Genomic DNA, 243,793 nt, shown 5'->3' with positions numbered 1-243,793 from the left:
CGGAGACACGGGGCGCGGTGTTATCAGTACGCTGATGACACCCAAATAGTCTTCTCTGTGTCTCTGACTGATGCAGTGACCAAGGATGGCATCTCTCCTCTAAATGCCTGCTTGGAGTCAGTAATGGGCTGGATGAGGGAAAACAGACTCAGTTTGAATCCGGAGAAAACGGAAGTACTGGTGATAGGTTCTCCTGGTCCGGGGAAGGAAATTGTTTCCACCTGTCCTGAATGGGGTCACGCTCCCCGTGAAGGACACAGTTCAGAGTCTGGGGGTACTTCTGGACTCGTCGCTCCACTTTACATCCCAGGTGGACGCGACGGTCAGGAGCTCCTGTTATCAGCTTCGGCTGATACGCCAGCTGCGTCCCTACCTGGGCCGGGCTGACCTTGAAACCGTGGTACATGCTCTGGTAACCTCTCGTTTGGATTTCTGTAATGTGCTCTACATGGGGCAACCCTTGTACCAAACTCGGAAGCTACAATTGGTGCAGAATATGGCTGCTAGACTGGTCACTGGATGCCCCAGGGCCAGTCATATAACACCTGTGTTGAAAGACCTCCACTGGCTGCCCATTCGCTGCCAAGCGCAATACAAGGTGTTGGTTATTACCTATAAAGCCCTAAATGGCTTGGGCCCAGGGTACTTGGAGGACCGCCTCTCCCCGTATAATCTTCCCCGCACACTCAGGTCGGGCGGGAAACATCTTCTGTCTATTCCGAGTGCACATTATAGTGCAACACAGAGGGCATTTTCTACCTCAGCCTCTAGACTATGGAATACCCTGCCCGTCGAGCTCCGCACCGTCACTTCCCTTGAGGGATTTAAGAGGATGCTAAAAACTTTCCTCTTCCGCCAAGCTTTCCCCCAACGAGCTTGAGTTGCATTATTCTGTTGTTTTATTGATTTGGTATTTTGCGGGAATTGATGTTTTTATATGGTCTTAGATGTTGATATTGATGTTTTTATCGTTATTCTTCCTGTTTTAACGTTGTTTTTAACTGTACACCGCTATGATCTTGTATAAGGAATAGCGATATATAAGAACAAACTATTATTATTATTATTATTATTATTATTATTATTATTATTATTATTATTTCCAATCCTGCTTTTCTTACAATATGTTCTCATACAACAGATAGGATGAGAGGATGCAGCCTTGCCTGACCTCTTTGCCAATTGGGAACCATTCTGTTTCTCCGTCTTCTGTCCTGACAGTGGCCTCCTGTCCTGAGTAAAGACTCCTCATTAGGACTATCATAGACAAAAATCTCAATTCTATGAACTAAGTTAATTCCCCCACTGAGTACAATTGTGGTTGCCTTCTCAGGACCCTAGCATTTCGGTTAATATATTTCCTTTTAGAAGATTAGTGCTATAAAGGGTGAGCATAATGCACCTCCCTGGGGAACAGCAATACCACAATTCTTCTGGATTCAAAACAGAGCCTACAAACATGACCAGAACTCCCAGTGTGGGGGAAAAAAGCCACAGACAGGTGAGTAGACTATACAATAAGAACATTTACTTAAAACACTTCCAGCATCATTGCAAAGAGCAACCGAAATTCATCTCACACAATTTGTATGCTTTCATCTGTAAGGAACAAAAGTGTATACAACACAACAGCCTGCAAAAGGTACAAAATTAAAACATGGAACTGACTGGACCCTAAAGAGTATCTGGAGAGGCTCTTCCCCTCCCAGTGTCACACAGAACTCTGCTTTCCAGCTTCTTCTTCACCTTCTTTCTTCTCCTCCTCCACAGCTTCACTCTTCATGAATTTCTGCAGAAAAGACACAGAAACGTTGGCAGGAAATGTGACAGATTTCTTACACAATTGTTTTGGGCATGGGGAAAGAGCTTTAGTGCTGCATTTGTTTTGTTGTTCTAGTTCCACTTTCTCCAGCCTCCCATTGCAAAGACACAACCATGGGCTTCTGGAGTAGTGCCCTGGGAGTGTCACTTTATGACGAGGCAGAAACTGGACAGTATGAACTTGGGAGAAAAGGGGAGCCTTCCAACAAGTCAGACATTTTCCAGCAGGGAAACTTTCCCTCCTACACTACAACCCCAGTCTAAATGGACTGAGATAACCCTAAATTTACTGGGAAAGGGAAAACTAAAACATGTCTTGCTAAAGCTACCTCCCCACAGATCATAGAGGCAACAAGGGCCTTGTGGAGATGGCTGTTTTGAGAAGGGCAGAGGAGCCTCAAAATCACTACATTCCCTTGTCTGGAGGTACAACTGCTGCCCATATATGTGCTTCCTTTCATGCACTTTTTCCTCCCCCCCCCCTAATTTTATGTCTCTCTCTCCCTCTATACTCTTCCTCCATTTTCTGTTTGTGTTCCCCACTTTCACTGTTTCTTCACTCCGTTCCCTCGCTTTTTCTTTCCCATCTGTTTTCTCTTTCAAACCTTTTCCTTCTTTTCTGTCCCCAACTTTTGTGGACAGTGGGCCCTTGGTATCCGCTGGGGTTTGGTTCAAGGACCTTCCGTGGATTTTCAAGTCCCATTAAATACTATGATATAGTAAAATGGTTGCCCTTATGCAAAATGTCAAAAGTAAGGTTTGCTTTTTGGAGTTTATATATTTTTAAAATATTTTCAAGCTGTGGATGCTTGAATCCACGGATAAAGAATCCGTGGATATGGAGGGCCAATTTTACTTGTGTATTCCATCTGTGTGTTCTCAGGAAGAGAGTGAATGAATGAATGAGAATGGACACACAAGGGATGGGCGGAGGGAGGGGGGATAGTCCCAACCCACTGGAACCATTTTGTGGTTCTGCATTCATAGTACTTTTTAAGTACACAGAATAGAAAGAGCTGGGGAATCTGCACAACTCCAATCTCTGCTAATGCAGGAAATCTGACCCGACAGCATTCAAATTAGCTGGCCATCCCACCCTTCAGTAGTTGATAAATTTGCTAAATTAATAAATACAAGTGAGTTGGATAGGCAGGTGCAAAAGTACATATGAGATTAGCAGAGGAGATAACTGCCACCATAATCTGACACAGGGATCAAATTAATAAATGCCACAAAACCCAAGCACTTGGGACACAGCCCCCCAGAAGACGGCAATGGCATCCGTTTTGTAAGGGTCCAGTTACCAGCACCAGGTCTTTAGATGATGCAAAGACACTTAGGCCCTGATAAGCTCTCTGCAGTTCTCTGACCTGGTTCAAAAAGCAAGAAGCCAACAGTATTTTAAGAATTATAATTCTCATTATTGAAGACTGCAGAGGGAAAGTAAAAAAAAAGGACTACCTCCATATTTTTCTGGTGAGCCTCAGACTGACAATGTGTTTTCATAGATGCTTCATCCACACAGAAACAGGTACAGATTTGACAGAAAAAGCCAGCCTTTGGAACAAGGAAGTCTAAACCTAAATAAATAAACAAACAAGCAAATAAGTCAAGGGAAAGATGCATCAGTGAACAAATGCATATACACATAGTATGTGAAGACACCACAACCAGGTTAGTCTCTTTACAACTACAAGGTCACTTTAGGACTAGGGGTGGATGCTGCTGGAGTGCAACTCCCATCATTCCTTAACTGCTGGCTAGAACTGATGTGAGTTGTGGGTCTGTCCATCCTGCTCTAGCCTTATGCAGTTTTCCTGGGCAACAGGGGCTGCCTCTCACTTTGGTGTGAAAGAGCACCCAGGAATGGACTGGCATCCTCAGAATAAGGCAGCAAGGCTTAAAACAGGGTGGGTCTTTTATATGTAACCTGGATCAGACATATTTCTGCACACTGCAAAATCTATTGAAGAGTGAGGTTTCCAAATCCCAGACATCCTCAATGGCTGGCTGGCATGCAGACAGACCTGAGATGAGGGCAAACCTTCCAAAATGCCTGCTGGAAGTCTGAAAAAACATGGCTTGCTTCCTCTGCTCTACGTGAAAAGTAACAGGCCGCTCCCACCTGTTACATGGAACTGAGCTTTAAGGAAGTCAGACAAGACTGGCCAACGTTAAGTCACTTCCTGATCCCTTTACACATCTTCTCAATGAAGTCAGGGTTACAGATGTCTGAGGCTGTATCCATGGGGCACCTTGCAAACAACACACAGCCTGTTTAAATGACGTCAGCGATAATACCAATTTCATGCTCTGCCAGAGTCCAAACGTGAAGACAGTTTACAGTATTCCCCAGGCTATTACTTCCTTGGATGAAAAATCAGATCAACACAACTGGGGGTGGGTGGTGCAAAGGTTTTTTGGTTTGTGTCATGAAATGTTGAAGGGGAGGCTCTCGAGTTTTACCTTTCAGCTGGCTTGTGGACTTGGGCTTCTCCGAAGAATCTGCTTTTCTCCGTTTAGCCTCTGGCTCTTCACCTCCCGATTCAGTCAAATCTATCAAAGAAGCCATTTTCATTAGTACATGTATTTGAGGCTGCAGGAGTCAATGTGGTATAGTAGTTTAAGTGCTGGACTAGAACTCCAGGGGACCAGGGTTCAAATCCCCCCAGCCCTGAAAACCCACTGGGTGACCTTAAGCAAAGTCACACTCTCTCAGCCTCAGAGGAAGGCAAAAGCAAAACCATCTCAGACCAAAGGTTGGCAAGAAAACTACTATGATAGGGTTGCCTTAAATTGGAAGTGACTTGAAGGCACATAACAACAGCTACGTATTTGAGTCTTAACCAACACAGCTTGTGGGATTGACTAGCACCCCAAGATCCACCAACTGGATCTTGGCACAAAGGACACTTAACATCTATTCTGGCATTTAAACCCCCTACTGCAACATGCGCATGGGAACATGCCATTACTGTTCACACACAACCCATGAGTGAGTTCACAGCCTGAACATCTGCAGGGTAGTTAGCCTATTTGAATGCAGATGTATACAAGCAGTAACCCCTCTCCCAAACCAAAACCCCATAAGTGTGAGCTTCTGACCTACAAGAAAATTGATACACTTAGGTCTTCCCGACTCTAAATGGGAATCCAAGACTACCATCATATGCGTAGCAACCTGGTAGTTTTAATTTTAATTTTGTATTTTAGCTGTATTTTATTCTTGACAACTGTCTTGACTATCCTTAGTAAAAAGCAGGATATAAATGTAGTAAGTAAACCTATGGGACTGCAGTGCCATAACCAACCAACACCATCTTCATCATCTGTACAGTTCCCTCAGGCACTCAGACATCTTCAGATACAAGACACAGCTGACATCCTTACAACAATCCCATAAAGTATACAACAATTCTCATCTCTGCCTGCCTCCCAACCTCTCTCTCTCTCTCTCTCTCACACACACACACGAACTTCAGATATGAAGAACTGAGCCTGAATGCATTAGAGGACCTACAAATGCCTAAAGAAGTATTTTCTCTAGGGATCTCTAGGTCCTCCAGTGTGACTCTATGGTCAACTTCTGGCAAAGTCATGTTGGAGGACCTAGAGATTCCTAGAGAGAACATATTAATCAAACTGGTGAATAATCAAATCCACAAAAGTCAAAGCCGCAAATGTGGAGGGCCAACTGTACAAACTGATACGTCTCTATTTCTGGATCCTACCTTTCTCAGGCTTTTCAGAGGTCTGAGCTGGTGGTGTTTCACTGCTGCTTTCCAAAGTGGCTTCAGGAAGCTGGTCAGGATTCTGAGGGGGCAATTCAGCTCTTGCATCCGGTTCTTCAGCGACTGTTGTTTTACTGTCTTCCATGGAAACACACAGGTCTGTGGAAGATGTCTGCACACCCTTTCCTGTTTTCTCCTCCTCCTGAGTGGATACTGAGCTTCCCTCAACTTCCATTTCAGCTGCTTCAGGTATGGCACTCTCTTCATGGCTCTCCACCTCTGTTTCAACAGAAAGCTCAGATGGTTTGGTTGCTTTTTTTTAAGATTTAAACTTTAGGTGCACTACAAAACATACTTCATCAGTAAGGAGTGGTGAATATCAAACAAAAAACAGCTTAAGAACTAAAATGTTTGTTCTATGCAGAAGAGGAGGCTTGAGACATTTGTCTTCCCAACATCAAACTGTTTTCCAAATTCTCTATTAAGCAAACCGATTCTGTTCAGAAAATCCTGCTAGTTTAGACTTGTCACTGCATTCTACTCTCATGATACACAGTTCTCAATCTCATCCCTACCTTGGGAACATTCCAAGCAAGCAAAGAAAAAGGGAGTATGCTGAGAGGACCCAGAAGGAGAGCCAATTGGTAGTGACATGTAAACACCTAATAACACCCAGACATCTAACTAGTGACATCTAAACTAACCATCTATGTATGTGACCACAGATTTAATCACCACTGACTTAATGGGTCTACTCTAGTTGGCACTAACAACTGGATTCAGCTCATGCATTTTGGCTTAAGTGGTGAAGGAGCAATGACTTACTCAATGACTACAGAAAGCTCCTGCTCAGAAACAAGGGAAAGGCCCATCCTATGCTTTCTGCACAATGGCCCCAGGTTTGACCCTTGACACTTCTTGTTAAAAAGGATGGCCGTTAGCCAAAACTGAAGAAGACTCTTTTCTCCCCCACATCTTAGAGAAGTATTTTGCTTTAAAGGGGAAAATGTACATTATTTTCTTTTTTATTTTCACACAATGTGTGGTGTAGTATGGCGTGGTGTAGTGGTTTGACAAGAAGCGTTGGACAACAGTTCTGGAGACCAGGGTTCAAATCCCCCCGCAGCCATGGAAATCTGCTGGGTGACCTTGGGCAAATCACACTCTCTCAGCCTCAGAGGATGGCAATGGCAAACCCACTCTGACGAAACATGACAGGCGCTTTAAGTTGCAAATGACTGGCATGTAACAACAATGCATTCCCTGATATGGGTACAATACTTGGTAAGTACAAGTTTATGTAATGCCTGAATACTATGAACTGATAGTTGGACAGCATACTATGTTAAGTCTCATTCGTTTAGTTACATATATATGAATAGGACTGTGTAAGTGGGTTATATGATTACATACAGCTACGCAATACAGTCAAGATGGTCAGTCAAATCGCAGCCTTAGTCCTCACTTCTGGCTGTAACTCAGGGGCCACTCTCTCGCTCTGTATGTAGAAGACCCCAGGTTTGATCCTTAGCAACTCTTGTGAGAAGGATGTTGGTCAGCCAACACGAGGGATGACTTTTCCCTCCCTCAGACCAGTCGAAATAAACAGCATCGAATTGCAGGGCAACGGGTCTCTGTGCCGCCAATCCCATTACTTCGCTTTGCACTGACTGAGGAAGAATGTCAATATTTTGACATTTCCTTTCTGCTGCTTTGCCAAGAAGCTCAAAGGACCACACACAGCCCCTTCTACCCCTCTTCACTTTAAAATCCCAATGACCCTGTGAGATGGAGGCTGGGCTGGGAGAGAGAGCGAGCAGATGGACCAAAGTCATCTGATGAGGAGATTCATGGCTGAGGATAGATTTCAACCTGGGTGTCCCCTGCCCTGCCCTGAGGCAACTCTCTAATCAGGACACCAACCTGCTGCCTTAACTGCAATCGTGTGAATACCTCACTGGCCAGAAAGATCCTTTACTCCTTTTATATACGCTTGCCTAAATAGCCATTCTACCAGGTTGCAGGACACAGAGAGAAAGAAAACAGGGTCACCATCAGCACCCCTGAGCAGCTTTGCCTCTCTCACAACTGCCATCCACCAAGCAGTGGCATCATGTAAGATTAAGAATCGGTGCCTGGGTGCCCAACTAGACGGTTGAATAAAAGAATATGTGTGTGTGTGCATTTTCTGACCAGATGCTGTTCACCTTCTCAAATCGCTGGCTCCTCTTAAAATCAGTTCACATCCTACCTGCCAATGGCTGCTCAGAACTTGTGTCTGCTTCAAGCATCTTGCTTGTCTTCTCCAGATCTTCTCCCCCTTCGTCCTTTCCTTTTTCTACGAAAGTGGTTTCCTGCCTCTCTGTATCTGCAGCCTCTGCAGCAAGGCTCTCTTTTTCAGGATCTTCTGTCGGAACCTCAGGTGCCTCTTTTCCTTCAAGCGGTTTATCTGGACCATGCACTGCCTCTTCACCATGCGCTTCTAAAAGGCCACCATCTTGAATTCTGTTTTCGTTCAATGTGGGACAAGACTCCACGTCTCTTGCTGGTTCATCAACTGGTACTTCAGTCTCTTCTTCTTCTGGCACTGTTTGGGAAACTGACTCTTCTACATTTCGGTCAGTAGAGATGTCATCTGTTTCCTCTTCCTCATCTTCAGTGCCAACTTCATCGACTGTAACAAAGTTAAGTTCCTCCTTCAAGCGATTGAAATCATCCAGGTAGTCTTCATCATCTTCTGTCACTTCATCCAAAGTCACTAATGGCTGGTCATCACTATCTTCGTGGATCTCATCCACTGTCACAAGAGTGCTGGGATCTTCAGGCATCTGGGAAGACAGGAAATCCACTGGATCTTCTACAACCTGTTTCTCATGTTCCCCAGGTTTTAAGATCTCATCATCCTTGAAACCGGAAGGCTCATTTAAAGGGAGCACTTCCACCTCTCCAATTTCATCCACAGTTACTAAAGGCTCTGCTTTAAGATCAGGCTCGCTAGATTCTGACACAAAGGCATCCTTAACAGCCTCATGAACCACCAGGTCATCCTGTTCAGATATCTCATCCAAAGTAACAAGTGACTGGGGATCTCTGATCACTTCATCAATCAGCTCCTCTTCCTCATTCACTTCATCCACAGTGACCAATGCCTGAGGATCAGGCATGGTTTCCAAAGATGGTTCTTCCTGGACCATCTCACCCTCGTCTTCACCAATTTCATCCAGCGTGACAAAGGAGACCTCACTCTCAACCACACGGGCTTCAGAGTCTTTGTCCTTCTTTCTCTTAGAACTGGGTTCATAAGAGGGATTCTTCCTTGTCAGATCTTTCCTTTTGCCTCTCACAGGGTTTCTCCTAGGCTGAGACGGAGACTCCACTTCATCTGTAACTTCATCCATTGTGACAAACTCATCCAAATTAAACGGAGAAAGCTCTTCTTCCTACAAAACAGGGAAAACAAAGTCAGGGTTCTATCAAAAGCCAGAGGGACGGCCAAAGTGAAGCGCAAGACAAGACAACTAGCAGGAAAGAGAAAGCTACCATGGTTGTAAAGACATGCTCTAAAGTACTCTGACTGTATCATGTAGGAACAGGGGTCCTCTGCACTTTGTGACAGGGAAGAGTAAGTCTGGTCCTCCAAATGTTGTTGGACTGTGAAGTCCCATTGGCCCAGCCTGCATCGTCAACATTGAGGGATCATAGTAGCTACAGTCCAGCAACATCTGGAAGATCACCAGTCTCCCATCTCTCCTTTACCTATTATCATCATCATCATCATCATCATCATCATCATCTCCTTGTCTAATGGAAAACCAGAATTTCTAATTTTTCTTGCTCCCTGATCGTAATAACTGTATAGCTGGTTCACTTTTTTCCTATCACATTACACACAAGACAAACCAAATACCATTCACCTTGTTGCCCTTCAATAAGAAAATCTAGGAGATACATATATATATATATATATATATATATATATATTCCAGGACCCAAGAAACCTTATTTGGCTGCTTGGTACTACAAGAGTGGGCCAAGTACACCTGGTGGGCCGCATGTGTACTTGGGCACTTGGAGCACTCGCAATCGCCCCATTTAAAAAACTGTGTCATGTTTCAGGCAATTTCACATAAAAATCAGCCAAAAGCATCCAAATACTGCTGCAAATGTGCAAGTCTGCTTTCCCCTACGCTCTTCAGAGCAACTCAACCCATTAAAAATCTGAAATATTCACCTACTCACAAAATAGCAGCTGAGAGTGATGTTACATCACTTACCAGATGCCAAAACACAATGGAACAGCCTTCTGCGGGGAAGAGGAGAATACTCCCTATCCCTTCTGCAGTCTCTTATTCCTGGTTTATCCCTTCCAGGACTGTTTACTCACACACATATACACCCCCATTGCGTTTCTTCTCACAAAAATAGATACAAAAGAGCTCCCTTTGAAAAAATCCCTATGGAAAACTATTGATAATAATAATAGATTTATTTGTAGCCCGCCCTATCACGGAGAATCTGGGCAGGTTACAACAGTAAAATACATCAAAGTTACAATAAAATCCAAAAAAGAAAAAAAATCAATCACTATGCCCTCCATTATTCTAGAAATGCTCCTTGAAATGCTCTCGAATGCAAAACTCGCTCATTGTTTGCTTTCTTACCTCTTTGGGTTTTGTGACGCTTTTAGAACTTCTAGTATTTCTTCCCGTAGATACCTGGAAGAAAAAAAGTTTCCAAAATGAGGAGGAAAAATTAATAGTAGTATTCTAGCAAGCACATGATGTCCCACTTTAAACTAAGAGGGAACTGACTGCAATGCTATGCAAGTTGAGAACAACGCCCATCGTTTTAAAGATCCGGGTATTGAAAGCATCAGCAACAACTGTGGATAACCTACTTCTTTTCAGCAGCCGTACATGTACAGTGGCCAGGATTCAAGACAGGAGGCATCACCTCACAACAGAGGAGACAGCGACAGCAAGAGACAGAATGAACAATACTTGCCCATTCCAAACTCCACCGCGAAGAAGTGCCACGCCACCCTCAGATTACCCAGCAGCAGCTACCAACCTTCAGATTTATCTGGGTAAAACCTTTGGAACCTGTGCGTCCCTGGTACCTGAAGCAACTGCATGGCGCCAGTGCGGTTACTGACCCCACTTGATGCAGCAGCTTACAGGATAGGGAAAGGGGCCCAGCACAGGCTATCCCTGTACCTTTGTTTCAAGATCTGGAAGAAGCATCAAGGTTAGTTATGAGCCAGTGCTTTTGCCCTCCTCACCTTATTGCTGCTGCTGTCTCGCTTCAGGCTGGAGGATCTATTCTCTCGCTCTCGGGTCTGCTTGGGGATGCCCTTAGTTTCCACTTGGGCATCCTTCTCTTGCTGCGAAGAAGTCTTCCCATTCCCTAACTGAACAACAGTTACAACAGAACTTGTGCTCAGCTTAGATTTACTGCTATCCGGCAAATCTGATCTGCTGTTTGTAGACCTTTCCTGACTTGTTTTTTTTGACACCGGTTTCTTCTCAGCAGTTGCCTGGTTCCTGGTCCCTGGCTTTACGGCAGGCTTCTGTTCATCTTTTCTTCGTGTTGAAGCTCTTGTCCTTGGTACATTTGGTACAGAGATCAGAGACTTTAGGATAGTTTTACAAGCAGAGGTAGCTTCCACGCTGGGTCCCGATTCTGCTGTGAGCATAGTAGGTTTACAAGATTCATCCGTTTCAGTTTGTCCTGGCCCTTTGCTCAGCTCTCCCTTGGGCAGAACTTGTTCTGGACTCTCTTCTTTCACATTCTTTTCAGGTTTCTCCTCCTTCACAGTTTCATTATTTGATGCCAGATCTTCGGTTTGCTTGTCTACAGTTGCTTCTGTCTTGGCCAACTGTAATTCAAGCTTCTCCTTTGTGTCTTCCTTCATTTCCACCATGACTGCGCCAGATTCCACCTCCATGGGCTGTTCAGTTGTAGAAAAATTGTTCTCAGTTTCCTTATCTAGCACTGTTTCACCCTCAGCGACAGCAGTTTCTGATGAATCTATTGATGCTTCAGTACTTTCTGCTTCTTTAGTTATCGCCTTGTTTTCTGATAGCTGGTCACCACCTGACAGTTCCTCTGCAGGAGTTTCAGTAGATACCAGAGGAACTGTCTCAAGACCACCAGCATGTGTAGTTTCTCCTTCCATCGTCACAGGAGAGCCTGCCCCAATGCTTTCCTTCTGAGCCGCACTTGATAATTCTTCTGATGGTTTGCCAGCAGGTGTGGCTAATTCTTCACTTGTGTTCTCTCCTGCAGATGTGGCTGCATTTCCCTGCAACTCAGCATTAGAGTCTGCTGTGACCTTTTCTTCCTTCTCTGTGCCGGATGGTAAAGCAAGGACTTCTTCAGACTTTACTTCAGATGACGGCAAATTAACTGGTAGATCAGGTGCGTCTGCTGCTCCAGTTCCAGTGTTTTCTTCTGGCATTTCAGTCTTCAATGGTTCTGAAACTGCTTCACACGCAATTCTTTCAATGCCTGAGTGTTCACTCTTGGCTTCTGGAATCTCAGCCTTCAGGTCGCAAGTGGATTCTTCCTTGGCCTCAACGGGCTTTGGCGAAGGAACGACAGATGGGTCCGCCACTCCTGATCCTTCGGGAATTGATTTCAACTCAGGGCTAAATACATTTAAAAAAACAGAATAAATCAAGCTATGTTGAGAACTCCACAGTTATCAATAACCTCTTGACGCCAATGGTTGGGTTTTCCTGAAGCACTAGAGGTTAGCATTGGGATATCTATCAACTAAACCGGCTTTACCATTCAGCCAAAGGTTAATTTACCTTGCTCAGCATGATAGGCATGTTTCTGTTATCTGAAGTATGTCTCTGAAGGTACTATTTAACATGTGTGCCCTGTGGACCGCTGCACTGATTGGGCAGGGTCTAAGTTTCAGTCTGAAGACAGACAGAACACAGGTACACATAGAGGATATATGACTCTGTTTAAGTTAAAATTGATTTTATATTAGGATAGAAAAATGTTCTGATATTTTATCCACCTTCCTCTGGTTCCACTTCAGAGGTATGGGCACTTAGAAGATCGTTACCTAGAGAACTAAAACGAATCAAGTTAAGAACACAGGGAGTGGGAAAACCCACATAAAAACACATACTCGCTGAGCCTTCAGTCCAGATTTTATTTCAGCTTTCTAAATGCTAGTTCTCAATGTAAGCTACTTCAAGGAGACATTGTACAGGGCAGTATTTGAGAGAACATTTCTATCTGACTGTAAGCATACCATTTTAGAGATCCGCTGGATCTGACTATGAGTCCATTTGGTTTGCAGCAATGGAGAAACCATAAGTCTTCTGGAAGCTTATTGAGGTAGCAAAAGTGTCATCATTCCGTTTTTTTCACTGGAATAATATTCTAGATTATAGTGGAGTATTTCAAAGTTGGATTTCTTGTAATCCTATCTTGATGGCATAGGAAAGGATGATGCAGTATCACGTATCATTGCAGCAGAAAGATGATCTGGCACCCTATAACTTGCTAGGTGACAGAAGATGTCACTCTAAAGGCAACCTCTATCTAATTCAAGCAGAACAGGGACAAATATGGGGAATGTACTGTGGGACACAGACCTAATAAAAGGAAAGCTGGAGAGGAGGTACAAACTGGTGTAAAACCTAACTACTTTTGTCAGGATGACAAAAGAGCAGCCAGCATAACCACTTACTGAAAGATGGCAGCTGACTGTCAAAACAGAAAGAGATTTCCAGAAGAATTTATCAGTCCTTTAAAAGGACTGCAAAGCAATAAAATGTATGCAAGAATGATTTTCTTTTTTTCAGTTGAGGATCTGATTTCCAAGTCAAGCAAGAAAAGCCTGAAATTCCATGGCCAGCAAAGAGGAGGCACTTCTAAAAATCAGTGGCGTAAATAGCACAAGTCATATTGTGATCCAGCTATGATGAAGCACAGCGGACATGCTCCAGAAATGAACTCAACAAAAATTTAAAACCTTTTGTCTTTTGACAGGAACCTTACAGTTGTGACTGCTAATTTGATGCAGCTCATCTTCAAGACACTGTTGATATTATAAAACTGTAGGAAGGCAAAAGAAAAATCCAGAATAATATACAATCATTTGGTATGGAGAGGCTGCAACATAAATTAGGAACTGCAGTAACACTTGTGCAAAGTAGGAGTTTTTAAGCTGTGGAAAATCTCCACCATCAGCTTTCAGAAGACAGCATTTTTCTTTGAGTGCTTCATTAGTCCCAGTAAACTGGGCTCTGTCTCTTTTGTGGTGAATTAAGCAGACAAATTTCCAAACACAGCCTTATGTCTGAAGTGCTGAAACAATACTCCACCTCTCTTCAACAAAGATGGAGTTTCATTCTATGCAATCTATCAGGAATAAAAAAAGCTATTAAAATCCGTCCTTTATTTTTCTACAAGGAACGGAAGGAATGCACTAACAAAATACATCTGGGAATATAAGAAATCCCAGACTGTTTACTGGAAGGGAAAAGATATTGTCTTGGTGCTCTGGATAATGTAAAAATGAAAACTCAAGAAGGCACTGGAAAATGCCTGAATTCAGAAAATAGAATTCCACAAAGAAGAAACAGAACTCTGTAGGACCAGGAAAAAAATAATTTAAGATTCTGTATCTAAGGTACAAAAACTTTAAACAAACATAATTCCTCTAGATTTAAGACATCAGCACAAGGGCACTTGTGAAATTGTGATCATTCCAGTGTGGCATATCTATGCTAAAGGCAGCAGGTGTAGTCTTGTGTCTTCTTCAAGAGCCTCAACAGCTTCTAGGCAACCCCTTTGCTAAAGAGCAAAGGCAGAGCCCTTCTCCACTCAAAGTTCAGCCAATCTTCTGTCATTTCAATCTGCTCTGGAAAAAGTGTAGTTGCTGAAACGTGGCTCCGTGGGAGGAGATGGACAAAGGGCATTCAGACACACAGGGTGCACCACTTCATTCGGAAGATGAAGTGAACACACTTGTGCCATTTCCACTCCATAGTGACCAAACAACCAAATGCTGGAGGTATTTCAAGATTTCTTCACGTGTATCTGATCAACCCCCGAAAACAGAAATTTAGTTTCCACTTGTCACCCAATATAGTAAGAGACAGGGAACAAGTCAAAAGAAAAGCCTACCTTGTTTTTGCACTCTGAAGCTTCTGCTTTTCCCCCCCTTTTCATCATGTTTGTACTTACACAACTGAGGAGCATAACTGAATAGAGAGACTGTTCCATCATGAGCATAAATTATTTAGTTGAAAGTAACAGCTTTGTAAGTATATCAACCATGGTGGTCTTTTCCTTATAGAGCTCTTGTATAAAGGGCCAGAAATATGCATGAAGCTGACCTATAGAGGATTCAAGCAAAGCCAACTGGTAATAAACCTTCCCCAAATTCATATTGGAGTGGTTACACAAAGGCTTCCTTCTGGTGCAAAAAATCAGGTCTTTGCTTGAATAGAGTGGTGTGGGCATATGCACAATGTACACATACAATATTGGAAATGTGCGTTATGATTCTCTTGCATTTACATACTTGATAATCAAGCGGGATGAATTTGACAGATCGGTACTCTGAAAAAATGCCATTTTATTAGTTGGTGTGTGTGTATATATATATATATATATATATATATATATATATATATCCCTGTTTAAAATCAACAGCAGAAGAAATTAAATCACCACAGGTGTAATTTTCAAGGGTTATTTGTTACACAGACAACATGTACTTCAAATAGACATGAAGGCTGAATAGCTACATAAACATCTTTAAAAAGACAAAAACAGAAGAAACTGGGATGTGCAAGTCAACCATTATTATGTACTGTGTCAACACTTGTCAGGATGCAATTTATATTTAGTATTTTTCTTGATGCATTTTACGCTGTTACTGGTCTCATCAAAGCATGTTTTGCTGCATTCAAATAGCATGGCACCCCCATGTAGCCTAATTTCAGAACCAAATGTGGATGGAGCAAGCTGTGAACTCCACAGTAAAAGATTTTTTAAAAGTCCCAGTCTCATCATATTTGGAAAGAGTCTGAAAACATTGACATTAAAAAACAAAACAAAACTCCCAGGACACATAGAAAGGCATGAACTATAGCAGAACATTACATAAAATGTGATTTCTCTGTGCTCATCAGAAACCATCAGCCCAGAAACCTCAGAAGACTTGCTGTGTATGGTTCTTTCAATATCCCACTAGAGTCAATGGCAAACATTCTGGCTTAATGGAAGTGAACTACTCCTACACATTCAAAACACGGATTTGTTTTCTTTAGTTGCTCTTACTGTATCACAAGTCCTCAATGGGGGAGGAGGATGAGAGAGAGTCAGAGAGTGAAGTTTCTGTAAATATTTCTGAACTGTTGTAAAATCAGAAGGCAGGGCTTACCATGGACAGCAGAGGCACACAGTAAGTCTTTTCTATTAAGTCAGATGTTTGAAAAGCACACACACTCACTCTCTCTCTCACACACAGACAAAACACAAACATATAAATAAGAATATAGCTGCTTCAAGTACTTCTAAAAAACCGTACCTCTCTTTGCCTGGTTCTTGCTTTTTCACCTCTTTCTTTACAACTTCAGCCTGTGAAAAAATAACACAGTTCTGAACATTTTAAACAATTCACAAGCAGCATATCTCATCTGCACAAACACACAGAAAAAAAGAGCACAACAACAGACCCTACAATGACTACACTCTCCAAATGGAAAACACAGTATTTCCCCTCCTTCTTTGTGAATTCACCTTTTACTTGTTTGCTAGTGAACATGGGGGTGAGTTTCTGCACAGGGCCAGGAACAGGTACTGTATGAGCTTTTTTTAACTGAAGACTAGCCTGAGGATCTGGGTTAGCAGGCAGTCTTCCCTCTCTCCCTTAAGGCCAGACACTGCACTTTAATCTCTATTTCATGAGCTTCAACCCAGTGAGCCAGTCTGTAGTGGTTTGAGTGTTGGACTATTGACTCTGGAGACCAGGGTTGAAATCCCCACTCAGCCACAGATACCCACTGGGTAATCTTGGACAAGTCACACACTCACAGCCTCAGAAAACCCTGTGATAAGGTCACCTTAAGTTGGAAACAACTTGAAGGCACACAACAACAACACCAAGCCCAGTCTAGTCTAGTGTTCTTCAGTCTTGATCAGAGATAGGGAAACTCGTGTCAGCCTGATGTTTTGGACTAACAATTGCCCTAAGCTCCAGTCAATAAGGCTAGTGGTTAGGGAGTATGGGAGCTGCAATCCAGGACATCTGCCTAACTCTGGGGCTAGATTTATTAGTGAAAGTAGATGCCCTTGAAGAGAGTTATCCAAGACCCCAGGAACTCAGTGGTAGCTTTCCCTGGGTTCCACAGGCCTCTGGCTTCATGTTTTACTCCCAAAAGAGAGAGAGGGAGCTCCCTTAGTAAGGGGGTGGGCAAAGTGTAGTCCCTCCAGCTGATGCAGAGATGAAATTCCCAGCATTCCTCACCACTGGCTAAGTCCAAGACCATTCTGGGAAACCTCTGAACACCAGAAAGTGAAGATAACAAGACAGAGGTATACATTCGACAACTATGGGGTAAAATGAGTACAAAGAGTTCCAACACATGTCCCTGATGGAGCCTAGTGGGCTATCAGGAGAGTACAACTTGCATGCAGAAAATATCATATGAAGAGCAGGTTTAGATTCAGAAGGAGGAGGAAAGTAGATAGGAGGAAGGAAAATCAACAATCTAAGATATGCAGATGACACCATAATACTAGGGGAAAGCATCATGGACTTAGAACAATTACTAAGGAAGGTCAGCAAAGAGATTGCAAAGGCAGAATTACTGTGGAACACAAAGAAAACAAAAATAATGACCATGGAGGATCTACATACATTCAACCTAGACAATGAGGAAATCAAAATAGTTAAAAAGATTTCCCGTACCTTGGGTCAAACATTTATCAGAAAGGAGACTGAAATCAAGAAATCAGACGATGACTTCGAATGGGAAGGGCAGCCATGAAAGAACTAGACAAGATCCTAAAGAGTAAAGATGCACAACTGAGCACTAAAATTAGGATCGGCCAAGCCATCCCATTTCCCGTCATCATATAGGGATGTGAAAGTTCAACAGTGAAGAAAGTGGATAAAAAGAAAATCAACTCGTTTGAGATGTGGTGCTGGAGGTGAGTGCTGAGAATATTGTGGGCAACCAAAAAGACAAACAAACAGGTCCTTGAACAGAATAAGCCTGAACTCTCCCTGGAAGCCAAGATAATTAAAATGAGACTGTTGTACTTTGGCCACATCATAAGAAGGCATGAATGACAGGAAAAGACAATGATGCTGGGAAAGATAGAAATGTAGCAGAAGGTGAGGAAGACAGCGTGCAAGACTGACAGACTTCATCAGGAAGGTCACAGGCCTGAATGGACAAGACCTGAGCAGAGCAGTGGAGGATAAGGGGGCCTCAAGATGTCTCATCCACAGGATCACCATCAATTGAGGTCAGCGTGAGGGCTGCCAACCAGAACAATTCCTATCTTCCATATAAGAGAACAGGTCTGGCTAGAAGCAGAGGGAAGGATCATTGTTAAGAAAGTCTTAGAGGACTTTGAAGTGAAGTGAACCTTATTGCTAAAAGCTATAAGCCATCACAATTCCATGTATTTTTAAATAAGAGGCAGATGACAAAATCACATTGGACTGTGACCAGGTCAGAAGTCTACAAAGACTGACAAGCTACACACATCAGCCAGGGCTACAAGGCTATGGCTATCCATTCAGGTCAGCTAAGATTTGGGGTGGATATTCTTCAGCAAGTTCACTCTGCCAGGACTGGGAATGTGTATGGAGATGTGTCCTGTCTTGCCACCTTGACTGGAGACTAGTGGTTGCTGGGCCTTTGCACTGGAAGGTGTTAAACAGATGTCATACATGTTGAAGGATCTGAGCAAAAGCCCTTTCAAAGGGAAAACACTCATCTGCTCAACCATTTTTCTTGGGAATTACCTTTAACCTGAGAAGCTGGACCTTCACAGATTGCTCCTTTTAATCATACTCTTAACACATATGAACATAAATTCTACAAGGAACACATGTTTAAGTCCTGTCAGAAAGCAAGACTGAACTGCAAACTTCTGAACAGTCCATTTCTTGGTCAGCCTATCAAACGATTATAAAAATTACGAACAGCGCTGCATTCAAGTTGATTTTTCAAAACCCTCCTCAGTACTAAAAACAGGACAAACAGACAAGGAGCATTTGACCAAACAAAATACACTTACTGGCAAAGGCTCAACCTTTGGTGATCGTGAGAACGTTAACTGTGACTCTCCCAAACAGTAAGGATACCTTTTCAGGAAGCGGCACATGGATGCAGCTGACTCAGCACTGTCCAGCTGAAGGATTGCCTGGGGAATTCAAATATACATAAATGAATGCACAATTTCTGTAAAGAATACACTGGCATACATATAAATATTGTTGGACAGATTCAGATGGATTCTTATCTCCCCTTTCTAAATAAATTGTTCCTAGGACTTTTATTGCTATCTGAAAGATGGAAAAATCTTTTCAAGGGAGCAGAACCCACTTGAACTCCTCGCATCCCCACTGACCACTTCCCTATACATAAAGATGGTTGAACTACATCTCTCCCAGAGGATTAGAACAGGAGCCCATGCAGCTGCACACGAAATTCACCTTATTCTTGTTTGTTATCACCATGTAGTGATCTACTCGTCCGAATCGAAGGCCAACACAAAGGATTTCAAGTTCTGAGTATCCCTTGTCTGGTAAGTTGCCTAGGTGCACAAACTGTGTATGTAGACTTTCTGTATTCACCTGAGCGGGGAGGAAAGACAGCACAAAAGATAAGCTTGAGTTTGCAAAGCTTGCATGTTGCAAAGGGCACAACCATTTTCTGTATCTGAGGCTAGAATGCTGGTTTTTCCTCTTTCAACTTTCCAGGCAAATGACACGGCTTGATTTACTGTTTTGAGCCATCTGTTTTGTCTACAGCCCCTGGGCGTCATGAAGAAATGCTTGTCCTGCTACAGCTTGCTCTCCTCTAAAGGAAGCAACTATTACTGGTTTCATCACCAAGACTTCATTTTTACAGCAACATCAAGAGAGTGCCCTCCGATTACTACACCAAGCAGAGTAATTCAGTGCCAAACTAAGCTTTCTTGTACCATTTTTAAATTTCTAATAAAAATCTACTTTTAATATACAGAATCAAGTTCTGATAAAACAAGTGGCAGTTTTCTATTGAGACGTTCAAAGTCTTTCACAAATCAAAGAAAACATGGACCATTTCACTAATTTCATCCTGCCCTGGAGGCTCAGGCTAGATGTCTATAACTCACTAAGGATTGATTAGCAAGGTCTCTGGTAACTTACCTTTGGATTGGAATCTTTAATCATAGTAATAAAAATAGCCTCCTAAAAAAGGAAAAACCAAAAGGATTTATATAGTGAACCAGAGTGTAATGTCTACAGATTTATAAATTATACATCAAACACACCCAATTTAGCTGGATATAGTTTTCTTTTGTACAATAATTTTTCAACATTGGCCACACTTTGTGAGCGTAATTCCTCCCCTCACACCCCCAATTTCTTCTCTTATAACATATGTTATATATACAGTTCTATCCAGTGAAATTACCACACATCTTGACTGAAAGGGGCAATGAACACTTATGTTACAGTATATCTTAGTCTTTAAGGAGCCACTACATTCTCAGCATGATACAGCAAATATGCCTGATTCCGAAAGCATAAATTAGCAGTGTGCTAATGAATTCACTCTCTTTAGATTTGCAACTGCCCTTCTGAGCATATATGCATTTAGAAGGTCATTTACAATACTGTTGGCAAATGACCATCTAACATTTATATCAAAAGGCACTCTGCTCTTCCAACTCCAGAGAGAACTCCACAAAATACCTGTTTGATGCATATGAACAAACAGGTAGATAAAGCTCTCAATCCAAGTACTACTCCCATCTAGAGCAGACTCACTGAGACAGCTAACTTCAGGAAACTGCTTACTGTTTAGCAACCGATTCAATGGGTCCACTCTAGCAGGGCCTAATGACTGGATTCTGGTAATAAACCCTAAGGACAGAACCTCAAATCTTCCTCTCTGGGACTGCTGCTTCTAGGCTTTGTATCAAGCCAGTTGTACTCAGCAAGAAACAGATCATGCAGTACTGCTTTCAGAATAATAATTTTTAAAAAGCGAGCAACAGCTAGAATCCTGTTCATAAAGCAAAAATGACTCCAAATGCACAATAAGGTTCTTAACAGTCCTATTTACCAACCTCATTTTTCAGGTCCTTGAATTCAGGAGCCAAGGTAATGCACAGCTGGTTCTTCTCCACCCACATTGGGAAACAGGTGTAAAATTTCACCATGGAGTCTGCTGATTTACGACTTATTTCTATGTATGCCTTTTGAAAAGGAAAGAAGCTATGTCAGCAGCCTAAAAATGATGGTCACTCTCCATGTGCTTATTCTATGATTCTCCCAAGTTACAGCAACATGCAGAATCATCTGTGGGCCTTATTATTTATTTATTGAATTTATATTCCCCCTTCCACTGTACAGGATCCAAGGTGGCCAAGAACTCCATGAACATTAAGTAATACTAATTACCCAAAGAACCAGAAATATTCCCAATGCTCTATCTGAACTTCTTGTGAGAACTGCTCAATACCTTCTTATGTGAAGACACAATTAAGACATCCTTCACTTTTCCAAAAGGCTTGGTTAAGTTAGAAATTTCATCCAGACTTAGCCCTGCCTCAGGCAGGCTAGAAACCACCACTACGCATGTCTCCTCTGCATCCTGGAAAACCAAAAAAGGACACAAAATCAGAACCCTTAGTGAGGAGTTTTCACACAGAATTCACTAAGTGTTTCTTACATTCTCTGAATCGCGAGCTCAGATAAGAGAAATCCTAGCCCTTTCCAAGAACCTTTTGTGTGCAACTGAGGCAAGGCCTCTTCTCATTTGGGCAATGAGTCAATGTCAACCCAAAGTCAGCTAACAACAACAAGAGAAGTACTGCATGTATTTGAATCCCCAACTGCAGGTCTTTTTTCACTTTCAAAAATAACTCTGCGTCACCCTTGTGGTTTCAAATGTTTGAAAAGCATTTGCTTTATTCTCATTTCCCCTGAGAAATGAGAAAAATTATCCATATTTTTTAATCTTCATTCATATGCAGGGAAAAAGACAATTTTGCCTTGGGAAAAGGGGAGCTATCTAGAAAAAACATACTCGCCCCTCCTTTCTTGCAGACTTGGGATCCACGTTCTTGAGTACTCACAAAGGGGTGACCTCTGTTACTGTCAATGTGGCGCGTACTTGCGGGGGTGCGCTCGATTCAAGCCTATGGCACTTGAATATGTGTGAGTCTCTGTCTTCACGGGTGTGTGTGTGTGTGTCCCGGAACAGATCCCCCGCAAAAACAGAGGGTTGACTGTAATTGGAGACCTGACATCAATCACAACATTGAGCTGAGGAAAACAGTGGTAATATTATTTTTAAGTTAAGAGATTGGTAGAACGTGAAGGTGTGGTTTCAGTTTTTATTTATTTAAAGGCACAATACACCAGAGGGAATTTACCTGGCTGGCCGATTCACTTGCTTCTGTGCTTTTTACAGCCTCAGTTTTCTCTGCAAATTTGAACAAGAGGAAGAATGAGCTTACCATCACTGATGAGGACTTATTTTAAAAGCCAGGAACACAGATTCTATCATTAGGAAGCCCCAACTTTAATTTACATTAGTCTTTCATGTTCAAGACAATGCAATGTAATGCAAACGTTAACCTCAGTTAAAACAATACTTTCAAAACAACGGCTTTCTAAACTACAAGGGTTAGGCAACATTTGAGTTAAGGGTTCATTTTCCTCAAGGGAAAGGAGTCAGGAGATAATCCTTTCTTTCTTTCATTCCACTCCCTCATACAAATAAGCTCACCAGCTCCACAAGCTACTCTTCAACGGTCCACCAAAACTCCCTAGAGCTGATGCCTGCCCAAATTCTCTTGTCACTGCTGGAGAGCATTGATGCTCTTGCTTCTAAAGATGTGACCTCTTCTGCAGCTTCCCATAAAAATTCATTCCATTGCTGCTAGGAATGGCCACCAGCTCTGCTGTTGCCTCCCACTGCTCCTAGGGACTGATGCCAGTGCCAAAGCTATGGTCTTTCCACCATCACCCAAGGTAGCTGATGCAGGGATCTTCTACAATCCCACTAGCCCATCACCAAAGAAGCCCTATACCATCAGGTGGGCAAAAGAAGTAAGGAGCCAGCTAAGTGGGTATCACTGCACAGCCACAAAACAAGGCCTGGCCCTAGAACTAAAGTTCAGAGCAGACAGTTCTCCACTTGCCAACCCTCCAATACCAGCGGTGTTCTTTGCAGGTGATGGCAGGATGTACAGAAAGCTCCAAAGGGTTGCACTTAAGAAGGGGTCCATGCTTTAGTGATACCTGGGACAGGTGCAGGTTTGTCAGTTTCCTTGCTGGATTTGGATGGTTTCTTGGGGTCTACGATCTTGCTCTTTACAGGTTTTTTGGCATCCTCAGCCTTCTTGGTATCCACAACAGGCTTCTTTTGTTTCACAGCAGCCTTCTTGGTATCCACAACCTTTTTCTGACTTCCAGCTGGTTTTGACTTCCCAGCTTTTTGAGTTTTTCCAGACTTCTTGTCACTGGCTTTTGCTGTGGTGAGACAATGCATTTGTTTATAGGATTACAAAGGTTTATCAATATATTGTCACTGAATACAAGTATTGCTTGATTAGTCATGAGACCATGATTAGATCAGGTTAAGAATTCTCCAATTCAAAAATTTAGTTTTGGTAATACAACGTTTTGCCAAATGAAGGTAATATTAGCAGCTTAGGATGTCTGAGAAATGTAATGCTTCAAAATAATGCTTCAAAAATGTTAGCTCCTTATACTTTCTTTCCTCTCTGCAGCTGCAGCACTTGATTCTGGCATTCCCATCTATAAGCAAAAATGTCCAATACGAAGTAAAGACTGTCCTATTCCATCGTACTTTTAATTTTTAAGGTTCTGCTATTTGAAAACTTTAATACCACTTGAATGTTTCATGATACAGTTCTGTCCCTATATAAAGCTCTACTATTTTTACCACACATCACTTTGAGTACTGAGGAAGAGGATTTAATAAAAACAAATGCATTCATACAGGGTTTTTAATGTTTCAATAAAGTTAAAAAAAAAAGAATTGAAGTATAATTCAGCTATTAAATTAATATTAAAAAAAAAAAACAACCAAAAGCCATCAAAAGACATAGCTATGTTAACCTGGAAAATCAGTTGGCAAAGGGATCTTGTATTACCTTGGAGGCTAACTGAAAGAAAGAAGCTGGTAGCATGCACTTTCATATACTTGAGTCTACCTCTCTACCTCATGCATCTGAGGATGTACACTCAAGTCTACAAAAGCTCATGCTACCAGCTTCTTTCTTTCAGTTAAATCTCAAAGATGCTACAAGGTCTCTTTGCAACCCCAAAAACAGTAACGGTTGCCCTTGAAATATAGGAAGCTAAGCAATAAACAGACTCCCAAGTATGAGAGAGATTCTCTACCTCTTCAGAGAATGAATGGGAACCTGTGACTGACTACACTTTAGGGAATGCTTTGTCAGGCAAATTCAACACTAAAGCCAAGGCAGACTCTCTTGCAAACCCTGTTCCTGCAATGTTAATGGTTGCCCAGATCCTTCCATCTTACACAACGGGAAGGATTTTCTCTAAGACACAAACTGCTGGAAATATAACCTGTCATTTGCCACATGTGGGGGGTGGTTACAACACGCAGGCACACTACAACAGATAAAGGGGAAAGTTGGGCAAAAGGAGAGAAAAGAGGTTAAGAAAGTTGGGGGGCAGGGAACAGGACAGAAAGGAAAGAATGGAGTATGTAAAAGAGAACCAGGAGTGTGAACTGACTGCCCCAAAGAGAGGCCCAATTTGGGAGAGGAGCAGAGAGAAAACTGCCCTTCTGTGAAACAGGTGTTTTGTATTTTGTGAAAAATATATTCTACTGGAGCAGGTAATGATGGGTTCAAGGGAAAGAGTTTGTGTTTCAGGGCTCAGCCCCAGCCTCACCCACCACCCCTTGTATTGAACTCAGTTACCTGAATTAAGCTATTTTTCCTTCAGCGTCGCCTTTTGGGATGCACACTGACACATCCACTATAGCTGTCACTTAGTGATGGCACTCACCACATCTTCATGAAATTGAATTTGCTCATGGGCCACATGGTTCTAAATCCATTTCAATCCAGTTTTAGGGCCAAGAACACCATGGCCTACATTGGGAACTGCAAAGCAGGACTGCACAACTATGGGTTATTCTGGACGGCTCAGTGGTTTTCACTAACATTCATCATGGCATCCTTCTAGCCAGGAACAGAGGAATGGGATCTGGGGACAGGGCATTAAAGCAGAGTCACTCTGGACACCACATTTTGGGTGTTATTGGGGAATGTCCTTTTGATACATTGGCCTGTGGTGGGCTAAGCAACATCTGGGAATCCAGGAGCCATTTCTATCCCATCCCACTCCACACTCCGCCAAAATGAAAGTTCTCAGAATAAAAATTTGTGTTCCCAGACACCTCAAGATTGTGCAATGTGCCCTCAAAATCTCCAGCTCTGCCTTATTCTGGCCACAAAAAGGCCCAGGAGGAGCAAAACAACATTTACAGGGCAAATTATGTTTCTAAGATAATACAGCCTGTGGGCCACCCTTTGCCAATTCCTGGTCTATGGTCTCTCTCAGGGTCCTATTTTGTTCCCTATGCTATGAAGTAGCTACAAGAAACTACTGGGAAAGTCATTTGGGATCCTGAGGGCCTGTACCACTGATGTGCACTTGACCGCCAATTCTCTGCCTCTCTCTTTTTTCAGTCCTGTACCACTGCATGCAGATAATTTATTGAAATGGTTACAGACATGGAGATCTACTGAGTTACCAAAACAAAACACGAGGCTACTTTTTTAATGAAATGGATTTTGGGATGTTTTTGCTAGAATGTATTTATTTAAAATGAATATCCCTCAGCAAGCCGACATGTGGAAGGTACCACTTCACCAAACCTATCAACGTGAAAAAACGCTAACCCAATCTTTTTGCAGCGTCCATATTGCTCAGCACATTCCTTGTTGCTTGTGACCCTCCCCAATGCCTTTGCTCAAAGAGTGCCATAGCCAGAGAAGGAAAAATGAACCCCACCTCACTTTTATCTTACCATCTGCAGCTAAAAGAAAACAAGAATATAGGAAGTGGGGGGGGGGGGGGAAGGAACCAAATGTGACTCACTGACAGCAGTCTCTGGGGCAGCTGCTTTGTCTGGTTTTACTGCAGGCTTAGTTTGGCTTTTCCTTTAAAAAGAAGAAAGTATATACTTTAACAATACAGCCATAGACCTGGAAGTAGAACAAGGAGTCAAAGGGCTGAGGAAGATCATTGCATGGACAAGATGGTCCATAGGCAGTACCACACTTACTTTGTGCTTGGAGGAGGTTTCTTCTGCACACTCTTCTCACTCTTCTCATTTTTTTTGTTCTGAAATTCAAATAAAAACTTTACCATTCCCCAAAAGATAAGACTTCTTTTATGAACATGCGCATGCATACATACCTTGCTCCCATGAAGACATTAAAAAATTAAAGCACCTTTTCCCACGATTAAACATTAAAGCAAACAGCAGCTCTCAGATTCCTAACCACTAATATGCTCAGCTGGACATTATTTTTGTTTTGTTGTTTTTTTATGACAATTTACAGGTAAATATATAGCCTGATCATATAGTTTTTATTTACAAGGGGCTGCTGAAAAGTACTCAGTTACCTCCATGTCCCAAAATCTGAGCATAATTTTGTCACTGTCGCTTTAATAGTCTTTTGTATTATAAACTGCCAATTTGTAATTGTTAAAGTATTGTTTGTTGTTTGCTTATTTTATTCTATCTGGTATTACTATCTACTGTTATACGCATTTGGTATTTTTAGATTGTACGCCACTGGCAGGTTTTATTATTCTTATCGATTTTATCCATCCTATGTACAGCGCTGTACAAATTAACAGCGCTTTATAAATAAAATATAATAATAATAATTGCAGGATCGTAGCTCTAATTTCTGGGGTTTTTTCCAAGTCATTGATAGCACCACCATGTCAAGGAAAAGTGTGGCATTTTCAAGTGATGAACTCCTAAGCACTCATGAAATTCCTATTCCTGAATGAGTGACAAGTGTCCACCAAACTCAACTGTCAAGAAGTGTCAGCTTTCAGCAGGGGGGCGGGGGGTTTATAACCAAAAATGTGGTAAGATCTGGGAGGCCTTCAACAGTGATCCATTCCTGAAACTGTTGAATGTATGGCTTGATTTTGGCAGACAGGCAATTCTCAGCTAAAACAATTGCTGGAACACTAGAGATTATTTTGGGAATGCATTGTTTCTATAATTCATGAGCAGCTGGCTATGCAAAAGCCTTCAGGAAATTGGGGAAGCAAGATGAGACAGTTAATCCAGGAATCTTTAAAACTATTTTGTCAAGTGTGTGCACCTTTATTTTTCTGTTACATTGCTCTGATTTTATCTTGTGGTGCTTTAACACATCTATGAAATAAGCCATACATTACAAAGAATTTTTCTCAAGACAAGAATAAATAAGTAATATTAGAATAATTTACACATTCAAACCTGTATGTTTTCTCCATTCATCATAGGAATGTGTTTTCACCCCAAATGAGTGTGGGTGGTTACTGTTGCAAAGGCTTGGTTTTTCAAGGAGATGGATTACCCATTTGTTTCCATTTAATTGTTAATTAAACTTACAGAAAGAGTTACAACTGAAATGGCCTACTTTCCTAATTAGAGATAATGTGCAGCAGCTGCATAGGAGAGAATTTAAAGAGGTTTCTTCTAGTCTAGCTGAGGTTATATACCTATTCTGTCTGTATTAACTAGACCTGCTTTATAAATAGCTGCTAGAGTTAACTTGATCGTTTGAACAACTAGGGAAGCTAGCATTTAGTCTGAATATCCAGAAAACTTCTCTCTGCAACAACTTAGGAGAACATTTTTACAGAAAAAAACCATAACCCTGACTAAGAATTTTCATCACTAAATCCATTCAATAATGTCAATTTCATAACTTAGATCATCACACTAGACTGTTGCAAAGAGAGATTTTCTGGATATTCAGACTAAATGCAAGCTTTCCTACCAGTCTGAATGATCAAGTTAAAATAGCAACTATTTTAAAAGCAGTTATACATAATACAAACAGAATTAAGTAGGATGAAATGTAAAATGTGGGCTAGACAAGGCAACTGTTACATGGATTTGTAATTGGTTGACTGGCCAAACCCAAGGATGGTCAGCCATGGCTCCTTTTTATCCAGGAGAGAAATGACCGGTGGGGTGTCCAGGGGGGCTCTGTCCTGGGCCCAGGGCTATTCAACATCTTTATTAATGACTTGGATGACAGAATTGGGAGCATACTTATCAAATTTGCAGATAATACCAAATTGGGAGGAATAGCTAATACCCCAGAGGACAGGATCAAGATTCAAAATGACCTGAATAGACTAGAAAGCTGGGCCAAAGCTAACAAAATGAAATTCAACACAGAGAAATGTAAGGTACTGCACTTAGGGCAGAAAAATGAAATGCAGAGATATAGGATGGGGGACACCTGGCTGAATGAGAGACTTATACGTGTGAAAGGGATCTAGGAGTCCAAGTAGACCACAAGTTGAACATGAGTCAACTGTGCGATGCGGCAGCTAAAAAGGCCAGTGCAATTTTAGGCTGCATCAATAAAAGCATAGTGTCTAGATCAAGAGAAGTAATAGTGCCACTCTATTCTGCTTTGGTCAGGCCCCACCTGGAATATTGTGTCCAGTTCTGGGAACCAAAATTAAAAAGGGATATTGAGAAACTGGAGCATGTCCAAAGGAGAGCGACTAAAATGCTGAAGGGTCTGGAAACCATAAAGCCCTATGAGGAGAGATTTAGGGAGCTGGGGATGTTTAGCCTGGAGAAGAGAAGGTTAAGAGGTGATATGATAGACCTGTTTAAATATTTAAAGGGATGTCATATTGAGGGAGGAACAAGCTTGTTTTCTGTTGCTCCAGAGAACAGGACCCAATGGAGCAATGGATGGAAGCTACAGGAAAAGAGATTCCATCTCAACATTAGGAGGAACTTCCTGACAGTAAGGGATGTTTGACAGTGGAACACACTCCTTCCTTGGAGTGCAGTGGAGTCTCCTTCCTTGGAGGTCTTTAAGCAGAGGCTGGATGGCCATCTGTCAGGGATGCTTTGACAGAGAGTTCCTGCATGGCAGGGGGTTGGAGTAGATGGCCCTTGTGGTCTCTTCCAACTCTATGATTCTATGAAGGATAGTACTACATAAACATTTCTTTTTCTTTTAAAATTTATAACTAATGTGAAGACGTATCCTTGTGGCCAAAAATTCTAGTCACACAGATACTCCTGGATTTGTTGTTGTGATGCACATTCAAGTCAAATCTCAATTAGGGTTCTAAAAATTTTCTTGACAAGATTTATCTTCCAGATGTTTGCCACTGCTTTCCTCTGAGGCTGAGAAAGTCAGATTTACCTACAGTCACCCAGTGGGTTTCCATTGTTCAGTAAGGATTTGAACCCTGGTCTCCTGGAGTTCTAACCCAACATACAAATCACAACATCACACACCTTAAATAAATACCAATCAACATTTAAACTGCCCCAGTATGTCTTTGCTTACCAGACTGGGAGTCACTTTGGGCTTTTCTGCTACAGCTATTTTCACATGCTTCTTGTTAACCAGAACTGGAGCTGTTTCACCAAATTTGACAGCCGCTATCACTGCCTCCTTATAATTCATTTCAAGGTAGGCCTAATAGAAGAGAAGGGTTGTAAAAAACAACACACATCTGCTGTAGGAAGGGCAGTTTTGCTTTTCATTATCCTCTTTTAGAAAAAGAGTAATAGAGAACTGCCAAATGGGAACCAAGTGGACTGTGTTCCTGGAGACAGCAGGTAAATTTTCTTGCTTTTGAAACTGGTCTTGCAATGCATTTGTAACCAACAGCCCAGGATTCCTGCTAATAATCATATTCTAAAAACTTAACAGGTCTTTACTAACAGGTTGGAGTTGACAAAACATCTTCAATCTTAATCCAGCAAAAATGCCAAGTATAACCTTTAGCCACCTCACTTTGGGATTTTAATCACTTTTTCCGATATCTCCTCCCTCTGGGAAATAGAGGAATTTCCCGGCATTTAGGTTATTAACAGAAAAAAACCATGCTTTTACAGTACATTTCTCTTGAAGTAAGCTTTCCGTGATGCAACATGGAAGCAGCTCTTAACAGAAAGGAATGGGGAACCCAATAAAGGAAAAGGTTTTATCTTTCTAGATATTAAGGCCTGATACAGACAGCCAAAATAAAGCTGCTTTGGAGGACTAGAGTGCAGCTTTTGGACTCTTAGGATGCATGCATCATGTAAACACCCTACCTCCAAAGTGACTCGAAGCAGCTTTATTTTGGCTGTCTGTATAGGGCCTGAGTCTCTTTCTTATCTGAAATGCTTGGGGCCAGAGGTATTTAGGAATAACTGCATATACATAATAAGCTTTCTTGGAGATGGGACCTAAGTCTAAACATGAAATTCATTTGTATCACATATTGTTCCATATATTCTTATACACATTGCCTGAAGGTCATTATATACACAGTATTTTTAATAATTTTGTGCATGAAACAAATGTTGTATACATGGAACCATTAGGAAGCAAAGGTGACACTATCTCAGCTGTGGACATTTTTGGATTTTTGAGTATTCTGAATTTTGGAATTCTTGATAAGGGTAACTCAACTTGTTATCTTCATTTTGGAAGGAAAAAAGGAAGACGTAAGACAACAGGGCAAATCTCCTTGTACCAGGATATGAAAAAACCGGTACTGTAAGAAAAAACACCAGATAGGCAGAGTCTGAAGTCCTGGTATTGAAAATAGAAATAAACAAAACAAAGGCACAAAGATAATCCTGCATGAGCCTGCATGGAAGACCCTGATTTGAACATATGCAGCTACAGCGCGCCCGTGCCATATGCGGCCTTGAGCATACGCGCTCAAGCCGCGGGGCGCACGCAGGGCGGAAGGGGCGGCGCGTTCCATTCAATTGAATGGGCGCGCGCCCCCGTTGCGCCCCCACGCCGCCGCGCACGAACCCCACTGATTCCAATGGGGCTCGAGCATAGGCGGAATTCGCCTTACGCGGAGGGATCCGGAACGGATCCCCCGCGTAAGGCGAGGACGGACTGTACTAGCTGTTCAAATACTACCAACTGCAATGTGACCTGCAGGGAAGATGAATTTATCATATAAACGTTGTACCAGAAACATAGTAAGTTACTTACCTCATTTTTAGAACGAAGCACTAAAATGTCACTGACTTTTCCAAAGGGCTGGACAATTTTTTTAATATCATGATCTGTATAGCCATCATCTGGTAAATCAGATATTCGAAGAACTGTGCCATAACTCCAGGCTTTCTCTGATAAAAGCTACAAATTAAAAATATTTTAAACCAACATTTTCATCCACTGAACTGATTTATGGGTTCTCGATCTCTCATATGCTGTCATGAGCATACAAACACACATTTGGTAAGAACTAAGATGATCCAAGTCATTTAAGAGCCACACAGAAAGGCAACAATGGATCAGGATTTCTTATCTGTTTCATCACATCCCTTGAAAACCAACTGAAATGTTTAGGGAAGATATTTATGTAAAAAGATGTCTGATGATTCTATCGTTATATGGCATAACCAAAAGAAGGCAGGGATGGATTGTGTGAGCTGAAAAATCTGGGATTTCCCCCTTGATGGCTCAAAGCTTGGACCATGAGGGCAGGGCACAGGTTTATTATTAAATAAATGCTTTGAGTCCCAGTTTTGGGGGGAAAGGGGGAAGGGATACAAATGAATACAACAAATAGATAAAATAAATTATTTCAGAACCATAATGGCTTCTTCTCACAAAACAAAACAAAACAAAACAAAAACCTTTCCCATTTTTTGTCCTATAAGGAAAAGCATGATGCCTCACTTGGGTACACTGTAGTAACGGCAGCCAAAACCCTCCGCCATCACCTTGACCTTACATTCAAAAAGAGAAAAATGTTACTGACCCGATTGTAAGGAACGGGGGTGCTTTTCTTTGGTTCCACTGCTGGTGCTTCCACAGCTTTCTTCTTCTCTTTCCCCTCGGCTGCTCGTCCTCCTCTGTTTGACCCACCAGCAGCCTCTGGAGGCTTTGCTTTAGCATCTGATGAACCATGAGGAGACGGAGTTTCCTTCTTCGAAGACTTTGAAGGACTACTTAGCCTTTTTTTCACACTTCCAGGTGGCTTCCCTTGCTCTGCTGGCGTTCTCTTTGTTCCCGAACTCTCTCGGCTAGATGCGTGGTATGATTTCTGTTTATTGTACTGTTCAACAAAACGTGGCCCCAAGCATTTCACCACAGCTTCAAAGGCCTCTTCTGGGGGGAAGGAAAAAAAAGAACTCACTCTGTAAACTGTTTTGCTACACTCTGGAGTTTCTACAGAATATTAGTGTTGGTTGCAACAATAAAAAGGTCTAGAAACGATGTCCTCTGAGGAGCAGCTTAGGGAGCTGGGTCTGTTTAGACTAGAAAAGAGGAAGTTAAGGGATGACATCACAGCCATGTTTAAATATTGGAAGGAATATCATACTGAGGATGGAGCATCCTTCACTGATGAGTGGGGAGGGTACAGCTGCCCCTATTTGGAAACCTCAAGCCCTCTGACTGTATTTCACCTCCTCCACATCAAGGTGCAGGGGAGAAAAAGAGAGAGAAATTGCTCCTGTTTTTGAAAAAGTCTAAGATATCCCCAGGACCAACAGAGTACCTGGGAAATACCCATCTCCTTATACTATCTAGAATCATTGCAGGATACACTCATGACTACATGTGCCTTATCTTTTAAAAAAGCCAACGTAGCTGCTCGCAGCCCCACAAAAAGGCAGAGGCAGACCCACAGCCCTTTAAACTTGAACAGGATTCCTGCAACATGTAGCTTTTCCCCTATTATGATTCCACAGCGGGTGCTGATGGCAAGATCCAAGACACTCCCTCTACCTACAGAAAACTCATCTGCCACTACAGAAAATCCTGAGCAATTCCTCACCGGAGCAAGGAGACATGCTTCCTGGCATCACTTCTTGCTCCTTCTTGTGCTCCTCAAAGCAATACCTGGCTGGGGATCACACTGGATATCCTTGAGCTTGCCTGTGCATTTAATGGTTGCATCTGCACTGCAGAAATAATCCCGTTTGACACTGTTTTAACTGCTGTGGCTCAGTGCTATGAATTCTGTGAACTGTAGTTTTGTGAGACATTTAGCCTTCTCTGTCAGAGAGCCCTGATGCTATTACAAACTACAAATATCAGGATTCCACAGCAGTGAGCCATGGCAACTAAAGTGGTGTCAAGCTGGATTATTTCTGCAGTGCAGATGCAACCTTAGAAGAAAAAGTGATTCCTTGGTGGAGTCTAACACAGTTTTCCCCCCTGCAAGGACACCCAGTGTTTAGCTTTATTGCATGGCCACCTTCCCCATCCTGAATCACAGAACAGCTGCCTCAGATTCCTTGCACCACTGCCAGACTTTGGGGGGCTTGAGTGTTTCCTTGTTGTTTGCTCTTGAAAAGTTCCCCTCTGCTTGTGTGTACTACCAGGTTGAGCTTCTGCAGCTAGGCCTAATAATGGCCAGAAAAGAATAAAAACACCAGGGACTAAACCCAGAACTGAGTTCAAAGTCATCACATTCTGCTATCAGAGTCAAGCCTGACCTTCCCCAAGAAACTACAAAAGAAAATAACAAAAACAGAAGACTCAGTCCAAACATGAACTAACTGGCTTTGAAACTTTGCTTTCCCTGCACAGCACAGAATGCTAAAGCAGATGATGCTTTGCCAGGTCATTGCTACATTACAAAACAAATGCAGCATAAATCACTAGATGATCAATCTCTTCTTTTCCCACTCAACCATGTACATTTTATTGCTTTCCCTTTTGGAATGGACAACAGAAATATCCACATGAAAAGAATTAGTGGTCCCTCCTCATTTGCTGGGGTTAGGGGTGAAGGATCCCCATGAAAGTGGAAAAACTGCAAATAAAAAACACTATTCTTTTTACCCAAGGAAATACCTCTCTAGGAATCGTCAGGTCCTCCAAGGCAACTCTATGATCAGTATCTGCTAGAAGCTGATCATAGAATCATGCTGGAGGACCTACAAATGCCTAGAGCAGGGTTTTCTCTAGGAACTTCTAAGTTCTCCAGCACAACTCTATGATCAACCTCTACCAGGACCTAGTGATGCACAGAGAGAACATATTAATCAAACCCACAAATAATCAAATCAAAAGTCAAAGCCGCAGATCTGGAAGGCCAACTGTATCATGCAGCCAAACTTAAAGCAGGATAGTTGTTTAAAACAGAGGCTACATGAAATAAAAACTACTGCCTGAAAAGTTCCCACTGCTTTACCCAAGGGTTCTGCATCTGTAACTAAAAGTTCTCTAACATCCACCTTACCTGGAGAGCGAGATGATCTCCTTGGTCCTCTCTCTCGACTAAAAGACCTGCGAAAGCGTGAGCTGGTGTTCAAATGTCGCCGTGGAGACCTTGACCTATACCTAGGACTAGATAGTCGCCTTGGACTACGGCTCCGTGGCCTACTTCGACTGCGTGGCCTACTTGTTCTGTAACGCCTGGGGCTCCTGGATCGTGACCGACTCTGATGTCTGTAGCCAGAACTTGAGCGTCTTGAACGTTCGGGACTAAAACTGGTGGAACGTCGCCTGACGGAATGGTTCTCCTTTCTGTCGCTTTCCCTTCTACAAACAGAACATTTATTAAAGTAAAAAAGAATAAAGGCAACTATTAAACAGGCCAAACACTCATTCAGATGTTAGGAGAGGATAATAAGGAAGGTACAGTATAAGGGACCTAGGCTACCTCTGCACTGCAGAAATAGTGCAGTATCCTACAGAAACTTGGGATTTGTAGTTTTGTGAGCTATTTAGCCTTCTCTATCAGAGAGCTCTGGTGCTAGATAAAACTACAAATCCCAGGATTCTGTACCATGGCTGTTAAAGTGGTGTGAACTGCATTATTTCTGCAGTATAGATGCAGCCTAGGTCCCTTATACTATACCTTCCTTATTATCCTCTCCACAAGCAAAGAATAACTAGAATGAGTATCTTTACCAGTCACAAATAGTTTTTTTGGAAGATGGATTTGAAAAAGAAAAACAGTAAAGCTATCATTTTCTTTTTTTAAAGATAAATTGTACATCTACTGATTCTGGAAAGCAACATGAGCTTGAATGGAAGAAGCTAGGAATGAATGCCCCAGGATTACTGAAGTTAACTTAACCTAGTTCTGGACTAAGAAAATTCTCACAAGGCATGGAAATCAGCAGGAGACAAGGCAGACAGTTTTAAAACCTTTAAGAAGGTGGAGACCACTCTATTCTTTTTTTTTTTAAGGCACTCTCAAAATCAGCCATATTTTAAAGTTACCTTTTGGATGAAGAATGAGACTCTGGATTCCAGTCAGGATACCTGTTTTGAGAATAAAACTGTCAGTACAGGAAGCTAGCCAATTACATTACTACTTGAACATTACATGCTGCATAGTATTTTCATAGTGGCATGTTACTACAAACAATTACCTCCTTGACTGTCCACAGCAATGTGTCTGGATATTGCAGGTACTGTCTGAGGCCTCTCCTTTTAATCTGCACCATTAACTAAGACTTAGGCCCATTAAGAGCAGCATGGGGGCAGAGTTGGGACATAGCATCCCACGAAGCATGCCCCGGCTCTGCCCCATGGCACCGAACCACACAATATCATGGGGCTCCTCTGGTGCTGTCTCAGCACGACGCAGCCCTGAAGGAGCACCGCCAAGCTGCGGCAAAGTGACTATTGCGCACATTGCAGCGTGCAAAAAGGAACCATTTTTTGCGGCTCCTTTTTGTGCCCTGCAAAGGCCGGATCAGGGCTGCAACATGAGGTTGCCATGGCCCCAATCTGGCTAGGAAAGGGGTGGCATCGCACTGCTTCTTAGGGGCTGTCTGTATAGCCCCTTAGAAACGTTTTAATAGACAAATAAGGAAATAACAATTTCCTCATTTCATGTCTACCCAAGGCTTTGCTTTTTTCTTCAAAGCAAGAATTGAAACAATTCCCTCCATGTTCTTTTCCTCTCTTCCACCCTTTCAATTTCCCTTCCTCCTAATGTCCCTCAACCCCTTCCTCACATGGGATCCCTATGGGTCATTCCCACCCCCAAAGATTTATTGCTCCAGAACGCACTCTGGGAGGTGGCATGGAGGGTTTTTGTACCATGTTTAGAGATCTCCAGACGTCAAAAACCAATTTGGCAAAAGCCTCCACACGCTCTCATTCCACCGACAGGCAAAGACTTTTAAAAATATATATATTGGCAGGCCTTTGGCTTTTAAACTGAAGGAGGCAGAAGGCCACATGCTAATGGTGTCTGCTGTGATTTAATCTTTTTTATAAGTACACTATGTTTTAAAAGTATGCTTTAAATGACTATAGCTTTGTTTTTAACAGAATTGTTTAATGGCTTTTTAAAAAAACCTTTGAACAGAAATGTTTAGTTGTATACCATTTTGTTTTTAACTTGTTGTAAGCTGCTGTAGGTCTCATGTCAGGAGAAAGGCAGGAGAATAAACAAATAAATAAGAAAGGCAGAAAGAAAGAACACAAGAGACATCCTGCAAAGTCTGGCCTCCTGAACAGCAGGGCAAGAATGCAACAGTTCTTCCTGTCTATGCTTATACACTGATATTGCAATGAATGTTAAAACCCAGCACAATTGTGCTTTCTAGCCTTTGTCATAGACAGTTACACACAGGTAGCTCTGTAGTGGGCCAGCAATGGTATAACAAAACATGTGTGACTCTTGTCAGATCAGTTTCCTTCCTGAACAGGAGTAACCAAGCACACTAGGGGCACAAGTTACACTTAGATTCTCAATGATGGGTCCTGATTAGGGAATTAGTTTTAAAACTAATTCCCTAATCACTTGGAAATCCCCTCTTCTGAAATTGAGCATGTCTATGTTGGACGCTGCAGGCATTTCCCGCTTGCACGCCTGCTGAAATGTCCCATTGGATGATCAGAACGGGAACATGCAAAATATAACTGAAACTCTAGTACCAGAGGCAGTATGCCTCCATGTATCATTTGTTGCTGGAGAATATAGGTGATGTTGAGAAAAGCATTAGGCCTGACCCAGAAGGGCTTTTCTTTTATTGTAATTACAGTATGACCCCCACATCTGCAGGATGGATATCTGCAGTTTCATTTACCTATATCCTAAAAAATATGTTCTCTCTAGGCATTTTCTAGGTCCTCCAGTGCGATTCTGTAGTATGCTTCTAGAGGAAGTTGACCACCAAGTTGTGCTGGAAGACCTAGAAATGCCTAGAGCGGTGTTCTCTGAAGGAATCACAAGTTCTTACAGCACCACTCTATGAGTGACTTCCTCCTGAAGCCATTCAATTTAATAGGGTTCATGATTATCCATGGTTCTGTGTTTTCATGGGAATGTTTCCATGAATTTATCCCCCACCTCGCAGATACAGAGATCATACTGTATATGTAACCCACATAAAAATGCAACATATTAATAAGCCAGGATCTACAGCACTTATTCCCATCATCCACAGATGGGGAGTGTACACCAGCATAGTGAGAGAATACCTTGCTAGTGAAGGGTGATTCAGGAACATGATCCAGCCACTAAATTACATGGTATAAAACTATCAGAGCAGTAAAGCACAATGTACAAAATTCAGTGGTTCCTTGTAGTGAGCAGTCATTAAAACGAGCACATTAATAAAGCATGGGAATCACATGCAACACCACATGATCTGTGCACAAATTAAATGAGGCCTTACTGTTGGCGCAGCTGACGGCAACTCTCTATATGGGCTGAGGAATTCTGATGCTGAATCCAATCCTACAGAAGGAAAGAAAGCAACCACATATCATGGACAGAGCACTATCATTACTGAATTGTGGACAGATCCCCACTGCACTTATCTTTCACAATGCATTCATGTTTCAAGAACAAAATGGTGCATGCTTTTCACCTATCCCTCTCTTTATCCTCACAGCAATGCAGTAATATTCAGGTCTGTCTGAAATGAGTAAACAAAAACTCACCTTTTTGTTTCAAAAATATGATCCACAAGGCAGTTTAGGAGATACACAATGAGAGAAATGTGAAGGGAACACATAACAAGCAATGGTGTTCTGAGGGGGTTTAAATTCAGGGCAAGTGGATTGCTGGCATCACGGCAGTAGGGTACTTTTAACACTGGCCCTGGAGGATCCATATGTTGATAGGAACACCACAGCGGTCACAAACACAAGTGGCATGGTGCTACAGTGTCTTGTCTGGGACAGAGAAAGGCAATGCAACTCTGGCTGGCTGCTCCAGCAATCAAGTCTCCATTCAAGCATAGTGCTATAGGATGAGCAGGGAGCACTAACAGGAGTAGATGGGAAGGGACAGCAGCATTCATAATACAGAGCCATAATATTATATGTCATAAAACTCCTCTGCATAACTCTCATGCATTTTAAGTAAACTGAAGATGTTAAATGTTACAGAACTGAAGTACTGTGAGAGACCACTGATAGTGTACAAAGTCCTGGGGGGAAACAATTTCCCCCCCCATGACCATTAAAATATATTGTAAGATGCTGTAAGTCCCTACGCCCAAGATCCTGAAAGCCACAGAAATCACAAGACACCGTCTCAGCAGGACTTTGCTGTTCTCAACAGTCTGGAGACCAACAGGAAACAGCAGGGAGAAGAAGGCAGCGAGGGAGAGACTTTGCCCAGAAGAGGAGCATCTCTTGGAAGATTTCTTCTTCCTTTCCTTTCTTTTCTTTTCTACCAAGTATTAGATAATGGACCTGCAGGCAGAGAATGCCTTCTCTTTCTATTTATGTACAGTAAAATGCTTAGGAAAATCTTGCGCATTTTAAAAGCATATAATCAAACTAACAACAAATATGTACAATTTCCCCTCTGGATCCATGGATTTTTTTTTATCCACGGATTCAAGCACTAACGGCTTGAAAATATTTTTAAAATACATGAATTCCAAAAATCAAACCTTGATTTTGCCATTTTTTTATAAGGCACACAATTTTGCTAAGCCGCTGTATAAAATGGGACTTGAGCACCCGCGGATTTTGGTATTCTGGAAACAAACCTCAGCCAATAGCAAGGGGCCACTGTGTTATAATTCCAAACTCCGTCACCACGTTCTTGAGCAAAAGGTATATTATTCAGTTGAGCTTTCTGAGCCTATGGACTAGTGCTAGGAGCAAATAAAGGCTGGGATAAACTGATCACTTTAAGAGACATATAACTATAATATAGGTGGAAAAATGAACTTCTGGGAAAACTGAGTGCTACTTCAAGGCTGCAATCTGGGGTAGAGTATCAGGAGGCAAATCCCAATGAACAAAAAGGATGAAGACTCACACTATAAAATACTTAAAATTCAGTCCTTAATATGAATTAATATGAATTATTGTGTATTCTAGCTGCTGCAAGGCAAGAGGAGAAAACGCTACCTGTGCCAGGCCCTGGAAATGTGTGTAGATGTGTAGGCATATAATCTGAAGGCATCCAACTAACAGAAGTTTATGGAAATGCCATTTCATATCTATTTCAGAATTATCAGAGGCCTAAAAATATAATGAAACTTAGAAACGAAAATAAAATTGCTACTGAAAATCTCCGTTTGTCTCAAGATTTCTAGCAACATCCTATTTCTGTGTTCCTGGGATCGTCCCACTCCTTCAAATAAATAGTCTCGTTAAGTGCTGATATCTGGCTTTATTTGTGACAGACAAGATGACAACCAGCAGTGCCTGTCCTCAATAGAGCTATATATTTGAAGCAGTATAAAAAAAGCAAATACAGTGGTACCCCGGGATACGAATGCGCCGCCTTACGAAATTTCCGGGTTACGAAAAAAATTCAATTAATTAATTATTTCCGGGTTATGAAGGTTATTCCGGGTTGCGAAAGAAATTTTGGTGCTTTTCGGCGCGATTTCACCCGGAATCGCGGCTTTCGCTATTAAAGCCTATGGGCTTTTTCGGCTAGCGAAAGTTTCCGGGTTACGAAGGGCTCCGCGGAACGGATTACTTTCGTAACCCGGGGTACCACTGTACATTTATGGTCAGTGAGCTTTCTCATTGCTAATTTAAGGATCAGAGGAATTTAGCAGCACACAGGTCCCATGAGAAAAATTATGACACTTCCATTTCAATGGATACTAAGAGTGACTATAGTCCAAAACACACTGCAGAAATAGTCCAGTCTGAGAGCGCTTTAACTGCCTGGGCTCAATGCTAGGGAACCCTGGGAATTGTAGTTTATTGTGGCACCAGAGCTCTCCAACAGAGAAGGTTCAATGTCTCACATAACTACAGTTCCCAGATTTCTCTAGCATTGAGCCCAGGCAGTTAAAGCGCTCTCAGACTGGACTATTTCTGCAGTGTGTTTTGGACCCAACTTGCTCTAGATCTGACATTCTATCCTTTCCATCTATTTGTACCTATTTTCTCATGCAAGTAACCGTTAATCTGCCAGTCTAAACTGACTAAACAGCTGGAGTAATATTTAAAGTTCTAAAATACACTGCCTGAAGCTGTAGTCCAAGCAAGCTTTCAGAGTCTGCCTTTATTCTGGGCCTTTAAAAGACTCAAGGCCCCTCAAAGAGCCTGCAAATGTCAGCTGCACCCAACAGCGGCTTTTGGCACTTCCAAGCCACTGGAATGAAAATCTGGTCATGCACATATGGATGAGTATGGACACAAATGCACCCCACTGACCACATGCTATCCCCATGGGTCAATGCTGTTTTGCCCCAAATAACCTCTAGGGGATATATGGGACATTTTTGCTATGTTTTGGGAGTCCTCGGGCCCCTGAAGGCATAACCCTTGCTGGTTATGACCTATAAAGCCCTCTATGGCTCAGGTCCATGCTATTTGGCCGATGGTATTTCCCTGTCTGAACTGCCTTGGCTCTAAGATCTTCAGGGGAGACTCTCCTCTCAGTCCCACCAGCATCACAGTTGGTGGGGACACAAGAGAAGAGGGCCTCCTCAGTGGCTGCCCTTGGATGCTAGGATTCCCAGAGAGACCAGAACAGCCTCTTCCTTCTTGTCCTTCTGCCGGCAGGTTAAAACCTTCTTATGCAGACAGGCTCTAAAACCAGGAAGTTTTTAAAGAACAGTCTGGGGTGCTGTATTGTTTTAAAGTGTTTTAAACAGTTTTATCTTTTCAAACTGTATTTTACTCTTTTAACAAGCAATCTGTTTTAATATTGTAATAATTTAATTCTATTTTAAGTTTCTATGCTTTTAACTGTACTGTTCTTTTAATATCGTGAGCTGCTCTGGGTCCCAGTTTTGGGGAAAGAGCAGGATACAAATAAATATAATAAACAGGCACAGAAGAGGAATTTCTAAAAATAGAGAGACTAGGAAGTGACCCTGAAAGCCACACTCCAAAAGGGCAAAAACATCCCTCACATCCCTGGAACACGTTTGGCAGCAAGGAAAGAAATGATTATTCATTTTTAAAGGGGCCAGATAGCCCTCCAACTTCTCTTCAACCCCCAGTTGTTCAACACTTGCCCACCCAGTTTAGATGGCACTGCGGTGTAAGACAAGACAAGGTGCCCCAGCATTAGACCATGGCAGTCACTGAGGACTGTGCAATCCGAAGCCAACCCTATTTATATTAAGGGCTTTAAACTACTGTGCCCTTGACACAAAGTAGTTCCTAATGGTTCTATTTGCTCTATCAAGTCTGCAATCTCTAAATAATTAGTGGCTACAGCTGCAGAGGTTTCTTTAGAAACAGCCAGACATAACTGAAGCATACTGTCCAGATCAGACAAAGCATTTATTTCCAATCTTGTCGGTTGCCAGACATCTCAGGGAAATAAAGATCTAAGTCAATGCACAGGACACGCTGTGTATACATGTACGCAATGATCTGTGAGGAGAAAAATGACTCACCTTCAAATGTCTACATTCTACATTACAGAGAGAACACATATGTGGAAATATTCTCGGAGATGCTGCGTAGTAGTCGTTCATCATTGATGGTGTTGGCAGCCTCTTCATCTTCTGGGCATCTGCCTGCGTAAAAACTGGAAGCCAAGAGGCTTTCACCACACCGAAAGGAGACTTGATAGAACCGTCATCTTCTTTCTGGAACGTTTTCTGGCCACTGCTCGACCCAGATGGAGCATTAGGAAGATCAGCTCTGGATTCATGATGAATCCTGTCATGCCTGTTTACACCCCCAATTACTTCGGGTGCGAAAGGGGGCGGTGGCTGGTTCATGGTTGTCATCATGGGTGGAGCAACAGACGGAGGAGGCAAAGCATGCTGGACAACCGGAGGCATCACAGGTGGAGGTACCACAGGTGGCATCATGGGCACCGCCTTTCCAGCTGAAGGGAGGCATAATCCAGGTACCGTGTTGGAGGTATCCATGGGGAAAAAGGACTGGGAAGTCGGTGTACTTCTCTGGAATCCCATCTGTCTTATGACTTCTTCAACGGCACTCAACTGCTTACTAGTTATACCTCTGGGTGCAGCCATCATTGAGGCAGGCTGCATTGTCTGAAACCCTTTCACACTCCCTTCAGTTCGTACATCTGAGTTGTAGTCTCGGACTTCAAGGGGCCCTTCGGCATATCCATACTTGCTTTCGTGCCCGTAATCAATTACCTTGCTCTTCACCATGGAACCACGGCTGTCATCACCATGAATGCTCTCCTTTTCTCTGCTCTGAGAAGGTAAACCAGGTAGCTGGTAAGTCACTTTGCGCATGCGGATGTCCCTCAAGATTAAAGGCATGTTTTCAGGTGTTAGCTGGTCATCAGGATAGCGACTAAGTTCTTCCAAGTCTTCATTAGATAAGCCAAAGCTTGCCAAGATACTTGAGGCGCTCTCATTTGTGTAACGGCCGGGAACGGTTGGGGGGTGCTCTGCCATCCTTCCTGCAGCAGGCTGGCTCTGACTATTATTTCCAGAGGAGAATGAGCCATCCCATCGAGGAGCACATCCTTCTTCTTTCTGTTGCTGCTCCATGTTCATTCTGTCTCCTGCTTGTCTAGGATCCATCCTGTGTTGAGTGTCCTGAATGTTCGGCCTTGAAAATGCTGGCCTCATTTCCGCCCCCATGAATCTTTGGGGCATTCTGTGAGTAGGACTAGGTGGGAGCTGCTTCTGAAGGCCTCCTGGCCCAGGTCCTGGCCCCTGAAAAGGCCCACGTGGCATTGGGCCAGGTGCATTAGGTCCCCTTGGCCTGGGAGGCATGTTTCCTCTAGGGTTAAACATGGCAACTTTCAGGAACGCCTCATTTAGCAAAGCATAAGATGCTATCGAGTGGTTTGAAGCAACCGAGTTCAACTGATGAAGAGCCAATTGTGTCTTAATGTGAGCAAGCTGCAAAGGAGGAGGGCCCAAGAGAAATGGACTGCCAACACCAAGGTTCAGAGAATTCACAAGCGGCGCAAAACTTTCCAAGAACACCACAAAGCTGAAAGTTAAAACACACAAAAATTAGGTTACATTTATCTTTCAATCTACGGTTTAACGTGGTTCTACTGCCTGCAGGGAAATGCTTGGAAAATTCATTGCTTTTTTAAAAAATGGCAACACGTTTGAGCAAATGGAATAATTTATTTCAGCCATGGATCAATTTGTGGTTCTTACATAATTAGGCTGTTTATGTACCACAGCCTTTTCATCAAATAGCCTTTATACTTAACTCAAACGCCAACTGAAGCAAAGGTTTTCAAACACTGAAAACCTTTGTGGCTTCATTATATCCTACCAGACTCTGAAGAGCCACTTACTTACAATGTCAAAAAGAAATACAAACTGCAATGCAAATACGTACCTAAGCCTGAGTGTGCAACCCTCTAAATATTTACTAGCGCATAAGTTGCCTTGAATTCACAATTAAGTCAATACATACAGGCTTGCTCTATACAACCTGTTGTTTCTGACAGTTGCTGCAGCAGTGTTATCCCTGTGACCCAATTCACTATGAAATGAAGGGAACAAATCGCATGTACCATATACACCGGGTGATTAAAAAAGAAAGGGGCAAAACCGAGTAAGAACAGCTTGACTTGAGTACCATTCCTTTTGAATAACCCCAAAGCTGTGTGTAAGTCAACCACAGTCAGGAAGAAATATGGCATTTTTCTTGCCATGATTTTGGTTCCAGAACCTGGAGTCATGCTTGAAATATTTAATGGGTAAAGGTTATAATCTTATCACAAATGATGGGCAATGCGCTCCAAGGATTAGATAGGAGCTTAAAGTGGCTGAGGAATATGGAATACCATTGATACAGTCCTGGGAGAGCTGGTCTAGTCAGAGTTGCATTAGGCCATGAGATCATGGATTATATGGGATGATGGTTTATTCATATGAATTTTGTAGTTTAGGTATTTAGTGTTGAAGATACAGTACAGGTAAGGTTATGCGTTATATATGGTTGAATATGATTTGATCAAGGTATTTGCAGGACTGTTACAACTGCTGTTGTCCTAAGTTTGGATTTAACTGGTGGCACATGGTTAAATGCCTGTCCTGCAGCCACTCACTCAAAACCATTAGGTTGCGAGTTCAAGACCAGCAAAAGGGCTCAGGCTTGCATCCTTCCGTAAACAGCTACCTATGTTTTCAGAGAAACTGCTTCAGTTATTTCAGAACAGAAGGTACTTAAAAGATAATAAGAAGACATGATAAGTTTCAAGTAACAGAGAAGAGTAGACTGAAGGAATACCCGCTACAACCCACTAAGTCATTCAGCTGGGCTCCTGTCTTTTCCTTCAGTCCACAAAACAGCTGAACCTGAATTCATACACACTCCCACAAACAACTGCTTCAGGAGAGCAACCCTTTGCTGCAGGAACAAATTAAAAGGAGAACTCTTGCTCTGAGGAGAGCCAAAATTTAAAACCCTATTTTCAATTTCAGAATAGTGTAGATACATCCCCAAAGACTGCTTTATTTAAACTGGTGATCAATTAACTGATGATTCTATATGAAAGAACAAGGGAACCAGGCAGAGAACAACATAATGCTTGTGGCAGCAGATATAATGCTTTCTATCTCTAGTATCCTTATCTGTAGGGATTATTTTGTGTTTCCTTACTGCGTTTTATATTATTGGAACAGTTATAAATGTATTATTCTGCAACTGTTTGTAAAGCGCCAGTAAGTGTTCATTGATCTTCCTGTTCAGTTAGAGAAGAAATGTGGAGGGCATTTGTGGGCTTCATTCACTAGGCTTATTGGAAGAGCCATGCCTTGCAACAGAAAAAATAACGGTTGGCCTATTACTCCAATGGCGTTTCTTTCTTTCTGGATCTTGGGATGTAAGCTTAGACTCTCCAGCCATTGAACAGTAAAGCCTCCCAGGACTAATGCCTTCCTCTGGTCAAAGCCGTAACCTCCAGACTACTGACAACGGATTTGCAGAACTGAAAACTCTTCCAGACATTCAAACAAACAAACAAAAAAGTGTTCTTTCCAGAAGAGGCACAAGTCCACGAACGAAGAGGTTTTATCTGGACTTCTCACTGCCGTCCCAAGCAGTTGCATGAAGATTTCCCCTCCGCCTCAAAGCAACCTAAAAGCATACAGATGCTGAGCACTGGGGCAAAAAGGAGGCCTCAGCCGTGCGCAGCCATTTTGTCACGTCGCCTCTTCCTTCCTGTGAGGCTGAGCAAAAAGCCCATGTTTGCAAGACCCAGCTATTCACAGTCCCTGAGCCAGGGCAAAGGCATCTCTGAAAGGAGTGCCTCTGAGCGCATGCAGAGTGCATCTCACCACCAGCACCATATGAGTAGCACCAGCCAATATGTACAAGGAGGGGAGGATTTAACCTCAGGAGCTCAGAAGGCAGCCAAGGCAGTAGGAGCTCTGGGAAATGAGTCAGGAGGCTGGGTATCTTCAGTTCGGAGGGAGAAAAAGGTGAGAGGAGAAACCCACTTTATCATATATCCCAAGATGAAATATAATTCAATTCTACACAAATTAAAAAGAAGACATTCCAGTCTAATCCTGTCCTGCCTTGAACTCTGTCTTGGGAAAAAGCAGGGTATAAATTCAGCCTATAATACAAATGAATATATAAGGAGAGACTTAAGGACTTCAATCGTGGAGCTCATGTTCTGAACACTTTTCTCATTGTGCTATTATCAGAAAGCTAGGTAAGTTCCTATGTGCATGAGTGAATTGTAGCCCTTTCCATAACTTCCGATGGGAAACCCAGGCACTGAATCCGTCTGTCAAGCTCTCAGCAGAAGGGATTGATGAGGGCAGCTTGCTCACCTGGAAGAGGGTCTCTTCGCATGGCCTTCTGCCCATTCACACAAATGGTGACTCTGTGATTGGCAGAGGCCACGAAGAAGAAGAAGCGGAGGGAAAACCCTCTACCTGTCCATGGCAGGTTCTTAGGAAAGATAGCCCCAAGAAACCCTTGTGGACCATCATCCGTCGTCCCTCTGATGTAAAAGCCATAAACAGCATGGCCATCCTTGAATATCTGAGGCTGGATCCCTCAGGAGACGGAGCGAGATTGTTGGGCCCAGGACAAGAACCCATGGATCCAAATTGCAAAGAGGGAAAGACAGAGAGGAGACCCTAAAGAATAGATGATGAAGGACTAACTTCCTGAAGTGAAGAGCTGCTTCAGAGAAGTCTCAGCTACAGAGAAGGCGAAGAAAGACGGTTCTGTGCAGAGCCATGTGTGCCAATGAATATACAGAGGCCATGAGAAAGAAACGAGGGGCCCAAACAGACAGGCCAAAATAAAGCTGCTTTGGGGCACTTTGGAGGCATGCTCTTTGAATGCTGCATGCTTCCTAAGAGTCCAAAGATGTGCCAAAGCCATGCTCCAGTGCTAAGGACTGAAGTGCAGCTCCTGGCCTCTTAAGATGCATCTCTCATTGAAACAGCAAACCCCCAAAGTGACCCCAACCAGCTTTATTTGGGGTGTCTGTATGGACCCTGAGGACTCAGAAGGATCCCAAGCCATGGGCCCCAGTCCTTAATGGTAACAACAACACTGATAAGGCTGATGGAGCGCTTGGAGTGAGTCCCAATTGAGGGGGAGAGCAGGGTGGGAAGAGTAGCAACAAACTGACATCTATGGAAGGGCTTTCAGTCCCAATTGTGGGGGGAGAGCGGGATGGCATTAAACAATAATAATAACAACAACAACAATAAAGAGGCTAAATAGGAAAGCGCTTCCAGCCAATTATGGAGGGAAAGCGGGATGCTGATATTACTCACAGAATGACAATAATAATAACAACAATTGCATTGATGATGATGATGATGATGATACAAATAGCATCAGTCATTATGGAATTGCAGAGTCCCAATTAAAGGGGGGCGGGTCATTACCGATAATACTACTACTACTAATAGTAATATCTCATAATAATAACAATAACAGTATCAATAACGCTGAGCCTCAATGACGGCAGGAAAGCGGGGCGTTATGAATGACGATGGTGCTCAATGCTAAAGGTACGAGAGAAACAGGGCAGCGCGTCCTTCGAGGGGAGAAGGGCCCGGGGCGAAGAAGGCAACGCCAACCCCGCAGAGCAGGACGGGCGGAGTGCCTCCGCCATTTTGCCTCCGCCTCTTTACCTCAGCGCTTCCCTAGCGAAGACGGCGGCGGCGGCGGCGGCGCCGAGGAGGGCGCCCCGGCCTCCCTCTCTCTCTCTCTCTCTCTCTCTCCGCTCCTTCCTCTCCCTTTGGCTCCTTTCCTTTCCTTCCGACGCCAGGAACCGTCTCTCAGGGTCGCCGACGGAGGAAGGCCCGGCTTGACACAACGCGCATGCGCGGGAGGGCGAGGGGGCGACAGCGCATGCGCGGCACAGCGAGAGAGCGCGCTCCGCTGACGCACTACAAGCCGCCAGAGAAGGGAAGCGGCGGCCTTTCGTATTAACTGGGACGTCCCTCTCTGCGCATGCGCGTCCCAGGGGAAATTGGCCAAGGGAAGGCAGGAGAGAGGTATAGAGGGAACGGAGGCCCTGGGAGGCCAAAAAGGGGATTGGAGGCGGACGAAACGCACGCGCATGCGCGGAAGGGTTTTCTCCTTTCTCTGCCTCTGGTTCAGTCCTAGGCCTCAAAATGGGAAATGTTAGAGATAGACAGTATATATGTGTATGTATGTGTGTGTGTGTGTATATGTATATATGGTTTTTATAGGAATTTGGGATGTTAAATGATCCCATTTTTAAATTTATTCTAATTTTTTATGGTTTTTGTAGGAATTTGGCATCTTAAATGGTCTCATTTTTTAAAGATTTCTGCTGGTTTTTATAGGAATTTCGCTTCCTAATTATCTAATTTTTTAAAAAAAAATTATGCTGGTTTTGATAGTTTTTATAGGAATGATCTAATATTTTAAATCTATGAACTAGTTTTTAATTTATGCCGGTTTGTGTAGGAACTTGGCTTGCTAAATCCAAAAAACAAGCTGAAATTTGCTCCGTCGCGTATAATTTTGCCCCTCGGCTTGTTTTTATTTCCCTGCGTTGCAATGATGACGATCCTCCAAATGTTGATTGTATTTTATTTATTGCATTATTTATTTATTCATTCCTTTATTTATGGTATTTATATTCAGCCCTAATGGCTGTCAGAGCGGCTTAGAATTATTAATCGATTGATTGATTGATAGCCTTCTCTCCAGAAAAGCTCTCAGATTGGCAAACGTGGCCAACTTTTCCTTTAATTCCTTTTAATTGCTCTGCAAAGGGTTTACGTTTTCCTCATAGGTTTTTGCAAAGCACTTTTAATTCACTTAGAAGGAACAGCAAAACCCACTCAAAAGCACGGGAATGAACTGGACCGGAACGCCAGCGTCTGCGCTTCCAACCGAAGTCTTAGTCTTATTAAAATGGATGAATTAAAAAAAGACTACTGGATTTCTTAAACCAAGTGGGACAGAGCCCCCCTGGACACCCCACCGGTCACTACTTCTTTTAGCCTTCTCTGCTATTGAGCTCTGATGCCACAATAAACTAGAGTTCCCTTGCGCTGAGCCAAGGCAGTTAAAGCAGTCTCAGACTGGATCATTTCTGCAGTATGCTTTAGAGACCCTTCTGAGGAAACCTGTTGCAACAGAGCTTCATTTTGAACAGACAAAGCGCCGGATGCTTCCTTCATACGAAGCCCATCCTGTCCGGCCTCTTCGCACACAAGGCGCCTTGCGACAAAGCCAGGGAATGCGTAAACAGCAGCTGCGGTTGGGACCAAGGGAGGAGAAGCTGCCAAAGGGGTGGGCTGAGCTATCCTCCAAAATGTTCAGGCGCAGCAGAAGGAAAAGCCAAGCAAGCTCTGGTGCCAGGAGAGGATGGCTCTTTTTGGGTAACATCGCCTCCGCAGACGGCAACCTGATCAGGTCAAAGGCTTTGCACCGGTTTCCTCATCAGTTCCTCCCGCCTCCTCCGATTCCTGGGCTAATCATAGTCATAGTCATTGGCTGAAGAGTCATCTGTTCTTTTGAATGTGTTCCAGGCACACAGATTTTCTTTTTTGTTTTTCCCCCAAACAGATCAAAGATGATTAAGAGGAAAGTTTGCAGGAAAGATTCCCAGAATATAAACCACAGTGAGATTAAATCAGCTCAGTTCATCCTCTCCGCCTTCTTACCAATTGCTAAATGCCAAGGTAAGGAGAGACGAAGGTCAGCAGATGCTGCAGAAGGAACAGGTTCAGACTTCAAAACCCTTAGCATTGCAAGCATCAAGGCAACTCAGGTTCCTATACTCCATCTTCCGTCACCCACAGCACCTCCGGCTCCAAAATTAACTCCTTCCGATCCTAATTTGTCGCCCGCAGGAATCTGGAATGTCACTGAAACTGGAACATGGAGGTGTGCGCTTTGCTGCCGTCTTCTGCGCATATTGGCAACCCCTCTTGTGATGCAAGCACCCAAGGAAACGGACCTCACCCAGAAGCCTGTCTGTGCTTTTAAGCAAGGTTCAAAGGCAAGTCAGCTGGAGAATCAAACTGGTTGTGGGAGGTGTTTACATCTGAGTCTCATGTCTTTAAACTGAAAGTACTGTTCAGAGATATAGCCGTGTTAGTCTGGAGCACCTTTGAGACTGACTGAAAGAAAGGAGTTGGCAGCATGAGCTTTCCTAGACTTAAGTCTACTTCCTCAGATGCATTTGGTGAAGTGGAAAGCCAAGGTCAGACCTATATACCAAGGGTATGTCCCTGGTTTCCACTCCACTAAATCATCTGAGGAAGTAGACTTAAGTCCAAGAAAGCTCATGCTGCCAACTTCTTATTTTCAGTCAGTCTCAAAGGTGCTACAAGATCTCTCTACATACTGAAAGTCTTATGTTTAGCCTGGAGAAGAGACAACTGGAAGTGAAATGGTAACCATCTCTAAATAACGTAAGAGATACTTGCAGTGATGTATTCAAGTCTTTTGCTCCAAGTCTCAAGTCAATTGATACCCAGCCATGAAATAAAGAGACCAGACACATAAACTGGATGAATAAAGGGCCATTTATTTGACCTACATCCTGCTTAAAGCTAAGCACTTGAACTTCACCCTTAAATGTCAAACTCTGATAAAGTTGCTTAAAGTTAAAAAAAGCCTGGTGGGGGTCCAGCTGAAGCCAGGCGTCAGTCCTAGACCTCCTCTTCAGCCTTCCCTTTGGGCACAAACACCGAACCCTGGGGCAAATCCGATGAATCGGATTGCATCCTCAGAGAGTCCTAGGAAGGTAAACATAAGGCACTCTCCCCCAAACTCCCTCGAGTTTGTAAGGTTGAGCAAAGACCCCATGTCTACCCCAAAGGCAGGTTCTTTCCCAGCTCCACGTCCCTCGACGCGTCTAAGCTGTTCCAGAGCCTTAACCTTTCACCACAAAGGGGTGCCAATGGTGCGTACCAAATAGTCCTTTAACCCATTTGGGCCACAGACAAAGGACAAATGTCGGCTTAGTCCCTTTCCCCCACCGGGCCATTCAATACGCCTTTCAACCCATTTTGAAAATCCCACAAAAAGAGCAAATTGCCCTCATCTGAAAGGTCAACCCCATTTGACTGGAACAACTCTGGGCATTTAAACAAGATTAAAGGGTGGTTAATTACAAAGCCAGACGTCTTTAATAGATAATTTCGAATTTCTCTATTAACCCGTTTCCTGGCGACATCCAATTTATGTGGACTACCTTTCCCTCGCCACAACTGCCGGGGCAAAATTTCAGACCAGATTAACTTTATGCCGGGCCACCGGTAACGTATGGTATCGAAATCTTGCCTGGCTTGGCAAACCAGGGCTTTTCCTTTCACCAAACCGAGGTCGTTGCCACCGAGGTGTATCAGCAGCACATCGGGCTGAGGGCCGACACGCTCCTCAAACAGCAACTTGAGCAGACCACTCCAGCGTAAGCGCCGTTTGCCCAACCATTCAACCGTGGCGATTTCGCTGAGACCAAGGTCAGTGCCCATCTGACTGTCTTGCGCCCGTCTCGCTGCCCAGTAGATTATATTGTGCCCGCAGATGAGGATGTGATTCCTATCAGAACGAACTCTGAAAACTAAAAGAAAAAAGGGGTCAAACAATTTACTGTGTGGTAGGAGGCAGGTGCACAGATTTCTTCATAGGGTTGGAAGAGACCACAAGGGTTATCCAGTCCAATCCCATTCTGCCATGCAGGAACTCTCAATGAAAGCATACCCAACAGATGACCATCCAGCCACTCTTTAAAGACCTCCAAGGAAGGAGACTCCACCACAATCTCCGAAAAAGGAATGTGTTCCACTGCCAAACAACCCTTACTCTCAGCAGTTTGCACCCATTGCTCCAGTTCTAGTCTCTGGAGCAGCCGAAAACAAGCTTGCTCCCTCCTCAATATGACAACCCTTCAAATATTTAAACAGGGCTATCATATCACCTCTTAACCTTCTCTTCTCCAGGCTAAACATTCCCAGCTCCCTAAGTCATACGGAATGGCTTCCAGACCCTTCACCATTTTAGTCGCTCTCCTTTGGACACATGGCTCCAGTTTCTCAATGTCCTTTTTGAATTGTTTTGCCCAGAACTGGACACAATATTCCAGGAGGGGCCTGACCAAAGCAGAGTACAGTGGCACTATTCTCTTGATCTAGACTATACTTTTGATGCAGCCTAAGATCGCATTGGCCTTTTTTAGCTGCCACATCGCACTGTTGACTCATGTTCAACTTGTGAGTTACTTGGACTTCCAGACCCCTTTCACACGGATAAGTCTCTCGTTCATCCAAGTGTCCCCCATCCTGTGTCTGTGCCTTTCATTTTTCTGCCCTAAGTGCAGTACCTTACATTTCTCTGTGTTGAATTTCCTTTTGTTAGCTTTGGCCCAGCTTTTTAGTCTATTCAGATCATTTTGGATCTTGATCCTGTCCTCTGGAGTATTAGCTATTCCTCCTAATTTGGTGTCATCTGCAAATTTGACAAGTATGCCCCCAATTCTGTCACCCAAGTCATTGATAAAGATGTTGAATACCCCTGGCCCCAGGACAGAGCCCCACTGGACACCCCACTGGTCACTCCTATCCAGGATGAAAAGGAGACATGGCTAAGCACCCTTTGGGTTCAGCCTTCTTAAAAGCTGAAGATTGCCATCTAGGAATGCGTTTGATATCTGTGCTCTCCAAACCCATGGCTGCGGCTGTGGAGTCGCTCCAATTCGGAAAGGATTCATATCAAATTTAACCCCATTTAGCCGAAGGTTAGCCAAAGCTTTAGCCGTCACAGTCCAAAACCAAAATTTTAGTCAGGGGTGAGTGGTCTACATGTTTAAACAAGGGGCCCGGAGTTCGGCCACGAAGTGCCACATACTCTGCCAATGCCCATACTGGGCAAAGATCAGCCATAATACAAGAATTTAAAGTAATAGAGGTCCCTCTACCTTTTTGGTTGGTCTTTACACCTTCTAATCTGCAGTATAGCCGTCCAGCTAGTTAGGACCAAATCAGTAACTACAAATTCGAAATTTCATTTTTTGATGCAACAACCAACCCACTAATTATCAAACTCCCAAAGAAAGCCGTTGCGCGAAACAAACTGGCCTCGGAAGGGGAGGAACCTAACAGTGCCCACTGTCCTTTCAGACCCTTGAGAATTTCTGGAGTGATGGGCCTCCTATCGTCATGACGAATGTATTATCAACTAACCCCTGGGCTTTGGCGGCAAAAGCTAAGGCTGACAATTTGTCGCTAATGGTCTGTGGTGTTAGCCCCTTGTCGGGTAAACAGACACAGATTTGCAAACAGTGTTCTACTCATGGCTTAAACCATGTGCAAGATGAAACTTCTCAAAGGCCTTGCAAGCTTTCCTATCATTGGACCATGTGTTGTCAGAAAGCGAAGCGCTCATTGCCTTTGCCACATCATTCCTCCAAGTGTCCAAAGATCTTCCGGCATCACTGTCGGGTGGAGATCCAACTCTGGAGCCAGCTGTCTGGAACAACACATCTGCCGGGAAGCCATTTGTGCTGCCGAGAAGCTGAATGCGCCCTCAATGGGGGCAAGCCAGGCCCCTAGATGGGGCTGGAAGGGCCAGCGCATTGACAGCACTGCCAGGAACCTAGAGGCGCACCTCCAAAGGGTGTGAGCCAGGCCTGGGACAGAGTCAAAATGGGACAGGGGATCGAAAAGGGTGGGGGAGTAATAAAGTCAGCGTCCCCTGAAGAAAACTGAACACCAAGAAGGACATCACAAGGCAAGGAAAAGGCAGGAACAGGTGAAGTGCCTTGCAGTGATGTATTCAAGTCTTTTGCTCCAAGTTTCAAGTCAAGTGTCTTTGAGTCTCAAATCCTTGAAACATATTTTCAAGTCAAGTCACAAGTTGAGTCTCAAGTCTGGAAACCTTCATTAAATTTTATTTTCACATCCAGTATCATCGTCATTTTTTTATTCGCAGATCTATTTCCCATTCACCTTAAGAACCGGTACTGTTAAATATTTTCTATCTGTTCTTTTCATATTGTTTTATCCCAACAGTTTAGCCATGATCCACAGTAATAGACATTCTGCTCCATGCTTCATTATTTTTCTCACCCGTTATTTGCCAGACTAACAAATTTTAACTTCGTTTTTTATATTTTAACCCTTGAATGTTTTCAGGTTAGGAATGCAGAAATTTTTTTTAATTAATCTTTATTAAAATTTAAACATGATATATAGGACATCCAATAATATACTATTATCTGTAACTGATCTCTTCTCACTATTTGGTATCCTCCCATTGTTTACTCTTTCTTTCTCCTTTTTCATTTCTGGCTTTATCTTTTCATTCCTATTTTTTGCTACGTGACATTATTCTCTATCAACTCGTCTTTTATGATCCAAACCTTATTCTCTAACAACCCTTCCTTTATATCCCAAAACTTATTCCAATTATTTTCCTTTTCTATTTTACTTGTAGGTTTCTCATTTATCAAGTTTGTTAACATATCCATCTCTCTGAGTCCCATAATCCTCCGAAGCCTCTCCTCAATGCTTGGGATATATTCAGATTTCCAGTTTTTGCCAACAATAATAATTTCTCTGTCTACCCAAAAAGGAAGTCATGTTTAATAAATATAATTCTGGCACCAAGGGCTAATTTATCCTCAGTATTTCTTGTATTATTATTATCATTTTGTATATTTTATACCAGTATTTCTTGGAAAGGACCACCACATATGATAACATGAACCCGTTTCTTTCTGGCATTTCCATTTGGTTAGGGATGCAGCATTTTATCAACGTTTTATTCATTTTGAATCCCAAGGCTCAGGAAAAAAAGGGGGAAGATTAAAATAATTTTGTCAATCGCAGGGGCCAGTTTTCTTCCTCCTTCTGCTGGAATTGAAGACAAACATCCAGCATGCAAAAAGTAAAAAGAAAGAGCCATCCATGCCACCGAGCTAAACTTATCAAGTAAGAAAAGAGAGGAGCAAATGCAACTGGTGCCATTGGAAAGAAGATAATGCCATGAAATGGAGGGAAATGTAGGCTTCTTGGATGCCTTCCTTCTGCGGCTACTGCTCTCCCTTCTTTGCTCTTTCACCTCCCCTCTTCGCCTGGCCCTCCATTCATCATCACTTCAGGCGCCTCCTGCTTCCTTGCATTAAATCAACTTGACTAAATGGTTTTCACCAGCTGGTCCTTAAAGAGCAGCAAGACATCTGCATTCAGCTCTCAAAGGCCATGACAGGAGGAATCCCACTGGATACTTAGGATTCAAAGATACAGCCGTGTTAGTCTGTAGAATCAGTACATAGAGAGATCTATCTTGCAGCACCTTTCAGACTAATTGAATGAAAGAAGTTGGCAGCATGAGCTTTCCTACACTTAGGCCTACTTCCTCAGATGCATTTGGGGATGGGCTATGGAAGCTCATGTTGCCAACTTCTTACTTTCTCGATGCTACCCCTTTGATCGCCGGATCGTGGCCCTGGTTTGACATTTTTCCAGCCGCCCAAAAAGCAGCAAAATGCCGTTCATTTTTGGGGCAGAAAAAAGCTGACCTTTCTGCCGTGGCAGTGCCTTTTTGGTGCTCCTGCAGCATGCAGTGTATAAATGCCACGCTGCCAGAGCACCACAATCTGGGTGGATGGCATGACGCAGGCTTGGAGGTGGCGTCAGGGCATGTGTCATCCAAACACCACATCCCTATGCTGCTCCCTAGCTGGTGTATTAAATCTGTGTGTTTTGCTAGTCTCAAAGGTGCTACATGATCTCTGTACATACTGGATAAAATCATAGAATCATGGAGTTGGAAGAGACCCCAAGGGCCATCCATCCAACCCCATTCTGCCATGCAGGAACTCTCAATCAAAGCATCCCCATTGACAGATGGCCATCCAGCCTCTATTTAAAGACCTCCAAAGGAGGAGACTCCACCACTTTCCAAAGCAATATATTCCACTGTCAAACAGCTCTTACAGTCAAAAAATTCTTCCTAATGGCCTGTTACAGACAGGCCAAAATAAAGCTGCTTCGAGTCACTTTGGAGGTATGGTATTTCAATGATGCATGCTTCCTAAGAGTCCAAAAGCCACACCAAAGCCACGCGCCAGTTCTAAGGACTAGAGTGCAGATTTGGTGCGGCTTTTGGACTCTTAGGACGCATGCATCATTGAAATACCATATCTCCAAAGTGACTCGAAGCAGCTTTATTTTGGCCTGTCTGTAACAAGCCAATGTTTTGGTGGAATCTATTTTCCTGGAGCTTGAACCTATTGCTCTGAACCTAGTCTCTGGAGCAGCAGAAAACAAGCTTGCTCCCTCCTCAATATGACATTCCTTCAAATATTTAAACAGGGCTATCATATCACCTCTTAACTTAGCTAGTATACTTAGCTAGTTTTCCACCAGTGTTTTGAAAAGCACTCCTTCCACTCACCAGGGGTTTCTCTAATCCCCCTTTAAAACCATCAAAGCCAGTTACCTTCCTCACATCTTGCTGGAAAGGGGCAGTGCCTCCCTGCAATCCGCTATCCATGCACTTAAAGACATTGCTTGAGATCTGGTGAGGAAGAAGAGGGTAAGAATAGGATATACCCTCCCTGATACATCCAAATCATAGGCTTCTATGATCACTTGCATCCAGGTTTGCCTGTCCTCCTCCTTGAGGATGCATGCACCCCAGTTTTTGCTCAGGCCACATCCTGGGATAGTGTCAGTCTATCCCTCCCCTTTTAGTCCTTAGATCTGGCTGAGTTCTTCTTCCTGTTTGACATCTCTATGTATTTCCTGTATATTCAGGCAACTGCAGCCTGTTTCCCTTCAGTCTATTGCTACCTCTAGAAAAAACATCATCACAAAAAGCAATTAAGTGCTGGGTCCACTGTGGTGTTGTTGTAGTTTTGCCCTCCAGTTGACTTCAATTTATGGAGACCCTTTGAAAGAGAGACCACCGAGAGCCCAGGTATCAACAGCCCTGCTCAGGCCTTGCAAATTCAGGGCAGCTGTGGCTTCTAGGATGGGACCCATCCACCTGTAATACAGTATCCTTTCTTCCTACTGCCTTCCACTTTCCCAAGCATTATTGTCTTTCCCAAAAGAGTCAATATCTTCTCCAAAGTATGACAGCCTCAGTCTAGTTCATCTTGGGAGAGTTCAGGCTTGGTTTTCTCTTGGACTCATTCCCTTTTGAGCAGTCCAAAATACCAGCAACACTCTCCTCCAGCAGCACATCGCAAATGGATTCTCTTCCTATCAGCCTTCTTCACTGTCCAGCTTTCACAGCCATACACAGAAGTGGGAAATATGATGGCATGGCCAACCCTAACTTCATATTCAGTCATTCATTCCAGTCCATCTGCCTTGGTCCAGGCCTCAGAGGGAGAGAAGAATGCTGGACCTGATCCCGCCCTCACCGTTCCCTTCTCCTTTTGTGTCGTGTCTTTTTAGATTGTAAGCCTGAGGGCAGGGAACTGTCTGTTATCCTCTCTGTTGTAAGCCGCCCAGATTCCCAGTGATTGGGCGGCATATAAATAAATCCTATTATTATTATTATTATTATTATTATTTAGTATATACCTCCCTGCAAAAACATTAATGCACAAAGCACACCGCAATGACCACTCTGCCAAACCCCTTTCTCTGATCAGCCTCTACAATCCTGGTCCTGACCCAAACATGTAGTCCATCTGTTTGCTCCTTGCCAAACATTCCCAGCAGAAGCAAGAGGATCTCTTTGCACTTGGCAAAGGCAGTGGGTCCAGACATACGATGCCAAAGGTCAATTTGTGAGAGCGGACTGTCTTGTTGTGACAGCAGCCTTGGTTTCAAATGTCTTCATTTGCTCATTTAAAAAAAAACACATACCAACAGCAGCACTATGGCCGATCCCATATGGAGCGCAGCTTCAGTGAAACACACCGTTTTGTTCAAGGCTTAAACCTTGCCGCTGCCACTGCTGTTATGTGCCTTCAAATGGTTTCTGACTTATGGTGACCCTAAAGTGAACCTTTCCTGGGGTTTCCTTGGCAAGATTTGCTCAGAGGAACTTTGTCATTGCCATCCCCGGAGGCTGAGAAAGTGTGACTTGCCCAAAGTCACCCAATGGGTTTTGTGGCTAAGCATAGATTCAAACTCTGATCTCCAGAGTTGTGGTCCAACACCCAAACCACTATGCCATGCTGGCTCTCTGGTTCTGGCCTTTAGTCCAATGTTCTTGTTTCCCCCAGCTGCCAAGTGGGTGCCTGTGGGGTTCCCAAAAGTTACAGGTTCTCTGCCGATATCAGCACAGTTTAAGAGAACATGGTCAAACCAGAAATCACTGTGCGCAAAGGCTGGTGCACATTTGCAAGAAACAACAGGTCCATGTTTAATCTTTGGGAATCCGTTTGTGTGTTTCTTAATCACCTCAGCCATGCAAAGCCACTGGGTGACTTTGGGCAAGTCACACTCAGCCTCAGAGGAAGGCAATGTGGCAAACCTCTTCTGAATAGTTTCTTGTGGGTTTTTGCGGCTTTTGGGAGGAGTGGTTTCTTGTCTGAACACTGCGTTTGGTGGTATGAAGTGTGAAGGAATAAAGGGCCTGATAAGTTTCCAGGCAAAGCACAAAGTGTTGGTTATTACTTTTAAAGCCCTACAGGATTTGGGTCCAGATTACCTACAGAATCTCCCATATAATGTTCCATACACCTCAGATTCTCTGGGAGACATTTACTTCAGCCGGCCTGATCAACCTGAAGGTTAGTCAGAGGATGTTTTCTTTAACCCCAAATTGTGGAATGACCTGCCGGATGAAATTAGTCAACTGGAGACCAGTCTATACCTAAGTCAACAGTAAAGACCTGTCTCTTCCAGAAGGCCTATATTTCCAGATTATGTATTGATGGTTTGAAATATATATTGGTTTTATATGCTCTTTTAACTGATGTTACACGCTGCATTAATTGTTGTTTCTCACTTCGATTATGAAGGGAGCGGCAGGTAAGAAATAGATATTAGCAGCATGGGTGGCTATGTAACCTCTCACTACTCTTAATTCAGCCTAGCATTGTCTCCTTCAAATGCACCAACTGTCCTCTATCCAACTGTTATCTCTTGGACCTTAGAACATGTACAGAGAGGCCACACACCCACCACACCAGGTTTGTGATCTGAAGAACCCTACTTTAATTTAGAGCAGTGTTCCCCAAACTGTGCCCTTTAAGAAAATTTGGACTACAGCTCTCAGGAGCTTCAGCCATGTTGGTAAATAGCCTGGGATTCTGGGAGCTGAAGTCCAAAATCCCTTAAAAATGCAGTTTGGGGACCACTGATTTAGAGAGATTTGCACTAATGCTGGTTGCAGCAAAGGACACCCCATAACAAAGATTGCACAGAAGAGAATGATGGAAGGTGGTTCATATTCTCCTTTCAAAAGGAGGTTTACAGCCGCAGGCATGGGTCCAGGGTGCAGGTGTATGGGAAAGAAAGAGGGTTCTCCCTTGCCTACATCTCCAAAAAATCCAACAGACCCAAAGATGACAAAGGCCAGACTTTCTGAACAGAAGGCCAGGGCAGCTAGCTTCCCCCCAAATCGTTCCAGCAGCTAGGCCAGGGTCTTGGAGAGGCACCAAGTCTCTGGTGATACAGGCCAACTAGGGCACTCCTCATGATGGTGGTGGATCGGCCAGAAAGCTTGTAAACTATGCTTTTAAGTGGAGCGGGTTTGAGGCAACCATCAGAGCACAACGACTCTTTCCATCTCTCCAAAGGAACTGCAGAGATGCCAGCAGGTTGGGGGACATTCCCAGAAGCTGAGGGAATGAAAATGGGGAAAGGGAATCTACAGTTGCATTTCATAGGCCCAGAACTTGACATGCCTGGAAAAGCCCCATTGGGACTTAATAATCCGAACCACTTAATAATTTGGTCACCCATTGATATGGATCCCCCATATAGAATATTCTAGGATTTCCATCTCTCTACGATACCCATCTCTCTGTTGTTAACTGGTTGCTTTTATGACTGGATTTTATTTTATTATTGGTATGTGGTATTTTTCAGTTGTATGTCGGAGGAAGGGATAATGGGTTTTAATTTGTATTGTTGTATTTCTGTTTTTTATCATTGTTGTAAGCTGCCTTGATCCTTTGGGAAGAGGCAGGATAAAAATACATTATTATTATTATTATTATTATTATTATTTAATTTGGACCACCACTGCTGCACCAGAACAGAATGGAAGAGAAACTCTGTGCCAGAGGCAATGAGAGAAGATATCATAAAAAGAGGGGACTAGGAGGGGGACAGCCCCAAAATAAAAAGATGCTTATATATATATAATATATATATATATATATATATATATATATATATATATATAGAGAGAGAGAGAGAGAGAGAGAGAGAGAGAGAGAGAGAGAATGGGGGAAATGAAGTCAAAATACAAATGTAACTAAGGAAGGACAGAAATTTCAGCCGTGGCAAGGACTGCATTTGCACAGTTACTAGCATGCCAGCCGCATCCATTGCCAGAAACATCCAATCTCACCCCAGTGACACATGCCTTAATTACATCCCATATACATTGCTATGCCGCCTTCTAAATGGGGATGCCTTTGGGAAGTGTTTGAAAACTTCGTTGGGTCTAAAATGGTGCCACCAGACTAGAGCTGGTTCCAGCGAACATGCAAATCCTGCCACAACGGCTTCAACGAGCATCATTTCAGTTTTCTGGGCACTGTTTGGAAACCACCTTAAATGTAAAATGCTGCAGTGAATACCCCCCCCCCCCTTTCTGAAACAACTTCACAAGCCACAGGTTCATTTCCAGGCACACATCAAAGTGGGGGTTATTGCTGACCAACGCACGAAAATAATGAGACCACACACGGGACTTAGGACACAAATACGGGCCACTTTATTTATACTTGCACCTTTTTATCCTTTATCCCCCAAGATGTGCAAAAAGGGGGACCAAGCTAGTGCAGGCGCAGATGAAGCAGGCAAAACACACCTGAGCCCCAAAGGAGAATCCAAAGGCTAGGTTGCTCTGCTACTGGAAGGCCAACCCAAAGATCCGACCCCAAAGTCGCATGACCTCTAGTAAGGACTAAACTCTCAGGCCAACCACAAGGATGGCCCCCTTCCCCACCCCTCGGGTCTCACGACATGTAGGGGCAAGCTCCAGAGATATAGCCTTTCCCAAATAGGTACTGAAGGTGTTCACCAAACTACGACTTTCTCCCGCTACTACCTGCCACAGATAAGGGGCAAGTGTCTGCTTAGCTCCTATTCCCCCACCAGGCTATCCAAAACGGCCCTCACGCCCTGTTGCAAATCTCCCAGGAATATCTGGTTCCCTTCTTCAGATAAGTGGACCCCATCGGCATCGTAGAGCTCAGGCCGATTAAAAACTATTTGGGGATGTGGCAAGAAATGGCCCAGTCCCTTGGCCAGGGCATTCTGTATTTCCCTGTTGACCCTTCTTCGAGCTATGTGAAGTCGCCGGGGATCCGCATTACCCTGCCATACTTTCCTGGGCAACATAGCCGACCACACTATAGATACCCCAGGCCAAGAGGACTGGATAGCCTCCATGTCTTGGATAGCTTGTATAACTAGGGCCTTGCCCTTCACCAGACCCATGTCAGTGGCCCCCAGGTGAATGACTAGGACCTGCGGCGGAGGCCCCTGGCGTTCCACAAACAGCATTGGCATCAGGTCATGCCACCGAAGATCATTCTTGCTTAGCCACTCAACTACAGCCAGATCGCCCAATCCCAGGTGGGATCCAAATTCGCCATTACGAGCCTGCTGTTCCGCCTGATAAATAATGCTATGGCCGCAGATCAGGACACGATGCCTCACCAGCCATAACCTAGAATCTGCAAAACAAGAGCAACCATATATCACATTAGTGCTGCAACGGCCTAACGTGCCTCCTGAATGCCGAAGACCTCCAGCATCCTATCTTTTGAATAAGCTGTGGACTAAAGCTCACTGTAGAAGCCCCAATCCTGAATGAATGGATACCAAATTTAACCACTTTTAAACCCAGCACATTTAGGGCCCTGATGGTGACGGACCAGATCTGACATTTAGTTGGAGCTGACACGTTGGTATGGCTGAAAAGACAGCCAAGTTTTCCCTAGAACCTGAGCACAGCCAGGATAAGCTCATACCAGGCTTATTACCTGATCACTGCAAATTTGGAGTCGAACCGCAGATTCTGCCTGTTTCTGATCAGTTTTACAGCCACAAATTTTAAGAAGAACGCGCTGGCTTCCCACAGTGAGGTCTCTAAGCTCTAATGCTCTGCCTGACTTGTCTCTGCCTCGACTTGACCACCGGTTCACTTGTTCACAATAGACGGAAGAAAGCAGTTAGGCACAGCATGAAAAAGAAGAGCTTCATTAATTTAGATGGAGAAACACCATTCCCATCCAGGTAACTGCTAATCTCCCTGGTCCGCTTCTTAACTGCAACCACAATGGGGGGGAAACTCTAAAAAGGTGACATGCGCTGTGACGTCAGCTTCTGCCCAATCCCTGGGCCAAGCCTGGGTCAATCAGTGGTTACCAACTGGGATATATTCCTGGGATTTAAAATTAATATGCCTTCAAACTCCAAGGATCCCAGTGTCTAAAGAGATCCGTAGTGCTTCCATGAACATCCTCTCTTCCCTCCAAAAGAATCACAGAATCATAAAGTTGGAAGAGACCACAAAGATAATCCTGTTCAACCACATTCTGCCATGCAGGAATTCTCAATCAGAGCATCCCTGAAAGATGGCCATTCAGCCTCTGCTTAAAGACCTCCAAGAGGGAGACTCCACCACCCTCCAAAGGAGCGTCTTCCACTGTTGAAGAGCCCTTACTGTCAGGACGTTCCTCCTAATGTTGAGGTGAAAACTTTCTCTGGAGCTTGCATCCATTGTTCTGTATCCTATTCTCTGGAGCAGCAGAAAACAAGCTTACTCCTTCCTCAATGTGCAGCCCTTCAAAGACTTAAACAGGACTATCATATCACCTCTTAATCTTCTCTTCAAGTGTACTTTCAAGTCATTTCTAACTTATGGTGACCCTAAGGTGAGCTTATAATGGGTTTTTTGGGGGACCATGTTTCGTTCAGAGGTTTGCCATGGCTGAGAGAGTGTGACTTGTCCAAGATTACCCAGTGGGAAGTCAAAGCTTTCACGGCTGGCATCCATAGTTTTTTGTGGTGTTTTTGGGTTACATGGCCTTGCTCTAGAAGAGTTTATTCGTAACGTTTCACCAACAGCTATGGCTGGCATCTTCAGAGAATGCTGGCATGAAGGCAGTGAGGTGTATATACTGTTGGTTGAGAGGAAGCAATTTGCATGCTTATCTGCGTATGGTTCTGTTGTGGAATGGCAAGGCTCATGGATCATAAAATAAATGGACACCCCGAGGCCTTGCCATTCCACAACAGAACCATAGGCAGATCAACATGTAAATCACTTTCTCTCAACCAAGGGTCATACAGTACAGTCATCCCTCCCTATTTGCAGCTTTGATTATTCACAGATTTGATTAATATGTCATCTTTAGGAATATCTAGGTCCTCCAGTGCAACTCTATGGTGAACTTTAACTAAAAGTTGTACTGAAAGACCTAGAGATTCCTTGAGTGAATACTCTACTAGGCCTTTGTAGCGCCTCCAGTGAAGTTCTATGGTCAGTGTCTGTTGGACCTAGAGATCCCTAGAGGGGTGTCCTCTCAGGTAAAAACATGGCGTTTTTCCATATTCACAGGGGTCTTGGGCCCCTAACCTTAGTGAATATGGAGGGACAAGTGTGCGTGTGTGTGCATCCCACTCTCTTCTATGCCAGCATTCTCTGAAGATGCCAGCCACAGCTGCAGGCGAAACGTCAGGAATAAACTCTTCCGAACCGGAACAGGGCTACATAGCCCGAAAAACCCACAAAATCCCATCACTCAGTGGGTTTCATGGCCGAGCGGGGAATCAAACCCTGGTCTCCAGAGTCATAGTCCAATGCTCAAAACCACTACACCAAGCTGGCTCTTTCCCACTTCTCAAAAATGGAGGTTTTGGAATTCCTCCCAGAGAGAAGGCTGAAACATAGGATGTGTCCTAGCAACCCTGCCTAGACCTAACCTAACCTAGGCTTAACCACAAAGTAGAAAACTAAAACTGGGCTAGAGAAATAACTGGGCCTGAAAGACTGTACAAGGACCTGATAAAGTCTAAAGAATTAATATGTTGCTGCTAATAATAATAATAATAATAAGAAGAAGAAGCCTGGAGCAAGTCCTAGTCAAGGCCAGGGGAGAAAGGGTGGTAAGGCCTAGTATGGTCAAGGGCAAGGGATGTGGCATACAGATGCCCACCCAAGGCCTAATGAAACCACAGGCGCATGCCCACTCATAAGGCCATGTATGAAATAGCAGATCATGAGGCACACAGGGGCCTTAACTTGAGAGGCTAAGTACAGGTCCAGCCTTGAATTTGATGCCACATGGATAGTAGAGACCTCAATCTCAGGGCAAAGCACTAGGGCAAAACCACCCTCAACCCAACCAGGGTCTCTGCCCTCGCCCTGCTATGGCCTTTTGCGGCCGCACTCCCTTCCCAAGCCCATTTGGACACTAGCCACTTACATCCAGACAGAAAGAAAGAGATTAAAACACTCAAATGAATACTACAGGTTCGGTCTCCTGAAATCTGAAATATTCCAAAATCCAAAATTATCCACATGGGTTTTCTGCAAGACTTGCTGAATTGAACACTATTTGTGTCTCTATATTTGCACTAAAATGTGCGATGCAAGGCCAGAAATCTATTTTTGTTCTTTACAATACGGTCTGTCTACTTGATCCTTATGAAAATAATTGCATTTGGCTGAGATAGTGACAGTTTTGTTTTGCACACAAACTTTCACGGGCAAGATTGTTAAAAAATAATGTGTCCAAAGTAGATTTCGCGTATACTCCTCCTCCTCCCTTTTTTCCTTCCAAAATGAAGAGACAGGTTGAGTTTCCCTTATCTAGAATTCCAAAATCCAGAATACTCCAAAATGGTGCACATCGAGATGGTAACACCTTTGCTTTATGGTGGTTCAGTGTGTACAATTTTTGTTTAATGCACAAAATTATTAAATATATTGTGCACATAATTACCTTTAGGCTATGTTTATAAGGTGTAGATGAAACATAAATGTTGCAATTTGATCATAGAGTTGCTCTGGGGGCCTTTGACATGACTAGAGAAAACACTTCTCTAGGCATCTGTAGGTCCTCCAACTTGATTCTATGGTAAATTTCTGGCAGATGCTGACCACAGAGTTGTGCTGCAGGACCTACGGTTCCTAGAGAGATGTTCTCTCAGGTTAAAAACATAGTGTTTTTTTAAAAACCACTTCCACAGGGATCCTGTGCCCTTAGCCCCAGCAAATGTGGAGGGCCCACTGTATTTTATTAGGAAGAAGCGTAAAGATAGTGAAAATGAAGACAGACATGATATTTGATATAAGGGACACCATTTCACTGTGTCACCGTGCTCAACGGGACTTGAGCATCCACAAGTTTTGGTATCCACAGAGGGGTCTTGGAATCAAACCTCGGTGGCTACCAAGGACCCACTGTATAATAAATCTGGATGGACCAGATTGCGCATCAGTGCCTGAACCTGCCAGGCAACCAGGCGCAGCTAAGAACAAACTCCAGAGTAGATCACTAGTGAAGGTGTTTGCTTGCCGATTGACTGTTTGCTAGTGAAGGTCACTCACTGATCTCTTCAAAAGCAGCTTCGAGAAAAGGAAGAGGAGGGAGCAGCAGGAGCTTTAAAATGCTCTGGTCATGTCTCCCATTATCTCTATCATGGCACTCAGCACAATGGCGCTGTTATTGCGGCCACTCTTCACTGGAGGCCAGCAAACATGCTTCCCCCCTGCGACAGTGTGCGGAGATCCAAATTCTCAATAAAGCCCTATCCAGCTTGCATCCACACTATCTGAAGGAACACACCTCCCCAAATGAGGCTGCCCAAGTTTTGAGATCCTCAGTGGACCTCAAGCTCTCTCTCAGTCCCTTCACCATCACAGAGACATTTGGTGAGAACACAAGGGAGAACCTTCTCATAGATTGCACCTCGGCTCTCTCCCATTAGTTCTCCCCAAACAGTGCCCTTCAAGAGAATCCCAGAATCCCAGACTATTGGCTAACATGGCTCAGGCTTCTGGGAGCTGAAGTCCAAATCTCTGAAAGGGCATAGTTTGGCGACCACTGCTTTAGTGGAAATCTGATGCAATGTCGGCCCTGGTTAGAATTTGGATGGGGGACCGCCAAGGAATCCCAGGAAATCTATTTCAAAGGAAGGAAATGGCAAAAACACCTCTGAGAATTCCTGGCCAAAGAAAACCCTGTGAGATTCATGAGGTTGCCATAGTCTGACAAGCAACTTCAAAGTACAAATACATACACATGCACAACATTCCACTTCAAACACGGGTCAGATCACAACACAACACTGGGTACCATTCTCTCTTGAACAACATTGTTGACCTCTTGGCTAACTTGTTCAACATCTACCAGTCCCTCCACTGAAGTGTGACTCAACAACGGGTAAAAGTGTCCCTAGAAGAGAAAGTGGACTCCCCTCTCAAGCTTTGGAGGTGATGATGGAACTCCAGAGCTGTGAAGATTGTCAAGACAACAAACAGAAAGGTTGTATTAGGGGGACTACCACCACTAAGTACTAACATTTCAGCATCCAGCATCCACCAACCCACTCCAGCACCATTCTCCAGACTGGACTTACCGTCTCAGTGGATCGAGAGGCAGCTGCGTCGTTGACTCTGCGCACCCTGCCCCTCGGTTGCCCTCGGTGCCCGCTATTTTCTTACCGCCTTGCATTGTCCCACCTCAGGGGCCCATCCCAGGGTTCAGGCACAGCATGAGATCTCTGCTCAGGGGAATCCAATCCCCGGTCATCCATCCATGGTGCAGGGAAATCTCAAACGGAAGGGGGTCTAAAGCTCTCAGGGCAAAATCCTCCAAAGTGCAACCTGCCAAGCATGTTGTGAAGATACATGGCAGAGTGTCCTTCAACAAGGGCACTGGGAAGAGTGGATCCTTCTCTCAATGGACCCTGCCTACATCCTGCTATTTCTCTGACTTCTTTTTATCCCAAGAGCTGGAATGGTCCTTCTGACAGCTTCAGAGGAAGGCAGAGAAAAGGAAAAAGCAAAGATGACCACTCAGGCACCTGCGGTCAAGGGCTTGCTGTGCCCTAGAGCCTTCATGTGCTGAGAGGGCCTCATTAGCTTTCCCTGGAATGCACACCCGCAAAGCACAGCTGCCTGTCACTCAGACCCAACTGACCGTCTGCGGAGGACGTGGGGCTGGCGATGGAGGGGACACGCTCAGTGTCAGGTTTGTTTTCTTAGCTGCCTGGGAAGGAGACACCCAAGAGCCAAGGGCATGGCCTCAGGCCTAACCTGCATGTGAACTTCACATTATTATTATTATTATTATTATTATTATTATTATTATTATTATTGTGCCATAAGTTTACACAGTGCTTTACATAGTCATCAACCAAGATACAGATAAAACCTGCTTACGGCGTACAATCTAAAATCACCTCTCACTGTTTGCCTACTAGTTCTTTTCCAGTACTGAAGACATGGAATGCAAAGATTATAAGCAATACGTGGAGCTACATCCTTGACCCCTGTGCAAATCACGCCTGGCCTCAAAAGTAATTTTAAGATATTCAAGTACAGGGTGAATAGTATTTTACCTGTAAGTACAGTCTGCCCTTGCCACATGCGGGGGATCTGTTCTGGACCCCCCCCCCCCCGCGCAAGGTAAATTTCATGTATGCTGGTGTCCCACTGATTTCAATGGCGGTGCACTCCCTTGCCACTCGCTGTCAGCATAAGCTTAAATCCGCGTATGGTGAGGGTGCAAACGCCAAGGGCAGACTGTATTTAACTAAATCACAGACTGATAGAGCTAGAAGAAACCACTAGGGCCAACTCCTTTCTTTCAGTTAGTCTCAAAGATGCTACAAGATCTCTCTACAAGTTGGAGAAGTATCTGCAGTAACCGCTACAATAAATTTTGAGATGGAAAAGAATGGGATCCTGCTCTGAACCCCTCCTACTGTGCCTCCCCAAAACAGGCAAGGCAAGCAGCAGCTGCTGCCAGAATCCTTTAGTGAGCATTAAGAGATCAGCAAAACAGAGATAAAATGAGCAAACAGGTAAGCCAGTCTCAACAGCTAGCCCCAACATTTTCAAAAGCATAGACCTTTTACGTTTGGCCAGCAGTGTGTAAGTCTTTAAGAAAAGTGGAGGCTGATGAAAGAAAAGTCATCCCTGTCTGCCTTCTGAAAGAAACACTCAAGCAATCTAAAACGTTTTTTGTTCACTTCTGCAAGGTTTACCTGATCAGACTGTTTTATTTCACATGTGCATGTTGTCAATTTTGAATAAAATGTCTGCTGGAAGATGTTCAAACCACTCTAGAAGCTATTCCTATTCTTTCCATGCTGCTTCTGGCACCAGATTTTCTATTCAAGAATGGCCAGTTACACATCAATTTGATTATTAGAAATGTTGTAGTTGTATGCCTTCAAGTCACTTTTTACTCATGGCAACCCAAGGTGAACCGATCACTGGGTTTTCTTGGCAAATTTATTCTGGGGGTGGGGGGTGTCATTGCCATCCTGAGGCTGAGAAAGTGTGATTTGCCCAAAGTACACCCAGTGAGTTTTTATACTTGAGCATTGAACCTTTGTCTCCAGAGTACCTGCATATAAAATATACAGCTGGCAAGCAAAAAGGGAAAATGGTTATTTCTAGAAACCTCTATGAATGGGGATTCTCCTTTAAAAACAAGGTTTAATCCTCCTGACTTTAGCCATGTTTAAATAATCCTAGGCTGTATTAATAGTATGGTGTCTAGATTGAGGGAAGTAATAGTCCCGCTCTGTGCACCACAATTCAAGATGGTTGCTGACAAACTGGAGCCTGGCCAGAGGAGAGCAACCAGAATGGTGAAAGGTCTGGAAACTCCCAAGCCCTCTGAGGAGCAGATTAGGGAGCTGGGGATATTTAGCTGAAGAGGAGAAAGTTAAGAGGGGACATGATAGCCATGCTTAAATATTATTGGCCCTTGGACCCTCAGGGTTTGCCCACCCCTCATCATTTAAGGCTCTGAGAATGTTTAGTTTAATGGCTTGGCTTGAAGAGGCCTGATGTAAGGTTGGTTGCTTGATTGCTCTACTTTGCTCTTTCCTCACTTTTTACACAATTAAGCAGCAGAGAGGAGCCAAAGAATGTCATTGAGTGATCTAGAAAAGGAGGGAATTGGAAGTGATGGAGAAGCACGGTGTCAGTGTCAGAGAAGAAAGGGCAAACACTCATCTCAGGTCTCTTCCCTCTTCAGGTCCTTCTCCCCACCACAATATCCCCAAATGGCTTACCAGTCTCTCTCCAAGGCTGCGAGTGGTGCTTTCAAATGGCACAGAGGATGGTGCTGGGTTTGATATCCGGTCTGCCCAGCATGGTTGTTCTAGAAGGTCTCAACACACATCTTGAAGCCGCCTGGTGGGTCAAGACTTCATGACCATCACCAAAAACCACAAGAGTCTCCCAACATGTCACCAGCTCAGCATATATAGAGAAGATAAGCCCTCGATGATGTGTTCTCTAGCAGTCATGGAACTGGACATCTGAACACGGGGGAAGCTTTATAGGTCTACATCTCTGGCAAGACTTGGTAGTTTCCTGATGAAGTGTACAGTCCCAACAGCTTTACCCCTCCCTTGTAATACCACATTATGTTATCATCCATCTTATGGCTTTATCTCTTTGCAAGGGGGTGTATTGGGGAAATTATAAAATGGTGCCCCCATGGAAGCTACTAGATTCAGTCAAGACTCCTGAGGTTTCTTGGAAAATGCAGCTTTCAGTGGAGCCATTCTGCGAAATATTATGATGATGGCTTGGAAGGCTGATGCCATCATACCCTTCAGTGCCCTTTCCCATTCAGCAGACTAGGTGGCTTCCTGGCACACACTGGCAAGCTTAAGGCAAGGAAGCAAGCTGGAAGGCAGCTAGAACTTAACTAGATTAAGTACGCAGAGAGATCAAGATCAACTGAGCCATTAACCATTGGACCTCACTGCCATGGCAGTTTCCATTACCACTCCATTTGTAGCAATGATGCACCAGTCCTACTGTTCTATAGCGTTTTCTAGTGCCTCTGCATCATAACAGCAGTGCTCTTTCAATGCTGTGGCACTGGAAAATGACCATTCCTGTACTCTTTCAGGGACAGTCATGCTGGGTCAGTCCGGAGACTGGTCTAGTTCAGTCCTTCTGATGCCACTACGGCTAACCAGCAGGACTGGCCTCACCATCAGGGCGAAAGTACTAATCACTTCAGACACAGCAGTTGCAGTGGACAGTGTCTGCAGTTTATCCAGAGCTTCACAACAGCTTCTGTTTTGTGTCTCCTGCTCTGCTCTCTCCTGAACAGCCCTACTGAGCTCAGGAGTACTGGAGGACTCTGCCTTCTTGCCTCGAGATTCAGCTGCCAGTACAATCAGCTTCTGTACATGGGCTGTGTGTGAGGCACCATCTTGTCCCTCATGCTCACACAGCTAAATGTTTTGGGCCAAGCGTTGCCAGGAACCGTGCAAGCAGGGCGTAAGTGAAACAGTCCCCTCTTACTTATGCTTCCTAGTATGTGCTCTTCAGAGGCATCCTCTCAGTCTTCTATTGTGACTTTCTGCAATCTGGCCTCAAGAATCATAGAGTTGGAAGAGACTACAAGGGCCATCCCGTCCAACCCCATTCTGCCATGCAGGAACTTACAATCAAAGCACCCGCAAAAGATGGCCATCCAGCCTCTGCTTAAAGACCCCCAAAGAAGGAGACTCCACTACACTCCGAGGGAGTGTGTTCCACTGTCGAACTGCCCTTACTCTCAGGACGTTCCTCCTAATGTTGAGGTGGAATCTCTTTTCCTGCAGCTTGCATCCATTGTTCCAGGTCCTATTCTCTGGAGCAGCAGAAAACAAGCTTGCTCCATCCTCAATGTGATTTCCCTTCAAACAGTCAAACAGGGCTATCATATCACCTCTTGACCATCTCTTTTCCAGGCTAAACATACCCAGCGCCCTAAGTCATTCCTCTTAGGGCTTGGTTTCCAGACCCCTCACCATTTTAGTCTCCCTCATCTGGACACAGTTCCAGTTTCTCAATATCAAAAAGGTCTGGTGGAATCTTGAATAATTAGCCCACTGTCATATGAGCGAACAACACTTTGAGGATAAAATAATTCTCCTATGTTAACCACTGGACTCCACTGATGATACAGTTCAACACAGCCCACAGCATCACCTGATATAATTTTACACAGACAAATTTTAACTACTGAAGTCCAAAGATACAGTCACAAAGATTTCTGGGCAATGTCATGCCCTGCCTCCAGGAACCAGGCACGTCCTCTGATTTTGAGGCTGAGAGCCCAGGAGACACTCCAGGACTGCAGCCACTCCAGCAACCTCTGGAGATAAGTCTGCAGCCAGACGCAGGACCATGTTCCCAGGAGCAGTGTCCTTCCACCGGAGCCAGAATTACCAGTGCCTACTCCCACAGAGAAACACCAGGAAAAAAAGAGGCAACAGCCTTCTCTGTGGTTAAGTAGGAACCAGGTTGCTAACTGGGAGCATCTGCAATACTCAGACAGGCTATAAATATCTCACCACCTTCGGTCCAGTATGGCCGACAACCATCCATCCTGCTTGGGAGGCATCTCACTTTGACTGATTGCCTGTTGCCTGGAACTCTGTTTGAACCTGGACTGCTCTTTTGGATTTTTCCTTTGAACCTGCTCTACTGGACTGACTGGAGCCTAGTGACGAACCTGGACTGGATTATATGACCACTGCTTTTGCTACCAATGGCTTGATGAGACAAGCTCTTTTCTCTCTCCCTCTCATTGCCTAAAATGCCGAGACTCTGGAATGACAGCTTGGCTATTCTCTCAAGGTCAAAAACAGGACAGATCCAAGGTCTACCCAGCCCTGCATTTTCTTCCCACACTAACCAACCAGGAGCCTATGGGGAGCCCACAGGGAGGATACGTGAGCAATGATGATGCACTCCTCAGCAACTGGTACTGAGAGGCATACTGGCTTTGGTCTTACTGATGGTAATGGACACAGTCCTAATGGGAGTCCTACACCTGTAGAGGTTACCCCTATGGAGGTAGTTGTACATTTTTAACCAATTCAGAACATCCACCTCCAATCGAAGGTAGTGGAAGCAGAACTGTGCATGCAGGAGCACTCCTCCTGTATGCTCACCCACTGCACATGCACACACAGCATTGTGTGTTGTTCTTGGAAGATCATATGCATTTAGTTGTGCTTTCGGTTGCACATCTGGCTCTCTTGGTTCAGTAGCACAACAATGCCAATCAATGCAAGTGTTGCATGGTGTAATTAATGCCTAACACCACACGCAGACCATTACGCTGTGCAATCCCAATACAGGGCCTTGGCCAACATGTAGCCAGTGGAGACACTGGGAGCCTCGTCTACCATGAGACAGCCAAACATTGCCTTCCATGGGATTAACTATCATTACTAGCAACTAGCACCAATAGCCTTGTCCTTATTTTGTTGAAATCCCCTTGAAACCATGTAAGCTAGCAGCCGATGCTACGTATCCTGCAGTAGAAATTCCAGTTTTAATGGCGTGCTGTGTTAAGATGTCTTTTCATTTTATCTGTCCCCTATCTCTCAGTCCTGGTTCAACGTCAGTGAACCTCACTGAATCTTAGCATAATGAAGGAGCAAAACAAACTGCTCGCCTTTCTCCTTATTAGGTATCATTCTGTAGAATTCCAATATGCCTCCCCTTACTGGCCTTTCCCCCTTGGGCTCAACAGCCCCCAATACTGTATCCTTCCCTTACACTGGCAAGGAAGAGAGCTATGTCTCTGGGGACAAGTTCCACCTTCCACAGCCCCATGCGTAGGCGATGATCTTGTTGCTCACCCATCAATCCTAATTCCTGGCTCCAACTCTTCCTCCCCAAACAATGCTCTGAGAACTCTGGGTGCATTATGGATAAATGAAGAAAGTGGCCCACAGCAATCCTCAGCAGCCCCAATCCCCAAGCTCTGAGACTTCAATGCCAGCCTCAAGTTGCCAGTGGTTGTTGCTGGCACTGCCACAAAACCCTCTGAGGGGCCCAACTATCATGCTATACAATTTCCGCACTTTTCCCAACATTAAGCAGAGGCTGCAGGATTGCCCCCATATCCTGGAAAGAAGAAATAAAACACAAGTTCTTAGGTTCAGAAAGGGCCACTATTTTATTAACAATTAGCATCTTTGGCTATCTACCTCTTTACGGAATGAATGCCCTGACACATGTACTACTGATACAAGCATCTAATTTACTGGGGTGAGGCAATAGTGGCAGAGAATCCTCTGTATGACCCAACCCTGGCTCCCAGAGCCATCAGACTCCAAGCAGGATTGTAGTCCAGAAGACATTCTTGACGAAGGAGGCCTGGCAAGCCTTCAGAAGGTGAGGGCAGGCACGCCGCCTGCCACGAGGCCTTTTCCCTTGCTCCCAAGCCAAACAGCTCTGAGATGCCAGTCTTTGCTCAGGATGCTCTCCTTCCTCCATCTTACCAGCGTGAACCTGAGCATAGCTGTTACAAGAAGGCAAGAGCCTCTTGGAAGGACCTTTACCCACACTTGCCACGAATAAACTCAATCAGTCCTTGCTGCAGGTTCTTCAGGAAAATGTCATACCCAGCATCTGAAAGGTGCACACCATCCTCCTGGAACAGGTGCAGGAATGAGGACATGATGTTAGAATGCAGGACGGAAGCTCCTCCGGCTGCTTCCACAGCTTTATGCACCTCTGTGTTTACCTTGACACGGACACGGTAGAAACGCTTCTTTTCCTCCTTGCTTGGCCATGCCCTCCTTTCTAACATGAAAGACCAAATAATGCCAATCCCAGGCACTTTCTCTCTGATCTGGGCCAGGTCCTGTCTTATCTTTAAGCTAATCAAGATGCTTGTTTGCTTGACCAGATCGTCCTCACCCAGGTGGACCACCACAATGTCAGGTGGCGGCTCAGATTCCAGGTGTGGGGTGAGGGTGGGCAGCAGCTGGTCACAGGACATGTCAGAACAGCCAAGCCATTTGATCATGGCCATGGAACCAAGGCCAAGCTGTGAGCCAATGCTGGAGCTTTCAGCCCGCTGTCTTGCCTGAACAATGATGTTGTGGCCACAGATAAGGACCTGCTTGGGCTTGCCCTGTTTGCTCACACCTGTAAAAGACACAACAGTGAGAGAGCCACACACCAGAAGCAGCAGCCAAGCCAAGCACTTAATTAGAAAGTCTTTAACAAAATTAAAAGGTGACAGAAAGGTTCTTCAGTTGAACTGTTAAACATCAACTACAGAGGAACTCTAAGCTGCCTTGGAGCTGGCCAGACAACATGTCCATCTAAATTGGTATTGTCTACTCTGGCTGGCAGTAATGGCTCTCAGATTCAAGCCTTTCCCAGCATCTCCTGCTTCCATTGTTCTGGCAGCTTTAAATCCTTTTACCTGGGATCAGCACCTGGGGGCTTTTGCATGTCAAACTGATGGTGCCTCCTTACTGTTATTGTTAGTGCCATCCTTTCTACCAGGCAAGGACTATTGCCCCCCACCTTTGTAAAAGTCCAGAAGGAGGAAAGAATCTGTTTCACAGTCCTTCTCTCCCTCTCCTGTTCATTTCAGTTTATAGATCCAGCCAGACCTATCCATAGGACTGAATGATCTGGCAATTCACTAGAAGACCTTTGACCTCCATCTGGCCACTCCTTGAATACAAAATCCAGAGTTATGCCTCCACTTGGAGTTTGTCTTCACCGGAAAAACCAAATTTATCTCTGGAGGTGCCGCAGACACCCGAGTCAGCTGAGCCCTCCTTCAGAAAGCCAAAAATCAGAGTCAGGTATCCAGGGAATCAAAGCAGCAAGTCCTTAAACAGTGTTTTAATAGGGGATCATAAATCCGATAAACACTCTTGCACAAGCCCAGCTGTTGAGAGGAAGACTGAAATTGTAGTCAGCAAGGTAGCTGGTGGTTGGAGCTTCATTATACAGGCAACATGTTCAGCCAGTGCCCAGATCACTGACAGTGTTTTGGTAGAGCAATTTATAGCTGTGCTCTCCCCAGTGTTTTGATTGCAGTCTCTCATTCCTCTGCAGGAGGGAGCCTCGGCCAGACGCCTGAACTTCTCCTTCCTCTAGGTTCTGGAGGGCCTCCCCTCCTGCTCTTAACCTGAGCTGATCTGCTGAACTGAAGGAGCACTTGGCTAGCTATCAGGTGTCTGGTGTGGGTCCTCCAAAGGTAAGCCTTTTTTATAGTCCAATTAACCTCCTGAACAGTCTTGTTTATCTTCCGAACAATCAAGGGGAGGCATGACAGTCAGCCAAGTCCAGACAAACAACCGTGGATGCAGCACTGAGTCCCTGCCATCCCTCTCATTGTGTGGAATGCAGAGAATCCTTCTAGCCAAGTCATCCCTCATCCCCCAAATGGAGATAGAAAGGGGTCAAACAGTGGAGAGATGGAAGAGGAATCAGTGGGCATTGAATACACTCTGGTTCCTTCCATAACAACCAAACCAGGTAATAAGCAAGTGCCTCCAACTGCTAGGATTATGGTCCAAAATGGCCCCATATTTCCCAGTTCAGTGTCAAAGAAGATCAGCTGAGAATCAAGACACCCTTGTTTTTTCCTCAGGCAACAACCTGACAAGCTCTTCAGAAGCAGAGAATATTTCTGCATGAGCCATAGACTCATTTCATCAGTGTCTACAAAAAGGTTCCCATGAAGAACAGTCAGTCCAAGTTCACCTTCTCAGTTCCCAGTGTAGTACTGTCTCCCATGCAGAGCAGACACAGAACATCACACAAGGATTTCATGTTACCACCCTCCAAGGAAAAAGCAAAACAAAACCAGAAGGTCAAAATTTGCAGATGCAGAAAGCTGGATTTCTATCATGCTACTTATAGGTCAAAATTTCTCTTCCATATTACTGGACAGTCTGCAAAATATTGACCCATCACTGTGGTGTGCTTTCAAGTAGTTTCTGACTTAATGCAACCTTATGGCGAACCTATCACAGCGTGTTCTTGGCAAGATTTGTTCAGAGGGGGGGTTTCTTTCCTTTTCTCCGCGAGAGTGTGACTTGCCCAAGTTCACCCAATGGGTTTCCATGGCTGAGCAGGGGTTCAAACCCTGGTCTCCAGAGTTGTAGACCAATGTTCAAACCATTGGCTCTCAGCCATATAAATGTGCTGGAACAGCATTAGTAACTAAATATACTCTCCTCTCCTCCTTCATCTACAGTATCACTAGCAGAGAACTAACCCAATTCCTCTGTCACCTTACTGGGCACGGAATAGATCCGAGACCCTAAAGAGAAAGGAAAAGAGAAGGCCTGCAAAGCACCTGCTGTCCAAACATCACTAACCTCTTCCACTCGTCTCAAACTACTAGTTATCTGCCTGCTTTATGGTGGGCAGAAAACAGACTTATAAACCTGGTGGAAAAGCCTCTCAGCAAAAGTCAGGAATGGCGGATCTGAATTTTAACCAGATTCCTTGTCCTGCTTCTATCTCTGGGTCACGTGCCGCCGGAAGGTTAGAGACTCCTGAGGCTGCTGGCGTCTGGCCAACACACCCAGAACGCAGCTTTGCCCAAGAGTGGACAAAATGTGGCCTGTGGCTGGAAAGTAACCTTTGAGGCTCCAAAAGTAGCCCCTGGAGCTCAGACCTCCCAGGCCACTTCAAAGTTTTAAGAAAGAATGTTGATTTTTCAGGCAATTTTTCACCTGAAAATCTTTCAAGTCAACACAAAATCAGCCAGGAGTGTGGCAGTTTACTTCTGATCTCCCCCCCAAAACTCTGAAAATAGACAAAATGACAGCCAGAAGTGCCATGACAAAACTTCTGGCCTGCCAAAACAGGTCAAATGTGCCTCCCTCCCCCCCCCCCCCGCCCCAGTGGCAGCAAAACGGTGAATAGCCCTTGCATCTAACAGTTATCAATCATCCACTTATGCCACAACCGCAACCAATGAGACATCATGGCATGAACAAGGCCACATTTCTCTGACTAATCCAAGGCTACAGATCCATGAGAACGGAATATATGTCCTCTGGTCACATGCCAACACCTTTTTCAAAGAGATGAATGCCATCATCCCCATAAAGGTCTACAAAACTGAAAGGGATCTCTGGGTGGCTGATCACAGCCTTGCCGTGGGACTCCATAAAACTCCATGCTGCCCTCTCAGTTTTTCTCTGCACAAGTGTTGTTAGGATCCATGACTCTCTTCCATACATGTCTCTCCTACAGCCTGGACCAGATGAGCATCACCTGAGAATAGCTTAATCCATTCCTCCATGTGCCAGAGGCTGATACCTTACATCCCACCAAGCTATTCTTGCATGAGGTGCATAACTATAAGCCCAGAAGGCTGAGTTGTGGCCATCTCTTTCTGGAGCATAGGCACCAATTCCTCCCAGTTTTCTTTGCAAGATTTATTCAGCGATTTATCTTTGCCTTCCTCTGAAATATAGCCTACAGCAGTGATGGCGAACCTATGGCACGCATGCCAGAGGTGGCACTCAGAGCCCTCTCTGTGGGCACATGTGCCATCGCCCCCAGCACAGAGTTTGCCAGAATTTGTTATTGGAAAGCCAGAGGGACAGGGCACTTTGCAATAAATAAGTGGGTTTGGGGCTGCAATTTGGGCACTCGGCCTCTAAAAGGTTCACCATCACTGGCCTACAGCATCTGATATTCCCTGGCCTTCTCCTTTCTTTACGTATGCTGTAAACCAGGGGTCGGCAACCCCCGGCCCGCATGCCTCATCCGGCCTGCGGAGGCGGCAGGACCGGCCCCAACCCGGTCCTGCCGCCGATTGCCACAGGCGGTATTGCAGTGGCAGCAGCAGACAGTGCAAGCATACACCTTTTTTTGTTTTACATGGGTGGGTCCGGAACAGATCCTCGCGTAAACAAAGGATGCACTGTACTTTGTGATACTTGTTATATGTGGTTCTTTTTGTTGTGCTCCAGCAATTAAATCATCTTTCACCCAACTCACCTTCTGTCTTATACTCCCCATATATTTCCCAGTTCTATTGTACCCATCCATTTAGAAGCCTGGATTAGACTGTCTTATATTATATACTATTTTAAAAATTGCCTTCCACTTGCAATTTCCATGAATATCCCGGTTGGTCTAGTGGAGGTATCCACTGGAGGGAAATATACGGTGAAGTTATGTGACCAGACATGTTGCCTTACAATGCTCTTCCATTTCCTTCCTGGCAAAGCTGACACAAGAGACAAAGAGCAAGAATGCAAAACCACAAAATGATAATAATAATAATAATAATAATAATAATAGCACAGATGTAACAGAAAGCTTAGGAACAGTGTTCACACAGTTATACCAGAATCCAGGCAAACAGGTACTGGATTTCAGGGAACACTCATGGACATATAAACACATACTCCACTTGCCTGTGTGCAATCTGGTCTTGCTCAATGTGACTTCTCTGTTTGTCTAATCCTGAATGTCTTGGGCTGACAAAGACAAGAGATTCAACTCTGGCAACTTACAAAGAAAGAATCCCCCATTTCAACCTTGAGCCTCCTTGTTTGAAAATGTGTGCTCTTGAAGTCACATTATCTGTCCAAAGGAGATCATGATGACTGTAATGCAGGCGAGTAGTGGGCCCTCTGCTTCCAGGAGCCAGTCATGTCTCCCAAGTCTGAGAAAGACGATTAGTGCCCAGGAGACATGCTAGGACTGCAGCCACTCCATTACCTTCTGGAGGTAAGGCTACAGCTAATACCAAGACCAAGTTCTCAGGAGCAAAGTTTCCCTCCACCCGAGTCAGACTTACAAGCGCCACAGAGAGACACCAGGAAAAAGAGAGACAATTGTGTTCTCGGCATTTAAGTAGGAAGCAGGCTGCTAACAAGGAGCACATGCGAGACCTGGACAGGCTATAAATATCTCAGCACCTCCCTTGGTCCAGTATGGTCAACCACTATCCATCACTCTTGGGAGACATCTCGCTGTTGTCTTGTATCTTGACCGATTGACAATTGCCTGGAACTCTGCTCGGACCTGGACTACTCTTTTGGATTCTCCTTTTGAACCTGCTGTACTGGACTAACTGGAGCCTCATAATGAACCTGGACTGGATCATACAACCGTGCTTTTTCTGCAAACAACTTGATGAGACAAGCTCCCTTTCTCTCTCTCTCTTAGTGCTTGAAATGCTGAGACTCTGGACTGAGGATTTAGCTAGCCTCCCAAGGGTAAAACAGGACAGTACTTAGACCAGGGGTAGGCAACCTTTTGGAGCCGGGGGCCGGGTTGCTGTCCCTCAGACAAGTTGGGGGGCCGAAGCCGAGGGGTGGAGCTTCCACCCTCTGGGGGCGGGGCTGCATGCTGGGGGCAGAGCTTCCACCCTCCAGGGGTGGAGCCACCCTCCAGGGGCAGAGCCTCCACTGAAGCCCCGCAAGGAGGAGGAGGCGTGTGCCCGCCCCCTCCTCCTCGGTCCCTTTCTGGACAAACACCCCCAACCTGCATTCCAAAACACACACAACAGCACATTTGTGCATTTCACACTTTGGAAGGTGACACTCTCTCGGCTTCAGAAACAGTAGTTGCCTGCCTCTCAAGCTCACTCATCATCATCACCATCATCACACTATCATTGTCAAAGCAAGGGAGACTTGTTAGCATTAAAAGCACACAAAACACACTTTGGAAGGTGACACTTTTTCAGCTTCAGAAACAGTAGTTGCATGGCTCTCAAGCTCACTCATCATCATCACCATCATCACACTATCATTGTCAAAGCAAGGGAGACTTGTTAGCATTAAAAGCACACAAAACACGCTTTGGAAGGTGACACTTTCTCAGTTTCAGAAACAGTAGTTGCATGGCTCTCAAGCTCACTCATCAACATCACCATCACCACAACCACCACTATCATTGTTACAGCAGACCTTTTAGCATTAAATGCACTGAAACTACACAGAAATGCACTGCTCCTCCTTCCTTCCTCCCCTTTCTTCCTCCTTCCTCCTCTTCTTTCTCCCTCCTCTTCTTCTTTCTCCCTCCTCCTCTTCTTCCTCCCTGCTTCTCTTCCTCCTACTTCTTTCCTTCCTCCTCCTCCCTCCTTTTCCTCCTTCCTTCCTCCTCCTCCCTCCTCTTCCTCTTTCCTTCCTCCCTCCTCCTCCTCCCCCCCCCCGCGCCTTCCTTCCCTGCCTGGAGAGAGCCGGCCAGGGCCAAGGGAGACCTTGCTGCAGAGGGGCTCCTTGGCTCTGGCAGCCCTCCTGCCAGCGGGGAGAGCCGGCCAGAGCCAAGGAGGCCTCGCTACAGCGAAGCCTCCTTGGCTCTGGCAGCCCTCCCGCCGGCGGGGAGAGCCGGCCAGAGCCAAGGAGGCCTCGCTACAGCGAAGCCTCCTTGGCTCTGGAAGCCCTCCCGCCGGCGGGGAGAGCCGGCCAGAGCCAAGGAGGCCTCGCTACAGCGAAGCCTCCTTGGCTCTGGCAGCCCGCCCGCCGGCGCCAGTGACGGCCCCAGCCTCACAGAGGCCTGCTGCCGCCGTCTGAGCCCAATTTGAGAGCTCCGGCGGCTGCAGCGGGCCTCCTGGAGGCCGAAGTCTCGCGCGACCTCTTCTGTGGTCGCACAAGACTTCGCCCCTGGGCGCCGCCATTTTGGACGAAAAAATGGCGGCGTCCAGAGCGGCAAAAAGCCACGACCGCCGCCGGCCGCAGTCGGGGGCCACTCCAACGGCCTCCGCGGGCCGCATCCGGCCCGCGGGCCGGAGGTTGCCGACCCCTGACTTAGACTTTCCACTGTCCCAAGCATCCTGCACCATTTGATCCATACGCTGCACCCACATCCCATGAGAGGAGCAATGCTCATGAACATCAGTCTCAATAGTCATAGAATCATAGAGTTGGAAGAGACCCCAGGGGCCATCCAGCATAACCACGTCTGCCATGCAGGAACTCTCAATCAAAGCACCCCCGACAGGTGACCATCCAACCTTTGCTTAAAAACAGCCTCCAAAGAAGGAGACTCCCTCAGACTCCGAGGAAGTGTGTCCCACAGTCGAGCAGCTCTTACTGTTAGATTGTTCCTCCTAATGTTGAGGTGGAATCTCTTTTCCTATAACTTGCATCCATTGCTCTGTGTCTTATTATCTGAAGCAGCAGAAAACAAGCTTGCTCCATCCTCTATATGACGTCCCTTCCTGTATCTAAATAGAGCTATCATATCACTTTCAACCATCTCTTCTCCAGACTAAATGTATCCAGCTCTCTAAGTCTCCCCTCATAAGACATGGTTTCCTGACCCTTCACCATTATGTCACCCTCCTCAGGACACATTCCAGTTTCTCAACATCCTTTTTGCATTGTGGGGCCCAGAACTGGGCACAGTATTCCAGGTGAGGCCTGACCACAGCAGAATAGACTGGCACTATTACTTCCCTTGATCTAGGCTCTATACTTCTATTGATGCAGCCTAGAATCGCATTGGCCTTTTTACCTGCTGCATCACACTGTTGATGCATGCTCAGTGTCTATCTATTATCTATTAAGGTAATTTTGAATTGTGTTGGTTTTGGCTAGCTTTCTGACCAGTTTTGGGGAACTGTAAACCCAAACAGGCTCTAAAACGGCAACGGAAACATGAAGCACTACAATGCAAAGTAGCCTCTCACTTTGCAGACTCTTTGCTCTTCTCCCAATGGAATCATCAAAGAGAAAGAAAAAGTGAAGACAGAGCACTTTAAAAAAGGATTAGAACAAACTACACAGGAGTAAGAAAGAAGCAAGCTGTAAGTTAAAGAAGATATTGAGGAAAGTCAGAAAGAAAAAATCAATTGAGGAAAATTACTCTGATTTGGATAAAGACGGAGAAAGAAACTGATGGTATAGAGCTGGAAGAGCAGTATTTTCCAGCCAGCTGGGTCAGGCAACTTCCTTGCCACATTCTGGTGTGTGTTGCCACTTTCTGTGGCTCCCTCCTCTCAACAATCTTAGAAACGTGATCATTCAAAATATAATAAAAATTAAAAAAGACTTTCAAAGTTGAATCTGGGTCTTCTTGTGGTTGCTTCCCCAACAGGGAAGCAATCTGGTTTTAATATTTGATTGTTCATAGACCAAGATGCCTTATCTACAGACATTCACCTTAAATTTTCAATGGCCATTGTCCTCACTGTCCCATGAACTAAGAGCTCCAGAACACCTCTGGAAATGTTGCCTCACAGGCCATTATTTATGGTACAATCCCCAGGAACAAGAGAACCCCTGAACAGGAAAGTGCAGGCTGCATGTGGCTCCACACCGTAGTTTTGTGTCCCCTTAATTTACCTGTACTTTTTTTTAATTAGTGCAATCTTCAGACTGAGCCAAACCACCAAACACTAGATGCAAAGTTGGTGGCTGCTACTTCCTCACCCATCTCAGAGCCCCCAAAACGGCCTTCAGTCCTACTCCAGGAGAAAGGCGGTATATAAATTAAATAAATACAAATTAAAATAAATTAAGTTATTAAACTAAATTAAACATAAACAAAACCTCTGGAAACACCTAACTTCTTAAAACCAGGAATTAGCCAAAATTGGGAACCAGAAGTGACACAATGTCACTTCCAGAGTGTCTGGACATGCTGCTGACTTGCTGGTGGGCAAAAACTGGTCTCAGTTTCCCATCCGGACCTAAAAGGCCTCCATTCCTTGCATGGCCTAGAACAGTGGAGGTATGCTACAGGGAAGGATAGATTTGAAGTAAATATGGTGGACTCTTCGCTGCCACAAGGGTTCAGGTCTGCCTTTTTCCCCACCCCTGGAGGGGGAAAACATGGAAGCTCGGTGATGTGCATGAGTTTGCGTCAGCATCCCTGTGGGCACTGGTACCACCACTGGCTAAGATGGGGTTGGCCAATCCGCAGACTAGGAGGCCTAGTGGTACAGTGGTTAAATGCCATTATTGCAGCCACAGGATTGTGAGTTCAATCCCAGGCAGGGCTCCAAGGTCCACTCAAACTTGCATCCTTTTGTAGGTTGCTAAAATGAGTACCCAGTTTGTTGGGGGCAATTGGCTTACAGAATGTAAACCACTTAGGGGGTGCTAGTTCACTGATAAGCGGTATAGAAATGTACTTGCCACTGTAGATTGGTAGAGCCTGTCAATGCAGCTGGGTCCACTGTTCATGAATGCAAGTGCCTCGGCAACAGAGAAGCCAAGCTAACCATGGCTCCTTGCAGACCCAGAAAATTTGGGGGAAGGGAAGAGCTCCCCACCTACTTAAACCTGAACAGGTTTTCTGCAACATCAATCTGTTACCGCACTAGAGCAGATCCCGAAGGAGAGAGATCTAGCAGAGGGCACTTTCTCTACATACAGAAATCTCATCAGCTCCCTGCCTGCGGCAACCTCCCAGTGGTCTCTCACCTGCATGAGGAGAAACGGTTCTCGGCACCACTTCTTGCTTATTCCCTTGCTTCTCAACATTGCAACTCGCAGAACTACTTGGCTGGGGTGTCGCACTGCCCACAGCTGAGCTTGGGGCCGCACTGGCCACAGCCTGCCCACTCGAGCCCTCCTTGGCAGCTAAGACAGCTTGCACCACCTGCGTTGCAACCATCTGCATCATGGAGACGAGGCCCAGAGATACTGAAGTTGGGTCAAGCTGCACAGGAGGAAGTGTAGGCAAGCCCACTCCCTGGATGAGGCTGCCACTCCCTGTTCCTCCCGGCTGGAGCAGCGACATGGCCTGGGAGACACTTTTCTCCACAAGAGAACTCAGCACCGACAGCTGAGGGTCAGTTTTCAACTGCTCTTGGCTTGCTGCCTCAACCTTGGGTTGCTCCTCTTGAACTAGATCTTTAGAGAGTTTTCCATGGTGTTCTGACTGGGTATGAGACTGTTCCGCTGCGACGTATTGTGCTGCAGACTGTCTTGAAGTCCTTGAGTCTGTAGGCGACACTAAACAGAAAGGGGGGGGGGAACCAAAGGAGTCTTTAACAAGCAGACACCAATCTTACCACAGCCTCAAGTTCTTTTGCACCACTCCTCACCAATATTACTTAAAATCATAACTGGCTTTAAAACTTGACACAATACTTCCCATGCCACACAAGACGGGTGAAAGAAGGAATCTTTGCTACCTTATATACTCAACTACAGGTTGATCTCATGTATAAGTCAAGGGCAGGTTTTGGGGCCATATTTGTGGATTTTAATTCAATCCACAAATAAGGTAAGGGTAAAATTTAGGGGATTGTAAGAAAGGATGGAAAGGATGACGGAAAGGAAAACAAATGCCAAAAAACTCAGCAGATTCCAGCAGGCATAACTGTTTATGCTCACACTAAAGGTTAGATAGATGAGAGAGTAGAAGGGGATCTATGTTTTCAGGACAGATTACACTCTTGCCTTTCGCCAGCAGACGGTGCCTTTGTTAAAATAAGAGCTACAGTGCAGTACTTACATTGACTCGTAAATAAGTCATCTCAGGTTTTTGGGGTCAATTTTTAGACTAAAGTTTCTAGACTTATACATGAGTATATACAGTAAGCAATTATAAAAGTATAAAATCTGTGAGAAAGGGAATCTGCAGCACTGACACACCAGAAAACAATGCACTTTCCCTTTCAAAATGGGAAATTTGGTGCAGAAAGGCTTTTCACTGGTTGTTCCCACCCTCTGGAACTCCCTGCCACACAGGAGGCTAGGATGGCGTCCTCCCTGCTGTTCTTTTGCTGGCAGCCAAAGGCGTTTCAGTTCAACCAGGCTTTTAATATATATAAAATACATTAAATATATTGTCAAGGAGGCTTTCATAAAGGGTGTGTGTTTTATCTTGCTTTTTACTGTTGTATGTTTAATGCAATTTTATACTGTTTTGGTAATATTTTTAATTGTTCTCAAAAATCATTAAGAAGAAACGGCTGGTCTTGGATCTGGGAGCCCACCTCACTTCTTTCTTCCCTTTTAAAATCTCATCTTCCTATCTGAAGTGCTTTGCCTTCCCTCCCGATCCATCAGTAAGGAGCAGTAGTCTTTCCTGGGGGCTGACAGGTAAAGCAGAAGGAGGACACAGAACTGGGAACTGGGCTGGCTGGACAATAAGTATATTAGAATTTGGCCTTTGTGAGCTGGAGGTTTGAGAGTGGTGTAGAGAACTGGACCTACGTACTTCTGGGACTAATTGGACTTCGGCTTCTTTGCCTGCTTGCTCTACCATGCCCAGGGCTCCTTGACCGTGACCGAGATTGAACCCTGGAATGGCTGGACCTTGAACGCTCTGGGCTGGAACTGACAGATGGTTGCCTCAGAGCTTGGTTTGCATTTCTGTCACTCTCATATCTGTAAACAGAAAAAACAGAGTGTAAATCTTCCTCCAACATTTCCCATTTAATAGGAAAGAAATAACGAGATCCAATATTTCCTAGAGCCTGGGGCAGGAATAGATTTTTGTGGGTTTTTCGGACTATGTAGCCATGTTCTAGAAGAGTTTAATCCTGACATTTCACCACCGTCTGTGGCTGGCATCTTCAGACTGGCTGGCATTCTCTGAAGATGCCAGCCACAGATGCTGGCGAAATGACAGGAATAAACTCTTCTAGAACATGGCCACATAGTCCAAAAAACCCACAAAAATCTATGGATGCCAGACATGAAAACCTTCAGCTTCGCACTGGATCAGGAACACTTGGATAAAAATTAAAAATTATTAATAGCCCAACTTAATTTATAAATTAAACTCTTTAAAGTCAAATAAAAACACGACGGCCTTGCAGGATCCAGTGACTATAAAAGTCAGATGTTGCAATCTACTACCCAACTTCAGAGTGATAGATTCCAGAAAACAACAATGATGTGCAATGGGAAGGTTCGCACGAATGCTACCAGATTTAACTGGAGAGCAGCCTATAAACTGTTCAGCTGTCTCCCAGCATGGAAAGATGAGAAGCGATCCTACAGATTGTGTTGGAATATCAAGATTACTGCAAATGAATTCTTATTTATGAAAATAATCACACAGAAATTGAAAATGTACCTCTTTCTGAAAGAGGCATCTTCTGGGTTCCAGTCTGGGTATCTGTTTGAAAAACAAATCAGTCAACACAAACCAAGGAAATGTCCTCCAATTTCACACAGCATAGAGTCCATCCGCCTGTAACTGCACTATGGTCCAAAACACACTGCAGAAATAATCCAGTTTGAGACCATTTTAACTGTCCTGGCTCAATGCTAGGGAATTCTGGGAACTGTACTTCTGCGAGACATTTAGCCTTCTCTGTTAGTGAGAACAATAAACTACAATTCCCAAGATTCCCTAGCACTGAGCCAGGGCAGTTAAAGTAGTCTCAATCGGGATTATTTCTGCAGTGTGCTTTGGACCAAAATCATCAAAACTGGTAATTATTTCTCCCACGAGCGTCAAAGTCTTCTGAAGTCCCACTCTTGAGAAATATAAACAAAGTGATCGATCAGTTGATTGATTTTAATCCTCTCTTTCTAATAGTAGGTTAAAATCTTGTTATTTAGGTAAGTCTTCAGCATGCAAAGAAGGGTCCAACAGCAGTGCTGTATTTTCATCTTACTTGCTGTTTTTAAATGCTTATAAATAGTTTGGACTGATGTTTTAATTTGCTTTTAACTTCTTTTACTGGAAATTGTTTCATCTGCACTATGCTTTAGCTCATGTCTAAGATGCCCTTGGGACCCAGGTTGGGAGGCAGCCAAGGGAGGCATTAAATAAATAAGTAAGCTATACATTCTTACATCTAAGCCTATAGCACTGATCTCTCCTGAATCAACTCCAGAAAAATCACATGACCAACAGAACAGTCACTTTTTAATCTGAATTGCAACGAAGTTGACCTTCTGAAGCAGTTGCACAGCTCTGCCACAAAGGACCTACCGACCCATTTGCCAAAGGAAAGCTCTCAGCACTTGTTTTGAGAGATACAGGTCCAAAACAGACTGCAGAAATAATCCAGTTTGAGACCGCTTTAACTGAGCTGGCTCAAGGCAAGTGAATTTTGGGAACTGTGGTTTTGTGAGACATTTAGCCTTCTCTGACAGAGACCTCTGGGGCCACCACAAACTACAATTCCCAAGATTCCTTAGCACTGAGCCAGAGCAGTTAAAGCAGTCTCAAACTGAATTTCTGCAGTCTGTTCCGAACCATAGCAAGACATCTATCACTAACAATTGTGCTCATTTGAAGCATTAAAAGTGTAAAACCAAACTGTTTTAGAGTCCCAGGGTGACATTTCCCATGCCATGAACTACTTACTGTTGGCGCAGTTGATGGCAGCTCTCTGAATGAGTAGCAGTGTTCAGGTGCAGAAGCCAGCCCTTCGGGAGAGAAAGACACCATGAAAGCAAATGAAAAGCTTGGCTGGATTGCCGTCTTGCAAAGCTCTCTCTTGCCTAGCTTTTGATTTCCCACAAAAACCCACCCAGAGCGAGCCCCAGCTTCGCCCTCAGGACCTCCGCTGGGATATCATGGGCTGTCCGTTAACCCTGCCTTCATCTACTATAACAATGAGATCGATGCTTCAGTGTCCTCCTGGGGAACTCAGGGGAGCAGACACTGGGTTCTCAGGCCATCTCTCATCTTTGACATTAGCAGAGCCAGGCTGTTTAGCTTCAGGAAACTTGCCACATGGTGCATCCTTAGATAACAGCCCCGACCCAATCTATTTCATTTTGCTGAAGGGTGAGGATATGAGGCTCTATGACTGTCTTTTTTGGATCCTTAGAACAGAGAGGGGCTAGAAAGGAAAAACAAATGCATCTATTTCTTAGGATAATGTCACGCCATATAGCTGGAGTCTCCCTTATCTGAAATGCTTGGGACAAGAAGAGTTTTGGGGTTTGTTTGGGGGGGGGGTTGGATTTTGGTGTATTTGCATATACACCAGCAATTTCCAAACTTTGGTCCTCCAAGTGTTTTGGACTTCAGCTTCCAGGAGCCCCGGCCAGATTGGCCAGCAGTCAGGAATTCTGGGAGCTGAAGTTAAAAACATCTGGAGGACCAAAGTTTGGGAACCACTGATACTTACCATTAGATGCTTTGGAAATGGGACAAAAATTCAAATTGGATTGTCTTTTAATTTCATTTACATTTTTAAAAAAGATTTAAACTGGGTATCAAATAATAAAAACAGAGGATAAATAAAACAGATGCTCATGGTTACATTATACCCTTTGAATATGTTAGGAGCAGGTTATGGAGATGGGTGGGAAGATGACCAGTCCTACTCTGTAAGCACTGACTATAAAGTCTGTAACTCCACTCTCAGACCTGCTTCTCCGTAAGGGTTCATATTTGCATGTCAGAGATAATGCAGTTTGACAGCACTTCAAGTCTGTAACTCCAGCCTATGGAATCCTGGGATTTGTAGTTTTCTAAGTTCTTTAGCCTTCCCTGTCAAAGAGTGCTGGTGCCTCACCAAACAACAAATCTCATGGCAATTAAAATGGTGTCGAAGTCCAAAGATAGATACATCAGAACAAGGACAAATTTGGATATAAATGTAAGGGATTCAGGGTTGTTGTTTGTTTGTTTTTTTGAGGGAGGGAATGGATTGAAAATTAATCTAAAATCCATTCAGATTCTTTACTTAGTACCATCTAATAAAAATCTACATCTCTGAATATGAATGAGGGTTATATTAAAAAAAATGACAGACTTCTACTAAAACATGATGCCTTAACAGACTCTTCCTCTCCAGTGATTTCAACTGTGATCTAAATAATTAAAACAGAATCCTTCACTTCTCTGAAATCAAACTTAACGGAACAATTAACACTGGTTAATTAATGAGTAGATAAACCGGAGTGAAATCAAATCAGTCCTCATTTGGGGGGGGAGCTACTCACCGTTGAATGTATACATTCTATTTTGCACAAAATACAAGTATGCGGAAACACCCGTGGGAATGCGCCGTAGTAATCATTCATCATGGATGGAGTAGGACATTTGTTCATCTTCCAGGACTCTGAAGAAGTGGGAAGCTTTGTGGGCTGGGAGACTGATGGTCCCATGAAAGGGGTGCAGGGTTGCGCTATCCCCATAGGCCCAGTCAAAGGACTGTACAACCCATCTCCCCTCAAAGTGTCCTGGGATGGTATCTGTTGAGCCATTTTGCGCATTCGGATGGTTCTCAAAATTTCAGGCATGTTCTCAGGCTTCAACTGATTCTCTGGATAGGAACTAAGTTCCTCCAAGTCTTCATGAGATAAACCAAAACTCTCCAAGATTCTTTCAGCGCCTTCTTGTATGTAACGTTCCTGAACCTTTGTGGTTGGCTCTCCAACCTTTGCTGAAGCAAGCTGGTTAGAACTGTGGTTTCCAGATGGAAAGGAATCCTTTGCCAAATGGACAGGGGCACTATTTCCCACTTCCTTCTGCTTTATTGCAGGGGACAGAGCTGGTCTTCTAATATCATCTTCTCCTGGCAAAGGCCCATGAGGCCATGGATCAGATAAATTTGGTCTATTCATTTGTGAAGGCACATTCCTGTTGGGTTCACACATCTCACCTGGGAATGGGCCCCTAATCTGTGGAGGAACATTTCCTCTCTGTTCAAACATGGCATCTGAGCAAGGGCCCCTCATCCGTGGAGCCATGTTCCCTCTACGCTCACCCATCTCACCTGGGAATGGGCCCTGCATTGGTTGAGGCACAGACCCTCTATGCTCACTCATCTCACCTGGGAATGGGCCCCTCATCTGTGGAGGCACAGGCCCCCTACGCTCACCCATCGCTTCTGGGAATGGGCCCCTCATCTGTGGAGGCACAGACCCTCTACTCTCACCCATCTCACCCGGGAATGGGCCCCTCATCTGTGGAGGCACAGACCCTCTACTCTCACCCATCTCTTCTGGGAATGGGCCCCTCATCTGTGGAGGCACAGACCCTCTACGCTCACCCATCTCACCCGGGAATGGGCCCCTCATCTGTGGAGGCACAGGCCCCCTACGCTCACCCATCTCTTCTGGGAATGGGCCCCTCATCTGTGGAGGCACAGACCCTCTACGCTCACCCATCTCACCCGGAAATGGGCCCCTCATCTGTGGAGGCACAGGCCCCCTATGCTCACCCATCTCTTCTGGGAATGGGCCCCTCATCTGTGGAGGCACAGACCCTCTACGCTCACCCATTTCACCTGGGAATGGGCCCCTCATCTGTGGAGGCACAGGCCCCCTACGCTCACCCATCTCACCAGGGAATGGGCCCTTCATCTGTGGAGGCACAGGCCCCCTACGCTCACCCATTTCACCTGGGAATGGGCCCGCCATCTGTGGAGGCACAGGCCCCCTACGCTCACCCATTTCACCTGGGAATGGGCCCGCCATCTGTGGAGGCACAGGCCCCCTACGCTCACCCATTTCACCTGGGAATGGGCCCGCCATCTGTGGAGGCACAGGCCCCCTACGCTCACCCATTTCACCTGGGAATGGGCCCGCCATCTGTGGAGGCACAGGCCCCCTACGCTCACCCATTTCACCTGGGAATGGGCCCGCCATCTGTGGAGGCACAGGCCCCCTACGCTCACCCATTTCACCTGGGAAAGGGCCTCTCATCTCTGGAGGCATGGACCCTCCACATCTCTCCCCCGGGAAAGAGCCCCTCCTCCAGGGAGGCATAGGTTCTCCAAGTTCACACCTCCCATCATAGCCTGGCCTGCTCTTCCATGGAGACATGTTCCCTTCAGGACCCCACATCACATCTGGGACTCTTTCTCTCATCCATGGAGGCATGTTTCCTTGATGCTGAGCAGGAAGGGGGCCTCCCATCTGCGGAGGCTTGTTTCCCTTATGCATGAAGGCGGCACCACCTTTTGGTCCCTTTGGATTCAGAGCCTTTTTATTATCTCCCTTATGTTTAACCACGGTTGTTTACAACTTCATTCAACTAAGCCAAGGATGCAGTTCTGCAGAATGGCTGAAAGTAAGCAGGCGTAACTGCTGATGGGGCTCCTGTGCTTCAGTCTGAGTCGGCTGCAGTGAAGAGGGCCTCATACAAAACCAAGATGGAAATGGCTCAAGAATCCACATGGAGTGCAAGGGATGCCACAGACATCACAAAGCTGAAAGTTAGAAAACATGAAACTACATTTATAATTTCTGCTGACTGCTTCTACTCCACAGAGTAAAACTGCACCAGGAGAAGAAAGACTCACCAATCTATGCTTTTGTAATTTGCAAAGTCCCCTATTCTGTTTCATTTCACAGCCCCCCCCCTTCATTTCATAAGGATCAAAATTCTGCTGAACAGGGGCAGGAACCTCTCCCTGCTAATTGCAGACCTAGATATGCCATTCGTGTGTGAGACTGCCTTTGCGTACAGCAATTAAGTGCCTCTCCATTCTTATAATTACTATTGTCCTCACTTACTGGCTAGTTTCCTCTGCTTTTGTCCACTAACACTATCATTAAAACTGGCCTTGACTCTTCATTTCCATACACAAAGGATTGTGAATTTGAATTGACATTCTCACACACCAATGACATATATAGGTCTGTCCCTGGATTCCACCCCACTAAATGCATCTGAGGAAGTAGACTGAAGCCTATGAACGTTCATGCTGCCAATTTCTTTCTTCCAGTGAGTCTGAAAGGTGCTACAAGAGCTCTCTACAACTGATTCTACAGACTAACACAGCTATGTCTTTGAATTCTACCACTGCTGACTCACCTTCAACTTGTGGTCTACTAGGACTCCTAGATCCCTTTCGCATGGAGTCTCCTTGAGCCAGGTGTCCCTTATCCTAGGTCTATGCATTTTATTGTACTTTTCTCCCTAAGTGTGGTACCTTCTATTTCTCCAGAAGGGAAGGTTTTCCAATGGTAGAAGAACAATTATAACCACAAATATAATACCATTTCTCCCAGTGCTCAACATGACTTTCCATGGCTGAGGCTTAGTCCAGTCCCTTGGACTACTAAACCAGACGGGCTCAAAGGCACATTTTGTTTGCCCCAATGTATATAATGCAGTTTTGTGGATTTGGGGTGTTATTGTACTTTGCTGCATGGCCAACGCAGCTATTCCTGGATACGTTTTCTGGACATTCAAAGATCTAGCTGTGTTAGTCTGTTGAACCGGTATGTAGAGAGATCTTGAAGCACCTTGGAGACTCACTGAAAGCAAGGTTATCAGCATGAGGTTTCATGGAATCCTAGATTTGGAAGAGACCCCCTTCTTCTGCCATGCAGGAACTCACAATCAAAGCATCCCCATTGACAGATGGCCATCCAGCCTCTGCTTAAAGACCTCCACCAAAATCTCCAAAGGAGTGTGTTCTTCTGTCGAACAGCCTTTACTCTCAGGAAGTCCCTCCTAATGTTGAGATGGAATCTCTTTTCAGGTCCTGTTCTCTGGAGCAGCAGAAAACAAGCTTGCTCCCTCCTCAACAGGACACCCCTGTTCAAATACTTAAACATGACTCTATCATATCACCCCTTAACCTTCTCTTCTCCAGGCTAAACACACCCAGCTTTCCTCCTAGGGCTTCATGGTTTCCAGGCCCTTCGCCATTTCAGCCTCCCTCCTTTGGACACATGGCTCCAGTTTCTCAATGTCCTTTTGAATTGTTTTGCCCAGAACTGGACCCAGGATGATTCCAGGTGGGGCCTGACCAAAGCAGGACAGAGGGGCACTGTGACTTCCCTGGATCTAGGCACTCTCCTTCTATGGATGCAGCCTAGAATCGCATTGGCCTTGTTAGCTGCCGCATGGCACTCTTGACTCATGTTCAGCTTGCGCTCTACTTGGACTCCCAGAAGCCCCTCATTCAGCCAGGCAGGGGTCCCCCCTCCTCCTCCTCGATCCCCGCCCGTCCAAGCGCAGCCCTGGCATTTCTCCCAGCCTCCGCCCGCTTCCTCAGATGCATCGATCTCTATACAAATCTATATCCAGGGGTGGCTGCCTTGGCCAGGCAGCAAAGTACAGCAACGCCCCCAAATCTGTTCCTGGTTGTCTATTGCGAGGTGCAGTGGTTAGAGCGTTGAACTAGGACTTCTGGGGACCTGGGTTCGAATCCTGGCTCGAAACCATGTAAAGCCGCCATGTAAACCCGCCTACCTTCGCCTCACGGCCGCCATAGTCCCATCCGCGCATGCGCGTTGTTCTCTCCCTAAGGGCGCCGGGAGAGCACTGCGCAGGCGCGGAGGGATTTGTTTCTCCTCATTGGCTCTTCCGCGGCTTCACTCAGCGTGGTTTTTGTTTCCCCTACAAAGCGCCTGCGCAGAGGGGGAAGCGTGATTGGACAAGAGGAGGCCGAGGCTTCTCGCTCTGCCTTCTGCCAGACGAGCCAAGACGCAAAAGAACGGCGCATGCAGCGCGCCTGCGCACAAGGCGAGGAGTGATTGGGCAGGACGCCAACGAGGGTCAGCCAATCGGCGGCCTGTTTTGCTTTCTGCCAGAGGAGCCAAAGCGGAAGAGAATGGCGCCTGCGCATGCGCTCTTCCTACCTTACTCCGTCCGCGCATGCGCTCTTCCTACCTTACTCTATTTGCTTCAGCCCAGCAAATAATAATGATGATGATGATGATGATGATGGTTGTGCTTGTGAAATATAATTATATAATGCAATAATATATAATAATAATTATATTATAGGGCTTTGTAAGGTCTGTTGGGGCATTCATTGGAACATAAAGGATTGCAGAGAGAAATGCAGGATCTGTACAAAGACTTATTATTATTATTATTATTTATTAATTTGCATGATATAATTTACTTTATTTATTTATTTACGGTGTTTATACCCCGCCCTTCAGCCCTAATGTCTGTCAGAGCAGCTACATACATTAATCATTTTATTTATGGTTAATTTAATATAGATTATTATTAATTTTATTATTTTTTTTATTTTATTAATTTACTATTAATTATTAATTTATTATTAATTGTCATTATTTATTCTTAAAATTAAATTATTTTTATTAGAAACTGTTAATAATTAACAACAACAAGAACAGAAGCAACGCCCCGCAGGAAGCCATCAGATTTACTCTCAAGCGACGCACGTGGCCGCCTTGCATTTCTCCATTGACTTTCAGTGGGACCGTTTCATTCTAAAAAGAGGGGGATTCCTAGCATCATTGGACCAGGACAAAGGAGAGAAGTCCTGTCCGCCATCTTGTTCCCCCCCGCTCTTATTCGCTCATATGGTTCAGACCTAAACCCTCGACCTCTGATTGGTTGAGCCTCCGCCTTGATCGACGGCCGGGTTGCCCAATCACAAACGAAGCAGTGTGCGCTGTTAAGGGGCGTGTATCTTTCTGCCGGCCAATGACGCTTTCCTTCTTCCCTCTCCCACGTGGGGACGGCGCTTGAGAACGTATACTCTCGACCAATCAGCGCACGAGGTTTTGTAATCTCAAAACAACAACAACGAAACGCCCGTCGATCAGACAGACGAGTTGAGGGAATGAAAGACGGACAGGGAAGCGGACCAATGGAAGCGAGGGACAAGGAAAGGAGGGTTGTGATTGGAGGGAAGGGGGGGCATTGAGAGGAGAGCAGCCAATGGAGGAAAAGAAGGGAGAGAAGAGAGCGCAGGGACGGTTTGACTGTAGAGAGAGTGGGAGGGAGGCGGGGACTATGCGCGCGCAGGGCTGAGGGCAGCCAATGGGGTTGCGGGGCGGGAGGAGTGGCGGCGGCGGCGGCCAATGGCGCGAGGGCAGGCCGCTCTCTGTGAGTGTGTGCGGCTGAGAGGGATCGAGCTGAGCGAGGAGGAGAATTTGGCGGAGGCTCGAGCGGAGCGGCGGACGGAGGAGGAGCGCCCGGTCAGCGCCTCAGAGCCCGCGAGAGAGAGAGAGAGAGAGGCCCCGCGGGGTTGGGGGCGGCCCCGGAAGGTAGGCAGCGGGACTCGGCCGCGCTCCGAAAGACCAGGCGCCGCCTCGGCCCCAAACAGGCAAGGAAGGCCCGGGAACTGGGGCCAGGATGCTAAGAGTCAGAGCAGCTCCATGGAAGGCGATCCATAAGAGCAGTCAGGGCAAATAGGAATCTCTTTGTATTTGTACGAATCCTCCGAATACAAAGAAACCTCTTATTGCTATTATTATTATTATTATTATTATTATTATCATTACACTAAATAGAGAAGTAATAATAATCACAGATAGGGAATTAATAGTAATAATAAATAGAGGGATAATAATAATAATAATAATAATAATCAATAAAGCAGAATATAATAAATTCCTTCCTGGAAGGACTGGAAAGAGGATGATAATGATAATGTAAAGTAATGACAATCATAGTCACAAATTAACAAAAGTAATTGCAGAGGAATGAGTAACCATACATAATAATAATAAGAATAATACATAAGGAATGAATACATAGTAAATGAAAGAGAATGCCTTCCCCAATGAATGGATTTCGGGGGGAAACAAGGATAATGTTAATGTAAATAGAATAGCAATAACAATACAATTAATATTAATAAACCAGCAAAGTAGAATAAAATTCCTGGGCAGATGAATTGGGGGAGAGAGGAGCACAGTCATAAATAATAACCATCATCATCATCATCATCATCTTGATTTGTTTGTCTCCCATCGAATCGCAGGAATCCAGGCAGCGAAAGCAGTAAGAAAATACAATGCAGAAAGTGGAATAAGAGACAAAGAATCCCTTCCCAATCCCTTGACTAATTAATACTTCAAACAAAATCAATAAACAATATAAATACAGTCGCAATCAAATGAATCTATAAAAGCATGACAAATCACTGAAGTCCATAAACAATCCCTTTCCAGTCCCTCAAGGCAGGTTGAAATCAAAACAATCTTAGCAGTTAGTGGCATTAAGAATACATTAGTGAAGCAGAACTCTTCCGCTGTCAGGAAGGTCTTCCTAATTCTTAGCTGCAATCTCTTTTCCTGTACTTTGAATCCATTCCTCCCTTGTGTCTTATTCTCTGGAGCAGCAGAAAACAAGCTCACTCCCTCCTCAGCATGGCATCCCTTCCAATGCCTAAGCATGGCTATCATATCCCCCCTTGATCTTCTCTTCCCCAGATGAGATATACCCAGCTCTCTAAGTCTCTCCTCATAGGACTTGATGGTTTCCAGACTTTTCACCATCTGGACATCCTTCTTGAATTGTGGTGCCCAGAACTGGACGCAGTATTATTCCAGGTGAGGTATGGCCAAAGCAGGACCGAGAGGGAGCCTTTGCCCCACTGCAAAGGCTGAGCAAGCAAATAGAGCCGGAGATGATGCTGGACTGTGCCTCCCATCCGTTCTCACCAGACTAGCCAGCGGTCAGGGATGATAGGAGCTGCACTCCAGGAGCATCTCACCCAAGACTAAATGAATGCCCCCCCTGTAATGACTGTGGGAGACTCTCATTCTCTCTGGACTTTTACCTTGGGCTGCTTTTGCTGATTGGGATGAGGCTTCTGGCCATGGTTATGTTCTCCATACTTGTAGTTAGTTGCATCTTCTCAAGCTGCAAGGGAGTGGTAAGATAGCTGGCCAAATAAGCTGGTATCTGCTGGGAGAGATTTTGGCTCGGCTCTGTGTCGGTGGAGAAAGATGCATGCCCCCCCCCCAACTTTGTTGCTGATATATCTCAAAGTCACCCCCAACTCACAGCAACCCTAGCATAGGGTTTTCTAGGCAGAGGAGGTTTGCCATTGCCATCCTCTTGAGGCTGAGAGAGCGAGAGCTGTCTGAGATAAAATCAAAATGGTGAAGGGTCTCGAAACCATGCCTTGCGAGGAGAGACTTAGGGAGCTGGGTATGTTCAGCCTGGAGAAGAGAAGGTTAAAAGGTGATATGATAACCCTGTTTAAAAGCTTGTTTTGTGCTGCTCCAGGGAGTAGGGCCCAGAACAATGGATGCAAGATACAGGAAAAGAGATTCCACCTCAACATTAGGAAGAACGTCCTGACAATAAGAGCTGTTGGACAGTGGAAGATGCTTCATTGGAGAGTGGTGGGTTTTCCTTCTTGTGATGTTTTTAAACAGAGTCTTCATGGCCCTCTGACCCAGGGAGGGCTTGGATTGGGTCTTCCTGCATGACAGAAGGAGGTTGAAACTGATGCCCCTTTAGGTCTCTTCCAATTCTGTGATTCTAGGTCATCCTGCAGGTTTCCAGGACTGAACGGGACTTTGAACCGTGGCTCCCAGGATCTTAGTGCATCACTCAAACTTCTATCCCACGCTGCTCTTCTTCACATAACTTTCAGTAGGCATTGAACTTTGACAAATCACAGTGAAGACCTCAAGGTTTCAATCTTGAAAAGCAACAATAGCACCTTTGGCTCCCTTGCCTTGTCCATGCGCTCTGCTTCAAATCTTGGTTTAATATAGCAGAGGGGCCTAAGGTTTGCTGGGGCCATGTACTTGGAGGCTGCCCTCTGGTCTGTTTTATGCCAGGACAGCAGATGGTGAATTGCTGCTGCTTTGCTTTCTGTGGCAGTTCAGAGGCTAGTTAAACCTTGTGTGCATCTCAGCTTTGATCCCCTTCCAGCTCTTCTCTTGGGTGCCTTGGGTGGTAAGGCACTTCATATCTCTGTTGTGCTGAGGATGAAACGGTTGTGTTTGCCTCCAGGCTGGGGAGAGAAGCAAGCGCCCTTGGCGATTTGACTTTAAAAGGGCATTGCATCCAGCCATGCCTGTTAAAGGAAACAGACAGTTGGACAAGGCTAGCCGTGGCCTCTCTTGCAGGTATAGGGGAAGATTCAAGAGGGCTGGTCAGATGAAGCACTTACTGCACTACCATTTTCTGGACTGGGCCCTTTGTGTTGTTTGCACTTTCTGGCACTGAATGAACCAGCCTTGCACACACACACACACACACACACACACACACACACACAGGCTCCTTGCAGTGGCACCCGAGTGCTTTATCCGTTCGCTGTGATTTCTGGTCTTGCAAGGCAGGAGCAAATACTGCAGGCAACTTCTTATCAGTTATAGTTGGTTTTTCCAGAAGTATTGGTTTCTTGATCAATGGCCAGATTGACATATTATGCAAGTGCTTAGACTCTGCAGTCTTGTTTGGCGCTCGACAAGTAGAGGTCAGGAAACTAACTTTGCTGACGTGTGAGTTTCTCTCTTGTCTTGATGGTTGCCATTATTACAGAGCTGGTGTGTAGTGGAGGCCTTCCAGTTCTTAGTTTTCTGTGGCTTTTTCGGGCTACATGGCCATCTTCTAGAAGAGTTGATTCCCAACGTTTCGCCAGCAGCTGTGGCTGGTGTCTTCAGAGAATTCTTCCAGTTCTCCTTGCTGTTATTGGGTCTTCTTGGAGCAGCATGGTTCTCTTGCCTGTCCCTCGGATTGAATGGATTTGATGAGATTGTAATGTTGTTGTTTTTTAAATCTTGTGTTCCTCCGGAAGCTAAACTAGCTCCGTTGTGAGTGAATCGTGGACACTGGAGGAATGTGTGTCCAGCTCTCTCAACTCTAGTGACATGGGTTTTGCTAATCGTGGTGAAGCTGAAATCCTATGCCATTTTCCTCCAGTGAGATGTTGTCTATTTTGGTGCCTGGGGGGCAACCCTTAAATATCTAGCTATGGATGTTGTTGTTGTTAACTGCCTTTGAGTCGACCGCGACTCATGATGAGAAATCTCCCAGCTGTCCCCCATTCCTCTGCTTAGTTCCTGCAAATCAGTGCCCATGACTTCCATAATAGAGTCCATCCATCTGGCATGTGGACTTCCTCTCTTTCTGTTGCCCTCTACCTTTCCCAGCATCATTCTCTTTTCAAATGAGTCATGCTTTCTCATGATGTGGCCAAAGTACAACAGTCTCAGTTTGTGAAGTCAAAGGATTTCATGGCTGGCATCCATAGTTTTTGTGGGTTTTTTGGGCTCTGTGGCCATGTTCCAGAAGAGTTTATTCCTGACATTTAACACTCTGTGAAGATGGCAGCCACAGATGCTGCTTGCAAAACGTCAGGAATAAACTCTTCTAGAACTTGGCCACAGAGCCTTGAAAAACCCACAAAAAAGAATGGTCTCAATTTGATCCCCTTGGGGTCCAAAGAAATGTCTGGCTTGATCTACTCAAGGACCCATTGTTTTTTGGGCTGTCCATGGTATCCTCGACACTCTTCTCCAGCAGCACATTTTGAATGCGTTGAGCTTCCTTTTATCTGCCTCCTTCACTGTCCAGCTCTCATATCCGGACGTGGAGGTGGGCAATACAGTGCTTTTGACAATTCTGACTTTGGTGCTCAGTTGTGTATTTTGCTCTTCAGGATCTTGTCTCGTTCTTTCATGGCTGCCCTTCCCATGCCTAGTCTTCTTCTGGTTTCTTGAGTACAGTCCCCATTCTGATCAATGTTTGATCCTAGGTACGGGAGCTCTTTAACCATTTCTATTTCATCATTGTCTGAATTGAATTTGTGTAGATCATCCATAGTCATTATTTTTGTTTTCTCTGTAGTCATTCTTTTGATATGAAGTATCAAGCTGGCTAGGGATATGTTTTGAAAATCCTGGAGCAGTCCAACGTAACCTCTAACCAGAAAAACATGTACTTTGCTCGGCGTGCACTGAAAGGGCCTCTGAGCAAATCTGGTTTGTCAGGCAGGCTTGGAAGGGCAAGCCAGAACAGCTTGGGAATGCTGGTAGTTTCTGGGCCTGTCCAAAGGAAAAAAAATGTGGGAAGAGACATGTTGCAGACTCTGGGCTTTGCAAGTTCTGGGAGCATGAAATGATGGTTGGATTGTGTGGTGCGCATCAGGCCAGCTTGCATTAATTTCCTGCCCAGTCACCCATTTGGAGTTTGGTGAGAACTCTCGCAGGGAAAACATAGTGTGACGTATTTCTTGGCTTCTGGATTGAGAGCAGAAAGATTGGATTCAAAGGATGGAGGAAGGAACTGGCTAAACCACCTCTGAGTATTCCTTACCTACAAGAACCCCATGAAATTCTTGGGGTAGTCATAAGTCGACGGGTGACTTGAAAGCACATACACACATGGAACGTCATCTTGTGTATTTCTTGTTTGTTTCAGATGGGACGACTGAACCCCTGGTGAGGCGGAGTGGGACACTGTCTCAGTAGATTGTGTTTGTGCAGCCAAAACTACACAAAGAGTTTTTCTCCATAGCTGTTTTCGTATTTCCTTTGTTGTTGTTAAGTCTCTTAGGAGAAGTCTTGTGTCCTTCAGATCATGTTCTTGTGAATTAATAAGGTAACTCAGGTTTGTCTGGGGCTGGGTGGCTGGGTGTGCTCTTCTTGTAGAAAACAGTGCTTATTTCGCTGTAGCAGCTGCTAAAAGACAAAGGGACCATATAATCAAAGGAGTTTTATTGTGTCTGCCAGTGCAGTGTGACACATTGTTTTATGGGGATACCTTTACTGGGCTAACTAAAAGGCCCAAAATATATCACAGTGGCATTTGTAACACACAACCTTGTTCATCAGGCAGAGTAAAATAGAATGCAGGGGATAGAAATGACTCTGGTCCAAAACACACTGCAGAAATAATCCAGTCTGAGACCACTCAGTGTTAGGGATTCCTGGGGATTGTAGTTTGTTATGGCACCAGAGCTCTCTGACCGAGAAGGCTAAATGTCTCACAAAACTACAGTGAGCCAGGGCAGTTAAAGTGGTCTCAAAGTGGATTATTCCTGCAGTGTCTTCTGGACCTCTGTTGTGGTCAGTGTCTATGTATTTGCTTTGAGATTTTATAGAAAGTGTATGTAAATGTCTGTGTCTTCCCTGCCAAACAGCCTTTCAGTTTGCAGTCAGTTCTTAGTATAGAATTATGTCCTGTATAATTTTCACAGGACTTGCTTTCAAATAAGGATGCTTCAGATTCCAGCCCATGCTGCTAATCCTACGTGGACTTGCTTGAGAGGAAATGCCATGAAACTTTAACTTGGTTCAGTGTCCATATACGTAGCTCTGGGCGGATAGCCTGAGGCTTCAAAGCAACCCGTTTATTTAGTGTCTGGACTGACTGCAGAATGCAGAAATGGCTTAGGTTGCCTTAAAGAAGGGCCAAGGCAAAGACAAGGTATTTTAGATTTAGATTAGTTAATCTGTCAATTCTCCTTGAAGAGAACCTTCTTATGGCTCAAGTGAGAGTTTGCGGAAGGTGGTGGGATCTGGCAGAAGAATTCAAGCAAGGAGAGGAAGTATAGTGAGTAAGAGAAGAGGAGGCTGAGGAGCCAGCGTCAAGGCAAAAGTCACTCGGCTCGTTCGGATGTCACAATAAACTGCCTCTGGCCAGGATGGGAATGAGCTGTGGTGAGCCACAGACACACACACTGCTCTTCTAGTACAGTACAGCTGCAAGCAGCAGATTGGAAGCTTTGTCCATTCTTTTCTTCGTCACACGGTAGAAGTGTGTCTGAACCTCTTAGGCAGTTTGTTTGAAACCAGCCAACGTCAAACCATAAGTTACGAAGCTGACTTCTTTTGAAACAAACCATAGGTCAGATTAACTGCTGCTTGTTAAACTGAGCCAAAATAGTGGTGATGGATCAGCAGTGGAAGTGAAGGGAGAGGGATACAGAAGCCCAAGGCTCACTGTAGGTTGCTTCTAAAACAATGTGTTATGTTAACAATGTTTGTTAGGACCTCTGAACTAGCCTAAATTGCACTTTATTTAAGGCATCATCCCACCAGTGCTTTGGATGAGGATACTCTGGGGTTGGGAGGGGAAATGCCTCAAGCAAAGTACAATTTTGGAGCATGGGAGGGAGTTTTATTAATTCTAGCTAGAGCAAAGGGATTGTCTGGAACTGAGCTGTAAAGGGACTTTACTTTGGAGCTGGGAGGATAAGCCAAAAGTCTGGAAAGACCATTGTTGTTTGTTTTTGTTAACTGTAATCAAGCCAACTCTTACTTAAGTTGATCCATGAATGGGAGACCTTCAAGTCACAGTAAACTGCCTTGCAGGCCTTGCAAAATCAGGGCAGTCTTGCAGCTTCCTTGATTGAGTTTATCCATCTGGAATGTTGTCTTCCTCTTTTCCTACTGCCTTCTACCTTATCAAGCATTATGATCTTTTCTAGGGAGTCATGCATTTTGATGATTCATTCAAAGCCCAACAGCCTCACTTTAGTCACCTTGGCTTACAGGGAGAGTTCAGGCAGATTTGCTCCAGGATCCCTTTATTGGTCATTCTAGCAGTCCACAGTATTCTTAGCAATATTCTCCAGCACCACGTTTCAAATGAGTTGATTTTCTTCCCATCAGCTTTCTTCACCATCCAGCTTTCACAACCATATAGAGAAACTGGAGATATGATGGCATGGACAACCCTAATTTTAGTATTCAATGATACATCTTTACAAAAAGACCCATTTTCCAGGTTAAATTGCTAACTTGAATGGGTGGTGGTTTTGTACTGATACTAGGAACCTGTTAACTTATGTGTGGATGCTCCAATGTGTAGCCTTCACAGTTCACCATGTGGGCTGGCTCTGCATTCAGCTGTGAGATCCAGCTCGTTTTGGCAGGTGCTTGGCCTTGGGTTGAAGTTACAGGTTAGTATTGCCACATGGAACATCTGCCCTGACATTTTGCTCTGGTTAGAAATTTAAATGGTTTTGATTTTTTAAAGAGACTTTTCCTGGCAGTATCGGAGAAGACCTAGGCCAAAGATTTGTACAGCATTGCCGCCCTTTTTGGTTGGTTCTCCTCTTTAACCCCCCACCCCACCACCATTTTATACAGCTTACATGGATTAGCTCAAGAACAGAGTGGCTGTAGCTGTAGATTCTGCACATGGCTGTGTATGTACCTGACAATGTGTGTAGCTCATTGGCTCTGAAGTGTCTTGCGTATCACAGAGGTTTGAATGAAATTCAGTTGCTTGAATCCAGATGGCGTTATTTCTCTTCAACAAGATGCTGGGGCTGCTGCTTGTCCCATCCTTCCTTGGGCTTATTTGGCCATGTGGGATGAATCTGACACTGGCCAAACCTTTACCATTTTAGATTTCGCTGCTAAGCAGAGCACATTTGTGGAGATCTGACTCTCTGTTTGTGAGCCCTTGAGTCTCACAAAGACCCCCATGATTAGTTTTTTGTGTTTTTTTGGGCTATGTGGCCATGTTCTAGAAGAGTTTATTCCTGAGGTTTTGCCAGCAACTGTGGTTGGCATCTTCAGAGAAATGAAGATGCCAGCCACAGATGCTGGCAAAACCTCAGGAATAAACTCTTCTAGAACATGGCCACATAGCCCAAAAAACCACCAAAAAAAAAAAAAAACCCCTATGGATGCTGGCTATGAAAGCCTTTGACTTCACCACCATGATTGCTTTGGAAGTAAGACAGTCTTGGTTCATGCTACTAACCCTTTTTTGTGAATATGCTGTATGCATTTTGGAGGTGAGGGGGTTGGTTTGATCTGTCTATCTCAGTGGTTCTCAACCTTCCTAATGCCACAACCCTTTAATACAGTTCCTCATGTTGTGATGCCCCCCAACCACAAAACAGATAGAGGAGCGGTGTCTAAGACCATTGCAAATATGTGTTTTCCTATGGTCCTAGCTGACCCCTGTGAAAGCGTCATTCGACACCCAAAGACTCTAGCTGATCCAACATTGTGGGAGAGTTCTGGGTGGATACGTTAGGAATTACACAGCCCTTGGTCACCAGCCTCATCCAGGGCTAAAATGGCTAGTGGCCATACATTGTTTTCCTAAGGTACATGTCATTGAGTGAAAATTTCAAAAAAACGGCAAGGTTGGGTGTCTTTTATGGTTGCTGTTTTCTCTCTGTCATTAGACAGTGTTTCATTTTTAAAGCCTTTGCAATCCTCATTTTTTCTGCGAAGCATCTGGCGTAAGCTTTTTGTCTTCACTGCCACAAAGTGTAAGTACTGTAGCTGCTCCTAATTACACACTCCTAACTGGTCTTAGTTGCACACATCCCTTTCTCTCTCCTCCCTCTATTGTTTTCCCACTGCTGAAAGTTGGTTTGTCAAGTTCCTTGGGGCAGAAGGGGCCTGTCTTTCCTGATGTTCCTCTGTAAGGTATTACATATGCTGATGGTGTTACTAATGAGAAGGATATTAATGAGTTCAAAGCCTGAGAAGTTTGACGTTGCCAGTAGAAGTGAGTTTTTAGAAGGCAACTGGCAGAGGAGGCGTTCCAAATCTCTCTCCAGCTTATCTAGAGTTGTTCTCTGAGTTTTCTGTATGAGGCACCAAACACAAAATGACAGCCAGCCTCAGCCACATTGTGGCTCAGTGCTCTGTTTTTTAACAAATAAATTATTGCCTTTGGATGTACAGAGAAGCCTGCAGTTGTTGTGGGCATCCTTGTTTGTTTACATGAGCCAGCTGGATGTGCGGCATAGCCTGCTGATTCGGCTGAGTTACTTTCCCCTAAGTGTCGCAGGTCCAGCGTCGCAGGTCCAGCATGCTCTCCTTGTTCTGAATGGTGTCCAGACTGCACACAGCTGAGCCCATTCCTTGACTGTGCATGTCCTTGGGCTCTGTCCTCTACCTCCTTGTCAGGTTTCACAGCAAAACATGCAGCAAGAAGACTGGGTATTTTTACAGGAGCATCCTGGCCAGCAGTTGCACCTGCCTTGGCTGAACTCTGCAACTTCTGCCTGGAGGAAAGTGGTGGGGGCACCACTGTATTCCAGCCGCCTTGCCCTGTCACTCCCAAGCATGGGGGTTGGACATCAGGCTTATTGTATATACTCATGTATAAGTCTAGACATTTTAGTCAAAAAAATGACCCATAAAAACCTGGCTCAACTTATGCACAAGTCAATGTAAATACAACACCTTAACTCTTATCAAAAAAGAAACCATCCTCTTCTCTGAGTAGAATGGCAAAAGGCAAGAGCTTAGTCCATCCTGGGAGCACCTAAAAGAAATACAGATCCCCTATATTCACTACACCGCAGCACCACTTCTGGCCTTTTTGAATGCCTTCATGGATAAGCTGCCTTGGTTCCCATTTTGGGAGAAAGGCAGGATATTAATCCCATCCATAAATAAATAAATAAATCAGCAGTGATGGTGGCTTTTGGCTTCTTCTCAAAGAAGCACCAAGAGGGTAGACATGTGTGCGTTTTCTTAGCACTACCTATGTCTTACCATCTCCCCCACATACCTCACAGCCACTGCTTATGTAGTTCCCTCCTCATACATCCAGCCTTTAGGGTGAGCACAAGTAGTTATGCCTGCCAGAATTTTCTAGGTTCTTTGGCATCATTTTCCTTTGTCTCATCCTTTACATCCTTGTTGCATGCCCCTAAGTTTTATCCTCAACTTATTCACAGCTCATCAAAATCGATAATTTTGGTCCCCAAACCTTCCCTCGACTGATAAATGAGATGGACTTATACATGAGTATATATAGGTAAGTCTTGCTTCTGGAACGTCTTTGCTCTCCAAGGGAGCTTGGGGCTTTGATTGGCAGGTAGCCCTGAAGTTGACTTGGTGAAGAAGCAAGTTCTGCGTCACTCTTGATCCACGCTCTTGATCCAGGCAGTGCCTGTTTGAAGTTAGTAGAAAAACAAAGAGCATGTGTATATCTGGCTTATTCTTAGTGTCAGTTGGAGGCATGTGGGTTTCACTGGCTTATCTTGGATCATTAGTACCCAGGAGAGAAATAGGATATATTGATGGCTGTCTTTTAGCTCTTTTGACCTTTTGGGTCCTACTGGTTGACTCCTTCCTGTTTTGCTCACCATATGTTCATTTCTCTGCTGAATTGGCCTCTTCATGGGTCTGACAACATGGGCCTTTGCACACTTAGGATAGACTTGTTAGTTGTGCAAATAGATACAGCTCTCTCTCTCTGGAATTTGTGCTCCTTTCCACGGTGTCTGTTTAATTGTAGTGGTGGCATTTTCCCAAATGGCACAGTGGCCAAACCAGCTTTGAACATTTACCTGGTGTACCCTGCTGACTCGGGATGGCCGATGCCACTGTTGCCCATGTCTCCTATTCCTGCAGTAGAAGAGGGATGCAGAACCTGTGGTTCTCCAGATGCTGTTGGACTACAGCTCCTGCATCACCGTGGCTATAACAGCATCTGGAGAGCCATAGCTTCCCCACCCAAACAGTGAGGTGTTAATTACTTGTTAGTCTGGATCCCTCTACAGATTTCTGAGCCTGTGCACATGGAATTTGTTCATCTTCACTACTTTCCCACAAAGCAGCAGGGCCTGGCCTAGAATGTGAGCTGCCTGTGAATTTCTGCAAGTGAAGATGCTTCTCACCTTACTCCTTTCTGTTCCAGTTTGTCAGACAATACTCCAGGTTTTGTGAGAACTTAAGCCCTGTAGGGTACAGAGGCAGACACACACTTAATCAGCCTTTTATATCACGCTGCCATATATTTTGATGTATGTTTATGTGGCGCCATCTGTATCTATGGTGGTTTGCACTGCATTATAGCAGGGAGTGTGGGTTTCAGCATGGATGGCCAATGCTCAGACTTCCCCTATGAAAATTTCAGAGGAGCAAGTCTTCCTCTCCTAGGAAGGGGGTTGGACTGGATGGCCCTTGTGGTCTCTTCCAACTCTATGATTCTATGATTCTAAGTGTGATAGAGAATGTTACAATGGTTCATATTCTGAGAGGTGGTACATTCTTTAAGAGTCTGAGGGGTTCAATCAGGGTTGTGGCAACTACATGCCGCGGCCCTGACCTCTGCTTTCCTCGGCGCAAAAAGGAGATGCAAAAAGTGGCTCCTTTTTGTGCCCTGGAATGGGTGCCATAGCTGCCGCATGGCTTTTCTGTACTCTTTTGGTGCTGCATCATGTAGGCGCCACACACCGTGTGGTGCAGCATGCGGTGTCATGCCGGCCTGGGGGCAGAATCAGGGTGTGTGTCATGTGGACACCATGCCCTGACTGCTCCCAGGCCAGCCTTTCCCACCAAACTGTACAGTCCTTGATGCAGCCATAGGCAGCCTGACACTCTCATGATGTTTGATGACAGATACCATAAGCACCAGGCAGCATCACTAATGACCAAGAATTATGGGAGTTGTAGTTCAGTAGTAAGAAAAAATGGAGGGCACCCCTGCTCTAGCTGAACCCATGTGAACTGGGGTTGTATACAAATAGGAGGAGGTTATGTTCTCGCTGGTTGTGGCTGTTAAGGTGTGAAGCTGGTTCACTCAACCCTCACATCTTGGTGTGTGCCTCTTGACTCTTTCTCGTTTAAAACATTGTCTGCTGAGTGTGGCTGGGTTAGTGGGGTAATGGGGTTGGAAACAACATGTCAAAACCTGTGTGTTGAAACATGTTGCAACTTCAGCCGCCACGCAAGTCATTTTGATAGATAAACCCTCTAGTTGCACAAACCCCACCCTTTCCTGATGGTCAGTCTTTTGTTTGTTGATAGGGACCTGGAAAGTGCAGAATTCGTGGGGAGAGGATCGTAAGCTCCAAGGACATCAGGACCAGCATGCTTTTCTGTACAGTGCGCCCGCGTCATATGCGGGCACACCTTACGCAACTTCCAGCATACTCTGGAAGCCGCACTGGAAGAAGCAGCGCCACGCCCCAGAAAAGACAATGGCGCGCATGTGCCCCATGTGCTGCTGTGCGTTACTGTGGGCACGAGCCCCGTTCACCTGAATGGGGCTTGAGCATCTGCCTTTTTCCCCTTATGCGGGGTGTGTGTGTGTGTGTGTGTCCGGAATGGATCCCCCGTGTAAGGGAAGGGACGACTGTACTATGTCCTTCTGCCTTGCCAGTGCTAGAAGTTACTATTGACCACTGCAATCCACTTCTCAGTATGAAGAAAGACAAAAAGTTTCCCAAGAGTTGTTTCAATAATCTTATCATCCAGGTTGACTTTAATAAGTAAGAATCTTATCCAGGCAAACAATGAAGTTTTATAGGAGGCTGCTTTTTTAAAGCCACAAATAAATAAGCCTAGGTGAATAAGAGAATTTAACTGCAAATCTGCTTAACTATCAACTTTTAAAAAAATAAACCTCTTTTTGCTGCATCCGACCTACACAAGCCTTATTGCTACTTCTCCAGTGCAGATGGTTGTAAACTGGGGAGGTTATCTCTGCTCTTCTGCTTATGTCAAAAAAGACTGTCAGTCAAACATACTCTTCTTATGATGCACTTCTCTGTCAAGCGCAACTCCAGAAGAATCGTATTTCCTATTTATTACGTTTATAGCCTGCTTTTATGCATAAAAATTCAGGTAGAAGCAAATGCATTTGAAGAATTTAAATATGTTAAAATCACACTTAAAACAAGTTTGTCACAAAGTACTTAATTGGTCAGATGCTGTTACTTCTTTGTTACCACTGCATTTTTAGCCCCTTCAGCACCAACCCATCTTAAATGTTCAAGACTTGGAGCACATAGTGCCAGAATAGCCACGAGATGGTCTTCTGTCTTGTCTGCACAAGTTACAGAATCATAGCATTGGAAGGAGCCTCTTGGGCCACCGAGTCCAGCTCCTTGCCCAGTACAGGATCTCCAGCTAAAGCATCCCTAATAGGTCACTGCATTGTCATCAAGATCCTTGCAGATAGACACCTGTATACAATATGACCCCTGTATCTACAGGGACACGGATAAATGATATCGCAAGTAATAGCAAACAAGTGGCCAGGGAGGCAGTGTCACCGCATGTTGCGAGAAGTTGCTGCCACAGTGTGGAGAGTGGAAGCAAGCTTTGAAATAAGAAATTATCCTCAAGGCACATCAGGAATTTGTTGGAGAGCATATTCTTAGCAGACTTAATTTTGTGGCAGATATCAGAATAATTGAAGGACCCCGTAACTACTAATTCTTGCATCCTTGAGATTTGTTTCACCGTCCACTACTACTTCTTCGTTTGGTGGCCTGTAGTAAATCCCTACCACAATGCTGTGCTTATTTGTTTCTCCATTTATCTACCCCCAAAGCTCTCAACTGGTCCACTCTGATCACTCATGGATTTGCCCTTGACTTATAAAGCTTCTCCCCCTTCTTTTCTACAACATCTGTTTAGTTTTGTTTTGGAATAGGTTATACCCTTCAGTTGTAATATTCCAATCATGGGAGTTATCCCACCAGATCTCTATTATGTGTTAATGGGAATTGCATGGTCCCTGTAACCAGGCCCCATAACGTTCTGGACAAGTTGAAATCTCTGAACACTTTTCAAGGGCACCCCTCATCAGTGCATTATGGTTGTCCTAACAGGATGTGAACAAGGCCTATGCCACCATGGCCTGATCTGACATCTCTGAAAACAGGCACTATTGTCTGCGCAAATGCACTCCTGGTCACCCTTGAAACCTGGGCTTCCAGGCTTAGAGCTGAATTCAAGAGTACATTTAGGGGATGGAATGAGAAACTTTTAGGACCGCTGCTGTGTAAAGCTGTCATAGCATTGTCACAGCATGGGGACAAAACTTCCCAGATGCTCTTCAGAAGCAGCCCCATACTCATGGTAGTCCAGACAGGCTGTAAGGTGTCCATGACTGGAGTCAGATTAGGTTATACAGGTAAATAGGCATATTGGGGAAACATTTACAAACTGGAAGGTGCTGTTTCATTTGAGGTCCAGAGTGATCCCTTACAGTTGGTTAGGAAGCCTGGTTCAGATCTCCCCCTCTTCAGGGCTCTGAGTTGCCACTCCTCCATGTTGGTTGTGAGTCCTTCTGAATGGACAGCAGTCAGTAAACCACAGTGGTGATGGTTGACAATTCCATGAGATCAGCAGCAGTAGAATCAAAATACAGTGGTCCCTCCACATTCTCTGGGGTTAGGGGTGAAGGACCCCCGTTTTTGCAGAAAAGCCGTGAACCCCCCCACCCCCACTAGTCTTTTTACCTAAGAGAACACCTCTCTAGGAATCCCAGGTTAGCCTCCCCTCCATGAATATGGATGCCCCCGTCTGCCTGTTTTCTAAACATAAATTCATCTTAGCTGTCTCCTACCCCTATTTTTAGCTGTTCTTTTAGTTATAATTCTCAAAGTTTATATTGTAAAAATATTTTATATTGTTTTGTTTTTATGATTGGGATGGGAGGACGGGAAGGGGGTCATTTTTAAAGTGTAATTGATACTGATGTGTGTTGTTTTTATTCTTTGTGCTGTTATAACCCGCCTTGATTCCTTGTGAAAAGGCGGGTTATAAATATTATTATTATTATTATTATTATTAATCCCAGGTCCTCCAAGTGCAACTCTGTAGTCAACAGCTGCCAGATGTGAATCATAGAATCATGCTGCAGGACCTACCAATGCCTAGAGAAGTGATTTCTCTGGGAACTTTTAGGGTCTCCAGGACAACTCTATGGTCAACTTCTGGCATAATAGTGCTGGAGGACTTAGAGATTCCTAGAGAGAACAGATTAATCAAACCCCCAAATCATCAAATCTGCAAAAGGCAGAGCTGCAAATGTGGAGAGCGAACTGTAGAATCAAAATAGGCATTTCCCTGCACCGCATGTTTCATGGAGCAGAGACCAGTCGTCCTGAACGCTGCATGGGAGAGCAGTTGAATCTGGGGCCGATGGCGTGTGGTGCTGCAATTCTGGCGGCTGAGGTTGCACTGCACATTTTGAAAGAGAAATCTGCATTCCAAAGCAAAAGGCGGAGGGGATGGCGGGGAGGGGGTTTCAACGTGGCCTGCCGAAGCCTCTGTGTTGTTGTTCTAACTGGGCCAGGTGCCAAAAAGGGAGCTGCAAATTGGATTGCCATGCCGCCAGTTTTCTCCCTGGCTTTGCAGCTGCTGGGTGGCCTCATTGATGATCTTGCTTTATGTCTAGGTCTATGGGCCTGTTGTGGAAAGAAAGCACCTACCAGCAGAACCTCTCTTTCTCTCTGCATATAGTATGTAACTGTTATTTCGTCTTTAGCCCTCTTCAGGCTAAATGACCCGTTTCAGGTCATTTATTTATTTATTTATTCTGAGAAACTGGCAAGAACCCTCTTTCTGATTTGCCTTTGGGGTACGAGATTATTGCTGTTGCTATTGCAGAGTAGACCAAAGAGACAACTCTTTATACAACCCACGGTCAAACCATGGAGTCTGTAGCCACCAGATGTGGTGATGATTCCTACTTGAATTTAAAGCAGGTGTGGGAATCTTGCGGCTCTGAAACATGTTGTTAATTTATATTTTATTTGTTAACCCCTCTTACTTTGAAATCTTGGCAGGTTGCCTGGCCAGTAACAATACGTCCCTTAGGTAATATAGAACCCTCCCCTTTGTTTTTCTTTTTCTTTATAAGGACAAAGATATATGTTTGGTACCTTGAGACTCCTTTCCTAGAAGCTTTTTCGGCCCGAACAGACAGGCCAAAATAAAGCTGCTTCAGGTCACTTTGGAGGTATGCTGTTTAAATGACACACACATCTTAAGAGGCCAGAAGCTGCACCAAAGCTGCACTTCAGTCCTTAGCACTGGAGCGTGGCTTTGGCGCGGCTTCCGGCCTCTTAGGAAGCATGCAGCATTTAAACAGCATACCTCCAAAGTGCCCCGAAGCAGCTTTATTTTGGCCTGTCTGTTCGGGCCCTTTGTTACCAAATGGTGCAAGCCTTCGTGTCAGATGCTGGGATGGCACTTATCCAGCCCTAACCTCATCTTTTATAACTGTAGATTTGATTCTCCCTTCTTGTGCATTGTTATATTCAGGCCACATGCACTGAGATCTATTTGATGTTCTATAAAATCGCCTTTGTCTGGGATTGGAGGGATGTAATGATATAATGAGAGCCAGCATAGCGTAGTGATTTGAGTGTTGTTTGACTATGGTCTGGAGACCAGGGTTCGATTCCCAGCTTGGCCATGAAACCCACTTGGTGACATTGGACATTTCGCACCCTCTCAGCTGCAGATGATGGTAGTAGCAAACCCCCTCTGAAGAAACCCACACAGAAAACCCCATTATAAGTTTACCTTAGTGCTGCCATAAGTTGGAAGCGACTTGAAGGCACACAGCAACAACAAAAATGATATCAAAAGCAGCATTGCAAAACCCAAGTGGTTTTAGTACTGTGCCGAGCTGGCATTTCTAGTGAGTCAAGCTGAAAGGAAGCCAATTCAAAATGCCTTTGCGGTTGGATCTGAGCTGTGGTTTCAGTACTGTTTCATCACACCTTCTTAATGTAGAAAGGTCTACCTAAACTGAGCGCACCAACCTTATTATTATTATTATTATTATTATTTATTGCAGAAATAAGCCCATCTGTGTGGGGTTTTAATCCTTGATCTTACATGTCAGAATAACAGCACTTCTGCAAGAAGGGAATTTTGAAGCATCTGCTTTGCCACTTGCTCCTCTTTTATGAAAATCCTGTCAGAAGCAAGCTGACTGATATTGCAAGGCTTACACCTTGGGAGGAGATTTAGAAAAGCATTTGGAAAACATAGTATTGGGATCAGTTTATGTTGTAGTGTGTCAAAATTTTTGGTCATGAGGGTCAGGGTTTGGGGTGTGTGGGAGGAGGTCTGGGTCTTTAAGTATAAACCTGTATGAAGGCCTCTTTCAGATGAAAGGTTGCAGCCTGCTTCTGTTTTATTGCACTGGGTTGGAGATCCTTAGCTCTGTTAGTTGCTGCCCAGAGCTGATTAAACAGCTACAAGAATGGGGATTAACATCCAATTCTGATATTTAAATGAGATGTAGCTGTGTGGCAGTCTAAATATTGCAAAACCAGGGCTGATCCAGGCCATCTGGTGAGGATGTGGTCCTTCATTTGCCTGATGTCCTAGCATGCATCTCTGTTGGGACAGCCTGACGAAAAGCAGGCATCCTTGGGGGGATTTCAGCCAAATACGCTTTATTGGTCAACTGGATAAACAATAGGACAAGTGTGTTAAATGGAAATGGCCTTTGATTTGGTTTCTCTGGCACATACATAATATGCTAGATACCTTGGGCATGACGAAGTTTGGTACAGTAGTCCATTAACATCAGTTGGCCCCTTCATATCAGACTAAGGTTTGCCTATTTGTTGGAAGTGAACAGTCTTGTTGGACACATAACTGGTCTATAGTTTGTTCTGGATTTTAGCGATCCGTTTTATAAATGTACTGCGGGCCCTTGATATCTGCTGGGGGTTGGTTCCAGCACCCCACTGTGCATAACAAAATCTGTGGATATACCAGTGCCATTATATACAGTGGCACAGTAAAATGGTGGCTCTTGTATAAAATAGCAAAAGGAAGGTTTGATTTTTTTGATTTTTTCCCCCCTTTTAGTTGGGGGAGGATATTTTCAAGCCATAGATGGTTGAACTCGTGGATGCAGAATCTGTCAATATGGAGGGCCGACTGTATTGGAATAAACCTGGGATTGGTCCAATATTTGGCAGAGTTCACAGCAGAATAGATATTTTACAGCTTGGTTCTTGTCTCAACATCCTTTTTTGAATTGTGCTGCCCAAAACTGGACACAGTATTCCAATTGAGAAGCTGGAGCATGTCCAAAGGAGGACAACCAAAATGGTGAAGGGCCTGGAAACCATGAAGCCCTATGAGGAGAGACTTAGGGAGCTGGATATGTTTATCCTGGAGAAGAGAAGGTTAAGAGGTGATATGATAGCCCTGTTCAAATATTTGAAGGGAGGGTGGAGCAAGCTTGTTTTCTGCTGCTCCAGAAACTAGAACACAGAACAATGGATGCAAGCTACAGGAAAGGAGATTTGGTGGTGAGTTCGCTCATGGCAAAATGGGGTTGGACTGGATGGCCATGGTGCTCTCCTCCAACTCTATGATTTACAGGCCTTAGCAGTTTTGATTTATTATCTGTGCAGTGAATTTTTAGATTGAATTTCAAAACGTGTGACTGGAGTGATGCTTGAAGAATGTGCTAGTCCTGTGAAAGTGCATTTGTTGTGACCCCCTTTCCATTTCAGAAGGTAGGCATCGGACAACATATACTAGCAACTGCACAAAAAGGGTGTATCCTTGGTTCTCAGCTGTGCTATTGATATGAAAGGATACAAATACATGAAATATTATAATTGTCTTGGCATGCTACTAACAAATTCACACAGAGAGAGACCAGCAGTTTGTGAACTAACTGGTAGAGCTAGTGTAGCGTAGTGGTTTGAGGAAGGGAATAAGGAGTACTCAGTTGCCAGTCAGGGGAATGAGGGAGAAAATGCAAGGATAGCAAGAAAGATCCCCAGAGAACTTGTTTTTGGAGGAGATGAGGCAAAATGAAAGAACCAATGTGGCATAGTGGTTTGACCATTGGACTGTGACTCTGGACCTGGAATCGAGGGCCCACTTGGTCATGAAATCCACTGAGTGAACCTGGGCAAGTCACATGCTCTCAGCTTCAGAGGAAGGCCAATATGATTCTAGGCTGCATCAAACGAAATATACTGTCTAGATCAAGGGAAGTAATAGTGCCATTCTATTCTGCTTTGTTCAGGCCTCACATGGAATACTGTGTCCAGTTCTGGGCACCTCAACTAAAAAAGGATGTTTAGAAGCTGGAGCATGTCCAGAAGAGGGTGACCAAAATGGTGAAGGTTCTGGAAACCATGCTCTATGAGGAACGACTTAGGAAGCTGGGGATGTTTAGCCTAGAGAAGATAAGGTTAAGAGGTGACACAATAGCCCTGTTGAAATATTTGAAGGGTTGTCATATTGAAAAGGGAGCAAGCTTGTTTTCTGCTGCTCCAGAGAACAGGACCTGGAACAATGGATGGAAGCTAAAGGACAAGAGATTCCACTTCAACTTTAGGAAGAATCTCCTGACAGTGAGAGCTGTTCAACAGTGGAATACACTCCCTCGGATATTTTGGTGGAGTCTCCTTCTTTGGAGGTCTTTAAACAGAGGCTGGATGGCCATCTGTCAATGGGGATGAGTTGATTGAGAGTTCCTGCATGGCAGGAAGTGGATTAGCTAGCTCTTGTGGTCTCTTACAACTCTATGATCCTATGAAGGCAATAGCAAACCTCCTCTGAACAAATCTTGCCAAGACAGTTCTATGATGGGTTCACATTAGGTTTGCCATCCGTCAGAAATGATTTGAAGTAACACAACAACAGAAGAATATGAGTGGCCTTGTTTGCCAGTATTGAGGCTGGCCATTCCTGGCAAAGGGATTGAGAGGGCATTTGCCTCTGTCCCCCATCTACCAGCTCAGTGTTGCCCAGAGATGCAGATTTGGCCGGAGGTTTTCTTCAATCTGGAGTGTCAAGGGTGAGAGAAGAGGCCACCTGTGACTGGGTTCCAGCATTAGCTCCTATAAATAGCTTTGAGCATCACTCAGTTTGTTGACTGGCTGATCATTTACAAAAGGCACCTCAGCTTGGCCCTTCCAAAGGGCAGCTCTTATTCCTCCACAGAGACCGAGTGGCATCTTAGGCCCATTCCAGCTGCTCAGGTTTGCTCCTGGCTGCCGCCATCCAAAATTCCAGCCTCTAGGAAATGTCAGGAGGTAGATTGGCTCTTGGGCAGTAGCCTTTAGACTGTGAGGAAGCATTCTATATTTGTGTTTGATGGCAAGTGGAGTGGTAAAACTGAAGGGAGGGTGTTTTAAATTAGTTGTCTGCAATAGGTTCAGAAACCTCCACAGGTGACTTGACAATAGAAGTATTTGTAAAGGGGAGCACAATTGGCTGCTTTTTTCTCTTCCAGACTGTTGACTCACTGCATAGGACTACAGTTGGCCCGCCACGTTTGCAGCTTTGACCTTAGTGGATTTGATTATTTGCAATTTTGAGTAATAGGTTCTCTCTAGGAATCTCTGGGCCCTCCAGCACAACTCTGCCAGTTGCTGACCATAGAGTTGTGCTGGAGAAGCTAGAGGTTCCTAGAGAAAACGCTTCTCTAGGCATTTGTAGGTCGTCCAGCATGTGTTTATGAACAACTTCTGGCACATGTTGACCATAGAGTTGCCCTGGAGGACCTGGAGATAGATAGATAGACAGACAGACAGACAGACAGACAGACTGACTGACTGACTGACTGACTGACTGTTGGTTGAGAGGAAGCGATTTACATGTTAATCTGTGTATTGTTCTATTGTTGAATGGCAAGTCCTACAGGGTGTCCATTTACGTAGGCTTTGCCATTCAGCAACAGAACAATACACAGATTAATATGCAAATCGCTTCCTCTCAACCAACAGTATGTATACCTCACTCTCTTCCTTGCCAGCATTCTCTGAAAATGCCAGCCACAGCTGTTGGCGAAACATTAGGAATAAACTTCCAGAACACCTCGTAGCCTGAAAACCCCACAGAAAAGCCCTTAGCCCCAGCAAATGTGGAGGGACTACTGTAATTTGTTTCTGTATTGGCCAGTGGTCTTGAACTAATAAGATTTTTTTATCTGCAAGTGATAGGGGACGTCTCAGGAGATCGAGCAAGAGTCATCATTGACAGCTACTTTTGTGAGCCTACTCCGACCCTTTGCAGGAGTGATCTTCTCCTTTAAAAGTCACCCCTCCTGCAGGTGCTTTGGAAGGGAAAGGGGTTGAAGCCTGTCCTTGCCTCGTGGCCTGTGGCCATTGCCAGCTGGATGATTCATCTCCATGTTAGTGCATCCTGGTGGCCCAGCAGCCTCCTGCCTCCCAAATCTGGCAAGCTGTTGTGTCTTCCACGTAATGCTGTTAATTGAGCAGCCCCAAAACACGTGGCTCAGTGCTCCCTTTAATTAGAGTTTTGCCTGTGCTGCTGACGCTGGCAGCATTTCAATCAAGGGCAGTGAGTTCTTTGCAGCTTCTGAAGCTCCTTCTCAAGCATAGCACATTTGTAAGACCTGCTGAAGGGAAGCACTTTAAAATATGTTTCTGGAAGAGGACACAGGGTCTGTACTCTTGGACCCCAATGGCACCCGGTGTGCCCTGACTGTGTTCCCTTGATTTCCCAATTACTTCTTGAACCAGACCCTCCAAAGACCAGTGACTTGACAGCAAGGAAATCTGAAGAAATCTGTGAGCTGTCAAGGGTTGTAATTTGTGCCAATCTAACCTAGTCTGTTTCCACTATAGCCACAGAGGAAGGCAAGCCCTTTCTTCTGTGATCAGCATAGAAAAGCAGCTGGGTGGTGGAGGAGGGGAGGATCACTCTGCCATTCCACTCTCTCTGCTTCACAGAAGGCAGGCTTTCTCCACAAGCCCGCCTTCCCATCATAGCCACTGACGTGGGGCTTTTTCTCCTCCATAAATAGCAGGAAAACAAAGGTTAGTACCAACTTGGGGGGGGGCAGACTTCCTTCTGCAGCATCTTTGCAAATATCCACACAGTTTTAGAGCTCTGTCTGCAGCTTTAAAGATACACATTTGCTTTATTTCTTTTAAACACACACACACCAAAAACACCTTGGTAGAAGTACTCAGTTCTGTGTACCCTGGAGTAGATGCTAAAATTTATTGGGATCTAGGCATCCCTAACTGAAGAAAATCTTTCTGTCCCTGACTGGAAGGCATGAGGAGACTTGTTCTTGTTGGATTTGATCCCATGTGGTCTTGGTAGCAAATAGGTGTTTCATTTTTCTCCATGATAATCAGCATGCAAAACACAAGGCAAAGAGATTCAAGCAAGGGTTTTCTCGATGCCTTGGTGAGAAACTGAAGTCTTGCTGTGTACACACTGAAACCTTTGAGTTTGGTCTCTCTTCCCCCCCCCCCCCAAAAAAAAAAAAAAGAGCCTGCGAGGGCATCTTTGTTAAAGGCTTGGCTGATTATTCTCACTGTTCGGGAAGCTAAAACATTTTCCACACAGTTGTGAGACAGGACAATCCACAACCTTTTGTGTGAAGGCCTTGCAAAACCACATGGGCAGTTCAGAAGCACTGTGTGGCACAAGTGGAGAACCAGGCCACTCCTGTGAAAAGGGGTGTGTTGAGCTGTGTTTTGGCGGAGAAAGACAAACCCAACCTCATAAGACCCACACAGATCAAGAAGAGAACTTCAGTCAAGCATTTTCTCAGAATCTTGTCTGTGGAGATTGGCCTGTGGACCGCCTTGTTATTGCATGATCCAAATTTCAGAACCGGAAGCCATTTAGGACACCATCCAGATGTTTTCTACTGTAATGGATTTGCTTCAAGGTAGTGGAGAGGCTGGCATTTACAATCCTTTTTCAGCAAGGCTTTAGTTCTTCTGGATTTCTACTCTTTTGCTGAGGAAAAGTCCAACTCAGCTTGATCTGTTATGTTGGAGATAAGGCTCACTCAACTGGAAAATCACCCATGTTGTAAAGTTTGAGGCAAGGGGCGCAAGTATGATTCCACACTTGTCCCCCTCCCACCAGTTACTGGAATGGGGTTCTCTCCCTGTCCTTGAGAGAGTGCCAGCCAGCTTTCTCTTGGCATTTGGCGTGCGGTATTTTTCCATGGCCGCTCCGGGTGACGTGGTTCATTTTCTCCTGCCAGCTCTCGCTCTGCATGGGGCTCTCCTCTCCGGGGCCTCGCAAAGACTGGGCTGATTTATGGTCCATATGGCAGGAGCTGCCTCCAGCCCAGCTCACTGCTTTTGTTGCTGAGCACCTGGCAAACTGCTGGGAAAGCCTTTTGGGTTCTCAAGAAATGGCTGCAAATCCCATGGAGGAGTGGTATTGTAGTATTCAGCCTCACATGAGCCAGCATTAGCTTATTTGGAAGTCAGTTCTGTGTCTCCAGGGAGACTGATGAAGAAGCAAGGTTGCTCTGAGGTGGCACTTTAAATGTACATGCCTACTGCATGGCCTTAGAGCAGCCTTCCTCAACCCATTGGCTTCCATAGGAAGCCCTGGTGGCACAGTGATTAAATGCCAGTATTGCAGCCATTCACCACCACAAGGTTGTGAGTTTGATCCCAGGCAGGGCTCCAGGATCCACTCAGCCTTCCATCTTTTCGTAGGTTAGTAAAATGAGTCCCCAGCTTGTTGTGGACAATTAGCTTACACATTATAAACAGCTTTGGGGGTGCTTAAGTGCAGATAAGCGGTATAGAAATGTGCTTGCTATTACTATTGCTATTGTTGTATTGTGGCTCCACAGTCAGAGTGTTGTTTCTGGCAGGGGATGATAGAGATTGTGATTCAGCAGTCCTGGGTTGGAGAGGACTGGCTTGGTGTTGCTGTTTTTCTTCATGTGTTCCACAGCTGAGCTCTTGTTTGTAAAACTGATTCCCCTTCTGCCACCTCCAGCAAAGTATAGCCTTGGTGTGGATTCATCTTGCCCCCCATACCACAACAGAGTGTGAGTACACACTATGTGTGCCTTAAATCCAGAGAGGATAGGGACTGAATCTACTCCTTCCCACTGCACTCTGGCCCCTGCCTTTAAAGTACTGGCTTTCATGCAAACTACTTCCAGAGGAGCTTGTTCCATATGGACTAGTTAGTTGAGGAACACCTTCATATTGCTATGAACTTTGGGTCTAAGGTGTGGACTCGTTCATTGCAAGCCTTCTGGGCATTGCCATTCTGCATGTGAACTGAGCCCAGTAGGACCAACCTTCTATCTGATGCCCAGCCACAGGAGGCTGTTCATTTACTAACCTGTGAGAGATGAGAAGGTGCATCCTTTGCTTTCTCACCACTTCAGGGGTCCCCTTGCCCACCAGCCTTCAGGTGCTGAGGTTGGTGCAGTGTCCCCTTCTGCCTTGTGGAGTTTACTCTGGCAGAAGACTGGCTGCTTTCCTTGCCAGTTCCTGGCATTAACTAGCCCAACTACCTGGAATCTTGTGGTTTTACTGGACAGACCGCTTGTTGATTCAGCAGAGCAGGAGAAATAAGCAATGTGTGAGAAATACTTCCCATGCCAAGTAGTGAGCCTCACCATTTTAAACATTTTCCCTACCCCCATTTCTCCTCTTTCCCATGTCTTCTATCTAGGGATGTGGAGAAAGTCGATATGGGTCTCTGGGCGACTTGTAATTGGTGGGCAGTCAGTCAGGTTCTAGTCCTCAAATTCTTCCATCTCTGAATGCTGTAATTTATTTATTTCTGACCATGTTTCTTTTGCACAAAGCTCCATGTGGTGCATCTCAAGGGACCTTATTTGATTTGATCTATACCCTGCCTTTATCTCAATATGGAACTCAAGATGGTTTCCAGGCCAGGAAGCCTTTTTGCCCCTGCCCTAGTAGGTGTTTACCAATGAAAATAAAATTCGGGACTTCACTCTGGATGTGATGGTTGTCTGGAGGTTTGGGCCAAAGGCCAGCCTACTGGTTCAGGGAGTCATAGCTCTCTGTCAGCAGCAGAGCCTGTTGAATCCTCAAAGAAAATAACTTTGCATCATTTGATAACAGAGCTACCAAAGCAAATGATCCTTGCATGTGAGTATTAATGTGGAATCTGGGTTTACTCTACTCAGATAGTCTTCAGAAAAAAACATGTCAGATTCACACCATATATAGGCCCTGTTGTTGTTTATTCTTTATTATATAATTTGTGTGTGTGTGTAATTTATTATATAATAATAATATATTCTTTAATATAAAAATATCTATATTATATATTTAGCTCTGGCCCTCTATTTGAAGATCTCAGGGCAGCTTGTAATAAAATCAGTCTAAAACAATAACAGCAGTTGCTAGTCACAATTGGAGTAGTCCATTGAATCAAAGGGACTTATAGACAGCTGTCCTTGTTCTAGTAGAGACTAACTAGTAGGATCCAGGCCTCTTGCCATTAGGATGTTCATAGGTGTCCCAAATAGAAGGCCAAGGATTTGATGGAGAACATTGTCATGGCTTTGAAGCAGTCAGAACGGCTTCTGCTCTTCTCATTCTTCCAGCTCATGGATACCTAATTTCAGTCCTGAGGGTGGGAGTGCTGCTTGACCATCCGCAGGGCTAGAAGCTCCAGCCACATTCTCCCTTCCTCTAGGGCAGTGGTTCCCAAACTTTGGTCCTACTGAGATTTTGAATTTCATCTCCCAGGGTTCCTGACTATTAGCCAAGTAGGCTGGGGCTTCTGGGAGTTGAAGTCCAACAGACCTGGAGGACCATTGTTTCGGAACTTCTGCTCTAGGGCCAAGATCCCTGAGAGATACTTTGATGAATGGTATTGTCAGGAGACCAGGGACAGGGCAGTCTACCATATTTATCTATGGGCTTTCCTTTTTAGCTTGTGAAGTCCTTTTATTATTTTGTTCATTGTATGGACCTGTACAACATTCCTTTGTGGTAGACCATATATGGCCTTTAAAGACGAGCAGTTGAGGTTGAAAGGCTGTGTCTTTCCCAAGGATCCACATTGAAGCAAGGGATTTGAGCCCTGATCCTCTGGGTCCAAGTCCAGCAAAGCTCCCCTGTTCTCAGGGAATATTCAAGAAGTGGACTTTAGAGAGGAGCACAAGGAAGTGTTCCTTTTGAGATGCGTCCGTGCAGATCTGGCCATTCCGCATTCATGTCCTGTTTGGCTTTTACTTCCAAATACTTTTGCATAAATGGCCCATAGGGACTGTGGTATTTCTTCTTTCCTGCTTAGGATGAGTGACAGTTAATTGCTTAATTTCGGCCATGTTAGAATCATAGAATTGTAGAGTGGGAAGAGACCACAAGGGCCATCCAGTCCAACCCCATTGTGCCATGCAGGAACTCACAATCAAAGCATCCCTGATAGATGGCCATCCAGCCTCTGTTTAAAGACCTCCAAAGAAGGAGACTCCAAGGGATTGTGCTCCACTGTTGAACAACTTTTACCATCAGTTCCTCCTAATGTTGAGGTGGGATCTCTGTTCCTGGAGCTTGCATCCACTGTTCCGTGTTCTAGTCACTGGAGCAGCAGAAAACAAGCCTTTTCCATCCTCAATGTGACACCCCTTCAAACTCTTAAACAGGGCTATCATAACCTCTTAACCTTCTATTCTCCAGACTAAACATACCCAGCTCACTAGTAAGTCTTTCCTCATAAGGCATGGTTTCTAGACCTTTCCCCATTTTGGTGGCCCTCTTCAGGACACAGTATTCTAGGTGAGGTCTGACCAAAGTAGAATAGAGTTGCACTATGACTTCCCTTGATCTAGACACCATACTTTTATTGATATGTTTGTCCAGCCAACATAGAAACTAGTTTTGGGGGAGGAACAGAATCTTGCCCTAGCCCCACTTTACATAATATAATCCATGAAGCTAGAATTCAGGCTGTGTAGCCCTATGAATCAAATGTGCTCATAACACTAACCATAGAATCGTAGAATCCTGTTTAGAAGACCCCAAGGGTCACCTATTCCTATTCCCTTCTGTCATGCAGGAAGAATCAAAGCTCTCCCCCATCCAGCCCCTCTTTAAAAACCTCCAAAGGGGGTTTGGGGTAATTTGCTCTTGGATCCACACAGTAGACCACTCCAGCCTCTAAAAGCTGGGGCACTAGTCACCTGTAGGCCAGATTACTGATGTTACAATACACAGTATTGCCTTTTGGAGAATGGAAACTACAGCTCATAATCATTGCTTTTGAATTGGAAAAGCAGCTCCCTGGTGCTCAGACAGCTGCATTGGCTCCTATTCTGTTTCCAGGCCCTATTGAAATTGCTAATGCTGATCTTTGAAAACCCAGAAAGTTTGAGAGAAAATGCACAAACTAACTTCCCTCTTAAGCCTATTGCCCTCTCTTTTACGGACAGAAATAACTTAACTGGAGAGTATTTTGTCATAAACTTTTCCTCCATTTAAACTAGATTACTGTTCTGTGTTGAACAGAATAGGAAAAAGATGCTGCAATGCTTGCCTATCTCCATCTCAGCCTCCTCATACAGAGTGATCGATAGCAGAGGCTCTCACTGAGAATGAAGACAGGGCCTTGCCTGTGATGGCTCCTTTGGGAGGGTCACTTGGCATTTTGGGTTGTTATTGTTGTGATGCCCAGCAAAGACTCATTCCCCCCCCCCCCCCAACATGGCATTTGAAAATGTGAATCATGTTTGTGGTTTTTTAAAATGCTGCTGCTTGTTTGCCATTTTGTGTTTTGAAATTGTGGTTTGGTTTTAATTATAAATTATGTCTTTGTGTTAGGTAATACTTTCCTGGGAGGGCAGGAGAGAACCTCACAATAGCTAAGAGAAAAAAGGGTGGTGGTTCTACCTAATGCTTGACACTGGCTTCCAAAACCCATGGGAAGCAGCAGGTTCTTGACAGAATTTTTGCAAAGCTTGGTGTAGTCTTCTCTGAGACCAGACTCTGTTTTCCATGTTTGTCCAAAATGCTCTGGCCCTCCTTCCCCTTTGAGAGCTGCTTGTAGGACAAGCCTATATGTATACTCATGGAAGTAACACCTATGTGGATTCAACAGGGTTTCCTCCTATGTAAACTGCACAGGATCAACCTGTGTTTACCATTCCTACTGCTTTGGGATTTTAACCCAGAGAGTTACACACAGTCCCTGTCTTCTTCTGGTCATCTGTTTATCAGAATGGACAAAGAGGTTGTCAGAATGGACAAAGAATTGTTTTTAAGATGGTGGTGGTAAATAGGAGAGAGAGGAGGGTGTGCAGAGGCAGCTCCCCCCCCCCCAAGAGAATGGAAGGATTAATGATGTTATTCTTTGCATAGATACATAGGAATAAGACTCAGTGAATTTGTGTGACACAGTGGTTTGTTGGACTATGACTCTGGAGACCAAGGTTCGATTCTCAGCTTAGCCATGAACCCCTCTTGGGCAAGTCACAGGCTCATCCTCAGGAGAAAGAAATAGCAAACTTCCTCTGAACACATCTTGCCAAGGAAACCCCATGATAGAGACATCTTAGGGTGGCCATGAGTCAGAAACTACATGAAGGTTAGCAACAACAATACATTATGCAGTAAAATCAAGATATTACTGAATTGCAGTTCCCATCAGCCCTAACTAGCACTGACAGTGGTGTACAATGATGGGAGTGGTGGTCCAATGAGTTGCATGTTCTCTACCCCTGTTTAATGAGGTGCAGGTGCGCAGTAGCACTTTCTGTTAGTCTGTGACTTCTAATAGCATCCCTTCGTTGTTGCTAATATCCTTTTAGATTCCATAATGATGAATGGTTCCAACGTGGCCAACACAACCACAACTTCAACCACCCCTGCAAAATCCAAGGAGGACCAGGTAGTGAATGGGCATGATGAGAAGGAAAACAACCCCTTTGCAGAGTACATGTGGATGGAGAATGAGGAGGACTTCAACCGACAGGTGAGACAGCAAAAAGCCAAAGCTGAATTTTTGCATAGTTTTGTTTAAAGAAAGAGGCAGACATGCGTACGCTTTATAGGCTGTTCTGTAATAGAAATTATCAGGGCGTTTTGCAGGAATTGAAATGAAGCAGAATTACAACAAAATAAGTCACACTGTAATAAAACCTGGAGATTGCTATAAAACAGAGAAGAGGGAGAAAGAGATCCTGTTCAAACAAAGCAGCTAGACTGAATCCTTGGTCTACTGATGAGTCTGGCTATTGTGCACATAATCATAAAATCATACATTTGGAAGGGGTCCCATAGGCAATAGAAGCCAAAACCCTGTTGAGTGCAGGAACTACACTGAGAGCATCCCCAGCAGCAGTTAACTGTCCAGCCTCTTTCTGAAGATATCCCAAGAAAGAGACCCCACCATCTCTTTGACTGTCAAGAAGTTCCTTCTAATGTTCAGTCGTAATCTGCTCTCCTGTACCTTAAAACCATTAAACCTGGTCCTACCCTCTGGGGCTGCCGTGAACAAGCCCTCACCCTCTTCTCTGTGTGACAACCTTTGTGATATTTAAAGACTGCAATGAGTGTATATGTCACTACCTTCTCTTCACCAAGCTGAGCAGGTGCAGCCTCCTCAACCTTTCCTTAAATGTTTTCTTCTCCATCCCGTTTAAGTCTAGTCATAGAATCATAGAATCATAGAATCATAGAATCGTAGAGTTGGAAGAGACCACTAGGGCCATCCAGTCCAACCCCATTCTGCCATGCAGGAAATCCAAATCAAAGCATCCCTGACAGATGGCCATCCAGCCTCTGTTTAAAGACCTCCAAGGAAGGAGACTCTATCACCTTCCGAGGAAGTGCATTCCACTGTCGAACAGCCCTTACTGTCAGGAAGTTCCTCCTAATGTTCAGGTGGTTCCTCCTAATGTTCAGGTAGTCCTATTCAGCAACCTTTGAAAAACTGCTTTCTTTCTCCATCCTTCTTGTATATTTACTTCCCCCCTTTCTTTGCCTACAATCCATTCTTCAATATAATTTGTCTTCTTTTATGTGTAAGTTGTAAGGATCACTGAAACCACATGCATCCGGTGTCTTGCGCACTGTAAATGCTTTTTTTTTTTTTACCCACCAAGCATTGTATCTGTTGTGCAGATTCTGCATGTACTGACCAGGGCCTGGTTTTAGGCTACTTTTAAAGAGCTTTTTACTTATCAAATTTTAGACTTGTAAGGGAGGGAAGAAGAATGACTAGAGACACTAGGGGACAGCATTAATGTATGGGGAAAGGTGGTGTAAAGGGGATTATTGGCAGTCCCACCCTTGCAAGTTGAAAGACCCAATTCTGCTCCTCAAGCCTACCTTTACCTTCTAGAAATTGAGTCCCAGGTGTCCAGAAATGTGATCTCCAGATCCATGTATTGTTTACCTCTCTTTTCCAGCAGTCAAAGTAGCATGCAGTAGCCAAGTGTAACAAACAGTATAACACATTAAATAAAATACTTGCATTAAATGTAACAAGAAAAGCAAAATAATAATTCAGTATCCAGACGTTTTACAGAATCAGGGAGGCTGGTTTCTTTGCAGAAATAAATGAGCATGAGTGAGAAATGAGCACCTGCTTCGGGACAGTTGTCCAGAGACCTGGATCTCTGAAGTTGATATTATGTCCTTTTGCAAAAGAAAACGGCAGCTTCCCCAGTGTCTGACCCACTAGACCGAAGGTGCCACAGGCGTTCTCAAAAGGAGGGGCCAGTATATGGGCTTGAGGCCATGAGGTCTGGAACTTCAAAGAACACTGCCATGAATTCAGCCTGGAATCCAGATAGTGGTCATGTTGTTGCTGCCAAACAGGCTGAACGTGATCTGCCGCTCCAGAGGGGATGCTGGCATTTAATGTTTGCTGCAATCCTTGGATTGTCTCCAAGGGCACCACTGTACAGAGCTGCTGAAAATGTGGCTTTCTTGGGATCCTGGATTATTGTGACAGGCACGAGATCCTGCCTTTGAGCCATGGAATGGCAGCATACCTTCTCATGATGTGTCCGAAGTACAACACCCTCAGTTTTGTTATCATGGCTTCCAGGGAGATATCTGGCTTAATCTACTCAAGGATCCATTTGTTTATCTTTTGGGCATCCACAGGATCCTTAGCACTCTTCTCCAGCACCACATCTCAAATGAATTGATTTTCTAAGAGTAAATCTGTAGCTGTAGTGCCCCTCCCAAATGGGATGGTGATGGTGGTCATGGCAGAAGTGGTAGTAGTAGTCATAGCGATAGAAAACAACCCTGGTTCTAGGAGTGCGAATGGTGCTCTGGGAGCAATTCCAACTGGACTGACAAAACATCCAAATGAAATGACTTATTGATAGCATTGCAACAGCACAATTACAAAAAAGTATCCCTGCTTGGAACATACCATACTAACCAAAACTACCTTGCTGACTTCCTAGATTCTTGGATAGGATTTGAATCTTACATGATCAAAAATTCCAGTCGGTGACACCTAGGAAACTATAAAACCAGTGAATCCTACCAATAGGTATATTGTCCCTGCAGCATTGTTGTGAATTTGAAAGGAAAAAATTGTCATGCCACTTTGCAGTGGGAAGTACAAGGGATGCACGGTACGCCTGTCTCATGCTTCCTCTTCGCCCATCTTGTGTTATGAGGGCTGCTGGGATAATATCCCAAGAATGTCTGTTCTGTCCCTGCTGGCTGTGATAACCAGAAATACCACTGAAGGGAAGGATGTCAGTGGAGTGCTGAGTCCCATCCTGGTTTGTCGGTTGCAGGAGGCAGGCTAAGCTGGTGTGAGACAGGAAGGAGGCAGGCCCTTTGTCCCTTTGCTTTTGAACCCATACATTTTGCATCCTTTCTTGTGTTGTGCAGCATAGGACCTACTGTACATGCAGCCCAAAGCCATTCTTCATCAGTGTAGGGTTTCTTTGGGCAGCTTGCAAAAGTATGTTGCAAGGAAATGACTGGAAGAAAGGGAGCAGGCTGCATATCAACCACAGAAAGTATAGATTCTGCCATGAATTTTTTTTTCTAGCATTAAGAGCAAACATCTTCACAGAGGGTGATGTGGTTAAACTCTGAATGTTGTCAAGGAATATCACAAAATTCAGGTAGGAAGTGCTAAGAGGGACTTTTTCTAACTGGCCTGCAAATACTGCATATTTGGGAGTTGTCTGTAGATGGATGAAACCCATGCATCTACAGTTTGCAGAAGATAGAGTTGATCAAAGTCTGAGTAACCCCTCTCTGAGAAGGTAGGATGCTGATGGTTATCAGTTGCAGGAGAATAACTGGCAGAAGAAAAGTAATAATAATAATAAATAAATTTTATTTCTACCCCGCCCTTCCATGGAAATGATCAGGGCGGCTTACAAAATTTATAAAAACATTTCAATACAGGATTAAAAATTCAATATAACAGTTAAAATCATTACTACAAAAAACAGGAACAGGAAACAGTAAAATAGGAAAATACACATATCAGGGGCAGAAGAAAAATGCAAAAAAGTTCCATCGATCCAGGGTCAGAAGGGAAAAAAGGGGCAGGAAGAATAGACAAACAAATTAAGGTGGGAAGGCCAGCCGGAATAGATATGTTTTCAGCTGTTTTTTAAAAACAGCTAATGAGGCGGCGGAGTGAAGCTCTGCAGGGAGCTTATTCCAAACTAAAGGGGCAGCAGTAGTAAAAGCCCTCTGTGAGGTCCGGGTAAGGTTAGACCTAGGGACCTCCAACAATTTAGTCCCGGATGTTCTGAGTGTGCGGGGTGGATTATATGGGGAGAGGCGGTCCTCCAAGTACCCTGGGCCCAAGCCATTTAGGGCTTTATAGGTCAAAACCAACACCTTGTATTGAGCTCGGAAGCGAATAGGCAGCCAGTGAAGGTCTTTTAAAATAGGTGTTATATGGTCCGACCTGGAGCTACCAGCGACCAATCTGGCTGCCATGTTCTGCACCAATTGCAGCTTCCGAGTTTGGTACAAGGGTTGCCCCATGTAGAGCGCGTTGCAGAAATCCAATCAAGAGGTTACCAAAGCATGTACAACAGATTCTAGGTCCTTTCGGTCCAGGTAGGGACGCAGCTGGCGTATCAGCCGAAGCTGATAACAGGCACTCCTGACCGTCGCATCCACCTGAGAAGTCAGCTGGAGCGACGAATCAAGGAGTACTCCCAAGCTGCACACCGAGTCCTTCAGGGGGAGCGTGACCCCGTTCAGGGCCGGGTGACAGATCTCACCACCAGAAACCGGGGAACCTATCACCAGTACTTCCGTTTTCCCTGGATTCACACTGAGTTTGTTCTCCCTCATCCAGCCCATTACCGACGCCAAGCAGGCATCTAGAGGAGAGATGCCATCCTTAGTTACTGCATCAGTCGGAGACATAGAGAAAATTATCTGGGTGTCATCAGCGTACTGATAACACCGCGCCCCATGTCTCCGGATGATCTCTCCCAGCGGCTTCATGTAAATGTTGAATAGCATAGGGGACAGAATCGCTCCCTGAGGGACACCAGATGTCAGGGCCCTCCTATCGGAGCGACAGTCCCCCAGCTCCACCATCTGGGACCTGCCCGAGAGGTAGGAACGAAACCACTGCAAAGCAGTGCCCCCAATTCCCAACTCCCTCAGGCGTCCCAGAAGGATACCATGGTCGATGGTATCGAAGGCCGCTGAGATGTCCAAGAGCACTAACAGGGACACGCTCCCCCTGTCCATGCCCAGACGGAGATCATCAACTAAGGCGACCATGGCGGTCTCAACTCCATAGCCCACCCGGAAGCCAGTTTGAAATGGGTCCAGAAAATCGGTGTCGTCCAAGATCGACTGAAGCTGGAAGGCGACTGCTCTCTCGGTCACCTTCCCTAAGAAAGGTAGCAGCGAGATGGGTCTATAATTATTATGAAGCAGGGGGTCTAAGGAGGGCTTCTTTAGCAGGGGTTTAACCACTGCTAATTTTAATTTAGATGGAAACTGACCCTCACTTAGAGATGTATTGATTATGTGATGTAACATTAGTCGCACCACATCTCCCCCCTGAGCTGCCAACCTTGAGGGACAGGGATCAAGAGAGCAAGTCGTCCTCCTAACACTTCGGAGGATCTTGTCCACTTCATCGGTACTAACAAACTCAAAGTGATCCAGTATAACAGGGACCACGGACGCTTCGGACACCTCTCCTATAGGATCTGCACAAAAACTGGCGTCGAGATCAGCCCTTACCCGAGAGATTTTATCCGCAAAGAAGTTGTTAAAATCGTCGCAGCAGGCTTTAGATGGCTCCAAAATAGGGCTCAGGGTGGGAGGGAGCCGAGTTAGCTCCCTCACAAGCCTGAACAGCTCTGCCGGACGCGACTCTGCGGATGCAATACGTGCAGCATAGAAGGAGTTCTTTGCTGCACGTATTGCCACTCCATAAGCTCTCAAATGAGAGCGAAGGAGTGTCCTGTCAGACAAGCGCTGATGTCTTCGCCATTTATGCTCTAGTCGTTGCACGACCCGCTTCCTTGCCCTGAGATCTTCCGTATACCAGGGTTGTTTATTGGAAGCAGGCCGAAAAGGACGCTTGGGAGCGATACTGTGTATAGCCCTAGAGAGATTAGTATCCCAGATGTCGGTTAGGGCATCAACAGAATCGCCGTCAGAGCCAGTCGTATACCCCTCTAGGGCTTCTTGGAACCTTATGGGTTCCATCAGCCTTCGAGGGTGGACCATCCTAATAGGTCCGCCACCCCCGGGAGGGTTAATGGTAGGAGCCTTGATTCTAGCCTCAACCAGGAAATGATCCGTCCATGACAAGGGAGAGACATTAGAAATCTCTACCCACGGAGCCTCCATGTCCGTACTGAAGATCACATCAAGAGTATTACCAGCACAATGAGGTGGCCCTGAGACTAATTGAGACAGGCCCATGGCTGCCATGGTAGTCATGAACTCCCGAGCCGCACCTGTTGGAGTATCACTGGCCTCGAAAGGGATGTTGAGGTCCCCCAGGACAAGAAGCCTAGGGGACTCCAACACCAGTTCCGAGACCAGCTGTGTCAGCTCAGCCAGGGAGTCTGTTAGTGCACGGGGTGGCCGGTAGACCAACAGAATCCCTAGACTGTCTCTGGCCTTCAGGGACAGGTAAATACATTCGATGTGATCTGTTTTCCGGACTGGGATCCTGGTTAAGGAAAGAGTGTTTTTATGGACCAAGGCAACACCGCCCCCCCCCCGCCCACCTAACCTGATCTGGTCCTTAACTGAGTACCCGGCTGGAAGGGCCTGGGCCCACACTGCCTCACTCTCAGGCCCCAGCCAGGTCTCAGTGATGCACGCCAGGTCGCAGTTTTTATCCTGTAAAAGGTCATACATAATGCTTCCTACTTTTTGGAGTGGGGAGTGACTATCAGATGTGTCCTGGCTGGCCACCCTGAGGATACTGGACTTCTGTCAAGGTGGGCAAGCAGTAGAGGTGTTAAAAGGAATCAGACTGCATCATGGAGAACAAGGAGTCCTCTCACTGGCCTTGAGTCCCATGAGAGAGAAGTGGAATGTTTGCATTTGGCCCTCTTGAGAATGGGACGCTGGATACGGCTGAGGTAAGGTGGCTGAGAGATTATCTCCATAACTTGTCAGTACCCAGGAGTGTTGTCTGCACATGGGTCTCTTCTCTGATCCAACAGGGCCATGGGGTGCTCTTACGGAAAATTGCTGTGGATTTAGCTCTGAGACTTGCTGCCGGTCTTTGCCATCTGAACTCAGTAGCAGCAGTTGCTTGTGCATGCAAAGTGTCACTCCCTGAACTGTGTTCTGAAGGCCTTCCCCCACTGGCTCACTGGCTCCAAGTAGGGTTCTTGCTTCACCGTTAATATTTATTTGCTGAGAGGCCATCAGTTTGATAGGCTGCGCTGTCAGGAGGGGTGGGGGTGGGGGTGGGGTGGCCTCTCTTTCTAATGCAAAGACACTGTCAGGGATCAGCAATGGCTTGCTTCCCTGCTCACCTTCAGCAACAGTTCTGTGTCATTGGAGAGAGGTGAAGGGATACCTAGATCCTGCAAGAAAGAGGGAGAAAATGAGTAAAATGACCCAGGAACATCAGCATTAGGGGACACAAGGCTCTCTTCTTTCAGGCGTTCAGTGCTTGGGATGCTAAACAAAAGCTCCCCCTTGCTGGCAGAATGGCATTGCACAAGCCTTGAAAGACAAAAGCAGCCTGAGCAGGCCATGTGTGAATCGTGCTAAAATGACAGTGTGGCATTTGTGTGTAATTTGCAAGGCTACAAGGCTACAGTCTTTCTGCTTCTTTTCCTGAAAGAGGCCTTAAATCTCATTTCGTTGCATTGATTTCTTCAGTAATTTGCTCTTGGATCCCAAACACACTGGTATCAGCATTCAGCTGGTGGTGAAATGTTCCATGTCATTTCCTCTCTATAACAGTGAAATCAGACACAGATGCATTTCTGCTGCATTTTCACTTTCAGTGTGGTACTGCCCCCTTTAGATTGTTTTTTCTCCATGCTGTTAACAATATGAGGAGGAAGGGAATGGGGCTACATGAGCAGGTTCACCTGTGCTGTTATTTCCCTTCTCCAGTTGTGTGCACATTAAGGGCATATCCACAGAAGGAATGCTGGTGGCAAACAGAGAATTTGGTACCCAGGTCCTTGTATAGATGTCCCTGGGGATGGACAGAGCCAGGATGTTCAAATGAATGGGGCTCCTGGCTCCTCATTCCTGCTGGGCTCCTGGCTTGGCCAGCAATTCAGGACCGAGTTGTAGAAGCCAATGACACTTACTTTGTATGAGGCAGGAGCCTTCCTGCTGTGGCAGGCTGGCTTCATCCTTATGACTTTCTCCTTCTCTGCCAGGTGGAGGAAGAGCTGCAGGAACAGGAGTTCCTTGACCGTTGTTTCCAGGAGATGTTGGACGAGGAAGACCAGGACTGGTTCATTCCGTCTCGCGACCTGCCCCAGGGCATTGGGCAGCTTCAGCAGCAGCTGAATGGCCTCTCGGTCAACGACAGCACCCACAGCCACGTTTCGGAAGACATTTTGGTAAGCATTGGGAGAGAGAGGGAGAAGGGCACTCCATATCTCTTCTTTTGAGACGGTGCCATCAGCCATAGGCATTGCCAATATTTTGAGGTGGCAGGTGGTAGGCAAGGATGATAGTTACTTAACCACTTCAGTTTTATATTACCCTCTGAACTACAGGTTCCATCTGAAACTGGTGCTGTTCTGTTCTATTTTTCATCAGTTTCACACATGCATACCCCAGTTGTATAAAGCAATGGAACAGTAGTATTTTCAGATAAAACCTGAATAATGTAAGGATACCATAATATTTATATAGATTTAATAAAATGATTGCAAACAAGCAAGAAATAATACAATATTATTTATATGAATAAAGCAGAATAAAGCAAAAATTTTGACTTCAGCCTTCCTCAGTTATTTTCATTGGAATGGGAGAGAGAGAGATTTCAATACCTTTCAGGGCACTTTTATCCAATAAAAGTAAAATGGCAACGTGGCAAGCACTTTGCCAGGTAGGTAGTTGGCATGTCACTGTGACATGCAGTGAGTATGTGATGAATGAGGGGTCCCAGTTAAAAAGGCCTTTTTGGCCAGGGTCATTGTAACTATATTCCATTATACCTCTTTTGCTGCCTATATAGTAGAGAATAAAACCAGAGGGCACCCAGTGGAATTCACAGGGGGAAAATGGAAATACATCTCAAAGTGCTCAATAGATGGCTGTTTTAATACAGAGAAGGCCCAATGTGTTTTGGGCTATATAATGCAGATAGATTGGGAGTCTTCACTTCATAAACTTCTGCAGTTAGATTTCAAATCACCCCTGAATAAGGCCAGATAGCTAGACAGGCAGGCAGGCTGAAAAGCATTGGGTTTTCCTCATAATGCTTAGCTATCTGTTGAGCACTTTGAAGCGTCTCCCCAGTTTTTCCTGTGGTGCTCATGTAATAGATCAGTGTTCCTCCGCCAGGATGGACACAGGATGGACAGAGGATGTCATGCTGATTCTTCTTTTCCATTCTCCTTCTCCTTTTTCAGAGCAAAAGCACCTTAAACCCTGACGCCAAGGAGTTTATCCCCGGAGTGAAGTACTGAACCTTCAGGAAGACTTCACAGACTCTTTTTCTTTTGGGGGCCCTGGATGGGTAAGGGGAGGGGTGGGGGAGGGAACGGGATCTTCAAGCCGTGGTGGAAAAGAGACTCTTCATGGGCAAATCGGTGGGCCTCTTAAGCTACTTAACCTCCTCTTTTCTTGCTGCATCGGGACATTTTGGAAAGAAAACTGACAAAAAACTCATACCCATCTTACAGGACAGGGGACGGAGCTGGATGGGGGCGCCTTCCAGTTCATCCTCCTATTTCCGTTAAACAGCGCCGCGCCCGGCCCAGTTGCCAGCGGGGCGTTCTCCTTGTTTGCCCGTCCTTGCCATCTGCCTACCCTTTCTTTGAGTGTGCTTTGGACACAGTTTGCGGGGGACCCTGCTGCAGGGCAAGTGGAGGCACCTGGATCTCTCTTCTCGGTGGAAGTTTCCAAGCTTGGCAGGCCAGCTCTGCCCCCAGTCAGTTGTGCCGCCACCGCCGCTTCTTCCGCTTCCCCTCCTGGCTTTGGAGCAATCCTTTACCTCTGCCCTCTTTCGCTCCGGCCGACAAGAAACCCAGTTGCCACCTTGTGGGCTGTAAGCTTCCCGTGGGACGGCAGCCCTCACTAAGCCTTTCTGGTTGGGGTCCCTGAGGCTTTGGGGAGCCCACTTGAACAAACCAGCTCCTTCTTCATTTGCAAGCTCAGGGCTCCCTATGGTGGCAGTGATATCCCAGGAGGTTCAAGTGGCTGTGTGTTTTTTAGAGGGGAGAGCAAGGTGATCTTGGGTAAAGAACCTGTCATGAATAATTTCCTGTCCCTCCTTTCCTCTTTTTGCCTTTCTCCCCCTCTTTCACCTCTCCCTCATCACTAAAATATCATAATCAAAAAGCTAAGTCTTCACTTTTCTGCTTGATAGCTGCTTGATCGATACCAAGTGGGCATCTCTTCCCCTGGAGAAGAAAAATACTTGGCTGCCGAGATGCTGAACTGTCTCATCTGTTGGCTGTAGCCTCCCTCCCTGGGCTTCTCAGCTGAGGCTTTAATTGCCAACATAGGGTTTGCTGGGATAAATGTTTTTGGCAAGGGTGGGGGAAACGGCAAGGCCATATGTGGGGCCCCTGGATGCCACTGTTGTGACCCACCTCAAGTCCCCTGCCATTCCCCACAGCCTCCGGAACATTTTGAATTGGTTGGGTGACATTTACCCAAAAGTCACACCAAAAGCCCCCTGGCCATGTGGATGCACAAAAAGCTCTCCCCAATCCCCAGAGCCCATTCAATATTCCCCCCTCAATACCTTGCATCCCTTTTCGGAGTGGCAACGGAAAGCCACTTCTAATTGCCATTCTGGAGGGGAAAGGAGGCATTTTTGGCATGCTGTGGCTGGAAAATTATTCCTCTAGCTCCCCCTTCATTGCTTACATCCCTGGTCTGTAGCATGGCAGACCCTGCAAGGGTTGGAGATAGGTTGTCTTCTGCCAGCAGAGACAACAGGACTCAGAGGAGCTAGGTTCCCCATCAATATTGCTGGCCCCTTTAGGCAATTCAGGACCTGTTTCTCCAGCCAGAAACAGCCCTTCTGCTCCATCCCAAGAGCAAGTGTGCTGTAAAAGAAACAGCGTAAAAACACCATTCCTTGCAGCCATAATCCAGTCCATTTGCTTGCTCTTGGAACCAATCCCTTATTAAGGGGGCGATCAAGGTAGAGGCCTGTTGTCAGTCGGCGGAGGGGCCCTCATGTGTGCACCCTCTTCCCTCAGCTTCAAAATATGGTTTCTGTCCAGTTTTAAGAGTCTTGGCCCAGAACGTGTTGACTTTCTGTCATTATTGTGCTGGGAACCAAACCAAGGGATGGTGCCTAAAGCAGTCCAGTCCACAGGCCCTGCTCTCTCACCCTGAGAATGAAATTGTAGCAAACTCTTAGGACAGTGTAGATGCCTCTCTTAGGGCTTCCTCCAGTGTAGCGCCATGGCTGCCAATCCAACCGCAGGGTCTTGTACAACCAGCTGGCTCCAGAGCACGTGAAGACTGAGCATAAAGCCCCCTAGAAGTCTCTTCCTGCAATAGGCCAAGGGGTGGGAGGAAATTCTTGCCTAGAATATGGAAACTTGTTACTTCTATTTTGCCTTGGATTTTTTTTTTTGGGGGGGGGGCTTTTTAACGACGGGGGACCCAAGATCCAGATGAATTTTCCCCTCTTGGCTACATTACAGATTTGTTACTTGCCAGTCCCCTCTGGATGTCTTAAACTACAGCTCCCATCATCCATGGCCATGCTCCATGAGGGTATAGTCTGAATCTGCAGAATAAGTTGCTAGAGCATAGGCTATACCCTTTCTCTCCTCCTTCGGTCTCTTCCTTCGCCTCCCCCAACCCTTTGCATTTCTGGTTCCTTTGGGAAGAAGCCTTTGCAATTATGTGCTGTCCATTTTTACAACAATGCATTCTTAAATAAATGGGTTTTGAGCTGGGTGTGGTGTTGCAGGCCTTTCTGGAACCTACAAGTTGTCATCTGTGTATCCCTCCATCCAGGCTGTTGCAAGCCAGAGACAGTGGCAGCAAAGGCTGGCTTCATTTACCCTGTGGCAAACGTACGTCCCAGCCATCCAGGCCATTGCAAGTAAGAGACCCTTGTCTCACCTTGGGGGCAACAGAGGCACCAGCCTCTAAAGAACAGCCTGATGGAGGGATTGAAGAGCAGTACTGGAGAAAGCCAGGCCAGCTTGAGTTGTGCCGCTGCTGAAAGCCCCAGCAGACAGGGGTAGTAATCCACAGGGCTTCTCTGCTCAAATTTTGACCCAGCATAGACAGCAGGAACCAATTTGCTCTTGAGAAATCATTTTCATTTGATAGCTGGGCAATGTGATACTGGCCATTTGTGGCTTAACATGGCTAACCAGTACCTCTCTGTGGGCAGGGAAGCACTCTGCAAAGTGCTTCTTTCTGTCCAGTAGAACTTCACTACAGAAACAACTGCCTTAAGTCAGTGCTCCTGAGAGTAGTGTAGACAAGTGTAATGAGGGGTCTGGGAAAGACCCCTCTCATCTAGGGATAAACAGTAGGCCAGGCCTTGGTTCCTTCCTCCAGTGCCTTCATTCAGTGCCCTAAAAATAGGAACAGGGCTGAGGCTTCATTACATACAAAGCTGTGCTGGTTGACCACAAGGTCTTGCTTTTTTCTTTCTTTTTTTAATGAATGCTAAGAAACACGCTCATACAAAAAGGCCCACACGATTCATTCCAAAACAGTAAAGACAAATGCAGTGTAAAAAAAACAAAACACAGAGGAATGACAAGACAGGAGAGGGAGGGATGACCATTCTGGACCACCCCCACCTCCCCTTGGATCTAGGCGAAGGAGTGTGTATAGAAGATGTCCACGTTGGCAGTGTAGTCCAGGGGCACGGCCTGCCCAATGTGCTTGGCTCCGAGGCTCGCCCCTCCTAGCGCCGATGACTGCTTCAGCTTCAAGAGGCTGAACCTGGAGAAGGCACTGCCAGGCTGTTCGCTGTGGGCCTGGGCAAGCACCCGGAGGAACCCTGGAAGACAAGAGCACCAGTGGAGGACTGACAAAATGCAACCAAGTGCTCCCATTCAACATTCCCTGAGTGGGCCTCCCCAAGGCATGCATGCCTGAGTGGCCCCCTGAAGTTTGGGAAGGAGGAGGGTGTTGATGCCAAGAAGACTCCCAACTGATAATGACTTCAGCAGCAGCAAAATAAAGGTTGCAACTGGTGGCGCAGTGGTTAAATGCCAGTCCTGCAGCCACTCACTCACAAGCCACAAGGTTGTGAGTTCAATACCAGCCAAGGGCTCAGGGTTGACTCAACCTTGCATCCTTTTACGGTCGCTAAAATGAGTACCTAGCTTGTTGGGGGCAATTATCTTACACTTTGTAAACCACTTAGGGAGTTTAAATGCACTGATAAATGGTATAGAAATGTACTTGCTATTGGTACGGCCCCAAAATGCTGATCCACAGGGAAATTAGTTAATGAAGCTGAAAGGCAGAATGTCTCTTTCTCCTCCCTCCTCATTACAGCAAGAGTGTCGTATCAGCCGTTGTCCTTGTATTGATTGTTCAATGATTCAGGCAGAGGATTGGGACCAGATTCAAAGCTTCTCAAAGTATGGTGGTGAAATTAAAAGATATAGCCGTGATAATCTGGAAAATCAGTGTGCAACAGGATCTTGTAGCACCTTTGAGACGAACTAGGGAAAAAAGATGATAGCATGAGCTTTCGTAGACTTAAGCCTATTTCATCTGAGGAAGTAGGCTCAAGTCTATGAAAGCTCTTGCTACTATCATCTTTCTTTTGGTTTAGTTTCAAAGGTGCTACAAGATCTCTGCATACTTTTCAGACTAGGTAGGGGAAGGTGGGGAGGTATCCCATCCTGCAGTTTACTTTTGATGCTAAGCAGAGGCAGTCAAGCACAACCCGGCCCTTCTACTTGTCCACTAAATGCTTTCAGTTCTTCAGGCCTTCCACTCCAATCAGCCCTAGAGTGCATAGCCAGTGGTGAGGAATGCTGGGAGCAGCAGTTCAACTAGACCTGGAGGGCCACCCCATTCCCAACATTGCTACAGAAATGTCTCCCTGCCCTCCCCTGGCAATGCCTCCTGGTCTTGCCATGTTTGATTTCTAAACAGTCTCAAGCACCGCAGACAAGGCAGCCCTTGTGCCGAATCAAGAAAGAAGCTGTATCAGTCCGCCTTTGGCAAAGCAAATGATCACCCAAAGCCACATTTCACCTTGCAAAGCCAACTTGCCATCCTCCTCTCCCATCTCCCACTGGCCCCATGCCTGCCACTCACCTTCTTTCATCATCTCCCAGCTGTTCCACACTGATCCGACGCACACAATGGGCAAGCCCAGGTCTCCTTGGAAAAGGCTCTGAGGGAAGAGGCAGATGAGACAGAGCAGCCCATGAGGGTTTGCCCTTTACCGGTTAGATCCCTCTACCCCTCCTCAGGTAGCCTTCCAGGTAACCCTCAATTACTGCTGACACCATGCTGAAGCCACCTGGGACAAAAGCCTTTAAAGAACGGTACATTGAAGAGGTTTTAAAGCAGCAAGAGGGCTTGAAAGGTCCCTCTGGCTGCAAAGCAAACAGTCTACAGCAATGGGTTCTGCAACCTCTTATAGCCACATTGTCATGCTTATGAAAACAGCATAAGGGAGAATAGATGGGTGTCTTGGCCAAGATACAACAGCCGTATCCTCGAAGGAGAACCCTCCATTCTCTGACCTTTCTCTCAGTCCCACAGAGGATGCTGAACCACATCACTGAGGGATTTACGATTCCTTTTGCAGCAGGAGAAACAAGGGTCTCACCATACAGACAGAAAAGCTTAGCCTTGACAAAACCAATCGCGGTCGGCTATGGATTCCCCCATCCATGGCTTGAAAATATTTTTAAAAGACATAAATCCAAAAAGCAAACCTTGATTTTGCCATTTTATGTAAGAGACACCATTGTATTTATTGGGACTTGAGCATCCAGAGATTTTGGTATCCACGGGAGGTCCTGGAACCAAACCCCAGCAGACTCCAAAACACATTTGGAGGGGGGCGGTTTCCTTTTAAAGATGCATCCTTCCCTTTCTTTCACAGACCATCCTAGTAGGATCTCTGGCCACAGTCCATTCTGTCCGGCAGACAAAACAAGCCACATTGGCCTTTGTGTGTCTCTTGTTCAGTATCTGCAACCTGGGATGGCAGTAATAATGCCAGTGCAACTCTAGCCCACCCCTCCTGAGCAGATCCATTCCTCCACCCACTCAATTTGCCTGGATTAGGAATTACCTGGTCAATTTTGGGCAGCACAGCCACGATGTGCCGTGCCAGGACTTCCCCAGCCTTGTTGAAAATATAACAGCAAAGGGGATCCCCTGCCTTGGCTCCTGCCGGGAGAAAGAAGGAGAGTGATTTCCTTTCTACCGCCTGTTAACGTTTACATCCAAATCTGTAAAACCGAGACTGTCCTACTTTGAACATAAGAGAAAGCAGGACTGATTAGGAAAGACAATCCTGGTTGGTAAAAGTGGGAGGCAGCAGGAAAAGAGGAAGACTGTGTCCCAGATGGAGAGACTCAGTCAAAAAAGCTACAGCTGTCTTGAGTTTGGAAGATAGGAGCAGAGCTGTGGATGAACCAGGAATCTTGAAGGACTCTTGTTCATAAGGTTGCCATGCGTCGAATTTGACTTGACAGCAATTAACAACAAAGCTGAGCAAGTTACTTGCCTTTTTAAAAACAAATCCTAGCTGTAAATCTGTGTTGTGCTTGCACAGTGTAAACCTATGCTCATGTGGGTAAGTGGTGTTTGTGTAACACCAACATTGTGCAACCAATTGTGCATCTGTAAAGTGGCTTGCAGTTTCCACGGTCCCAGCAAATCAAGGGGTACAATTAATGGGGCGCAATCAAGGGATGCAAATCTACAGCGCTATATAAATAAAGCATAATAATAATAATAATAATAATAATAATAAATAATAATATGTGACTGGACACACAACCATCATGCCTGCAGTGAACTGAATATGGACTTGACTTCGTGGGCAAAAAAACTTATGTGAGTATGCAACACTCATATTGGGATGCTGGCCCCTATTTCTGCAACCCCAAATGGGAAGATAAATTGACCAAGCAAGACATGTGGCACATTGGCTCTATTCTACAGGTGCAGACAGAGATTTTAGGCCACCTGCCTTTCCTAAGCTTGCTATATCTTGCCCTGAGCCCTCTTAAGAAATCCCAGTAAATCTACTGGTGGTGCTGGGAGGTGAAGAGGGATGGTCTGGGAGTCACCATCTTAAGATTTCCCACAATGCCTTCAGCAGAGTGTAATTCCAGGGTGCTCTGGGTGAGTGCTGCCTTCCCCTCTTAATGGTCCGTTGTTCAAGCCCAGTGAGAAACTTCACAGCCTCCATAGTTTTTGTGGGGTTTTCAGGCGATGTGGCTGTGTTCCAGAAGAGTTTATTCCTGATGTTTTGCCAAACTCTTCTTGAACATGGCCACATAGCCCGAAAAACCCACAAAAACTATGGATGCCAGCTGTGAAAGCCTTTGACTTCACATTCACAGCCTCCCTTTATTCTCCAGGACCAGCCAGAGCTGTCCAGTCCTTCCTGGGCAGTCCATCTCCACTGGGATACTGGATCCCAGTTCCATCACAGTCTAAAAGCAATATGCTGCTCAAGTGAAGCTTGCAAAAACTGCAAGGAGGAGCAGCCTTCCTTGGTTCTGCTCCCAGCCAGGCCTCCCATTCTTCCCCAACTTACCTTCAGCCAGTTTCTGGCAAAACCCTGCAAACTTGGACTTCTCAAAAGTCCTGTAGAGATGAGTCAGGAGCCCCATCCTGTCGGAGATCTGTGGAAACAGAGAACCCCAAACGCTTTTAGATGCTTTTGTTTTCTGCTCAGAGTTTTAAACCCAAAAGAAGGATCCCCAGAGGGACTTTAATAATAATAATAATAATAATATAAAAATACAGTGGGTCCTTAGGATCTGCTGGGTTTTGGTTCCAGAACCTTCCATGCATAAAAAAAAATGGACATTCAGGTCCCATTATATACAATGGGGTAGTAAAATGGTGAGACCCAGTGTGGCATAATGGTTTGAGCATAAGACTAGGACTAAAGAACAGGGTTCGAGTCCTTGCTCGGCCATGGAAACCTGCTAGCTGACATTGGGCAAGTCACATGCTCTCGGCTTCAGATTATTATTATTATTATTATTATTATTATTATTATTATTATTTGGATCCCACTCTTTCCCAGAACTGGGACTCAGAGTGGCTTCGCAACATTAAAAAAACAGTACAATTAAAAACACAGAACAAAAGTACATTAAATATTAAAACAAAGAATAAACACATTTTAAAAAGATAAAACTATCACTCCAAGGTAGGTTCACCTTAAGGTTGCCATAAGTCAGAAATGACTCGAAGGCATACAGCAACACTAAGATGGTGTCCCTTATATAAAATGGGCAAAATCAAGCTTTGCTTTTTGGGATATATATATATATATATATATATATATATATATATATATATATACATACATACATACACACATATATGGGGGGGGGGTATTTTCAAGCCGTAGATGGTTGAATCTATGGATATGGAGGATTGACTGTACAATATAGGTTCTTCCAGGCTGCTTTGGCTCCTGGAATACATAATTTTTGAGATCCTATTTGCATAGTGTAAATCTATTGCTGAGTATTGACATTCTGCAACCAGTTGCAAATGTGAAATGGCTGTCTCCTCAGTCCTAGTGAATCAAGAGGAACACTAAAGGCACTGCTGAGCAGTTACACACCTGCCTGAAAGTGCACACCTGCATGCGCAACGGTTACAACTGCACCACTCTGCATACGCAGCTATAAACTCAATACAGGCATTATGCTATGCCAAAAAAAGTACAACTGTACGTATAAGGGATCCCACGTGTGTAAAACACCATCAAGATGTCAGTGTATGCACTCTCCCCTTGCATTAGTTGTTGTGTGCCTTCAGATAGACCCTAAGGCTAAATCTATCATAAGGTTTTCTTGGCAGAATTTGTTCAGAGGCAGTTTGCCTTGCAAAGAGAGTGTGGCTTGCCCAAGGTACAGCAAATGGGTTTCCATGGGCGAGCAGGGATTCGAATCCTGGTTTCCAGAGTCATAGTCCCATGCTCAAACCATTACACCATGCTGGCTTTCTCGTTCTTTTGTTCTTGCTGCTGCTGCTGCTGCTGTATATCTTTATGGCATTTCTGACTTATGGTGACACCAAAGTGAACCTGTTCTGGGATTTGCTGGCAAGGTTTGTTCAGAAGGGGTTTGCCTTGCCTGCCTCTGAGGTTGAGAGTGTGACAACTGGGGATTCAAACCCTGGTTTCCAGAGCCATAGTCCAATATTAAAACCACTATACCATGCTAGCTCTCTCAGTTTAGCACCCTCAAAAAAGTCAAGTTCTCTGGAGAGCTTTACAGCTACCTCTCTTGCATTTTCTCCTCCTTCATTTCCTTGACTGCTGGCACATGGGCGCTCCTTCTTCCCTCCGTCAGAAGACTGTTCTTACCATCCTTCTTGTTTTTTTGAGCAAAGTGCAGGCAAACAGAAAGGCCTGCAGGCGAGGGGCCGACATTCAGGCCAAGCCACATTCATTTGCTCCTTTCCGATTTTCCTGATACCTCACGGCAGCCAACATCAACAGAAAAACAATGCATAACAAACTCAAATCTGCTGGCAGACTAATTGATTGTGGACACAGACATGCCGACAAAAGCTATTTAGCCATTAAAAAGCGGACCAAGGCGGACTCTGCCAGATGCTGGAAAGGTAGCACTGCAGCTAATCATTAACCTGCCAGCACCTGGGCATCAGGCAGGCAGCATCTTAGCAAAACGGAGCAGAGGGACAAGGGGCAGAAAATATGGCAAGGGAGGGAGAGACACAGCCTTTCTTTCTCTTCCCCTTTCCTTTTCTACTCTGGCTCAAATGAGCAACAGAAGGGAAGTACTGTGTTTGTGACTATCTGCCCTCAAGTCGACTTTGACTTGACCCTAGACTCAACAGCCTTGCTCAGGTCCTGCAAAGTCAGGCTAGCCATTGTGGCTTCTTTCATTGAGTGTCCATGTGTAATGTGATCTTCCTCATTGCCTATTTCTCTCTACCTTCCCAAGCAGAATTGCCTTTTCTAGTGAGTCATGCGTTCTCATGATAGTAATAGCAATAGCATTTACATTTCTATACTGCTTAATAGTCAACTCAGCACTTTGATACCTCCAAAGGATGAAAGTCTCAGCTTAGTCATCTTGGCTTCAAGGGACAGCCCAGGTTTGATTTGGTCTAGGACCTGTTGATTTGACTTTTTCGCAGTCCATGGTAGAATAATAATAACACCATTGCTCTGTGTCCTATTCTCTGGAGCAGCAGAAAACAAGCTTGCTCCATCCTTAATGTGTCATTCCTTACAATATTTAAAGAGGGCTATCATATCGCCTCTTAACCCTCTCCTCTCCAGAAGACCCCTCTCTGTTCCATTCCCTTCGGTGGGAAAAGTCACACAGCAGAACAGCACAATGCTGACAGGTTCTTCTGGCTCAATGAGCAACGTACCTGAAAGTAGTCAAACATGGCTTGCTTGACGTAGCTGATGTCATGCGGGGGCACTTCAAGGTTGTCCAAGCCATCAAACACAATCTTCACAGCCTGGTGCGCGATCCAGTAAGCTGAGAGACACCAAAAGAGGTGGTTAGGCCTGGCTCTGTCATTGCCCAAGCCTCCAAGTGTAACCCAAATAAACCCAATAGAATTTCTAAGAAGGAACAGCACACATCTTACCTTTGAATAACCTTAAGATCAGGGCTGGTGGTTATCAACAGCCAGGCCAGTAAACCTCTAACACACCTTAGTTCTATCTGCACTGTGAAGTCAAAGGCTTTCATGCCGGCAGCCATAGTTTTCTGTGGATTTCTCAGGCTATGAGGCTATGTTTTAGAAGAGTTTTTTCCTATCTGGGCTGCTATCTAAGTGGGTGAAATTGGCAAGGATTTGTAAAGTGGGAAACGTATGCTTCATGGACACGACAGTGTAGGCACATGGCTTGTCTTCTGTACATGATATGTAAAGTGTATGTCCACCTATCACTTGTGTGCAGGCAGACCTCCATTAACAAAGCCTCTGACAGCAAAGTTCCATTTTACATTTTACAGCTGCACTTTTCCTTCTCATTTGTCCAGCTGGACATTTTTTAACAACATCAGCAGTGGCAAAGATGTTGAAGGAGGGCTGGAGAAGCAAAAGACTTCTAGATATTTTCCCAGCAAACACAGCTCAATTCTATGCATGCTTATGCAAAAGTAAGCCTGAATGCAACAGGTTTCAGGCATGAAAAGCTGGGCTTGATTTGGCATGTTTCCACCCATACGTTATTTCAAACAACACACTGTACAAATGTTTCAGTGCCTTTGGATTCACTGTCAGAGCCAACTATAGGTCTTGTTGGCGCCACACTGAAAAAATGCAATGTGTTTCCATTGGTGGTGTGCAAGGAAAACAAAGCTCTTGTTTCTGATCAGTGGCTGTAAATATTCACAACACTTGAGGGAGTCACAGAAGTATTTTATTTTATTTTTATCCTGCTTTTCTCCCATGTTGGGACACAAGGCTGCTCACTATCTATCTATCTATCTATCTATCTATCTATCTATCTATCTATGCACACATTTAAAAAAGACTTTTTAAAATTACAAAGATTACAAAATTTAAAACATACAAAGTTAAAATAATCCAATAATCCAAGTGTCATAACGTCCAATCCCATTGTGCCATGCAGGAAGATACAGTCAAAGCACTCCATGGGACAGATGGCCATCCAGCCTCTATTTGAAAACCTTCAAAGAAAGAGATTCCACCACACTTGGAGGCATCATCCTCCATTGCTGAATAGCTCTTACTCTCAGGAAGTTCCTCCTAATGTTGAGGTGGAATCTCTTTTCCTGGAGCTTGCATCCATTGTTCCGGGTCCTATTCTCTGGAGCAGCAGAAAACAAGCTTGTTCCCTCCTCAATCTGACATCTCTTCAAATGTTTAAACAGGGCTCTCCTATCCCCTCTTAACCTTCTCTTCTCCAGGCTAAACATCCCCAGCTCCCTAAATTGTTCCTCATAGGGCTTCATGGTTTCCAGACCCTTCACCATTTGGGTCCCCCTCCTCTGGACCCCTTCCAGCTTGTCAACATCCCTCTTGAATTGTGATGCCCAGAACTGGATGCAGGACTATTCCAGGCGAGGTCTGACCAAACCTGGAGTACCATGCAGAGTTTTGTAAAGGAGTGGGGATTCATGAAGCCGCTCCCAAGCCAGATGGGGAACCTTTGCAGGCTTTGGCTCCTGCGTTGCAACTTCCCCATTCCTGGATTACAGAAAGGCTAATTTATGGTAAGCTTCAATGGAGCAGCAGGATAGGAGTGAGCATCCAGGTTTTACTAAGACTAGGAGTGAGGAAAATGTGGCCCTTGGGCCATTGGAGACCTCCAAAGGCTTCCAGTTTCCTAAACTAATTTTCTTTTTAACATCTCTGCCCATTTCCCACCTGAATGCAGCCAGAAACTGTTGGGATATAGAGTCCTGGGGAAAAGCACAATGTGGCATTAAATAGTGACTGGAAAACAAAAGGTCACCATCAGCCGTGATGACAAGGCATTTTCCCACCAGTGCTGAGTCATGGGAAGTGACATCAGGGAGCATGGTCACCAAATGCAGTCAAGTGCTGCAAAAGGCTGCAAAAGTGCAAAGTCACCCTGGGCAGGGGACAGGAATCATTGTGAGACAGGAGGAAGAGGCAGGGCCAAAGGCCACATGGAGCCCTGGCTATAAAAGGGGAGCGCCTCGAGTCACAGTGTGGGTTGCAGGGATGGTGGACGGTGTTGGAGTTGTAAGATCGCCTTGTACAGAGTGGAACATCTGAAGAATAAAAGCCCCGTGAAGAGACATCTGGCTAGAGTCTCTTTTCTCAGCTTCTGGAAGGGAGAGGCATTTCTCCAGTTTGCACACAGCTGCCTGTCGCTCGTGAGGCGGTGATCCTGGTCCAGAACATCAGCGTGACAAATCACGCACTGCGCAACAATGCTAACAGAAACCACATGCAAACATGGCAGTGTCAGTTGCCCATCTACACAGAGGCCGGCAGTACCTCCCAAATGTGGGTTGGGTGTTCCCATTGCCTAGAAAATGGGAGGAAATTGCAGCTGGGTGCAATGCTGTATAGATTCGCATGCTCCCAAGAGGTGATGGGGATGGCCTGCAGCAAGAACCAGCCCCTGTCTCCAGGGCAGTTGCTGTCCCTATCCTAAGACTCATCTCTCCTGAGTGGAAACCAGGGCTCTTGCTGTCCCCAGCAAACCAGGAGAGAGCACAGATCTTTGAAGAAAGCCACCCTCTTCCGCCAATCCCAGGCCCATGGGCTCACCTGACCCCTCGTCCCCCATCATGTGCCCCCATCCTCCACAGCTGATCTGGGTGCCGTCCGGGTTGATCAGCTTGCAGTTGGAGCCGGTTCCGGAGATAAGCACCACTCCACCTGGAAGAAGAGGAAGAAGGAGGAATGAGTCCTTGCAGGAGGAAGGCCAAACACATCCATAGTCAAGCGTTTCCTCCATCCAGCACACCTCTCTTCCGAAAAAGAGGAAACACAAGACTCACAGAATTCTGTAGGAGTCTCCTGTTCCCTGAGACTTATGGAAGCTTGCGAGATAGCCCTTGGCTGAGCAGAGAATGGGTCTCCAGTGTTGTAGTCCAACACCCAAACAACCACACCATGCTGCCTCTCTGCCTCCATCTTACCTGTCCTTAAAAAGACAGGTGTACTCAGAGGCAAGATGCTTCATCTTGAAATGAAGAAAATAAATCTTTGGGGTCAACTCAAAAGAAGCTTTAGATTTGATGCTGAGATCTATAATTCATAGGGTTACCGTAAGTTAAAGTCAACTTGATGGCAGTTAAAAATAACAACAAAACAACAACAGACCTTTGACTCGCTCCCTAAAGTTTGCATGGAGCTAGAAGATCAAACTGAGAGGAGTCAGGAGCTTTGCAAACATGTCAGAAGCTGAATACAGGAAGACCGTGTCCCATGTGGCCACTCCTTACCATGGTTGGTAGCGGTGGCCATGGCCCCAATGGCATCCGTAGTGATGTAGTAATTCTCACTCAGGTAAGGGAAGCGGGTCTTCATCTCCTCCATGAGCTTCTTGATGGCCTCCTTCTGCTCCCCTCCACTCAGAGAAAGTCCCTGCAGCAACACATCTACATCTATCAACATCCCCATATGCCACCCACCAGCTCCAAAATATTAAACCAGGGCTGGGGAATGTATGGGCGCTGCAGATGCTGCAGCTCCCACAGCCTACTTCAATGGGTAGGGTAGCTCTAATGGAATTTGCAACCAAGAACATCTGGGAGGCCACATGGCCTACATGCATATGTCCCACCACAATCTCCCAGAGAGGATATAAAGTTGGCCCTCCTTATCCACTGACTTTTAAATCCACGGATTCAAGCATCCACGGCTTGAAAATATTCAGAAAAAGCATAAATTGCAAATAGCAAACCTTGATTTTTCCATTTTATCTAAGAGACACCATTCTGTTATGCCACTGGATTGAATGAGACATGAGCATCCATGGATTTTGTTATCCAAACCCCAGTGGGAAATAAGGACCTACTGTACATGATGCTTTCTACCTGAAAGAAAAACTGCAATTCCTGCTCTTCCTTAAGGAGATATAAAGCAATCCTGTTGCACTCTTGAGACTGTTTGAGAAAAGGAAACGTCTAGCGTACGTTTTTGTGGACTCCATTCCACTTCATCCAAGGCATTGGACTGGAGTGCATGAAAGTTTGTGCTAACAGTTTTCTTTTTCTCAGAAACCTTGCTACAGGATTCCTTTATATCACTTTATGCTTCAACAGACTAACAAAGCTATGTCCTAGCTCTCCTAGGTTGCATCTGCACTGCAGAATTAATGCAGTTTGATACTGCTTTAACAGCCATGGCTCCATGCTTTGGCATCTGGGGATTTGTAATTTGAGATCCAATGTGGTGTATTGGTTTGAGCATTGGGCACTAGGAGAACTGGATTCAAATCCTGCCTCAGCCATGGAAAACCAATGGGAGACCTTGGGCAAGTCACAATATCTCAGCCTTAGAGGATGGTCATGACAAATCCCCCTTGAAGAAACTTGCCAAGAAAACCCTGTGATGGGTGAAGGCCTTAGGTCTGCCATAAGCTGGAAACAACTTCAAGGCATACAACAACAACAACAACAGGCTTTTAGCCTTCTCTGTCAGAGAGCTCTGCTGCCACAACAAACTGCAGATCCCAAGGATTTTATAGGATGGTGCCATAATAATTAAAGTCATGTCAAACTGCATTAATTCTGCAATGTGATAGCAGCCCTAATTATGTCAAGTTTGCTTTGAAACCTATGCTCAGAAAGTCATTTGCACCTGTTTGTCTGCCAGGGAATTCCTAAACTTTGGAGAAAGCTCAGGAGAGTGTGCCAAGTAGCCCTTGAATGACAGCTGCCAGAATCCCTCAGTCAGCAATGGTAAGGCTTTTGTGGAAGCTGTCAGCCAAAAAAAGGTCACTTTTCCAAACTATGGCCCAGTACAGAAAAGGGGCCTGGAAAAGGGGTGTCCTTGGGGCTTCATGCCCCTGGACACCTGGGAGCCAGAGCCATGGGAGAAAGGGGCCGCTCAGGCCCTTTCTCCCTGGCATCGTTCCCACAGTCGTTTGGTGGCTGTGGGAATGAGGCGCACTCATTCGGAGCTCCCTCTCACGCTGCAGCCAGGCCACCATAAGTGGCCTGGGGCAGAGCAAAGACATCATGCCCATGCTGCATCGTTTGGATGTGGCGTGTACATGACGTCATAATGGCAGCACCCGTGTACACAGGGCTCCACCATTATCGCACCGCCGGCACATATTAGGGTTAGGGAGCATGTACATGGTGCGTGCTCCCTAACCCTAATACCGGTGCTGGTATGCTGCTTGTTAGCGGTTTGTACCGCGCCAGTATTACAGACTATGGTGAGATGAAAGAAAGAAAATAAGGTAACTATAAGGTTGGAAGATGTAAATGAAAATGAAGAGTAGAAAGGATAAGAAGAATGACTACTATTAAAGATAATGACAATGATAAAGGATAACATGAATATAGGAGAATGAATACCATACTTATGATAAAAATAAGTGTAAATATAATTTAAAGCAAGGGTGAATAAGGTAATAAAATAATGTATACTATAGTTTCCCCTCCTTTCTCACGGACATGAGGTCCGCGGTCTTAAATATTCATGGAGGGGTGACCTTCGTTATATTCAATGGAGCGCCCCCCCCCCCCCCATGACGCACACCTCATGCACGCTTGCGGGCACATGCCCCATTCAAGCCTATGGGGCTTGAATATAGGCAAGTCTCCATTTTCACAGAGGGGTGTGTGTTCCCGAACAAATCTCTTGCGAAAATGGAGGACCAACAGTATATAATTTGGTGGGAAACTAAAAAATATGATGTAAACAATGAAAATAAGATACTAGATGCATATGAAAAGAGTGTATGATTTTGATTTGATTCTGATTTTACAATTAATAACGATTATTTTTAAAAAGGTCATTTTTCCACGCTTTGGGTCCTAAGGTATGCTTTCAGTTTCGGAAGAGGGCCAGCCAATGCTGCCACTAACCACCCAACTTTCCTAGAGAAAGCTCAGCAGTTCTTTGGGGACGGTGACTGTAGAGAAAGATGGATTGTGGCAGGAGGATTCTTCTGACGACACCGCCACTGATTTTTCCCACTGAAGAAACAATCATGTGTTTCTTGAGGAATCTGGATTCCCTGGAAGGTGGGATGAGCGTCGCTGATTGACAGCATCGTTCCAAACAGACAACTCCATTCAGACCCAGCCAATACATTTCCCCCGACCCATGCTCATCCAGATGGAGTTTCCCAAAGAGCCAGAGCTGGTCCAGAAGCCTCTGTTGGCTACTAGGCTGGCAAGGGTGTTTTCTTGAAAGAAGAGGGGCACACGGTGAGTAGAGACTCACCAGGGAACGAAGAGGAACCTGAGGATCAGCCCCTGCCTTCCCCTTGGCTTCGTTGACCATGGCGTTGATTCTTTCCAGGCATTTCTCTGAGCCAACCAGCTGCTCGCCAAGAAGAAGAAAACAAACAAGAACAACTCAGTTAATGGTAACATATTCAGGGGTAGCCATGTTGGTCATACAGCAAAGTTCACTAACACCCCAAATCCACAAAACAGGGATAGCTTTAGTTTTTTGTGGGGTTTGGGGGGTTTGGCCAACCAAAATGCACAAAACACATATTCAACCTTTCAAAGCTCCCCTGGCTTCTTCATCAGGCAAAGATGTTTAAGCTCATACAGGAGGACAAAAATATATAAAATGACAAATTCAGTCACTGGCTTGCATTTTCTCAAAGTGTTGTTGGTGTTGTTTTTTGAAGGGATATCTATGCAATCGGGTCCTTCCTCCTTCTGGACATATGGCACTGGGATCAAAGCCTTTTAAAGTCCAGGAGATAAAATATGAATTACGTTAGCAATGCAAAAAGGTACTTCTTTTGAGATCCAAAAAGTCTCCATCCTTTGCAAGGGCACAGCCCCCTTTGTTTGGCAGAACACAGAATCTCTCAAGAGAAGCATTAGGAAAGGTTTAGGTGCAACAGTCCCATACAAACCCACCATGCCTTGTAGCACCACTTGACTCATGGCCCCAGATTTCTACATTATAAAGTGTGTGTGCATGTGTGTGTATTATATATAATTGGGTTAAGGGCCAAAAACCATGGATTTCTGCATTATAGTGTGTGTGTTTGTGTGTTATATATAATTGGGTTAAGAGCAGAAAACCAGAAATAGCCATACACCATGAAGATCATCTGCTTTAGTTTGGAGGTGAGTGCACTGTTTTTCACCGGTGTAGATAAGCCCCAAATTGCTACAAGAGGGTATCATCGTGGCTTCTTTGCAAGATCCCTTTCCCGCTACCATTGTGCCAAAGAGCTTTATCCTAAAACTGGCTACCCCTTTTAACCTTCATTGGGGAGAGTAAATGAAAATCCTTACCCAATGGTTGGTGCAGGGCCCCTCCGTCTCGGCCAGGATCTTGCCATCTTCTGATAGAAGCACCACTTTTGAGTGGGTTCCTCCCCTGGAGAGAAAAAGCCAAAATGAGACAAGGAGAACCTGAACTCATAAGAAAACAATAGCATCACCTGTTTTTAAATGTATGTAATGTATGTGCATGCCCTTAATCTAAACCTTTGTTGTTGTTGTTGTTGTTGTGTGCCTTCAAGTCGTTTCCAGTTTATGGCAACCCTAAGCCAAAACGATCATGGTTTTTTGGGGGGACAAGATTTGTTCAGAGGAGGTTTGCCATTGCCTTCCCCTGAGGCTGAGAGTGTGTGACTTGGCCAAGGTCATCATGGCCAAGCAGGGGATCGAACCCTTATCTTCCGAGTTGTAGCCCAACAACTCAAACCTGTATGCCATGCTGGCTCCATGGACTTTATTTAACTTAAATCCTTTGGATCGGGGACCCAAGATGGCTCACAATAGAGGTTAAAACAAAATACAGCTTTGAGAAGAAAGCAATTCTAATACAAAGAATTTTAAAACCATAAGCAAACCATCCTATTTAAAACAGTTTGTTGTTGTTGTGTACCTTCAAGTTGTTTCTGATTTATGGCAGCCTTAAGGTGAATCCCCTGAGGCTGAGAGAGTGTGACTTGCCCAAGATCACCCAGTGGGTTTCCATGGCCGAGTGTGGATCTGAATCCTGGTTTCCAGAGTTTTTCAGCTTAGGAAAAACCCTCCACTGGAATCCAGCCCACCCAGAATAATATGTCTTTATTTGAATATTTTTTTAAATGTATATTTTATGGCAGCGTTGTCCATGGCAGCCAAGAAGGGATTTGGATGCAAAGGCCAGGAAAAGGGATGCAAACCTCAGCGTCTGGAAACCATGTCTTATGAGGAGAGGCTTAGGGAGCTGGGTATGTTTAGTCTGGAGAAGAGAAGGTTAAGAGGTGACAATATGACAGCCCTGTTTAACTTTTTGGAGGGGTGTCATATTAAGGATGGAGCAAGCTTGATTTCTGCTGCTCCAGAGATTAGGACACAATGGAGCAATGGATGCAAGCTCCAGGCAAAGAGATTCCAGCTCAACATTAGGAGGAACTTTTTGACAGTAAGAGCTGTTTGATGGTGGAATACGTTCCCTTGGACAATGGTGGAGTCTCCTTCTTTGGAGGCTATTTTCAAGCAGAGGGTGGATGGCCATCTGACCCAGGGTCAGCTTGGACTGAGTCTTACTGCATGGCAGGTTGGGGTTGGACTGGATAGCCCTTGGGATCCCTTCCTAATCTATGATTTAAGACTTGAGGCTCAGCAAAGCCCATTGAGGTATTAACTCAAATGATACAAACATGTGCCAAGCTTCTCTGAAAATGCCAGCCATAAATGCTGGCAAAATGTCAGGAATAAACTCTTCTAGAACATGGCCACATAGCCCAAAACCCCACAAAAATCTATGGATGCTGGCTATGAAAGCCTTCAACTTTATATCTACCAAGCTGCCATTTCTGGCTTCATGCTTGATTTGGGCAAAATGGCATCCACTGAAGTGGAGAGCAGATTATCTGATAGAAAAGATAAATATGCAGATCTGTTTAAAGCCCTCCAACTGGCTGAGCATGCATGCTCCACCAACCAAAGTAGTAAGATAGGATCTCCCCATTCCTCTTCCTCCTCTGTTCCCAAAGCCCCGAAACGGAGGGGGAAATAATGCTTAGTAGCAGAAATACTGGTATATTTGCACCAGCAAATCTGCTGCTGTAATTCAATAGCACTCTTGCAGGAAAGAGCTTTTTTTCCAGTGGGCTGCCTCTCCTCTCCTAAATATAGCATAGCCTTCTTAGCAACAACGCAATGTAGGGATCCCCCTCTCCCTCATGATGTTAGGGTTTTCTTTTTAACGGTTACATAATCCGAGTGCTAAAGAGAGAGGAGGAAACATCTGCTCCAGATGAGAGTTAGTTGCTTCCATCTATAATAATAAAAACAAAATAGCAGGGTGAAAAACCAATGTCTGAGAGCAACCAACACCAGATTGCGCATGAGATGAATTCGTGCAATTTCACTCGGTCAGTGAAAATTATCCATGCAGCAGGAAACACGGTTGCCAACACACACTTGTGACTCAGTTGCCATTTTACGACAAATCTGCAGGCCTCCCAAAGTCTTCAGTGATCTCCTATGCCATCTTATCTTTTCCTTCATTGATTTTACCCTTCTATGTATAAACAGTATTATGCAGAGATAGATGGAGAGTATTGCCTTTCGTTGGCAAACAAAAAAAGCTTTGTTTAGGCAGGATTTTTAACATAATCATTACAGTATGGCTTTATATGGGGATATGGGTGTTTTAATTATGTTTTAATTCTTATGCTAAGAATTGGGTCCTGTTCTGGGAGACAGGCAGAATAATAATGAAATAAGTTATATAAGAGTTAGGCAGTAAGAGGATAAATGAGAAGAATGCAAACAGGGAACATGATGCGATGCTGGAAAGAGGAGGAACTGTTACACGAAACGGGCCATGAACTGGAAAGAGAAGGAACGCCGATTAGGAGTATGCAGACGGATGAGATGGAGATATGTCAAGGAAAGTAAGTAAGGAAACAGATTGGTGAGAAAGTAGAAGAATGTGTTAGAAAGTAGGATGTGAGGGTCAGAAAATGTGTACGAAGGTACAAAGTAAGTGAGAAGGTGAGAGAAGATGGAGGGAAGAGAAAGAGATAAGGAATATGATAGCCCTGTTTAAATATTTGAAGGGGTATCACATTGAGGAGGGAGCAAGCTTGTTTTCTGCTGCTCCAGAGACTAGGCCACAATGGAGCAATGGATTCAAGCTCCAGGAAAAGGGATTCCAACTCAACATCAGGAGGAACTTCCTGAGAGTAAGGGATGTTCAACTGTGGAACACACTCCTTCCTCAGTGTAGTGGAGTCTCCTTCTTTGGAGACTTTTAAACAGAGGATGGATGGCCATCTATTGAAGATGCTTTGATTGCAAGTTCCTGCATGGAAGAATGGGGTTGGACTGGATGGCCCTTCTTGGGGTCTCTTCCAACTCTAGAATTCTATGATTCTATGCACATAGATGCATATTATCATAGAATCATGGAGTTGGAAGAGACCTAGAGGATCATCCAGTCCAACCCCTTCTGCCATCAGGAACTCTCAGTCAAAGCATCCCTGACAGATGGCCATCCAACCTCTGTTTAAAGACCTCCAAAGAAGGAGACTCCAAAATTTCAGAGAGAGTACATGTTCCTCTGTCGAACAGCCCTTACTCTCAGGAAGTTCCTCCTAATGATGAGCTGGAATCTCTTTTCCTGGAGCTTGCATCCATTGCTCCATTAGGTCCTGTTCTCTGGAGCAGCAGAAAACAAGCTTGCTCCCTCCTCAATCTGACATCCCTTCAAATACTCAAACAGGGCTCTCATATCACCTCTTAACCTTCTCTGCTCCAGGCTAAACATCCCCAGCATCTCCCTGAGTCTCTCCTCAAAGGGCTTCATGGTTTCCAGTCCTTTTACCATTTTAGTCGTCCTCCTTTGGACACATGGCTCCAGTTTCCCAACATCCATTCCAGGTGAGGCCTGACCAAAGCAGAATAGAGTGGTACTATTCCTTCCCTTGATCTAGACACTGTACTTCTATTGATGCAAACTAAAATCGCATTGGCCTTTTTAGCTGCTGCATCACACTGTTGACTCATCTTCAACTTGTATAATAACTTGTATAATATAATGGGACTGGAGCCTCCATAGATTTTGGTACAGACAGGGGGCCTGGTACCAACGCTCAGTAAATACCAAGGGCTCACTGTATGTACATCATGAGAAATTTTGGAGAGCCAAGTCTAAACATGAAATTCCTTTATGACTGCTATATACCTTATATCAGTGATGGTGAACCTATGGCATGTGTGCCAGAGGTGGCACTTAGAGCCCTCTCTGTGGGCATATGTGCCATCACCCCAGGACAGAGTTTGCCAGAGTTTGTTAATAGAAAGCCAGAGGGACATGGCACTTTGCAATAAGTAAGTGGGTTTTGGGTTGCAGTTTGGGCACTTGGCCTCTAAAAGGTTCACCATCACTGCCTTATATACATAGGTTGAAGGTAATTTTTATGCAATATGCAATTCAATATACAATACAATATACAGTATAGCTAAATTTTTGTGTGTGTATGAAACCAGGTTTCTGTTCACAGAACCATCAGAAAGCAAGGCCAGCTTGGATTCGGGAATATTTTGCATTTTGGGATAATGGATCTGCAATCTGTAGTCTAAACTAAAGTGGTGTCGTGGTTTGAGTGGTTGGACTATGACTCTAGAGACCAGGGTTCGATTCCCATCTCGGCCATAAAACCCACTGGGTGACCTTGGTCAAGTCACACTCTCTCAGCCTCAGAGGAAGGCAATGGCAAACCTCCTCTGAACACACCTTGACAAGAAAATCCCGTGAAGTTGGAAATGACATGAAGGCACGCAACAAGTAGTGCATCTACACTGCAGAAATGAAACACTTTGACACCTCTGTAAGTGCTGTAGCTCCATCCTATGGGCTCCTGGGATTTCTAGTTTCAAAAGGTCGTTAGCCTTCACTGCCAAAGAGTGCTGGTGCCTCACCAAACTACAAATCCCAGGATTCCTTAGGATTATTATTATTATGATTATATTTATTATTTGTATCCCGCTCTACTCGGAGGGTTGTGCCATGGCAGCTGATGCAGTGTCAAACTGCATTATTTCTGCAGTGCAGCTGCAAACTGAAGGAAATAAAAGGGGTGCCTTGCCTCTTCAGCAAAGAAGACGAGGAAGGCAAGGGGTCTGCCCATCACCCCGCCAAAGAGGGGGCTATGTGCAAGGCTTTGGGGTGGAAGGGAAGGGAAGGGAAGGGAAGGGAAGGGAAGGGGGCTAGGCCATGGGGGGATCCCAAGGGTGCCAGCAAGAGAAAGGGAAAGCCAAGGGGGGTGTCAAAGGGCAGGGGTCCCCCAAAGAAAGAGGGGGGAGGTATGTTGCAATCTGCAAGGCTTTGGGGTGGATGAAAATGGGGGCCAGGATGGAGAAGGGAAAGGAGCTAGGCCCCTGGGGGGGGATCCCAAGGCTGCCTTCTACCCCCCCCCCCAGCAAGAGAAAGGCTCTGCCCACCAGCCCCCCCCCCCCCAAAAAAAAAAGAAGAGAGGGCTTCTATTTGCAAGGAGTCCAAAGGAGGAAGGGAAGGGAAGAGGGCAAGGCAAGAGACAGGAGGAGGGGAAGCCCAGGGCTGGGTCAGGGCTCCCCCGAGGGAGAGGGGCAAAGGGGCTCCAGACTCACCCCTCCACCCCTCCGTAGAGAGGAGAAGCAGGAGAAGCAGCAGCAGCAGCAGCAGCCATGGAGCCTCTGAGCGCAGGAGGAGCTTCTGCTGCCGCTGCCTCTTCTTCTTCTTCCTGCTCCTCTTCTGGGCAGCAGAGAGCAGCAGACCGCCCCTGGACCGCCTCTGCTGCTGCCTTCCTTCCTTCCTTCCTCCTAGGCTACCAGGCAGCTCAAGTTCTTCTTCAAGGCAACTCAAGGCAGGGGCTGATGCAAACGCTTCCCACCCCCAAAAAGCAGATTCATCATCAGGTGGCCTTGCAGGTTGCATGGGCTGCTTGGAAAGCACAGGCTGGAAAAAGGGGCAAACAGAGGCATGCAACCAGGGCAAGAAAGCCCATGGAAATCCCAGCAGAATGGAACCACCCCCCAAAACTGTGAGGGGTGCTTTTATTGGGATCAACCCAAAAGCACAGCGTTCAGGTTGCAAGCAAAGAGGTTGGTCCCCTCTTGACAGGCCTCCTCTGCCACAGAGCTCCAGGATATCCTCAGGGAGCGGCTGCCTTGGCCATGGTTAACAAATACCAACCCAAATCCATCCGCCAGGCCTTGATTCAGATGGCCAACAAAGGTATCACCAATGGATTTGGGTTTGTAGCCCACAGAATGAATCTGAACAATGGGAAATGCAAGGCACTGCCCTTAAGAGGAAGACATGAAATGTATAGATATCGGCTGGGGGAGAACGCCCACCACATTTTAAACTGGTTTGCAAACCAGTTTAAATGACCCTGGTTCACACTTGAACCGAGCCACTGAAGCGGTTCGGAGGGAGGGGGCCATGCGCGATACCCATTTAATGCAGGTCTTTTTGACACTGATTTCCCCCGCATCCTTTTCAATACATCAATTCCTCACAAGTGTCAACAAGATGCAGATTAAAATCAGTTTAAATTTGCCCTTCATCTGGCTGAAGTGGGTCCATTTGGAATCAGTTCATTTGTCAATGTGAACGACAAGTGGGTTATTTGACAGGGGGAAAATGCGACCGGGGCAAATGTAGTGTGAACCATGCTCCACTGTTGAATCAATCCATCAATTCAGATCGCAAACCAATTTATTTGTAAGTGGGAACGAGGCCCAGTTTGTCCATAGGTCATGGGAAAAGGAACTGAAGAGGAGTAGCTCATACCCCAGAGGGAAGGTTCAATGTTCAAAATGGACCTTAATAGATGAGAAGTTTGGGCCAAAGCTAACAAAATGAACTTCAACACGGAGAAATGTAAGGTCCTGCACTTAGGGCAGAAAAATGAAATGCACAGATATAGGATTATGGGGGAGACCTGTCTTAAGGAGACTTCTACGTGTGAAAGGGATCTGGGAGTCCAAGTAGACCACAAGCTGAACATGAGGCAACAGTGCGATGCGGCAGCTAAAAAGGCCAATGCGATATTAGGCTGCATCAATAGAAGTATAGTGTCTAGATCAAGAGAAGTAATAGTGCCACTGTATTCTGCTCTGGTCAGGCCCCACCTGGACTATTGTGTCCAGTTCTGAGCACCACAATTCAAAAAGGACTTGGAGAATCTGGAGCCATGTGCCCAAAGGAGGGCGACTAAAATGGTGAAGGGTCTGGAAACCATGAAGCCCTAGGAGGAGAGACTTAAGGAGCTGGGGATGTTTAGCCTGGAGAAGAGAAGGTTCAGAGGTGATATGATAGCCTTGTTTAAATACTTGAAGGGGTGTCACATTGAGGATGGAGCAAGCTTGTTTTCTGCTGCTCCAGAGAACAGGACGTGGAGCAATGAATGTAAGCTATAGGAAGGGGCTTTCATATTGAGAATGAAGCAAGCTGGTGGTTAAATGCCAGTCCTGCAGCTACAAGGATGTACATTCAATCCTAGACTAGGTCTCCAAGATTGACTCAGCCTTCCATCCTTCTGTAGGTTGGTAAAATTAATACCCAGCTTGTTGGGGGCAATTGGTTTACACTTTGGGAACTGTTTAGGGAATGCTGAGTTCACTGATAAGCGGTATAGACATGTACTTGCTATTGCTATTGTATTCTGCTGCTCCAGAGAATAGGACTCAGAGCAATGGATGCAAGCTATAGGAAAAGAGATTCCACCTCAGCATTGGGAGGAATGTCCTGATGGTCAGAGCTGTTTGGAAGATGATTCCTCAGAGAGTGGTGGAGCCTCCTTCTTTGGAGATCTTTAAGCAGAGGCTGGGTGACCATCTGTCCCAGGGAGGGCTTTGATGGCAGAATGGGCTTGGGTTGGATGACCCTTCTTGGGTCTCTTCCAACTCTATGGTTCTATGATTCGATGACTTGGTCCTCTCCTCTGGGGCAGCAGAGAACAAAGGGACCCTTTCCTCTCTGGGGCAGCCCTTGAGATACTTGACATGAGTGCCATCATGTCACCCTTCAGACTTCTCTCCATTGGGCTGAACATGCCCAGCTCCCTCACCCTTTCCTCTTGGGTTTTCTTCTCCATCCCTCAATAATAAAACCCTTAAAAATGATATGCATTCCATATGAAAAACAACACACCCCATCGTCCACAGCTCTACCCTGGTCATCCAAGGCTGAAGGCCTCCTTAAAGAAGAAGAAACCCTGCATCATTTTGAAGAAGGAGATATAAGAATGGAAAGGAAGGAAGGATGGATGGATAAGTGGGGAGAGATTTGACCACGTAATGTGTTATTGGAGGACGCTTGTTGCTTCTGTTCATGCTATTAAGATACAGTTTGATATGATATGATAATGTGATTGATGATATTAGTGTTGTAAACCGCTTAGAGTCTGCTTAGGCGGTATGAATGAAGCAGTATATAAATGAAGCTGCTATTGCTATTGCTACGTTTTAAATGTGGTCAGGATAAGCTTGCATGGATGATGAATAAGAATGGCCTTGTTTTATATGTTTTTAGATGGAAACTTTTGTTGCTGTTTATGTTCTTTTTTGGTTTTTTATTATTTATTTTGTTTGTTTATGCTCATTTCAAATAAAAATATTAAAGGAGAAGAAGGAGGAGGAGGAGGAGAAACCCTGCCTGGTATAATTTCATTTTCTCCTGCTCTGGAGCAGTTTTGGGAGCCTGGCATCAGGGGGTGCCAGAGGTTAGGAAATAAATTGTTGACCGGCTGTTTGGATTATATAAAGACAGCCTTAAGGGTTTACTGTTGCCCTTAAAATGGAACTGGAATCGAAAGGGACTCAGAAATCTGGGGGTGATGATGCAAAGCGGGGGAAACACAGATAAGCAGATTATAATGTCAAACACTGTTAAAATATGAACATACTATTGCATTGAGCCAGTGTGGTGCAGTGGCTGGACTGTGAATGTGTGTTGGGTGCAGTTGTTGCTGAATTATGGTGACCCTAAAGCGAACCTGTCACGGGGTCTTCTTGGCATGTTTCTTGCCATTGCCATCCTCTGAGGCTGAGAGAGAGTGACTTGCCCAAGATCACTCAGTGGGTTTTATGGCCAAGCTGGGATTTGAACCCTGGGCTCCAGAGTTGGATCCTGACACTCAAACCACTAGACTACACTGGCTCACAAGTTTGGAGAGTGGAGTTCGATTCCTTTCTCGGCCTTGGAAACCCACCTTGAGCGAGTCACACTCTCTCAGCCCCAGGAAAACCCTGTGATAGATTCTCCATAGGACCACCATTGATTGGAAACAAGTTGAAGTCACACAAGAATAACAGCAACAACGGCATTGAATTTAAAAGTAATTGAGAAAAAGATCAGTTAAAAACAATTCAGTGCCCATTTGTTAAAAAACAAACAAACCACTTTTCTCAGCAGTCAATTGCCAATAATGTATTTATATATATAATGAAGACAAAAGTCTTTAGCATGGCAAAAGGTCAACAGGGAGTTGTCCTGGATAGATCTGCCTCTCTCTCAGAAACCACTTGCTGCTTTTGAGAATGGTCCAGTGTCAGATGAAGACACTGTGAGATTGGGGTTCGAGTCCCTCCCCAGCCATAGAAACCCATTGAGAGATCATCCAGGGCAAGTTACACTTCCTCAACCTCAGAGGAAGGCCAGGGCAAACTTTTTCAAAGGAGGGTCTGGAAAGCAGAAGTGGTTCAGTGAAGGAACCCAGTCCAAAGAGATTCGGCAGAGACCATGGAGCTTATCAGACAAGGGAAATTGGAATGGCAATCCGACCGCAGTCATGGGGTTTAACGTTATTCCGTGATAGACCACCACACGCAAATTTGGGCAATGGGCAGTCTGAATGCAATCATGGGGTTTAACGTTCTTGCGTGATAGACTACCACACGCAATTTCAGGCAATGGCAAGCCAGTTTGAACGCAATGATGGAGTTTCACATTATTGTGTGAGAGGTGATCACACACGCAAATTCTGGCAATGGCAAGCTATTTTTGGGCAATGGGAAGTAAGTCCGAACGCAATTAGAAGTCACGTAAATTCGCTAAACTAGCGACTTTAAGTGAATGCATTCTGCCTCCACTTTCTTTTCATTTGAATTTAAGAGAAATTCCTCCCATTTGATAAACTCCAAAGTTTTTCCCTGTCTCCTCTCCTACCTATGAAAGTTAGCAAACCTTGGGGTGGCTGGTCAGTTTCAGGGTGGGATCATAGAATCCTAGAGTTGGAAGAGACCCCAAGAAGGGCCCTGATCCAGTCCAACCCCTTCATTCTGCCATGCAGGAAATCAAAGCATCCCTGACAGATGGCCACCCAGCCTCTGTTTAAAGACTTCCAAGGAAGGAGATGCCGCCAAAATCTCCGAGGAAGGTGTTCCATCCACGGTCAACAGCTCTTACTCTCAGGAAATTCCTCCTATCTTTGAGGTGGAATCTCTTTTCCTGAAGTTTGCATCCATTGCTGCATGTTCTAGTCTCTGGAGCAGCAGAAAACAAGCTTGCTCCATCCCCAATGTGCATTTGCTTCAAGTATTTAAACATGCCTATCAAGTCCAGTCTTCTATTCACAGAATCATTGATTATGGAGTTTATCACACTGGGGCTAATTTCAGCATTAAGGAGAGATTAAAGCGCATTTAAAGCATCCTGCAAATAAACCAAAAAATGGCATGTAATTGTGCGAATGATTATCACATGCAATTGCGCAAATAAAGTGATGCATCGGAAATGCATTGTCACTGAAATCCCAAAAGTAAAAAGATGCGTGTTAATGCTTCTTTGTGACAACTTTAATGGTGGGTTTTCTGCAACGTCATGTGAAATCGTTTTGTGGAATTGCATGATTTATCTGGGATGTTCATGGGATAAACACGCATGCATATACCTACAGATAAAAATATGTATATATACACATACATATATATGTATAGACATATACATATATACATATATATGTACGTGTATATATACATATGCACACCCATGCCCATGGCACGCCCATGGGGGAAGTAATGTGTGTATATATATATATGTGTGTGTGTACATATATACATTGTTGTATATATATGTTGTGTGTGTATACATATATGCGCCTTGAGGAGCTGAAGCACACATTCTATTTACAACTACATGTGCTTGGAGCTTGGCACACCTGCTGACACTTTTCCTGGTGGCACATCTGTGCATATAGATGGATGCACGTGTGCATACATCTAAATGTGCAGATATACATGTATAAAGTGTACTAATAATGTGCACAGACCAAGTGTCTGTGCCCACATCTATATTTCACATGGTGCCTGCATTCATGCGAAATGGGACACAGGAAACAGGGGGAGCGGCTCCCTTCTTCACCCCGGAAGCGTTAAAGTTCATGATGTGTTCAGAGCCCCACTGGGCATGCGCAAGGACCCCAATTTGAATTGGAGAATCCGCATGGTATGTGCTGTTGTGATCATTTATTTTGTGCTCGCTCTGCTTTGCATTTGGAACGACCGCAGTGTCGCTTTTCATGTGTGGTGATTAATCACGTAATTTGGCTTATTTCGAATTGGCCCTGCTTGGGTTTCCTTTGGGATGGGGGCACATATCCCACGTATAATCACAGCCATTGTTACGTAGTGTTATAAATTTCAGTATGTAGTAATATACGTGTGTTAGATATCATGTGGATAGTTGGTCTCATACGTGTGTTTTTACTATTTTTAACGGATAAATATTTTTTTCTTCTCCAAAAATTAAAATTAAGAAAAAAATCCATGGATGCTCAACCCCTTTGAATACAATGGCTTAGCAAAATAGTGTCCCTTATATCAAACGGCAAAATCAAGGTATGCTGTTTGGAAAATATATAGAGAGAGAAAGAGAGTGTGTGAGAGAGCATTTTCAAGCCATGCTTGGCTGAATCTGTGGATAAAGAATCCATAGCTATGGAGGGTTGAGTGCAGATTGAGCGATTGATTGATTGATTTTGGGAGCATTTGAGCCAGGCTAAACCTGGAGAGAAGTGTGCATTCACTCTCCTCTTTCCCTTGCTCTTCCGCCAGCCTGGTTCTGGGCGCATTGCGGCTGGTGACCTGGAAACATTTCTGGCTGGGTTTGGGGTTGGCCTGGGAAGTGACCTAAGTGCCTTTGACTTAACTGGTTCCCAGGAATCCTGGGGCAGGGAGGGCATTCTCCTCTGCAATGCTGAATAATGCAGAACAGTTCCCAGTTCAGTCTAGGAGATGGGCTTTGAGGTTTATCACATGGAGGTTTGGGCAGGGACGTAGCCAAGGGGGGGGGGGGGGTTCTTGGGGTCCGGACCCCCCCCCCCTTCCATTAGAAAAATGAATGGTGTGTGCTGCTGCGCCGCCGCACCCAAGCCCCATTATACTTAGTCTAGACCCCCCCCCCCTTCCCTAAAATCCTAGCTACGTCCCTGGTTTGGGGAGGTTTTTGCAGCTCAGATCCGACGTGAGTGCAGGTCCAACGATGCAAATTCACATTATAACATGAATGTGTTATCAGACGCAATTCCTTTCTATGGGAGCCCCTTCCATGGAGCTTCTGCGGTGAATCCAAAGTGCTTCCTCATTCTGATGAATTTGGAAAAAAGTGAATTCACAGAAATCACTTCCAAACTCATTTTGATTTCATTCCAAATTGGTCTGGTATGGAATGCAACTTTGCTTCTGCTCTGGGACACTACCGCAAACCCCCCCCCGGGTTGCAAATTTCCCATGATGCAGCACTGCCATTTCCCCCATTTCCTTTCAATGGCCCTTTCACTTTCAGAGCAACTTTCAGGGCAACTCCTTTTTTATATGTGTGTATGTGCATGAATGTGAATATACAGATATGTCTGTCTGTCTGTCTGTCTGTCTGTCTGTCTGTCTGTGTGTTGAAATTGCTGAAATGGAAGGGAAAATAAAAAAGGGCGATGAAGAAGACACAGAAAGATTCACGAGGCAAATATTCACGCAATTACGCAAAACAGGGAACAAGAACTTGCGTCGCTTTTCACCCCAGAAACGTACAAGGTCAGGATGCGTTCAGACCCCCACTGAGCATGCGCAAGGGTGCCGATTCAAATCGTTGAATCCCACCGGTGTGGTAATACAATGTGCACTCACTCCTCTTTGCTTGAATCCGCATCGTGTGACTTGCCTTGGATTCGATTCCCCCTCGAAGGGCAACGGAAGGGCAACCAGGTGTGATCAAACATTCGTGTTTCGATGTGAATTCGCATAGCTGAACCAGGAGTCACCCTGGATCTGAGCTGCAAAAACCTCTGTGTGATAAACCCCTTTGACTCATATGTGTATGTCAGACCTGGACAACTTGGCAGCAGGAAGGGGCTAACATTAAAATATCGTATATATTTGACTATAAGTTGATCTCATGTATAAGTCAAAGGCAGGTTTGGGGGCCAAAATTATGGAGTGTGATATGACCCGTGAATAAGTCAAGGGTAAAACTTAGGGCATGCAACAAAGGATGTAAAAGATGGTGCAAAGGAAAAGGATGCCAAGAACTTAGAAAATTCCAGCAGACATTAACTGTTTGTGCTGATCCTAAAGGCTGCGTAGATGAGAGAATAGGGGGGATCCTTGCTTTTGGGGGGTGTTCCCAGGGCGAACTAAGCCCTCGCCTTTTACCACTCTGTTCAGAAAAAGGAGATGGCTCCATATATGAGTTAAAATGCAGTACTTACATTGACTCATGGATAAGTCGACCCAGGTTTTTGAGGTATATACAGTAGGCTAAACTTCTTCGGGCCACAGATACTGTAGGTTTTAATTAAATATTTATTGATGAATAATATTAATAATATTAATTCTGTCCTCCTCTTCCTCTGCCCAGCCCTCTCCTCAGGAGAAAGCCAAGCAGCGGAGGAGACTTGCCATATGTTGCGCAGACCTGGTGTATGTTATGCTCTCAAGTGCCTTGTGTTCTATGCAAGGAAGGAGATAGGATAGAAATAAAATAATGAAACAAAATAAAGATTTGATTTACGACAACCCTGTTAGGGTTTTGAGGTGTGAAATCATGCCGCATGGTTTACTCATGCCTCCTCCTGCACAGTACTACTACTACTACTACTACTACTACTACTACAATATTATATTTATTTCTTACTTGTTTCTCCTCATGGATCAAGCCAGGGAACAACAATCAACAACATCACTTAAAACACATTGGTTACAACACACACCACTTTAAAAGGACAAATAAGATGTGCTCATATCAACACAATCCACATCTAAAGTTCATCATGCCTCTGTCAAGTCTCTTCCAGCATTCACTAAAGTGCCACTGGGGACCAGCATGACATAATGGTTTGTATGTTGGACCATGACTCTGGAGACCAGGGTTCGATCCCTGGTTCAGCCACAAAACCCATTGGGTGCCCTTGGGCAAGTCACATTCTCACAGCCTCAGGGGAAAGCCATGGCAAACCTCCTCTCAACAAACCTTGCCAAGAAAACCCCATGATAGGTTCATCGTAGGGTTGCCATATGTCAGAAACACCTTGAAAGCACACAACAACAAGAAGTGCCACTGCCATCATCTATAAGAGACCCGTGCCAAGATTGTCTCCCGCCACTGTTGGTGCCCAGGATCTTCTCTTCTGAAGCTTCTCCACCACCTTCTCCAATACAGCTATCAATTCTCTTCTGTTGCTGTGGCTATTACCTCCTGAAGGGAGGATCCTGTTTGCCGGGTGTCTTCCTACTATGGCACAACATATGAATGAATGAATGAATGAATGAATGAATGAATGAATGAATGAGATTTTATTTATATACCGCCATTCCTTTGATCACGGTGGTTTACAGAATAATAAAAATACAAAATTACACAATCAGAGACCCCCCATAATAAAACTATACAATACAAATGTATAAAATCCATCATTCAATCCTAATAATTAAAAACCAGTAAAAACACAGTGGAAGCAGTTCCAACCATTACAATACATACAATACACAAGGAGAAGGATGGCATGTTTATCTTTTTGGCCATCCGCAGTATCCTCAGCACTCTCCCCCAGCATCACACCTGAAAGGCGTTGATTTTCTTCTTATCTGTATTCTTCCTAGTCAAAGTCCTAGCACTCCTCTATTCTGCTTTGGTCAGAACTCACCTGGAATACTGTGTCCAGTTCTGATCACCACAATCCAAGAAGGACGAGAGGAATAATCCCAAGGTCCTTTTCACATGTAGTACTGCTGAGCCTTGTATCTCCCATCTTATACCTGTGTATTTCATTTTTGGGAATTACATGTAGAATTTGTCTCTTAATTGAATTTTATGTTACTAATTTCTGTTGTATAAATAGTTAATGAATTTCTACATCTAGGATCAAACATTGACTAGAATGGAGACTGCAGTCAAGAAAGAAGGAGAAGGCTAGGAATGGGAAGGGCAACTATGAATGAACGGGAAAAGATCCTGAAGAGCAAAGACATACAGTTGAGCACTAAGAATCGTCCAGGCCACTGTATTCCGCATCACCCCAATGAACGGATGCGAAAGAAGTAGACAGAAAGAAAACCAACTCCTTTGAAATGTGGGGCTGGAGAAAAGTACTTAGGATGATCCCATGGACAGCCAAGAAGACAAACAAATGGTTCTTGGAAAGATCAGACCAGGGCTCTCCTTGGAAGCGAAGATGGTCAAGTTGAGACTATTGTACTTTGGCCACATCATGAGAAGGAACAGATCACCAGAAAAGAGAGGAAGACCACAAACCAGATGGAGAGACTTGATCAGGGGAGTTATGGGCAAGGGCTTGCAAGACCTGGGCAAAACAGTGAAAGATAAGGAGTCTTGGAGATGTCTCATCCACAGGGTCTCCATAAATTAGAGGGCAGCTAACAACAACAGTATTGCCTTCTCTAATCCTGAAAGTCAGTATCTGCTACCACCTTTCATATTGTTAGTTCTTGTGAATGTGTGTGTGAATGTGTGCTTTTGTGTGAAAGTAGATTTCCCTTTGCTGTTATAAATAAAGCTACATTTGGACCTTGCGTTGTGGAGTTCTGTTTCTCGGAACTGGTAAACATCAGCTCAACCCCTGCTTTTAGTTGCCCAAAGCCCTCTCAGCAGCTTCACCAATAACGTTCCCCCTATTAAATATTGATTGTGGATGCCCCTTGGGAGCTGGCATTTAGGGTGGCACCTTCGACATTTGGGGAACAGTTGTGCCAACCCAATTAGGATGCCACTCAGTGTAGCCTGAACTCCCCGCACCTGCGCCTAGTAATGCCCTTGGAAGGTTTCTTGGAGATGTCTCATCCACAGGGTTGCCATGAGCTGGAACCAACTTAAGGGCAGCTAACAACAACAATTTCTGCCCAATTTTCTACAGTATATCCTCATCTATAAGTTGAACAATTTAAGCCCAAAAATGGGCTCCAAAATCCTAGGTAGATGTATATACGGGTCAATATGATAATACTTCTCTGTGAGCCGTGGGAAAGCTGTGGAGAAGGGAGAGAGGAGGGAAATTGGAGGTCTGTGTCCCCTTTTTTTGCAAACCACCAGCCTTGGAGAAAGTTGTGGGAAAAGGAGGGGAATGGGAGGCCTGTGTCTCCTTATTTGCAAGCCATCAGCCTTGTGGAAAGTTGTGGGGAAGGGAGAGAAATTGAAGGTCTGTGTCTACATTTTGAATGCCCAGACTGTGGCTCTTGGGAGAGGTCCAGAGAGGGAGAAGGAGGGGGCAAAGTGGTGTTCCCTCCCTCCATTTAGATCCTTTGTTACGTGCCCCTAAGTCTGACCCTCGACTTATTCACGTGTCATACCCAAATCCATGCTTTTGCCCCCCAAACCTGCCCTCAAATTATACATGAGTATATACGGTAGTTTGTCTAGGTCCTTTTGGATTCTTCCAGTTAGTTAGCCCTTCCAGTTTTGTATCACCAGCAAACCTGAGAAAGGTCCCCTCCACCTGATTGTCCAAGCCATTGATAAAAGCGTTGAAGAAGAGAAATGGCCCTAGGACCGAACCCCGAGGCGCTCCACTCGAGACCTCCTTCCGGTTCGAAGCACAGCCATTGACGATGATGCTTTGAGCATGGTTTTCCAACCCATTATGGATGCATCTGACATCTGTTTCCATTTAGGTCAGTATAGATTTACGCCACGCAAGCACAATGTGCCACATCAGCCACTGTTTGTAAAATTATTATGGATAGTTAAGTTAAATTTTAACAGTAATCCTTGTGGGGTTTTTCCTAAAACCTATATTGTTCATCTCCCCCCCCCCCCCCCCAAAAAAAAAAGACCATGTGGAAACCCAGCTCTGAAGGAAAGGCTGGATATAAAAGCAGTCAGTCTTCATGTGTGTGAGATAACAGATAGAAATCTGAGTAGGAAGTAGGCTCAAGTCTATGGAAAGTTCATGCTTCTTTCTGTTCAGTTAGTCTCAAAGGTGCTGAAACAGTGATTCCCAAATTTTGCTCTGCCAGATATTTTGGACTTCAGCTCCCAGAATCCTGGACAATTGACCAAGCTGCCAGGGGCTTCTGGGAACTGAAGGCCAAAGTTTGGAAATCTTGGGCTACAAGATTCCTTTGAACAACAACAACAATGAACTCTATGGATTGGTTGCACAATGGCTCAAAAGGTGCAACAACATATCTGAGGAAACTTCCACTCTTGTTTGACATCATGAACAGGATTCTGGCCAGTGTCTATTAGGAGCTTATCACACTTGGGCTGATTTCAACATTAAAGAGAGATTAAAGCACATTTAAAGCATCCTGCAAATGAAGCAAAAATGTAGAGTAATCGTGCAAATGATTATCACATGCAATTGGGCAAATAAAGTGTTATCAGAAATGGACTTTTGCTGGAATCCCAAAAATAAACACATGTGCATGAATGCTTTTTTGTGACCACTTTAATGGCGGGTTTTGTGGAACATCGTGTGAAATCGTTACGCATAATTAGGCAATTGCCCCACGATATTCATTGGATAAACTCCCAATCTCCTGTGTGTGATAAACTCCTGGGTGTGTGCTATAGAATCATAAATCCTAAAATCCTAGACTTGGAAGAGGCCACAAGGGCCATTCAGTCAAATCCTATTCTGCCATGCAGGAACTCACAATCAAAGCATCTCCAACAGATAGCCATCCAGCCTCTGTTTAAAGACTTCCTAGCAGGGAAACTCCACCAAAATTGGTGAGGAAGGAGTGTGTGCCACTGTTAAACAGCCCTTACTGTTGGGAAGTTCCTCCTAATGTTGAGCTGGAATCTCTTTTCCTGGAGCTTGCATTCATTGTTCTGGGTCCCGTTCTCTGTAGCAGCAGAAAACAAGTTTTCACCCTCCTCAATATGGCATTCCTTCAAGTATTGAAACAGGGCTATCATATCACCTCTTAACCTTCTCTTCTCCAGGCTAAACATCCCCAGCTCCCTAAGTCATTCCTCATAGGGCTTCATGCTTTCCAGACCTTTCACAATTTTGGTCACCCTCCTTTGAAAACATGGCTCCAGTTTCTCAACATCTTTTTTCAATTGTTTTGCCCAGAAGTGGACACACTATTCCAGGTGAGGCCTGACCAAAGCAGAATAGAGGGGCACTATTACTTCCCTTGATCTAGAGACTATACTTCTATTGATGCAGCCTAGAATTGCATTGGCCATTTTAGCTGCTGCATCATACTGTTGATACTCATGTTCAACTTGCACTCCTAGATCCCTTTCACACGTATAAGTCTCCTTAACCCAGGTGTCCCCCATCCTATATCTACACATTTCATTTTTTTCCCCCAAGTGCACTACCTTACATCTCTCCATATTGAATTTCATTTTATAGCTTTGGCCCAGCTTTTTAATGTATTAAGACCATTTAGAATTAGATCCTGTTCTCTGGGGTATTAGCTATTTCTCCTAATTTGGTGTCATCTGCAAATTTGATAAGCATGCCTCCTATTCTTTCATTTATACCTGGGATATCCTTCAAATCCAGATGTTGAAGACAAGCCAGTGGAGCCCAGCCACTCCTCAGGTCAACCCACAGAGAGAGTGTTCAGATCTACCTCTCTCTTTGTGTGCATGGCTTTCTCTCACTGTGTGTGTGTCTCTCTCTTTCATTCCAATGCTCCACCATCCGGCTCTTGTCTCTTCAGATTTCATTCTCCAGTCTTCTCCCAGTGGCTTGCACACAGGAGCAGTGGCAGGGCAGGGGTTAAGGGCATTGCTGCTTTGCAAGCACGTCAAGACTGGTGCGCGTGGGGTGAAGAAGAGGGTCCAGGCAGCCGCCTGCCGCCACTGCATTCTCCACCTCATTAACTCCCTGAGCCCTCTGGCACCGGCCTGTCTGTCCACTTGGAGGGAGCCTATGCTGGGACTGCCAAGAGGAGGAGATTGTGGGGGGAGAGGAGGCCCCAAGGAGACTCGGCCCCCTGCCACCTCCAACCACATTTGGGGTCCTGAACTTGGGACAAAGTTTCAGTCCAGGGTTGAGGAAGCTGGAGAGCTGGACGCAGAGGTGAGTCTCCTTGCCTGACTCCTTAGACTTTCCGGGAGCTTTGGGTGGGTCGGTCGGTCCCCAATTAAGTCCCTTTGCAGTTTGGGGATGGATTGGTCACTGGAGAATCCGACACATCAGCGACGATTTGGATCATATCTGGAGTCACTCCCTTACTGGGCTATGGAGGAAATCCAGTAGACCTAAGGTCTAACTCTTCAAAAGTGTCAAAGATCTAGCCGTGTTAGCCTGTAAAATCAGTATGTCAAGTGATCTTGTAGCACCTTTGAGACTATCTGAAAGAAAGATGTTGGCAGCATGAGATTTCCTAGACTTCCGTCTATTTCCTCGGTTACATTTAGATTCAACAATAATAATATGTAGAGAGATCTTGTAGCACCTTTGAAACTACACTAAACGGAAGAAGTTGGCAGCAGGAGCTTTCATAGACTTCAGTCTACTTCCTTGGTTGCATTTACTCTTCAAAAGCTTGCATCATGTATTTTGTGCCTTTTCAGTTGGCCTGGTAAAGGCATCATTGTTTTCTGGGTTTTGGATGTTGTTGTACTCTTTACCCTGAAGTGAGGGTACTGTCCTTAAAACGTCCCACTCAATCCTTCTGAGCTTTGGTTTGAGGAAAACTCCACCGAGGGAGAGTTGGTGGACCATCTTTGATGGCTTGTTCTGCCACTTACTTTCCCATATAATTAGGAAGTTTCAAAGAAATGGACAGGTGAGTCTGTTTCAGTATAAAGACAGAAAGGGAAAAGTGGTCTTGTGGCACTGTCAAGTGACACGACTGCAGCACAAGTTTCCATGAATTGCAACAACTCGTTGCTTCAGAGGTACAAAAACTTATGAATGGGTTTGTTTCAAAGGTGTAGCGAGGCTTATTTTTCCTCTTCTCCTTTTGGTAGGTAGGACATTTAGTCTTCTTGAAGTTGAACATGAATCTGTCTGGCTAAACTCTGGGTCTCATCCATAGTGCACAAGGCGGCACCGAACTAAGAGAGCTCCCCTCTTCTTTTTCAGGGCATATCCTCTGTCTGCGGTGGAAAGAGGAGACACAGGACCCCTGAACCATTCTCTACTCAGTGTAGGACACTGGGCACTTGCATGGTTTCCTTGGCTTTTTCTTTGCCATGACTTACAGAGATGGTGCGTACCAACTTTCCTGCCTGCATCTCAGACCTGGAAAAGTAGGCTCTGGCCAAAACCAAAGCTGGCACGAAGGAGAAATACACTAGTGGTTTTGCTGCCTCCAGGTCCACTGGAATTTTGGATCAAGAAGACCAAACAGATCATTTGAAGTACTTTGAAAGAGAAGCATCATTTCCTGGTTTGTACGCAGACAGGTTTGGGGTATTTTGGGTTTGGATTTGTGAAAAAAGGCAGATTCCGTCAAACTTTGAAATTTGGATGAGCGCACGGACGCATCGCAAGCAGCCATTTTCTCTCACGTTGCCCTCAGCTTTCTGCAAAACTTCTTTGTGGTCTCCCGCTATCTTCTGAAAGATTTCGACAACTGTTTCTCACCATTTCTCCACTTTATCTTATTTTCCTTGCGTCTCTGCACTAGGATTATCCACCTCTTCCGTCTCTGCTTCTAAGATTTTGTTCCAGTCCCGTGATCATCCTTGGAGCTTTTAATCCCTTTTGGAAAATGTCTCTCCTTTTAGGAATAACATTTGGTTTGGATGGAAATCCTTCCTCCCTGGATCCAGCTAACTCAGGGCGACCAGATGTCACAGCTGCAAAGGAGAGGATAAGACACCACAAAATGTAGGACATTTCCACTAATATAAATCCATGCAGTCATGCTCAGAATGGAGGTTTTGGAACTCCTCCTGGACAGAAAGCTGAGATGTAGACATGTCCTGGAAAAGGAGGACATCTGGTCACCCTGCAGCTAACTTCTCTCTTCATGGAGAGGCGGTTGATGCAGCCTAGCAAAGGCCTTGTATACTTCTCGGATCGTGATAAAAGCACTTTGGCACAAGACCCGGCTCTCTTCTTGAGGATTTTCCAACTGAAAACGGATGTTGCTATCAGAAACCAGTGAGGATGTTTGTAAAAGTTGGCCATCGGTTCCGCAGAAGTGGAAGACCTTTGGATGGTCTCTGCCTACCGAAATGCCTAGGAAGAGGATGTCCAGGCAAAAGCGTCCTTTTCCCCGTAGGATTTCCCCACCAACTGTACAAACTGTGGGATATTTGAGGTATGGACTTTGCTTTTGGTTGCATGGAGAGGGCATCAGATCTTTGGGCTGTGAGGTTTAGCATCCCCGAAAGAGGAGGCCCAATCGACGCCACTCTTTAATGGTTGACTGTGGCAGTCCAAAAGCCACTGTTACTGTATATCCTATGACCCTGCAAGGGCCGCTTGAACTACCAAAACCCTCCTTGAAAACCTAAAGTGCCTGGAATTCCACTTCAGGTTCTCAAATGTAGGTATCTTTTAATGTTAATAAAGTACAGGGAGGCTTTGAAACCTACTCCAAAAGCAAACTGTTGCTTCCAGAACTCAAAGACATAGCTGTTTTAGTCTGTAGAATCAGTAGTAGAGAAATCTTGTAGCATCTTTAAGACTCACTGAAAGAAAGAAGTTGTCAGCATGAACTTTCCTAGACTTCAGTCGACTTCCTCAGATGCATTTGGATTTAAGTAGACTTAAGTCTAGGAAAGCTCATGCTACCAACTACTTCCTTTCAGTGAGTCTCAAAGATGCTACAAGATCTCTCTGCACACTGAAAGAAAGAAGATAGCTGCATGAGCTTTCATAGAGTTAAGTTTACTTTCTAAGATGCATTTGTTGCTTCTGAAGGCTTTCAGGATCTGTAATTCACCTTTTTTAGGGGATGCAGAAAAAGGTAAGGATTCTGGAGATGTTGAGGGCCACAAAAACATCCTGGGAGGGGGCACATGGAGCACCACAACTGCACAATGCCCCCCTCTCCTTCAATATGGCAGAACAATGTTGAGCAAATCATAGAGTCATAGAGTTGGAAGAGCCCCAAGCCCCATCCAGTCCAACCCCATTCTGCCATGCAGGAACTCTCCATCAAAGCATCCCCGACAGATGGCCATCCAGACTCTGCTTAAAGACCTCCAAAGAAGGAGTCTCCAACCATTTCCAAAGGAGTGTGTTCCACTGTCGAACAGCCCTTACTCTCAGGAAGCTCCTCCTAATGTGGGTTTTTTGGGCTATATGGCCATGTTCTAGAAGAGTTTATTCCTGATGTTTCACCAGCATCTGGTCTTTGAAGATGCCAGCCACAGATGCTAGAGAAACATCAGGAACAAACTCTTCTAGAACATGGCCACATAACCCGAAAAACCCACAAAAAACTAAGTTCCTCCTAATGTTTCGGTGGAATCTCTGTTTCTGGAGCTTTCATCCCTTGTTTCATGCTCTGATCTCTGAAGCAGCAGAAACAAGCTTGCTCCATCCTCAGTTTGACATCCCTTTAGATACTTAAACATGGTTGTCATATCACCCTTTAACTGTCTCTTCTCTAGGCTAAACATCCCCAGCTCCCTAAGTCTTTCCTCATAGAGCATGGTTTCCAGACCCTTCACCATTTTGGTGGCCCTTCTCTGGACATGCTCCAGCTTCTCAAACATCCTTTTTGAATTGTGGAGCCCAGAACTGGACATAATATTATTCCAGGTGAGGCCTGGTATATGGAGTGGGGCAGAAACATTTCCTTCCATCATCTAGTTTTCCTTTCCTTGTGTTGCCCCTCTTGCAAATGCATAGCTTTACTTTGGCCGATGGATGCTTCGCTCAGAAGATAAATGAGCCTACAGTGGATTCTGCTGTGCAACACAGCTGTGTAGAGTGAAAACTGTGAGAGATGTGTTTGCGTGTCTCAGAGTGTATCTGCGTTCAAGACACTTCTCTACTTTAGGACAACCCCATGAGTTTTATAGGATTTTCTTAGGCAAGGACTACTACTCAAGAGGCTGTTTGTCATTGCCGTCCCCTAAAATGTAACCTACAGTTTCTGACTAAACCGAGGCTGTCATATTTTGGCCATTTCATGAGAAGACAGGGCTCACTAGAAAAGACAGTAATGGCTGGTAGAGTTGAGGGCAATAGGAAAAGAGGATGACCGTATACTGTATGGATACACTCAGAGAAGTCAAGGCCATAAATCTGCAAGAGTTGAGCAAGGCGGCTGAGGACAGAATGACTTGGAGGCCTCTCATTCATAGGATCGCCATTGGTTGAGGTTGACTTGAAGGCAGTTAACAACAACGCTGTAGGAGGCCAGCAAGGTACTTTTCTGAATGCATCAGAGACCAGCACCATATTTGTGCAAGTTGGCTACATCTATTTCTTTCTTTCCAGAAAACTCTTTGCAGACTGGCAGCCAATAGATATAGGATGGGAGACACCTGGCTTAAGGAGACTTGTCATGTCAAAGGGACCTAGGAGTCCAAGTAGACCACAAGTTGAACATGAGTCAACAGTGTGATGCGACGGCTAAAAAGGCCAATGCGATTTTAGGCTGCATCAATAGAAGTATAGTGCCTTTACTATGAGTACAAACAGTTAATCTCTGCTGGAATTTTTTATGTTCTTTCACATTGTTTTCCTTTGCATCATCCTTTACATCCATTGTTGCATGTCCCTAAATTTTACCCTCGACTTATCCATGGGTCATATCAAAATCCCTAATTTTGGTCCAAAATTCTGCCCTCGACTTATATATGAGGTCGACTTATAGTTGATTATATATGGTGTGTGTGTGTGTGTGTGTGTGTGTGTGTGTGTGTGTATATATAAAACATGCACTTTGTACAGTCACACTGTAGTTGTGTGCATGCACAAACACCTCTCCAGTGGCTGTAGTTGTGTGCATCCACAAACGCATCTCCCATTTCAGTCATCTGGGGTGGTTTTAAGCTTACTCTTATTAGCAAATGCAGGAGAACCGTCTTTTTAACACTACGCAGTGACAACCCTTTAACTGCCTTGAGTCCACACTACACAACTCTGGGACCTGCAGTTTGATGAAGCACTTGAACCACCCCACAAGCTACAAATCCCAAGATCTCATGACAGTTAAAGTAGTATAAGGCTGCTATTATTGGGTGGCGCTAAAGAGGCCTAGATTTTGGGGGGCTGAGAGGTAGTCAATGAAGACACCTACTAAGTTGGGGAAGGACAGAAATCCAAGGTGGGGTTACCATAGGCTGACCGTATTTCCTTCAGACAAAAACGGGACACAGAGATGGCAAAAACAGGATGGAGTTATGTAATATCCCATATTCACGAAAAAGTAAGGTGATGACAAAAGTTTTATTACATCAACATATTGAGCTAACAATTTTTCTTCAGCGACAGAACTCATCCAAAAATTCAGGTAGATGTAGAGGGGAACTGGATTTCACTACAATCGTACCATGAATATTTCTCTAAGGAAGTCAACTTACGCAGCAGTTTTCGGTCTTGCAACGCCTTATCATAAAACGTCTCACACTCCGTGACGCAATTTTGTTTTAGTCATTACAAACACTTCACTTTGTATGGACTCCAAGTGGTTTACAAGATTTTCAATGTTGACGGCTACTTGGGTAGCTGAAATATTATATTTTCCAATGAAACTAATGTATGCTTGGAAGGCAGACACTTGACCTCTTGCAAATGGCCACCACAATCGCAAACAGGGATCTTCTAACCATTTTCGCAACGTAACGCGGCATTTTCTTTTCTTGAAAACAGGACAAAATCAACATTTGTATCAAAATCATGGGACAGTCTGGAAACATGTGGGAGGAAATGGTACTATTCTGTTTAAAACCGTACGTACGATCAGCCTAGGCTACTGTGGTTGTTGTCAAGCAATAGAGCTCCATCTATGAGTGCACTGCAACTCCGGATAAGGACTGTTGACATTTTCCACATCCAGGACTCTCCTCTTTGCTGCTTTGCCGTTCCCTTGGACACTTTCCCTGCTCTTTTGCTTAGGATGCCCAAACTCTTATTTTCTAAATGCTCAACTGAAGTTTTAAGTTACTGCAAAACTACTGTATATACTCATGTATAAGTCTAGAAATTTTAGTCAAACAATTGACCCCAAAAACCTAGGTTGACTTATCCACGGGTCAATGTAAATATTATACTTTAAGTCTTATAAAAAAGGGAACCATCCCCAGATGAAAGGCAGGAGTGCAATCTGTCCTGGAAGCACTGACCTCCCTCTATTCTGTCTTCCATCCAGCCTTTAGTGTGAGCCAAAACAGTTATGCCTGCCATAATATTGTAGGTTCTTTGGCATTGTTTTCCTTTGCTTCATCATTTAGATCCCTTGTTGCATGTCCCTAAGTTTTACCCTCAACTTATCCAAGAGTCATATCAATATCCATAATTTTGCCCCCCAAAACCTGCCCTCGACTCATACATGAGGTTGACTTACAGTTGAATATATAAGGTAGACATTTGGGGGCAAAAGGAAAACTTCATTTGGGGAGGCAGAATTCTTATTGAGGGTCAATATCCCCCATTTTTGCCTCCGCCCCATAGATCTACTGCAAATGATGTCAAGTGATGCTGGGCAGGGAGGACCCAAATCCATTTGCCAGTACTGTCCATTCTGCAGAAGCGTTGAGAAGACTGGCATCTGGTGCGCATGGCATTGGGGTGAAAAGGGATGGAGCAGGCAAGTTCGGTGGAAACAAGAGAAGTGCCACATCCAGGCATTGGGAAGTGGAGAAAAAGTACTTTTGTACCATTTGTGGTGATGAGTTTGTTTGTTTTTTAAAAATGATGGCAAAAATAAATCACATTGGGAACTTGAATTTTAACTCACTGCAGGTTCTGGAGTCCTTTGTTCAACTCCATTCTGGTTACGCTGTTTTGTCTCATTCAGAACGGAATATGAGTGGATGCAGTCCAAGAAAGCAAAAGATTTGTGAGGAACCGTAATGGAACATGAATCCAGAGAGTGGAATATTTTATCAACTTTGGTGATGACTTTGCCATGGTTATGAATTGCATGGATTAAACAGACCACAGAAGAAATGGACCAGCTCTGAAATCTGGATCAGGACCACTTTCTCAGAGGCAAAGAAATGGAACTGCAGTTTGCAAAGCTGGATGTCACGTTTGGGTCTAATCTCTGCTTTTTCTTGGCTCAGCCCTAAGAACAGGCCTTGGAAATCAGAAATGATTATACACTTTGAGCTTTTCCACTTGAAGCACATTTGGGGGGAATGAGACTGAGTTTTGAAATGAGGTTTGTGGGTGTGCATTCCCCTACAAAGGGAAGGATCTTGGAACATTGCATGGCTTGGATACTGGAATTATGATTTGAGTGGAACAGATGGGAAATTTGGGTCAGTAGTCTGCTGATGATGCATATGGACTGCAAATGAGAAAATCAATGGAAGCGGATTGGATTGCAACCCCATGGTACTGTAATCCAGAACCAGGATTGCCTTGTGTCACCAGAACTGGGTTTTTCCCAGATCACCACCAGCTTGGTAAGATTCTGCATGGCCCAAAGGGGACTTTGCTGCTCATGTGCCTTTGCCGTTATTATTGTTGTGTGCCTTCACATTGTTTCCAACTTAAGGTGACCCTAAGGTGAACCTATCACAGGGTTTTCTCGGTAAGATTTGTTCAGAGGGAACTTGCCATTGTGTTCCTCTGAGTTTGAGAAAGTGTGACTTGCGCAAGGTCACCTGGTGGGCTTCCATGGCCAAGCAGGGATTTGAACCCTAGTCTCCAGAGTCATAGTCCCATGCTCAAACCACTACACCTCATTTCTTCTCTATCCCAGAGTTTTTTACAGACCAGTCTAATGAAGCATTTTGAGTACTGCAGGCTGTTTTCACCTTTGGCAAAATCAAGGTTTGTTTTTGAATTTTGGGGAATATTTTCAAGCTGTGGATGGCTGAATGCATAGATGCACAATCCATGGATACAGAGGGCTGACTGTAATTCCATCCTACGCTTCTGTAAGTGTAGACATATATTTTAGAGGGAGGCATCGTAAAGGTTGGTATAGTCGGTCCTCCTTATCCATGGATTCTGCATCCACTGAATTCAACCACCCATGGCTAGAAAATATATTTTTTAAAATTCCCAAAAGCAAACCTTGGTTTTGCCATTTTATATAAGGGACACCATTTTACTATACCATTATATGTAATGAGACTTGAGCATCCACAGATTCTGGTGTCCATGGCGGGCCCTGGATCCAAACCCCAGCAGATACCAAGGGCCCACTGTATTCCCTCCCTTTCTCTGCAACAACTAAACCCCACTTCCCAGGCTCATTCTGTCAAATAGCTGCCCCCAATAGCCCTTTCATCACAGGGGGAGAGAGATGGGGATATGTGCCAGAGACAGACTGAGGATGGAGTTTATCAGACAAGGGGAACTGGAAGTATAATCCGATGGCAATCTGAACGCAATCATGGGGTTTAACAAATTCGGGCAATGGGAAATCAGTCCGAATGCAATCATGTCGTTTCACGTTATTGTGTGATAGACTGCCACACGCAAATTCAGGAAATGGCATGCTATTTTAGGGCTATGGGGAGCCATTTCGAACGCAATGCGTATTCACGTAATTGCGCTAAACTAGCGACTTTAAGTGAATGCATTCTGGTCCCACTTTCTTTTCATTCGAATTTAAGAGAAATTCCTCCCATTTGATAAACTCCGACATCATCTGCTGAGACCTACAGAGGACTCTGGCAGATCTTGGCGGATAGCACCATCAGTCTTACTATGGAGACATAGCCAGATGCTTCTATGTTTTGCTGTTGTTGTCAACTGCCTTCAAGTTGATCCGAACTCATTGTGACCCTGTGCATAAAAGATCTCCAAGCCATCCTCTCCTCCACTGCTCTGCTTAGTTCTTGCAAATTCATATTGGTGACCTCTGTGTCCAAAGTACAACAGCCTCAATTTTGTCATCTTGACTTCCAGGGAGATCTCTGACTTGATTTGATCTCGGATCCATTTGTTGGTCTTTTTGACTGTCCACAGGATCCTCAGCACTCTTCTCCAGCCCCACATCTCACATGAATCGATTTTCTTCCTATCTTCTCTCTTATCTTTCCAGTCCTCACATCCTTCCATGGTAGTAGGGAATACAATGGCTTGTATGACTCTAACTTTCATACTTACATTCTTACACCTTAGGGTTTTAGGATCTTTCATAGCTGCCCTTCCCATTCCAAATCTTCTTCTGATCTCTTGACTGCAGTCTCCATTCTTATCAATATTTGACCCTAGGTACAGGAACTCCTACTATTTCAATTTCCTCGTTGTCTAGGTTGAATTTGTGTAGATTGACTATGATCCCTTGTGCTTAATGAAATAGTCATGGCTGGGCTATCACAGCGCAACAAAGCATCCTGTGAAGACAATGGACCTCTGCATACAGAATTCTTACTCTCTGCACAATGATGTAGGATCTCAGACAATATTTGGAAGAGGTTTCCTTTCCTCATTTTGGGTATCCTGGTGAACTGGGCGGCCTGCAATCCCAGGATTCTGCATAGGGACCCACTTCTACAAATCTTTCCATGCCATTCATGCTTTCTAAAGGCCACTTCATCTTTGGTGGTGTGGCTCTTGTCTCCAGCTAGATTGGCTTGGCAGCACAAACTGACCAAGTCCTCCATAAACATTACACACTGAAAAGGTTTGTCCTTACAGCATGAGGAGGCAAGCTTTTTGATGGCTTCTAACTAAAGGTTGCATTTGTGCCAGGAGTTGCAATATGCACCTATGTTAGGAAGGATCGAATTAGGGGAATTTTAATTAGCTCAAATATTGCTGGGAGGGTGGCCTAACAACCCACGTGCCGGAATCAGGTCCCAACAGTGTATACCAGTGGTCGCCAGCAAGCCCCAAGAGAAAGAGATGCTAATACCAATTAGGTCCAATAAAAGGGTAACGTTTATTAAAGCACAGGACAACCACACAGCAAAAAGGGGAGCATACACACACACACATTCGATGCTACAGCAGGGGATGGGTGAGTTCGGGAGATAGGTTTGAGAGAGGTACCACTAGGGAATACTACCTTAGAAGTCTTCTCCGGGTAGGGTTGCCATAAGTGAGGACCTCCAAACCGGGACAAATGTAGGACAAATGTAGGGCAACATTTTCAAATGTAGGACACATTTTTATAAAAATGGAGGACGCACAAAAATGAGGTTTTTTTTTAAAAAAATGTTAATATAAATGCATGTTTTTAGGCATGATCAAAATGGAGGACATTTTGGCATTATTCTTAGGCAGAAATGTATTTGCCCTCGGGTTCAACTGTACTTCTCAGAAGTGTGTACTTGGGCAAGGGACTGTGGTTTTTCTTCACTGCGCATGAGTTTGTAAAAATCACAGCAAGTTACATTGGCCGTGCCCCAGAGGCTTGTTGATATCATCATCATAATCATCCTCATCCTCATCCTCATCCTCATCATCATCATCATCACCACTATAATTGGCCAAGAAAGGCAGACTTGTTAGCATTCAAAGCACCATAAATACACAAAAAATGCACTTGCATATATTTAATAATAAAAAATAATGAAAATATAAATAAAAAACAAGGCAGGGGTGTATATATTTGATAATAAAAATTAATGTAATAAAATAAAAAAACAAGCAATAATAAAAATTAATGAAATAAAATAAAACAAGCAATAATAAAAATTAATAAAATAAAATAAAAACAAGCAATAATAAAAATTAATAAAATAAAATAAAAACAAGCAATAATAAAAATTAATAAAATAAAATAAAAACAAGCAATAATAAAAATTAATAAAATAAAATAAAAACAAGCAATAATAAAAATTAATGAAATAAAATAAAAACAAGCAATAATAAAAATTAATAAAATAAAAACAAGCAATAATAAAAATTAATAAAATAAAAACAAGCAATAATAAAAATTAATAAAATAAAATAAAACAAGCAATAATAAAAATTAATAAAATAAAAAAGCAATAATAAAAATTAAAAAAATTAAATAAAATAAGTATTTTATATTTTAAAAAATAATTTAAAACCCCCAAAATACCAAGGCAGACCTAATGGCCACTGAGTCAGCTCTCCTCCTCCTCCTCCTCCTCCTCCTCCTTCTTCTCTGGCCCAATTCTGCCCTGGCCTTCAGGCACCCTTCCTCCGGCTCCTTCCTCCTCCTCCTCCTCCTCCTCTCTCCCTCCTCCTCCTTAGGATGCCTGGCGCGGGAGGAAGGGAAGCGGGGCAAGCACGCGCGCGCGCGCGGAGGGAATGGAGCAGGTGCGCGCGCGCGGAGGGAATGGAGCAGGCGCCGCGCGGAGGGAATGGGGAAGGCGCGCGCGCTGCCAATGGCCCCTACTGAGGCCTGGGCAGCGCGCAAGCTCTCCCAGTGGGGGCGCGGTGGCAGCGGCGCTTGCCGGCCCGCCGAGGAAGAGGAGGAAGGTGGAGCCGGAGGAGGAGGAGGAGATGGGTCGGCGCCGCAGCAGCGGCAATGGCCGAAGCGGACCCCCCAAGCCGGGAACAAGGCACGGGTGGGGGCCCAAACCGGACCGTGACCGGGAGGGGCCCCCCGAAACCGTGAATGTCACGGGGGCCGCCGGGATATGGCAACCCTATCTCCGGGAAGTCCTGATGAAGCTTGGATGGACAGTGGATCATGGCTGCAGGAATGGGGGAAGAGGGCCACAGGAGCTAAGAGCGGAGTTCAGACTGGCGTGGACCAGCTTGCAACCTGGTGATAGCACAAGGAGAGTCCCAAAACCTGGGGTTTTTATAGGGCGAAACGTATCCTGAGGCTATAGGGACATGCTAGACAAAGGTGTTGATTGCTTGGGCTTTGTTAAGCCACAAGCAAGTAATGTGTTGCACAATGCATTTAGGTCTGGACACAATTTGGAGGGGCATCCGACTTGATTACTGAGTCGTTAAGCTGATCACTGGCTCATCAGGTGCGAAGCCAAGTCTATTGTCTTACTTGGGCAAGCAGAGGCGATTCTGGTTTGGTGACTCCCAAACTTCCTGAAGAAAATTTCCAATTCCATCTTTTTCTAGGAACTCTGCCTTTGCAAGGTGAGCTGCCTATGTGTCTCCTCCTTGCCTTTGGCTTAATGGCAGGTCCTCTATCAGGTCAGTCAGGGGTCATATCACAGACCGCATGTACCCAAAATTTTATTAAAACCAAACTTGGTAACACCTAGAATCATAGAATCATAGAGTTGGAAGAGACCTCAAGGGTCATCCAGTCCAACCCCATTCTGCCATGCAGGAAATCCAAATCAAAGCATACCTGACAAATGGCCATCTAGACTCTGTTTGAAGACCTCCAAGGAGGGAGAATCCACTACACTCCGGGGAAGGAGTGTGTTCCACTGTCGAACAGCCCTTACTCTCAGGAAGTTCCTCCTAATGTTGAGGTGGAATCTCTTTTCCTGGAACTTGCATCCATTGTTCTATTGTGTCCTGTTCTCTGGAGCAACAGAAAACAAGCTTGCTCCCTCCTCAATATGGCATCCCTTCAAGTATTTAAGAAGGGCTTTCCTATTACCTCTTAACCTTCTTTTCTCCAGGCTAAACATCCCCAGCTCCCTAAGTCGTTCCTCATAGGGCAAGGTTTCCAGACCTTTCACCATTTTAGTCACCCTCCTCTGGACACGCTCCAGTTTCTCAATGTCCTTTCTGAATTGTGGCGCCCAGAACTGGACACAATATTCTAGGTGGGGCCTGACCAAAGCAGAATACAGTGGCACTATTACTTCTCTTGATCTAGACACTATACTTCTATTGATGCAGCCTAAAATAGCATTGGCCTTTTTAGCTGCCGCATCACACTGTTCACTCATGTTCAACTTATGGTCTACTTGGACTCCTAGATCCCTTTCACACGTAGTTTCATTCAGCCAGGTGTCACCCATCCTATATCTGTGCATTTCATTTTTCCTCCCTAAGTGCAGAACCTTACATTTCTCTGTGTTGAATTTCATTTTGTTGGCTTTGGCCCAGCTTTCTAGTCTATTCAGGTCATTTTGAATTTTGATCCTGTCCTCTGGGGTATTAGCTATTCCCCCTAATTTGGTGTCATCTGCAAATTTGATAAGTATGCTCCCAATTCTGTCACTGAAGTCTTTGATAAAGATGTTGAATAGCCCTGGGCCCAGGACAGAGCCCTGTGGGACCCCACTGGTCACTTCTCTATAGGATGAAAAGAGCCATTGCTGAGCACCCTTTGGCTTCGGTCAGTCAACCAATTGCAAATCCATGTAACAGTTGCCTTGTCTAGCCCACCTTGCCTGACGTATGTTGGAAAGCTGGTGTGATGTGATGCGGTGTGATATAGTAGTAACAGTTATTGCTGCAACATGGCGATCTTGTTCTGATCATAATGAAAAGAGGTGAGCTTGAGGCAAGGCTGTTCAAGGTTGTTTCTGTGAGAGACTCTAGCTGTAGAAACAGTGAAAGAAGCAGCATGGGAATGAGAGGAACAAAGTGTTTATTAATGCTAACAAATGAGAATGAAGCCCACCATGAATTCTAAACTGTTTGCCGTTTCATTATTCAATGTTACGCTTGCTGGTCGGTTCTGACAATGAAGCTCTCTGGACTACAGCTACAGTTTCTTAATAAAGGTCTTCTGAATTTTAACTTCTGAAGCCTGGATCTCTGAACTTGGTTTCCTGCTGGACTTGACAGTTTGATCCTCTGGCATCATGTCGAAGGATTCCTGCTTACAGCTAGAACGGAAGGAGTGTGGATGTGAAGGTAGAGACTTAAGAATTGACTTGTGACTTGGAAGTAGGAACTTAAGACTCAACCTGAGACTTGATTTAAAAGTGTCTTGCAAGGTCTAAGCTCTATTAAGGATTAAAATTACTGGAGCCCATCCCAGATCGAATCAGGCAGTCCTCTTCCAAAGAGTGCCTAGATCTGGGCTGGAAAACTGTGGTGGGTCTGCCACTGAGATGGTTTAGGGGCCATTTGGGGCTCGTTCCCACTATGATTTAAAGTGGATTGCTGATCGGGTTGAACTTGTATGTCTGTCGTTCCCATTTGAAACTGGTTCCGATCGTACTTTGATCAATTTCTGTCACGATAAAGCGAGGCAAATGCAAAAAATGACAATAGTTTCCTAGCGGTTCTTTTGAAAAGAATCTATTCTGAAGCATGTTCAACAAATGGGGACAACAGATCTGAATCGCATCATTCTGGAGGGGAGGCACCAATGGCAGAAGGGTGTTTACCATCCCCCCTCAGTTTTTGGGAGATCCACTGCCCCCCACCCCCCACCCCCAACGCTGCCTTTGTGCTTCAGGTGGGACCTATGGGTGAATGATTTCAAAAAAATAATATCGATAGAAGATTCGATTCATTGATTTTGGAACTACTTGCAATCAGTGAGGCAAGTACTTGCAAAATCAATTAATAGAATCTTCTACCAATATATATATATATATATATAGAGAGAGAGAGAGAGAGAGAGAGAGAGAGAGAGTTCCCAAGCTGGGTTGCTGCTTACATCACTGTTGATGCAGAGATGACTGACACACATTTTGAAGCAGCGCAAACTAGCGGGGACGACAATCGTGCCAAAAAAGAAGTGATTAAAAAGGGATAATGAAAAGATCCGCTTTCATTGTGGGAACGATGGACCTTTTGGAATCGATTTACCAACACAGAGCAAAGGCAAATAGGACACCGGTTTAAATGTAAGTGGGAATGAGCCCTTGGAAAGCTAAAAATGCCAACAACAACAACAACAGAAAAGGAAGTGGTTGGAAGCCCTCTTCTTGTAGTGAAAAATAGGCATTTGTTAATGAATAGTGCAGGTGGTTTCTGCAACCTATTTAAACAGTAGATTTCCGTTTAAAAGGTGGCTTTAAGAAGAGGCAATAAACCCTTCTTTTTGGTTTTTGTTGGGGAAAAGGGCAGTCCAGGGGGGATCTGGAGGGATCACGTCTGGGCTGTTTTTGCCATCTCCAGGACTTGACAGAGCAATGTTCTGATCTACTATAAATTAGGTCCCTATATTATTATTCCCAATTGATGGGATTTGCTGTCCCAAGACAAGGTGATGGCCGCTGCATTTTTGGCTAACTGTCAAAGGAGAGGGTTAGGCACATGGATGCTTCAAATGTGTGCATGAGCCAGGCTCCATGAGAATAAAAATGTGCCCAAAATGAACCTGGTTTTTACTTTGCAGCTGGAGCTGGGGCTGGGATGGGTGGGGAGAAAGCCTCTTTTTCATCCCACAGATATGGAGAGCAAGAAGGCAGTCTGAGAGGGACTCTGTTGCTTGGACAGAGGTTCCTATGAGTCATTTTTGGAAAAGGAATGAGGCAGGAATCATAGTATCATTGGAGTTTATCACACTGGGGTTAATTTTGACATTAAAGAGAGATTAAAGCACATTTAAAGCATCCCGCAAATAAAGAGGAAATGGCGAGTAATTGCACTAATGATTATCACACACAATTGCACAAATAAAGTGATATTTGCAATGCACTGATGCTGAAATCCCGATTGTAAAAAGATATGCATTAATGCTTTTTTGTGACCACTTTAATGGCGGGTTTTGTGCGATGTCATGTGAAATCGTTTTGCAAAATTACACGATTTTCTCAAGATATTCGTGGGATAAACTTCCAATCTCTTTTGTGTGATAAACTCCATAGTGTTGAATGGGAACATAAGGGCCATCCAGTCCAATCCTATTCTGCCATGCAGGAAGACACAATCCAAGCATTCCCTGTGACAGATGGCCTGATGGGGCCTTTGTTTAAAAACCTCAAAAGAAGGAGATGCCACCACTCTCCAAGGCAGCATCTTCCACTGTCAAACAGCCCTTACTGTCAAGAAGTTCCTTCTAATGTTGAGATGGAATCTCTTTTCCTGTACTTTGCATCCAATGTTCCGGGTCCTGTTCTCCAGAGCAGCAGAACATAAGCTAGCTCCATCCTCAACATGACATCCCTTCAAGTATTTCAACATGACTATCATGTCCAATGGCATCGCTAGAGGGATGCAGGGGATGCAGACTGCTCCTCCAATTGACTCCTTCCTTCCTTCCTTCCTTCCTTCCTTCCTTCCTTCCTTCCTTCCAAAATTCTCACACTATTGGCAGAAACAGGCTGTAGCATTCATCTGTGTCCATTAAAATGTGGCAAGAGCTGGTGTGAATGGGGTGAGACTCAGTGGGAAGAGAAAGGAGAGGTCCCCGGATTGTTGTTGTTGTTGTTTTTAAATTAAATTTGAAATTTTTAAAAATTATTTTTACATTTTCTTTAAAAACATTACCTTTTACCCAATTTTCACTCCAACCACATGAAACTATGTATATGTAGTGTAAATGCGCTGGGGCTGTGCGTAGGATGTTGTAATTTAAAGGTACAACTTTAATGTTGATAATCCAGTAACACCCAAACAATTATACCTTTATTGTGGGCCAAGCAAAATGCACATTTCCATGTTGCAAGCATTTGAAGTCACGCTGGCTTCTTCTTCGTCAGGCGAACAGGAGAAAGAAATTGAAGATGTTAGCCTTAGGCCTGCATTTTTTGTTTCTGTTCTCAGTTCAGATGGCAGGGAGGGCTATCTGCAGGCTGGCACCTCCTCTTTTTGGCCATGGGGTCAATGGTAGATTTTCAAAGTCAAGGAATTTAATGTCCATTTGCAACTCAAGGAAGATGTTTCCTTTTGTCTCCTCCTTTGTGAAGCCACAGGCTCCTATGTAGGCAGAGAACACTGGATTTCTCAAGAAGTCTTCATGTTTTGCATCAGGAAAACCTTAGCTGGCGTAGAGGCAAAGCATGCCAATCCAGTCCCAAAATTGCTTTACCTCTGTTGGAGGCAGAAGCCTCCGATGGCAAGGTCCCAGTGCACTGGCTCTCTCTTGAATATTCCCCTGTGAAAGCTAAAATGTGGTATCTTGAAATCCAAAAAAAATATCTAGGGCTAGCTGTGTTGGCCGTATAGCAAACCTCATAACATCCAAACAATGGTACCTTTCTGGGGCCAAACAAAATGCACAATTACATGTTGCATGCTTTCAAAATCACACTGCTTTCTTCATCAGTCAAACAGGAGAAAGAAATTGGAGATGTTAGTCATAGGCCTGCATTATAATTTTGATAGTTGTTTATGCCACAACTATTATTGTGACATTTCAGCGATATGCAGGAATTATGGCTTATGAGTAACGATGGTACAAAAAACATGGCTAAGAGTTCTGTATGGCGTGGTATGAGAGGAGGTCAGTGGGGCGTGGGGGGTGACACCATGAGTAACGCCAACCCTAGTGATGCCACTGCTCCGTCTTCAGTATGACATCCCTTCAAATATTTAAGCAGGGCTATTATATCAGTATATTATACCCTTTACTCCTCCAGCTTAAACATCCCAGCTCCCTAAGCTGCTCCTCGTAGAATTTGGTGGTTTCCAGCCCTTTCACCATTTTAGTTGCCCTCCTTTGGACACGTTCCAGCTTCTCAACATCCTTTTTTAACTGTGGTGCCCAGAACTGGACACAACATTATTCCAGGTGAGGTCTGACCAATGACCAAAGCGCAAGAGAGTGTCGCTATTACTTCCCTCGATCTAAACGCTGCTCTCCTGTTCATGTATCCTAGAATCATATTGGCTTTTTGGACCACTCCGTCGTGCAATTGTCTCATCTTTAGCTTGTGCTCTTCTGAGACCCCTTGATCCTTTTCTCATGTAATGTTACCAAGCTAATTGTCTTAGGCTTGTGCATTTTGTTTTTCCTGCCTATACTGTGTGTGGTACCTTAAATTTCTCTTTTTCAACCCAACTTTCCAAGGAAGATCCTGTCATACATGTTCTGTGTAGAATTTTGGAAAGAAGGGGTCAGTGGCCTTTGGCTCCCTCCCTCCATCCCTCCCTCCTTCTCCCCTGCGTCTCCTGTCCTGCGTCTTTCTCCTCCAAGTCGTCTCAGGCGCTGACCTTTTCCTCGCAGTTCCCTGTCATCTCAGATAAGGCAGACAGCGATTGAATGTGACTCCTTGGCTTGGGGAGGCCACAGTGGGGTGGGGTGTTGGCGCATGGTGCTCCAGATGTGACACAGCCCCTCTTGGCCTGGGGGGCATTGGCTGGCATGGGCTCAGCATGGGGCGGGCCAGATCCCCCAAACGTTTAGCTGGGATGTCAAGGAAGCTAATGAACTGGCAGAGAGGGCAGAGAGGCACGTGCGCCTCTGTGTGCGAGGGGAGAAATCGTACACTACTTTGGATGTTGACAGCTTGTGCATTGCTAGGCTGGACCTCAGCAGGCTGTCTGTGTGTGTGTGTGTGTGTGTGTGTGTGTGTGTGTGTGTGAAACACACACACAGAGAAATTTTGGGGGGTGGGAGGTAATCAGCTAGATTCTATGACCTTATGAGAAGGTGTTGTTTAGTTGACAGGATTCACACCAAATTGCCTGTTGCTAAAGGGTCAGTTTGATGTAACAAATACCATCAATACTTGTCTATAAGTCTAAAAATGTATGCCCAAAAATTGACCCCAAAATCCCAGGTCGACGTATTTACGGGTCATTTATGTGAGCAGAAGACATTCAGGAATTGGAACAGTTAATAAGAAATGTCAAAGGTGAAAGTGCAAAGGCAGGTCTGAAGGAAACAAAAATAATGACCACAAAAGAAATACACAAATTCAATCTAGACAACTAGGGAATTGAAATAATTAAAGAATTCCCGCATCTAAGATCAAACATGGACCAGAATGGAGACTGCAGTCAAGAAATAAGAAGAAGACTAGGAATGGGAAGGGCAGCTATGAAAGAACTGGAAAAAGATACTGAAGAACAAAGACATACAACTGAGCCCTAACGTCAGAATGGTCCAGGCCACTGTATTCCCCATCATCCCCATGGATGGATGCAAAAGTTGGACAGTGAAGGAAGCAGAGGGAAGACCAACTCCTTTGAAATGTGGGGCTGGAGAAGAGGACTTAGGATGATCCCATGGACAGCCAAGAAGCAAAAATGGTCAGGTTGAGACTATCGTACTTTGGCCACATCATGAAAAGGCATGGGACACTAGAAGAAACAATATTGCTAGGAAAGGTGGAAGGTAGAAGAAAGCGAGGAAGACCACAAACCAGAGGGATAGACTCAGTCAGGGGAATTATGGGCAAGGGCTTATTGCAGGATCTGGGCAAGACTGCAGTGGAGGAGAGAGATCCTTGGAGATATTTCATCCACAGGGAAGCCATGAGTCTGAACCGACTCAAGGGCAGCTAACAACAACAACAACAACAATGGTAATGTGATAGCATTTGTAAGGTTGCCATAACCAACAGTTAACAGCAACAAAAGTCAGAAGTTGTGCCTTGCTTTAAAAAGGCACCTTCCTCCACTTTTCCTCAGCATTTCCCCAAGCATCTAATGCCATAACTTGGAAATGACTTGAAGGCACACAACAACAACAGTGACTGGAAATGTCCCTTTGGCTGCCAGCCATGGGCAGATACTCAAGCTGGCTTCTAGCAAGACTGGAGTAAGAGGGTTAAAGCCCTGATGGTTTCCAAAGCAGGGCTTCCTTTGGATGCTGGTGGGAACATCCCCTTCAGAGGCCAAGTTGGGGGTGCAACTGAAACAGGGAGAGCTGCCATGTTAATATGAGACAGGGCTTTGTTGTGGTTAACCACCCTCAAGTCAATCTTGACTCGTGGCAACCTTGTGGATGAGACATCTCCAAGACTCCTTATCTCCCACTACTCTCATTAGTTCTTGCAGATTCATACCCATGACCTTCTTAATAGAGTCCATCCATCTATTGTGTGGTCTCCCCCTTTTCCTGCTTCCTTCCACCTTTCCTAGCATCATTGTCTTTTCCAGACAATGCCTTCTTGTGATGTGGCCAAAGTATGTCAGCCTCAGTTTAATTATCTTGGCTTTCAGGGAGATTTCTGGCTTCATCTGTTCAGGGACCCCTTTATTTGTCTTTTTGGTCATCTGCGGTATCCTCAGCGCTCTTCTCCAGCACCACAAATCAAGTTAATTTCTTTTCGTTTTACCCGTTTTCTTAATTGTTCAGCTCTCACATCCATCCATGGCAAAGGGCAATACAATGACTTGCACGATTCCGACTTTTGTGCTCAGTTGTATATCTCTGCTCTTTGGGATTTTTACTAGTTCTTGTTTAGCTGCCCTTCCCATTCCCTCCTGTTGCTTTAAATAAATACATAAAAATAAAACTTTTATTTCTATCCCGCTTTTTGTAGAGACAATCAAAACAGCGTTCAAAGATTAAGATTTAGATAGCAAGGTGGAAGGCAGGAGGAAAAAGAGGAAGGCCTCAGTGTAGATGGATAGCCTCCTTTAAGGAAGCCGGAATGGCTGCCCTGACCCTGCAAGACCTAAGCAGGGCTGTTGATGGCAAGGAGACTTGGAGGCCTCTCATTCATAGGGTCACCATAAGTCAATGTGACATCAGTTAACAACAAGGCAGTCGGAAAAGAGGAGGGCTGCCTTCCAGATAGATAGATTCCATCAAGGAAGCCACAATGGCTGCCCTGAATTTGCAAGACTCGAGTGGGGCAGATGAGGACAGGGAGACTTGGAGGTCTTTCGTTCATAGAGTGGTCATAAGTCAAAGTCAACTTGACATCAGTTAAGAACAATAACAAGGTAGAAGGCAATAGGAAAAGAGAAAGACTGCATTTCAGGTGGATAGGCTCTATCAAGAAAGCCATGGCTGTCCTGAGTTTGCAAGACCTGAGTAAGGCAGTTGAGCACAGGGTGACTTGGAGGCTGCCATTAGCTGAAGTCAACTTGACAGCAGTTAACAACAACAACAACAACAACTGCTTTCTGAATCTTCTCACCATTTAGGGGGGAATATGAGGTGTGTCGCTGCACCAGAAAAACAAAAAGGAACAGATTTTTAATTGGTGCCACTTAATGCGTCTGCAGTCGCAATGAAAGAATGTGGCGATAAGGTTAATGTTGCCAAGTTGCCTGGGCATAGCGTGCCGTGCCACCAGACCTCATGCCAATGGCATGCTCATTTCACTTGCTCATTGTTATACCTTCAGCCCCTCATTTGCCCACAGTTTAATAGGAGGAGGGGAAAGTAATTATATTGTCTCTGTTCAGACGTAAAGGGGAGGGAGGGCTTGCTGGATGCCACCGGCGGTGGACTCTGTGATTGAGTCAGTTTGCAAATGTAAGGCAATTAGCTAATTGGAGCTGGCAGGAAGGCCTGTCATCTTTGCTCCGGCAAAAGAAGCAAGTCATTAAAAATGATCCGCGCTCCCATAATTGAGATTATTTCAGGGTTGTCTCCAATGATTTTTGTTTTGCTGTGGGTCTGGCTCCCCCCCCCCTTCCGATCCATGGGAAAAACTTCATTTTCATGCGAAGCGAATGCCCAGATTGCAAGGCAGCTGTGCTTTTATTCATGATTAATAATCCTGGCCAAGTAAGGAGATGGGTTTACTTAGACAGCCAAACATCTTTGCAAATTACGGACGAATCAGCCTCTTAGATTCACATGCTAGACATGCACATCTGCTCTGAAAACCCTTCCATTTGACAACCAGCATTAGGAATGATAAAGTAATAAAGTTTCAACAACCTGTTGTTGTTATTATTATTATTGGTGTTTTGTGTTTTCAAGTTGATACTGACTTATAGCAGCCCTATTCTAAGGGGTTTGGGGGGGATTTTTTTGGCCAGATCTACACAGAGAGGGTTGTGATGGCCATCCTCTCAGGCTGAGATAGCATGACTTGCACTCAAGAGTGACAGTTTGATGGAAGGAATAAAATGAATTTGGGTTCCATTGAAGTTGAAAGCCAAAGTTCTACATCATAATTGTGTAGTATACACCCATACTCTCATAGTTACACTGTAGTTGTGCCGAACCACTTGTTTGTTGCCCACTAACATGGTACAACAGATGGTTCATCTCCCAGCGTGGTTACTTATTGTCCCATCATGCATTGTATTCTCCAATGGCCTCAGTTTGTCAGCTGTCCTATTTTCCAAGCTGCCTTTAAAATGTTACAGATACAGCCGTCTCTTCCCATCGTTCTCCTTCATCCGCAGCTTTCTTCAGTTGCTGCAATCTCAGTTCAAAATGCAAGAGTAGTTTCCACTCATTTAACTCAGGAGGGAAGAGAGGAGAACAAGGCATGGAATATTGCCTTTCACAATAAACTCAGGCAATAAACTTATAGCCTGTTTCAGAGCTTGGAAAAGTTACTTTCTTGAACCACAAGCCCCAGAATCAAATATGTCTAGTGAGTCTCATACCCATAAACTTTCTCAGTTTGGCAGGGACAGTCCTAATGACTCCTCTGCCATCCCACTTTTTCAGCAGCTTTTAAAATGCCCTGGTTTCTCTCTTCTCCTCCCACTTTCTCCCTTTGTCCTCATCTTACCTTCATTTACACAAATCGATTTCAAAGTGCAAAAGTACTTTGCACACAATTAATTCAGAAGCAAAGTGAGGCAAGGAAGGGGCGGAATGATGCTGTTCCCAGGAAGCAGAGGCAAAAGCAAACTGGTGCTTGCCTGTGCCTTCTTTCTCAGTCATAACTTTAACCATCATTGGAGGAGAGCCTTAGTTATTGTACTACTCTAACTACTGATGATGCTATACAAATAAAAAGAATTGCTATTGTTTATCATGGACACAGAAGAAGGAGTGAAAACGGAAGGAAGGAATATCAGTAAACTAAGATACACAAATGACACCATAGTACTAGTAGAAAACCTCACTGACCTGGAGCAACTACTGAGAAAGTTCAAGGAAGAAAGTGCAAAGGCAGGCTTAATGCGGAACATAAAGAAAACCAAAATAATGACCACAGAGAACTTACACAAATTCAACCTAGACAATGAAGAAACAGAAACAGTCAAAGAGTTCTCATACCTGGGATCAAAGATGGAGAGAAATGGAGACTGCAGACAAGGAATCAGAAGAAGATTAAGAAATGAAAGGACGGCTATGAAAGAACTAGAGGAGATTCTAAAATGCAAAGATAGAAAACTGAGAACAAAAGTTAGACTCATAGAAGCCATCATATTCCCTATTGCTATGGATGGATGTGAGGGCTGGACAGTTAAGAAAGAAAATAGGAAATCAATTCATTGGAGATGTGGGTCTGGATAAGAGTGCTGAGGATCCTATGGACAGCCAAAAGGAAAAACAAATGGGTCCTAAAGCAGACCAAACCAGAAGTCTCCCTGGAAGAAGCCAAGAGGACCAGACTGAGGCTGTTGTACTTCGGACACATCAGAAGAAGGAAGGACCCATTGGAAAAGACAAGAATGCTGGGAAAGGGGGAGGAAAGTAATGTGGAAAGAGAGGAAGACCACATGCTGGATGGATGGACTCTATTAAGGAGGTCATGGGTATGCGTTTGCAGGAACTAAGCAGATCTTGTAGCGCCTTTGAGACTCACTGAAAGATAGAAACTGGCAGCATGAGCTTTCGTAGACTAAAGTCTGCTTCCTCAGTAGAGGTAGTACATTTAGAAGTAGTAGGCTTTAGTCTATGAAAGCTCATGCTGCCATTTTCTTTCTTTCAGTGAGCCTCAAAGGTGCTACACGATCTCTCTACAACTGATTCTACAGACTAATGTGGCTATATCTCCAAATTTTAAGCAGAATCATGGAGGACAGGGGATCCTGGAGATGTCTCATCACTATGGGAAGGGATTGACTCGAGGGCAGTTAAGAACAACAACCAAAATGGTTTGTCATATGCCTCTGGTTCAAGCTGTACTGTGATGTACAACACAGACTGAAGAAAAAGCTAAGCAACCCACAAACGGAGGGGCTGCATGTATGGGAAGGAGGAGAGTACCACGCCGTCATGGCCTCCTGCCGAGCCGCTTGCTTCCATGCAGAAAATCCAGCCAGCTGTGTTGATTTTGAACATTTGCCAGCCCTGCCTGAGGCAGCGGCAGAAAGCGAGTTAATAAACTGGAGGCGGGTTTCCTCTCTGATGGGCCACAAGAGTCGAGGAGTGGGCTAGAAACTCAAGTCAGAATCTTCCAGGCCATTGCATTCCCCATCATCCCCAGGTACGGATGCAAAAGCTGGATAGTGAAGGAAGCTGACAGAAAGATAACCAACTCCTTTGAAATGTGGGGCTGGAGAAGAGGACTTAGGAGGATCCCATGAACAGCCAGGAAGACAAACAAACGGGTTCTTGGACAGATCAGACAAGGGCTCTCCTTGGAAGCGAAGAGGGTCAAGCTGAGACTATCGTACTTTGGCCACATCATGAGAAGGAACGGAAAAAACAATAATGCTAGGAAAGGTAGAGAGCAGAAGAAAGAGAGGAAGACCACAAACCAGAGGGATAGACTCAATCAGGGGAATTATGGGCAAGGGCTTATTGCAGGATCTGGGCAAGACTGCAGCAGAGGAGAGGGAATCTTGGAGATGTCTCATCCACAGCGTTGCTATAAGTCGAAGCCAAATTGAGGGCAGCTAACAACAACAACAGTACTGCCTTTTGCAGTCCTGAAAGTCAGTATCTGCTACCACTTTTCATATTGTTAGTTCTTGTGAATATGTGTGTGAATGTGTGCTTTTGTGTGAAAGTAGATTTCCTTTTGCTGTTATAAAGCTACATTTGGACCTTGCATTGTGGAGTTCTGTTTCTCGGAACTGGTAAACATCAGCTCAACCTCTGCTTTTCGTTGCCCAAAGCCCTCTCAGCAGCTTCACTAATAAAGTTCCCCCATTAAATATTGATTGCGGGTGCCCACTTGGGAACTGGCATTTAGGGTGGCACCTTCGACGTTTGGGGAACAGTTGTGTCAATCCAATTAGGATGCCACTCCGTGTAGCCTGAACGCCCCGCACCTGCGCCTAGTGCTGCCCTGACCATGGGCTTATCTACTCGACTACTATGGCCACACATTTCCTCAAATACAATCCTAAAATAAAATTTTAACACTGTTTAAAAAAGAGCCATTTCCAACATGAAAGGCCATGCAGAAGAGCACTGTGTCAGCGGCCAGCCAGAAGCTCAGAACAGATGATAATTTAATTCTATTTTAAACTGTTGCACAATGTCGATTTCTTTTACCTGTATCTGTTTTACTTTTCATATGCTGCTGTGAATCTAACTGTTGTGGCTGCATGCTATGGAATCCTGGGATTCGTAGCATCAGAGCTCTCTGAGAGGGAAGACTAAATATCACAGAAAAATACACATTCCAGAATAGCATAGAGCATGGTAATTAAAGTGGTGTCAAACTGCATTAATTTTGCAGCACAAATGATGCACAACCTTTTGTCAGTGCCTTCAATGATCCTCTTTATTCACAAAAAATGTGTGTATACCCCCAGTTGTTGTTGTTGTTGTTGTGTGCCTCCAAATCGTTTCTGACTTATGGCAACCCCTAAGGTGAACCTATCATGGGGTTTTCTTGGCAAGATTACAGATGCACCATTCATTGCACGACGTTGGTGTGTTCAAGGATAGGGTGGTGCAGAACAACCACTCCGTAACGACATGTGTGCAAATTTAAATTACACAAGCATTTGTCTCAAGGAAGAGGCATGTGTGTGTGTGTGCATTTGTGGCTGTGTGTATGTGTTTGCAGAGAGGGAGGGTATTTTTTACTAAGTGCTCTTGCAGCCAAGGTGTGATGCATTATTAATGCCCTGAATGATCCTAAGAGCCACACCTGGGAATCCATTTAGGTCATAGAGCGGCACAAAGGCTATGCTCCAGAGAGGCTGAAAAGAACATCTCTGTCATCTTGTTGTTGTTTTAGGATAGAAAAACTGAGCTCTTTTTTCCGAAGGGAAATGATTCCCTTCACATTTTGGATTGTTACATTCCAAATTATTTTGTTGCGTCTATTTCCATTGCTCAGCCTCAACACTTTAGAAGAGAGTGTGCATATGTTTGGAACAGCAATCGACCCTATAGCCAAATCCAGAGCTTGGAAGAGTTACATCCTTGAACCACAATGCCCAGAATCCCCAGAGACAAATAAGCCTGGGGATTCCCATACCCACCAACTTTCCCAGTTTGGCAGGGACAGTCCTAATTTATCCTCTGCTGTCCCACTTTTCCGTTGATTTGAAAATGTCCCGGTTTCCCTCTCCTCCCCCCACTTTCCCCCTTTTGCCCTCAGTTCACTTCAATTACTGTCAACTGAGGTCAAAGTGAAAAAGTCATTTTCACTCAATTAACACAGGGCTCATTCCCAGTTAAATTTAAACTGGTTTCCGATTCACCTTCGCTCCGTGTTGATAAATTGATTCCAAAAGGTCCATTATTCCCATTATAAAAGTGGATCTTTTCATTATCCCCTTGTAATTGCTTCTTTTTTTGGCACGGTTGTCATCTCCACTAGTTTGCGCCGCTTCAAATGCAGGTCAATCATCTGTGTGTCATTGGTGACATAAGCGGCAACCCGGACAGCCTGGTTTGGGAACTCTTTGTGTGTGTGTGTATGTATATGTGTGTGTGTGTATATATATATTAGACTGGATTCATTGGTTTTGCAACTACTTGCCTCACTGATTGCAAGTAATGTAGTTGCAAAATCAATGAATCCAATCGTCTATCAATTTTATTTATTTATTTATAAACCATGCGCCCGTAGGTCACCCCACAAGCACAAAAAATGGGGGAACGTTGGCTCTTCCAAAAACTGAGGAGGGATGGAAAGTACCCCTCTGCCATTAGTCCCTTCCCTCCAGAATATAGTGGTTCAGATCCATCTTTCCCACTTATTGAACACACTTCAGAATTGATGCTTTTCAAAAGAAGCGTTAGGAAACTAGTGCCTGAAAAAACTGTTGTTTTTTTAGTTTGCTTCTCTTTATTGTGACAGGAATCGATCAAAGTACGATCACAACCAGTTGCAAATGGAAACGACTGTCATATAAACTGATCAGCAATTCGCTTTAAATCATAGTGGGAACGCGTCCTCTGAAGGAAAAAGCGGAGAGGAAGGATGGAATATTGCCTTTAACAGTTAACTCAGCAATCAGTCTATAGCCAAATTCCTCGCTTGGAAAAATTAGGTTCTTGAACTACAAGGCCCAGAATCCTCAGAGGCAAATAAGTCTGCAGAGTCTCATAGCCACAAACTTTGTCTATTGGACAGTAACAGTCCTAATTACTCCTCCGCTGTCCCATTTTTTCTGCAGTTTCCCTCTTCTCCTCTCACTTTCTCCCCTTGCCCTCAACTTACTTTCATTTGCGCAAATTGACTTTAAAGTGCAAAAGTAGTTTGCACACAGTTAACTCGGGAAGGAGGGGAGGGGAGGGGAGGAAGGGATGGAAATGTGCCTCTCCCAGGGAGCTCAGGCAAAAGCAAACTGCTGCAGCCTTTCCTGCCTTGTCTCTCCTTTCCCATTAATCATTTGTGCCATCTTGGCCACACACGTTCTGGTTTTTATCTGTGACAGGTTGGAAGGTATGGAGAGATGACTCAAACAAGTAAGCCGTCTCATGTGCAACTGAGCTCCTTGTCCAGGGAGCTGGTTTTCCTCATCCACACCAGTCAAGCCCTGTTCCTCTGCTTAGCCTTTTCCTCCTGGTTGTAGGTTTTGTGCATTTGTGGGGTTTCCTCTGGAGGGTTGAGCAGAGAAGCCAGGACACTCATCCCTCCCGCTGTCCAGCTGTGCTCACAGATGTGACACCTTCTGGACCCCTGACGCTTTCCCTTCCAATGCCAAGCTGTGCACCACCCCAGGCACCCTCTCTCATTTGCAATCATCCTGCCCACCTCTCTTCCCCCTTTGGCTTTGTCTCCTTTTCATTAACACCCATATTATCACCCTTTCCCTTGTCACATTCAGTCTCTGTGTCTCAGGCAAATTATCTGAATGCTTTGCCAGTTCTGGCTTGCAAAGGAGGCAGCAAGGTGCCCAAGCTGCCAAGCCGATTAGTCCTTCAGCATCCATGAAATGATGCCACCCTATTCTCCTATTCGCTCCAGCATACAGTGTTTTCTCATGCAGATGAAAGGAGTGCAAAGTTCCCATTGTCCCTAGCAAATGGGGGTGGTTGGAGTGCTTGTTGTTGTTGTTGTTGTTGTTGTTGTTGTGTGCCTTCAAGTTGCTTCCGACTTAGGGTGACTCTACGGGGTTTTATTGGCAAATTTCTTCAGAGGGGATTTGCCACGGCCATCGGCCATCCTCTAAGGCTGAGTGAGTATGACTTGCCCAGGTTCACCCAGCATGTTTCATGGGGATTCGAACCCTGTCCTACAGAGTCATAGTACAACAGGTATAATGTGCATTTTGTTTGCCAAGTGGAGCTTTGGAGGCCTGTAACATGTATAATACGCATCTGGGTTGTCCCAATGAAGTTTTCACTGTTTTTTGGATTTTGGATGATGCTCTACTTTGCTATATGGCCAACATGGCTACCCCTGGATATGTCATCCAGATGAGTGTTCAGCTTCGCTTCTTTTCTTTCTAGGACATTCCCTGGACGTAAAAGGTAATCGTCTTGAGTCCTGCAGCATCAGCTCTCACCCGTTGCTTCGAAGAGGGATAAGACTATGGACTTTTTCACATGGAGGAATGTATCACCGTCCTGAAAGAAGAAGAAAGGGGGAATCCGAAAATGCAAGAAATTACGTAGTAGCTTATCACACGCACAGACGAACACAGCGTCCACCCGAAAGAGAAAGCAGTGCGAATGTGAATGAACTTATCACATGAGTACATACCCATCGGCTTCTTGATTTCGAATTAGCGTGTTTGCACATGTGCAATGAGGACAAAATCCCATGGCCGAAGTAACCCAATGGCTGAACTGGAGATGCATTTCATATTAATGAAAATGCAAATTGACTGTGAATTCGCAGTGGAAAAGGATTTATGAATTCAATATTTTTCCGAATTCAGCTATTCCTGAGATGTCTCATGATTGCGTTTGGGTTGCCTTCCATTTGCACGCGACGTCATTTGAAAATCTTTTGCAAAATTATCTGAAATACCTTGGATGACCCCAGATTAACCTTCTAATTTTCCTTGTGTGATAAAGTCCTATGTCATGCTTTCCTGTTGGCATTTCCTTGCCACCAAACTCACCCACGCTGGGAGAAGTCATTGTTGGAAATTCCCACCGGCCCAACTTAGAAAGGAGTGCAATGGGATGAGTGACCGCTTCCACCTCCGAGGTGAAAGCTGTGCAATGCCTCTGGAGTTGTGCGCCAGACTGTCCGAAGTTCACACCTCCTCCTAATGGCACTGGGATCAAGGGAGTCCCCTCCATCCTAAGAAGTGTGAGGACAGGAGAAAGGAAGACCTATGGGTTCAGCCTGAGAATTGCATTAGCAGCCAAGGTCCCGGAGGATCCAGAAAAGAGCAAGGATGGTGGTTTGATTCATCAGGGCAAAGCTGACCGAGGTCTAATCTGCATGGCAGAAATAATGCAGTTTAACAACAGCAGCAGCAGCAACAACTGTTTGAGACTGCTTTAGCTGCCATAGCTCCATGCTATGGAATCCTGGGATTTGTAGATTGGTGAGATATATCGCCTTCTGTCACAGACAGCTCTGGTGCCACGACAAATTACAAATCCCAGGATCTCATAGCATGGAGCCATGGCAGTTTTAAAGCGGTGTCAAGCTGGATTAATTCTGCAGTGCAGATGCCACTTCAGAAGTGCATGGTAGGCACTGGATTTGATAGCCTTTGAGGTCTCTTCCAACTCTATTATTCTATGAAATCACTGCAAACAATCCCCGCAAAAGAATGGAATGAAGGATGTGGAGACAATCAATCAGTCAATCAATATCAGCATTGCACAACCAACACTGTACTCACTAGTGCCACTGCTCATTGTCCCCTTGTGCACAATCTGATGAAACCACAATTTGACTCAGTCTAAGGCACCTTGCAATGTCCCCTTGCCCAGTATCCTGTTCTTTAGTCCCGACTACAGTGCAACAATTGACTCCACTGTGAAATGGTGAGTCAACACAGAGGTAAAGTCCGTGGATTCAGTGGGTCTCCTTCAGCTAAGCAGAGCCTAGACAAGGATTCTGGGCAACGGGACGTAGCAAGGTGCCTGACATTGAGTCAGATTGCAGGTTCATTGAGCCCAGTATTACCAGCTCTGACTGGCAGCCATAGTGGTTGCAGCAAGGTTTCAGCAGGATCCTCATCTCTACTGAGAGACTCCTAACCTTCCATCATAGAATCCTGGAATCATAGAGCTGGAAGAGCCCCAAGGGCCATCCAGTCCAACCCCATTCTGCCATGCAGGAACTCTCAGTCAAAGCATCCCTGACAGATGGCCACCCAGTCTCTGTTTAAAAACCTCCAAAGAAGGAGACTCCATTGTATTCCGAGGGATTGCCTTCCACTGTTGAACAGCCCTTGCTCTCAGGAAGTTCCTCCTAATGTTTAGGTAGAATATATTTTCCCCTAATTTGCATCCATTGCTCTGGGTCTCATTCTCTGGAACCGCAGAAAACAAGCTTGCTCCAGATTGTGCAAATCTACAGAGCTATATAAATAAAGAATAATAATAATCCTCAATATGACATTCTTTCAAATACTTAAACAGGGTTATCATATCACCTCTTGACCTTCTCTTCTCCAGGCTGAACATACCCAGCTCCTCCTCATAGGGCTTTATGTTTTCCAAACCCTTCACCATGTTGGTCGCCCTCCTCTGGACATGTCTTAATTCCATCCAACAATTAACCAGGTCCCACCCTGCTTAGCTTCCAAGAGGAGACAAGAAGTCTGGCTCCTTCTTCCCTTAAGCCCCCAATATCTCCTCGCTGCTGGAGGGGGATGCAGTTGGCCCCTTGGGGCCCCCTCGGCCCTCCTTCGCTTGGCCCCTTCCTCTCCATCCGGCCTGTCTGTTGTTTGTTCCCAGCTCCAGCCTGGTCCAGCTCAGGTAGGCCATTCCCCAACCGCAGTGCATTCACGGTTCATAAAGCACGGGGAAGCTGAGCTGAACTGACAGAGAAACCTTTAGTGGAACAAACGGGAATATAGTATCAGGCAAGGCTGACCGAGCCATGAACTGCATCCAAACACGGAGCAGATTATCGTCAACGAAAATAGCATGCAGTTCAGATCACTTATGTGTGAGCTACCAAATGCAGCTACCATGTCAGGCCGCATTAGGGTGCAGATGCATAAGGAATGGCAACCCAGCATCGACCCCGCACGTTTCCTGGGAGGCGCATGGCAAAGTTCACCCTGACAACAGCCAAACTTAGCTCAACTTGCTCCACTGGGGACCACAGCTTGGGAAAGTTCTCTTTGGGGACTGCAGAGCCCATAACTCTCAAGCTCTGTATCTGATAGACACCGTGGCTTCCATTTGGGGAAGACACATTGGTGGGGAGCAGTCTCTGGATGGAAACCTGTATTGTCTGCCACATGGACAGCTCCGCTACAGAAGTTGCTGGACATTTCTGTTTGAAGCAGAATACATGTATTCAATTGAAGGTGACAGAAATAAAGCTCATAGAACCATAGACCCAAAAGAGACCCCAAGGGTCATCCAATCCAGCCTCCCTCTGCCATGCAGGAAGACACACTCAAAGCCTTCCCTGTGACCAATGACCATCCAGCCTCTGTTTGAAAAACCTCCAAAGAAGGAGACTCCTCCACCTTCCAAGGCATAACTCCCACAAGACTGCAAGGGAGCTGAAGTGTCCAAATTGAATAATAGGATCAAAGAGTTGGAAGTAACCCCCAAAGGCCACCCAATCCAACCCCCCTGCCATGCAGGAAGACACAATCCAAACGCTCCTGACAGATGGCCATCCAGCTTCTGTTTAAAAATCCCCAAAGAAGGAGACTCCACCAGACTCCAAAGAAGTGTGTTCCTCTGTCAAACAGTTCTTACTGTCAGGAAGTTCTTCCTAATGTTGAGCTGGAATCTCTTTTCCTGTCATTTGAATCCACTTCTCTGGGTCCTCTGGAGCAGCAGAAAATAAGCTTGCTCCATCTTCAATATGGCATCCCAAGTTCTGCACACCGTGCTCTTGTGCATGGATGCTCATATCTACCTTTGTTTGTGTGCTGAGTTGACCACCTGGTGTCTTTGTTCAGTTGTGCAATGTTGTCATTCAACATAAGGGCTGCGTAGCACAACTGATGCATAACTTTATGTACAGATTTACACTCTTCCACCCTGATGGAGACCTTGGCCTCAGGGATTGTGTTTTGTGTGGAGACACCATGTCAAGCACACACCAAGAGTGCACACCAACTTGGCCTTCTCCTCCATAGGTCCTACTGAAACGATGGATCCCAGCCGGCAACAGTGTTTGTCCATGTCTACACAGGGCATATGAACCAGTTCCTCTGCCCACACTTGCTGCAATCTGTCTTCATGATGTAGGGCCAAAGCCCCAAGTTAACTGTGGACTGTTTTCATGACTTGAGGCCACTTCTGGAATGAAGGGTTTTAAACAGAGGCTGGAGGGCCATTTGCAACAGGAAGTGCTTGAATGATGCCTTTCTGGATGGCAGAAGTGGGTTGGATTGGATAGCTCTTGAAGTCTCTTCCAACTCTAGGGAGATTATCAGATGCAAAAAGGACAGCTGTGTTCCTTCCATGTACCATCCTTCTTGCATGATTGTGGGAAGGACTTTCACATGATGTCACGCTTATCCGGACATTGTCCCATCCAGGAAGTGTGATTGACAGCAATCATGCAGAAGACTTTCATATGACGTTGCACTGATCCTGTCATTGTCTCATCATTGAAGCAGAATTGTCCTGGCATTTTGTACTAATGGGAGTTTGCATTAATACAATTTCACTAAATGACAGGATAATGACAAGATCAGTGCTATGTGTATAAAGGGCCTTTGTGCAATTGCAGTCAAAGATGGGATAAGGATGGGAGAGTGATCCTGACCCAGTCCTGTCCCCGTATGATAATCTCTTTTGGTTCACACACTGGGGAATGACTTGCACCAGCGGCGGAGTGCCTTGCAGCAAAGTAGGATGTATGTGGAGACACTTGGCATCGCTATGTGATGTACTGCAGCCACAAGGTTGTGAGTTCAATCCCAGGGCTCCACAGTTGATTCAGCCTTCCATCCTTTCGTAGATCAGTAAAATGAGTGCCAAGCTTGTTGGGAGCAAATGGCTTACAGTTTGTAAAGAGGAGAAAGAAGAAGAAAAATAGGATAATAATATAATAATCTACACACAGACCTACAATTTGTCAAAATGTTTATGTGGTCGCTCCAAGGTTAAGATATTAGGGAGGGATATCCATGTGGATATGGATCTGCTTCTCCCTTTTCACCATTTTCCCTTCTGTTAAAACATTTGCCTGATGAAGAAGCCAGTGGAGCCTCGAAAGCTTGCATCATGTATTTTGGACATTTTGGTTGGCCAATAAAGAGGATTTTGGATGTTATTGTAGTTCTGCAACAAGGCCAACACGGCTAGCTCTGGATGTGTGTTCAGTATGGCAGTTAAAATGGAATCATAGCATTACAACAGTGTAGTGCAGAAGGACTCTTTGTTGGAACTGCTGCAAAGGATTGTTGCTGGTATTCTGCTGTGGTGTTCTTGTATACTTCTCCATGAAGCAAAGATGGATGCCCTCAAGCTCAGACCATAGCAGTCTATCAGTCCCTTCTTTTCCTGCCTCCTGAGCTTTCCCAAGCCAAGAAATATTCCTTTGCTCCTGTTTGTCTTTTTCCTTCACTGGCACTGGGCGAAGGTTGCTTCTGCTCAACTTCTTTAGCTGTGTGGCTAGTCATTCCCCAGTGAGATTTGCAGAGGGATCCTTTCCAGCCCTGCTGTGTTATCTTGGGCCGAGGAGAGGGAGGAAAAGAGGCCTGCAGATGGAAATGTGCTGTTTCCCTGACTACGTTCACACTTGCCTTTGGTTTCCGCCTCGCTCCATTACAGACTGGCACACATTGGGGAAGATGCCTCCCGGGGTCTCCTCCACTCCAACCCAAGCCTTCAGGAGCTCCGAGGGACCGGTGGTTGTTTTTCTCCTGAACTGAGTCTTTTTCAAAGTGTGCGTCTGTTTTGTTCTGTTTCACAGCCTGGAAAGTCTGGAGGGACAGGAGCTGATCTGCAGCTATGTGTTGATGCACCACCTAGTCTCCCAGAAGCATCTCTCTTGGGTTGGGGCTCTTGCCTGTAAAAGGAAAGCTACAAGAAACATTGCCTGGGGGTCATCTACAGCTCTGGCCAGCACACACTGGCTAGTAGTTTGGTCCCGTCATATAATCGTAGATTAGAACCATAGAGTTCATAGAATAATAGAATCATATAGAGTTGGAAGAGACACAAGGGCCATCCAGTCCAACCCCATTCTGCCATGCAGGAACTCTCAAAGCATCCCCGAGAGATGGCCATCCAGCCTCTGTCTAAAGACCTCCGAAGGAGGAGACTCCACCATCCTCTGAGACAGTGAGGTTTATCACAGAAAGATTTTTGCAGCTCAGATCCGGGGTGACTCCTGGTTCAGCTATGCAAATTCATGTTATAACGTGAATGTTTTATTACACCTGGTTGCCCTTCCATTGCCCTTCCGAATCGAGGGGGAATCGAATCCAAGGCAAGCCACGTGATGCGGATTCAAGCAAATCAGAGTGAGTGCACATTGTATTACCACACCGGTGGGATTCAACGATTCGAATCAGGACCCTTGCGCATGCTCAGTGGGGGTCTGAACGCATCCTGACCTTGTACGTTTCTGGGGTGAAAAGGGGCGCAAGTTCTTGATCCCTGTTTCACGTGACTGCGTGAATATTTGCCTCGTGAATCTTTCTGTGTCCTCTTCATCCCCCCTTTTTTATTTTCCCTTCCATTTCAGCAATTTCATCACAGACAGACAGACAGACAGACAGACAGACAGACAGACAGACAGACACTGTCGATCAGTGGTTCCCAACCTTCCTAATGCTGCAACCCTTTAATACAGTTCCTCATGTTGTGGTGACCCAAACCCATGAAATTATTTCTGTTGCTACTTCATAACTGTAATTAAATAGGTGTTTTCCAATGGTCTTAGGCAACCCCCAAGAAAGGGTCATTTGACCCCCAAAGGGGTCCCGGCCCACAGGTTGGGAAGCACTGCTATAGATAGATAGATAGATAGATAGATAGATAGATAGATAGACAGACAGACAGACAGACATATCTGTGTATTCACATTCACACACATACACACATGTATATATTCCAAAAAAATGAGTTGCCCTACAAACACACCTCCTCCTCCTCCAACATAGCGGCCAGGAAGTGCACCTGAGGCGGGGGGATAGGAAATGGGAGAAAACCATAGCCCCCCCCCCCCATTGCAGACAGGAGGCATGGGAAGCCCAAGGTGAAAACCAGGGTCCCACCCAGTTCACGTTATAACGTGAAAATGTTTAACAAGTGCATAACCCCCAGGAAAGGTTTCAGCCTTATCCCAGCAACAACGGAGCGAACAACCCCCCCCCAGTTGCCCTAAAAGTGAAAGGACCACCGAAAGGAAATGGGGGGAAATTGCAGTGCTGCATCATGGGAAATTTGCAACCCGGGGGTTTGCGGTGGTGTCCCAGAGCAGAAGCAAAGTTGCATTCCACACCAGATCAATTCAGAGTGAAATCGAAGTGAGCTTGGAAGTGAATTCTGTGAATTCACTTTTTTCCGAATTCATCAAAATGAGGGGTCACTTTGGAATCACTGCGGAAGCCCCACGGAAGGAGCCCCCATAGAAAGGAATCGCGTCTGATAACACATTCATGTTATAATGTGAATTTGCATCGTTGGACCCGCACTCACGTCGGATCTGAGCTGCAAAATCCTCCATGTGATAAAGGCCAGTGTCTTCCACTGTCAAACAGCTCTTACTGTCAGGAAGTTCTTCCCAATGTTTAGGTGGGATCTCTTTTCCTGTTTTCCAAATACAAATGAGAAACCACTCAGGGCCAGAGGCTTTCCCAGCAAACAATGATCACCAATTAGCAGACGCTAATCCACTTCTGCACTTCTCTTTCCCTGAGGATACACACACCCCACTCTCTTCCATGCCAGTATTCTCTGAAGATGCCAGCCACAAATGCTAGCAAAACGTCAGGAATAAACTCTCATAGAACATGGCCACATAGCCTGAAAAACCCACAAAAACTATCTTTTCTTGTTGTTTGAATCCAGTCCTCTGTGTCCTATTCTCTGGAGCAGCAGAAAACAAGCTTGCTCCATCCCCAGTATGACACCCCTTCAAATATTTAAACAAGACTGTACCAGCATACTGCTGGCGAAGCACCAGGAATAAACTCTTCTAGAACACAGCCTCATAGTCTGAAAACCCCACAGAAAAGCTCCTTTGGTTCCTCACATGGCTGGTGGCAGCTGTCAGTCCCTTGGAATACCAACCAAGGGGCTAGTATTCACTTGGACTTCTTGTGTAAGGATGCCGACAAAGCTTTACATTCCCGCTGCATCAATTAAGAACTTCCCTCTGTTTCCATTTGTGGATTTGGAGAGGCATTTCTTTCCTTTTTGGCCAAGTTTTTGTGCAATCTTTTCTGTACCAGTCAGTGCCTCCTGAACTTGGCTGTCCTACGCATACAGCGCACAAAATGGAGGTGTGTTCCTTTGGCAGTGCTCTTTCAAATGCCCTGGAGCTGCCTGCAGGGTCTGTGTGCGGTGGAGGAAGAGGGCTGTGCTGGCAGTGGGCCTCTGCACATGCGCAGAGGTGTGGGGGTTCAGAGCACGGTCACCGAACACCAGCTCTGGGTCAGTGTGGTGACTTTGAGTCAGTGAGAGAAGTGCCAGGCTGCGTTAACGCAAAGGGGCTTCAAGGGCGCCTTGACATCTCCCTCCTCTCTCCCTTTCGCTAGGTAAAAAAGAAGTGCCAGGGTTCATGCAGATGCCCACCTCCTCCCTGAAACCAGTTGTTAAAGGGAGGGTAAGTTTTGCAGAAACTCAAATATTAAGATCTTTCATATACAGTGGGCCCTTGGTGTATCTGCTAGGGTTTGGTTCCAGGACACACACACACACACCCATGGATACTCAAATCCGAGGGTGCTCAAGTCCCATTATATAGAATGGCAAAGTAAAATGGTGTTCCTTATATAAAATGGAAAAATTATGCTTTGTTTTTCAGAATATAGTCATCCCTCGGACACACACACACACACACACACACACACACACGTCATGGATACTTGAATCTGTGAATAAGGAATCCAAGGGCTGGTTGCATTCAATTTTTAAAAACATCCATGTGTCTTATTAAAGAGAGAGAGAGAGAGAGATCTAGGACTTTATCGCACCAGCCTGCTGTTCTGCCACAATTGTGTTGGTATATGAATGGAAACATCCTAGTTTGGCATCATTTCTTATCACACTTTCCCCCACAATCGTGCTTTGGCAATCCATGGTCATGCAATCTGTTTCTATGTCCTGGGGCGAGTCTGCTCCACCAAATAAAGACCAATGCACAGAACTGGAATGGAAATGGCCACAGCTATTTATTGACTGCAGAGGCAGTTATTTAGCGCATGCATAGGATTGGATCTGGGCTTCGGAGACCAAGCCTCCAGTCTCTGCTGGAGAAAAAATGGAGCGATGGGGACTTGACCGGATGGAGGTCCTTCCAGGCATAAACCCCTGAATGTCTTCTTGAGTGTGCCTGGGCCAGCCATTTCTCCACACTCCACTCCCAGCCCCACAAAGGGAACCCCCCCCCCCTCATTTCCACCCATTTCAAGGGTACTGACCACCTTCCTGTATCCCGCTCCCATTCCACACTATTTTCTAGAAGGAAGGGTGGGAATGAGCGACCACAACCTCCAATCCTTTCCCCAAAGCTGGCTGCTGCATAAAATGTGCCCACAGCAGCCAGCTTTGGAAGTCTGTTGGTGGTGTGATCATTGCGATGAGGTGGCAGGAGAACAATCATAGAATCAGAGCTGTGCAACTGCCTGCCATGCAGGAATACACAACCAAAGCACAAAGGAGCAGAATCACAGCCATTCACACACACGCGACAGCCTGAAAATGGAAGTGGAACTGCAGCAGAAGGGACCTGTCACACAAATGCAGTAATGGAACAACAGTGAGATTGAAAGCCTATAGATGGGGTTTGCCTGTCAGTGAAAAGGTACACAACAGTAATTGACGGAATGCAAGGCAGCAGCAGGACAGACACTCATTGTGTGATAACCTACCAGCCCAAAGATGCTTTTATCCTGCTACAATTCTGCTTTTCTAGGGAACCACACCACCTTCTAGATGCTGTTGGACTGCAACTCCCAGGATTCTTCATCATTGGCAATGCTGGATGGAAGTTGCAAATCAGCAACGTCTGGAGGAGCGTGTAATTCCTATACCTGATTTAGGCCAAAATCCCTGTTCACCAGCTGGAAAACATAAAAGCATACCAGTGGACTTGCTGGACTGCATTACCGCGCAACCAACTCCACAACAGAATGGATTGGCAGTGCAATTTTCTTGCACACAAAAGTCTACCCAGCTTGTCACTCTATGGAATATCTTAGGAAGTGCAAGTAGAACAGATTACACTGACATGATAAGGCTTGCCCACCCTGAAGAGATGACCACCTTGGCCCAACCTCTGAGAAAGTGCAACTGTTTGCTTGCCTTAAAATAACACAAGCTGAAAGCAAGATTCTCGCCCTAGATATCTATGAGGATGCCACAGAACTCAAAACATGGAAGGCCACATATGCTGCATCTGCACTGCAGAAGAAATGCAGTTTGACACTACTTTTAACTACCATGCCTCAGTAGTATTGGCAGTTTTGGGATTTGTAGTTCTGGGATATTTAGCCTTGTCTCTTGGAGAGCTCTGGTGACATGGCAAACTAGAAATCCCAGGATTCCATATAGGATGAAGCCATGGCAATTAAGTGTTGTCAAGCTGTGTTAATTCTGCAACGGGTCCAGAGTTATTGGCATGCCTTCTACAGCCTCTGTGACCTGTGACAATTAATTGGAAACTCCTGGTTCAGAGGCAGTCTATCAGTGAGCCCCACAAACTGCCAGGATGTCTGTGGAGATGGACAATGTGGCAAGGAAACGGTTGGATTACCTTCATGCCTTGTTTGTGGGCTTCCTAGACACAACTAGCTGGCCCTTGGACACAGGCTGACTCTTCATTAGATTACTCACTCTCTGTTTATTCTTTATTTTGGAAGTCAGATTGCAAGCTCCTCAGGGCAGAAAACTGTCCCTTTGGGAAGTCAAAGGTTTCATGGCTGGCATCCATAGTTTTTTGTGGGTTTTGCAGGCTATGTGTTTGTTTCTGATGTTTCGCCAACATCTATGGCTGGCATCTTCAGAGATCTTCACAGATTATGGCTGGTGCCTCCAAACATTTATCCAGGTTTGTTGTTGACCCAATCTCTCAACAGGGAGACGAAAAAGGTAGAAGATCTGGAAACCACCAAGCCCTATAAGGAACAACTTAGGGATCTGGGTATGTTTAGCCTGGGAAGAGAATGTTAAGAGGTGATATGATAGCCTTGCTTAAATGTTTGAAGGGGTGTTATGTTGAGGATAGAGCAAGCTTGTTTTCCACTGCTCCAGAGAATAGGATGCAATGGAGCAATGGATGCAAGCTCCAGGAAAAGAGATTCCACCTCAAAATTAGGAGGACCTTCCTGACAGTAAGAGCTGTTTTGTCAGGGATGATGGGAGTTGTAGCTCTTCACCTCTGGCTCTAACTCACCACCTTGTTACGCACCGGCGCTGACCAGTTTTGGCCAGTGGTTAAAGCTTTGCTCTAAAGCAGCAGAGTTACAGAAAATAGGCTGAAGACCCTGACAAACTCTCCAAGCCTTCTCACTCTTGCTTCCACAGAAGTCTTCACCCTTCTTCACCAGGGTCCTGCTGGTTCTTGTATCTTCACCCAAGACACCAGACAACTCAGTAGTCTTATATAAAAGATCTACTTTATTCTACTATATACAAATACAAATGCCCTCACAAATCACAATCTCTACAATCTCCAAACTACTCACAAAACTCCACAACTACCCACAAAATACATTGGCAAACATAGCAATTCTTATAGCCATTGTCAAACACCACCCACTCTGTCAGTTTCCACCCAGTGGGCATGTACATCCATTTTGATTGGCTCTCATAGTTCAACCCATACTTAAGGATTTCATCATTTCACCTTGTACACTTAACGATTCTCAGGTGTTTCCAATTGTACACTCTACATTTCTGTCCTTGGCATTTAGGACTGCTAAATTACATTAGCTTTTACATCTGTGTGGCTTCTTAATTGCTTTTGCTTAGTCATAGTGACTCTCACATACATGTTTTATTTCTTCTACTGTATATCCCATGTTGCATTTTCCTTAACATGTTTGACAGAAGAATACGCTGCTGCCTCGGAGAGTGTGGCGTCTCCTTCTTTGGAGGTCTTTAAAGAGGCTGGATGGCCATCTGTTAGAGATGCTTTGACTGAGAGTTCCTGCATGGCAGAATGGGTTTGCACTGGATGGCCCTTGGGGTCTCTTCCAACCCAAGGATTCTGTGATTCTACACTTATGGGTGATGGGAACTACTACTACTACTACTAGCTGCTGTGTTTGTTTAGCTCCTGAGGGGAATTCATTAGGTCAGCCTCTCTCTGGATTAATCCCAGAAGGGACCCATCTGAAGATGCTCATGCCATCTGCTGAGCCGGGCTGCTCCCGCTTGCAAACCTGCTCACAATGAGAAACGCCAGTCTCTGCCTTTCTTGTTGCTGGCCTGCCTGGCATTTGTTGAACGCAGCAGCGTCGAAGCCACTCCAGGCAACAAAGCATTGACACTAATTGAGGCAAAGAGGCCCTCCCTTTAGCCCACGGTCCGGTGCACCAAACATTCTAGGAAGGCCCTACCAGCAGCTGGCATCTGCAAAGAGCGCGGCAGCACAAATAAGTCCTTTAATCAGAGCATCCCGCTTCTACCAGGCAGCAAAAGCAAACAAGACAGCCACCGTGCAATGGGTTTTCTCCCCTTCATGCAGTTGGTTTAGCTTAATAACCAGATAGGCCAAGGTACATCTTACACCTACAGATGTCTTTTTTCATTGTTACAGAACAACCAAAGACCCAGCCCCATGGTTTTGTTGCAATAGCCCCCTTGGATGGCCATTCTGCGGCTGCTGGAGAGCGTGGGAGATTGGAGGAGCACCTGGCTGTGCCCCAGAGCCAGAGCCAGGCTGATAACCTCATCCTCTGGTGGCTGGGCACAGCCAGATGCTTTTCTGATTCGGCTGTTCAGGAGGGCTTTCACAAGTGATGTAGACATGAGTCAATTGCTAAAATGGTGAGGGGTCTGGAAACCATGCCTTACAAGTAGAGACTTGGGGAGCTGGGTATGTTCAGCTTTGAGAAGAGATGGTTAAGAGTTAAGGGTATATGAGGGCCCTGTTTAAGTATTTGAAGGGGCTCCAGTTGTAGCTGATGGGCACAAATATATTACTTGTCCCTGACACATTGGGGGGAAATAAGTGCTGCTTTCCCCACATCAGACAGCTTAAGAAGCACTGGACTAGAAGCACTTCTGCTTTGGTCAGGCCCCACCTGGAATACTGTGTCCAGTTCTGGGCTTCACAATTCAAAAAGGATGTTGAGAAGCTGGAGCCATGTGTCCAAAGAAAGAGGACCAAAATGGCGAAAGGTCTGGAAACCATAAAGCCCTTTGAGAAGAGACTTGGGAACCTGAATATGTTTTAGCCTGGAGAAAAGACAGTTAAGAGGGGACGTGACCGCCCTCTTTAAGTATTTTAAGGGGTGTCACAGTGAGGAGGGAGCAAGCTTGTTTTCTGCTGCTCCAGAGAACAGGACCCAATGGAGCAATATATGCAAGCTACAGGAAAAGAGATTCCACCTAAACACTAAGAGGAACTTCGACAGTGGGACATATTCCCTCAGAAAGTGATAGCGCCTCCTTCCTTGGAAGTTTTTAAACAGAGGCTGGATAGCCATCTGTCAGGGATGCTTTGACTGAGAGTTCCTGCATGGCATAATGGAGTTGGACTGGATAGCCCTTGGGGTCTCTTCCAACTATATGATTCTATGACCCACATAACCCTTATAAGTCTGGACTTTATCACACCAGCTTGCTGTCCCACCACAATCGTGCTAGTTTAAAAATGGAAGCATCCCAGTTTGGCATCATTTCTTATCACACTTTCCCCCACAATCAGGCTTTGGCGATCCATGGTTGTGTGATTTGATTTCCGCACTGCCAAATGCTGCCTTCCAATAGGAAGGAATAAGCGATCCTGGCTGCCAACACCCTCTGGATGTTGGCTGCTGTGTGAATGTCAGAAAACACAGCAGCTGGTTTCGGGAAGGCGTTGCTGGTCATGACTGCTGCAAGGAAAGAATGAGAGGAGCAGGATCACAGATATCCAGACCACATGGCTGCCTGAGAAGCAGAACTGCAGTGGAAGGGTCCTATAGCAGGGCTCTTTTTACTATCGCCGAACCATGAAACCCACTGGGTGCCCTTGGGCAAGTCACACTCTCTCAGCCTCAAGGGAAGGCCATGGCACACCTATGAATAAATCTTTCCAAAGCCACATTTTAGGCTTGCCTTAGGGTTGCCATAAGTCAGAAATGACTTGAAGGCACATAACCACAACAACAACTGCACAGAAGAAGGCAGTAGTAAATCTCTCCTGAAACCTTTTGCCTTGGACAACCTACAATGGGACAATCCATCTCCACAAAAGAATTGCATCCGAATGTAAAGGGATCTCACACAAGAGCACTTTAAAAAGCCCACACATTGGTCCCAATCCACTTCTAGGTCCTGTAACAGAACAAGCAGCTCAGAAGTATATATGATCTATATAAGTTAATTATTTAATATTGAATGTAAGTATTAAAGATCTGCATATATTTTAAATTATAGAATGTATAAGAAAGTAGGAAGGAAAACCTATCATTAGCTTTCTGGTTTTTAATTTAAGGATAATATATATGTGTGTGTGTTTAAGAAAATAGCCCAAGATCAACAATGAGTGGCTAAGAGTGAATGGTTTATCTAGTGTAGTGTGTTTTGTGTAAGTATTGTAAATTTGTATATTTGTATAGTCTGTTTAGGAGTTGGATAGACTAGTATTATGTAGTTTGTTCAATTTTTGTTAGGTGTATTATGTTTGTGTATCTGTCTTATTGTTTGCTTGACTGCTATTTGTGCTTGAGATGCTGACTGTAAAGTTTGAATTTAAGAAGATATCAATAAATATGTTTTTAAAAAGGAAGAAGTATACATACACACGTGCAAATTTGTCGTTGTTTGCCTTCAGGTTGTTTCCAAACTATGGCCACTCTTCACAGGGCTTTTTCTTAACAAAGTTTGTTCAGAGGAGGATTTGCCACTGCTTTCCTCTGAGGCTGAGAGACTGTGACTTGACCAAAGTCTCCCAGTGGTTTCAATGACTCTACAAACCTCTACACTCTGCTGGCTCTCCATACTTACAAACACATCCTTTAAAATGTTGTGCATTTGTGTTATTCTTTGGCTGGATCCCCCCCCCCCCCCGGTTCCAATAGATCTTCAAAATGGGTTACGATTAAAGGATTTTAGCCAAACGCATAAAATTGCAAACAGAGAGCAAGAGAGAGAAACGGACGCTTTGCCAAGCAGCGCTGGTTTTAACTCAACCACCGACAAAGCCCCCAACATAAAAAGCCTGTGTCTAAAAATAAAGGGCGGAATAGGTTTTTTAAAAAGTGGCATGTTCTTGGATTATTCTCCCAATAATGGAGAAGATCCCAAGCTTGAAATATATCCTACTGAATTTCACTGGCAAACTAATACTCTTCTGGCAATGAGCAATTGCACAAAATTGTTGATTTAAGGCAGAAATAGCAGATTACTGGATTGATACCCTACCAGGGATGCACAACTCTGCTCCACTGTGCTCCCTATGAAGATGACATTTTCAGAGCCATCGGCACAGTTGCCATTATTGCATCAAGGCTGTCACTTTGCTTTCATTCTGGTTGGAAATGCATTTTTGCAGCCAGGCAGTTGCAGTCCCAGACAACATCCGCCAGAGAGCACCAACTTCCCAGAGACAGATGGCATGGAAATAGCAATAGGAAAGTACAGTATCTTCCAAAAGCCTCCAAAACATGATACCTTTATGGGGCCAAACAAAGTGCATATTATACATATTGCAGGATTTCGGAGCTCCACCAGCTTCTTTGTCAGGCAAAAGGTGTTAAAAAGCATACAGGAGAAAGGGGGAAACAAAGATGATGTTAGTCCTAGCCCTGCATGTGGTCCAGATGTTGTGGTTGTTGTCCTCAATTCATATGGTTTGGAAGGCTATTCATGCAACAGTTGTGGCTGCTGTCCTCAGTTCAGATAGATAGATGACAGATAGATAGATAGATGTTAGCTAGATAGGCAGGCATGCATTTGATGCTAGAGAGAGAGAGAGAGAGAGAGAGAGAGAGAGAGACATAGATGAAAGATAGATAGGCACAGCATATGTTAGATGAGAGAGAGAGAGATAGGGCATGCATTAGATGATAGATCGATAGATAGATAGATAGACGTAGATGAAAGATAGATAATAATAATAATAATAATTTGTTTTATTTATATACCGCTATTCCAAAGATCATAGCGGTGAACAGCAAAGTAAGCCAATTAGCAGTAAGCTAATTTGCCCCCAACAGTCTGGGTACTCATTTTAGCTCCCTCCTCGGAAGGATGCAAGCCTGAGTCGAGCTTGGGCCCTTTTGCTGGTCTTGAACTCACAACCTTGTGGCTTTGAGTGAATGGCTGCAGTACAGGCATTGAACCACTGCGCCACCAGGGCTAGGTGCAGCAGATAGGTGCAGCAGACTTAGATAATAGATAGATAGAAAGATAGGTAGATAGTAAGACTGATATAGATTAAAGATAGATAGGCACAGCATATGTTAGATAGATAGATGATAGATGGATGGATAGATAGATAGATAGATAGATAGATAGATAGATAGATATTAGATAGATAGGCAGGGCATACATTAGATGCTAGAGAGTGAGACATAGATGAAAGATAGATAGGCACAGCATATGTTAGATGAGAGAGAGAGAGAGATAGGGCATGCATTAGATGATAGATGGATAGATAGATAGACGTAGATGAAAGATATAGGCGCAGCAGACTTAGATAATAGTTGGAAAGATAGATCGATAGTAAGATCGATATAGATGAAAGATAGATAGGCACAGCATATGTTAGATAGATAGATGATAGATAGATGATAGATAGATAGATAGATAGATAGATAGATAGATAGATAGATAGATAGATAGATAGGGCATGCATAAGATGATAGATGGATAGACAGAAAGACAGAGCAATGATCTGCTGCCTCTGTCTGTCAGTCTGTCCTTGCTCTGGCTGGCAGAGGGCATGCTTCTCCCATCGCCTTCTCTCCTTTTGGCCCCAACAGAGACGAAGGCCCTCTTTCCCTCGTGGCACAATGTGGGCAATCCCTGTCCATAAATATCAGGGGAAGAGACAAGGCGGTACGGAGCATGGAGAGGCCAATTTGAAGCTGGGTCAGGGAAGAGCAAAGGCATATGTGCCGTCCCTTTGCATTAACCTCTCTGGCATGGTCAGCTGGAGTGCCAGCGGGCAAACATGCCATTCAGTGCATGGGTGCACCCCTTCCCTTCCCTTCTGCAGCTGACATTGTTACATAAAGTCAATGGTGTGTCTCAGGGTACAAACAGTGGATGTCTCTTGTGATAGAGGGAAGGGTGGCAGGGAATCTCCTCCAGGCCATACCCTGAACTTTAAAGAAGTTTATCTAAGGATGCATCTCCACTGTAGAAATAATGCAGTTCGACATCGCTTTAACGGCCGTGGCTCCATTCTCCAGAACCATGGGATCTGTAGTTTGACAAGGTCTTTAGTCTTCTCTGGGTGCATCTGCACTGTAGAGATAATGCAGTTTGACACTGCATTAACTGTCATGGCTCCGTCCTACAGAACCCTAGGATTTGTAGTCCGATGGGGTCTTTAGCTTTCTCTGGGTGCATCTGCACTATAGAAATAATGCAGTTTGACAGCACTTTAACTGCCACAGCTTGGCTCCACAGAATTCTAGGACTTGTAGTTTTGTATTTCTACATCGGAGATGTAGCCTTAGATGCTAAACCTATTTTGTGGGACAGGTTTTGATGCTTTTGCTCTAACATGGACTTCAGATTACTGCAGGCTGAGGTCCCAGATGCCTCCATCCTTTGTAAGGTCTATATGGCCAACACAGCTATCCCTTGAATGTGTCTCTTGGATGTGAAGCTACCACATTTAGTTGCTATAGGGAATCCTAATGGAGTGGGACTTTACTATTTGAGGGTTTCTGCCTCTAACAAAGGAATAAAAATAAAAATTGGGACCACACTTGTCATGTTTTACCAATGCAGCATTTGTTCCTAATACAAAATCATGGAGACTTCTCTAGAAAGATCCAATGATCTCTGCCTAACAAAAGGGGCTGTGATCTCACAAAGGATGGGGATGTCTGGGCACCCCTTGGTTATTATCTCCTGGGCTTGGAAGGCTTTGTTCCCAGTGACACATGGCCAGAAGGTGGAAACACCTGCTTGTATTGATAGGCCTCCAAAGAACAACACCAACAACTTGAGAAAATGCAGGCCTGCGATTACGACTGGCATATTATATATATATATATATATATATATATATATATATATATATTCCTACTGTATGATTCTTAAACACCCTTGGCTGATGAAGAAGCAGCTTATGGAGCTTCGAAAGCTTGAAACGCGTACAATATGCATTTGGGTTGGCCGGTTATAGGTATCACTGTTTTATGGATTTAGGATGTTGAACTATGCTCCTGCAATGGTAGAATTCAAAGACATAGCCGTGTTAGTCTGTAGAATCAGTATGTAGAGAGATCTTGTGGCACCTTTGAGAGTAATTGAAAGAAATTGGCAGCATGAGCTTTTGTAGACTTAAGTCTACTTCCTCAGATGCATTTGCTCTTGCCAAATATTCTTGTGGTGCTGGTGTCAGGACCATCTAGATGTTTGCATCCGTATGATTTTAATTCAATTGTTCTTTTAAACTGTAAGTGGCTCTGAGTCCCAATTTTGGGGGGAAAGTGGGATAACAATGATGATGATGGAAGTTCTTCTGCCCCAGCCGCATTTGGACTAAAACGGTGGTTCCCAAACTTTTGGTCCTCTAGATGTTTTGGACTTCAGCTCCCAGAGCTCCATGCTGTTGGCCAAGTTGGATGGGACTTCAGGTAGTTGAAGTCCAAAAACACCTGGAGGGCCAACGTTTGGGAATCACTGGAGTAAACCAAAGAATTTCATTTGCCTATTCTGTGCTTGTCTCCCCAGAAGGAAGAAGTGCCAGACTGTGCTTTGCTCATTGTGAAATCGGAGCAAACATCTGAAGAGCCAAGTCTCTAGCTACGTAGTACGGCAAAGGACCCGCCCTGCGAGGTAGACACAGCGATAAGCGGAAGCAGCTGTTAACCTTTGGTCTGTCGCTAATGCAAGGCTGCAGAGCCTGCTTGATCCTCTCCCGCGTATCTTTCGGGAGAAACAGATCCACTCGGACATCTCTGACAGTTTCACTGCCCAGCCGCCTCTTAATTAAATGCATTTCATGCTCCTTTACCTTTTCTAAATGGCATTTTCCAGGGCTCTCGCTCTATTTTCTCCAGCTCCTCTTTCCTGGAGGGAAATGCTACAATTGTCATGATTCGGCCAGGAAGACCCGTCTCGCCGAATGCGAAGGAACGTTTGCTCTGTGCCGCTGTCCCCAAGCGGGGGCTGCCTCCACGGGTGACATTTGAGAAACTCCGCGTAAGGTCATCCGCTGGGCTTCGGAGTCTTCCGGGGACCCAGGATTTGGAAGATGGACACAGAGGATCCGAAACATCATGTTGAGCAAAGCAGCTGCGCCACGTGCGCCACATCGCAGACTCGGAAAGGCTACTAAGGAAGGTTAAAGAGGAAAGCAGCAAAGAAGGATTACTGCTGAACATAAATAAAATTAAAACTATGTTATGAGAATCCCTCGCAATGCGGCAGAGCAAAGCGGAGCGCAAGCTTTCGAAGATCACAGATTTCCTTGGATGTTCAGACAGACATTTCCATGCCAAGTGAAAGCTCCTCAAAGTGGCTTACAAGAGTTAAAGCAAACCTTGCTTAAAAATCCAAGTTAAAAAGTCATGAAACTATCAAAAAATTATAGCCAGTTAAACTGCAAGCCACAGAAACACAGATATGGGAGTGTCACCACATTCGATAGTCCTGATCAGAAACGTGTACCAAGGACAAGAGGCCACTGAATTTGAACTGAATTTGGAGAAACAGAGTGGTTCTCAATAGGCAAAGGGGTCAGGAAAGGCAGCGTCCGCTCATCCTATTCGTTCAATGTACCATAGACACTCGAATATAAGTCAAGGGCGAGTTTTGGGACAAAACTATGGATTTAGCTATGACCCATAGATAAGTTGAGGGTTAAAGTTTAGGGGCATATAGCAAAGGATCTGAAAGTAATCAGCAAAGCAAAACAATGTCAAAGAACTTCCAAAATTCCAGCAGACATAACCCTTTGTATTTAGGCTTATGGCTGGATGGATGAGAGAGTAGAGGGGGGTCGGTGCTTCATATATGATACTCTTGCTTTTCACCAGGGGATGGTGCCTTCTTTTAAATAAGAGTTAAGGTACAGTACTTTCATTAACCTGTGGATACGTCGACTCAGGTTTTTTGAGTCAATTATTCTACCTAGATTTCTAGACTTATATATAAGTATATACAGTATATGGCAAAGACATCATAAGAAAAGCAGACCTAGAATCAGAAGGAGGAGGAATGAAGACGGGAGGAAGGAATATCAGCAACCGAAGGTATGTGGATGATACCATAATAATAGCAGAAAGCATCACAGACTTGGAAAGGCTACTAAGGAAGGTCAAAGAGGAAAGTGGAAAGGAAGGATTACTGCTGAAGATAAATACTGCAAGATAAAAATTATGGCCAGAGAAGAAGGACATAAATTCAAGCTAGACAAGGAGGAAGTCAAAACAGTTAAAGAATCCCCTTGGATCAAACATGGATCAGAGTGGTGATTTCAATCAAGAGACAGGAAGATTAGGAATTGCTTTGCCAGCTATGAAAGGACTAGAAAAACTACTGAAGAGTATAGATACACAACTGAGCACAAAAGTTAGACTCATGCAACTTTCCTCATCATCCCCAGGTATGGATACGAGAGCTGGACAGTAAAGGAAGCAGACAGAAGGAAATCAACGCACTTGAAATGTGGGGCTGGAGAAGAGTGCTTAGGGCCCCATGGGCAGCTAACAAGACAAAGAGATGGGTCTTGAAGCCAGAGATCTCCCTAGAAGCCAAGATGCCTAAACTGAGGCTGATGTACTTTGGCCACATCAGGAGAAGAGACTGATGACTGGAAATGACAATGATGCTAGGAAAGGCAGAGGGGAGAAGAAGGAGGGGGACAACGCATGCCAGATGCATGGACTCATTCTGGGGGAACATGGGCATGGGATTGCAGGGACTGAGTAGGGGACAGGGGTTCTTGGGGGTGTCTTGTCCACAGGGCTGCCATGAGCCAAGCTTGACTTGAGGGCAGATAACAACAACAATCATAGAGCTGGAAGAGACCTCAAAGGCCATCCAGTCTAACCCCATTCTTCTGCCATGCAGGAACTCTGAATCAAAGCATCCCTGACAGATAGCCATCAAGCCTCTGTTTAAAGACCTCCAAAGGAGACTCCACCAAAATCTCCAAGGAAGGAGTGTGTTCCTCTGTCAAACAGCCCTTACTCTCAGGAAGTTCCTCCTAATGTTGAGCTGGAATCTCTTTTCCTGGAGCTTGCACCCATTGTTCCGGGTCCTGTTCTCTGGAGCAACAGAAAACAAGCTTGCTCCATCCTCAATATGGCATCCCTTCAAGTATTTAAACAGAGCTATCATATCACCTCTTAACCTTCTCTTCTCCAAACTAAACATACCCAGATCCCTAAGTCCTTCCTCATAGGGCTTCATGGTTTCCAGACCCTTCACCATTTTAGTCGCCCTCCTTTGGACACATGGCTCCAGTTTCTCAACATCCTTTTTGAATTGTGGTGCCAAGAAATGGACACAGGATTATTCCAGGTGGGGCCTGACCAAAGCAGAATAGAGTGGCACTATTACTTCCCTTGGTCTAGACACTATATTTCTATTGATGCAGCCTAAAATCACATTGGCCTTTTTAGCTGCTGCACGACACTGTTGACTCATGTTCAATTTGAGCTCTACTTAGACTCTTACACCCCTTTTACATATTGTCTTGTTAATCCAGATGTCCCCCATAATCCTATATCTGTGCATTTTATTTTTCCGCCCTAAGTGCAATACCTTACATTTCTCCGTGATGAATTTCATTTTGTTAGCTTTGGCCCAGCTTTCTAGTCTATTCAGATCATTTTGGATCTTGATCCTGTCCTCTGGAGTATTAGCTATTCCCCCTAATTTGGTCTCATCTGCAAGTCTGCGCCTAATTCTGTCATTGATGAAGATGCTGAATAGGAAACTGGGCCCAGGAGAGGAACCAATCCCGACAGCAAGAGCCACGGAGTTGGAAGAGACCCAGGGCCTCCCAGTCCGACCCATTCGGCTCTGCATCCCGAAAGACGGCCACCCAGCCTTCAAATGCAAGCATATTTTAAAATGTAACTCAAGGCACCCAACAAAGCAAACCTGATGTGCCCAAAAGTACACCGCCCTTGAAATTCGGCTTGTTTCCAGACCCCGTTACAAAAAGAACGGGTGCGTTACTTGTAATTCGTTACACTGGGGCGCATGCGCGGAGGTTCCCTCTCAGTGGCGCCGGGGAAGGCTTGGCTATAAGAGGCACTTCTTCCTCCCGGCCGCTAGTGGCCGCCACCGCCGCGGCCTCTCCTCCCTTTGCCAACTCTATGGCCAATTCCCAACCACTTCCTCTTTTGGCCGGAAGTGGCGGTGGGCGGAGCCACCCTTTACCCGAGCCGCCGGGTTGAGGAGGCCAAGGGACGAGGATGTGGTTCATGTACGCGCTGAGCTGGCTCGCGCTCTTCATCCAGGCCGCCTTCGTCACCCTCGGCATCGGTGAGTCGCTCAGGCGAGCGGGAGGCTTAAAGGCCTGAGGGCCATCCCCCCCCGCCGGCCGGGAGAGAATGGTCTCGTCCACCCAGCCAGCAAGGCAAAGCCGGCCTGGCTGGGTGGGCGAGACCATTCTCTCTCGGCCGGCGGGGGGATGGCCCTCTGGCCAAACAGCCGCATTCCCACCTCAGTACTCGCAATGGTATGCCCCGCCTCTTCGTTCGGGGACTTCTCAACCGACCAATGGGGCGCTCCTGCCTTTTCATGTCCCCTTCTCCTCCCAAACAGTGGTACTTTCCTCCTCAATCCTTTTCCCTCGCCTCCTAGGAAGGGGGCGTGGCTTGTGAAGGGGCGTGGCTTGTGCGGTCCTTGCCTATATAGAGCCTCCTTAGGCAAGAGAAGTCTATCTTTGTGTGCCTCAGGTCTCCTTTTCCCCCACTATAAGCCACTTTGAATGCCATTTTGGGATACAAACTGAATAAATGGATACATATATAAATAAAACGAAATACAAGGCTATGGGGCTTTTTAGTGGAGGGTCTGGGTTGGAGAGCACAGCATAGCTAAAGCATTGTTAAAAATGACAGAGGTGAAAGCATTCAAAAAGATCCCCATCATAAAAAAAAAGGAGGCACAAAAGACGGTGGTCATTATAGGGCCATAGCATTAATTTCCTACGCAACCAAAACTATGCTTGACATTCTGCAACATAGACGCCAGCCATAAATGGAGAGAGAAATCCCAGAGGCTCAAGCGGGATTCAGGGAAGGAAGAGGCACTAGAGACCACATCGCAAGATAGACAAGGCAACTGCTACATGGATTAGTCGTTGGTTGACCAGACGACCCCAAAGGGTCCTCAGCAATGGCTCCTCTTCTTCATCCTGGAGAGCAGTGACCGGTGGGGTGTCCAGTGGGGCTCTGTCCTGGGCCTAGTTTGCTATTCAGCATCTTTATCAACGACTTGAATGACAGAATTGGGAGCATACTTATCAAATTTGCAGATGACACCAAATTATGAGGAATAGCTAATACTCCAGAGGACAGGATCAAGATTCAAAATGACCTGAATAGACTAGAAAGCTGGGCCAAAGCTAACAGAATGAACTTCAACACGGAGGAATGTAAGGTATTGCACTTAGGGCGGAAAAATGAAATGCACAGATATAGGATCATGGGGGACACCTGGCTTAAGGAGATTTATACTTATGTGAAAGGGATCTGGGAGTCCAAATAGAGCACAAGTTGAACATGAGTCAACAGTGTGATGCGGCAGCCAAATCTAGGTTGCACTTCTTGCCATGTGGCAACTGAAAAGTCAAACAAACGGCGGTACGATAAAGATATTTTGGCTGCTAGGTTTAGCGAGTAAAAGCACTTCTTCTGGGAGGGGATCCTGATTTGATTTTTAATAGCAAGAACAGCTGCTGCAAAGTGATTGTGTCGGAAAGCTTGGAGGCAGAATGTTTTAGGTTTGCAAACAGTTGCACAGTAAATATATATAGCCTCTGGGCATGATGCTATAATGCTATAAGAGCGGGTGGCGAACCGGACGCCACTGATGCCACAAAGCCTTGGCATGGATTAGCGTTATTTTGCTCTTTTGATTCCTTCTTTTCTGTGTGGCCAATAAACAAACAAACAAACAAACAAACAAATAGCTTGTTGGTCTAATTCTGATTCTGTTTGTATCAGTGATGCAGGTTTTCCAGAAAAAGAAGTAGAACTTCAGGGCTAAATAATGTTATTTGACACTTTCAGGACTTTATGTGGAAACGATTTAATTGCGATGTTGGGCTTGTTGTAAACTGATAGCATCGGCCTCCCTTATATTTAACCACAACAAAAAATGTTACACCTGAAAGAAGTAGTTTAACTTTGTTTTGATGAGGTATAATCGTACCCCTTTCAGCTTCACTCATTCACTTTCCGCATGAATTACTTCCATTTCAAGTTGACAAAGACAGACAGCGTGGCATAGTGGTTTCAGTGTTGGAGGACAAATCTGGAGGCCAGGGTTTGATCCCCTTCACAGCCGTGAAAACCCATCTGCAGCTGCAGAAACGATGCAGTTTAACACTGTTTTATCGGTCATGGCTGCTGCTGTGGAGTTTTGGGATTTATGGGCTAAATCCATGACTGATAAAGCAGTGTCAAACTGCATTATTTCTGCAGTGCAGATGCATCTTCGCTGGGTTTTCATCTCCACTCTAGAATAAATTCAGTTTGACACCACTTTAGCTGCCATGGCTCAGTGCTATGGAGTCCTATAGTTTGTCATGGCACCAGAGCACTCTGACAGAGAAGGCTAAATATCTCACAAAACTACAAATCCCAGCATTTCATAGTATTGTGGCGTGGAAGTTAAAGTGGTGTCAAAGTGTGCTATTTCTTTAGTGCAGATTAGCCCCAGGTGATCTTGGATGAGTCGCACACTCAGCCCCAGAAAACCACACAATAGGTTCATCTTGGGATTGCCATGAATTGGAAACAATTTGAAGGCACACAACAAGAAGTTGCCAGAGAAATGATTCAGTAATATTAGTTGAGCATTTTATTTCACTAAAAGTTGGACATGAGTCTAACAAGTTTTTTTTTATAATTTCGCACATGCTATTTATTTATTTATTTATTCATTCATTTATTTATTTATAGTATTTATACCACTGTGCAGATTGCTTACTATACAAATCTGCGTAATAACGTGGCGATTGAAATTCATTGATGTGTCACAGAGACCTTATGCAGATAGCCCAAAGGTCATTTCATACACAATAATATTATTAAATAACTTTGTGCATGAAACAATGTTTGTGTACCCTGAACCATCAGAAAGCAAAGCTGTCACTGTCTCAGTGTGGACAATTTTGGAGTGTTTTGGATTTCGGATGAGGGGTAATCAACCTATATTCATAGCGTGGAAATGTTTTAATTGACAAATATGCCATTGGACAATTTTCCACCCCAGGTGTCTATTTCCAATGAGATTTTTCTTTTCCTCTGTTCCAGCGGCTGGCTTATACTACTTGGCAGAGCTGATAGAAGAATACACCGTAGCCACCAGCAGAATCATCAAGTACATGATTTGGGTAAGCTAGTCTCTGATGGCCTTTCAGCCAAACCCCATTTCCCTCCCTTTCTTTTCTGGAACTTACAGACTGCATTTATTCAGGGGCAACCACTTTGAGTAGCACCAATCTAGTTCTTAGATGTCATTTTGTTAGTTTTGTTCCAGCTTTCTTATCTATTAAGTCGTGGTTCTCAACCTTCCTAATGCTGTGACGCTCTAATACAGTTCCTCATGTTGTGGTGACCCCCAACCATGACGTTATTTTCATCTCAGTTCCTAAGACCATCAAAAATATGTGTTTTCCGATGGTCTTAGGCGACCCCTGTGAAAGGGTTGTTCGACCCCCAAAGGGGTCGCGACCCACAGGTTGAGAACTTCTGTATTAAGGTCATTTTGAATTTTGATCTTCTCCGCTGTAATATTAGCTACTCCTTCTCATTTGGTGTCATCTGCAAATTTGATAATCATGCCCCCTATTTCTTCATTCAAGTCATTGGTAAAGATGTTGAATGGATAAGGACAGAACCCCACTGGACACTCCACTGGTCACTTCTGTCCAGGATGAAGAGGAGCCATTGCTGAGCACCCTTTGGGTTCAGTCGGTCAACCAGTTCCTAATCCACCTAACAGTAGCATTGTCTAACACACATTTTACTAGCTTGTTTGCAAGAATATCATAGGGGACCTTGTCAAAGGCCCTCCTGGAATCAAGATGTGCCATGTCTACTGAATCCCCTTCATCTACCAAACTGGTAATTTTTATCAGAAAAAGAGATCAGATTAGTCTGGCACATGACTTGTTTCTCTGAAACCCATGTTGGCTTTTTGTGATTATGGCATTCGTTTCTAAATGCTTATGGACTCTCTATTTAATTAGCTCCTCTAGAATCTTTCCTGGTCTTGATGCCAAGAAAGCCAATGTGATTCCTGGTTGCATCAAGGGAGGTGATTGTACAGTGGCCCCTTCCTATCCGTAGGGATCCATTCTGGACCCCCTCCTCATGTATGGAAAACCGTGTATGCTTAAATCCAATTACTTTCTATGGTGATGTGTTCCTGTGCGTGGCGCTACATGGGCACCTGGGGCATCTGCGCCATTTTGTCTGCTGCGGCTTGCCTTACACATAGTCTCTAATCCACATAAGGCAAGCCCAGGCATGGCGCAGGCATACTGTACCAGTGTATTTTGCTTTGGTCAGGCCTCCCCTGGAATATTGTGTCCAGTTCTGGGTACCAAAATTCACGAAGGATGGAGTGTGTCCAGAGGAGTGCGACCAAAGTGGTGAACAGTCTGGAAGCCATTCCCTATGAGGGATGATTTAGGGAGTTGGGTATGTTTAGACTGGAGAAGAGAAGGGCCAGAGGTGATAAGATAGCCTTGTTTAAATATTTGAAGGGATGCCATATTGAGGATGGAGCAAGACCCAGAGCAATGGATTCAAACTACAGGAAAAGAGATTCCACCTAAATCTTAGGAGGAACTTCCTGACAGTAAAGAACTGTTTGACAGTGGAAGACGCTGCTTCAGAGGATGGTTGAATGTCCTCCTTTGGAGGTTTATAAACAGAGGCTGGATGGTCATTTGCTGGGAGTGCTTTGATTGTGAGTTCCTGCATGGCAGAAGAGGTTAAACTGGATGACCTTGCTGTTCTCTTCCAACTCTATGATTCTATGGATCTTGTCTGTGCTCTCTCTTAGTTCTCCACGGCGGTACTGGTCGGTCTGTACCTCTTTGAGCACTTCCCGGGTCTGATGGTCGGTGTGGGCCTCTTTACCAACCTGGTTTATTTTGGATTACTGCAGACCTTCCCTTTCATCATGCTGACCTCTCCAAACTTCATACTCTCCTGCGGTGAGTTGCCTTTGAAACACTGGGGCCAGAGGGAAGAGGTTTCTTATGCTTCTGTGGCTGGACAGAAGGTTTGAGCCTTGTCAGAAACTTGAGAAACTCAACTTCTACTTTCTTGTAGGAACAGAAGTCTTGCCTTCATGGAAAGAAAGTACAGTGGGCCCTTGATATTTATTGGGATTTGGTTCCAGGACCCTCCACAGATAACAAAATCCATGGGTGCCCAAGTCCCATTAAATACAATGGCATAGAAAAATGGTGTCCCTTATATAAAATGGCAAAATCAAGGTTTGATTTTGGGAATATGTGTGTTTCTGTGTGTTTTTTCAAACTGTGGATGCTTAAATCTGTTGATAAAGAAATCCTCATCTCTTGCTTTATATCATAACTGCTGCCTGAATAGCATATGCAAAGTACTGGAAATCAAACATAATACCATCAATGGATGAATGGATAATCAAATTAAATGACCTAGCTCTACTGGATAGTTTATCCATGTATATAAATAGAAAGACAACCCAGCAATATGAAGAGAAATGAAAAGAAGTGTCAAGACTATGGGGGCGGAAAAGTTGAGAATGTGAACTATGATAAGATCGGAATATAATTATGAAGATACAGACGTATATAAAAATATAAGAATGTAAGGAATTTAATTATAGTTTAACCGAATGTGTAACAGAGGAGACAACGCAGAACGCACAATGGAAAGAGGGTTTATTTATTTTATGTCAAATTAAAATTCAATATTTTTTTCAAAAAAATCCTCATCTCTTGCCGAAACTCAGGCTAAATGTAGGAGCACATCTGTGTGTATTCTGCCGTTACATCTGCCTCTGTTTCTGCCTTCTGTGCCACAATGTAAGTTGCATTTTCCTTGGGAAGGGTCCTCTATTCAACCAGTACACCCATTGAAGGTGCAATTGAATTAACACCACTGCATCCCCAAAACTAGGGTCTCTCATGCAATTTTGTCACTTCGATACCTCTCCTTTACTGCATCCCGCAGAATCCTTGGATTTGTCATTTCATGGTTTGGAATTCTCTGCCAGACACTAGTGGTGCCTCTGAATTGCAAACCCAGTGTTCTGTAGAATGTAGTCATGGCTCTAAAAGTGGTGTCCAGATGCTATAATGGAATAGTTTGAAATAGACCAAGCTGGTGTTTTTCAGGTGTGAGGGTAATAGCTTACTTTGTTTTCAACCCATGTTTTGTCGAATTTGTAGTGCTGGGCAAAGGCTGGAGCACAAGGTGAGCTGGCAATAATGGGAGGTAGTTGCGGGGCAGCATGAATGAAATCATGCCATGCTGCTGGCAGTTATTTAGCTATGTCACCCCAACTACAAGGTAGAAAGATGCCTTGTTGTTCAAGTGAAAACCGAGATTTTGTGAAATCTGAGTTTTGCTTCAGTGCCACAAATGGTATTAATTCAGCTTGGGGACCCTGCTGTGAACAGACTCCATCTCTCTCTCTATAGATAATGCTGGAGAGGTTGCTTGCTTTTGAAGTTTTTAAGGATCTGTATATACGTAGTTTTATTTTTATTGTTGTAATGCATTTTAGTATGTTTAGTTGTTTTAATATATGATTGTTTCATTGCATATTTTATTGTAGTGTTTTCAACCTGTATTGTATAAAATGTTGTTAGATGCCTTTATGGGAGAAAGGCAGGATATAAATGAATATCATCATCATCATCATCATCATCATCATCATCATCATCATCATCATCATCATCACTTTCTCATCCATTCTTTTGCTTTTTTCTCTGGCAGTGCTGGTTGTGCTGAATCACTACCTAGCGTTCCAGTATTTTGCAGAAGAGTATTATCCTTTCTCAGAGGTAAGAAATGTCATTCTGTATTTTCTGGGACAGAGGAAAAGAGGCCACACAAAGCTGAATGCATTTTATTTGTTACCTATATCCTTTCCTTCCTCCCAAGGAGCTGAAGGCAGAACACTTGATGTATTTGCCTGCACTTTGCTGACCTCTTAAAAGCTTGTTTCTTTATTTAAAACAAGATCAGCCCAAGGGCATGGGAGTCTGACAGAAAACCACCTTTGTTTGAGCACAAAGGCTACCCAGACAATGGAGCCATCTCTTCCTGCTGCTGTTGCTCTTAAGCACTGCTTCCTACAATCTAAAAGGGGCCCAGAGTTCAGCAGGTGGAAAGTGCTCCATCCCCACATTCCCTCATGCATAAAGGGATCCCAGTCAGAGGTCCTGCCTCTAACGTTACAGTTTGACCCCTGTGGGTTTAGGACTGGGGCTTCAGGGTGGGTCTGCTTACTGGCTGGACCAACTTCTAGAATCATGGAAGAGACCTCCAAGGGCCATCCAGTCCAACCTCCTGCCATGCAGGAAGACACCATCAAAGCCCTCCTGACTGAGGGCAATCCAGCCTCTGTTTAAAAACTTACAAAGAAGGAGGCTCCGCCACTTTCTGAAGCAATGTCTTACTATCAGGAAGTTCTTCCCAATGTTTAGGTAGAATCTCTTTCCCTGTAGCTTCCATCCATTGCTCCATTGTGTCCTACTCTCTTGAGCAGCAGAAGACAAGCTTGCTCCATCCTCAATATGACTTCCCTTCAAATATTTAAACAGGGCTATCATTATCACCTCTTAACCTTCTCTTCTCCAGGCCAAATATACCCAGATCCCTAAGTTGTTCCTTATAGGGCTTGGTGGTTTCCAGATCTTCTACATTTTTGGTCTCCCTGTTGGGAGATTGGGTCAACCACAAGCCATAGAAGACTAGGATGGAGCTGTTCCTCTATCGGAGGCCACCTGGGCACCTGATTCTTGAGCATCTTTGGCCAGGGGAGGCAAAGGGCGGTAGTTTGTGTGATCATGTGGCTCCCCAAGTCTCTCAGGATACCACCAAACCCCCCCATTCAAAGGGGGGAAAAAGGTGAAACATTGTCTGAAAATACCCCTGAATGCCTTGGAATATTGTTTGTTTGTTTGTTGTATATCCCGCCTTTCCCCTAGCATGGCAGTCAAGGTGGCTTACAATCTATTAAAAGAAGTTGCACCTAAAAACCTACAAAAATTGTTTAAAAAGCATTAAATAAGCAACTCTAAATAAAAAAGCAACAGCTTAAAACATAGTAGGAAATACGAAAAAAGTACACCTCCCTCTAGAGAAACAGCATGTTGTAGTGGTTTGAGCTTTGGACTAGGACTCTGCAAAACCAGGGTTTGAATTCCCACTCAGCCATGGAAACCCACCGGGTGCCTTTGGCAACTCACACTCTCTCAGCTTCAGAAGGCAGCAAGGCAAAAATTGTCCCCAAAATCAAGTAAATCAGAACTGGAAATGATTGCTGATCTTTCTGAGCCGGACCCAAATGCCTTGGTGTGCCCTGCCATAAGGGGTCAAACTTATGGGGCCCCTGAAGCAGCTTCCCACTTGTCTTGGGGAACAGAGAAAAGATCCTCTTAAGCTTCCTGCTGTTCATCCATAGCCATTTTCCAGTATTACTTACAGCTGATCCAGAGGATTTCAACTCCGTCAGAAAGAGATTTGGCTTTGACGTGGCTTTTTGAAGCAAGAGATGTGGGAGACAGCTTTCTTTGCATGAGCGAGGCAGAGTCACTTGTGGTTTTCCTTGACCCTCTTTCCCTCTTTCCTCCCCAGGTTCTTGCTTACTTCACTTTCTGCCTGTGGCTGATCCCCTTTGCCTTCTTTGTTTCCTTGTCGGCCGGGGAGAACGTTCTGCCTTCCACAGTGCAGCCTGGAGGTGAGTTTTGGAGGTCGATCCTTGGTATTCAGAGTAAAGGGGAACTTGACTCCAGAGTCTGCACTTGGAGCAAAGTTTGTTGAGGGAGGATGGATTGCAGCCCTGGGGTCACATACAGCTTCTGGGGCTATTTTTGTGGGCTCCATCCCTCATGAACCTCAAGCTATCCTGAATCTGACAGATCAGTTGATCAGTCCATCAGCCGATCCAGTTTCTTGGGTGGCCTACATGTGGCCCCTGGATTCCATTTTTGTGGCCCCCAAGGCCCCTTACAATCCTCCAAAAATCACCAATGCGCCAAAAATCCTCCAAAAATTACTAATGCTTCCAATTAAGAAAAAACTCACATATCCAAGCATGATTTTGGGGTAATTTGTGTCTGAAAACCACACAGGTAATCCATCACATACATTAAAATATGCAAACACATCCCTCCCTCCACACAATTCCCCAATACTTCTGTTTGTGTCTGTTGGCCCTCTCAACAAATACTGACAGGAAGAGATGTGATGTCACTTCTGTTTGCCCTTTTGAGAGGGAGTGCAGAGCAAAACAGCCAGTGTGGTGAAGTGGTTTGAGTGTTGGATTAGGACAGGCATCGGCAACCTACGGCCCGCGGGCCGGATCAGGCCCGCGGAGACCGTCAGAGCGGCCCCAGGCCGTCCCTGCCGCCGATTGCCGCCGCCGGCGCCCTCCTTCCCCGGCCCTGTGAGAAGGCTTCGGCCTTCCGAGGGGGCGGGGGAACCTCTGGGGCCGCCGGCAAACCCGCCAATCAGCGGCGTTTGCCGCCGGCGCCCTCCTTCCCCCCCACCCTGTGAGAAGGCTTCGGGCTTCCCAGGGGGCAGGGAGAGGCTGTGGGGCCGCGGGCTTCGCAAGAGGGAGGCGGGGGTCCCCCTCGTCCTTTTCCCCAAGCCTGCGGTTGCTGCAGAGCCGCGGGCCTGGCAAGAAGGAGGCGGGGTTCCCCTTGTCCTTTTCCCGAAGCCCGCAGTTGCTCCACAGCCACGGGCCTGGGGAGAAGGAGGCGGGGGTCCCCCTCATCCTTTTCCCCAAAGCAAGAGGCAAAGCAAGGTGGGAAATCACCCTCCTCAGGGACTTGGGTGCAAAAGGCGCGCTTCTTCTTCTTTGCTGTTGCTGCTGCTGCTGCAGGCGCCTTTTTCCCCTCTCAGAAGTTCCTGCGGGGGCGGGAGGAAGAGGAGGAAGGCAGAGAAAAAACGGAGGAGAAAGAAGGAAGGGAAACCCCTGCCCTCCCCTTCCTTCCTTGTCCTCTTTCTCCTCTGTTTTTTTCTGCTTTCCTCTTCCTCCAGCCTCCTTTACCCTTCTCTCCCCAGAGTTTGCCTCCAACTCTCTCTCTCTCTGTCTCACACACACAAAATCTCTGGCCCCACTTTTCTCCCCCCCCCCCCCTGCTTCCCCTCTTTTGAGTAAGAGTAGGAGAGAGGAGGCAGCCACGTGGTTGTTGTTGTTGTTGTGTGCCTCCATTTGCAACTTATGGAGACCTTGAGGCAAAACTATCATGGGGCTTTTAGGTCCAAAACACGTTTTGCAGAAATAACCCACTTTGAGGCCGCTTTAACTGCCTTAGTTCAGTGCTAAGGAATCCTGGAAATTGTAGTTTATTGTGGCACCAGAGCTCTCTGCCAGAGGCTAAATGTCTCATGAAATTACAGTTCCCAGAATTCCCTAGCATTGATCCAGGGCAGTTAAAGCAGGCTCAAACTGGATTATTTCTGCTTTATGTTTTGGGCCTCAGAGGGGATTTTTTTTGCCTTTGCCACTGTCTTCTCCTGAGGCCGAGAGAGTGTGATTTTCCCAAGAGGGAACCCAGTGGAGATTCAAACTTTCGAGGTCAGAGAGATTTGTTGTGTGCCTTCAAGTCGTTTCGGACAATGGCATCTCTAAGGTGAACCTATCATGGAGTTTCCTTGGCAAAGTTTTTCAGAGTAGGTTTATCATGATTCCTCCTGAGGCTGAGAGAGTGTGGCTTGTCCAAGAGCACCAAGTGGGTTTCCATGGATGAGCAGGGCTTCAAACTCTGGTCTCCAAGCACACAACTCAAACCACTGAACCATGCTGCCTCTCTGTATCTTCTGTGCTTTTAAAATGCTTGTTGTTGTATGCCTGCAAGTCGTTTCCAGTTTATATGTATATATCTGTGTGTGTGTGTGAGTGTGTGTGTATTATATATAAATAGATGTGTTGGTGTATATATGTGTATGTGTGGGATATATATATATATATATATATATATATATATATATATATGGGTGTGGATGTATGCATGTGTGTTTCTGTGTATATATGTGTGGGTGGGCATGAATGTGTGAGTGTATATATCAGTGAGTAGGTGTGGATGTGTGTATGTATGTATATATGAGACAGACTCTGCATGCTAAGTCTAAGGGGGAGCTGTAAAGGGTTGTTGTTGTTATGTAGTTGTGTGCCTCCACTCTCCTCCCCCTCCAGCTCTCTGTTGGTGGTGAGGGGGTTGTTGTTGTTGTTGCTGCTGCTGCTGTACACCTTCAGTCTATTTCCAACCCTGGCACCAAGTTTTTGGTGAGTTTCTCCAAAGGAGGTTTGCCAGTGTCTCTCTGAGGCTGAGAGAGTGTGATTTTCCCAAGGTCTCCTAGTGGGTTTCATGGGGTTTCCTTGGAGAGAGTTATATAGAAAGAGATGTGTGGGTGTATAAGTGTGTGTGGGTGGGTGGGTGGGTATAAATGTGTGTGTGTAAATAGTGGCTGGGTATATATATGTCTATGTGTGTGTATGTATGTATTTGTGTGTGTGTGTGTATATATATATATATATATTGGGGCAGACTGTGCCCCACTACGTCCAAGGGGGAGTTATAGGGTTGTTGTTGTTGTTATATAGTTGTGTGCCTTCAAGTCCTTTCTGACCTATGTGGCAACCCTATAGTGGGGTTTTCTTGGCCATTAACTTTAGAGGAGGTTTGCCCTTGCCATCCCTTGAGGCTGAGAGAGTGTGAGCCAGTGGGTTTCCATGACCAAGCTGGGATGAGAACCCCAGTCTACAAAGTTGGTTCCTTTTTATCATCCTCTATTCTACATTGTAGAACTAATCCAGTGTGACACCAATTTTTAAGTGCTGTAGTTCCATCCTATGGAGTCCTGGGATTTGTAGTTTTACTTTGGTCTTCTCTGCAAAAGAGTGCTGGTGCCTCATAGAACTACTAATCCCAGGATTCTGTAGGATGGAGCCATGGCAGTTAAGGTGGTCTCAAACAACGTTACTTCTGCAGTGTAGTTGCAGCCTACATTAGAGCCACTGAATTGATGGAATCCTACTTGTTCATTCACTATTCATTCAGCAATTAATTGAATGTTTTTTTTCCTTAGTTGGGAATAACCAACAGGAATTTATTTATTTGTTTGTATTTTATTTATTTTATTTGGTTTATATGTGGCTTTTCTGTCCAGGAAGCTGTCCAAAAGATGCCCGATTTTGAGCAGGATTGTGGTTGTTTCTGACTTACTGTGACCTAAGGGTTTTCTTGACAAGGCTTTATAAGTATTTTTCCTTTTTGTTATGGCATCCTCTGAGGCTGAGAGAGTGTGACTTGCCTCTATTTTTCTGTGCTTTCAAGTCTTTCCCAACTTAGGGCAACCCTGATTTTCTTCACATGAGGTTTGGGTTTGCTGAAGGCTGAGAGAGTGTGACTTGTGTGTATGGTGCCTACAAGTTGCTTCCAACTTATGGTGACCCTAAGCAGAAAATATTATGTGGTTTTCCTGGCAAATTTCATCAGGGGGATTTATTATTGCTAGTCTGAGGCTGAGAGAGTGTGCCTTGGATTTTTACCTGGAAGTCCCACCCCAGAAGGCAGAGGTCCTGCTCCCCAGAGGGCAGATGCCCCTCCCCAGAAGCCTTGCCCCCAGAGGGAGGAAGTCCCACCCCTGGCACCCAGTGCCACCCAGTGAAGAGATACCTTTGAGTTTGGGCACTCAGCTTCAAAAAGGTTCGCTATCACTGGGCTAGAATAACTCTCTATTTTTTATTTATTTATTTATTTATTTATTTGAAATTATTAAATTATTTATTTTTTTGCTTCGGCCCCCCAGTTGTCCGAGGGACAGGAACCCGGCCCCCGGCTCAAAAAGGTTGCCTACCCCTGGATTAGGACTTCGAGAGATAACTGTTTGGGCCCCACGGAGAGACCTTGGGCATGTATGTCTCTCTGCCTCGGAGGAATGCAAAACCCCTCTGAAGAAATCTTTCAAAAAGCAACAATAACAAAAACACCCATAATAAGATTGTCTTAGGGTCACTGTAAATCAGAAATGATTTGAAACAGGGAAAGTAGGATTATGTTTGCCTGGTGGGGAAATTGGTCCCTGCCCCTTCACAGTTATCCTCTACTGCTCTATCTGGCCAGGGAGAAGAGAAAGAATTGCCTCTTTTGGAAACCTGAGGTCCCCTGCATTGTTTCACATTGAATCTGGCAGTCCTTGTGGCCCTTAGATAGTCTCAATGGCAAAAAATTGGCCCCATCCAAGTTGTGCATGGTATAAGCCTGGATCTAGCCTAGGATTTGCTCCAGTATATTGGGCAAAGGAGGAAGGAAAGCAGCTGTGCAGATTGGAGCCAATAATTCATACTCTCCCAATTGAGAGCCAGAGTGGCATAGTGGTTTGAGTGCTGGACTAGGGCATTGGGAGACAAGGGTTTGAATCCCTGCTTAGCTATAGAAACCCAGTGGGTGACCCTGGGCAAGTCACCCTCTCTCAGCCTCTAAAAAGCCATAATTGGCTTCTGGTCTATGAATCCCAGGGCGCAGAGCCACAGGGGAGCCACCAGTTTTCAGTGAGCCCTCTTTCCCTTCAGAAATGGGCAGAGGTAAGGAGGTAAGCAGAGATAAAGCTGCATCCAGACCAGTCTGATCACCTTCTGTCCTCTTCTCTTTGTTTCCTCAGATGATGTGGTATCGAACTACTTCACAAAAGGAAAGCGGGGGAAGCGCTCTGGCATCCTCGTCATCTTCTCCTTCATCAAGGAAGCCATCTTGCCAAGCCGCCAAAAGATGTATTGATCTTGCCTCCACCCATCTATCCCCCGTGACTTCCGTTTGGCTGAGCAGAACGTGGGGTTACTGGTCCTCCAAGTTAATGAATTGTGAATTGCTGAGCCAGCAACCACAGGCATTGACAGCCCACACGCTGGGAGAATTGCTGCCTGAACCACTCTGTTTGTTTGGATAGTTTTGCTGTGTGGTTCAAGAAGCCTTCTAGAACGTAGGGTCTTGTCTCTCTCTGCCTTCTGGAAGGAGCCCTGGGATGAGCTGTGGTTGTTCCTGTTTAAAGCCAAAGCATTTTTTCCCCTGAAAAGGTGCTTTCTTCATGGATCTCCCTGGAATGAAGGCCTTTGAGGTTTAATGAAGAGGGGTTGCACAAGCTTGCAATCGAGGCATACAAAACCCTACCACCAGAGAAGCCTTCCCAACTGTTTCATGGTTGAAATCTGTGGAGAAGGAAGGGAGAGACTCGAGACTTCCAAAAGCACTTACTGTTTAATACATACATCACTGTGTGTGTATGTATTTTGTGGTGGAGAGCTGGGCAGCGTTTGCTGTACCTTCATCAATCTTGGGTGACATTTCCAGAGATTAGCCTTTTATGTAAATGGATCCTGGCCGGGGGGACCAGGAATCTTTTCTTCCTCCATTTTTACTGGGAGTCTCCACTTGAGGATCCTTGGGGGCTGAAAAACTCTTCAGACTTTTTTTAAAAAAATTGGGAAATCTAGAGGTGATTATTTGCACAGGTTTCTTAGATCTCTGCCTCTCCTTCAGTATTTGACTTCAATACTTTGGGAAACCCTGCTCAGAAAAGAAGATTAAAAGCATATCATCCTCTTACAAAGGTTTTATTCACTTGGAACCTGCCATGCAGTGAAAATCCGGCTGAGAATAAAGAGGGAAAGACGATGCGGCTGCCTGAATAGAGATGATGGAAGAGGCTGTTGATGGGGATTGGAGTGGAAAGGGCTTTTGGGTTTTGTTAAGGCACAGAATCCAGTTCCCATGGCATCTTGGGTCGGGCCAGAAATCTTCCCGCTTTAGGTTAGCAGATTTAGAAAGGTGCCACTCAGCAGCTGGAAGACTCTGAACCTCTGGAACAGCTGATGGATCCTACACACCTTGTTGAGGATGCTGGCAACACAATATCATTTTGTTCTTTCTTAAATTAATTGAAGTTTGGTTTCTGTTTTAGCACACAAGCTCTTGTGTTAATAAAGGTGTTAGGTGAAATTTGCCTTAAAAGCAAAGAAGGCGAACAACTCCTTTGCCTCTCCTGGGCATCTTGTTTAAAAAGCTCTGGGTTCTGAGCTGCTGTGTGGTGCCCTGTGTCATAATCCTGGCCAGGAGGAGCAGAATTGTGAGGGTGCTGCAGAAACACCAGCTACGTTGAGATGGGATTGGGGCTAAGATAGAAAGCCAAAGAGGCCCTTGCTGCAACAAGGGAGAGTTGTGGTTGTCTCCCACCTTCCTTCAAGTCTAGGAAGACAAGCTGACCACCATGTAATCTTCTAAATCTAATCTTCAAGAGCTTTTATTTAATCTTTCTTTCATTGGGATGCAAAGTAGATGAGTTGCTAAGAACATAGAATCATAGAGTTGGAAGAGACCCCAAGGGCCTACAGTCCAATCCCCTGCTAAGCAGGAAATCACAATCAAAGCATCCCTGACAGATGGCCATCCAGCCTGTCTAAAGACCTCCAAGGAAGGAGACTCCACTAAACTCCAAGGAAGGAGTGTTCCACTGCAAACAACTCTTACTGTCAGGAAGTTCTTCCTAATGTTGAGTTGGAATCTTTCCTGTAGATTGCATCCATTGTTCTGGGTCCTAGTCTCTGCAGCAGCAGAAAATAAGCTTGGTCCCTCCTCAATCTGACATCCCTTCAAATATTTAAACAGGGCTATCATATCACCTCTTAACCTTCTCTAGGCTAAACATCCCCAGCTCCTTAAGTCGTTCCTCATAGGACATGGTTTCCAGCCCCTTCACCATTTTAGTCCCCCTCCTTTGGGCACGCTCGTTTCCCCACATCCTTTTTAAATTGTGGTGCCCAGAACTGGACACAGGATTATTCCAGGTGGGGCCTGACCAAAGCAGAATAGAGTGGCACTATTACTTCCCTTGATCTGGACACTACTTCTATTGATGCAGCCTGGAATTGCATTGGCCTTTTTAGCTGCCGCATCACACTGTTGACTCATGTTCAACTTGTGGTCTACTAGGACTCCTAGATCCCTTTCACATGTATGATGAATTCTGTCCCGCCAGCAGCTCAGACATTATCCCCCTCCTGTAGTGTTTGCAGCTAGGCAGAGACGTATCAGAGCCTGTCCTCCACTTTATCTCCATGAAAGTGTGCTGGGATTTCCTCTTGTTCATAGGATGGGTTCTCTGCATCCAGAAGGTCCCATCTTAACCTCCTAGCAGCTGTTGCATCTCTACAATGCTGGGACAGAGAGAGAGTGTCTGCTTTGGACAGTAAACTGGTCTTGGCACACAATGAGGCCTGCATTGGGAGGCAGGCATCTATCATGTAGCTATGTCTCCTTAGCTATGCCTGCTGTTGCCTTCTGCCAAACCCACCTTGTAAGCAGATCAGCCCTCATTTCTATGTTGTCGGGGAGCAGGAGGATTAGCAGGGACGCATCCAGCTATTTTCCTGTAGCTGGAAACACTATGATAGGCATCTATAAGGCCCTCCAGTGAACCTCTGCCCTTGCAGATGAGGTCTTTGCCCACTGGCTGACCTTCACTCTCACACATGGTTAGACCTGGGTTTACCCTCGGGGAAGGTAGAGAAGAGGTCTGCCCCCTCCTTTCTGTGATAGCCCTTAAGATATTTGGAGTGATATCATGAACATGCCTGACCCTCTCAACATTTCCTTATGTTTTGTTCTCTATCTCTCTTTCCATCCTTGGTCCAAAACACACTTTAGAAATAATCCGGTTTGAGACCGCTTTAACTGCCCTGGCTCAGGGCTAGGGAATCCTGGGAATGGTAGCTTTGTGAGACATTTAGCCTTCTCTGTCAGAGAGCTCTGGTGTCACAATAAACTACAGCTCCTAGGATTCCCTAGCCCTGAGCCAGGGAAATTAAAGCGGCCTCAAACTGGATTATTTCTGCAATGTGTTTGGGATCCTTGTTGCTCATCCTGAGATGCCCTCACCTGGTCACACCAACAAGAACCGTGGGCTCATTCTTTTGGTGAGTGTTTGCAAAAGGTCACAAGGGGAGAGTTGCAGGTCCTGTTCTCTATTCCAGAGTAATGACATGGCTACCCAAACACATCACAACTCAAAAAACAGTTGCAGGCTGGTTGTTTCAATGCAACTGACTGCATAAGTGATCTCCAATAGCTCCAAGAATTCTCCCTCTCCAAAATTCTGAATATGCACACCACCATATTCCATGCAAAACTGAATATCTGAACGCCTCATGTTGGGTGTTCAAACCTTTGAACCTTTGTCAGACATTGAGTGATGACACAAGATTTTATAAATGGCCGCATACTCAGCTGGTTTAATGCTCCTTCTGGTTCTTTATGTTCTCACAGCCTGAGTGATGGAAAATGCCCTGCCCAACAAATTAATACCCCTCAAGTTACTTGATGGATGATCTCTGCCATTCTTCTATACCCATGCATTTGGGGCAGGCATGTCTTTTTAAAATGAAGACAAACAAAATAAGTCCAAGTCATTTGGAACACAGCCTGGAAACACGGGAAAGAGTGAGTTAGTCCTGACGGCTGCTGATTTTGCTCAAAAGAGAGGAGGAGGAGGAGGAGGAAGAGGAAGGGGAAGGAGAGGAGGAAGGGAAGGTATCTTTACCCCCGGCACAGCCAGAATCTAGCCTTGGAGAGAGGACTTTGGGGTCTCCATAAGTAGAGAAGTGGGCCTTCAGCCTGTCCACAAAGGCAGGGTCAAATGTCTGCCGTAAGCTCATGGCCATCTGGTCGGTCCACTTATGTTCAGGGCCTGGGAGGCGCTTGTGCTTCAGGCTGTAGATGTTTGTGGGACGGAAATCCTTTGGGACCTCCATACGGGGGGGCCAGCTTTGCGGGTACAGGCTCTTCTCCATGTCCTCAAAGGGCAAGTTGGGCACGTAGGGGAACTTGCCCACACCATCAATCTGGATCTCCATCTCTCCAGAGGCATTCTTGAAGAGGGAGACGAAGGAGGTGAAGTCTGGATCCACAATCTTCTCTGGGTCGACCCCCAACCGGACAGTGCTGGACCGGGAGATGCGCGTGATTGGCTCGGAGGAGAGGTTTGTGCTGGGGTTCCACAGCCGTTGTCTCTGGTCCTTCTGTAGCAAGGGGGGGGCTTTGCTTGGGACCAATGCAGTGACCGAAATGATTGGGCTGGCCATTCCCTTGCAAAACTTCTGGAGAGTCACGGACGGATGCCTCTTTTCCAGAAAGGTTGCAATGCGACTGGAAGGACGAGGCAAATGCTTATTGGCCAGCCACTCTTCAAATGCTGCGATGTTACAGAAATCCACCTCCATCTGCAACAGAAACAGAGGAGCTGGGAAGGGAGTGCATTTGAGTGTCTGATCACCAGAATCTGCCAGACATTGACTTTTTTCTGCTTAGCTCTCTGGAAAAGAAGCCAGTACCTACCTATCAGAATTGAGGAATAAATAATTTATCATCTTAGGTCTAGTAAGACCAATCTACCAAACAGTAGAGGGGTGACAGTTACATCATGATGATGATGATGATGATGATTATTATTATTATTATTATTATATTTATATCCTGTTCTTTTCCCAGAATTGGGACCCAGAGCTCCTCACAACATTAAAAGAACAATACAATTAAAAACACAGAAAAGTGTTAGATGAAAACAGAATTAAATTATTACAATATTAAAAACAGATTGCATATAAAAGTGTAAAATATATTTAAAAGGATACAAGTGCATAAAAAAACATTCAAAAGAATAAAACACCCAGCCTGTTCTTTTAAAACCCCTATTTGAAAGGCCTGTCTGAGGAGGAAGGTCTTAGCCATCAAGGCCTTGGGGTCCATTCCCTGGGCAGGGAGTTCCCGAGTCTAGGGACATCCATAGAAAAGGCCTCTCTCGTGTCCCCACCAGCCATGCTTGTGAAGGGTGTGGGGCAGAGAGAAGGGCCTCCCCTGAGGATCTCAGAGCCCAGGCCGGCTCATAGAGGAAGATACGGTCTGCCAAATAGCCTGGACCTGAGCCATAAAGGGCTTTGAAGGTCATAACCAGCACTTTGAATTGTCACAGGAAACAAACTGGCAGCCAGTGGAGCTCTTTCAACAAGGGAATTGTGTGGTCTCTGTAACCTGCCCCAGTTAACAACAGCCAGTCTTTGGACCAGATCAAGTTTCTGAACACTCTTCAAAGGCAGCCCCAAACACAGCATGTTGCAGTAGTCCAAACGGGATGTAACCAAGGCATGTACCACTGCGGCCAAATCCAGCTTCTCAAGGAACGGGTGCAGTTGGCACACAAGTTTTAAATGTGCAAAAGCACTCCTGGTCGCTGCAGAGACCTGGGCCTCAAGGTTCATAGCTGAGTCCAGGAGTACCCCCAAGCTATGAACCTGCATCTTCAAGGGAAGTGTAACCCCATCTACAAAAGGCTGGATCCCTATTGCCTGATCTGCCTTCTGACTGACCAGGAGCACCTATGTCTTGTCTGGATTAAGTTTCAACTTGTTTGCCCTGAACCAGTTCATTACTGATTACAGACACTGGTTTAGGACCAGGACATCCTTCTCGGATTGAGGTAGAAAGGAGTAGTAGAGCTGACTGTCATCTGCATATTGATGGCACCGCAACCCAAAACTCTCCCAGTGGTTTCATGTATACGTTGAATAGCACAGCACCACCTTCTGGGTTCACCCCTCCAGGAAGGAATGGAGCCACTGCAAAACAGTACCTCCAGGTCCCATCCCAGAGAGGCGGCTGAGAAGGATACCACGGTTGATGGTATGAAAAGCTGCTAAGAGGTCCAACAGAACTAACAGGAATACACTCCCCTGTCCAGTTTCCTGTGTAGGCCATCCACCAAGGCAACCAAGTCTGTCTCTGTTCCATATCCAGGCCTAAAGCTAGACTGAAATGGATTTAGATAGTCCATTTCATCCAGAAACTTCTGGAGTTGGGAAGCCACCACACATTCCAGTACCTTACCCAAAACTGGTAGGTTGGACACTGACCTGCAGCCTCAGATACTGCAGTGGAGTTAATCCACCTGGGCAAGGAACTGAGCTGTCCATACAGGACAAAGCATCTGAATAAAATTGCCACTGATAGAATCACAATAGCACAATTACCAAAAATGGCACTACTTGGAACATGAAGCATTATTTGATTATATCTCACTGATGCTTGGACAGAATATGAAACACCGATGGTCCAAAACTCCATCAGTAAGACCTGGGAGACTATGAAACAGAGATTATAGAGAATGTGCTTGTTCTGTAATAGCTGGAGCTCCAAGCCTATGATCATACGTTTACTTAAGGAAACCCAAGAGATGCGCATCTAAAGATCATTTGATTTTTACTACATGTTAATTGATTTTAATGAATTTCAATGTATCTATGTGTGTGAAATCTGTTAAGCCATCTTCAGTTACAAGGTGCGAGACTTCCCCAACTAGTGCATAGCTTTACAGTTGATACAGTTTGAAACTAGGGGAAGTAGGCTGAAGGACAGAGTTATAGGTCTGCCCCTTCTCCCATAGTCTAAGACAGCTTACGTAACATGGATGCACTGCCCCGGCTTCTCCTTGAGAAGGATGTAAAAGGTGCACCACAGAAGCAGGCATGCCTAGGGGTCACCCTGTCTGTGGGTTCACTCAGACAGGATGGGCAGAATGTGTCCATCAAAGGATTCAGTTCATCCAAGTAAAGCCTACTCTATGCCATGCAGAGCTGGACACTTCCACTTATGTGCCCATGTGTACAACCAGAGCATAATGACAAATATTTCAGGAATATCATTGTTGCCCAGCATGTGCATCCCACTTATGAGAGGTGAAAAGTTTCACTCAGGATTCATCTTTCTGAACAGGAGGTCACTGGATGCTTAAGACAGTTTGTGATAGAAAATGTAGTTACACATTCACACAAGCAGATGAAGCTCCACAACACGAGCACGCCAAAGATTACCGTCGCTCACTGGATGTTCAGGGGAGCCTTCGATGTCAATGATATCCTGCAGAAAGCAAAACCACCTTTCTCTGCTTCCTTTCTGGCTCAATTCCATCATGGAATGACTTTCGACTACACACATAGATCTCATTCCCCCGTCATCCCCCATGCTTCTAGGAATCCCAAAAAGATCATTGACCAGCCTCAAATCCAACATCCCCAACATAAACCTAGACTATTTCACCCATCTTTAATATGTCTGCAGGACTCTCACATTGCATAAATGCTTATTCAGGTGGACCGCGGCTGGGGTTGGTTACTAGCTGGAGTGCTAGTAACCAAAATAACCAAGGCCTTGCGTGCCTTCAGCCAACTTTTGAAGCTTCTGACCTGTTCTCTTTTGAGGAATTCTTTTCTTCTCATTTCACACTCCTCCTTGATTTCATTCAGTCTACACATCTCCCGCGCATAGTTCTCCTTGTCTATTTTCCACATGGCACTAGCAAGGTATCTACAGGGACAGAGAGAACAACTTTGAATGAGTGAACAGACTCCCCTGTGCTCATCAAGCAAGACAAAAGCTTTGCCCAAGGTAAACACAGCTTCCCAAACAGTTCCTTCCAGTGGCCCTCAGAACAGTGGCCTGGGGCTCTTGGCTGACCAAATAGCAATAGCAAGTACATTTCTATACTGCTTATCAGTGCACTTAAGCATTCCCTAAGCGGTTTACAATGTGTAAGCTAACTGCCCCCAACAAGCTGGGGACTCATTTTAGTGCCCTTGGAAGGATTCAAGGTTGAGTCGACCTTGACTCCCTGGCTGGTTTTGAACTCACAACCTTGTGGTTTGTGGTTTGTGAGTGAGTGGCTGCAATACAAGCATTTAACCACTGTGCCACCAGGGCTCCAAAGGATGCTTCCAGGTTTGGACATGGGAAAGGGAGGTTCTTATAGAGGCCAAATGTTTCTAATATATCAGTCTTATGCATATTCTATTTTAAAGTCAGGATTACCACAAGGACTTGCTTCTGCCTGTTCCAAAATCAGGCTGTCACTGAGAAAAATCTTTCCAGCGAGTCTTCTGAGATAGCTGGCTCACAGGTCTCTTTCACACTTTGCAATTACAGGACTTTAATACTGTTTTAACTATCACAGCTCCTCCTATGGAATCCTATGATGTGTATAGTTTCATGAGATATTTAGAATTTTCCAGCAAAGAGCTTCGCCAAACTACAAACCTAGGATTCCACAGGATGCAGTGCCAGCAGTTAAAACAGTATCAAACTGCTACAGTTATATAGTGTGAAAGAGACTATTTGCACCAAAGACACATGTCTCACATGGACAGTTTGCCTACACAGATTGCGTACCCACAACCATGACAGAGACCACCCAACTTCTGGCTTGAAGCATATCGCTGGACTAGCTGGCAGTTTGTATCCATCGTACCTTAAAGCGTCTCTTACCCATAATGCCTTGATATGCACTACTCACTTAGCACAGGCTCTGTGGCCCCACGTTCTGGCCAGATCAATGGGCTTCTGCCCCTCTGTGTCCTTGGCATGGACGTCAGCTCCTGCGTCGATCAGAACCTGGACACATTTTTCACTACCCTCGCTTGCTGCCTTGTGAAGTGGAGTCACCCCGCTTTGGTTCTGCCTGAAAAGTGTTCATTTGGGATTTTAGTGATTCATGCAAATTTGAACTCAGAGCACATTCATTTAAAAAAGCCATGAGACAAATTTATTCTAACATGCTTCTCCTACTGTGAATTGTAAACAATTAGTTTGTGAGTGAAAGAAGATGTCCAGAAGCTAATTGTCCCCCAAGAACAATGGGGTCTGCAGTCCTATAGACGTAAATCCCTTCTGGCTCCAAGTGCTTACCATTAAGAAAGGAAAACCTTAAGCAAAAATTGAAACTGGTGGGGTAGTAACTAAAGGATGGAAGGAACACTATGCAGGGGACAAAGACACATTGGCTGAGATACTAGATTGGACAGTC

The 243,793-nt window shown here is 45.0% G+C and overlaps 6 protein-coding genes across 19 annotated transcripts in view; 2 read left to right on the top strand and 4 right to left on the bottom strand.

Annotated features, from left to right (window-relative positions):
• Positions 1-1,506: 1,506 nt before the first annotated feature.
• Positions 1,507-66,998, bottom strand: ZNF638 (zinc finger protein 638). 2 transcript variants are annotated; one of them, XM_089526447.1, is made up of 25 exons: positions 66,596-66,998; positions 41,828-43,361; positions 37,667-37,728; positions 35,253-35,294; positions 34,264-34,565; positions 31,831-32,180; positions 31,056-31,202; positions 29,397-29,528; positions 26,123-26,181; positions 25,936-25,997; positions 23,071-23,301; positions 22,200-22,249; positions 21,284-21,415; positions 20,889-21,017; positions 19,963-20,004; positions 19,264-19,404; positions 18,846-18,971; positions 16,120-16,169; positions 10,834-12,202; positions 10,214-10,267; positions 7,804-8,992; positions 5,553-5,831; positions 4,288-4,377; positions 3,283-3,401; positions 1,507-1,789 (listed from the first exon to the last, which is right to left on the bottom strand). In XM_089526447.1, the coding sequence occupies exons 1-25, from the start codon at positions 66,688-66,690 to the stop codon at positions 1,712-1,714; spliced, it is 6,864 nt and encodes a 2,287-aa protein (XP_089382573.1). In that variant the 5' UTR covers positions 66,691-66,998; the 3' UTR covers positions 1,507-1,711. The 2 variants fall into 2 exon arrangements, with proteins under 2 accessions (XP_089382573.1, XP_089382575.1); XM_089526449.1 differs by lacking the exon at positions 66,596-66,998 and adding an exon at positions 47,501-47,675.
• Positions 50,394-93,092, bottom strand: LOC149313319 (uncharacterized). 6 transcript variants are annotated; one of them, XM_089526450.1, is made up of 7 exons: positions 93,039-93,092; positions 88,829-91,041; positions 87,237-87,298; positions 85,992-86,033; positions 85,128-85,297; positions 83,381-83,914; positions 50,394-51,420 (listed from the first exon to the last, which is right to left on the bottom strand). In XM_089526450.1, the coding sequence occupies exons 2-7, from the start codon at positions 90,773-90,775 to the stop codon at positions 50,819-50,821; spliced, it is 3,357 nt and encodes a 1,118-aa protein (XP_089382576.1). In that variant the 5' UTR covers positions 90,776-91,041; positions 93,039-93,092; the 3' UTR covers positions 50,394-50,818. The 6 variants fall into 6 exon arrangements, with proteins under 6 accessions (XP_089382576.1, XP_089382577.1, XP_089382579.1 ...); XM_089526453.1 differs by lacking the exon at positions 50,394-51,420 and adding an exon at positions 60,691-61,680; XM_089526452.1 differs by lacking the exon at positions 50,394-51,420 and adding an exon at positions 73,151-74,153.
• Positions 93,093-94,636: 1,544 nt separating this feature from the next.
• On the top strand, positions 94,637-135,534 carry LOC149313318 (polyadenylate-binding protein-interacting protein 2B-like). 4 transcript variants are annotated; one of them, XM_089526445.1, is made up of 4 exons: positions 94,637-94,875; positions 123,780-123,943; positions 131,814-131,999; positions 133,020-135,534. In XM_089526445.1, the coding sequence occupies exons 2-4, from the start codon at positions 123,788-123,790 to the stop codon at positions 133,074-133,076; spliced, it is 399 nt and encodes a 132-aa protein (XP_089382571.1). In that variant the 5' UTR covers positions 94,637-94,875; positions 123,780-123,787; the 3' UTR covers positions 133,077-135,534. The 4 variants fall into 4 exon arrangements, with proteins under 4 accessions (XP_089382571.1, XP_089382570.1, XP_089382572.1 ...); XM_089526444.1 differs by having other exon boundaries at positions 94,639-94,816; XM_089526446.1 differs by lacking the exon at positions 94,637-94,875 and adding an exon at positions 116,938-117,027.
• A 696-nt stretch (positions 135,535-136,230) lies between these two features.
• NAGK (N-acetylglucosamine kinase) lies at positions 136,231-156,217 on the bottom strand. 4 transcript variants are annotated; one of them, XR_016281374.1, is made up of 11 exons: positions 156,033-156,217; positions 150,714-150,798; positions 149,674-149,772; positions 146,715-146,856; positions 146,035-146,145; positions 143,182-143,294; positions 140,348-140,435; positions 138,869-138,966; positions 137,878-137,956; positions 137,012-137,273; positions 136,524-136,600 (listed from the first exon to the last, which is right to left on the bottom strand). XR_016281374.1 is itself a non-coding variant. In XM_089526442.1 (10 exons), the coding sequence occupies exons 1-10, from the start codon at positions 156,089-156,091 to the stop codon at positions 136,410-136,412; spliced, it is 1,065 nt and encodes a 354-aa protein (XP_089382568.1). In that variant the 5' UTR covers positions 156,092-156,217; the 3' UTR covers positions 136,231-136,409. The 4 variants fall into 4 exon arrangements, 2 of the variants coding, with proteins under 2 accessions (XP_089382568.1, XP_089382567.1); XR_016281375.1 differs by having other exon boundaries at positions 137,012-137,261; XM_089526442.1 differs by lacking the exon at positions 137,012-137,273 and having other exon boundaries at positions 136,231-136,600.
• A 64,624-nt stretch (positions 156,218-220,841) lies between these two features.
• On the top strand, positions 220,842-235,920 carry LOC149313316 (protein TEX261-like). Its single transcript, XM_089526439.1, has 6 exons — positions 220,842-220,967; positions 223,970-224,049; positions 225,729-225,882; positions 227,657-227,724; positions 229,523-229,625; positions 234,557-235,920. The coding sequence occupies exons 1-6, from the start codon at positions 220,898-220,900 to the stop codon at positions 234,670-234,672; spliced, it is 591 nt and encodes a 196-aa protein (XP_089382565.1). The 5' UTR covers positions 220,842-220,897; the 3' UTR covers positions 234,673-235,920.
• Positions 235,921-237,766: 1,846 nt separating this feature from the next.
• ANKRD53 (ankyrin repeat domain 53) overlaps positions 237,767-243,793 on the bottom strand; it is an 11,415-nt gene continuing 5,388 nt past the window's right edge. For both annotated transcript variants that reach the window (XM_089526437.1, XM_089526438.1), the window contains exons 4-6: positions 243,284-243,448; positions 242,181-242,301; positions 237,767-239,165 (exon numbers count right to left, since the gene is read on the bottom strand). In XM_089526437.1, the coding sequence (XP_089382563.1) occupies positions 238,392-239,165; positions 242,181-242,301; positions 243,284-243,448 (1,060 nt within the window). In that variant the 3' untranslated portion in view covers positions 237,767-238,391. The remainder of the gene's footprint in view (positions 239,166-242,180; positions 242,302-243,283; positions 243,449-243,793) is intronic.

This window comes from Sceloporus occidentalis, unplaced genomic scaffold, assembly GCF_023333645.1.
Source record: "Sceloporus occidentalis isolate IW3139 unplaced genomic scaffold, rSceOcc1.0.p SCAF_5, whole genome shotgun sequence".
In the NCBI taxonomy this organism is placed as follows: domain Eukaryota; kingdom Metazoa; phylum Chordata; class Lepidosauria; order Squamata; family Phrynosomatidae; genus Sceloporus; species Sceloporus occidentalis.
This window is presented reverse-complemented; position numbering and strand designations above follow the sequence as displayed.

What these genes read in the sequence shown, in the direction of transcription:
- LOC149313316 (XM_089526439.1), top strand. Translation starts at nt 220,898, where the DNA reads ATGTGGTTCATGTACGCGCTGAGCTGGCTCGCGCTCTTCATCCAGGCC. An exon ending in TCATCAAGTACATGATTTGG is followed by an intron (nt 224,050 to 225,728) that starts GTAAGCTAGTCT and finishes GCTCTCTCTTAG; the next exon opens with TTCTCCACGGCGGTACTGGT. An exon ending in TTCCACAGTGCAGCCTGGAG is followed by an intron (nt 229,626 to 234,556) that starts GTGAGTTTTGGA and finishes TTGTTTCCTCAG; the next exon opens with ATGATGTGGTATCGAACTAC.
- ZNF638 (XM_089526447.1), bottom strand. Translation starts at nt 66,690, where the DNA reads ATGCAAGGCGGTAAGAAAATAGCGGGCACCGAGGGCAACCGAGGGGCA. An exon ending in TGATAACAAACAAGAATAAG is followed by an intron (nt 18,972 to 19,263) that starts GTGAATTTCGTG and finishes TGAATTCCCCAG; the next exon opens with GCAATCCTTCAGCTGGACAG. An exon ending in CAAGAACCAGGCAAAGAGAG is followed by an intron (nt 12,203 to 16,119) that starts GTACGGTTTTTT and finishes AAATGTATTTAG; the next exon opens with CCCTGAGTTGAAATCAATTC.
- NAGK (XM_089526441.1), bottom strand. Translation starts at nt 156,091, where the DNA reads ATGGCTGCTGCTGCTGCTGCTGCTTCTCCTGCTTCTCCTCTCTACGGA. An exon ending in CTCTACGGAGGGGTGGAGGG is followed by an intron (nt 150,799 to 156,032) that starts GTGAGTCTGGAG and finishes TTTTCTCTCCAG; the next exon opens with GGGAGGAACCCACTCAAAAG. An exon ending in GGCCACCGCTACCAACCATG is followed by an intron (nt 146,146 to 146,714) that starts GTAAGGAGTGGC and finishes CTCTTCTTCCAG; the next exon opens with GTGGAGTGGTGCTTATCTCC.
- LOC149313319 (XM_089526450.1), bottom strand. Translation starts at nt 90,775, where the DNA reads ATGCATAAGGGAAACAAGCCTCCGCAGATGGGAGGCCCCCTTCCTGCT. An exon ending in TAGAATGTATACATTCAACG is followed by an intron (nt 87,299 to 88,828) that starts GTGAGTAGCTCC and finishes TCTCTCCCGAAG; the next exon opens with GGCTGGCTTCTGCACCTGAA. An exon ending in AAGTCCAATTAGTCCCAGAA is followed by an intron (nt 83,915 to 85,127) that starts GTACGTAGGTCC and finishes CTTTCTGTTTAG; the next exon opens with TGTCGCCTACAGACTCAAGG.
- LOC149313318 (XM_089526443.1), top strand. Translation starts at nt 117,866, where the DNA reads ATGTTTTCTACTGTAATGGATTTGCTTCAAG. An exon ending in TGTAATGGATTTGCTTCAAG is followed by an intron (nt 117,897 to 123,779) that starts GTAGTGGAGAGG and finishes ATATCCTTTTAG; the next exon opens with ATTCCATAATGATGAATGGT. An exon ending in ACGTTTCGGAAGACATTTTG is followed by an intron (nt 132,000 to 133,019) that starts GTAAGCATTGGG and finishes CTCCTTTTTCAG; the next exon opens with AGCAAAAGCACCTTAAACCC.